This window comes from Marmota flaviventris, chromosome 1 (genome assembly GCF_047511675.1).
Source record: "Marmota flaviventris isolate mMarFla1 chromosome 1, mMarFla1.hap1, whole genome shotgun sequence".
Lineage (NCBI taxonomy): Eukaryota > Metazoa > Chordata > Mammalia > Rodentia > Sciuridae > Marmota > Marmota flaviventris.
The window spans coordinates 112,878,972-113,081,475 of NC_092498.1; the positions used below are offsets into that span (position 1 = coordinate 112,878,972).

General features: G+C 38.0%; 1 protein-coding gene across 7 annotated transcripts; it reads right to left on the minus strand.

Moving 5' to 3' along the window:
- Nucleotides 1-44,146: 44,146 nt before the first annotated feature.
- Mtmr3 (myotubularin related protein 3) lies at nucleotides 44,147-171,440 on the minus strand. Of its 7 annotated transcripts, XM_071614844.1 has the most exons (22): nucleotides 130,477-130,491; nucleotides 127,601-127,670; nucleotides 106,027-106,079; nucleotides 96,028-96,112; nucleotides 88,993-89,082; nucleotides 88,448-88,564; nucleotides 81,290-81,372; nucleotides 78,666-78,832; nucleotides 71,898-71,994; nucleotides 68,945-69,058; nucleotides 63,107-63,315; nucleotides 62,293-62,424; nucleotides 61,232-61,343; nucleotides 57,760-57,955; nucleotides 56,469-56,654; nucleotides 54,002-54,172; nucleotides 52,735-52,880; nucleotides 50,660-52,052; nucleotides 49,459-49,569; nucleotides 48,905-48,993; nucleotides 48,148-48,174; nucleotides 44,147-46,339 (listed from the first exon to the last, which is right to left on the minus strand). In XM_071614844.1, the coding sequence occupies exons 4-22, from the start codon at nucleotides 96,028-96,030 to the stop codon at nucleotides 46,168-46,170; spliced, it is 3,615 nt and encodes a 1,204-aa protein (XP_071470945.1). In that variant the 5' UTR covers nucleotides 96,031-96,112; nucleotides 106,027-106,079; nucleotides 127,601-127,670; nucleotides 130,477-130,491; the 3' UTR covers nucleotides 44,147-46,167. The 7 variants fall into 7 exon arrangements, with proteins under 7 accessions (XP_071470945.1, XP_071470943.1, XP_071470946.1 ...); XM_071614842.1 differs by lacking the exons at nucleotides 127,601-127,670; nucleotides 130,477-130,491 and adding an exon at nucleotides 171,235-171,440; XM_071614845.1 differs by lacking the exons at nucleotides 127,601-127,670; nucleotides 130,477-130,491 and adding an exon at nucleotides 170,888-170,907.
- Between the last annotated feature and the right edge of the window lie 31,064 nt (nucleotides 171,441-202,504).

Genomic DNA, 202,504 nt, shown 5'->3' on the forward strand with positions numbered 1-202,504 from the left:
ACAATAATCTTATGGCACATTTCTTTTATGTCATGAACGGCTTTTCTCTTGCCACTTTCATGATTCTTTGTCTTTGACTTATGACAGTTTGATTATAATAAGCTCTATATGGACCTATTTGGGTTCATCCTAGTTGAAGTCCTTTGAGCTTTCTTAAATTTGAATATCCATTTTTATCCTCAGATTTGGGAAGTCATAGGCCACCATGTATTCAAATAAGCTACCTAACCCCTTCTCTATTTTCCTCTGGGACTTCCTTAATGCACCTTTCTGAACATTTCATTTTATTCTATACTCCCCTTAGGTTTCCTTCATCCATTTTTCTTTTTGCTCCTCTGACTTAATAATTTCTAATGACTTGTCTTTGTGTTCCCTGATTCTTTCTTCTGCTACTGGATCCCTCTAGTGAATTTTTTACTTCAGTTATTATATTCTTCAGTTCTAGGGTTACTCTTTGGTCCATTTTTTTTTATTTTGCCTCTTCAAATTTTTATTTTTATACATTTTTTGTATTAAAAAGAAAAGCATAATTACCACAAATTACAAAGGACTAAAGCAGGAATAGAATAATGAATGAATCACTTCAGCCTGGAAAACAGATACTCTCAATAATATTAATGTTACAAGCTCATTCAAGTATTTTACTTTTTTTTTTTTTTTTTGTCCTTTTAAATGTGATATCCTAGCACATGGTAAAGATAATGTACTACGAGCGTTAAGGTGGAACCTTCTCCGCAAAGCCAGATGACAAGTTTTCCTCTCCAGTGAGAATCGGGCTGTAAGTTCTTATGTTCTCTGCCTCTGCCATCAACATGGCTGAAGGAGAGGGTGGGGCTGGGGAGAATCCAGGAACCCTTCCACACAAGAGGTACTTTGAGGTTCCCATTTGGGAGGGTGCCAGATGATCCAGACCACTCTACCCAGGCTTTTGGCAAAACACCCCTACCCCTCCTAAAGGTTAGTCTTCTTGCTTCCTCCACCCCACTTCCAGAGCCTCCTGAGCAGCTTACTTTCTTTTGTAAATCAATCATCAGAAAAGTGGGGGGGAGGGGAAGAGCTACAATGAAACAAAAACATTTAACTTTGACATGGGGGCTCAGTGCCTCTTGCTGTCTTTCTGAGCCCCAGGGGTCCAGGCTGAGGCAGGACTGGGTAGCCTTCTCTATTGGTAGTGCATCGTCTCAGGTTCTGGAGAGGGCACAAGAAAAACCTGTCCCTCACCAGGGTTTGGTCCATTTTTTAAAATATTTATTTTTTAGTTGTAGTTGGACACAATACCTTTATTTCACTTATTTATTTTTATGTGGTGCTGAGGATAGAACCCAAGGTCTCGCACATGCGAGGTGAGCACTCTACCACTGAGCCACAACCCCAGCCCCTGATCCATTTTTTTTAATAGTTTATATCTCTGTTGATATTCTCATTTTGTTCATACATTGTTACCCTGACTTCCTTAAGTTGTCTCTGTTCTCTTGTATGTAACTCACTGAGTTCTTTTAAGACAATTATTTTGAATTCTTTTACAGCTTATTAATAGACATCTTTCTTTACGTCAATTCCTGGAGACTTATTTTGGTCCTTTAATTGGTACATGTTTTTCTGTTTCTTCATATGCCTTCTTGTTTTTTGTCACAGTGTCAGCATTTGAAAAAACAACTATCTTTCCAGTCTTTACAGACCTTTGCCAAGTGGCACACCTAGATATTCTATTGACCTCTCAAGCCTTTTCTGGGAACATTATCTCTCTGAACTTATACATAGAATTTCTCAAATAGAGAGGTTCCCCCCCACACACCCAGGAGCTCATCATTTCTTTCTTCCTCTGGTGTCTGTCTGCAGTATTGCTGGTTCTCTGGTCTGCACCAAACCACCAGGCTCTCCTTGGTTCTTAGGAATTCCCAGGCATACAAAGTATACCCTTCAGCATTCAGGGTCAGACAAGACATAAATCAGTTCCTTTGAAGGCCCCAGAAAGCCAGAACATTGGGCATATGATCCACTATTCTCTTTCTTTCCCAAGGGAAAATCCAACAATTGGGATTTTTTTTCCTTACCACATTAAGCAATCTGATTTGTAGGGAAGGACTATTAATGAGTAGATTCTTACTGTTTTTGTACAGCTGGTCTTGACTTTGCCCTTGCCTTGGTACTGACTTTCTAATTGGTTTCTAGAGTTCTCATAAGAACATCTCTGAATTCTATACTGTGGTTAAGTCAGTATCTCTAGGGGAATGAAATCTGTGGCCTATTACTCTACCATCTTGCTGACATCACTCTATATTTTTAATATTTTTTAGTTATGGCATCTTTGATAATCTGATAAAAGCTGTGAAGCTTCTCCCTAGAAAAAAATACACATACATAAAATATGAGATATAAATTTTGAGAGTATAGATAATCTTATATACACATGAATATATACCTATTCATTAATGTACCCAGGATTTAAAATATCGATACAGTCTGTATAGTAAAGGGTTAAATCAGAAGTTGTGGATTACTCAAACCCTGCACATTCCAGAGAAAGGACTAGTCCTTGACCAGCTTTGAAAGACAACCCCCAAATCTTGGAAGATTCACCCTAATAAGTATTTTGTATGCATGAAGGCTTGGACCACATTGTATCAGTTAAACCATTTAGATTACACTAGTGAACACATGTTTTTGTGTGCCTGAGATCCTGAGCCATACTACATCAGTTTGATTTTTGTGTGGCTGAAGATTGATAGCTGAGGTCATTTATAAAGAGGATGCATGCCTGTGTGACTGATCTCCAGTAAATATCCCAGACACTGAGGTTCCAATTAGCTTCATTGGTTATTGACATTTTGCACATCATTTCTGAGAGAATTCGGCACTATTTGTAAGACTAGCAGAAGAAAACTTGTGCCTGTTTTCTCCTATTTTGCCCTATCTTTTCCCTTTGCTGAGTATAATATATATCCTTTCATTATTAAAAAAAAAAAAACTTACCTATGAGTATGACAGCTTTTTCCAAGTCCTATGAGTTCCTCTAGTGAATTGTTGACTCTTGGGAACTCTTGATACAAAGTCCAGATCATTCCTGTTGAGTTTGCCAATCTGCTATACCCACTGCTGTAATTAGGCTACACATCTCTTAGTACCCAGAGGACAAGTTCATTCCAACAAACACTTAATGAAAGTCTAGCATTTGCTCAGTGCTAAGAAAGTACAAAAATCAGAGGGAAGTGGGTTCCTACCTTGAGCTACAGAGTTGGCATAGACCACTCCAGTATTCTAAATCTAAGTAGTAGAAATCATGTATATAGGTAATATTTATTTCATGTGGCTTCAAATTGATCTCATCCGGCCCATCATTCTATAGTAATCTCCCCTTATCAGTGGGGAAACATTCCAAGACCTTCAGTGAAATGGAGAATAGTACTGAATCTTATAGTTTTAATACATTTTTTCATCTTAACTAAGGACTTTATGAGACACTGTGGTCATTAATTTTGCAGCTTGAAGTTCAACAGCAAAACTAGCATGAATTTCTTTTTCCTTCATCACAATTTTACAGATATTAGTGTCATTCTTATCATATATCTTATCAACGTCAGCATATGATATTTTTCTTAGGAGGTAAGGAACTTACACCTTTTCAATTAAATGAATTACTGAACAAATTCTCCTTGGTATATTAAAATTACCAGCATCACTTTGTCTTATGCTTTGAGACCACCATTAAGAAAAATAAGGGCTACTTGAATGCAAGCATTATGATACCATGACAGTCAGTCTGATAACTGAGATGGCTACTAAGTGATTTATGGGCAGATAGCATACACAACTTGGATAACTCTGGGCAAAAGGTTGATTGATGTTACAGGCCTGCTAGAGCAGATGGTGCAATATTTTGTCACACTGCTCAGAAGGATGTACAATTTACAAATTGTGAATTGTTTATTTCTGGAATTTTCCACTTAATACTTTCAAACCACAGTTGATCATGAAAAGTGAAGCTGTGGATAAAGGGGACTACTGTATATCTTATTCTTCTACATTCTATATGAGGTCATGCTTAAAGGAAATACCTTATGTTAAAGGTAATGCCTACCTTTGATTTTATTTATTCACTCATTCATTCAATATTGAGGATTGAACCCAGGAGTGCATGACCATTAACTAACATCCCCAAACTTCTTTATTTTATCTTGAGATGTGTCACTGCCCAGGCTGGTCTCAAACTTCTAATCCTCCTGCCTCATCCTCCCAAATTCGTGGAATTTTTGAAAATTGTTTTTAAGTGTCAGACCTTTTGAGATATAACTTATGTATAACAAAAGGTACCCATTGTAAGTATTCAGTTCTGTGAGTTTTGACAAAAGTATATAATTATATAACCACTGCCTGAAAAGTTCCATTGTGTTCCTTTACATCAAGTCCCCTCTCCTCACTCCCAGTCAGCCACTAATCTATTTTCTGCTACTACAGTTTTGTCTTTTTCAGAATGTCATGTAAGAATAATCAGATGGTATAAACTTTCATGTCTTTCATTTTTTTTTAACCTAACACAATGTCTTTGAGTTTCATCCATGCTGTTATGTGTATCAAGAGTTTGTTCAGGGCTGGGGATGTGGCTCAAGTGGTAACGTGCTCACCTGGTATGCGCGGGGCGCTGGGTTCCATCCTCAGCACCACATAAAAATAAAATAATGATGTTGTGTCCACAGAAAACTACAAAATAAATATTTTTAAGAATTCCTGGAAATCCATATTCAACAAAATGAAACTGAATCCCTTTCTCTCACCATGCACAAAAGTTAACTCAAAATGGATCAAGGAGCTTGATATCAAATCAGAGACACAGCGTCTGATAGAAGAAAAAGTTGGCTACGATCTACATACTGTGGGGTCGGGCTCCAAATTCCTCAATAGGACACCCATAGCACAAGAGTTAATAACTAGAATGAACAAATGGGACTTGCTCAAACTAAAAAGTTTTTTCTCAGCAAAAGAAACAATAAGAGAGGTAAATAGAGAGCCTACATCCTGGGAACAAATCTTGACTCCTCACACTTCAGATAGAGCCCTAATATCCAGAGTATACAAAGAATTCAAAAAATTAAACAATAAGAAAACAAATAACCCAATCAACAAATGGGCCAAGGACCTGAACAGACACTTCTCAGAGGAGGACATACAATCAATCAACAAGTACATGAAAAAATGCTCACCATCTCTAGCAGTCAGAGAAATGCAAATCAAAACCACCCTAAGATACCATCTCACTCCAGTAAGATTGGCAGCCATTATGAAGTCAAACAACAAGTGCTGGCGAGGATGTGGGGAAAAGGGTACACTTGTACATTGCTGGTGGGACTGCAAATTGGTGCGGCCAATTTTGAAAGCAGTATGGAGATTTCTTGGAAAGCTGGGAATGGAACCACCATTTGACCCAGCTATTCCCCTTCTCGGTCTATTTCCTAAAGACCTAAAAAGAGCATACTACAGGGACACTGCTACATCGATGTTCATAGCAGCACAATTCATAATAGCAAGACTGTGGAACCAACCTAGATGCCCTTCAATAGACGAATGGATAAAAAAAAATGTGGCATTTATACACAATGGAGTATTACTCTGCATTAAAAAATGACAAAATCATGGAATTTGCAGGGAAATGGATGGCATTAGAGCAGATTATGCTAAGTGAAGCTAGCCAATCCCTAAAAAACAAATGCCAAATGTCTTCTTTGATATAAGGAGACTAACTAAGAACAGAGTAGGGAGGAAGAGCATGAGAAGAAGATTAACATTAAACAGGGACGAGAGGTGGGAGGGAAAGGGAGAGAGAAGGGAAATTGCATGGAAACGGAAGGAGACCCTCGTGGTTATACAAAATTAGATACAAGAGGAAGTGAGGGGAAAGGGAAAAAAACCAAGGGGGAGAAATGAATTACAGTAGATGGGGTAGAGAGAGAAGATGGGAGGGGAGGGGAGGGGAGGGGGGATAGTAGAGGATAGGAAAGGCAGCAGAATACAACAGACACTAGTATGGCAATATGTAAATCAGTGGATGTGTAACCGATGTGATTCTGCAATCTGTATGCGGGGTAAAAATGGGGGTTCATAACCCACTTAAATCAAAGTGTGAAATATGATATGTCAAGAACTATGTAATGTTTTGAACAACCAACAATAAAAATTTTTAAAAAAAATTCTCTCTCTCTCTCTCTCTCTTAAAAAAAAGAGTTTTTTCTTTTAATTGATGAATTCTATTGTGTGGATATGTAACAATCTGTTGGGTTTGTTTCCAGTTTGGAACTATTATAAAGGAAGGGACTATGAGTATCACATTTAGGTGTCTGTGTGAGTAAGACTTTATTTCTCTTGGGTAAATAAATACCTAAAATTAGGATTGCTATGTCATATGGAAGAATATGTTTATAAGAGATTGTGTAATGTTTTCCCAGTGGCTTTACCATTTTGTATTCTCACTAGCAAAATGTGACATTTCATTTGTTACTCATGCTCACCCCCACTTAGCATTGTCACTTTTCCAATTTCATCCATTTACCAGGTAAATAGTGGTAATTTATTGTGATTTTAATTGATATTTGCCTAATGACTAATAATGTTGAGCATCTTTTCATATGCTTATCTGCCATTCTTATAGTTTCTTTCATGAGGTATATATTCAAATTGTTTATCCATTTTTAAATTGGGGCAGTTTATTTTAGTATAGAATTACAAGAGTTTTTTACATGTTCTGGATACAAGTTCTTTATCCTAACTGTGTTTTGCAACTATTGTTTCCCTCATGAACAGTTTCTAATTTTTTGGAAGTCTTATTTATTAATATATTATATATATATATATATTATATATATATATATATATATATATATTGTAGATGGACACAGCACAATGCCTTCATTTTTATGTGGTGCTGATGATCGATCCCAGGTCCTGCCGGTGCTAGGTGAGCACTCTACTGCTGAGCCACAATCACAGCCCTTATTAATATTTTTAATGGTTAGTGTTTTTCCCCCTCCTAAGAATTCTTTGCCTAACCCAAGATCAGAAAATCTGTTTCTCCTTCTAGACATTTTATATTTGAGCACTCATGCTGGTCAGTGATCTACTCTGCCTGGTATACAAGAAGGGTTGAGGGCTGGGGATGTGGCTCAAGTGGTAGCGTGCTGGCCTGACATGCATGTGGCCCGGGTTTGATCCTCAGCACCACATACAAAACAAAGATGTTGTGTCCGCCAAAAACTAAAAAATAAATATTAGAAAAGATATCTCTCTCTCTCTCTCTTAAAAAAAAAAAAAAAGAAGGGTTGAGGTTTATCTTCAGCACCTAGAGATCCTTTTTTCCCAGTACTACCTATTTAAATGACTCTCCTTTCTTCCATTGAATAATTTTGGCACTTCTGTGGAAAACTAATTGACTCTCCATATGTTAGTCCATTCCTGGCCTTTCTGCCCAGTTGCACTAATTTCTGTCTATCCTTATGCTTTTTCTGACCTTGATTACCATAGCTTATAATAAATCTTGAAAACATGTAATTTGGTTTCTCCAACTTTTTCTTTTTTCAGATTGTTTTGGGTCTCCTAGGTCCTTTGAATTTTCATACTAATTTTACAATCAACTTGTCAATCTCTACAAAGTTGTCTGCTGGGATTTTGATTGGGTTTGCACTGAATCTTTAGATCAATTTAGGAGAATTAACATCTTAACAATACTGAGTCTTTTAATCCATAAACATGGAGTATTTCCCTATGTATTTAGGTTTTCCTTAATTTCTCTCAAAAATGTTTTGCAGTTTTCATTGTGCAGATCTTATGCATATTTTGTTTAATCAGTCCCTAGGTGTTTCATGTTGGTTGCTGCTTTTTTGAATGTTATTTTGTTTTTGTTTTGCTTCAGTACTGGGGATTGAACCCAGGGGCACATTACTACTGAGCTACATCCCCATCCCTTTTTATTCTTTAAGACAGGGTCTCACTAAGTTGCTTATTAGCCTTCCTAAATTGCTGAGGCTTTCCTCATCCTTGTAATCTTGCTGCCTCAGTCTGGGGTCGCTGGGATTACAGATATGTTCCACTGCACCCACCCAGCTCTGAATGTTATTTTGTATTTCACCTTTCAGTAATTCATTGCTAGCAGAAAAATACAATGGATTTTTAAATACCTTTATTTTATGTGTTTATTTTTATGTGGTGCTGAGGATGGAACCCAGTGCCTCACACATGCTAGGCAAGTGCTCTACCGCTGAGCCCCGACTCTCATTCTACAATGGATTTTATACACTTTTTATATTTATATACTTTGTATACTTTTGTTTATTTTCAAATGAAGCTGATATTCCTGGGTTCAGAGTATCCTGAAATTCATAGAAAGTTCCATGTTTCCTTTCTGATTCTACAGTTTTTATGTTTCTTTGACTTTATATTATTTTGAATATATGTACTCATCCTATTTATTTTCATAAACACAAAAACATTCCTATAATTCTTAATATTTGATAAGTACAACCCTATATTATGAGTATTATTATTGTCCCAATTTAGAGATAAGGAAACAGAGACATTGGGAAAATTAATTGTCAAAGTCCCACAGCTAATACATCCTGGAACTGAGATCTGATCCTGGACTTCAGCAGCTCACAAACATTTTAGTCTCTGGACCCCTTCATATTCTTACAATGACTAAGCCAAATATATATATGGGTATACAACATAGCATAATCAAGAAATCTTGATTAAGAAAAACAAAACCTTAGAATTTTACTCCCAGACCTTAAAGTTTACTTTAAAGCTATAGATTGAAATAGGGTACTTCTGGAACAAGGATAGACAAATAAATCACTAGAATAGAAGAAAGAGTCCAAACTCGACCCTCAGATATAAATTCATACCACCCCCACTTCTCCACAGGGGATAAGTTCCAAGACCCTCAGAAGATGCCTGAAACCCTGAATAGTCCCTAACCCTACATATGCAGACAGTCCCCAACTTAATGATGGTTTGACTTACGATATATCAACTATACAATAGTGTGAAATTTATATGCATTCACTAGTAATCATCTTTCAATTTTTGATATTTTCCTGGACTAGCAGTATGCAGTATAATATTCTCTTAAGATGCTGGGCAGCAGCAGTGAACCACAGTTCCAGTCAGCCATATGATCTCAAGGGTAAAAAACTGATACCCACTCTATGTTGCTGGGTTGCTAAGCTGTTATTTAGTTAGGTTAGGAGTATTAAGTTTCTTTTTTTAAATATTTATTTTTTAGTTTTCTTTATTTTTTTTTTTAATGTGGTGCTGAGGATTGAACCCAGCGCCCAGCGCATACCAGGCAAGCGCATTACCACTTGAGCCACATCCCCAGCCCTTAAATGCATTTTCAACATAGGATATTTCTAGCTTTCAATGGACATCATTTCATTGTAAGTCAAGGACATATATGTACTATGTTTGTCCCTACGTACCCTGCAGCATTGCCATGCAGTAACAGAGTCAATCTGTCCTGCCATGTTTTATGTCCTGTACTTTCTTTGCACCATTACTCTGTGCTTTGAGGTCATTATTAAGTAAAATAAGAATTACTTGAAAATAAATACTGTATCAGTGGGACAGTTGATCTTCTGAGATGGGTATTAAGTGTCTAATAGGCAATAGAGTATATGGCATATATATACTGGACAAAAAAATGATTGGGCTCTAGGCAGAATGGAATGGGATTGTGCAAGATTTCATTGCACTACTCAGAATGGTATTAAAAGCTATGGATTTAAAAGTTATGAATTGTTTATTTCTGGAATTTTCCATGTAACAGTTTTGTACTGTTTGCAGGTAACTGAGGCCAGGCAAATCAAAATCACAGTTAGGAAGGGGATTACTGTATGTTTTCTTGATTTACATCTAAAATTACCTTTGCAATTGCAAAGGGGAAGACAGAATTTTATAAAATGCTGTTGGATTGAGACGAGCATGGGGAATAAGAAACACTTTTTCTTAATTCAAGCTATCCACAAAAATTTGTTTTCTAGAACTATATTCAAAAGCTAAAATAATCAAACTTTCAAATGAAAACATAGACTATTTTCCTAATATAGGATCGTGGTAGGTAAAGATTTCTTAATCATATACAAAATGCATTCAACCAAAAAAGAAGATTGATAAATCAGACCTAATTAAAATCAGGAATATCTCATTATCAAAATATATCATTAAGGGAGCTGGGGTTGTAGCTCAGTGGTAGAGCTCTTGCCTAGCATGTGTGAGGCAGTAGGTTCAATCCTCAGCACCACATAAAAATAAATAAACAGAATAAAAATTAAAAATATATATACATCAGGGGCTGAGGTCGTGGCCCCACAGTAGAGCGCTCGCCTAGCACGTGTGAGGCCTGGTTTCGATCCTCAGCAACACATAAAAATAAATAAATAAAATAAAGGTATTGTGTCCAACTACAACTAAAAAATTATATATATAATTAAGACTGTAAATAGGTCAGCTATCAACTAATACAGAATCTGTATATAGAATATACAAAGAAACCCTACAAATCAAAAAGCAAAAGACAATTCAATGTTAAAATGAGCCAAAGACTTGAGCAAGCATTTCACAAAAGACATTCTAATGACAAGTATACATTCTAAAAGGTGCTCAGAATACCTCTACAAAGAAATGCATATGAGGGGCTAGGGTTGTAGCTCAGGGATAGAGCGCTCATTTAGCACCACATAAAAATAAATAAATAAAGAAAATAAAGGTATTGTATCCATCTACAGCTAAAACAAAAATAAATAAATATTTTTTTAAAAATGCATATGAAAATCACAATGAGATACATGTCCATCAGAATGGTTAATAAAATTCTAAATGGTCATTATCAAGTGTTGCTGAGGATAGGGAGTAACTGGAACTCTCAAACATATTATTTGTTAGTTTCTTATAAAACCAAAACATATACCTACTCTAGGACCCAGGAATTCTACACCACATACATGCTTAAGAAATTTAGTTCACTGCCCATGAATAACTTCTACAAGAACATTCATGACGGCATTATTCCTAATAGCCAAAATTGGACAAAATCCAAATATCCATCAATAGAAAAACAAAACATCTTGTGATATAATCAAACAATGGACCATTATCAGAAATTAAAAAAAAAAAAAAAAGAATGGACCACTAGGACCCAGAACAACACAGAGGAGTCTCATAAACATTATGCTGAGAGAAAAAAAGCTAGACATAGGACTGGGAGTGTAGCTCACTGAAAGAGCAGATGCTTAGCATGCACAAGGCCCTGAATCAATCCCCAGAACAATATATATATATATATATATATATATATATATATATATATATATATATATATATATATATATATATATATATATATAATGTTCAAGAACTATCTATGGTGACAGAAATCAAAATAATGGTCAATTCTGGTGGGCTGAATGAGACACGAGATATTTTTCCAGGGTGATGGAAATGTTCTATATATTGATATGGGTGAGGTTACATGGGGTATACATATGTAAAAAAAATAATTAAGGTATGTCTTAAAAGTGTATGCACTACATATAAATTATCTTAATTTAAAAAGAAAATTTTAAAAACTGCTTCAACCCCCCAGAGAACCTTTGTGTCATATCTATCAAATTTTACCATATTAGAAATCAAAATGGAGAAATGTTAACATATTTATTAACTTATTAAAATAGAAATAATAAATTTTTTATATTAACATTAAAAATTTATGAAAAATAACTATTTTCTAAAACAAAAAAATATTAGTTAAGAGTGACATTGATATTCTCTTTAGTGAGAAAAATGGCATTGCATCTTTGCAAATTTCTTTAATCTCTGACTTTTAAAAAAGGCACCTGGATTCTCAACCTGCTTTTGCATTTAATTTGCTAAAACCTCACATGTCATGCAACCTTTGGAAACTCCAGTGTACAATTATATGAGAAAGCAAGTAAAAAGATGATAGCTTAGAATTATTAAGAGAATAGATGAGACCTCATGACCCTCTGAAAGTCTCAAAACTTTAGGGTTTCCCCCTCACTACAAGTTGGGAACCTCTGCTCTGATCCACCTCCCCCGGCTGCTTCTTTCACATGTGGCTAGAAGAGAAACAAAATACCAAAGTTTGGAAAGGGGTTCATGTTAGCTACTATGCATTGTACAGCTTCCCTAGTACTTTCTCATTTTCCACTGTTCTACCCCCGCCTCCCCTCCATTTTTTCTGGGTTCAACAACTCTGGAGAACAGGACATCTTTTTCTGTCATTTTCCCCTCTGTTAGAAGCCACATTTCAACAGGCCAATAGATGAAAGCAGCAGGACATTTGAGCACAGCAGGGGCCAAGTCCCTTTCCAGGTGACTTCTATCTCTATTCTCCTAGGCATGATATTCTTCATAATGTGCTGTTATTACTCTTTGTTTTAACAAATGTATTGTTGGTGTCCAAGCATCCAATTGTAGGGTATAATATGGCTGTATGTAGAAAGTTCTCTTATACCCTTTCCCAGTCATTGTCCCCACCACGCTCCCAGAGGTACTCTCTCATTACCTACTGCCTATTGAAAAAAAAATTTAATTTTGGAAATCTCTGAATTACTTAGGACCTCTGTTCTTGGTTAGACTCTGCAAAAGTCAGATACTTTCCAATCTTTCTTTAGATGATAACATTTTCCCCCATAAGTTTTTTAAAATTAGGAACAGGAGAACAGATCTTCAAACTGTGGGAGAGGCATTTAATAAAAGCTTTTTGTTTCCACAATACTGAATTTCATGGACTTAAAGAAAAATATATTTAATGGGTAAAACTTTCAAAAGAAAAGGAAAAGCAGGTCACCATCATTCCTTCTCACATATCAATAGTCAGCGAGGGCAAAGCCTTCAGTATCCTGTGCAATGCAAAAAGGAAGCTCTCAGGCTTCAGAGGTGCAGGATATGATTGAAGCCCCATAACAACAGGGCCTCATTCCCAGACAGTTCCATCTAACATCAGCACTCCAGGCAGCTCAGAACCTTTCAGATCCAGAGAAAATACATCCTGTAGTGCTTAATCACACACATCGCAGGGCTTATAGATAAAGTCCATTATCAAAAGAAGGCTTGAGTCTCAAGTATTAAGTGGCTCACTTGTTCCTTCCTGTGTCCCAATAAAATTGTTTTTTAGTGCAGAGGAGAATTCTGCCCATGTTTTTTATGTCCTTGTGTAGACCTATTCCTGTGGAGCACATGAGGATGAAAACTGTGATTCCAATATCACCTGGTTCAAATCTATATAGTTTTCTGTTTTATGAGGAACACCAAGTACAAAGGAGTTCAGACTAAGAGGTCAGGCAGGGTGGGGAGGGGACTTGTAGAAAAGAGAAAATATGAACTAAGCCTTAAAAAATTGGTAAGAATTTTAACAAATATCCCCACAGCCAGCTAGTTAATTGCAAAACCAAATAGAAATCAGTGGTTTTGTTCTGATACTGTTCTCCTTAAGCACCTCAATGACTGTTCTTGGCTTAACTCATCAAGCTAAAACTCAAGGTGCCAGTAGGGCTTTATTCCTTTACAGAGACTCTAGAGAAAAAATCCATTTTCTTACCTTTTCCAGCTTCTAAAGATACTGACATTCCTTAGCTTATGGTTCCTTCCTCCATTTTCAAACCTAGCAAGGGCAGGTTGAGTCCTTTGCACATCACATTACTCTGACACTGGACCTTCTGCCCTCCTCTTCCATATTTGATGATACTTGTGATGCTATTGAGACCAGGCAGATTAGCCAGGATAATCTCCCATCTCAAGGTCCTCACATTAATCATATCTGCAGTCTTCTGTTCAGTGTAAGATAGCATATTCAACAGACTCCAGGTATTAAACTGGAGGTGGATGACCCTAGAGGGCTATGGTACAGCCTGGCTGGTACCCCCAATGGTTGCAATGAGGCTTATTCTAGGATGACTATAAGAGGCTGGAAGCACACCTGTCATCCCAACAGTTTGGGAGGCTGAGGCAGGAGGATAGTGAGTTCAAAGCCAGCCTCAGCAAAAGGGAGGCCCTAAGCAACTCCGTGAGACCCTGTCTCTAAATAAAATACAAAATAGCGCTGGGGATATGACTCAGTGGCCCAGTGCCCCTAATGGCTGGTAAGGAGCCAATGCTGGAGCAACACTGAGGATCAGCAAGCAAAACAGGAAGGAGCAGCTCTAGCCTCCTGTCTTCCAGTCTCACTCTAGTGCCATCTGTTGGCAGGATTTATCAGGAAGCCAGCTGGCTAAGGAGAATTTTAGAGGATTGCAGTGTCGTCCCAACCTTCCAGAGCAGAGTGTAGAATGATAGGTTTGAGGCTGAAAGACAATAGCTTAGTGTATTGATCAGCTTTTCATTGCTGTGACCAAAATGCTTGTGGAGAGCCAGGTGCAGTGGTATAGGTCTGTAATCCCAGTGGGAGGCTGAAGCAAGAGGATCACAAGTTCACAGCCAGCGTCAGCAAGTCAGTGAGGCCCTAAGCTTTAGGAGACTCTGTCTCATAATATAAAATAAAAGGAACTAAGGGGGTAGCTCAGAGGTTAAGCACCCCGGATTCAATCCCTAGTATAAAAATTTTAAAAATAAAATAAAATAAAAAACACCTAACAAGAAAAATTTGTTTGGCTCATGGCTTCGGGAAATTCAGTCCATGGCTGACTGGCTCCCAGGAAGAAATAGCATGGCAGAGGTGTGGTAGAGGAAAGTTTCTCAGCTCATGGCAGTCAGGAAGCAGAGAGAGAAGGGGACAGAGAGAAAATAAACCCTTCTGAGCACATCCCATGTGACCTACTTCCTTAAACTAGGTTCCACTTTTTGGTAGTCCATTCAATTTATATTCTGGTAGTCCATTCATGAGGTCAGATCTCTCATGATCTAATCCTTCCCAAAAGCCCTAACTCTGAGCACATGAGATTTTGGGGGATGCTCCAGAGCCAAACCAAAACACTTAGCAACTGGCAAAAATACCACCAAAAAAATGACAGCCTAGGATTACATAAAAGATGCTTCTTGAGTTACAATGGGGTTACTTCACAATAAACCTAATGTAAATTGAAAATATCCTGTGTCAAAAATTCATTTAATAACACCTACCAAACATCATAACTTTGCAACACAGTACACTGTAGCATATCAGTTGTTCACCCTTGTGATCTTGTGGCTGACTGGGAGCTATATATCACAACTGAGAGTAGTTGAGAGTATCCTAGTACATAGCTAGCCCAAGAAAAGAGTAAAGTTCAAATTTTAAAGTACAGTTTCTACTGAATATATGTGGCTTTCACAGCATTATAAAGCTAATTTTTAAGTTGAACTATTGTAAGTTGGGGACCATCTATATATTTGATAACTTCAAAATATAATGGTTTTTAGAAAACAATAAGAAAAAGATAACCCAATAAAAATGGCAAAACCACGGTATGCATGTGACTCCAATATACTAAATACCTACACCAGCAGTGCAATCCTTTATTATTATGTACTTTACATTATTGTATATGCTATACTTTTATACAGCTGGCAGTACAGTGGGTTTGTTGACACCAGCATTACCACAGACACATGAGTAATAATGTGTTGTGCTGTGACATGATGATTTCAATCTCATTAGGCCATAGAAAATTGTCCATGCTATTGTAATCTCATAAGACCACCAATGTATATGCAATCTGTCAAGGCCAGAATGTCATTTTGCAGCACATGATTGCAAAATAAGACTGAGGCATCTTATAGTGCCAGAAAGTGAGGAAGTACTACAAAAAAAAAAAAAAAACAATATCAACAACAAAAACCCCCCAAAGGTGGGTCTTCAAAGGGGAAAAAGAGCTAACTGAAAAACTCCAATGATTAAAGTTGGACTAACTTGAGCCACAAATATGAAGCAAGGGAGAGAACTAATTTATTTATTTTTTTAAGAGAGAGAGAGAATTTTTTAATATTTATTTTTTAGTTTTCAGTGGACACAACATCTTTATTTTATTTTTATGTGGTGCTGAGGATCGAACCCAGCGCCCCGCGCATGCCAGGCAAGAATGCCACCGCTTGAGCCACATCCCCAGCCCCTAGAGAACTAATTTAAATTAGAGAACTTTATACTATACCAGAGAATATTAGAGACTGTAGTGATAGTTATATGGTAGAAATACTGTCATCTGTCAGTATAAATGACTAACGGCACCCAATCATGTAAACGAACCTGTTCTAACCCTAAGTTACAATCCAAAGTATTAAGTAAACATCCAGCCTGACATTAATAAATGATCACGTAAGTAAACAGAGGAGACTAAGCAAATCTATGCCAAAGAACTCCAAATAGTTTACATAGATAGTTTGCCTTCAATGATGTGGTGTATAATTCTTGCTCCATAATTGGTTGACTTCCCTCTAAACAATAAGGTGTAGGGAGGGGGGGATATGACTCTGTGGTTATGCTCCTGTTTATCCTGCTTATTTAACTCAGGCTCTGAGTGAAATCCCTGTTTATTTTTTTAAATGTTTTTTTAGTTATTGATAGATTTTTATTCATTTATTTGCTTATTTGTGGTGCTGAGACTCGAACCCAGTGCCTCACACATGCTAGGCAAGTGCTCTACCACTGAGCCACAACTCCAGTCCCCTAAATCCCCTGTTTAAAAAAAGAGTAGAAAAGTTTTCTCAATTAAAAGTTTAATTTTGAGATACTAGTTATGAACCTAAGGCCTCACACATACTAAGCAAGTGTTCTACCAATGAGCTCTACCCCAACCCTAAAAGTTTATTTTAAAAATGACTGCTTTACATGGATCCCCCAGAGACTATTTTCTTTTTTCTTAAAAAAAAAAATCTATTCACATTTTTAAAAGTTAAAGTATGATTATTGTTCAACCCAGAAATGTCATTAAAATAGAAGTGGGCTGAGGATATAACTTAGTGGTAGAGCACTTGCCTAACATGCTTGAGGTCCTAGGTTTGATCCCCAACACTATAAAAAATTAACAATAAAAAATAAATAGTTACATAGCATGCAAAAGAACATTAATTGTAGCTATTTTCAGAAGGCAAAAAAATAGGACACAGCTTACCTGTCCATACACTAGAAGGTGGTTGTATGGTATCCTGGTAGGGAGTATTCTGAGATGAAATCCACTTTTAATGATCTTCTCCTTGAATGTGGGTAGAACTTGTAAATATAGCAGATTTTATTCCCACAGTTGGGCTACATTAGATGGGCCAGAAGAGTTGCTCAAGGTGTTTATTTGTTTGTATTTTCAATTAAAAATAAAATGTACATTCCTCATAAATAAAAGAATGCCCCCACCCTCTCACCACAGTCAAAACAAGCACTTCCCGTTATTCCAGGTGGGCCTGGCCTAGTCAGAGGAGCCCTTTAAAAAGTCTGGGCTTTTTCTTAAAAGAGATTTGAAGTTTGAGGAGTATTTGTCATATGAACAATTCCTTGTTACTGGCTTTGAAGATGGAGGAGACCATGTAAAAAGGAATACAAGAAATCTCTAAAAGCTAAGAACAGCCCCTGATTGATAGCCCACAAAGAAACAGAGACCTCAGTTTTACAGCAAAGATCTCAATTTTTCCCAACAACTTGGAAGAGCCTGAAAGAATCCCCAAGCCTAAGATGGGAGGGCAGCTCTAGTGACAACTAGATTTCAGTCATGAGAGATGCAGAATGAAAATTCAGCCAACCTGACTGTGCACTAAGTTGTGTGTTTTAAGCTTCTAAGTTTGTGGTAATTTGCTCCACAGCAATGGATAACTAATGCAGGTATATCCAGGCCGTGGTGTACTGTGTAGCCATTAAAACCAGCGTGCATACCTGGTTCTATGTGTATCCCCCCTCCCCGCCCTCCCAGGAGGCCCATCAGGGCAGATGCTTCCTGAAGCACTCTCTTCCCTGTTTTGGTGTTGTTTTTCCATTTCCCATTCTTTTGACACCATATTCTCTCCAGGTTTTCCTTTTCTTTCTCTTATCTCCTTTGCCTGTTTGTTATTGTAAGGAAGTTCAGATTTTCCCTCTGAAGGTTCAAGATTTAAATCTGATGAAATAACTAGCAATAAACTGATGAAGAGGAGAAAATCCATAACAGATTTAATCATAGTTTTACAGGGGAATTTTCAGATTAATGACCTAAGACCCCAGGTGAAATATCCATTTTTATGCTTTGATTCAATAAAGCATGGACAGCCATATAAAACTGAGATTGGACAAAAAGGCTATGAGCTAACAGAAACTGACTCTGGGGAGGCCTCTCTGTCCAGGTTCTTCTTGGCCCCTCAGTTATAGCATTTCTTCCTCCAGGGTATGAGGCATGACACTTTTTTATGACCTACAAACAACACAGGTGAGAAACTTTCCCTATGGCCCATTCTTAGAAAGGCAGAGGAAGGTTAATATAATATTTTTAGATTTTATAGCTGGCTTTTCTCTCCTGTCTGGATGAAGAGAAATTCTAGTGGGATGGCTTGCTTATCTCATCTGAGTTCAGGTCTCCTTGGTTTTCATAGCTTTCTCCAAATGGTCTTATTACAAACAGAAATAGTTGCCCAGTCTAGTTGCCAAATGTTTCTTTTTTACATAAATTCCATTCCTCAAGGAAACCTTCCCAAAGCCCACATTGGACCAAACTCCTGCTGTGGCTCTCAGAGCTCCTCCCAATTCCTTTTCTTCACAGCCCTCAGTATGCCAGGAAAAGTTTGCTTCCTCCTTATTGAATTCAGGAGAGTGAGAGCTCCTGAGGATAAGGACTGGGCCTATTTTCCTCCTTTTGAATGAATCGTCCAGGATTCTGAATACCTAGAAATAAGCAAGTTGCAGGAGAAGAAACAGGAGCAAAACACAAGGGAGAAAGTGCTCTGGGTAAAGAATAATCCAGAGAGGGAACTGGGACGACCCACAGAGCAGGCCCAGCGGCCTGCTGAGGGGCAGAGCCGCCCCCCACCCCCCGCACCTGCCAGGTAGGCGGAACTGTGACCACCGACAGAAAAGGCCCAGTGGCCCGCGGCGGGACAGAGCTTCCAATCACTCCTGCAAGGTAGGCGGGCCTGCGACCCACCAGCAGAAGAGGAGCAGCGGCCTGCTGAGAGGCAGAGCCGCCCCCTCCCCCTGCACCGGCAAGATAGAGGGAACTGGGACCACCCACAGAGCAGGCCCAGCGGCCTGCTGAGGGGCAGAGCCGCCCCCCACCCCTGCGCCTGCCAGGGAGGCGGAACTGTGACTACTGACAGAAAAGGCCCAGTGGCCCACGGCGGGACAGAGCTTCCAATCACTCCTGCAAGGTAGGTGGGCCTGCAACCCACCGGAAGAAGAGGAGCACTGGCCTGCTGAGGGGCAGAGCCGCCCACCCACCCCCGCGCCTGCCAGGTAGGCGGAACTGTGACCACCAACAGAAAAGGCCCAGTGGCCCGCGGCGGGACAGAGCTTCCAATCACTCCTGCAAGGTAGGCGGGCCTGCGACCCACCGGCAGAAGAGGAGCAGCGGACTGCTGAGAGGCAGTGTCGCCCCCTCCCCCTGCGCCGGCAAGGTAGACAGAACTGTGACCACCCACAGAACAGGCCCAGCGGCCTGCTGAGGGGCAGAGCCACCCCCCACCGCCCCGCGCCTGCCAGGTAGGCGGAACTGTGACCACCGACTGAAAAGGCCCAGAGGCCCGCGGAGGGGCAGAGCTTCCAATCACTCCTGCAAGGTAGGCGGGCCTGCAACCCACCGGCAGAAGAGGAGCAGCGGCCTGCTGAGAGGCAGAGCCGCCCCCTCCCCCTGCGCCTTCAAGGTAGACGGAACTGTGACCACCATCAGAACAGGCCAGACCTGCAACCGACAGACAGAACAGGCCCAGTGGCCTGAGGAAGGGAAGAGCCGCCCCGCCCCCCGCGCCTGCAAGGTAGGCGGACCTGCGACCCACTGGCAGAACAGCCCCAGAGGCCTGCAGAGGGGCAGTGCCGCTGCCTGCGCCTGCAAAGTAGGCAGAATTGCGACCACCGACAGAACAAGCCTAGCGGCCCGCAGAGGGACAGAGCCGCCACCCGCGCCTGCAAGGTAGGCGGACCTGCTACCGACCGGCAGAGCAGGCCCAGTGGCCTGCCGGCGTGGTAGGCACATTGCCCCAATTGGAGGAGGGGCAGAGCCGCCGCCCGCGCCTGCGAGGGAGACTTTGCAACTATACAAGACCAATATAAATATATAGGGGGAAAATTCAATAGCACAACAGTTTCACCAAGTAGAAAGGAACGCGAACAGTATGAAGAGACAAGGAAAGAAAGGACCACAAGCAATGCAGGTCAACTCAACTTTAGAAGAGGTAATAGCTGCAGCAGATGGAATGTCAGATAAAGAATTCAGGATATACATGCTTCAGATGATCTGGAGTCTCAAGGAAGACATCAGACAGCAAAATCAGACAATGAAAGATCACTTCAACAATGAATTACATAAACAAATCCAAGAAGCAAAAGATCAAATATACAGGGAGATAGAGGTTATAAAAAACAAACAAACAGAAATCCTAGAAATGCAGGAAGCAATAAACCAACTTAAAAACTCAATTGAGAATACTACCAGCAGAGTAGAACACTTAGAAGATAGAACATCAGACAATGAAGATAAAGTATTTCAACTTGAAAAGAACATAGACAGCTCAGCAAGACTGTTAAGAAACCATGAGCAGAACATCCAAGAAATATGGGATAACATCAAGAGACCAAATTTAAGAGTCATTGGGATACAGGAAGGGACAGAGTTTCAAACCAAAGGAATGAGCAATCTATTCAATGAAATAATTCGAGAAAACTTCCCAGACTTGAAGAATGAGACAGAATCCCAAATCCTAGAAGCCTACAGGACGCCGAATGTGCAAAATCATAAGAGACCCACACCTAGACACATTATAATGAAGATGCCCAACATACAGAATAAGGAGAGAATTTTAAAAGCTACAAGAGAAAGGAAGCAGATCACATTTAGGGTAAGACAATCAGGATAACAGCTGATCTTTCAACACAGACTCTGAAAGCTAGAAGATCCTGGAATAACATATTTCAAACACTGAAAGAAAATGGGTTCCAACCAAGAATTGTGTATCCAGCGAAATTAAGCTTCAGGATGGAAGATGAAATTAAAACCTTCCACGATAAACAAAAGTTAAAAGAATTTGCAGCTAGAAAACCATCTCTTCTAAACATCCTTGGCAAAACATTACAGGAAGAGGAAATGGAAAATAACAATGAAAACCAACAGTGGGAGGTAGGACAGTAAAGAGGGGAAAAATAATCAAAGAGGAAAACAAACCATGTTTAGTAACATAAATAAACAAATATGGCTGGAAGAACAACCCATATCTCAATAATAACCCTAAATGTTAATGGCTTAAACTCACCAATCAAGAGACACAGGCTAGTAGAATGGATCACGAAACAAGACCCAACAATATGCTGCCTACAGGAGACGCATTTGATAGGAAAAGACATACATAGGCTGAAGGTGAAAGGTTGGGAAAAATCATATCACTCATATGGACTTCGGAAACAAGCAGGAGTGTCCATACTCATATCAAATAAAATAGATTTCAAGCCAAAGTTAATCAAAAGGGATAAAGAGGGACACTACATACTGCTTAAGGGAACCATACACCAACAAGACATAACAATCATAAATATATATGCCCCAAACAATGGTGCAGCTATGTTCATCAAACAAACTCTTCTCAAGTTCAAGAGTCTAATAGACCACCATACAATAATCATGGGAGACTTCAACACACCTCTCTCGCCACTGGACAGATCTTCCAAACAAAAGTTGAATAAGGAAACTATAGAACTCAATAACACAATTAATAACCTAGACTTAATTGACATATATAGAATATACCACCCAACATCAAGCAGTTACACTTTTTTCTCAGCATCACATGGATCCTTCTCAAAAATAGATCATATATTATGTCACAGGGAAACTCTTAGACAATACAAAGGAGTAGAGATAATACCATGCATCCTATCCGATCATAATGGAATGGAACTGAAAATCAACGATAAAAGAAGGAAGGAAAAAGAATACATCACTTGGAGAATGAACAATAGGTTACTGAATGATCAATGGGTTATAGAAGACATCAAGGAGGAAATTTAAAAATTCTTAGAGATTAATGAAAACACTGACACAACATATCAGAATCTATGGGACACATTGAAAGCAGTTCTAAGAGGAAAATTCATTGCTTGGAGTTCATTCCTTAAAAAAAGAAAAAACCAACAAATAAATGATCTCATACTTCATCTCAAAATCCTAGAAAAAGAAGAGCAAAACAACAGCAAAAGAAGTAGAAGGCAAGAAATAATTAAAATCAGAGCTGAAATTAATGAAATCGAAACAAAGAAACAATTGATAAAATTGACAAAACTAAAAGTTGGTTCTTTGAAAAAATAAACAAAATCGACAGACCCTTAGCCATGCTAGCGAAGAGAAGAAGAGAGAGAACTCAAATTACTAGCATACGGGATGAAAAAGGCAATATCACAACAGACACTTCAGATATACAGAAGATAATCAAAAATTATTTTGAATCCTTATACTCCAATAAATTAGAAGATAGTGAAGGCATAGATAAATTTCTTAAGTCATATGATCTGCCCAGATTGAGTCAGGAGGATATAGACAACCTAAACAGACCAATATCAATTGAGGAAATAGAAGAAACCATCAAAAGACTACCAACTAAGAAAAGCCCAGGACCAGATGGGTATACAGCAGAGTTTTACAAAACCTTTAAAGAGGAACTAATACCAATACTTTTCAAGCTACTTCAGGAAATAGAAAAAGAGGGAGAACTTCCAAATTCATTCTACGAGGCCAACATCACCCTGATACCTAAACCAGACAAAGACACTTCAAAGAAAGAAAACTACAGACCAATATCTCTAATGAACCTAGATGCAAAAATCCTCAATAAAATTCTGGCGAATCGGATACAAAAACATATCAAAAAAATTGTGCACCATGATCAAGTAGGATTCATCCCTGGGATGCAAGGCTGGTTCAATATACGGAAATCAATAAATGTTATTCACCACATCAATAGACTTAAAAATAAGAACCATATGATCATCTCGATAGATGCGGAAAAAGCATTCGACAAAGTACAGCATCCCTTTATGTTCAAAACTCTAGAAAAACTAGGGATAACAGGAACATACCTCAATATTGTAAAAGCAATCTATGCTAAGCCTCAGGCTAGCATCATTCTGAATGGAGAAAAACTGAAGGCATTCCCTCTAAAATCTGGAACAAGACAGGGATGCCCTCTCTCACCACTTCTGTTCAACATAGTTCTTGAAACACTGGCCAGAGCAATTAGACAGACGAAAGAAATTAAAGGCATAAAAATAGGAAAAGAAGAACTTAAATTATCACTATTTGCAGATGACATGATTCTATACCTAGCAGACCCAAAAGGGTCTACAAAGAAACTATTAGAGCTAATAAATGAATTCAGCAAAGTGGCAGGATATAAAATCAACACGCATAAATCAAAGGCATTCCTGTATATCAGCGACAAATCCTCTGAAATGGAAATGAGGACAACCACTCCATTCACAATATCTTCAAAAAAAATAAAATACTTGGGAATCAACCTAACAAAAGAGGTGAAAGACCTATACAATGAAAACTACAGAACCCTAAAGAGAGAAATAGAAGAAGATCTTAGAAGATGGAAAAATATACTCTGTTCATGGATAGGCAGAACTAACATCATCAAAATGGCGATATTACCAAAAGTTCTCTATAGGTTTAATGCAATGCCAATCAAAATCCCAATGGCATTTCTTGTAGAAATAGAGAAAGCAATCATGAAATTCATATGGAAAAATAAACGACCCAGAATAGCAAAAACAACGCTAAGCAGGAAGTGTGAATCAGGCGGTATAGCGATACCAGACTTCAAACTATACTACAGAGCAATAGTAACAAAAACAGCATGGTACTGGTACCAAAACAGGCGGGTGGACCAATGGTACAGAATAGAGGACACAGAAACCAATCCACAAAACTACAACTACCTTATATTTGATAAAGGGGCTAAAAGCATGCAATGGGGGAAGGATAGCCTCTTCAACAAATGGTGCTGGGAAAACTGGAAATCCATATGCAACAAAATGAAACTGAATCCCTTTCTCTCGCCATGCACAAAAGTTAATTCAAAATGGATCAAGGAGCTTGATATCAAATCAGAGACACGCCGTCTGATAGAAGAAAAAGTTGGCTACGATCTACATACTGTGGGGTCGGGCTCCAAATTCCTCAATAGGACACCCATAGCACAAAAGTTAATAACTAGAATCAACAAATGGGACTTACTCAAACTAAAAAGTTTTTTCTCAGCAAAAGAAACAATAAGAGAGGTAAATAGAGAGCCTACATCCTGGGAACAAATCTTGACTCCTCACACTTCAGATAGAGCCCTAATATCCAGAGTATACAAAGAACTCAAAAAATTAGACAATAAGAGAACAAACAACCCAATCAACAAATGGGCCAAGGACCTGAACAGACACTTCTCAGAGGAGGACATACAATCAATCAACAAGTACATGAAAAAATGCTCACCATCTCTAGCAGTCAGAGAAATGCAAATCAAAACCACCCTAAGATACCATCTCACTCCAGTTAGATTGGCAGCCATTATGAAGTCAAACAACAACAAGTGCTGGTGAGGATGCGGGGAAAAGGGTACACTTGTACACTGCTGGTGGGACTGCAAATTGGTGCAGCCAATTTGGAAAGCAGTATGGAGATTTCTTGGAAAGCTGGGAATGGAGCCACCATTTGACCCAGCTATTCCCCTTCTCGGTCTATTCCCTAAAGACCTAAAAAGAGCATGCTACAGGGACACTGCTACATCGATGTTCATAGCAGCACAATTCACAATAGCAAGACTGTGGAACCAACCTAGATGCCCTTCAATAGACGAATGGATAAAAAAAATGTGGCATTTATACACAATGGAGTATTACTCTGCATTAAAAAATGACAAAATCATAGAATTTACAGGGAAATGGATGGCACTAGAGCAGATTATGCTAAGTGAAGCTAGCCAATCCCTAAAAAACAAATGCCAAATGTCTTCTTTGATATAAGGAGAGTAACTAAGAACAGAGTAGGATCGAAGAGCAGGAGAAGAAGATTAACATTAAACAGGGATGAGAGGTGGGAGGGAAAGGGAGAGAGAAGGGAAATTGCATGGAAATGGAAGGTCCCTCAGAGTTATACAAAAGTACATACAAGAGGAAGTGAGGGGAAAGGGAAAAATAATACAAGGGGGACAAATGAATGTCAGTAGAGGGGGCAGAGAGAGAAGAGGGGAGGGGAGGGGAGGGGAGGGGGGATAGTAGAGAATAGGAAAGGCAGCAGAACACAACAGACACTAGTATGGCAATATGTAAATCAATCGATGTGTAACTGATGTAATTCTGCAATCTGTATATGGGGTAAAAATGGGAGCTCATAACCCACTTGAATCAAAGTGTGAAATATGATATATCAAGAACTATGTAATGTTTTGAACAGCCAACAATAAATAAATAAATAAAAAAGAATAATCCAGTAGCTGGGTGTGATGACGCACACCTGTCATCCCAGTGGCTCAGGAGACTAAGGCAGGAGGATCCTGAGTTCAAAGCCAGCTCAGCCACAGCAAGGCCCTGAGCAACTCAGTGAGACCTGTCTCTAAATAAAATACAAAATAGGGCTGGGGATGTGACTCAGTGGTCAAGGGCCCCTGAGTTCAATCCCCAGTAACACCACCCCCTACCCCCCACACTCCCATTCCACCTCCACCAAAAAGAATAACCTAGTATGCTGGGATGCAGGCCTTGGGGAGAGAGTGCTGGCAAGTAAGCTGATGTCAGAATAGGAAGCCAGTAAATGCCAGACTAAGGAATTCAGTCACACTTTGTGAATCAAGGGAAATCAGCCAAGCTTCAGAGCAGGATGCAGTTAAGTGATCAGCTGAAGAAAAAGAATTGGGAAGAACTGACACATTTTTAAAAACTTTGACAATCATTTCAGATTAATATTGGCTCTGTCCTTGGGAACAAGGAATTGAGGTGGATATATTTTGTGTGTGTTATGCTCACTGAGTCTTTGATATTCTTATTATAAAAAAGTAATACTGAGTGCTCATAATGCTTCATTCAGTAGCTCATTAGTTTATTGTGACAATAAGCAGGAAAACACTTCCGCATTTTTATTCACAAATAATTATTTTTTGTGTTTGTTTTTTTTTCTTTTTTCACATCCTTGGGATTGCACAGGCTAGACAAGTGCTCTGCCACCTAACCACACTCCCAGAATATGCTAACTTTTTAAATGTGCATTTGCTGAAATGAACAAGGATTTGCAGTGGTTCAGAGCCTGGGAGGCAGATAAGATCAACTTCTTGGGACACAAGTGTGAGTTGTAGCCTGAAGGATATGCAGGACAGCATTTTTACACTTACAGGGCTGGAAGGAACTAGAACCTCAGGTAAGGGGCCCCTAATCCTCCAACCTGGGGGCTGAGTGGCAGTTAGGACTTCGAGAGCCAGACTGTGATCCCTTGATCTCCTTCCTCTTCCTCCCCAAGGCCCCATATTGTATTTAAGCAGCCCACGCTCCCTACCTATAACTGAGGGCCACAGCAACTCAGAGGAGCCTCCACTTCAAGCCATAAAGAAACAATTAGGCACAGGTAATGGTCCATAATTTGTTATTTCTCTATTCTATTCCCAAGGGTTCCCTCCTAAGTTATTACCTAGGAAGAAACATAAAATTTCACATAAAACTGTGTATTTTGTAGAAACAAAGGAGCTCTCTTCCCCCCCCCCCCATATCTCTCTGTAATTTAAAGCAGTGGGTCTTCCTAGCTAGAAATAAGATTGCTTGTACAAGTGTTATATGAACATGTGTACAGGGCTGGCTGCATAATTAGTGCAAATGAACATGTGAGACCTCTTGTTAAATATCTTAGGAATTTCAACACCACAACAGATGAGCATTAACCAATGGTGGAGCCTTTCTGAATGTAAGCCCCAGTGTGACGACAGAGATTATATGCCTGCAAAGCCTCATCTGCACAGAAAGGATGGTCTGAGGACCAGAGGCTCTGCAGACAATGGAGAGTGTGGGAAAATGAGTAGAAAGTGTGGGGTGGCTTCTGAGGGAGAAGGTAGGGTAGACAATAACATATTCCTTCCTGGTGTTCTCCTGGTCCTGATGTGCCTGAGGTTGGGTACTAGAGGGCCCAGGAATCAGAAAAGAGACAGTGAAAAGAGGATATTGGAGGAAGAAAGGTTCAAATGTGCAAGAGAATGCTGGTATTGAAGAAGGGGTAGACACAAGGTAGAGGTTCTGGGCAGGGAATTATCTCCATGGTATTTTAATTTAATCAATCAAATATATAAAGATATAAATATAGATTTGTTATGTATCATATTTGTTATATATATATGTATATTACTTTTTTATTGAAATGGAATGTATCAAATTTAGGGGAATGAGATTTTTTTTTTCTCCAAACCTCCTCACTTTTCTCCACCTTGGTAAATGTCAATCACTGTCCACCTCATTGATCAAGGCAGAAACAGGGAGTCATCTTCAACTAACCCATCTCTAATATCCTATCACTTCTAGTATTTGTGTCTCTCTTGAGCTGGCATTAGCACTTTCCACTGATGTCACCGTCATTCCTAGCCATGACTGACAACAACCTCTTCAATTACTGCCATGTACATCATGCAGCCTCATGAGTCCTCCTTCTGGAACCTCAGTTTCCTCTTCTATAAAGTGAGAATAATACTACTTATCTTAAAGGGTTGTTGTCAAAACTCAAAATGAGAGTAGGGCTTTAGCATCATCCCTTGCTTTTGCATCCTCAGGCCATAGTTTAAACAATACTTTTTTAGGGATCCCTTCCTGCCTTGCTCAGTGGTGGCTCCCACAGGTCCCATACTGCTCTGCAGCATTCATCACATAAATCTGTCTTCTCACAACCATCCTGTCCAGAAGGACAAGTATTCTGGCCTTGTATGCCTAATGAGGTGCCTGACATGGAGATGAAGCTCCCATTGTAATGTGACTGGTATCCTCATCCATAGTCAAAGGTTCTTCCTGACTGTAAGTAGGTGAGCAGATGACCACATACATAAATGAAAACTAAAGATACCACTCCAGAGCATCCATTAACCTGGATGCTGGGGTGCTTGCTTCATCAGAGCTGACCCCTTCCATAGGAAACAGAACTTGGCCAGATAAGGCCATGCAAGGCAGGCCTGACAGAGCCAGGAAGCCAATTCCCAGGTTAACAGAACTAAACTCCCTGCAGAACACAGCAGGGATGGAGCAAAGGTGTGGCAGCACTGCAGGCAGGAGGACGCCCTAAGGGAAGGAATGAAAGTGGTACTCAATGGTTCATTGACCCAGGGCCACCTGAGTGGTTTGTCCTCTTAAACTAACTAGTGCTCAGTGAGGTGATTTGTAAATGGGTAAAGATGGTGAACTCATTGCCCTCCAGATTCTGATCATAGACTCTAAAAGAAGGTGGTGTGATGCCCTTACTGAAAAGAGTCAGGTGAACAGCATAAGGCAATAGCCCCACAGTGGAGTTTTGTTGCCCCTCTGGTGGCCTTGCTCAAAAAGATGCCACAAAAAGGCTGGGGATAGGGGTTGGGATTGTGGCTCAGTGGTAGAGCACTTGCCTAGCATGTGTGAGGCACTGGGTTTGATTCTCAATACCACATATAAATAAATGAATAAAATAAAGGTCCATCAACATCTAAAAAAATTTTTTAAAAAAAAGTGCTGGGGATATAGCTCAGTTGGGTTCTAATCCCCAGCACCAAAAAAAAGCCACAAAAAGCAACAGGGGTGTAGGTCTGTATGTTAGCAGGAAAGAAAAAAAAAAAAGGATTGCCAGAAAAGCTGAACAAACATAACACAGATGACATAAGACAAACCGCACGGGTGTGACATGGAAGAGGAAAGTGTACAAAGAAGCCCAAAGCAAAAGGCAAGATATCAGAGGCTAAGTTAGACTTCCAAAGCTGGAAGAGGAACAAGGTGAGGTTCAAATACCTGTCATGTAGATGGCTATCACCAGGCTAGATGTCACAGGAGAGTGGGGAATGGAAGCTCCAAACCTCAGTTATTATGTTCCAAAGAAAGAAAAAGTAAAAGCAGACACCGAAAGCCATGCAAGAGAACTTTATTATAAAAGTAAAGTAAGACTCAAACAAAGAGCACTCTTAAGAGAGTAGGTCGTCTCCCAGCAGAGAACAACAAATGAAAACAGTGCTGTCTCCGATTTTTAAAAATATTTTTTTAGTTGCAGATGGACATATATCTTTATTTTTTATTTATTTATTGTCAGGGGCTAGAAGGAAGTTCTCCTTCAAAGAATAGCCTGACACTTACAAGAAACAGCCCCCTGGGAGACATCCTGCCTGGGAGACATCCTGCAGCCATCTATCTCCCTGAGACATCCTGCGGCCATCTGTCTTCCTGAAACATCCTGAGGTTATCTCACCTTGTGAAGACATCCAGCAACTGCCGATAAGAGAGCTTCCCCATCCCCAGCATATAAATACCCCTGTGTGAACAATAAAAGTTTGCAGCTTGATCAGAACTCCTGTCTTGCTGTCATCTCTCGTGTCTCTTGTCCCTTCATTCCTCCCCACCTAGGTTCGCCGCCCACGTTGATGTGTCCTGCCGGCCGGGACAATTTATTTGTATGTGGTGCTGAGGATCGAACCCAGGGCCTCATGCATTCAAGGCAAACACTTTACCACTGAGCCACCACCCCGGCCTGCCAATTTATTTTTATCTTATTTATTTATTTCGATATAGTTGGACACAATACCTTTATTTTTATTTATTTATTTATTTTTTAATGTGGTGCTGAGGATCAAACCCAGTGTCTCGCATGTGCTAGGTGAGCACTCTACTGCTGAGCCACAGCCCCAGTCCCCTGTCTCCAAATTTATTGGAGTTTTATGGTTGAAACTGGGGTCCATCTTCAGCACTCTTTGACAGTCATATGTTCAATTCCTCCTTCACGTCAGGCAGTGGAATTTTTGACCCTACTTGGCCATCCTGAATAGAGTGGCCATCCTATTCAGGGGGGTCGTCATCTACAAGTCAATCTCATGTTAATGTGAGTATTGGGATCAATGACCAGACAGAATATACCGCAGTGGGGCTGCATTACTAAGAAACTTTCTCTTCTGAAATATATTGAGACACCTGTGGCCATAAATTCTAGCTTTACAATGACCCCAGTTGATCCTGCCAACAGTAATAGTTCCATTAATCTTTCTTTCTGGACCTATTTCTTAATTGCTTGCCTTGTTCCTATCTATTTTTCAAGATCTGCACACCTGTTGTTTTCTGTTATCTGATTACCTATTTGTCTTAAAAGTAACTTAAAGAAAAACCCATGACCTGGCCCTGTCATTGATTTGCATTTCACTGCTCACTACTCACTGCTCCCTAGCATCTCCCACCCACTGAGAGAACTGACTATGAGCCTCTCTGGTTTGGCAGGTACACGTCAGAGGAGGGCACCTTTGCCAGGGAACTGACAGGCTGCATGGCAAATGAACAGATCCCCTCTGCCTTCCACAGGGACCACACAGGAAAGCAGGTAGAGAGTGGAGGTCAGTCACAGAGCCAGCTTGGCAGGATGCCCCTCCTCACACTATGTAGACCAGCCAGACTTTATGAAACTTGATGAATTTCTTCACTGATCTTCAACAGTCCCATGGGCAGATTGAATAAACATCCTCACAGATGTTAAATTAAAGCATAGCACAGCAGTCAAACTTACCCCAAGATAAGCAAGTAAAGGGGCTGGAATGCAGGTCCCATCACCTGGGTCAGGGCTCCTATCTAATGAGTGACAAAGAGCCAGGGACATGTGGGTACTTCCTGGACAGGAACCAAGTTGTGGCTTTACCAGACTGAGGCTGTCAGAAGCTCTGAGGAGTTGGTGTCTGCTGCAAACTGGTCTTAAATGCAGTTGTCCCTAGCTAGACACAGAAGCTCTGCCTAAGAATCAAAGTGAAATTCAGTGAGTAGCTGATTCCTTCTTGCAAGATGGACTGCTTCATGCATAATTTAATCCTGTTCTGAGGTTTGGAAAGAAATGTGTCTGTGTCAGTCCAAAATAACAGCATTGGTACTTTCAAATTCAGTGCTCCTTTGGAATTGCTCTTGCTCTTGGGCTCTCTCCCATGATTGAGGCCTCTTGTCATGTACATGGCCTCTTACTGCCCCTCCCAACTCATCTTCCGAGCCCCAGTACACCACTCCCAGCTGACCCGACTCAGGGGAGACTGTAGCGCATTTTTTGGGAGCCCAACCTCTGGAGGCACAGATGCAAACGATGGCTCTGCTGACCTTGGGCAAGGAAGGGGCCTTCACAGCTCAACAGGCTGTTGCCTTAGTTTCAGATGAAGATATAATAGTATCTACCTTGCTAGGCTGATAGGAGATTAAAAGCACTAGTGTGTGTGTGTGTGTGTGTGTTTCCGGGTCTTGAACCCAGGATGCCTTGTGCATACGAGGCAAGCACTCTACCAACTGAGCTATATCTCTAGCCCTAAAAGTATTAAATAGTGCCTGGCCCATAATCAACCTTAACTAATATCACCATCTCAATCTACTCTCAGTTCAGAAACCTTAGCTAGCTGTAGAAGGAAGACCAGTGTTTGGCTTGACATGGGACACAAGGAAGGGGCCTTCACAGCTCAACAGGCTGTTGCCTTAGTTTCAGATGAAGATATAATAGTATCTACCTTGCTAGGCTGATAGGAGATTAAAAGCACTAGTGTGTGTGTGTGTGTGTGTGTGTGTGTGTGTGTGTGTGTTTTTCCGGGTCTTGAACCCAGGATGCCTTGTGCATACGAGGCAAGCACTCTACCAACTGAGCTATATCTCTAGCCCTAAAAGTATTGATTGATGGGAAATACTTAAATAGTGCCTGGCCCATAATCAACCTTAACTAATAATATCACCATCTCAATCTACTCTCAGTTCAGAAACCTTAGCTAGCTGTAGAAGGAAGACCAGTGTTTGGCTTGACATGGGACACTTTTTTGGCCTAAACTTTTTTTTTTTTTTTTCCAGTTTTCGGTGGACACAACAGCTTTATTTTATTTTTATGTGGTGCTGAGAATTGAACCCAGCGCCCCGCGCATGCCAGGTGAGCACGTTACCGCTTGAGCCACATCCCCAGCCCCTGGCCTAAACTTTTAACAAGTAGTTCCTGCCTTCCCTTTTTCAATAACCTGTGCAGTCTGGCTCAATTTCCCAACCCTGCCCTTCTGCACTGACATTGACCAAACATGGCCATCTGTTGAAGTCACTGCTGTTTGTCAGGTGGATGGAAGTGGCTGAGGAACAAAGCACCAAGCAACCCAGGCGTTTAAGAAACACCAATCAGGCACTGACATACCTCCTGTCAATGAGCGGGGCCTCCTGGCCAATCCTGGATCTTAGCCAGCTCCCCCAACCAACTCCAGTAGGACAAGGGACTCTAAAACCCCTTTTCCTGTCCGAAGCCCTCCCTTCCTGCCCTAAGCCCAATAAAAATTCCAGTCTGGTCAAGCCCCAACAGTGCTTCTCCTTAGACCCACTCTGTTGGTCTGAAGGTTCTGCCCAGGAGGGAAATCTCAATAAAGCCTCGTTCAGCAGCCTTTTTAAATCTGCCTCCTTTTGGTCGCTGCTGCCTAACTTTACACTGTTCCTCAAAGACAGGCTCCTTGGGCAGAATGGTCCATGGATTCCCTTCTTCCTCTGAGCTGTAGCTAACTAATCACTATCTAAGTTCCTGTAACCAATAGGTTGTGGAGGAAAGCTGAAGGCATTGGACATGGAAAGTATTCTCCAAGCAACTCTCCATATAAACATGCTCAACACTCTAAATCCACAGAACCCGCTCTGCCATCTTGTCTATCATGCACTGTGAGATGGTGGAAATGTCTGACACTGAAAATACAACAAAATGTGCCAAAGTACGTTTGGCTTATTTGTTTGTTTTGAGATAGGATCTATCTATGTTGCCCAGGCTGGACTTGAAGTCCTACATTTAAGTGAGCCTCTCATATCAGTCTCCTGAGTAGTAGGGACTACAGGTGCCCAGCTGCCAAGATACAATTTAAGTTTTGTAAAACATACAGCATTTCATAAAGTCAAGGGAAGTGATTCAGGAGAACTGCTCAAATGAGTGCAGCCATTGGCAGAAGGATCTGAAAGAGTTCATTAACAAATGAAGGGGATGTATATATGCTTTGTAGGGGAAAATATGGATATCAAAGTCAAAGGATTAAGAGGGAAATTGAAGGCCTCAACTAACTTTTGCAAAAATGATCCAGTGTTAGATACGTGAACATGAAATGATGTCCTATTGTCCAATAATATAATTTGGGGAGGAAAATAAACCTCAAATAGTCTTTTTGCTCTAAGAATTAGCTCAGTGCAATTACATTTTGTTGAAAGATATTTGTTTTAACAAAACATCGGGGATATGTTTGTCAAAGTATATAAATTTCAATTAGAAGGAGTGAGTTCTGGAGATATACTGTACAACATGCTCACTACACAAAAAATGATAATAAGGTAATGCATGTTTTGTTATAGCTTAATCTAGCCATTCCACAATGTATATATATTTCAAAACATCATGTGTGTGATAAATATATACAATTTTGACAATTAAAAATAATTTTCAAAATATGATTGTCAATTAATTTAGAAGAGATACTTTTAAAATAATAGTTTCATTTTTCAAGACAAAATCCTGATCACACCTTTATCATTCTTTTCTATATGAAACTCTGGTATTTTTTTAAAAATTTGTTTTAGTTGAACTTGGACACAATACCTTTGTTTTACTAATTTATTTTATGTGGTGCTGAGGATGGAACCCAGTGCCTCCCATGTATAAGGCGAGCGCTCTGCCACTGAGCCACAACCCCAGCCCCGAAACTCTGGTCTTTTAAGTAGTTTGACTCTCAAATGTTTTTTCAGGCCCCAGTTCTTTCTGGCTACAGTCTTTGAATGTTTATTTACCTGCCTGATCTTCCGTAATAGGTGGCACTTTCTTCAGGGCAAATAGTGCCAGAAACAGAAATGCCATGTAGTCTATGGAATAGCAGGGCTGGGATGCATCTGAGTCATCAGAAAAGTCTGTAAGAGCCTCAGCCCCCAATTCCTTGTTAAAGGAATGAGTTGTAGGGCACATCCAGGGCTACTGGATGCAAAGACCTCACAGCTGAGGGCTTGGCCAGGGTTGCCCACAAAGTGCGATTTCAGGGTACAGAAATGAAGTGGGACAGAGGGGCCTGAGCAGTGCTGGACTCCTGCTCTCAGCTGCAACTAGTCCCTTCAAGCACTGTCATGGGTCTGGGGTCCTGGAGTGGTTTGGAGGACAAGGCTCCATGGAGGGTTGGGCCTGGGTAGGGTGCTCTGGGAGCCCTGCTGCCAGCTTTTCTGCTCTAAGGCCATACAGAAGCCAAGTGTGGTGGCTTTGGCTGCTCTGGTTCCTTCCTTCCAGAACTTTCTATGACCCAGTTTCTAAACAGATTGAATGGTAGAGTTTTTCCCAGACTCAGGAAAGGCCAGTGGAGATGTTGGCATGAATTCAAGTACAACATGGAAACAGGAGACCAAGTCTCTACTCGGGAGTGGAAAAGAAGAGGGCAAATTGGCACTTGGGTTTACTCGGCCCTAGGTGCTAGCCATATCCTAGAAACAGAGGATAACAGCAGAGGCCAGTTTAGGTGAACCCTGGCTGAGCCAGCAGAGTCTCCAGGCCCCTGAGAACTAGTCCTATACTAACATCATTGAGCTGGGTGGGGGTCTGCAGCACCAGGTGTACACCAGAGGCATGGTCACATAGGCTGTCTGGGGAGGTCACCTGATACAGTCTCCCCAAGCACCTGCAGAAGGTGGGCTCCCCTGCATTCCTAAAGAGACTCATATGGAGCTGTGGTAGTAATGAGTTTCCATTTTGAAAACCTTGATTATTTTTTCTGTTGTGCTGGGATCAAACCTAGGACCTTATGCATGCTAAGCGCATGCTGTATCATTGAGCTACACCCCCAACTTGATTTCTGAATCTCCTAGGAAGCAAATGTGAAAGGAGAAAAGAGAGCTTAGTCTCAGGAGTACCCACACCCAGGAAGCAGAGAGAGGGTGTCAAAGGCAGCTGCAGATAGGGAACCAGAGGTGTAGCAACTATGCATTGTTGGTGGGGGGTGTTAAGAAGGAATGCTTTGAAGTTGGATCTGGGGTGCATATTTGGGCTGGGGACACTGGAGCACAGTGACATAGGCAGCAGGAGCAAAGAAAGTGAGGAGGAAGGGGAGGTGAAGTAGACACCATGGGGAGCTAATTCACTCTTTTGGGAGCTCCAGGGTGAAGGGGAAGACAGGTAACCAAATTCAGGTTCAGAAGTTCATCTGACAGAAAAACCAAAGTTCAAGAGATGAGTGTTAAGGAGAAAGAAAGGCTTTATTCAGTGATCAAAGAATGGAGAAATGGGAACCAACCCATGCTCACAAATCACTCCATAGAGGTTGAACAGTTACAGATAACAGGGTAGGAATAATGCATAATAAAGGGGAGGAATATTCATGTATTTTCTGAGAAAAGTAGAAATCTTCCAGAAAATTGGTGCCACCTTTTTTTGTTCCTTTCATGGCCTGGTATTTCTATGGTGGCTGGTAGGTGTCTTTAGAACCGAAATGGGAGGAAAGAGATTCAGTAAGTCTAATCAGCTCAACTCTGGATAGCTCTGAACAAAATATTTCTCAAATGTTCAAATGTTCTCACATGGCTTCATGCAGAAATCTGACCCAAAGATCATGGCCAGCAAAAGAGACAGACACAATATGAAGGCAGAGATGTTCAAGCCTTTTCATCTCATTCCAGCCATACATTGGAAATCTACAGGCCCAAGAGAGGAATCCGTATTTTCAGCAAAAGGAGCCTAAGTCCCTGAAAAGTAATCTAGGCAACCACTATTATCTTAATCCAAAAGCTAATGGGAGACTAATAATGTACTACGAGTTGTGTGACACCCCCCCCACACACACAAATTAGTAATTTTTACATCAACTAAAAGCGAGTGAAGCTGGAGAGGTTATTAGGTTTTTTCCTCAGTTAACACTTGGACATTTGCTGGAGGCGGAGACAGCAAGAGCTTGCTTTTTAGACTTTAGGGTTCCATAGCTTTGGGGACTGGGGAGGAGCCAAATCAGGCTGAAAGAGTCTAAAGTCATGAGAGACGTGGCATAAAGCCCTATACCACCTGGCTGATGTCATCTTTGTCAGCTTCTGGGCCCTAACCTCTAAAATGTAGGGTTTCTGATGAAAAAACCAGTACCATGGTTTGACTAGTCTGTAACACATGCTAAAAATTAGTAAGGCTTTGTTGCATTTTGCATTTTCAAAAAAACCAAAACCATTTGGGAGGCTGAGGCAGGAGATTTCCAATTTCAAAGCAAGCCTTATCAACTTAGCAAGACCCTGTCTTAAAAGAATAAAGTAAAAAAATGGGCTGGGGATATGGTTCAGTGCCCCGGGGTTCAATCCCTGGTACCAAAACAAACAAACAAACAAAAAAAAAAACACTGCCAAAACCATGACAACCCACTAAATAAAGATGTTTAAGTTAGTTGCCTCTAAGAAGTGGTAATTTTTGTACTGTGTTAATAACAATGTTTTAGATTCTTTGTTTTTGTTTGTCATCCTAGGGATGCCACCCAGGACCTCCTGCACGCTAGGCAAGCACTCTACCACTGAGCTACATCCCCAACCCCAGTGATTTTAAAGTAAAAAATACTATTGGAAAATTCAATAGTAGAACTTTCCTTGCAGTGAGAACACCCTCCAAATTGCCTCTGTAAATAGAGATGTTCACATTCTGGGCTGCTAAAAGTCCCTCAGCCCCCGGAGCCTCTTCCTGCCCCATACCTCAGCAGGCCTGGAGGGTACAGCTGAGCAGTTCCTGCAGCACTGGAGCCCTGGGAGCCTTGGGAGCCCAGGAACAGGGGTCTGACCTGGCTCAGACTCAGCCTCCCAAGCCACTGGGATTACAGGCATGCACCACTACTCTCCCATGTCAGCCAACTTAGAATGAGCAGCAAAAGATAGTGTGTTCTCTTTTCAGGAGAAAAACAAGTCTTACTTAGAGCTATTTGCCTGCAGGTCACGTGGGTCTAGCCTGCTCACTGCCCTGAGTGTTCCTCAGTTCTCAGGGTCTCTCAGGCAGGGGGGTCCTATTAGAACCTTTGGGTAAGTATTTGAGAAGGGAAAGAGAAAGTGAAGGTGGGGAAGAGGAGAAAGAGCAGCAGTGCTGGTGACAGTTGTTCTCTCCCTCTCCCCAAGCTCACCAGATGCTGGCACAGTACCCGGAAGGAAATCTCTGCTCTGAGGCTTTCTCACCATTCATTCCTCCCACATCCCACACCGCGAGTCAACCTGAGCAGGGCCCATACAGGCTATTTCCATGGTGGCTGTCCTCTTTTGTGGCTGCAAGGCATCCTTTAGGGGAGAGCCACTAGCTCAAACCAGTTAGTTCAGAAAGCTGCTTCTCAGCTCCTCTGTGGATGCAGTTCCAAGAGCAAGGGGTGGAGGGTTCAAGGCCCCGTTCCTCTCAACCCCAATAAAACTAAGATCCTATTCCACAGCTCAGTTGGCAGCTATTTAGAGGCAAGAACTTATAACAGCAGCCTCCATTTCAATTGATGCTTATCTCAGTAACTTCCTGGAAAGTAGACATCTTACTGTCACCCCCCAGACATAGCCAGGAGCCCCAAGACAGCAGCTAGCTACCTTATTAATCAGAAAGCAGAAGACAGAATCATGGTGCCCCTGAGGTCACATGTCACATCCCAAGAGCTGACAGGGACTCCCACAGTAGGAGCTAGTACAGTGTACACCAGCTGACACTAGCACCTTCTGGGGGACTTGAACCTCAGATTCCAGGGATTCATCCTCCAACTGGAGAAATGTAGTGGGAACCATTTACCATGAACTCACATCTTTTTTTTTTTTTTTTTGCTACAAGGGATTGAACTCAGGGGCACTCAACCACTGAGCCACATCCCCAGCACTATTTTGAATTTTATTTAGAGACAGGGTCTCACTGAGTTGCTAAGTACTTTGCCATTACTGAGGCTGGCTTTGAACTTGTGATCCTCCTGACTCAGCCTCCCCAGCCACTGGGATTACAGGCATGGGCCACCATGCCCAGCTATCCTGTCTGTTTTAACTTGGATGATAAAATCTTAATTATGCTCAGCTACTTTAGGGTCCTATGGCATGGGGGATGATGGCAGGGAGAGCACCTCAAAGCAAGGCCTTTACTTTCTCTTCTACCCTCAGGTGGAGAGATGCTTTGTTTAGAACACAGCTGGCCTGTGCCTCTACCTCAGGCATCCATACTGCATACAGGCAAAGCCCACCCTGCTCCCCCTGACATCTTACAGCTCACTCTTCAGTTGGGAACTTAAAACTCCTCAGTACTCAGCAAAGTGAGGCCACACCTGACACCAGCCTCAGCAGGATTGTTGTTGGGGCAGGACTCAGGAGTTCTCTGACAACCCCAAAGAGCAATTTGTCATCCCCTCTCCTTCCTATTGCATCTATATGCTTTTTATTCTTTTGGTGGTGCTGGGAATAGAAACCATGGTTTTGCACTTACCAGGCAAATGTCCTACCACTGAACCACATGTTCAGCCCATCTTTATATGATTTTAGACCTGTATGTATTAGAAAATTGTTTCAATTCTATAATAGAACACATACATTAACTTTAGTTTGTTTTTGGCTAGTGATACCTTTGCAATTAGTGAAAAACTGAGATCAGAATGCTTCAAAGTCAAAAAATTTTAACCTTTTGAGGTCAAAGCAACCAGGACCCACTTCACTGATTTAAGGTGACTTGAATTTAGATGACTCATGTGAATAGCATCACTTGTTTTATGCATTTGAAAGGGTAAGAACAAAAATACCAAATTCCACTAACGCTAGTTTTTTAATGTGGCTGGATCAGAAGCATTGCTGGGCTATGATGGGTCAGAATGTCTGACTGCCAAAAAAATGTGGCATGGAATTTTACTCAGCATTGAGAGAATAAAATCATGGCATTTGCAGGTAAATGGATGGCTGTGGAGAAGATAATGCTAAGTGAAGTTAGCCAATCCCCCAAAAAACAAATGCCAAATGTTTTCTGATATAAGGAAGCTGGCTCATAGTGGGGTAGGGAGGGGAAGCATGGGAGGATTAGATGAAATGTAGATAGGGAAGAGGGGTGGAAGGGAAAGGTAGGGCACAGGGGATTAGCAAGGACGGTGGAATGTGATGGACGTCATTATCCAAAGTACATGTATGAAGACTTGAATTCAGTGTCAACATATTTTATATGCAACCAAAGATATGAAAATTTGTGTATATATGTGTAATAAGAATTGTAATGCAAAAAAAGTACATGTATAAAGACAAATTAGTGTGAACATACTTTGTATACAAAGATATGAAAAATTGTGCTCTATATGTGTAATAAGAATCATAATGCATTCTGCTGTAGTGTATTTTAAAAAAATAAAATCAATTTTAAAAAAAAGAAAAAAAAAAGAATGTCTGACTGCCAAAGGCCACCTCATCTTGTGGGACGTTGGGAAGGGAGCATTTACAAAACACCAGCTTCAAAACCCTTTTGTGCCAGGTGCTCTGCTATAGATGAAGATGTAGTGGAATTTGGCCCACAGGCAGCTCAGCTGGTACTTTGGGGCTGGGATTCAAACCTGGGTCTAGTTCTTTCCACGAAACTGGTGCATTTCAAATTGACCCCTGTGGCAATCACTTCAGACATTCTTTGCATACATTTATTCCAAATGCAGCATTAAATATTAAAAACAATCTTTAGGGAGTTCATAACCCACTTGAATCAAAGTGTGAAATATGATATATCAAGAACTATGTAATGTTTTGAACAACCAACAATAAAAAATAAAAACAATCTTTAGTATGTACCCTTAAGGGTCTAAAACACACTTTAGCTGAGGCTGCGAACACCTCACAGCATGGTCTCCATTGTTGTGCATGTGGCCTATATAGGCAGAAGTCACTGATCAGGAGGGTGCTGGCCAGGGGCTGTGATAACCAAGCTGTAGCAACTCAATGCTAATGGCCCACCAGCTATAAGAATTTTGGGTGTTTCTTACCTGATATATGGCAAGTGATGAATATTTTATTAATTTGTTTCAAGCATCTACTGCAGTTCTATCAGAAACCAGAGAAAGCAGGCAAGCTGTGACTTACTATTTAAAATCACTTATCTATATGAAATCAGGATTTTTTTCCCTTCCATATTGTACAACCAAAACAATTCAGAAGTAAACTGGATGCTGAAACAGTTCCCAACTAATCCATTTGCATTAATCAAAAAAGTTTCCTCTCCACCCCAGTGATTAAAGATGTTATGACTTGAATTTTGACTATTCATACTAATGATATCATTTGTTTTTATACTGTTGAAAAAGTAAAAATAAAAACAAAAACAAAATTATATTATCATGCCCTTTTGATTTGGATTAGAACAGAAAGTAGGGTTCATAATTTAACAGCTTTTTTGGTAAAAGCTACTAAGCCCCTCTCCAAGATTTCTGTTCTGGCCAACACAAAGGGAACCAAGCTAAAATAGCTATTTACATAAGGTTGCCTTATGGAAACCCAAGAAATGAGGGGTGGGGGGGAGCCAGGAAGTTTTAATTCAAATTTTGCTATTAACTCACTGGGTAATCCATATGACTTTTTGCTCCTCTCTGAGCCTGTTTCTTCAATGAAAGGGAGGAGGCTGGATTAAATTAATAGTTTTTAGACTTTTAAGAGCCAAAGCCTTTCTTTTTAGCAGATCTTTCTAGGAAGTTTAGTAGACCTTTCAGGGGCCTAGGGCTCCCGACCTACCATGGTCCTGCAGAACAGTAAGAAAAACCACAGAAATGGGGCTGGAGATGTGGCTCAAGCAGTAACGCACTCGCCTGGCATGCATGGGGCGCTGGGTTCGATCCTCAGCACCACATAAAATAAAGATGTTGTGTCCACCAAAAACTGAAAAATAAATATTAAAAAATTCTCTCTCTTTAAAAAAAAGAAAAACCACAGAATCAAGTGATGTAAGGCCCCTCCTACCTTAAAGTCCAGGATTTCTGTACCCTGCTTTGAGATTATAAATGCTGACCCATGGCACCACCTCCTATCTGAACCCCTCTCCTGGACTAGGCTGAGCAGATTCATCCACTGCACACAAGACCTTGCCTCAGCACTGACTGGAGAACCATAAGGGCAACTGAAATCCAGGGGCTGAACAACTGTTTGTGTGTAACAATGGCATATTTATTCAACTTAAATGGTCAATGAGGCTACAGCAGAATCAATGCTGTTACAACAGGCAAGCACTACTGTCAGCAGCAACACACCAGTACATCTCTTCACCAGCATCTGTGCTTCATAGGTTACATTCTCATTCTTTTTCTTTTAAATCTTATAAACCAGTTGGGAAGCAGATAAAGGCCAATTTTAAGTACCAACGTAAAACAAACTTCACTGAAAATACAATTCAAATACAACTAGATCAATGTAGGAAAAGTTGACTAAGAACTTAGGTGTAATAGAAAAGAACTTAAGTGGTAAATAAAATACAATAGCAGCATTTAAAGACTAATTCCCAGTTCAAAAGATGCCCCTTCCCCTGCCCATACCGTACCTCATGCCTGGCCCTGTCCAAGAGGTCTGTTAGATCAGGCAAGGCAACTGGCATATGCATAAGAACATGCAGCAGACGAGCCCAGAGGAGCAAGGCTTCCGTGTGTTTATGTGCTGAGGATCATAGGACTCATGTTTAAGTGTCAGACTCTTAGAAGGGTCACCTCCCTCTCGACAGGAAGCCTCTCATGCATTCTCGTCCTGCCCTTGAGAGATCTTGTCAGTAACCTCAACTTAAAAACAACCTCCTTGGAAATGTGACTAGAAATTAAACAGCTGGGACTCTTGTCATGTTTTCCAATTCTCTCCACAGCCCAGAGACCATTTTAAACCCTATTAGCTCTACTCTCAGTTAATGCGATTTTGGAGGGTACAGCTGCAGCCCCAGAGACAGGCCACTTGAACAGGTACCAGTTAGATGAAACCCTGTAACAGCACCTTCAAATCAGCCCTCATTCTTCAAAGATAGAGGTCAGGGCTACAGTTAACTTCCATAGGCATGGGATCTCCTAACCTCAAGTACAGTCAAGTTTTTCAGTTATCTCAAGACCAATCACTTGCAATCTTATTCTAGGATATACCCTTGATTCCTATTTTAGTATCAAAAACTAGAAATTGTTCAACAATTTCTATTGCACTGTTTTTGTTCATTCTCCTTTAGATCTGCCACGGCACCTTTTTCCTAGAATACTCTTTGCTAACATGCAAAGTTAACAGTGAACAGATACACAAAATTGATAAGAGAAAAAACGTTCTATAAATCTCCACTGGGAAATCCCAATGGATTAAGGCAGCCATATCATGGGAGTGGAGGGGAGGAAAGAGACTTGGAGTTAAGGAGGTCAAAGTGGCATGTGTGTATTGAGAAAATACCAGGATACTCAAGTTCGGAGATGAAGAGGACAGTCTGGCAGCTCAAGATCTCTGTTAGCGCCAACTACTTTAGGCCTAATTCCTCTACATAATGGCCTGAAGACAGCTGGCCTCGCCCATGGAAAATGGCTTTTCTCATGCACAGCCACCTTCCATAGGGCAGTCATAATGTACAGGTATGTATTCTGGCTCCTCTCTTCTTATCCCCAGCAGTTCTCCATTTATGGGCCCCCAACAGGGCTTGCTAAATTATGCCAGTGTTTTAATTTGATGAGGATTGAGCCATTACACTTCAAGAACAGCAGTACTGTGTATAGGCACACCTATATAGCCATGACACCACTCAAGTTCTTCCACACCTTGATCTGAATGCAGACTGGGCTCCCTAGTTGACTGAACCAGACTCAAGGGGCTAAGGTAGAACCCTCTTTATCTGCAGAGGATAGTTTTATTCTCAGACAAGGCACCCACAGCTTTCAAACTGAAACCAGCTGAGTTGTTTTTAAATGCTTACGCACTTTAGGGAGAAGGGACATCCAGAAAGAGATCCTACAAAGCCTGCCCTGAAGAGTGAAGGCCCACTGGGGTTCTCTGAACAGGTCACTCTTCAGAACCCACCTGACTCACCACAGACCTTAGGCTGGGGACCTGAGAGCCAGGTGCCACTTAACACCAACCTTCCAAAGAGGTAATACATCTCACCTACAGACCCACAGATGGACAGGATGCTAAACAGCCATGTAGGGAAAGAAAATCCACTTCTTTTTAGAAAAAGTAATAGTCCAGAAATGACTAGATATCATGGCCTTGCTCAGCTAGAAACAGAAGTCAAAACTCTAAAGAATAGAGCTTCCTCTCTGTGGAGGAAGGGAGGATGATGCTCTATCTAAGCACATAATCCAGTCATATTCAATTCTATTTCTGCCTCCAAGTTCTCTTGCTGCCCATTTGTATTATCTCATCCAAGAAAGACTGGCTAAGACGTCTTCTACCCACTCCCCCCACCATGTCTCTGCCTGCTCCCTGCTGCATGCAGGCTCTAATACTCCTGGGTGGGGTGGAGTGGGGGTTCAGGGGCCAGTGAATTGGCTGCCCTGAAATCAGAGGAGCAGCCAAAAAAAAAAAAAAAAAAAACACAAGGAGCCTAGAGGTCAGAGGTAGTTTTAATTATTACTGATGTGCAATTCTTCCGATGCAGAAGAACAGTCAGTTGTTCAAATGCCCAATGGCTTTGCCCCTTTTTAACTTGGGAGAGCTTAGGGGCAAAATCATTAAGGAAGTGTTTTTCAGTGCTTGGGCATCATGATCAATCTCCTTGCCAAGGTCTAGAGTTGAAAAGAAATCTGTCATTTTCCTTTGCCAAATGTCAAGTTTCCCATCAGCACCAAGAGACCAAGAAACCAAGTGACCAAGAGGGGATAAACCACAGGGCAAAGAATTAAAACATGTTATAGCAAATGCCACCATGTGAAACACTCAACTTTATTCACTTTATTTATATATTTAACAATTCTAAAGTATTTACTTCTTGCTTTGACAAAAAATGAAAAATATAGGAGCACTGACTGACTCCTCTTTAGGAGAAAAGGGTTATATGTACAGCTACGGAGAGTTATGGTTCCTCCTTTACATACAAAGAAAAATATTTAAAAAGTGCTTCATTGATCAAAAAAGAGCTAAGAGCTGCAAGCATTTATTCACACTGTACATCAGACCCAAGAAACCCGTATCATAACCTCTTGGCACCTGTCACTAAGAACTGCACAATCTTCAATTACACTTACTTCTCCCTACCTTCACCATCAGAGCATGTGGAGTGTGGAGAAGAATTACACCCTGTTTCTCTAAGCTCAGACTCTGGGCTTTGCCTGGACTGACCGCGCCAGGAAATGTTTCTGGGCCACGTGTAACCATACTCAGGCACACGTAGGAGCCACCTTCCTAAGACACAGCTTGCCCTTGGCCAGGGACCTGCTTCCAAAGGGAAAGGGCTGGAACTTAAGCATTCCCTAACCTCACCTTTTCCTCTTACATGATGTACCCTACCACCAGTTAGCAGCGTTCAGCAAAACCAAGCATGGCCCTTCCCCAAGAGGGAGGGCAGGCACAAAACATGGATGCCAACATCACAAAGCACAAACCTAAATTCCTCCCTGTCCTTCCCCACACCCACCTCCATCACAAATACTCTTGATTTAAGGCTCTTTTTGGACCACATCAAAGCTCACTGAGGAAAGGTACCCCGAATCTCTTCCAGGTGATGTCACGTCTCTAAGGAACACTGCAGAGTAACCAAGTGGCCCTTTACTGCTGGCCAGCAGCCAGACATGTACCCATTCAGGCAGCCTGAAGCACGGGAGGGGGACTGCTGGGCCTTTCCTGCTGCTCCAAGAAAGGAAGGAGGAGGAAGGCTGATTGTGTGGGGACCTTCATAACTATAAAGGCTGATTCTACCCCTTAAGGGGAAGATCCATGATTTGTATGGTTTGGGAATGGGGAATTTTTGGAACCCTGAGTCTGGATTTCCCTGTCCTGGCTGAGGAAGAAAGACTGTTTGGGGGACCAGGCCCTGGAAGTGGCTCCAAGGTGTGCCTGGGGCTCAGGGCGGGCCTTGGCCATGGAAGCAGGACACCACATTCTGGCCATTCTGTACTCTCACTCACAAGGAAGCACTATCTGGCCTGCCCAGGAGGCAGCCCCCTGAAAAACGGAGGGAGCCCTAGACAATTTGGGTCAAGTTAAAAACAGAATCCCATGGGGAACAACATGCTGATCACCCATCCCTAGCTCCTTCTACCTTCCCCAAAATGGGGCCTGAGGGATCCATTTGCTGTGTGTGCCCCTCCCTCCAAATATAAACCTCATTTTCTGTTTGTAAAGTGGGATGGCCCAGCCCCTCTCAAAGAGAGAGAAGGCACCTGGGGAGGTTCTCTTGGGAAAGATGCTTCCAGCTTCCCTGGCAACAAACGTTTCCCAACCAACTTTGATGTGGTGGTGGTGGTATGAGGAATGATCACAAATGTTGGTGCTAACCTTCTTTCCTGCTCACTGTCTCAGGCCTCCACTCTTGGCTCTGACCAGCCTCCTTCCATAAGGAAGCACCAAGCCATCTCCCAGTGTGCCTGACAGTAAGCAGCTCGGCAATTACAGGAGACTTGGCAACCTCTGGTCTTCCATTAAAAAAAAAAAAAAAAAAAAAATTAAAACAACCAAGGGATTTTTTTCCTTTTTGAAGGCAGAGGGAGGATGGAAAAGGGAAGGGGGAAGGAAAGCGGGAGAAGGGAAAAAAAATTTAAAAAAAAAAAAAAAAAAAAAAAATCAATCTACAATCCAGTGGTACATCCCAATTTCTGTCACTCTGTACAGGTGATTCCATGCCCCCATTCCAAAGCGCATGGGCCTCTAGGTCTGCTCAGGCTGTGTGGGGCCCTGTCAGAGGGACAGCAGCTTGGCCTCTGCCCACCCCAGGTCACTGAGCTTCAGTTTGAAGTGGCAGCAATGGGCTTATCCAGTTCAAGGTCAATGCTGGAGCTTGTGGGATGTAGACTGCTATAGCAAGACTTGCACACTCGACTGGGTTCAAAGAGCTGCTGGCTAGGAACCGGGACCTTCTGGTTACAACAACTGGAGCAGAATACGTTCCCACAGTTCCTTGAGATAAGAAGAAACAAAACAATGTTAGCTTCCATTAGCAAGTATGCAGTAAAGAAACCAACTTCAACAGAATTTTGTTGTGTAATTTTTAGGATGTGCTGGAGACTCCTTTAAAATCAAACACTTTCATTTTTCTGGCCCAGGAACAAGATAGGCAGGAATGATATCCCTACCTAGTAGAATCATATGTCATTTTCACTTTAAGGCCAAGGATACTTGGCTGTCTTACCACAATGGCTCAAGGTTATCAGGTGTACAGGAAGATGCTGCCTGACAGACCTCTGTGAGAACAAATGGTTCCACAGCAGAAGCAGTTACTAGCTAAATGGTAAGTCCTGACCCAGAAACTTACCCAGTGGCCACACCTACCTAGGCAATGGCCTCTGTGTAGCTTGTGATCACTGAGTGATCAGAGTCAAATGGAGTTGTCTTTGGGTCCTCAGAGGAAAGAAACAAGCATCCAGCCCAGCTGGGGATAAGGAGACTTATCCAAGGGCCACTACCCAAGAGGTTTGGAGGCAACAACTTATAGGGCAGACTGCTCCCATTTAGGATGGCTCTGTAGGCAGCATGCAAAGCCAGGAGTCAAGCAGCCCATAATGCATGCTCAGAAAGTGAAAGAGAGGAGAGGTATAAAGACAAGAGCACAGATGAGCATACGTGCACACACATACCCTTATTAGACAGCTGTCAGTCAGTATGGCTCACTGCCCTGCCCCATGTATCTATCTCCAGGGAAACTCAAAGAGATCTGCCAGAAGGCTTGACTACAACACAGGCCCCAGGTCTCCACCCTCTTCCACTGAAAGCCCAGCTCTGATGCATCTGTGTGGTCCAGATCAATGCCCATCATAGCTAACAGGAAAGAGAACTGACAGAGGATCAGTTTCTGCCTACCTTATAACTCTACTTTTGTTGGACTTTAAAGTACAAACTAATCACAATGAGCTTAGCACAGCAAACTCCAAGGGTCATGACACAGCCCACCAACGGCTAGGGGAAAGCAGCTCAAGGGAAAGCCTCCTTCTCAGCCAGCATCTCTTTCTGCCCTTTTCAGTCAAACCCCTCAGTATGCAAACCTATTATTGGATTAAGGCCACTCAGGCACAGGAGAGAATATTTAAGACTACTTGGGGACAAAAGAACATTACAGAGAAAAAGGTGGACCATAGGGCCACAGAAAACTAAAATGAACACATGGAGAACCTGTGGTTACACAGAAAATTTTCTGAATGCCTATGCTTTTTTTTCTTTTTTAATATTCCTGCTGGAGTTCAGCTCAAAAATCTGATACAAATTTGATCAATTAAGCTTCTCTGACTTCTTTCAGGGGACTCCAAAAGACCTAAGTGGAGTCTGCCCTTAAAGTCTTCCATGCTAAAACATTCTCTGTGAAGATCACTTGTTCAGTTCTGTCTCTTTAAAAACAAAACAAAAAGGCACACTGATACTTGGAAGCTACAGCATCATTTCAATGAATGACTGACCCAAAAGAAATAGTTCTGAAAACCCAACTGGCTCCTCCATAAAATTAGACCCTGCAGAAGCACTGTTTCTTGTTACAGACGAGATGGCCCAGCTGACCTGTATGGTCAGGAGAAAAGCACATGGCTGCAGCTGGACTCAACCTCAATGGTCTCCATCATCAGCTGCTGAGGACCACCCCCCCAAGCCCACCTGCCTGCCTGTGCTCCCCAACCTCAGGCTTCACCCCACTGAGTGCAGAAAGGGGAGATGACAGCATTAGTGTGGAGAAGTTATTATAGATGTGCAGACATCACAGACAGTTTGTTGCAAATGCTCACCACGTTTGATCAACACGGTCAGTGTCCCTGCAAGGAGGGGAGAAAGAGCTCAGAGGAGAAGCCAACCAAAGATATTTGGGCTTGGGGTGCAAGGTGGGAAGACATGTGGTCCTAGAAGCATCATTAACAGATAAAGATTCTGTCCCACTTTCAAACCAGGTTCACTCATGTGGTGAGCAATGGTCCAATTCTGATAAACATTCTATCCCAAGAACACTGAACATCTGCCAGTCACTACCCCAGTGAGGCCAAAGCATCCCTAGTAATTCACTACCCAAACCAAGAAAGAGAAAATAAGTTGGGAGCCATATGAATTGAAGACCATCCTCGGCTCTCTACTACTCCCCTCAGCTACAGCTGTTCATCAGTGGCACAGGGACAAGAAGTTCAGGGACAAGGAGCAGGGAAGGAGTAGGAAAATGAAGTACCCTGCCCACAGACAGAAAACTATTTTTGCTCATAGTAGTAATGTTGAATTTTATGATGGGAATAAGAAACTGATTTGAGTGGTAGCTATTGCCTCACCAATCTGGGGCATGGGGTGGGGAGAGGCTATCATTTGAACATTTCAAAATATAATAGTGATCACTCTCAACTGGAAGAAAGATATCAAATGTAGTTCTTCAGCACCAAATTCATAGGTACAGAAGTCTGCCCAGACAGCATACTGCCGGCCAGATGCCTGCCATCCACCATATTGCAGACTCTGTGGGCCAAAGCTTAGTTTCCACACCCAGCCCACACCCCCCACGGGCACCTGCAATGGTGTTTCCTGCTGGCGAGCCAGAAGGCACTGTCACACGCATAGCAGTGGGCAGCCAGGTGGTCAGGGAGCCAACGGGTCATCTGCAAAACAGATGGGGCCAGGTTAGAGTGACAGGATGGGCCAGGCAGCTGGAGCCAACAGAGCCATGCTGGGGGCAGCAAGAGTCACAAGGACCATATTGGCTCTGGAAGCACCAACCCAGCAGGTCTGATGCCAAAAGTACAAGAAAGGCGTCCAAATCGTTTCCCTGGAGGGGACTCCAATCTCCCCTGAGATAAAGTGGCAGCATCACCCTAGGTTGCTGTGAGGGCTGGCAAGGGTCCAGTTCACAGAGGCAACGTAGACAGAGGGCCAACCTGCTGAGTCTCTCTGGCTCAGAAATGATGGGCCTGATGTGGGTTCACAGGAGCTGAAATACCAGAAGCTCAGGACTAACTGTGCTACGAGGTTCTTCCTTGGTAAGGGGCATGGGGCAGGGATGGGGCTGAAGAAAAACCACCAAATAGTTGCATGGATGGCACTGAGAGCAGGGGCTGAGCCTGTACCTCTGTGTCCTGTTTATCCACCTGCTCCCAGCTGGCTTCAGAGAAAATCTCTGTGCTGCAGCGAGACAAACAGTTCTGATCCAGATTGCTTTCCGAGTCAGGGATTGAAGTCTGTTGGCAAACAAACACAGCTGAACAGAATGAACCCGGTCTCCTCCAAAAAGAAGAAGAAAGGGCTTGGTGAAGAAGGGAGCACTGAGGACTAGGTGCAGGCCTAAGTACTAGGGCTACCGAATCTGAAATGCATCAACCATTGGGCCTTGGGTTAAACAGGTGCAGAGATGATGCTGGGCTCAGTTGAAAGGAGATACCCAGGTTGTGTGCACTGACACTGGAGTCAAAACATGGACCTTAGGGTTCCAGGAAGTATGTGGGAGAGAAGTGACCAGGATGGAGTGGGAACTGGACTCCCAGTGTAAGCTGCCCTGGTGGACCTGCTGATCCAACCACGCCACTTTGTTAAAATAGTGCTTTGGGCATGGCTTCCTTTCTCTGAAGGATTCTTTGCAACAATGAGAAACCATCATTAGCATGAAGTAAAGGCCAAAAAGTTACTTTGGATTGAAAGTCATTGGATGTGCCCGCCTTTAATGTACAATGACTGCTTCAGAGCCCAGTTCACAATTGCACTTGACAAGACCCACCAAAGAAGAGAGCCCCTCTCTGAAACCCCTGCTCTGTTACTCTCATTTCTGATTGGCAAGCTTCATCAGTTAGAAACCAATCCCTTCTCTCCATTTTTACTGCCAGCATCTACCAAAAAGTGGATACAAACATTTGTTTAAAAAAAAAAAATCTAACCTTCAAAGTTACAGCCCACATCTGGGAAGGCTATCAATTTACTAGTTTTTAATGTAGGACAAGCACTACAATTTCACAAAATACTTGGCATTACTCTTCAAATGTCATTCTGAAAACAGAGAATCCTCTCTCTGAAGAGATCTGAAGGTCCATGTAGTGCATGCTCTTTCCTTTCTCTAACTGCCCAAACAAGACATGAAAGTAAGCAAAGCAGAAAAGAGACAGTCTTCCATTTACATGGCTGAGGCTGATCTTCAGCCTCCGTGAACAGGGCTACTTTAAACCTTTTCAATTCATTTAGAAATCCTCACCAGTCACCATGCACTGGGTAAAAAAGTGTGCCCATCCTCGCTCTGCCATCTTCTCTCAGATGGCTACAGAGGAACCATGACCCACTCACCACTTCATCTCCAAAGTCCCCATTGAAGCGCAGTGATCCAGTCAGGTATTGGCTCTCCAGGCGACTCTTCAGCTCCTGGACTTGTTTCTTCAAGGTCTCCACTTCCTGCTGGTGGCCTGACTCGATCTGACGCAGGCGCTGTTGGATTGTGTCTGTGTACACAGGCATGCCATCGTCGTCCAGGTGGCTGCGGGAAGGCTGCTCAGGGCTGCTGACTGCGGATGGCCTTCCCGAGTGGCTATGCAGCCACTTGTGGTGCAAGTTTCTCGAGTGTAAATGGACAGAGCTGCAGCTTGTGGCAGACAGCTGGCGGCTCAGCGAGTCCTTGCTCCTCCCAGCCTCCCCATTGGCACAGTGCCCATTGGGTGTGGAGTACTTCTGGAGGGTGCCAAGTGCTGGAGGCTGCTCTGAGGCCTTGTTTTCAGTCTCTGGGGCATCGTTACACACAAACCCCTCTTTACATTCGGCTAAAGGCAAGGCACAAGGGGCCCGTGTTGGGCTAAGAGTGCTGCCAGGAGAAGTCCTGTGTACCACAGACCCCACTTGTGGCTTCTCAATGAGGCTCCTCTCAGCAGGCCTGGGCTCCAGTGCTGGGGGAAGCACGTCTTTGCCACTGAACCTACCAGTGATAACCAGGCAAGGCTTACGGTGGACTTGGGGTCCACTTTCTGACTTCACATTATCTTCCATCAACATATCCATGGAACTGTCCATGTTTGGTCCTCTGGTCTCAAAAGGGACTTGGGAAGGTGGCGGAGAACTAGACAGTGAGGTACCATAACCAACTTTTACATCTACTAGGATGGAAGGAGCTGCATCCTCCTGGTTCTCTGTAATATCCTCTATTAGAGGCTGCTCCAAAGGAACCTCCTGAGAATCCTCTCCCCTGTAGGGTTCCTGGAGTGAACTGGAGAGAACACTGGGCCCACCCTGCTCTTCAGGAATACCCTGTGAGAATAGAGACAGGCTGGAGTCTGGATGGCTCCTCAGAATAGCATCACCCAACTCTGCTTCTTGGTAAAGTATAATGGCTGAGCCCTCAGTTGCGATCCTGTTCTCCTCTTTGATCTGTGGCATCTCCACACTACCCCTGTGTGCAGGCTCTTCAGCCCCACTCTCTTCTTTGGTGGCCTCTTGCAAAATGTTCTCCATCTGCCCCTCAGCCACCCCAACTGCCACGGACAGCTCAGCACCCCCGGGCACCCGGCTGGGCTTTCCTAGGCTGTCAGCAGAAGGCTCCTCTCCAGGACCAGCAAGGTTGCTCAGTTCCAGAGAGCGCCGGTGCTCCTGCCACTTCTCATTCAAGCTGGGGTCGCTGCTTCGCCGGCTGGCCAGAGGTACTGTGCTGTCGCAGGCTATGGTCAGATTGTCAAATGATCTAGTCTTTGGTAGGCTAAAAGAAAGAAGTTTGGGAAAAGTGAGAATCTTGGAGGCTATTCAGAGGACATCAGGAGACAACAGGTTTTAACAAGCTGGAGCTATGACATCTCAAATAATGTTCTGGAGTGCAAAGCTCCCTCATAAGTCCTCCTATCTGCACTGCCTCTACCCTATGCCCCATCCATACAAATAAGTTAACAGCAAATGTTATTTTCAAAAGGCATTCTCCCTGATGCTGTTGTGTTTCCTCAACTGGTGGCAAGGTCAGACTGCTGATTCTTTGATATTACAGTATTTTAATTTATTACCCAATCACTCTGAATTTAATAAAGCTAATTCATAAGTAGCAAAGCCAACATTTCTATCATCTCACAGCATTTGCTTCCAAGCTCAGAAGACAAATCAAAACAGGGAGGCAGGAGCAGAGAATAGTGGATGAAATACAAACCAGGGTTCACAAAGGGCACAGAGGATGTACTCTATCACTGAGAAACTGCTTGGTGCATGTCGTAGAACAGGGCCCAACTCACTTCTGGAAACTAGGCTCTTTATAATCTTCCCAGAGAAAACTTGGAGACCTAAGAACATGTTGTGGAGCCAGACAATATCATGATCTTTAACCATCCCTGGCATGTTCCCATACAGGAATATACCCACACAGGACCTGAGGCCTGTGGCATCACCCCTAGGCTCACCGGCTCAGGGGAGGATCATCAGGGCTGGTGCCTGGGACTGGATATGGTGCACAGCTGTCATCCACAGGGGTAGAAGGAGATGGGCAGGGCAGATATACTGCACTCCACAGCATCAGGTTACGCACATGGCACACAGGGTACAGTACCTGAAGAGGGGGAGAGGACAGATTTAAATATGTCCCAATAAGCATTTTAGAAATATCTGGAAAAATCAAGAATTAATCTCCTAAAAAGGCCAATATAGGACTAGAGATTCTGTTTGGCAACATTTTTCACCTAAGCACCTCTTATGGGCATGAAAGTCTGAAAGGATCTTTTAAAGGTCCATTTTTTCATTAAGTATTTCTCAGGTCATCCTTATTGAATGACTAACTTTCATCAGCTTGATTTGCTGCATAAAAAAGTGAGTCATTCTGTTACAGTGATTATTTGTTTCCTGTATAAAAGCCTGGCTTCAGCAGAAACTGCCAAACCTGCTTTATAGGATCATTTAAATTAATCATGTGAAAAGGAGGGTATTTTCTTCTTGCACTGTTACTCCTCCAGGAGGCAGGGTGAAGGAGGGAGAGAAGCAGTTGGCTTAAATCTTTGATTTGATTATTTAAATGTAATGAGAAGCATATGGATAGCCCAGTTAAGCAATATAACTTCTGATTAACCTGCTTTGATTTCTTATGGGTTTAAGATGCATTCTGAACAAAGGAATTTTACCATCTATTGACACGCAAATGTATGTGCCCCTTTTCTCTGCTGAACAGAAGGTATTCCTTTGAGGAACAAAGTCTTAAAGGGTCTGCTAGCTCTCATATGAGCAGAGAAACACATAAACAGTATCAGACCCAGTTCTGTGCTGAGACAGAAGCTGCAGAGGATATCATCACCTGGTACATGAGGAGGTGCCAGGGGCCTAGGAACAGCTCCTTCTGAGATATGAGAAGCACCCAGAAAACAACTTAAGTGCTCTTCCACCAGTTAAACAAAACATGCTACGAATAAATTAAGCTCTGGAGGAAGTGCCAGAAAAGATTGGTGTCTAGGGTGGCAAAGTAGAAATGTATATTAAAACACCCTAAGCAAAGTGGTCAGAAGCAGGTCAGAGCATCATCAGAAAACAGTTCTTTCTGAGAATAGTGAGGGAAAATGGAAACAGCTCATCCATAGATAGAGATGCTTTCACAAAAACAAGCACTATTCAAACAGGCTCCCATATGTCCCCTACCCCAAACTCATTCTGCTGATGACAGAGGAAAGACTGAAGGATACATACGGCTTCTGACTGAGAGGAATACAGTAGGTTTTTGAAAGCCTTGTTGCCAGCCCGAAGAAGCGACCATACAGAACATGTTCGTTCCTGAGTATGCTTTTCCCCTCTCTCCTTGGCATTGTTGCACAGGAATGTTCCAAAGAGGCAGGAATAGGTATGCTGCACCAGTTTCACCTATGGGAGTCCAATAAGGCAAAATCATGCAGTAGGGCACACATGGGAGCCCAGCAGAGCCATCTACCCCGACATGTCTGAAAGCACTTCCCGACATGTCTGAAAGCACTTCAGTTTTAAGCTGTCAGGATAGGGAAGCCCGGTTGGTCACACAATAGCCTCCTCTTCATGCCACCAACTCCAGGGCCTGACTCTATCCACCAGCATTCCTAAGTTAAAGATAAACTGGTACACCCCCAATTCCTCTTAGATTCCCTGTTCAACAGTCTCTGAGCTTCTGAGTTAACAGCCATCCTCAAGAGCAACAGAGCACAGAAGCTGGGCGCAAGAGCAGGTCAGTGTAAAACTGTGTTGAAGCTGAAAGCACATTTGTAAAACTATTTGTTTATTCCACAAATCATTACTGAACATTTCACTTGCCCCAGGCATGACTACAGGTACCAGAGGTGATGGATATGCAGCAATTATCAACCAGTTTTCCTGCCCTGATTTAGCTTACTCTAGCTAGGGCAGAGGTGACAAATGCTATGAAGAATAATAGGACAGGGTGAGAGGGACACCAGGCAGGGGCTAGGCTGTGGGAAGGCCTCACTGGTTGAGACCTGATAGAAGGAAGAGAGGAAGTCATGTGGGTATCTGATGGAAAATGCTCTAGGCAGAGGCAACCACAAGCACAATAGCTGAGGGGAGTACACTTACAGTCTGAGAAATAGTTAAGAGGCCAGTGGAAGGGAGGGAGGGATAGGAGGAAACAAGCCTAGAGAGGTAACCTCTAGGATGGCCTTTTAAGCCATTTTAAGGACTTTGGCTTTTACTGTATGAAATATAGTTACTGGAGGTTTCTGAGCAGGGGATGACATGGTCTGTCTAATGTTTTAGAAGGACTAGCTTGACTCTATATGAAAAGAGTAGGAGATAACAGTGGCCTGGACCAGTGTGACATAGTAGAGGTGACAATAAATAATAGGTTTTAGACACGTTTTGAAAGCAGAACTGCAGACTCTAATAGACTGAATGTGAAATAAGAAGGAAGAGTTGAAGATGGCATAAATGTTTTTGCCCTAAATGACTGGAAGGATGAAGTTGCCATATGGTGAAATGGAAGACTCTTACAAGATTAAGTTTGTGGGGAGATGTAGAAATCAAGAATCAAGTTTTAAATGAATTAAGTTTGAAATGCCATTAAGACATCCAAATAGAGATACCGAGTGTTCATGATTGTGGCTGAAGTTAAGTGTAGAAGTCTAAGCTGAATGGATTCTTATCACATGGAGAGCAATTAAAGCCACTAGACTGGGTGAGATCCTTCAAGTAGTTACATGGAAAAGTAGCCTGGAGGATGAAACCTGGGGCATTCCAAGATTCAGAACTAGGGAGACCAAGAGGAATCAGCAAAGCAGACAGAAAGGACCAGTCAGAGAGGAAGAGGAGAATAAGAGTGGTAAGAGTAAGAGGTCAACTTGAAGAAAGTATTTCAAAAAAGAAACTGAACTGTGCCATTACAATTGATGGATCAAAGAGATAAAGACTAAGCACTGATCACTGGGTCAGCAACATGAAAGATCATTGGTAACCTTAACAAGAGTAGCTTTGGCAAAGTGTTATGGTGCATGCCTTCCTGGAGTGGGAAAAGAACAGAAGAAATTTGAGATAGCTAATGTAGGAGCTCTGCAGTAAAAGAGACCACAGATACAGGATAATAGCTAGAACAGAATGCAAGACCAAGAAAGGGTTTTGATAAGACAATATATATATACATTATACTTTGTCTGTATGTTGACAGCTGTGATCTGGGAAAGGGAAATATGCCATTGCAGAAGGAAAGAGGAGAAATGCTGGAGCTAGCCAGCAGGACAGATGGGAGGAGATGGGAACTGTGTATAGCAGAACAGACGGGCTAAAAAGGACAAGGATAGTGCATCTTTTATCAAAGGAGAAGGGAGCAGAGAACTTTGGAGACAGTAGGGGCTTTGGTAGATGGACTGGAGGGAATATGGGACACACTAATTGCTTCTATTTCTAACTACTATTTAGGGTTTCTATCATCTCTTTTAAAAGCTAAGTTTAAAACAACTCAAGGTTTACAAGAAAAAAATGGTACATCTGGATTCACTAAGTAAACAAATGCCTATTTATTACTGTTTTCAAATAAAAATAGGAGAAAATAATGACCCCTCTACTTAAATTATAAAAAGGCTACATACTTTCATGTGAAAATTGGACCACTAATATTTGCATAAGTAACACCTCCAATTTTGATGGTTCCCAAAATGTAGAATCAGAAGCCCAAACTCACAAGGAATGCTTCATTGAACTCAAAAGAGCAAGGAAATTGCCTCTGAAGCTGATGAACGCAGTCAAGCCATTGCAGAAACACTGGGCAACGCTCGTTCAGATCATCCGAGTTCTCCCCATGACCGCACCGATCAGCAAACTTATGGCCAAAATCTAGCCACTCCATCTCCACAAGGACCTGGAAACCCTGCAGGGAGGCACCCAGGAAAGACAATTTGTGCTGGGCTATCCACACTGTAGCAGTCCTGAACCTGGTATCACCATCAGCAACCCCCTTTAACAGCTTCCCAGTAGGTTCCTCTAGCCTAGGTCCATAGCCAGCTCCTTCTATTGGTACACAAGTCTAAGGAACTTTCTCAATTATCTGAACTCCATTCCACACTCACTGAAAGGGCCCTAACAATGCATCTTAGTTAACTAAGCCCCTTTCTTGAATTTGTTCATACTTTTAGCCTCCAGACTAACATCTTGAGGGATGTGTGTGTGTGTGTGTGTATAAAACGAGTACCAGGGATTGAGCCCCAGGGGCACTTAATCCACTAAACCATATCCCCAGCCCTTTTTTGTATTTTTATTTAGAGACAGATCTTGCTAAATTGCTAAGGCTGGCTTTGAACTCATGATCCTCCTGCCTCAGCCTCTCAAGCTGCTGGTATTATAGGTGTGCACCACTGTGTCTGGCACTTGAGGGACAATTTCCCAGAGAAAATTAATATTTAATGTTTTATAAAAGCCATATATTCCCCCTTAATTTTCCTTTTATTTTGAATTTTGCACATTTGGTGCTATATTTACAAAGTCATTTTTGTAAAATCCTTCCCCACCCTAGATTTTTACAAATGTTATATATGTTTAAGCGTACTTTGTGGTTTTTCTTACTTCTTTAACCCAAAAGGAGGTTATTTTAGGGTCAGACTCCTTCTTGACAGAACACTCTTTTGGTAATATCTAGACCTATTATCATAAGCAAACCAAAATCCTTTTTAAAGAAGCCTCATTTTCCTGGGTTAGCCAGAACTTTCCCATGTAGACAGGCTATAAAAGAAAAGATCTATATTTCTCAATACCTTGTAACCTACAATCTGTCGCACTTTAATAGGCATAAGAACTGCAGCAGGCACCTCTAACAATGTAGCTCAAGGTGCAGGAGGAATAATTAAAAAAAATTTGGCTTTCTTTAGACCTAATTGCTACCCCCCCCCCCAAAAAAAAAAAAAAAATGATCATAAGACTCTCGGAGACCTCCCACACTTGTTATACAGTACCAACTCCCACACTTTGGACACACTTACCTCTATGGTTCGGTAATAAGGGTCCAGCAAGAGCTTAGCCAGTGCCACAATCTGAGGGGTGCGGTCCCAGCCATCTGAACAGTGCACTAGTACAGGTCGCTGGTCACGATCCACAGCATGCACCACCAGAAGGGCCGACTTCAAAAGCACAGATAGGTGATGAAGCCACTTTGTGCTTTCAAGAGCTGAAAGCCAACTATAAAAATAGGAAGGGATGAGGCAATTTTTAATGATGTATTGATCATATCCAACGCCTGTCAAATAAAAAGCAATACCCCAAGATTTTTCTCTTCAAATGTGACACTGCCAAAACAAACAGAAACTCTGTTTATAAAACATGTCCAAAAACAAGACTCAGGCCTTACTCTGTAATAGAGGGCATCCTCAGAAATAGGGACTGTATTTAATAAGACCACCTTTGGTTCTAACACCTTTGGTTCTAACATGCTGATGAGTAATTTCCCAGAGAAAATTAAAAAATTAATGTTTTTCAGTCCATAGTAGATACACACAGTATAAGAAAAGTGGAACCTTCTGAGAGATATTTCTAAGATGTAAAACAGAAGACATTTAAGAATCAACAATTCTTCCCAATAAGTTCTCAAAAAAAAAAAAAAAAGTAAACTTAAAAATAGTCTATAATGAGATATAAGCTGAACACTGGACACCACACATGGGGGGTTGGAGTTATAGCTCAGTGGTAGAGTGTTTGCTTAACATGTGTGAGGCACTGGGTTCAATCCTCAGCACCACATATAAATAAATAAGCTAAATAAAGGTATTGTGCCCATCTATAACTAAAAACAAATTTTCAAAAAAATCTGAATGGGGCTGGGGTTGTAACTCAGTAGTGAAGCATTTGCCTTATACATATGAGGTACTCAGTTTGATCCTCAGCATCACATAAAAAAAAAAGGTATTGTGCCCATCTAAAATATATATATATTTTAAATCTGGATGAGCCTAATAGGATGATTTAGACTTATAAAACTAGTCTACCAATGGCCACATGGAATTGCTACGCTTTACCCAGACCAGATTGAGCAGGGATCTAGAAGAATCTTTTTTAAAGAAGCACTCAAGAATATCAGATAGCAAGAACTGCCTCTTGGGAGTAATCACCAACTGACACATTTGAGTTTTTGTTTTTTGTTTTGATTTGTTTTAATCTGTGTTTACATATGTTTCTTGTGCTTCTCCCTGCCCCTAATTCCCAAAAATGAGTTCAGATTTTTCTAAAATGCAAAATTTGTGGTTAAGGCAAGTCCAGGTCTTCAAACAATGAGCCAGACAGGAAGGAATAAATACAGATGAAATGGTGGTACATCTGTTTTAGGAGTAACTGCCAACACTAGGACTACAGGACAAAGCCATAAAGGTCTACTAAATCTCAGGGAATGAATGAATTTTTGGAAGAGTCTAAGGAGCGGGGGATCTTCCCAGCCAGACAAGCAGACTACAGAATTAAATGCATATGTACTGATTTCATATAGATTAGTACCGTCTACCACCTGGACTGTGACTCTTTGGAGAGCTGACACTGTTTCCATCACAGATGTACTGAGTGCCTAGTATTCAGAGAGGAGACCTACTGTTTAATGAGCTGTAAGTCTGCCATCAGTAAAAACACAATATCAAGACTTTCTATCTCCTAGTAGATACTAGGAAACATTTTTTCCTGATGTACCAATTGTTTATTCTCACTCTTCACATGGCCGTGAAGGAAACCAAACTATAGGCTTAAGAGACCAAAAATGAAATTATCTTTTTACCTCTGGAGAAATGGTAAACAAAAGAATCAGTGTAGGTCTCTTTTGAACATGACTGAACCGTTATAAAATACCAGTTGGTGCTACCCTAGTCTAAGAGAAAAGCTGCACTCTGAAGTATGCCAGCAGCAGAGGAGGTTCTGGAATACAGCACACTCCCCTGTGCTACTCTCAAACTGGAGCAGAAGCATCCCCTAATCCTCCACAACCCCAAACCACCATTGGGGATGAACTTAGAGCCATCCCATCACTACCAAAGCGGCTTTTTTCCCCCACAAGAGGCTTCAGTAGTGCATTATGATTTGCTGCTTCTTTAATAAAATTCCCTAGATATTAATTTGGAGGAAGTAAGAGCTAATAATCTGAGTTCAAAAACTAGCTTTTCTAGCCCAGTGGCTTGGAAGACTGAGGCAGGAGGATGGCAAGTTCAAAGCCAGCCTCAGCAAATTAGTGAGACTGTCTCAAAAAATAAAAAGGTCTAGGGATATGGCTCAGTGGTTAAGTGCCCTGGGGTTCAATTTCCAGTACCAAAAAAAAAAAAAGCTATTTTCGTAATTTTAATATGGACGATATGAGAGAACACATAATTGGCAATCTTTTTTTTTGTTTTATAGACAAAAAACTAAGACCTACAGAAGTAAAGTCACTTTGCCAAGGTCACAAACTCAGTTTGCGGCAGGTCTCCTGGGTTCTCAGCCAGGCACCTTCTATGCCTCATCTTAGAGGAAAGGGTGCTGCCAGATGGGTCCTGGAATTGTGTAGGAATTGCAAATAGCAAATCCCAAAGGAAAGTAGGAAGCTCGTTTCTTTGAACAGTCTACCCACAAAGGACACTTGCTTTAACCTAAGGGCTGAATGGAACTGTAATAAATTTAATCCTTTGCTACTAAAAGTCAATACAAGTGGTTTAGGCAGTACCTGATTTAATAAATCCAATAAAGAATGCAGCAAAACTCAATGTGATCATGAGATCTACTGAACAGGACCCAGGGAAATGACTATGGGCTTTAGCACAAACTCTAGAAAAAATGAATTCTATCTTCTCTGGCACCAACTCTAGCTTCCTGAAATAGTAGAACAGGGGTTTTTAAATATTTATTGTCCATATTTGTTTTACAGAGCCCTGCTCCTAATTTATGTTGTATTCAAAGAGTACCCTTGCAGAGGGTATTACTTCACCTTCCTTATTACAAATGCCAACCATTCATTTTTAATGAGCAATAAAAATCATGATAATGTTCTCAGTAAATAAAAGAGTAGTTTAGAAATCAGAAGCAAGAATAAAAGAAACTGACCGAATGACAAGTTTAACCCATTTTAGAACATGAAGAGTAAACTGACTTTTTGTGGTAAAACAACCCAGCTCATAGCAAATAACTGTCACTATAGGATTTCAGAAAACAAAGAATAAAAATGCTTTAGGACAAAAACAATGAGAAAGAGAAAGGGTGGGAGTCCCAGCACAAACAAGGCAATGCTTCTGTTCTAAAAAGGACTGAGATTTTTTTCCTGTGCTGCACATTTAAAAATGTTTCAAAGGGCTGGGTTTTTCTTCCATCTCTGCTCTATGCTGCCTTGCTCCTGATGCAGAAAGAATATGTAAAAACGCTAAAAATGTAACTTAAGTGTACCATGAATCAGGAGAAGATACCTCCAAATTTAATTAACAACAAAAAAAGAGCAATGTAAAACTAAAGTCTTACTTTCCCGGATCTGGTGTCTGTGTGCACAGCAACCTCAAAGACTGAAAACTCCTCCGGATAGAATGAATGTTTGCCATCCCCATAAACACAACTTCACAGTTCGGGTAATAATCTGGAAAGAATAACAATAAAGAGAACACAAATATGTTGAATTTAAAGCCTGCATGACCAAATTTAAAAGATGCAAACTGGCTATAAAACAAATCCATTGCAGCTGCTGACTAATGAAACTGCAATGTTGTGACGCTTGACTATTAATCCAGTGCTTTATTCAAAGAGGCAAACAGCACTTGCATTTTAGCTGTCTTTGTAAAAGAGGTGAAAAAGGAAGGTTAGAGCTTTAAAGAAGGTACTAACAAAATAAAAGCTATTATGTTTTAAAAGAAAGACCTATAAACTTCCATCTCATCTTTACTTCCTGGGCCTCATCTATTTGTGGCTCTGGAATTTCTCTGAAAAGAATCTGGCAGAACAATGCCTTCATGCATTTAAATTTTACCTTGGTACAACTGCTTCCAATTTCCAGCTCAGGTCACACCTAAATAAGCAGCTTGGTACCTCTTCCTGCACCATCAGCCACAACTGGTACCAAGGAGTCCCTCCTCAGAGAAAGCCACCATTCAAACAGCAAAGGTGTTACAAGTCGGGACAATTTTCACCCCAGGTTTTCTAAGGAAAAAATCCCCACATGGAGTTTGCCAGGAGGCCAGTAAGGAGCATACCCACTGTCAAAGGCAACAAAAAGCTTTTAGAAGACTGAGAAATAGAGCCACTAAAGCAGCATCCAAATGTAAACAGGTCTTATGGAAGATTTGCTTTCTTTATCACCTAAAGGTTGGCAGGAAAGGAAGATTATTTGGCTTCACTGCACCTCCTCCTCCATATCTGCTTGGAAAAGAACACACAATTTTAAGAATATAAAGAGAAGCTCTGGCTCTCTCAAGAAAGAAGGGGAGAAATATGGCTTGTCACTTATTTCAAATTGAGAACTAAGTCCAGGTTGGGCATGGGCTGGACTCATAAGGAGATAGTATTTGAGGACCATGCACCATCCACCTTACCTGGGCATTCGCAGCCTCCTCCTTTGGCTCGGTTTGCCACAGCTGCTGCATAGGAGCGAGCATCCAAGATCAAAAGCTTCTGCGGTTGGATGGCTAAACTCTCTGCTCCTGAAGCATTTGATAGAGAAGAATCTACGGACATCAGGAAGGGGGGGACGGGTAAAAACTAAATAAACCTGTGTCTCTGAGAACTGTGAAAACTAGAACCAGAGACACATGTTGTAGTACCAAAAAACTCAAATGAAACCTCCTAACCAGACCTAGATAGATGAACTACTCTTCTTAGTTTATTTTCTATTTTCCCTTCTTATTAAAAGTTGACAATTCATTTTCCAAAACCAACTCTTGAGGTAAACATGGAGATCCACATAGCCCAACCTCCTATATCTCATTTCTACACCTATAGTCCAAAACTTGGTACCTCCCTACAAGGAGTATAGACACACTACAAGTCCCCATCACACTCATACTCCATTCTTGTCATGACAGCCAGGCTTGAAACAGAGAGTCTTCTGGTTCTTGGCCAAGACTCAAGACTCCTCAAATAATCCCATCAAATTCTCTTCCAGAAAGTACTAAAGAAAAGGCCACTTCGGGCTGGCATTGCAGCACAGTGGCAGAGCACTTGCCTTGTACATATGAGGCACTGTGTTTGAGCCTCAGAACCACATAAAAATAAATAAAATACAGGTATTGTGTCCATCTACAACTAAAAAAAAAAATAAAGAAAGAAAAAGGAAAAAAAAAAGGCCACTTCAAGAAAAGTTTCTCATATACTATAAAACTGCTGCTGTGGGTACAGGTAGCACCTTACCAAACTCCACATCGGAAAGGTCTCCCCCATTGGGAAAGTCTCGGGAACTATTCCTAGTTGACAGCTTGCTGCCACCACTCGATCGGGAATCAGAAGCACAAGCTTTGGCTACTGACTGCACGAGGTGCTCATCATCTGCATTTCGCCAACCCCACCAGCTGACCTCTGGCTGTCCACAGCGGGCAATGACAGCTCCATTGCTCTGGTGCCTGTGCCGGGAACAAGAGAAAACAACTGTATCATCCTAAGGGTACATATTTAGGGAGGCCCATTCAAATGCTCTGCACTCACATAGAGAGTAAGGTACAGAAGTTTAAGCACATTAATGAACAACCTACTCTAGGTAAGTCCTGAACTGGCTTCAAGTTGTCTCAATATTAAAGAGGGCAAAAAATGTACACACCAACAATAACAACAAAACCAGTAAGTATCTTTCTCAAGTACCATACCATCACAGAGATCTCTGTAAAGTTACTTACAAAATGAATAGAGAAATATTCATTTAGAGAAAATAAATGAATACTCATAATTTCAATATTTGAATATTGTATTTCTAGGAAATAAGGTAAAAATGATCTACAAATACTACATTAATTTTCTAGTCAATAACTAACTCCCCCTTTCTGATATGGTACCTAAATACCCTAGAATAATATATGCTGAACTAGAGGGGAAAATGTGTTGTTTCACTGACTCCCGAGGGTCTACTGCAGCAACTGTGCTTGGGCTTCTTTTTTTTTTTAAACAAAGCGATTGAACCCAGGCGTGCTTAACCACTGAGCCACATCCCCAGCTGCCCCCTAACAGCGCGCTTTTTAAACATTTTATGCAGGGTCTTACTAAGCTGCTTAGGGCCTTATTAAAGTTGCTGAGCCTTCTTCCCCCCACTCTCCCTGACACACCCCAAACAGATCCTACCTTTGGAACTGAAAACACTTGCCTAGACAAAATCTGAGATTTCATGAGTCAAAAATTGCTCTTATTTAGGCAGATGGCTCAATAAGCCCACTATCCTTCCTCAGGCTCTTAGTAAAAGAACAGCAACCTCAATAAATCATACTCTGACAGATCTTTTTTCCCAAAGCAGAAATCATACTCACAATCTACTTTAAGATGCTATTAAAACCCAAAGTGTTTTCTAATTAGGCAATTATAGCAATGAAAAGGTTAGAAAAATTGTTTAGCACTAAAAAGGAATAAAGTTCTGATACATGCTACAACACTGATGAACCCTGAATATGTTATGCTAAATGAAATAAACTAGACACAAAAGGCCACATATTTTATGATTCCATTTATATTAAAGTATCCAGACTAGATAGATAAAACAGATTGCTGGTTACCCAGGGGTAAGGGCACTGAGGAGGGAACAAGGAATGACTGCTAATGGTACAGAATGTCTCTTCCAGGTGATGAAAATGTACTAAAATTGATTGTAGTGACAGTTGAACAACTCTGAATATAGTATACTAAAAGTCATTAAACTGCACAGTTTAAAAGTGTGAATTTTACATGGCATAGCTCAATTAAGCTATTTGTTATTGTTATAAAAGTAATCAGTTGGCAGTAAAAATAAATTATCAGAATAAAAAGCTGGTAAGCAAAAAATTTAAATGTCCCTATTCTATAACTCCAAGGAAAATACTTATGTTTTACTTTCCTTTAAAATTGTTTTTTAAAACATGTATAAGCATACACACAAACACATAAATACTACACAGATGGATTTAAATAAAACATACTACTGAATCTATATTTTTTCTAGGGAACAAAGTGAGAAAGACTATTGTTTTTAATCCTAAAGCTCACGAGCAATAAATTCAATTTGGCAGTAATCAAATTCCCTGAAACTACCACTTTACTTATAGTTTTTAAATCCTCCCTCACCAGGAGAGACAAATATTGCTAACACCCTGAACTGGCTCATGTGCTGAATGAAGACAAACTGGACATAAAATCTCATTGGCCAGGTGTGGTGGTTCACACCTTAACCCCAGCCACATAGAAAGCTGAGGCAGGAGAATCCCACGTTTGCAAGGAGGCCAGCTTCAGTAACTTAGGGAGGCCCTAATCAACTTAAGCAAGACCCTGTCTCAAAAAAAAAGGGCTGGGAATGAAACTCAGTGGTAAAGCAGTACCTCTGATTCAATCCCTTGTACCAAAAACAAATAAAATAAAAAAAAAGAAAAAGAAAAGATAAGAAAACCTCATTGATTTTTTAACAATGCCTTGCAAATAACAGGCACTGGGTAACCACTGAGGCAAATGACTGCAAATCTTCACAGAAGAGGTTGGTGGGACCTTTCCTGAGCATCCTCTTCCTCCACAATGTTTCCCAGCACTGCCCAAGAGGAACAGTAGATGGCACTTTTCAGTCTAGGTCTTGGATTTTAAGGGTCACTGGCTATATTTCAACTGGATTACTGCCTTCTAAAATGCTTTAGACTTCATGAAAGAGAACTCAAACATTACAGTTAAAACTCACTAACTAAACAGTATTTCTATCACTTCAATAAAGAGAACGAGGAAAATTACAGAAGTTGAGATAGCCAATGGATGAGCCTCACTAAAACACTGAAAGCTTCAATTTTACACAGAAACAACTGTTTTGAAGTATCCCCAATTTATAGGTTAGGCAAGCCCTCTACATGATTAGGAGTTACTAATAATCACCACATGCACAAAGTGGGGAGCTGTGAATCGCACTACAGACGGTGCTCTTTGCACCATCTTGCTATGTTAGAGCAATCTCTGTCTTTAGTTATAAATCCAATTAAGTGTTCTCTCATCACAGCAGGAGAAAGCCCTAATCAGGTATTGGTTCAGCATGGTGCTATCAGCTATCAAGTAACTGGCTACTGGCAACCTCAGGAATCATTACCGCAAAATACAAAATATAACACACATACACACACACACACACGTATAACACATTTACTGAATTTGGTGTCTGTCATATTCAGAAGCACTCTGCCACCTAGGCTGGTAGAACAGAGAGTGATAGAGTGTCCCAAACATACTTCATGTATCCCTTAAAAAAAAAAAAAAAAAAAAAAAAAGCTGCCAACTAATGTAGCAACCCAGTTTGGCACTCAGATAAAAGATATATGTTCTCTAGTTTGAGTCATTTACATCAAATAAGAATATTAGTTGAGAATGTTTTTCTAAGTTTTATATTCTATAAAGGCCTAAAAATAATGTATAAAGTGAAACATAGCCAACATGCAAAATTCCTTTTTACTTTTATTACATAAAAGTAATTGGAATTCTTATCTAATAAATATGATGTAGATATATAATAAATCACTAGATAGGTAGTGTGTTTCAATGAATATGTAATATTTTCTGAAGACATAAGGATTTCTAGTCATTAAACAAAAACTAATGAAATGTGTATCAGGAATTATAAGTTTGCCTTTCTAAAATCAAAAAAACAGCTAAACGATATTATTAATCCACTTGATTAACTGGTGTATTAAAAATAGATGATTGTGAAAACACCTAGAAACATGAATAATATTAAATGCTTCCATTTAATATTATTAAATGGAATTTAATAAATTCCATTATTAAATAAAAATAAAATTCCATTATTAAATTTTACCCACATATAAAATTGTGTATCAATGATTACAAGTAAAGACCATTCTTTATAATATAGAGTGGGCATAAATATTCCTATATTATAATAGCTGATGTGGTTATAAATAACTTTTAAAATTTCTTTCATATAAATTTTCTGGATTATGATTAGTATACTTTCTTAATATTAAAGAATTAGAAGGTTTATGATGCTTTAAAATTAACTTTCATCTAATTTTACTGTTTCAACACTAAATATAAAGGAGAAATTACAATTTTATTTTTAAGCAAGATTCCAAAACAGTAATTTTAGTCTAAATTTTGTATTTTATATAATATTCAACATAAGTTAAATTTAAATTAACCATAACAAGTTAACAGAAAAGAAATATCAAAATCTACTGCCAAATAAACAAGGTCAATTCATAAAAAAAAAAAAAAAAGGTATATGTTCTGGGGCTGGGGTGTTATGGCTCAGCAGTAGAGCACTCGCTTACCATGAGCAAGCTGCTAGGTTCCATTCTCAGCACCACATAAAAATAAATAAATAAAATAAAGGTATTGTGTCCAACTACAACTAAAATACATTTTTTTAAAAAAGATATATGTTCTGAGACAGAACAACCAGTTCCAGAAAACCTATCTGGCTTTACAAAAGCTATACCATGAACTTTCATTTGTAATCTTTTGAGAGACTTTCTCTGAAAAACTATAAGTAAGAGTTTTCACTTTTATGGTCTCTACAAAGGGAAAAAAGCCCTAGAGTTCATGCCCTCTAGAACAAATTTTAGAAAAGAAAAAAAGGCTTCTTATTTTTATTATACTCTAGTTTTCCTTCAACTAGTATTCTTAGGCTTCTCTGCCAAAAGGGAGATTCAATCACAGCCTTTAACTTAGAAAATGAGAGTACTTCCCCCTTATGTTCAAAGCCAGCAATCCTTGCAAATGCCTGATCTAAAGCAGTTGCTGGCCAGAGCAATGGCTGGCTTCTTTCCCCATTCTAATGGGACTGATCATTGATTAAGAGTCAGAAATCCCTTCAGTTTTTACTGCTCTCCAATTCTTGTGTCATCCTTACCACTTGAGTGATAGGTAAATTTGGTGACCTACTATTTTAGGACTGTCTAAAAATAAGAGTGATGAAAACTGAGATTGAAAACTTAATGGGTTCTACTGAGCCATAGCAAAAATCTTTCCATCTGTATTCAGGGTGAGCATCAGAATTTGCCTTCAATGAACTAAATGAAAATCTGGTTATCTCCATAAGATCTCCATAAGGAGAGAAATCCCTTCCTACAACCTTGATATTTCAGTGGAATGCCTCCTGGCATCAGAGAGTTTCTAACTAATGCATTGACTTGGACCAATTAGTCTGTAAAGTGGAAAAATGAAATGGAGAATGCTATAGGATGTAATAATTACTTCCTAGAAATTTTAACATGATGGTATAAAAACAGATAGTCACTGAATTAGCAGGGCTCAAGTATACAATCTACAATCTGCTCCAAACATTTCTTAAAGAAGAAGCCCAGTGTTTATAGGCCCTCATTCAGATGTCACAGTACATCTGCAAAGTAAGACCTATCTATCATTCCCCTTCTACTCATTAGGAAAAGACTGGGGTCAGCTAGGAGACTTACTCAAGGGCACAGCAAAGAATGTCAGAATAGGCTTGACCTCCAGTCTGTGTCTCCAAAACTTGTACTCCATCACCATTCTACCATCTCCTTCTAGAACTTGCATTCCTTGGTTCTCACAGCATGGATATTTGAAATCTTCAACCAAGTTCAGCCCCACCCTTTTTCTCTAAATGCTCTCTCTCAAAACAAAATTCTTCCTCATGCTAAAGTGTCAATCACAAAGATAATCACAGATGATTCAACACTATTCTCAAGAGTCAATTTCTAGGACTCACCTCTCTCATTCCAAAAGCCCTGCTAATATCTAAAGCTAAATGCAGTACCAGCACATGATCTTCTCACAGAATGAACTAGGAAGGATCTTGAAATAACAAGTCCATCTGCTTTTCTACTAAAATTTTCTCATCAGTGTCAACTGAATCACCAGCTAATGCACAGGATGCATTATCAGTGTGTTACTAGAAAAGCAGCTTTAGCAATAAGGAAGCACAGACTTGCCTGGAAAGTTCTCTGAACCGTTCCCTCCCTAGATTAGCAACAGCAGAGACAGCAGACCACAAGCAACGAACAAGCAGTAGCACCAACCAAAGCTGGGGCTAATCCAGCTTACACTTACCTGTAGACAACGGCAGGGATACGTTTCCAGGACCTGAAGCTTGCTACACTTTCTAGCTCTTTATCAGTGATCCAGGCAGGCACTATGAGCTCTTGTGGATAACTACCACATAACCTAATAAGAAAGATGAAAAGGGGGATGGGGAAGGGAGGGAAAAACACTAGGTGAGCCAGCACAGAGATTCTGATCATGCTATTACAAAACCACTTAAAAGGCAAGGAGGCATGAGTTGAGTTTTGGTCTCAATAGAATGAAGCACGATAAATGTTTGCTTATATATCTCTTGGATTGTTGCTTTTGATGTTACCTTTGAGAATCTGGCAATCTATCCAAGAAAGCAAGATGTAGGGGAGTTGAGGGGCACTCTCCTTATTTATCATAATTCTCTGTTGTAAGAAATACATAGGTAATTTCTATCTACACAAGACCCAATTATTGGGGCAGGGGGTTCACCTCTAACAGACCTTTAGTCATTCAGACTTTTGTTGAAGGAAATGTGAAAAAGGATAAAGGTTCACAATTTCAAGTTTCCAAAGACCTCTTATGAGTAATTCATTCTTTGATTTGAACCAAACAGATTGTCCTAATTACAGGTAACAGGAGCAGCCATGAGTATAAAGAAACAATACCACATGCCAGTGTAGGTGCACACTCACAGTCTCCTTGAGAGCCAAGTTAGTAATGTGAATGAGCTAATAATCATAATGTCTATAAAACACACTTCAAAACAAGTTATATTCAAGAAGAAAAAAAAAATTTTTTTTTTTTTTTTTTTAAGAGAAGACGTTAGCTGCATGCCCTTCAAGCTGGTGTCACAGGAAGCTGTGTTTCTGACAGCTTTGTATTTACAGGACAGTCTCTCTCTGTGGGTAACCCAATCTTCCTTTTTAATAGTGAAGCTTGCCACAGACTTTAATCCAAATCTTAACACACACAAACTCTACCACCTCCACCACCACCACCCTCTACTCTAGACTATTCTATGCATTAGAGGAAGAAATAGAAAAATGCACTGGATTGGGAATTGGAGACTTTGATCACTTTGCACCCTTCTCCTTATGATAACCGTTTTCTTAATTTCCAGAAGACAAAAGTATCACGAATTAAAAAGCCACTAAACTACGAAAACAGCTATGATCAAGAGCAGCTATACAAACTTTCTAATACCTACCCCATAAATTTAACCTGGGACACAATGATCATGATTAATATTCTAACCATGAGTTTCATTCCTTTCATTCCGTTTTAAACTCAAGAGATTTGGCTCTCATTCTTCCTTTTATACAACTTTACAATGACCCAAAGACTGGTTTTAGAGTGGAACTAGTAGACTCAAAGACAAGAAGTTAATTTTTTAAATCCATATTAGGGATTTTGTTTTTAAATAATTAAGTGTGTGTGTGTGTGTGTGTGTGTGTGTGTGTGTGTGTGTGTGAGAGAGAGAGAGAGAGAGAGAGAGACACCTGCACAATGTATAATGAACCTATTATTTTCCTAATGACCAATATACGAGCTTTAAAATGCTCACACGCATTCTTGCGCAGTACCCAGGATTGAACTCAGGGGCACTCAACCACTGAGCCCCATCCCAGCCCTTTTTTCTTTTATTGAGAGACAGGGTTGCTTAGCACCTAGCTTTTGGTGAGGCTGGCCTTGAACTCGGCAATCCTCCTGCCTCAGGCTCACAAGCCACTGGGATTATGGGCATATGCCTCTGTGCCTAGCTTAATTCAGGTTTCTGACTCACCAATTTTTCTGAACATTATGCTCATTGTCCTTTAGGTACTACATTATCCAGAAGTCAGCCCTTAAGCAAGTACTAGCTGCTCACTCTGAGTAAGCAATTCCATTTTAGAAAAGGGGGGTTATAATCAGCAAAGCCTATAGTAATCTCGGGTTCTAAGGCTCTCCCTTCTCCAGTCTTCACTCTCCTTCTCTGCTGTGACTTGTCACTGAGAATAAGTAAAGATATGACAGATCTGCAGACTGATTCTTCACAACACCCAGGCTTTTAACTCCATGGGTGAGGTCCATGTTAAGAGCTGTATACAGGGGTGGGGTTGTGGCTCAGTGGTAGAGTACATGTGTGAGGCCCTGGGTTCAATCCTCAGCACAACATAAAGATAAATAAATACAGGTATTGTGTCCATCTAGTACTAAAAAAGTATTTTTTTAAAAAAAGCTGTATACAGTAACAAGCTATAGTTTTTTCAATGAAAAATGAAATACTGTGATGGTCAGACACAAATAGACCAGGAAAATAGCTATCATAAAGTGAGGCAGCTCAAAGAACCAAAGGATGATTAGTGCTGCAAGGAAACTTAAGAAAAGGATATATTAATTTAAATTTTCTGGACAATTTTGTTTTACAGAAACTCAGATAACTGAAATCACAGTAGTTAACTGTCTTCTCCCCACCAAAGCACTTACATGTTTCAAGAAAACAAGTAATAGCTAAATATTTAATAATTATTACATGAATATTTAATGGGGAAATGATTATGACTATGAAGTTACTTTTATATCAACATATTAAAAGACCAGAATATTACTTGTGTCCATTTCATAAGATTCACAATGAAATTAGAGTCACAAAAACTAGTTTCTGAAGGTTTTGTCACTGCTTTTCATTGATCCTAATTCTCATGTGATGCCAAGTGATGATGAGAATAATGCTTACCTACAGGTACACACAATATGATCTAGACATGCATGTGCAAAAACAACAGAGGCCTGGAGAGATAGAAAGGAAGATTCCCAGATCACTTTCCACTCCAGTGGAAGCAACAGAATGAAAGGCTCAAGAAGTACTTTGATGATCATATGGTTAAACTTAATAAATAAAACCATTTCAAAGAAAATTCTGGGTTCAAATGTTCTTCCACATGAGAATTGGGGTTTCTGCAAAGGTGTTGGTTGTCAAACACAGTTTACAGGGACCCATATAACTCACTTATATTTCTCATTGATGTTAGAAATCCTCCAGGCGTTGTTCATATCAAAACCCATTCGCTCCACTTCATTCTTAAACCTTGACGTTACATGCTCCCCTAGGGACCACAGACAGCAGAAAGGAAAAAATGAATATCATTTTGCAAAACAGAATAAAAGCATGGTTACCTTGTTCCATTACAGTTAAAAATATGTTAAAAGACAGGAATTGTATAAATAAGCCCAAGTTAAAATTTTTATAAAGAAAAAGGAAAGAAATTTAACTTTGATCAAGAATTGACTTATGTAATCTCTAATATCAACTATGAGGGCAACAGTACATAGCTCATTTTACAGAGAACAAACAGACTGACAGATTATTATGGCTTATCTCTCTGGCCCCAAAACACATGTTCCTTCTTTTGACCATACTGGTCACTTTCATACTTCCACACTCAGACTGTCATAATAAATAAAATTAATTAACAAGATCACCAGGAGTAATAATGATCTACAATACTTCATTTGAAACCTACTGTGTCTCATTTCAGAACTTGAGAATTTCCTGAATTTTAAGATCAACAGGAGCTAATAAAGCATTGTTTTGTTTTTGTTTTTTTTTTCTTTTTGTATACCAGGGATTGAACTCGGGGGCACTCAACCATTAAGCCACATCCCCAGCCCTATTTTGTGTTTTATTTAGAGAAAGGGTCTCACTGAGTTGCTTAGGGCCTTGCTTTTGCTGAGGCTGGCTTTGAACTTGCAATCCTCCTGCCTCAGCCTCCAGAGCTGCTGGTTATAGGCATGCACCACCATGCCTTGCTGAATTTTTTTCCCCCTCAGTGAACTACATGGGTAATTCATACCACATGGGACTAATAAAGCTACAAGTAGTTTCCTGTCAGCTCAGATCAGGTCAGATCAAGTCACCGCAAGTCACCGAACAGTAAGAGAAGCCTTTTGGTTTTTAGAGACTTTGAGATTACAGAACTACAGTAGTAGTCATGGAATCCCAATTGCCATTACCCAAATGCACCAGGAAACACAATACTAAACTAAAGTGCTCGCTGGGCTCAGTGGCACACATCTGTTATTACAGAAACTTAGGAGGCTAAGACAGGAGGATCCCAAGTTCAAGACCAGCCTCAGCAACTTAGGAAGGCTGTAAGCAACTTAAGGAGACCCTGTCTCAAAATGAAAAACAACAACAACAAAAAAAGGCCGGGGGTATAGCTCAATGGTAAAATGCCTCTGGTTTCAATTCCTAGTACCCAAAAATAGGTAAAATCTGGCTACTTTGCCCTGACGAATTTGGCTTTTTTCCTCATATGATAGCAATAAAGGTAAAAATGAACCTAACATAAAAGTCAGTAAGTCTGAAATATCTTCTTCCCTAAAAACACATTTACTAGAGAAATAAAATTATTAAAACAAAAACAAAAACATTAGCAGACCCCTAACATACACAACCTGGTGTTACAGGTTGTAAAATAAATGCTGATGAGGGCTGAAAGAAATCACAATGACAAATAAAAGCACAAAACAGACTGCTTTGATGATCAAAGCATAAAGCTTTCCTCTCCCTGGGAGAGGAATTACAGAATAGGAAACAGCAATTACTTGAATGAAGGACAATTCTATAAAACTACTTCCCATTTAAACTGCTTTTCTTGAGCTTAGACTAGGTATTATGTGTTTCCTGAAGGAGAACTATAAAAAGATGATGTTCAGAGATGCAGAGAGAAATAATAGCTGAATCTGCTCCATTTGGAAAAGTTTTAGAAGCAATGTAGTAGGCTTCCAAATAGGAAAAAAAAAGCTATCCAAATGGGGTACCATCTGTCAACAAACTGCAAGGAATATTGACCATGAAGAACAAAACAGGAAGTCTTTCATTCAAAAATCAAAATCTAAAGGCTGTAAAACTGGCAACTTCCAAATTCAGTAATGAAAGAAAAGATATTCCTCCTTCTTCCTGGTAACAGGTCCAAAATATTGCAAAGGCAAAAATACCTTTATTAAGGATGTTTTACATTAATCTCTCCATCTTAGCCAACATAAAGATCTTGTGATTTAAAAACAATCACTGGCAATAACCTACTATAACTACTAGCAACAATTTGCCACATAGAACCAATAGTTAAAGAAGGGCTTAGAATCACCATCCAGAGCACAAAATTCTGATCTTCACACAGAAAAATAAATACTGATTAATGACCATAGAAAATTTGTTATTTTATGTTATCCTATAAATCAGTGATCTTCACAAACTTTGAAACTGACTATCATGACCCACAATATGAATTACATTGATGTTTACATCACAACACAGTTTAAAATATTTTTACATTTATATTTTTGAAAGATTTTCACAAACAATACCCTTACCATGTGTGTGATGCATTTTGACATTTCTCATTTTAATTCATTTCTTTACAATTTGATTTCATGACCTATTAGTGAATGCTTTTTTAAAAAAAATCTGGGCTGGGGTTGTGGCTAGTAGCAGACCGCTTGCCTCGCACATGTGAGGCACTGGGTTCAATCCTCAGCACCACATTAAAAAAAAAAAAAATTAACAGCAGATCTTATACACAAGAGTAATTCAGCTTTTGAAATTTGTGTTAAATGTTCACTATGTTTATTTAGCCAGAAAAGTGAATAAAACATATATTCCTCATAAGAATTTCTACCTCAGCATTCCCATGTCTTAATTTATTCAACATTGTATACGTTGTAATATCAGAACTTATTTTAAATATTGTGACCATAAGGTTTTTGTTTGGCTTTATATTTCCATTTCAACTCTTCCTGTCTGCTTCCTTCACTCCCAAATGGGGATCTGTCTCTTGTTAATGCTTAGTATTTCTTATACTACAATTATAGACAATCCAACAATTTTCATTTCACTGGAGATAAAACTTACTTTAAAAAATAAGTTCCCTCTATCATAATCACAGAATCAATCTACATTCAAAAAAAATTCTTCCCCCCCAAATCTAGCTCATTGGATGATTCTAGGTATTAAAACCCACAATACACACATGTCAAAGGTCTAGGATAAAAGAGATAGGCTCTTACCCAGCATGTGAGGAAGCAAACCCTACCAGACTCAGAGGGGTAAAAACTACGTCTCCAAATTTTCAAATATGGAGGGAAGAATCACCCTTTTATATGTACAGAGATCCCAGAGAGTCCTCTAGGTACACACTTCCTGGGCTGTATTCAAGCCTGGATAAGACTGAGATTTATATGCTGTTAATGGAAAAACAAGAGGCACTTAATGGGCATTTCTCACCTGATGCTAAACTAGTAGTTGAACTGCCCAATCATCTGTCAAGACTCTAGACTAATGCTCTAATACAGAGGCATCACCAAGAAGCCAGTTGCAGTGAGGAGCAGGAAGCTGAAAGACATGGGAGAGAAGCTAAAGCTTTGAATCCACTCCTTGTATAAAGTGTGAGATGGGGCTAAGGACAGAATCAAGGGTTTGGTGAAAACTTTTACAGGTTTCACCACTGAACTCCAATAGCAATGCTAAGATTTTTTCCAAAGCTGATTAAGACCTAGAGTTATGGCCACAGTATCGTTGGCTTAACTAAAATTTATATTAGTACCAAGATAATCGTGTGTTTGGGCCATTTTCCTCCTCTCTGATACATTCTAATCTTATCAAGCTAGGTGCAAAGAACTGATAAAAGGCTTTATTAACTGCTGAAAGACTATTACCTCTCAGGCTATGCTTGTGATCTCACATATTGAGGCAGATTATACAAAGGCATCACTTTAAAAAATCTCAAGTGTTGTCTCACCTTTCAGATGACTTATTAGAATGTGGCTGTCTGGTATGCTCATAAACAGTGAGTAATGAATGCTGTAGCCACAACCAACACTCAACAATAGTGGGTGGAGACAGGAGAACTAGGTGAACTGGCTTTTAAAAATACCACGAGTATTCTGTTTCTTATTGAAAGCAAATTTTTCTTCTGTAGTCCATAGTGAAAATACATAAAAGGACAAAAGCCATAATACAACACACTTAAGGTCACTAAAATACAATAAGATTCCATGTGAGCAGGGGCAGGTAGATTTCAACATGGACCCTGTGTCTTGGGAAGGAACAAAGTGTAACCTTTACTCAAGAGAATCTCCAACATTGGTTATGACAGCATTACCTTGTAAGTTGCATAACTTTCAAAGAGTCTTCACAAGCACTGCACATAGGAGGCACCCAAAACATTTACTGAACTGAACTCTGTAGCATTAAAAGATTTGCTCTTTAGGACATCCAGCTGAATCAGTATGGACAGGAAGAGTATGAATATCCCAGTTTGAAGAACAAAGGAGACCCAAGTGCAGAAAGGATGAATGACTTATCTGATATTATTTTCAAATAAACAGTATAGGTTTAAATTCAGGTTTTTGAACTCCAAAATCAGAACTTTACCACTTACATGTATAATAAGCCTGTGGGAAGACAGAGGACACTGTAGATATCTCTAAGTCCTGATGGCCAAGAAACCAGACATTATCAGGAAGAGAAGAACCTGGGGACCCCTCTTAGGTCAAAGCCACCCATAATTAAAAAGAGTGGGGTTCTGACTTAGCACATGTTAGGAATACCCTAAGAGTTGGTTTGAATACAAAAGAAACTGAAAGTATCAAGGGAATAAATAAATCTTCTTAAAAAGATGGGGACTTGGGGCTGGGTTATGGTTCAGTGTAGAGCGTTTGCCTAGCATGTGTGAAGCACTGGGTTCAATTCCCAGAACCACATCTAAATAAATAAACTCAATAAAGGTTCATTGATGACTAAAAATTTTTTTTTTTTTAAATGAGGACTTTTCAGTGAAAGGAAAGGACAGAAGAAAGTAAGCCTTATTGACAAAAGCTGACAACCCCAAATTGGGAAATGTCTCTTTAGAGTCAGGGATCCTAAACAAATCACAATTCTTATATAACATTATGAAGTATGATGCACTCTTAAATAAATTCATTATCCTAAGAGATGGTGGAAACTAAAAATTTAATAAATAAGAGGCAATGATTAAAAACTCAGAAAACATAACACATAAGATTTGTACACTTTGTTGCCTGTAAACTTTACCATTAAAATCCTCCAAACTTGAAAAGAGCCATAAACAAATCCAAAAATAAATTTAAAATATGACAGCATCTCAAGAAAAATGAAAAACAGGAAAAAGAGGGGGCACCTATCAAGAAAGGAAAGTGAGAAACTTTCAAGGTGGGGACTGTTTCTTGTGAATGACTGGGTTCCACCAGCCTAGACAGGCTCAGTAGACTTTGGATTCTGAGGCTGCCCCCAAGGTTCCATGAGGGTAGGTACCTCTGTTCTTCACACTAGGTAGCCATAGCACCCCACACCTTGGCTTTCAATAACTGAGAACTGGTTTTAAGTCCTACCTTGCTTACTGACTAGTAGTAGAACATGGCAACAGGTTTTACCTTTAAGCTCCCCATTTCTTGTGTTTCTTTCCTTTTTCTGAGTCTCCATTTCTTTGGCTCCTAAAACAAGGATACCAACCTATCCTGCCTGATTGATGAAATCATAAGAATCAAGCAAAAGTATATATCAAACATCATTTAAAGTAAGACAAGGCTTATGTTTGTCATAAGCATTTTGATTAAATAGAACAAGAATCTGAACCAAAAGCTTCCCTTCCATCATTGATGGGTCAGGAAACAAAGTAATATAAACATAGCCCCTTTAGCCTCAAATGTTTTAAATGACCAGGGCAGACACCGAAAATTGAAGATTCAGTATTAAAATTTCAGGTTTAAAGAAAAAAGTCCCAAAAGTAAGGGAGCTTACAACTTTCCACTGCTTTTAAATTCAAGACACACTGAAGAGTTGTTGTTGGACCAGCAAAGTTCCACTTATGGGAGCATAACATTTACAGAAAACTGCATGCAGAGAAATAACATGATCTTGGTCAAAGCTACTTCAGAGGGAGAAAGAAACTGAAAGAGACAAGGACTATATGAGGATTCAGGAAATCTGGGTTTTAGTACTGGCTCAGCGTCTCTGTATTTGTCAGTGAGGAAGACAAATTTGCCTTTCTGGATTTCTTGTTTCTTCATCTTTGGGCAGAAAGGGGTAACTACTGCTAATTTATGCCTTGAAAATTCTATGAGAGCAAAAAGCTATTTTGTATTCCCTATTCTCAAACCTGTGTACCTCTATTCATGCTACTTGCTGTCTAATGTTCCCCATTCTCTAATCAATAGCACCTATTCAAGCTTCAAAGCCTACTCAAAAGCCCTTTTTTTTTTTTTTTTTGGACTGGGGATTGAACCCAGAGGTCCTTAACCACTGAGCCACATCCTCAGTCCTTTTTTATATTTTGTTTAGAGGCAAGGTCTCCCTGAGTTCCTTAGGGCCTCACTAAGTTGCTGAGGCTGGCTTTGAACTCATGATCCTCCTGCTTCAGTCACCCGAAGTCACTAAGATTAAAGGTGTGTGCTACCTCACCCGGCTCAAAAGTCATTTTAATGTGAAGTCTTCCCAAACTTATACACAAAACTCGCAACTCCCTTCAAATGGGATTCCATAATACCCATGAACCTTATTATGGTTGCTTTTAGGTATAGAACACAATACCAAATCTTTTATTCTTCCTTCCCCTGACAACAATATGTTCTTAAAAGGATTAGAAGAAAATAGGCACCTACTATGATCCATAAAATATACATTGATTGGAATATAAGAGTACTAAGACACCCCATTTTGTATTAAGGTTACCTCCAGCCCCATTTTAGAAAGGGTTACCTGGTCTGCACAGGTCTCCATGTTGCTCTTTTTCACTGGCGTAGACCTCCATGCACCAAGCATGGTATGCAAATGAGAAGAGATCTTCTATTTTAGCAGGTGGTCGGATTGCATTGTTCAGTCGCTTAAGCCAATCTTGACACTGTTCAAAGGTTGAGAACTGACACCTTTGTAAAGTCAAACAAGTATGAATATAATCAGATGACAGCTGACTATGAAATCTAAGAAAAGGCATCATTTTAAGAGTGTCTATTTATAGTGAAGTACTAACTGAACAGAAAGCATCAAAGGCAATCATTTACATATTCACTACTGTTTATAATAAAAAACAGTTCCAAAAATTTTTAGCCAGCAGTGCAAAATATCAAAAAGACGAGAGCTTGGGGCTGGTATTGTGGCTCAGTGGTAGAGTGCTCGCCTCGAACGGGCGGGACCCAGGTTCGATCCTAGCACCACATAAAAATAAAGGCATTGTGTTGTGTCCATCTACACCTAAAAAATAAATAAATATTTTTTTTAAAAAAGACGAGAGCTGGACGTTGGAAAATCTGATAATCTAATGAAACCTCTCCTTATAATGATTAATTATAATAATTAAAATAAAATTGCAGTTATTGTCTTTCAGAACGAGATTTCATTCTACTTCTTCAATCAGTATTATGGTTGTCCCTTTCAAGAAATATATTTAGAAGAGTCCTTTTAGTTTTGTTATGACATTTTAGGCCAAGGTTAAAAAAAAAAAAAAAAAAACAAATACTACTTTTAGCCAGGAGTAATCAAAATTTGTCTGTTTAGCAATGAGGACAAATCAGCATGTCTGGATACAAATAAGACAGATTACATTGAAATTTTCAGCTGTGAACATGCAGAGAACAAAACAAATTCTATTTTATCAATTGCAATTTTCATTATGTACAATTAAGAGGTTAAAATAATAAATGCAAACTTTTTTTTAGCAATTAAGTATTTGAGGTTTAAGACTGAGTAATTAATAAGCAAACTTTGTAAAACTATGAGTGATAGTCACTATCATCATAAGTAAACCAAATCTCACTGGCTAACATGCAACTTAAATATTTACTTGAAAACTAATAAGGACAGCATTTATACCTCTTCCTTGTCCCAATCAATCTGACTCATCGACATGCTGACATACAATGCTTATTGGTATCTCAAAACAGGTCAAAGGGATAAAATAAACATGTTCAGAATTTAAAATTTCTAGAGCTACTAGATTTAAAAGGCACATTTCAGATATCATTCCGCAACCATTATAGTTAAAATTAGATGAGATAAAAATAATCAATGAGTGGTAAATTTATGGAGAAGTTTTGATGAGAAGCAAGACATTTTCTCAGAGTGTTTCCCTAGACTATATTAGTTGTAAGGAAGAAAATATAGAAATTACACACAAATCAGATGACGGCTTGACTGAAATAATCAAAATTCACCAATGAGGGACAAGTAGACTGTTCACCTCTGGATGTAACACAATAATGCCCTGAAAAGGACACAATACAAAATTCCAACTGAATACACAGTATTCCAGCTGGGAATGTATAACATCAATTTAATCTTGATGAAACATAGGACAAACACAAAATAAGAAACATTCTATTAAAAGAAAAGACCATATTCTTCAAAATGTAGATGTCACAAAAGACAAAGAAAGGCTGTTGTGGAAAATGTTCCAGATTAAAAGAAAGCTATTGAATTATGGCAACTAAATGTATTTATTATCTGAGCTACACTGGATTCCCACACTGAATGAGGTGGGTCAACTATCAAAATTGGAACATGGATTTGGGGCTGGGGTTGTGGCTCAGTAGCAGAGCGCTCGCCTAGTACAGGTGAGGGACTGGATTCGATCCTCAGCACCACATAAAAATAAATTAATAAAAATAAAGGCATTGTGTCCACTTACAACTAAAATTTTTTTAAAAAGGGAACATGGATAGTAGACTGGATAACAGTATTACCAATGTAAAACTGTGATGTTCAGAATGATACCATGGTTATGGAAGAAAACATCCCTATTCTTAAGAAAGCACTCTAAAGTATTTTGGGATTAAGAATCATGTTTACGCCACTTACTCTCAATTTGTTCAGGAAACTCTCCTCCCCTCCCACACCCCCCCCCACCAAAACACACACACATCATAATACTCAGAAGGGTTCTGGGAATGATAAAGCAAATTGGGGTAAAGTGTTAACTACAGGTGAATCTGTTGTTCATCTGTTGTACTATTCACCTTTTATGCTGTTTTTATTTTTGCACTTTAAAAAACTTGAAATTATTTCCAAATGAAAAATAAAGCATTTGTCAACATAAGCAAAATATTCAAAAAAATATTGTAGGAACTACTCAGAAAATATTCCTAACAGCGCTTACTTTCAAGAAGATATTTTGCCACGTTTACCAAACCATATATTCATTTTTTTAAGGTGTAGATGGACACAATATCTTTATTTTGTTTGTTTGTTTGTTTTTACGTTGTGCTGGGGAATGAACCCAGTGCCTCACCCATGATAGGCAAGCACTCTACCACTGAGCCACAACCCTGGCCCCTTCATTCTTTAAAAAACATTTTCCACAAAAAAAAAAACAAACTGCACAAACATACCTTATAACTTTGCAGTCTTTGCAAGTCAAATGAAGCTGAAATATATCTCGGCATTCAACGCTTTCTATAAGCTGTAATGGAACCTGTAATTTAAAAAGATGAAGTCCCTTAGTCAAAAAGGTTCTTCAATGTACCCAGCAAGACTGATTAGAAAGATCTCCAGGGGGAAGAAGCAAAAAAAAAAAACCCTGTAAATTTAGCAGAATTAATAGTACCCAAGTGATCAACTACAAAGTAAATTAGGGCTTTCCTTATTCTACATAAATAGCCTCAAGCCATGTCATGGCAAGGGAGGAACAAAGGGGAGGAACCACCTTGAACATCAAACTCACAAGCTCATCTCTCAAAGTACTACTTTTACAGTTTTTTGCTGCCTATGATTTGCAATGACACAGAAACTGAAGGGTACTGGAGTAATAGTCCAGTCTTACTTATAATAAAGAATCACAGAACACAGTGCAAGTGAGACTCTATTGGAATATTGACAAATGGAGTGGGCTTATGGCTTGGTGGCAGAAAGGAGGCTTGTGAAAAAGCTGGAAGTCTGAACTGCCTGTAGGTTGCAAAGAAGAAACAACAGGACAGTAGCTCCTGGTCCAGCTCTCAGCTCAGCAGGATAGACCCACAGGAATCAGAAGGAAGGGAGAAGGTCACACAGCGGTCAAGACAGTAGGTACAACTTGCTTCAAAAGACCAGTTGAAGAACCCTGTTTGACAAGTAGGGCTTGAGAGATCTGAGCAGGCTGTAATGGTTCTCCCCCTGAAGATCTGATCAACAGAGTGTACTTGAACACAGGATTGTACGAATAGTGAATAGGATCAGAGACAGGAGGGAAAGCATCTGAACGGGGTGCAAATCTGAAGGGTGACATGAGGATCCTTCTCCCTCTGTCCCTGAAATCATCCTGACTCAATAACTGGCTTCAAAAAGCAGTTTCCAAGCCTTCAAAACAGAGGCTGGTAAATTAATAAGTGGAAATTTTTATCCCTTGGAAAAGTAGTGGATCACTTGTCTTTTACACTATATCAAGCCCAGCCAAAATTTGGCTCTAGGAGTTGCAAGCAGCCTCCCAACAATTCTTGGTTAGCTTGAGAAGGATACAGCCTCCTCCAAAGCAGAGACAAGAGTTCTGCCTGCACAGGGTGGCCCTCATGTCAGCTGAATCAGTTTCAGAAACAGGCTTTCTGAAAACCCTTCCTCACCATGCAGCTGCCATAGTCAGCAGAGAACTCTGAGAACAAGGATGCAGAGATCAAAAGAAGCCCAATGCTGGAAATCTGAAACAAAGAAACAGAAACTGGGGCAGGGATTAAAAAAGAGAAGAAAACAAAATAATATTGCTCAGATGAATGGCTGTGAGTTTTTACCTCAGGGCTAAAGCCTCTTGCTTCTAAATCTATAATCTATAAAAATTCCCTTACAGTTGTAGTAAAACTGGGAATAAGGACAAAGACTAAGAAATCTTGCCTGTGTTCTGAGAAAAAAAAGAAACTTTTGGCTCTCGGTTTTTGTTTAAGTCCTTAACCCCAAGGTGTTGTGAGAAACTGCAGCCGATGTGGCTAAAATTCTTTCAAGACCTGTACATCTAAGAAGGAAAGAAAAAAAAAATGTCAGTAGAGATAAATTATAAAGAAGGAACATGGAGATTAAGAAGATAGAGATTAGAAGATGACACTAATTTGTTCTCAGGCCAGTCCTTTTGGTGCCCTGTAATAGACTCTCATCACTTTATTTATTTATTAAATATACTCCAACTATACATTTAGATACTGATGGCTTAAAAAGTGTACATCTGACACTCAAAACCAATTTGTTCCAAGCACAGGTGCAGTAACCACCTAGGATTCTCATTCTACCTTGCCCACTCAACGCCCACCCCCACCCCCACAAAAAGTGGCTAGCTGACAGGCAAATGAGAAGCCTGAATTCTAGGCTTGTTTTTCTAAAATTTTACCAATTAAAAATTTGCCTGCTTCCTGGCTTCCTTGAATGAACCTCCAGACCCCTTATATGCCACCAGCCTCTGCTTTCTAAATTTCAGATGGTCACAATTTACTAGGTCTCATGTACAAGACCTGGGGTGAAGTGATAGTTTTAAAAATCCACACGGAGAGGCTGCTCTCCCAGTAGTCACCTGCATCCCAGGTCCTCTTCAATTGCCTTTCCTTATAGCTAGAAAAGGTAAAAAACACTTATGCTATTAGCTGTTGGGAGAATGTTATCAGCCTGTGCTACATTATTACAAACAATAGAGAAGCTTTACATTTCTACTATTGGACCAGAGCCCAAGGGCCTGAGTCCAAACTCCCAGAATAAGAATTAAAACCCCCCAGAGCATGCAAAATATCTGCTACCTAAAGTGCATTCAATAAAATTTGTATGAATCTTAACACTGCAGTTTTAAAGAATAATAATAAAAACGTTGGTTCTATGTTTCAAATCAGATTAGAGCTAGACAAGACACCAAAACCAACAATGTGTTCTCAAGTCAGATATACAGAAAAGCGGATTTTAATACTCATGCAAACTATCACCTGCAGGGGAGTTTAATATGTAGCAAGAACAAGGACATTTAAAAGAGAAACACCTAATTCTGTATCAATAAATGCTTCCTTTTTTCACTTCTCCGTTTGTCCTCTCTGATTTGTCCTCTCTTCCTTCTAAAAAGGCAGAATTTGCCATCTTTTCCTCTTTGACATTCAACTATACTGTTTTTCTACTTTAAGACCTACCACATGGCTCTAGTTTTCTTAACATTTCTCACCTATGGAAAGGATCTCTTACCATTTCTATGACTAAACATATGCACTACTCAACCTCATAAACAAAGAATCAAATATTCAAGCCCAGTCTATTTCCTAGCCCAGGTTGGTTGAAATACACTATAAGCAAGCAGCAAAGTCTGGGTTAGAATCCACGCTGCCTTTTAACCCAGGTTCCTTCGACCACATATGGTGTGACTTTCTTTCTTCCCCTAAGACTGACTGCCCTTCTGTTTAATACGAGATTTCCTTCACTTTACTTCCAAAAACAAAAATTTGGTTTCTCCACCAGGGATCATCAGGAGAAAAACAGAATTTAAAATAAAGATTCCTCAGAGGCAATTCCATCTGCAAAGGAAATAGAAAATCACTTTCAAACCTTCTCCAGACCAATGATTCGATGTTTCAAACAACTCATTTTCTTTTTGCTTCTTTCTCTTCCATCTTCTACTTGTCAGGTAATTCTATCTTTTTATAGTGCATTTGGTCTAACAAATTCCACCAAACTCATGCTCAAACAATGCATAAAACACTTGGTACTGTTAATCAAATCCTCAAAAGGCCAAAAGTTACACTTTACAGGCACCAAAACCCAAGAGCATCAATCCACAAAAGCAAAAAAGAAGCAATTTAAAAATTTAATAGACATGCATAGGTATTAAAGACCCATAGTACTGTCATATTCATGAGGGATCTGACATCAACATACTCTAGTTTAACTCTTGAATTCATTCTGGGTGTGTGTGTGTGTGTGTGTGTGTGCATGTGTATTATTTTCAAGCACCAGGATTTAGAAGTGGAATAATTTCTACCTTTTTAAAAACAAGCACTCTTTTCATAATCTGAATGAGAAATATTAATTTGTACATATGAAGTAAAACTGACAGTAACACAGAAAAAATAATAATTCTAATGATAAAATATAAAATAAAATGGAATATCTAGGCACCTAATCTAATCAGAGGAGGAAAAATACATATACGCAAGCTATCTCCTTCCAGCCCTGATTTCAGATGCTTCAACTATTATATGAATGCTAAGCCAAAATATACTCAAGTATTAACAATAACCTCCTCCTGGTAGTATGGGGAATGAAGGTGATTGTTGAAGGAAAATGCAAAGTGCAAAGAAAAGGTGTTCTAAACTACTATACTTCCACACTTTTTTCCTAACAGGCACTGACAGATTGGCTTGAAAAATAGAAGTTTAATGTCCTCTTAAATACAAATGTTGATTTTACAAATTATTTCTGGCTAAAACTCAGATTACATTTCCATCATTTATGTATAAACTGTGGGCCTTAATCTTCACCCCACAATCTGTTCTCATCAAAGCATACCACTAGAACAGGGAAGCAAATCATGCAGAGAAGACACATTTTGCTGATTTGCAAAGTGTACATCTGACACTCAAAACCAATTTGTTCCAAGCACAGGTACAGTAACACCTAGGATTCTCATGCTACTTACTGGGATTTCAGAAGCAGCAGATTGAGAAGCAGTCTATTGAATTATACAACAAAAAATTGTTTTAAACTTTCATAAAATTTCTTTGTTTATATATTATCTAAGTTTCAAAGAAATATACCTGCATATATGTAAAAATATAGTTTTGGAAAAAAACTAAGAATGGAAGCAATTCATACATTAAATGTTACAAACGAACTCTATTACAGAGATTGTTTACCCTAGGAATTGGAACCTTGATATTTAGTGAATATGTGTGTAGATTAAGGTAATGATGTTCATAGTATCTAAATCTACTGACACATTTTACTCAATGTGCTGTGAAATTAAAAGAGAATACATGATATCAGGTAGCTTTTTAAAACTTGATGGCAAGTCATTTTCTAAAGTGCTAAATGATGTAAAGTGGGGCATGCTACAACACAGAAAGGCACGTTTAGATACTGATGGCTTAAAGATTATTACATCCAAATCAAACACATTTAACAGGGGTTTCTTGATCTCCTATATTTTACTAAAGTATTTATTTGCTGAGGAAAGGACAAAGGGAGGGAGGTGAGAAACAACACCATCAATAACCCTCTGATCTCCACCCACGTCTGATGCAGGAGAAGTCAGTGTTTCCTGGAATAACTTGAGGTTCCAAAAATCTAATGCTATGATGAGATTAACATATTAGTATGAGAAAGGTTGATCTATCTAAATAGGAAGTGTTTATAGACACTACAATGTCAAAATATTTTTGCACAACCATCTTTTTGTGCAAAGCCATTATTTTGGGCTTTTAAGTGGCATGTAGGCTCTAAGCCTTAGAATTATAATGCTAGAGAAAACATGTATATGAGGAACTGGGTCCAAAAGTAAGAGCAGTGGTAAGTTTCCTTAAGCATAATACTTCATCTGTAAAAGGGACCCACAATTCCAGTAAACAACCTACACATAGAGCTACTATTTGAGACAAAAACCACACATACACACAAAATATACAGGCCTATTCCCACAGAAATACATTGTTTTAAAATGAACTATAAATTCAAAAAGGGGAAAAAATTGTTCAATGTCTTTTTCAAATTCATAGTAACTTCAATTAACTTAATATCTATTAGATAGCAAAGCATCAGGAAACAAGCTGGATCCTGGAGATACAAAGATGAAAACCAAAAAATTACAATATGCCTAGTAAATATTGTAAAGATATGTTCAAGATAAAGAAGAGGCCACATGACTATAATTAACTGTCAGGAAAGGAACGAGGACTGAGCAAGGCTTTTTAGAGGAAGTTATCACCTGAAGTGGGTTTTCAGAGATGAAGAGACGTTTGCTGAGGAGGAAAGAAGGGAGAGATAAGAAGTAAAACTCAAGTAAAGAGAATTATGACGTATGACTGACCAGTCCAAGGAGGCTGGTTTTACTAGTACAAAAGGTGAGAAGAGGGAAGGAGAACATAGAAAAGCTAGCAGGGACTCAAAGATCACTGTCTTACATCATGCAAAGTAATTTGATTTTCATCTTAGAAATAGAAAAGAAACACTGAAGGGCTTTAAGATAGTGAATGGCAAGACTCTCCAACCAACCATTCCCAAAATAGATCTAAAACCAGTTAAAACCCCAAATGCTGATAATACAGTATGGCATGGGAAAATGCAATGACATGAAACTCTATCATTTTCACATGCAATTTACTTTTACTGAAATAACTTCATTGATTCCATCCATTTAAAACACTGAAAGAACACAAAATTAAATTGTGTAGTTCTATTAATTATTACTTCCATAGTAGATGATGGGAAATTTTTGATGGCTGAGATTTTAGAATTTCCACCTTTTCTTTTCCATCATACACTCAAATCCAAATGGACCCTCCTGATCATAATGCTATACGGTATGGAAGATAAGTATTGCCTCATTCCTTGATGAATTTGGCACATACTTTTAACTGATGGACAGAAAATTGATGTAACAGCTAAGATTGTAGCCCAAATCTAGAATCCAGAGGAATTCAGGTCAAAAGGGCTCCTGGACATAAATGCTTAACTACAAAAAGAGATTAGATTAAATTAGATAACACATACTAAGAAAATGGCAGCCACTGACTCATGGTAAATCAAAGAGGATTTGGGTAACTTTTGGACTGGTGAGTAAAATAAATAAAAGTGACAGATCTCAAATAACCACAAAATAAAAACCAAAACACAATCTGAATGGGATATAATACTGACCTCTTATTAGGTGTTATAATATATTTCTCTGCGCTAGCACTGACATGCAGAAAACCACAATACTAGCAAATGAAGAATGCATTTGTTTTGTGCAAGTACAACTTTTGTGCCTCTGTGGGTTTCATTTAAATCTACTAATGACAGCAGTACACTGAAAGATCCAGTTCACTGAAAAGACCCTCATAATTGAAAAAGGGTAAGTATACCCTTGAGAATTCCTTTTCTTCGGTAATATATGGTCCATTATGCAAATAAACATTGCACTTAACATCTATACTTATACCACTTAGGAGCCATTAGAGTAATTTCATCCTATAATGAGTCTTCAGTGAGCTCAAAGCACATACCATCTGACATTAAGGCCCAGGAAATTAACTCAACTGAAGTAGTTGGTAACTACTAACAATTGAGGAATAAAAGCTTATTCAGACTCTGTACTTTTATAAAGCTTAACATAAGGCATTACTTAGTGCAAATTATTCAGTTTTAACTAAACATTGAACACCTCAGCTGACAACTAAATACATCATTTTAAATAAGGCATAAGAATTGCTGACTAACTAAATGTCCTTCGAGTGCAAAACAGAGAAAAGCAGAGCACACAATGCTTGCACACACCCCAATCTTGTATGTCTCTGAGTACATTACAAAGTTTTTTCAACTTAAACTTTCTATGTCTACCTTAGAGATAGTAGTTAGTAATCACTTACATTAACAAGAGACTCCTTGAACTTGATGTGAAGTCTATAATTTGAAAGGGCAATGATGGCATCCTCAGCACGACCCACATACTCTGTGCTCTCTCCATGAAGTTCAAGGAAAGGAACCTTCAAAATGAAGAAACTCTTCAGAGTTCTGAAGCAATTAAGGCCAAGTCTTTAAACAAAGGTCGGGTGAATAGATAAATAGATAATAGATAAATAGATAAACTTGGATGACAGTGGTCCATTTAAAGAGGATGCACTGTCATCCAAGTTTAAAGTACAGTACATAAGTAAAGAGGACGAGATTATACCCACCTAATTCAAATATAATTATTCAAATCCTGGACTCCTAAAGGAATGATAGAGAACATCATCTCAAATAATGAATTCTAAGAACATAAGTCTTGCTAGAATGGTTTCCAGCTTGCATTTCTATAGGTATGGCTTAAAAAAATATATGTTTATAAGTCCATCCCTTTAATCCATTAGCTCTGCTACATCATTACTATGATGCTAAATACATATTACAATCCAAAGTGGCCTATGATTACCTGAAGATTCTCATCCTCCCGAATCAGCTGCTTCCTGGGAAAGATCTGATTGGCCTGAATGCACTCAAGACTGTGCCGAGTCTCTTCATCCTAAAAAAACCAAAAATTTTAAAATAAATAACTTCAAAAACTGCTAGTTATCTATACTTAGTTTTTCTGCCATGTCTTCTCACATAATCACAGTAAGAGCCCAATGACCAAGGCAAATAGGCAAAAAAATGCAAGAAAAAAAATATTAATTCCCCAAACTGTTCCATCAACATATTAACTGCTACTATGGTTTGGATAAGTGTCCTCCAAAGGTCCATATGTTAAAGGGCTGGCCACCAGTCTGTGGTGCTACTGGGAGGTGGTGGTACCTTTAAAAGGTGGGGCCTAGTGAGAGGAAGTTGTGACACAGTGGGATCTGCCATTGAAGGAGATATTGGGACTCCAGCCTTTGTGTCACCTTTGATTTTTATGTGAAATTTTCATCAATCGAATCTTGAAAGAATATTTAAGAAAAAGTAAGAATTAAATTTCACAAATATGAAACATGTATGAATACCAGCCCTAATTTACTCTGCCCTATATTCCCAAATAAATCTAATTCTGTTAAGGAAATTTCAAAAGAGAACAGAAACTTCTCATCTAAAATGCACTACAATTTAATTCACATTTTAAAAAGTAATGTTACAGGAAGACCCAAAAGAAATGTAATCTGTTAGAAAGCCTGACTCAAAATGATAGTGAAATCTGTTTACACAGATTTTTGAGGAGGGAGGGGAGCAGTGTTGGGAGTTGAACCCAGGACTTCATACATACGTACATTTTTTTTTTTAACACAACCATTTTTAAAACAGCAAAAACCACATCATGTTCAACTTATAACCACTATTTACTGAACATTTAGCACATGCTACTTATCACAATGTTATAAATCTCCTCGGGGTGGGCGGGGGGAGTATAAACAATACTTAGGATTAGAGTTGCTGTTAAATAAAACCATAAGATTACACTACTTTTATCAGTGTGGTTCTTCAAGTGAAGTCTGCAGATTCTATGAGGTCAAAACCACCTTCACAATAATATTAAGGCATTATCTGCCTTTTTCCTACTGTGTTGACACTTGTTTTAATACTGTAAAAAGAATAAGAAGGGTAAACTGAGCACCTTAGCACAATCAAGGCAGACATACCAATTTAACTAAAAATGACCTTGGAAAAGGCAGGAGAAAATTATATGAGATATTATGGTTGCTTCAAGGAAAAATATCTATGTGACTTTCAATTAACAATGAACTAGCCATTTTTTATGCACAATTTTTAATTGAAAGAATAACTGATGGACAAATTGTGGAAATTAAGACTTGGCCATATGGCAGATCTGTTTTCCAAATGACAATATATTTTTTATGCAAAAATTACAATACTGGAAAACCTGTCATCTGCCACCATGAATTTGATAGCTTTCCAATACTCAAAAATTTTGTGATAAAATCAGTGTGTGATATATCAAATATGTTTTAAAAATTCACTATATGTCAACAGTTGAAAGACCTGCATTGCATAATGAACCTATTATTTTCCTAATGACCAATGTATGATATTTTAAATCATGCATGGATAAAAGTGCAAGATAAGGGCTGGAGTTCAGGGGTAAAGTGCTTGCCTAGCACATACAATGCCCTGGTTTTGATCCCCAGAACCACACACCTGCCAAAAAATTACAAGACAGATCAAAAACGGTTAAAATAGAACAAAGAGGTTCACTTATAGTTTTAGATTCACCACTGCAACTAAATTAAGGAACTACCACTTGTCAAGTTTTGGTGTAGTATTAAAAGAAAATACATGTGATTATCTAAAACACTTTTAAAATATTCTTCGCTTTTCTACCTATTTACATATGGCTGAATTTTCCTCACATTTGAAATAAAACATATTTTAATAGATTGAATGTGAGAGTAGATATGAGAATGTGTCATCTATTAAACCAAGCATTAAAGAGATCAGAAATATTACACAATTTTTGGATAAGAAGTTATTTTTAATTAAAAATATTTATATTGCCATGTAATTTCGTACTTTTAAATGAATTTATAAGCATTTGAGAGATTTCTCAGCTTTAATTTCTATTACAGTAAACACAGCAAACATAACCCACATAAACAAGCCCTCTTGGGAGTCCTTAATAATTTATCAATGTAAAAAGAGATGCTGAGACCAAAGGGTTTCAGAACTGCTATTCCAGACTGCACTCTAATACTAAGTAACAATTAAAGCTGTATAATTTGAAAAGCCAAACTTGTCCCAAAACTATTCTCCTATTGTTAATCCATGACAGAAAAAGCCATTCAGAATTTAACAATGACCTCAACCATCATTCTAGCAATCTTTGCTACAAACTGACTAAACCATTTTATTTTGAGACATGAGCTTTTTAAGGGCCCTTTAAAAAGATTGATATTTAAAATTTTTAAATAGCTTCAAATTATAAAATATAATTTTACAAATGGTTTATAAAATGCTATGAAAAATTATGAAACTTCCATTTAGTATTAAAAAAATTAAATATACTTTTATTATTATTATAAAAAAATTATTTCCCTAGGATTACAAGCATCCCAGGATAACTGTTAAGAAACTGTTGCTGATAATCAAATAATTTTAAAAGCAAAATTATAAAAAAAAAAAACAACTTTTGTTTCTTATGTAGCCAAAATAAAAATGTTTTATGAGGGCTGGGGTTGTTGGTAACGTGCTTGCCTAGTATGTGTGAGGCACTGGGTTCCATTCTCAGCACCACATATAAAAAAATAAATGAATAAAGGTCCATCAATAACTAATAAATTTTTTAAAAAAAATACTTAATTAAGTGATGCACTTTAATAAGGCTAATATGACAGAGCTTAGTGGTCTCGGAAAGAGTAATTACCTAAAGTGTACTAAAGTCTGTAAATGGCTCCACTCCTATAAACACCAAAATAACTTGTTAGATGAAAAATGTTGAATTATGTCCCATCTGATTCAAATGTATGATATGTCAAGGTCATTATACTGTCATGTGTAACTAATTAAAACAAATAAAAAAATAATACAAAAAAAATGTTGTGTTGATCTGTACTATATTATGCCTTTCCACTCATTTCGTTTGAAGTCAATTAATGAGTGAAAGAACAGGGGGAAGTGATTTTTTAAAAAAAAGAACCCACTTTTCTACCATAAGTACTGGCTTTAAAAAAAATCCTACTTTCATTATTAAAAGGTATCTCTTAACTTAAAGAAGGCTAAATGTTTACATTTAAAGGGAATAAAAGGAAAAGAGAGAGAATCCTGAATCAAGAAAAATGTTCTCATGAACCAACAGGGAATAGGTAGGAAATGCTATAAAAGAGGGAGAGGGGACAGCTTTTAAAAATTCTTACCTGAAAGTACACTTTAAACATACCTTCTCAGCATCACATTAACTGGCTTTTTAACTCACATAAATGTATAAGGCCTAAACTTTTACTGTCTTTAAGATCATTTTACAGAGGCTCATTATTTCTTTATGTGATTCCTTGACGCAGTTTTCCACTGACCCTCAAAAGAGCTCAGAATTGAAATAATGTAGCAGGCTTTTTAAAAAGAGAAAGAAAAGGAAAAAGGAAAAAAAGGGAAAGAGAAGCCATTTACCTATTCATTCTTGCTAGCACACTCACTTTGGTGCTAATCCAGACTAATGTACCTAACCAAAGTAGCTACTGAACACTGAAAGAAAATTGTTTTCAACATATGAGAACTGACAATTAAGCCAGCAAGACAAGAACATGAAGTACTTATTTTCAGTTAAATCAAATAAATGCTCTTTTTAAAAAATACTGCCTCAGCTCATATTACCTATAAGGCTTCAGAAAAATGTCCCCCCGGGTTGGGGTTGTAGCTCAGTGGTAGAGTACTTGCCTGGCAAGTGTGAGACACTGAGTTCGATTCTCAGCACCACATATAAATAAATGAATAAAATAAAGCTCCATCAACCTCTAAAAAAATATTTTAAAAAAAAGAAAGAAAAATGTCCCCCCTTTATACAGAACTGCATTTAACCTCAAAGATTTAATTAACATTAGGACCAACTAACTGCATAATTTTATTATAGTCTCTGTGATTTTACAGGTATAAAAGGAAACCCAACTTGACACAGTTAATAGGGAGGGAAACTGGGAAGAGGCAGAACTGGAAAGTAGTGGTGTGATAAAAAGCTGGGAACAGATTTTGCTTAGGCTATATGCACTTATTCATTAGTATTAAAGAATGCATTCCACATTGTTGATTTCCTGGTATTACTCAGGAATGCCAGGTGATGTAGAATCTGGTATTTCTTTGGCTCCACCTAGCTCTGTAAAGTTAGCAGGGTCACTTGCAAAATCCCGAAAAAGGATCAGTCAACCAGTTTCAGGCCAGTTTCTGCTACTGGCTAAATTATGCAGGTAAGAAAGTTAAGTACATACTTCAGAGGAGAAGTCAACATTAAATATAAATATTTAAAACACATAAGAGAAGACTGCTGACCAATTAAGTCCTATGAACTAAATCTATATATATAGCGTTCATGTTCAAAAAATGTAAAAGTAATCACCGGTCTTCTTACTGTCAGTATTGTCCATACACTATTCTTGGGGCTAGTATTTATAGTCATTGAAAATATATTTCCCTTGCTATAATCCTTGAAATTTGGTCAAAACAATTCAAAGGGCTAGGAAGCACAGAGTAGGAATCAGATAAAACAAGTAGCCATAAACTGATAGTTACTGCAACTGAGGATATATGAGAGTTCACTACAAATTCTTTCCTCATATAGTCTATGCTTAAGATTTTCCATACTGAAAATAAAAATATCTTTTCATAATGCCTGGTCTCTCAAAGAGACTTAAATATCATTTTAGATCTTTTAAGATTACAAGAGGCAGGAGAGGATGTTACCTTCAGATTACTACAGAAATATACATCAAAAACAAAATTCAATGCTCCTTTCTTACACAAAACTAAGGATTAAGGACATATAATCTGAATGTTAAAATAATATGGTATATTAAATATATACCATATGAGTGGATCAAAGGCTCAATAACTTGCAACATATTATTTAGCTAGTAAAATGATCTTTAGGAATCCAGTAAATCAACATGGGAAAACGTTTAATGCATTGAATGAAATGAGCAAAAGACTTCATTATGTTATTGTAACTATATATGTAGATATATGAATGACAAGGACTACTTAGGAAAACATACAACCATAAGTTCTGGTGGTAGAATTACAAATGAGAATTTTAAAAAAATTTTGTTATAATGTTTTATGTGGGGGCAGGATGCACCACGGTCAAGCTGTTCCCCAACAATCACACATAGAGGTGTCTCCAGAGCGTTTCTGCAGCACAGGGGCAGGAAGTACACAAGGAAGATAGTTGGGCACCAAAGAGATCCCAGCAGCACCAAGAACAGGACCATGCTATTTGTTTCTAGCTATGTGGTATAAGATGAAGGACAAAGTCTCCATATAGAACAGATCTGCTTTCATAAGCCCATAATTTGATAAACATTAGCATTGGCATAGCATACCATATAAATACAAGGCAAACACTTTTTTCAATTCATTAAAAACTGAGACCCAGCACCACAAAAAAAAAAAAAAAACTGAGACAGTAGCAGGGTCCATATCATACAATGGTTTTGGGGTATTGTGAGCAAGAATAGCATCAAATGATTTACTTTCAAGGATTATTCTGGCTAGTGAATCTAGGTAGGGAATAGTTTAGACTATTGGGAATGAGAAAGAAACAATAGTAAAATAAAATGTAGTCTAGAGAATTAACAGTAAAAGTTCATCAATGTTTGGGTACAAGAAATTAGAAAGTTGTAATGCCCACAAACTAAGAAAAAAAGAGTTTACCTTTAAGAAGGGAACAATTACCTTTCTCCTCTTTTTCATATGACATTTCTGCACAACTACCTTTTTTGTTTTGTTTTACTATGTTTTTAATTTTAAAAGCATTTTCCATACACATCCCTAATGAAGCTTGAAATTAACATGGTCTTTTCAATTCCTTTTTTGTGCACCAGCATGAAACAGTTTGGATCTAGGAAACACCATAAGGTAGAAACAGGACAATATTACAGAGAATCATTTTTCTCTTAAGGTCTGAAGTGCTGTTTATATGTCCTCAAGATTAATAAAAATGTAGTTGGCTTGTTGCTCCATCTTCTCTGCCTTCCCTGGACCCTAAATGGTCCAGAAATCACTGAACTGTCCATGATATGTTCTTTTCAGTCAAAGATTCAATGCAGATCTGCTGCCCTACTACCGAACCAAAATACTGCTTTGAAGAGACATAGATAGGCTGGGGATGTAACCCAGTGGTTGAGCACTTGCCAAGCATGTGCTAAACCCCGGGTCCAATATCTAGTACTGAAGGGCAAGAAAGGAGGGTGGGGGGGAAAGAGAGCAAGACTCATAGGAAATATAGGGAATTGCTTTGTGAGGTAACGCATGTTAACTAGCTCAATGTAGCCATTCCACAATATATACACACTTCAAAGAACATTGCACACAATATACATAATTTTGTCAATTAAAAAAAGTAAAGACTATTCAGATGAAAAAATCATTGTCACTATATCCTACTTCCTAGAAATTTCTTTTTCTCTCTTTTCTTTTTTCTTCTTTTGGTACTGAGGATTGGGCCCAGAGCCTTGGGCTACTATTGAGCTATACTCCAGCCCAGTTTCCTAGAAAAGGAATGAAAAACCTGGAGTCCAGGAACCATATGTTATTCTTTGGTTCCATTCACTAGCTGATTTAAAATGAGACTTAGTGTCCAGGTCACAGAATTCAAGTTAAGAGAAATGAAACTGCTCCATACACTGGAGTACCCTATCATTACTAATAATAAAAGAGAGATTCTAGGGGAAAGAAAAATGATTTCTAACAAAAACAGAAATGGGTAAGTATGGATTAGTGTTCAGCTGAATTGTCAGAATTGAGTTCAACTCCAATTTTCTTATTTCCTTATACTTACCATGACAGGAGGCCCAGATTAGGAGGAGAGATCCCCGTCCCTTCTTCGGTGTCTGGCAAAGCTCTTCTTTCTCTTATGCTGAGATCTTTTATTTAAAAGAGAGAGAGAGAAAGAGAAAAAGAGCAAAATTGGCAATAGTTTTCCCCTAATTGGTATATCCTAATTAAAGGGACTGCACATATACAAACTAAAAAACTGAACAGAATCACTCAAGAAAAAGTTGAATGTCACCCTGTCAGTTCTCACTAGTCAATTCCAAACTTGATAATGCCTTTGTAAAAATCTTTCTGGACTTAAACTAGTTCTGAAAAAAAAAGTAGCAAATGCTAACATTCTTACACTGATAGTTGTTTAAAAACAAAAAAGGCTAAACCTTGGATGAAAGTAATAATTAAAATCAACCTGCAAATGAGAAAACAATATTCTTATAATTTTCAGAATGTTTGTATGGATCTTCTGTCTATGGGAAGCAAACATAATTAGCAAGCAAAATATGAACAACCTGTTTGTTATTCCAATATTCTATACTCACCTGTGCTAATACTTCCTATCTATCTATCTATTTATTTATTTTTGGAGGTACCGGGAATTGAGCCCAGACTGTTCTCTCACCAAGCTATACCATTACCCCTTTTTATTTTTTGAGATGGGGCCTTGCCAAGTTGCCCAAGCTGGCCTCAAATTTGTAATCCTGGCTTTTGGGGAGGCTGAAGTGTGAGGATCTCCCGTGTACTACAGTGCCCAGCTCCTCTTACCTGTTTTATTAAGAACAAAAAAGAGAAAGGGGAAGAATACCCTACTAGAAATGCAAAGATAGGCTATTAAAGTATTATCTTAAGTTGCTTTTTTCTTTGAATAGATTAGTCTCATGTAATTCTGATTTGCTAAAGTTCAAAAAACAGAGGCTATCCTGGTTAATATTCAATATAAACCATATAAGACAGTGTAAATGACAAAACAGAGGACAGTGTAAATGACAGAACAGGGGACATCAAAGAAGTAGCAGGGTCCATATCATACAACAGTTTTGGGGTATTGTGAGCAAGAAGAGCATCAAATGATTTACTTTCAAGGATTATTCTGGCTAGTGAATCTAGGTAGGGAATAGTTTAGACTATTGGGAATGAGAAAGAAACAAAGGAAGAAACAGTTGGAAGGTAACTGCAATGATCCAGCCAAGAGACAAGGTAATAGTAATGGAAATGGTGGGATGTTGCTAGATTCTGGATATACTTTGCAAGTATCATCTTCAGGATTTGAGCTCATGAATTAAATGTAAAAGAAAAGGAAGTCAATTTTTTTTTTTTTTTTTTGCCCCAGCAACTGAAAGCAAGGATTTACTGATGGGGAACATCCATGCAAAGACGGGAGTGAAGAAACAAAGGAGAATCATAAGTTCTATTTCAGACGTATTACATTTGAGATGCCCATCAAATATCCAGTTGAAAATGCCAAGTAAAGTGCTAGATAAACCAGACTAGAGATCTAAAAGATGGAAGTTGGAAATATTAATATAAATGTGGGAGACATTAGTGTGTGAACAGCATTTAAGCTGTATAAGTATAAAGAGAGGCCATGAAGATCAAGGACAGGAGCTTGATATAATCCACTGTTTAGAGAAAAGACCACAGGGTTCAGTAATAAGCCAAGTCACAGTCATCATTCTTGACATTCCTTCAAACCCACACCAAATCTTTGTGATTTGATAATGACCCAAATTGGCATAAAATTATTTCCTTTGTTCACTCCAATAAATATACTCAATACCTACTATATTCCAGGCATTGCTAGGCTTTAGAAAGACAACTGTGCATAAAAAGTCAAGAAGCGGTCTTCCTCAAGAGAAACAAACAGGATCTAATGTTAAGTAGTTAGCTGATAAATGCTACAAAGAAAACAGAGTTAAGGGTAAGAAATAACAGAATATGGTACTTGAAATAGGAAGTAAAGATGTTGTAAGAGGGAAACTGTTAGAATTAAAAAGGAGAGAGGTATTATGCACAGTGGCCTACACCTATAAACTCAGCAACTCAGGAGGTTGAGGTGGGAGGACTGCAAGTTTGAAATCAACCTCAGCAACTTAGTGAGCCATAAAAAAAACCAATGAGCCAGATGTGGTTGTGCACGCCTGTAATCCCAGCACTCGGGAGGTTAAGGCAAGAGGATCGCAAATTCAAAGCCAGCCTCAGCAAAAAAGCCAGGCACTAAGTAACTCAGTGAGACCCTGTCTCTAAATAAAATACAAAATAGGGCTGGGGATGTGGCTCTGTGGTCAAGTGCCCCTGAATTCAATCCCTGGTACCCCCACAAAAAAATAATTATGAAATTCTATCATTTGCATTAATATGGATCAAACACAGGACATTACTTTAAGTGAAATAATTCTGACACAAAAAAAGACAAATAATGCATATTCTCACTTACACGTAGACTCTAACAAGTTGATCTCCAAGAAACAGACAATAGAATAATGGCTAACAGAGCCTAAAAGGTGAGGGAGAGAGGAGAGAGGATGGTTAACAGGTATACAGAGGTAAAACTAGATAGGAGGAGGAATAACTTCTAATGCTCTATAGCACCATATGGTAATTGTGGTCAACAACAGTTGATTATATCAAAATAAAGGATTTAGAACACACAAAGTTCCCCCCCACAAAGAAATGATTAATGTCTGAGGTGATAAATGTCAATAATAAGTCTGATCTGATCATTACATATTGCATACATGTACTGAAATATCACACTGTGCAGACTATACTCCATAAATATGTTCAATTACTATGTGTCAATTTAAAAATACATATGTTGAGACTGTTATAGAGAAACATTTTAAAGAATTGAAGTTCTGGACATCACAAAACCAAATTTATTGTTTATACAATAAACACCAATGTGCACTCTGTGTCTGTGTGTGTGTGTGTGTCGGGGGGGGGGGGGGGGTAATATAGATTGAACCCAGGCTAAGCAAGCACTCTATCATTAGGCTACATCCCTAGCCCCACCTACCCACCCACCCCCCTTTTAATTTTTATTTTGAGACATGGTCTTGCTATGTTGCCTAAGCTAACCTAGAACTTGCAATCCTCCTGCCTCTACTTCCCAAGTGGCTGGGACTACAGGCTTGCACCACAACACCCAGCACATTTAGTGTCCTTTAAGGTTTATTTTCTTCCCCAGAAAAAAATGCACAGAAAACTCATACAGGCATCACAGAGTAAGATGACCAGCTGAATTGTACTCATCTAGTGACAATTCACTAAAATTAAAATTCCAATTACAAAGTAAATTGTTGTAAGATTTGTAATGCATTCTTCTGTCATATATAAATAAAATAAAAAAGTAAACTGCTGATCAGCAGTTACATCATATACACATATGCTAACTTTACAGTTAAGGCTAAATTTTTAGTAAGCATGGAAATAATCACAATGAAGATCTGCCACTTAGCATTAAAAGACTAAATCAATTTAAAAAGTCTTCATCCAGAAGTGATGCCTTTGATTTCTGTACCAAATAAAGACTTTGAAAACAGTGTACTACACTGCAGGCAGTCAAAAATTACCCAAGAACCTATGTCAGATAGTTTGATATGTATTGGTTCTTACACTAATGCAGTTTTTGTTCCAATGACAGACAGAGAGAGATAATAATTACAAAGTGTGTTAAATGTGATGAAGGAAACAATTAGGATGCTGAGACAGAGAATGAATAAGAGGATCCAAGAGACTACATCAGAAAAGCTTGCTTGGATGTGGGGGGGGTCAAACTTCTGGTATAGATAACAGCACAGTATTCCAGAAAGACTGACATATTTAAAGAACTAAAAGGAAGAAATCATTCTAGCTAAAATATATTGAATCAGAGTGAAAGTAGCCCAATTTAAAGTTGAAATGTATAAGGAAAAGATCATGTAAAGATTATATTCCAAGCACAACAGGATACCATTTACAGTTTTAAACAGAAGAGTGACATGAAGATCATGCTGACTATTGTGTGGTGAATGGATTAAAAGACAGAAAGAATAAAGAAGACAATCGGGAACAATTACTGGAAGAGGATGGTGTTTTGAGTTAGAAGAGTGGAAGTACAGACAGAAGAAAGACAAAGATCTGAAAGGTATTTTGGAGTATAAAAACATAACAAAGGTAAAAACATGGATGTAGGGGTTAAGGGAGAGTGGAGAATTTACAATTCAAGAAAGAAAATAAGTAGATAAAATAAAATCAGAAAATCAGAAGTGCTGCTTTAAGAATTTGAGAAAAATTTAAAATTGCCATAGGAATTCCAAATTCACAAGTAAAAGCCAAGATCATGGGTAAGTCTGCAACCAATCTGAATTAAGAAGTTTTTAAAGGTTCCTTTTAAAACTACAAAGAACAGTCATGAACAATCCTTAGGAAATATTCAAGGGTCATTGCAACACCTCACTTGCATAACTTGGGACGCATTGTGGTAGTTATACTTTCACCACAAAAGAAAGAAGTTGAATCATTACTGTTAGTCTGATAAACAATTAAGACATGTGAATTTGCTTAGGTCTAATAGTAATGGATGGTCCATGTAAGAAATTTTAAAAATAGCTATAAAAGGTAAACAAATACCCTCTTATGATGCTGGTGGGAATATAAAATGGTACAGCCTCTTTGGAAAATAGCCTCATATTTCCTCAAACAATAAAACAGATTTACCAATTGACCCAGCAATAGCATTCCTAGTATTTATCTGAGAAAACAAAAAAGTATGAACACATAAGAACTTATACATACATGTTCTCAGCAACATTACCGAAATAACCAAAAGGTGGAAACTATTTGTTCAACTATATGAACATTTGGATTAACAAAATGGTATCCAAACAATGGATTATTGTTCAGTCTTAGAAAGGAATGAAATATTGATAAACTTTGAACACATGATAAAAGAAGCCAAACACAAAAGACTACATGCCATAGCAGGATTATGTTTACATGAAATGTCTAGAACAAGGAAATTATACAGAGATAGAAAATTAATTACTATTTGCTTAGGGCTGGGAGAGATGGAGGGCAAGAGACAGTGACAGCTAAGGGATATGAAGTTTCTTTTCTGAAGTGATGAAAATGTTCTAAAATAGGCAAGTGATGGCTACAGAATTTTGTGAATACACTAGAGTCACTGAATCCTATACTCTACATGGTGAACTACACAGTATGTGAATCTTCCCCCCCAATCCCACAAACCATCTTGGGAATCAAACCCAGGGATTCTCTACCACTGAGCTACATTTCCAGCGCTTTTCCATTTTTACTTTTAAGACAAGGTCTCACTAAACTTCCCAGACAGATCCCAAACTGGCAATCTTCCTGTCTCATCCTCCAAAGTAGCTGGGACTATAGAACCACACTCGCCAGAATTATATTTTAATAACTGCTTCTTAAAAATCAAGAAGTTTGGGGCTGGGGTTATGGTTCAGTGGTAGAGCACTCATCTCACACGTGCGAGACCCTGGGTTCAATCCTCAGCACCACATAAGAATAAATAAGTGAAATAAAGATACTGTGTACAACTACAAGTAAAAAATGAATATTAAAAAAAAACAAAAAACCAAGGCTGGGGATGTGGCTCAAGTGGTGGCGCACTCGCCTAGCATGTGGGGCACTGGATTCAATTCTCAGCACCACAGAAAAATAAAGATATTGTGTCCACTTAAAACTAAAAAATAAATATTAAAAAAGAAGTTCCCTTCTCGTTGTTGCCCCTCAGTTCACCTACACCTATTTATAACTAGTTTTAACTACTTGATACTTTCATCCAGATAATTCTGTATGCATATAAAAAAATACAATCTATTCCAAAAAGGGGGATGGAGGGAATGCCATTCTGTTCTCTAATTTCTTCCATTAATATATAGCAAATCCTTCCTGCGTCAGTATGTGTTTTTCGATGGCAGCTCAGTATTCCATCATATCCTAATATGAAATAGTATAATCACATAAACTGGTGAGATATTTAGGTTGTTTCCATCTTTTATTTTCAAATATTTATTTTTTAGTTGTAGTTGGACACAATACCTTTATTTCACTTATTTATTTTTATGTGGTGCTGAGGATCGAACCCAGGGTCTCGAACATGCGAGGTGAGCGCTCTACCACTGAACCACAACCCCAGCCTCTCCCCATCTTTTCATTATCACCAAAAGAGGCACAACAACCATTCACAACTAAATTCCAATCAAGTCACTATTTCTGTAGCCTTGATTCTTAAAAAAATGAATTTACTAGATGAAAAGATCTAAACTTTGTATGGAGAAGGATGCACAAGAGTTATTATTGCCAAAGACTGCATATACTTACTCTTCATCCACACAGTCAACAACTTGGTAGAAGTTTTAAGTCCTCTGTAATTTTAAAAGTTAAGAATAAGCAAAAGCATCACCTGTATTCATCGTGAAGCATGTTCATATGTATACAGGAAAATGATAAAAAGATTGTTAACAATGGTTATCCCTTTAGGAAATAGTAAGAACAGAGACTTAGGTTTCATACTTTTATACATTTACATTTATCATTAGGAAAACAAAATTTTCCTCTAAAGTTTTTAAAAAAGAAACTCAAAATAACTATTTAATAAAAGGTTATCATTTAACTGATGACAGAGTGTGAAGATAATGACCTCAAGAAAAAGCAATTAAGTCTGTAAAGCAATGGCTCTGAGGGCAGGTAAGATACAAGTCCTGATTCTGCCATATACAGGTTGAGTATCCCTTATTCAAAATGTGTGGAACCACAAGTGTTTGAGATTTCAGAATTTTTCTGATTTTGGAGAATATCAAACTTCCAGATTAGGTCTGCTCAACCTGTTCTAACTCAATGACCTTGAAGGCAAGTCATGATACTTCTTTTACACATGAAGAAACTGAAGTGCAAACGATAGAAATAAAAGCTACATAAAGAGTTGTAAGGACCAAAGGATATGATATATATGATATGCTCAATATTAGTGCCATTTAATTATATGTACATTTAAAATTAATACTGTTTACATGCAATCCTATATATGAAATAGTTCTATCTAAAGATTGTACTTCATTAAATAAAATATTCCATTATAAAACAAATAACATGGACAGGACAATTCCCAAGTATCTTTATCCACACATATTTGTATATGTGTACACAGTTATTTTCTTTGAACCTTAAAGGGTTGCATATACTACCATGTTTATTTAATTCTTACTACTTTCAGTGTATATTTCTCAAAAGCAAAGAAAATCTTTTGTATAACCATAGCACTAGTTTTCAAATTCAGAAAATTTAACACTGACATAACACTTTAATCCACCACCTCTATTTTACTTTCTTTTTTTAATATTTTATTTTTGAATTGTAGTTGGACACAATACCTTTATTTTATTTTTACATGGTGCTGAGGATTGAACCCAGGGCCTTGCATGTGCTAGGCGAGTGCTCTGCCACTGAGCCACAATCCCAGCCCTCTATTCTACTTTCATCAATTTATCTAATTATATCTTTTATAGCAAATCTGCACATTCCTCCTGCCCCTGTAAAGGATCCATTCCAGAATCACATTGGATCCATTTGTCATATGTCTGGTCTCCTTTTATCTGAGGCACATATTAATTAATTAATTAATTAATTAATTAATTAATTTTGGAGGGAGTACCAGGGATTGAACTCAGGAACACATAACTGCTGAGCCACATTCCCAGCCCTATTTTGTATTATTTAGAGATAGGGTCTCTCTGAATTGTTTAGTGCCTCGCCATTTCCAAGGCTGGCTTTGAACTCAAAATCCTCCTGCCTCAGCCTCCCAAACTGCTGGGATTCTATAAATCCAAGCAACATTTCTGAAATCACCTATAGAATGGGCGGCCAAACCCAGCATTCATTGTTTTGTAAATGTCTTTGATGTTTTTCTGTAGATTGATTTTAAAGTTAAAAACAAATAAACATTTACATTATGATACTGTAAATATTAAACACTGAAAACCAACCAATATCTTAGAATTATACTTCTTTATCTAAAAAGAAACCCTTTCTCTATAAAGCAACCCCTTTAAACAAATGAAGGACAAGATTCCTATCCCAAGCATCAAGTTCAAATTTCTCTTTTCTTAATATATGTATGCGAATTTGACAGTGGTAACTCACAGGCTTCTCTGAGTTCCAGCAACAGTACCCATTCCAGGATTCAATTAACAGAAATCTTTATGAAACTGTTATTTCAAGCATTTTTTTAAATATATATTTATTTTTTAGTTATAGATGGACACAATATCTTTATTTTATTTGTATGTGGTGCTGGGGATCGAACCCAATGCCTAACGCATAGTAGGCAAGCGCTTTACCTCTGAGCCACAGCCCCAACCCCAATTTCAAGCATTTTTAAAGACGAAATTACTCAATTCCTCACTTAAAAATAAAAATTCACACTTGCAAACGGTAACAATTCAACCAAATAAGATACTGAGCAACTTGGACTACAAAGACATTGATTCTATACTGTATAATACTTGCAAAGAAAGAAACACAGTAAACTAAACCAAAGATTATGATACCCAATTTCTACTCAAACCAATCTATTCTCCTCCCTCCTTACCAAAATCAAAACTCTAATCAAGAGGGATTTAGAGTGAGAAGGCACTAGTATCCAGGACTTGGGTGAGTAGTATATAAACTGATAATGCAAACACAAAGTTAGTGCTTGCCTTTTGGCATTTGTAGTTCTGAGGAGCTGACAGATGTAACTAACAAAGCAGAGTATGAGAAGAGATAAAGAAATATAATTCCATGGTAATGCAAAAGACAGAAAGATTCTGACCTGGGCATTCAAGGAGGGCTTTGTAGAAGACTTGAGCTTTTAATTATTGAACCAGCAAGATTTTTTTTTTTTTTTTTTTTTTGGTACCAGGGATTGCACTCAGCAACACTCAACCACTGAGTCCCATCCTCAGTTCTATTTTTTTTAAGAGAGAGAGAGAGAGAGAATTTTTAATATTTATTTTTCAGTTTAAGGTGGACACAACATCTTTATTTTATTTTTATATGGTGCTGAGGATCGCGAACCCAGCGCCCTGCGCATGCCAGACAAGCGCGTTACCGCTTGAGCCACATCCCCAGCCCCTATTTTGTATTTCACTGAGTTGTTTAGGGCCTCACTGTTGCTGGCTTTGAACTTGTGATCCTCCTGCCTCAGCCTCCCGAGCTGCTGGGATTAAAGGCGTGCGACACGATGCCCAGCCAAACCAGCAAGATCTTGAACTATGAGACAAAGATTGAACAGAAATGGTACATATAGCAGAAAAAAACCAAAACTGAACACTGAACAGTATTAAAAAGACAGGAAGTAGGCAAGTGTGTTTATAACAAGAGTCATCCGAGGTACACAGGGAAGAGGTTATTAGCTATAGAACATTTGTTCAAATCCATCTCTAAAGAGCCCTACATGCCATGCTAAGGAGTTGGATCCATGTTCTAGGGCAATGATAAGCCAAGACAATGGTTTGGATTTAATAACTTAAAAGCAAAGCACAACTTTTCAATGAAAGGGAATTATAATTCCCTAAATTAAACAGATTTATAAGGCTATAATAAAGATACAGTAAGGGACAGATACCGCCGGCTTAATATCCACACTGGAGAAAGATCTAGAAAAATCTTTAGAACTTGTTTTTCTAATTAAACTTCACACTTGTACTACTACCTCTAGTATTAAGAGGCATTAATTATCATATAAATATATACTAATTTTAAGAAAATTCAAAGAATCAAGTTTTCAATTTTAAAACTCCAGATTGGTAAAGGCTGTTTATTTTAGAAGAAATACTTGCTGCAACTCATTAACTTTCAATTTAAAAACAAATTTCCAGGCACAGAACATTACCACAATTACATATGGAAAAAGTAACTCTCCCTGTATCCTAGTGAAGGAAAAATAAAATTACACACACACACACACACACACACACACACACACACACCATGGGGGGGTATAACTTACCAAATGAAGTTTGTACTGAGAACTTTTTCTATCAGAAGGTTTCACAAGGAAATCTGCAAAAGAAACACATTTTATAATGACAAATATTTTAAGAATCAAGATAGATTTCACTACCAGATTTTTCTGTACAAGTTAGAACATATGATGGATTTTTCTTGCTGCAATAAAGACTGTTCAGAAAACACTATTGCAGCAAATAACCACAAATTTTATAATATTTAAATCACAGAATTAAGACCCAGCCAGGCCTTCGCATGCCTTCTGCAACAGTAGAAATATACAAAAAAGAGCTTTCCAGGAACCTCCTATTTTAGGGCATTTCTTCAGTCAAGAAAGCATCATTTCTGACAGCTTGTCAGGGAAATCTCCGCAACTTAAAAGAACAGGTACGTTAAAACTAAGGTCACAGCTACTCTGGTTTGGACTTCCTAGTTAAAGTTTTTGGTACATATAATTGCCTTCTACCAACGAATCTTTTTTAAGAAAAAAGAAAGGGGCACAAAGAATTTGTTCTCTACTAGGCAACAATTCTGACCTTTACAGAAATAAAAGACCTAATTGACCTAATTCCTTTGTGATTATTTCTCTCAATATTTATAGACACAATTCTTTTGAGATGATGGTTCAAGTGACATGAAGTCATATATGTGAAGAAGAATGTAATGAATATTGAAACTCTAAAGAATCAGAAAAAGAACTATTTCATTAGAAAATGAGGGTGGAATTCAAGGAAGCTAGCCAGCTATGTACGATATTCTAGTAACCTCCCAAGAAGATATATGTCCATCAGATAATTAGGATTGTGACTGGGTGTGATGGTGCACACCTGTAATCCCAGAGGCTTGGGAGGCTGAGAGAGGAGGACTGAGGGTTCAAAGGCAGCCTTAGCAAAAGCTAGGTACTAAGCAACACAGTGAGATGCTGTCTCTAAGTAAAGTACAAAAAAGGGATGGGGATGTGACTAGTGGTCAAGTGCTCCTGAGTTCAATCCCCAGTACCTCCCCCCCTCCCCCGCAAAAAAAAAGATAATTGGGGTTGTGGGGTGGGATTAAATTCAACACAAAATCACTACATCTATTCTAAGAATTATCTGACATGTTTTAGAAATTACTTATTCTGTCAGAAATATGTTCATTAAGTGTTCATGTAAAATTTCCACATGAAATTCCAAGAAATGAACCAAATAAAAAGACAGATTCAACGAAAAGGCTGAGACAGGTAGGCTTCAATTACAGCAAAGAATCTTCTTCCCAATAACCAAAATCAAACATCTTCTTGACTGGAAATAAGCATATCACTGTGAAACACCACCAGCAAAATACATTGCCCATGTCTCTAAGGACTATTTGTCACATAAGGGCCATGAGTCTAAAAGAAGCTTGGTGGGAGACAAGCGTGAGGCCCTGGTTTGATCCCCAGTACCACATAAAAATAAACAAATAAAGTAAAGGCATTCTGTCCATCTACAAAAAGAAAAAAAAAAAGGTGACGAGCGCCTTCCTATGATAAAAGTCAGATGTACCTCAAAGTAGTTATGTTTGGGGGCCTTGAACATAATCTTAATTTTAGAGCTAGAGAATTTAATATGGTTATGTTGGGTGAGGTAGGGGTTAATTAACTCTTAAAGTTACTCTTAAGTTCCATCACAAAGGAATACAAAAATTAAATCCTTCTGGCCAGATGCAGTAGCCAGCAGCTCCAGAGGCCAAGGCAGGAGGATTGCAGAGTTCAAAGCCAGCCTCAGCAAAAGCAAGGCACTGAGAAACTCAATGAGACCCTGTCTCTAAATAAAATACAAAATAGGCTGTGGCAAAGTGGTCAAGTGACCCTGAGTTCAATTCCCAGTACCCAAAATAAAATAAATAAATCATTCTGAAGCTATCTGAATTAAGATGTAAGTTTTTTACCATTACATATTACACCATATGAATATGACTTTATCTATTGTAAGAGATAACCCTAAAGAATAAAAATCAACATAGTTGAATATTAAATACTATGACACGAGATATTATCACACAGTTTGATCAGAGAAAGAAACCTAACACAATATACTCAATGAACTCTCTTTCTGGAAGATAATGAGGTTGACTATGAAAGTCACAGAGGCCCTGAGAAGGCCAAGAAGGAATGGACAAATTTAGTATCTACTCAGTATAGTTTGTGATTACCTATGTGCCATCTACTAGCTTCAACAAGGGCAAAGAAGTACACCAATCTGGATGATTTATATAATCTTTTGAAGCCATTACATTTTTTAAAGAATTTAACCTTTTTTTTTTTATTTGCTTTTATGTGGTGCTGAGGATCTGACCTACTGCCTCACCCATGCTAGGCAAGCGTTCTACCACAGAGCCACAACTCCAGCCCCAACTTTTTAAAAAAATTTTTAAGTTATTGATAGAAATAAATGAATAAATAAAGATCTATGTGGTGCTGAGAATCAAACCCAGTGCCTCACACATGCCAGGCAAGTGTGCTACCACTGAGCCACAGCCACAGCCCCAACTTTTTAAAAAACATAAAAACTAATCAGTAAATATAAACAAGGGTCCCTCTCCTGAGAGAACTTACTCTCTCCCTTTACTGTGTCCCCTTCTCTCCTTTCCTATCCTTTCTAATAAACTCATGCCTATTATTCTGAAAAAATAAATAAAACAGGAAAAACTAAAACAAAGGCCAGGCATCCTAAAATGTTTGGGGGGATGGGAGAGGGGGACAGTGGAGAACTTTTTTTTTTTTTTAACTGAAATACATTTTGAAAAATGGAGTAATTTTCAAATAGCCCTGTCACTTTTCAAATGCAGGATATTAAGAGTTCAAAACTTTAAGAAGGCAAGCAACATTACATAATTTTAAAACAATCTTATTTACTGTGGATATGAAAACAAATGGATCTTCTTGCACATGCACTGAATAGTTAAAAAAAAAAAAAAAAGAGAGAGAACAGATTTGGAACACACCTTGAGTGTGGAGGCAATACTAAATAGTAAATCCGGGAATATTAAATGATTTTACAGCAAGGCACAGTGACATAGACCTTAGTCCCAGCTACTTTAGAGGTTAAGATGGGATCACTTGAGCCCAAAAGTTCAGAACCATCCTGGTCAACATAGCTAGATCTTATGTAAAAATAAATAAATAAATAAATTTTTTAAAAGATTAAAAAAAAAAAAGAGCTTTACAACTGCCACTGGAAGGGATAATTTTTTTCTTTTTTCCTTATTTATGTCTGTTAACTTTTTAGATATTCAAAACTAGGATACCTGTAGTAGGTTGGGTAGGATTATCCTTGGTGGAGAGATGATTTAATCATTGGCATTAAGTCAAACACAAGCATTTATCATCTGGGTAAAGCAACTGTGGCTTAAACTTATTCCCTCAAACTCAAGTTTCCTAAAAACCTTTACTGCTTAAGACAAGTATAACTAAAAATACAAACAAGGAGAAAATCAAAAACATTACTGCATCCACCTACTATGCTTAAGTGGTGAAGATTCATGCATTCAACAAATATTTTTGGATGGGAGGTACTACTCCAGACACTGGTGATGCAGCAATGAACAAAAATTAAGTTCTAATCCTTCCACAGCTGCCATTTTACTATCAACTATGATCTCACAGGCCTGATTGTTCACAGTTTGACTTTTTCCCCTATTTATACTTTGAAAACAATAAAACAAATTGGCAGTATTTAGTTCAATATGTAACTTTATGATCAGTGTACTACATTTTTCTGCCAGCTGTGGGACACAGATAAGCAGTTAAAACATTATCATTTCCTAAACAAAAAACTACCTCCCTCTCTGGGGCAGGGGCGGAGGTTGGGGGGGCTTATCAAGTTGTCAGAATCAGCTAGACTTCATGTTATAATCACCTTTCTGTACCAAAAGAAACTATAGTGGTACCAAGACTCTTAAACCACTAATATTTATGATAATGTCACTATAATAAGCATAAGCTCGTGGAGCACAATGGCACATACCTATTCTATAATCTCACTTAGTTGAGAGGCTGAAGCAGGATGACTGCAAATTCAAAGTCAATCTTAGCAACTTTACAAGACCCCATCTCAAAATAAAATTATAAGGGTTGCAGGGGCTGGAGTTGTGGTTCAGTGGTAGAGCATTTGCCTAGCATGTGTGAGGCACTGGATTCGATCCTCAGCACCACATAAAAATAAAAATATTGTGTCCATCTACAACTAAAAAAAAAAATTTTTGAATTAAAAGGGTTGGGGATGTAGCTCAGTGATAGTTGCTGGACTAGCATGCACAAGGCCCTGGATTTAAAAAAGGTAAAAGCTTTGTTTCAACAGATAATAACCAGAAGATCAATTCTGTCTGGTTCTGTACTACATTAGTGGTGGCCTTTGGCCCACTTCTCATTTACATAAATGGACTTTTTTTATATATATATAAAATGTGGGAGAGGTTCTGAACACATTCCTCAAAGAAGGCTCTGCAAGAAACAGAATTCCAAAGTCAGCTGGTAATCAATGTTTAAGGTCATTTTTCTTCATTTAGCCACTGAAATGCTAGCAAAAGTTTTTCCAAATGTGAACCCCAAAACATGAGAAATTAAACACAAAGTGATCATTGTGCTCTGATATTTTTAGACATTAAGATACTTCACAACACCTTATTGTTTTTCACATCAAGAAATAGGAAGGGGGAAGCCCCGCGTTATCAGAAAAGATTAACTATGATGAATTCAATAATAACTGGGTACCCTTTAAAACAATTTCACAACCACTTCTCTTTAAACTTAATCCTCATGGCAGGGGCAGGTGAGGGGACATATCAAGCATATATGATGACTTGATCACCAAAACAGATTAAAAAAAAATTGTATGTGATTGGTTTTAAAGTGGGGAGGGTTAAGAATTTTAATTTCATTCTTTGTACTAAGGATTGAACCCAGGGGCGCTTAATGTGGGGATGAATCACATTCCCAGTCATCCCTCCCCACCTTTGTATTTTATTTAGAGACAGGATCTTGATGAGTTGCTTAGGGCCTTGCTAAATTGCCGAGGCTGGCTTTGAACCTACGATCCTCCTACCTCAGCCTCCTGAACTGTGGGTATTACAGGTATGTGCCACTGCACCACGCAAGAATTTTTTTAAATTTAAGAAAGAATGTTAAGATAGTATATTCTGACTTGCTCTTTATAATCACTTCCATGCATAACAGGTTCACTTCATACTTGAACTCAAATATATTAAACTATTAATAGGATTATAAGTAAGTTTATATAAATAAACCATGATGTTATTTTCTAACTGCATGTCCAGAAGAAAGAACATGGGGTAGGCCTCATTTTACTTAATTAAAAGTCTAATTTTATAAGGCAGTATTTTAAGTTCACCATCTAAAATAAAGAAATGTTCCCTATCTCCTAAAAGAAGAAGTTAAAACCTTTAGATCAAAAGGAAATATTTAAGTCTTGGTTAATTAAGAAAAAAGATAGGAAATTCAGCAATCACTATAAGTTGAATTAAAAGGCAAGCAGATATGTACAACCATAATGCACCAATTTTAAAATGTGGAGGAAAAAAAACAAGCAAGATCAGAGTGCCAGAGGTAATTCAATACTTGTAATTGCTATGGAAAGATCAGAAAGACTAGCCACAAGCACTGGAAAAAGGTTTCCGACTTTTGTTCCTTTTACTAATTCCAAAGTCTACTGTGGGAAGGCAAATTCCTGTACACTCATTAATGTCCTGTTACCTGTTCTCAGTTAATCACTGATGAAGAGGAAAGAAATAATTGTGGTTCACAAGCCCTCCCTCTTTCCTCCCTACCTTGATCCAAATCAGAATCCTCACCAGCAATGCAGAGATCAAATCTTTTTTATTCAAATTCTAGAAATTCACAGAAACTTAATATTTCTCATTATAATCTTACAATGACTTCTGCCCTCTCTTAACATATATTTAACACTAAACCACTAAATCTGTACTTTTAACACTAGGAGGCAGGATGGACAAAGTTTGAATTTTCTTGGATTAAAAAACCAAAATGACCACTTCCGATGAAAATAAGTCATTTTATAGACTCTCAAAAAAAAAAAAAAAAAAGTTTCTTGCTAAGGTGTAAATTAAGAGCTCCTTTTTCTTTTGTACTCAACAGACAAAAATTAACCAATGAGATAGGTAATAAACACCAAAAATTTGAATTTTTTTTTTTTTAAAGAAAGTCAACTAAAACCCTAGGCAAAATTTATGATTAAAAACATATCAGGGCTGAGGATATACTCAGTTGGCAGAGTGCTTGCCTCACATGCACAAGGTCCTGGGTTCCATCTCCAGTAACACACACACACACACACACACACACACACACACACAAAATCAATGTCGTATTGAAACCTAACAAATTTACACTGCTAATACCAATATGCTTTGGTTCTGAATTCTGCCATAAAGTAACAAAATAATCTCCAAACCCCACTCAACGTTCCCCTTTCATCTCAGTTAACAGGTTTCTTTTCCAGAAAGATAACCTAATCTGAAAGTCAGCTTGCCTTAGGAACTCAAAAGTATGCCTGTGTATAAATAAGCATGTATTTCCTATTTTGCCTAGATATCAGCAGTTGTCTATTTTGTTGAGATATTAAACATCAGTTTAGGAAAAATTTGGAAGGAAACTACACTTGAAAAATAGCTATCAGTACCCCACACCTAACCAATCTATACATTGTTTATGGGTATATAAATATCTTAGTAGGCATGCTAATGTTCCTCTCTTTTTTTGGTAAACAAACAGACTCTTAAAAGTTGTGGCTCCTTCTAGTGGGTTTTATGCAGAGAAATAGGCATCAAAATGAACAAGGACCTGAAAGCTGAATGAAAATGCAGAGTCATCCTTTAAACACATGATTTAACATCAAAAAGAAAAAACATTTCAATTTTTAAACACTGTTATCACAATTAAAAACTACAGGGTCTGGGGCTGTGGCTCAGTGGTAGAGCACTTGCCCAGCATGTGTGAGGCACTGGGTTGGATTCTTAGCACCGAATATATAAATGAATAAAATAAAGGTCCACTGACAACTAAAAGGTATTGAATTTAAAAAAAAAAAAAAAAAAAAAAAACAACTATACACCTCCAGCCATCCAGGAACTAATTCAGAGAGGAAAAACAAAATTCAAAACATAAAGGCTGTGTGAAATGAAAAGTGCCTACCTACTCTTTTACTAAATAAAATTTATACTCTGGAAATTATGTAGGGGGCTACTCTTATTTCTGAAAATAAGCCAATAAAAACTCAACCTTAAGTAGCCACATACCACAGTGCAGGATCTGTTTACATAGTGAACTCAAATACTCTGGGTGCTGGGGATCAAACCCTGGACCCCGAGAATGCTAGGCCAGTGTTCTATCACAGAGCTACATCCCCAGTCCTCAAGTGGGCTTTCTCAACAGTTCTCCTTAGATAATTAAATAGGCAAGAGACAGAAACTGTCAACCTAAATACCATCTTCAACTCAATACATTCCTAGAAAAAGACCCACCCTTTTAAACTAGCAATATTTATCTCATGTAAACAGAAGGATACAAGTAACTGCCATCTATACACAGGAAAAAGTTAAAAAGAAGAATTCATCAACATAAGAAAAGGAAGGCAAAATACTAAATTAAGCAAGGGCTAATAAAAAAGTTGGTAAGTGGGCTGGTGGGGTGGCTCAGTGGCAGAGCGCCTGCCTCGCACATGGATTCAATCCTCAGCACCACATAAAAATAAACAAAAAAATAAATAAATAAAGATTCATCTATACTTTAAAAATAAATAAATAAACAAGTTGGTAAATACAAGGGATTTCTCTCTTGTGCTTTTAAATAACCACACTTAATTCAAGGAAATTCCAAAAAGCCTAGGTTCAAGCTGAAGACAAAAACCAAACTTTGACTTTAAAAACATTCTTAAACCATCATTTTGTTTAATCCATTAACCTGAAAGAAGGGAGCTTAAAAAAAAAAAAAAGTCTACTAGTTAAATCATTTACGTTCATACTAAACATTTAACTACTGGTGAAAGAGCTTCAATAAGATCAATAACTTCTCAAATATTCAGCTTCAAGAGAAAATTTTTTCTACTCACATAGAGTAATCTGAGTATACTGTTCATACAGAAAAAAACATAAATACTATTTAATTGTTTACAGAATTGGAATTTGTATTTCCAATAGTCATATGAACATAACTACTGGTAATATCACATGTTCCTAAGTCAACCTGAGCCTCTTCTTATGTTTCCTGAATTTTCCAACATGAAAAGTTTGTCAAAGGAGATTATATCTGAAAGCACAGAAAAGAATAAAACTCAGTTCTCTATTAAACATCATGCCTATGATTGAACATATTATATACTACTTCTGTTTTTAGTCAAGACACACACACACACACACATACTCAAATACAAAGAAATAAAAGAATCTTAAGAATTTACGCTTCTTTTCTGATGATTTACATCCAACAGTTTCCTGACTTACATTTAAGCTAAATCCTACATTCTATAGTTATTTTTTTCAATAGAAATACTCTATTACTATTTGCTTCCATGTTGTGGTAAACATGCCACTGGTGATATCTGAGATAATTTAAATGGAACATCAGCAAACCCTTTAAAAGAAAAAAAAATATATATTTAGGCAAATGAACACTGAAAAAAATTCTACATTTTATTGAATCTGAGATGTCACTGAATTCAAAACACCATTAAATTCTTACTCCACTAAGGAAGAAAAAATTCGCCATTTAAACTCTAACCATTTTTAAGATGTATTCCCTTTGGGTATACAGATACTGCAAAAAAAAAAAAAACAAAACAAAACATGTAACTTATATAGTAGTGAGAGGTTTAGATGACACTGTTCTATATGCTAACACAAATTCTTCGGATATAGAAACTGCTATAACTGTATTTCCTCAGGATGCTTTCTGTGTTCCTTCTTTTATCTACATGAGACCTATTTTTCCAGCCCATTAACTATCAAAAAATCACTCATAAGCAGGCCTGACTGGGTCACATGTGTGTCAAGTCTTCCCTCACAATTTTCTCTTGAGATTTTTAGCTACCAAAGAGCTCCCCACAGAACAATTCTCCTCTAGGCTGTCAACCTAGCACCTCCAACTACATATTTCCTAAACAGAATACATATCCTGCCTCTCTTCCCTACAAAAATTACCTTTCCCACATAGTGGAACGAGATGGACATCATTACCCTAGGTACACATATGATTGCACAAATGGTGCGTCTCTACACTGTGTACAACCAGAGAATTGAAATGTTGCGCTCCATTTGTATAGGATGGATTGAAATGCATTCTGCTCTCATGTACAAATAAGTAGAATAAAAATAATAATTTTAAAAATTAACCTTTCCCACTGGGATTCAGTCATTCTAGCTCTTCCAGGCTAGAAACCATTTGACTCTACTTCCAATAAAATCTGATACCAATTTCCACTGCTTTCTTTGAAATGTTCAATTTATAATTTCCATCTCACCAATTTCTATGTCACCACTCATTACCACTTGGTCTAAACAAATTGATTCTCAAACATTGTTGAATTAAATTTAATGACAGCTTAACTACCATTACAACTGAACTTACAACGAAACTGGTTCTGATTAATTCTTCTTTTAATATCACCTAACATATCTTGTCAGTAGAAATTTCTCTAAAGAGTCCCTTCTTTAAAACATGACCTATGGCATATCCAGATTGACCATGAGGCTGCTTTAGAATTTTTCACCCATGAGCTTTTCTCAATGCAATTACTTTTGCCTGATTTATACATCCTACTTTATTCTCATGAATAAGTCCTTATAATACTTCAATTTTTGACTTGAAAACTACCATCCCTACAAAAGCTTCCCTGCAGAGTTCACTATGGAAATTCAATAGAATTCATTTTGTTTATAAGACTTACTACATATTATCATAATTATTTACATTTCTATCTGTCCCACTTAGATAGAAAATGACCTGTCTAGAATGCAATCTAACTCAATATTTGAATCCAAGGGCATAGTGCTATTTCTTAAACATGAGGTATAGTAGATAAAAAAGAGCACAGATTCTGGCATCAAGATGGTTTGGGATGTGAATTATGGTTCCAAAATTTACTTATGTCACTTTGGGAAATTCATTGAGTTTTCTCACCTGTGAAATAGAGATAATATTATAACACAGAGTTATTACATTAATGTCTTCAAATCAATGATTAATGAATACTAATTCTATTGAAGAAGAAGAATAACTCTTTTCATATAAAAATAAAGATTTAGGCAAATAATAGAAATTAAAATTAACAAGGGCCTCTATTAACCTACCCATTCAACAGATGTCTCAGACACTCCCACTGTCCATTTAAAGTCTCTAGGTTCTAGATTGTACCATAAATTCTTTCTTCACATAGAATAAGCTGTCAGGAAAGATTAGTTAAGTTTCCATTATTCATTATAAACTTTAAAAGTCCAAAATAATGAGATAATATATAATTTGTTGAAGCAAGAATTTTAGTCATAGGTATCCAAGGCCAAATAAGATATCACTTAACCAAGTAAGCCAAGCAACATTAACCACTATTCTCTACACATTCTCAATTAACTCTCAGGGTATTGTAGTATTCTTATAATATTTGCCACAATCCACAACAAGATCTCCCCCAATAAAGGACCTTCCCTTTCAGCAACAAGGTCTTTCTCAAATAAGGATCTTACTCTTCTCTAGGACATTCTATGTTCATTCCAAATTCCTTGCCATTGTTTATGCTATTTCCTATATACCCAGACTGCCTTTTCTCTACCAACCAGATTTTCATACCTCTTCTAGTATCCCAAGCCACTAAACTTTTACTGTAATTTTGCAGATACATATGATTTAGCATTCTTACCTTTATTCTCCCTCATTCTTTTTCCCTCCCCACCTCCAACCCAAACTACTACAAGCTCCCTCAAGAGGTATGCAAGATGATTAATTAATGAAATAATATTTAGCCTTCTTTAAGAGTTCTAGGATAGATATTCAAAATTCCTCTCATACACAATTAAAAATACCTATAAACCAGGCATGGTGGCTCATACTTGTAATCCCGGCAACTTAGGAGGTTGAAAGGAGGATCAAAATTCAAGACCAACTTAGTGAGGCCCTAAGCAACTTAGGGAGACCCTGTCTCAAAGTAATAAAAAAAAAAAAAAAAAATTAAAAGGGTTGGGAAGGCTCAATGGTAGAGTACACCTGGGTTCAATTTCTTGTTTTAAAAAAAAAAAAAAAACTAGAGATATAGGTGCTGGGAGAAGTAGGACACAATTATAATTCTAGGGGGCAATTTAGCAAGACCTTGACTCAAAATAAAAAATTTTAAAAGATTTTTTTAAAGACTGGGGAGGTAGTCCATTGCTAGTAAAACATCCCTGGGTTCAATTCCCCAGTACTATTTTAAAAAATAAAAATAAGGGGCTGGGATTGTGGCTCAGTGGTAGAGCACTTGCCTAGCATGTGCAAGGCCCCTGGGTTTGATCCTTAGCATCACATAAAAATAAATAAATAAATAAAATAAAGATATTGTGTCCAACTACCACTAAAAAATAAAATATTTTTAAAAATAAAAATAAGAAGCAGCTACAGGTGAAAATTCTCATCATAATCCATAGAACTGGAGAGCTTTCTTTCTTTAAATATATTTTTAGTTGTAGATGAACAATACCTTTATGACTTTTATTTACTTTTAAGTGGTGCTGAGGATAGAACCCACTGCCTCATGTGTGAAGCAAGCGCTTCACTACTGAGCCACAACCTCAGTCTCAGAAATGGAGTGCTTTCTACTTTTCATGTTCTAGCATTAAGCCAATAGATAATATACGATCATAATTAAAAATAAACTATCATTTCTCTAATATGCCTAAAGATTTTAAGAAATGGAAACCAGGCTGAAATGTTAGTCCTCATCTTTTTTTCAGTACTGGTTTAAAAAAAAAAAAAAAACTGTCCTAACTAGTATTAATAAAATACCATTTTTATAAGGATGGCCTTTGTAAAGATAAAAACACTTTTTTAAAACAAAGATATAGAATATGAAAGTTACTAAAGTAACAGCAAGATGGTGGTCTTATTCCTCTCTAAACTCTATGAAGCCACCATATAAAATTAGAAGGCCTTACAATCTTGCTCTGATTAGACCATTCCTTTTTATGTTCCACTCTTTGGGCAACAAATTTGCTTCAGCTCAAAAAATGACTTCCACTGGGCATGCTGGTGCACACTTGTAATCCCAGTGGTTCAGGAGACTGAGGGAGGAGGATCAGCCTCAGCAATGTAGTGAGGACCTGAGCAACTTCGCAAGACTGTCCCAAAATAAAAAATAAAAAGGGCTAAGGATGTGACTCAGTGGTTAAGTCCCCCTGGGTTCAATCCCTGATACCCCACCACCACCAAAAAATAATAATAATAAGATTTCCTGTCCCTATCCTTTCTCAATCTTCCTTGAATTGACAAAGGACTATAGTTTCTTTCAACTTAAGACAACTTTTCAATCTTATGTATTTATTTAATGCTTTCTGGTAACTGGCAGAGAACCTGAAAGGTACTATATCCACATGAATAACTGACTCCACAGCATCAGAAAGCATAGTAATCCATGATATGCTAGCCCCCACAAAAAATAATTTATATCTACTAAGTTTTTTTAAATATAAAAAATACACTTTTATAAGAACAGAGACAAAAACACTCCCAATCAAGCAACACACAAGCTTAATTTCACATTAACAATCCGAGTGTAACCAGCTATAAAACTCGTATTATTGGCAGTTACCTTTTATTAAGCACTTCCCAATGTCAAGCACTCTTGAAAGGCTTCTCTCTCTCTCTCTCTCTCTCTCTCTCTCTCTCTCTCTCACACACACACACACACACACACACACACACCCATACATATATTATAATATGTATTATATTCCCATATTTAACCCCACAATAATCCTATAGGGTAGTGTTCCTTATTTACTATTTTCAGCTGAAAAAAAATATACAGAAGGAAGTAAGTTTCCTGCCCACATCAGCTAAGTAGAAAAACAAGAACTCAAACACAGGCATTCTGGTTCCATAATTTATATTGTAAACTCATTCTATTCCATACCACTCTCATTAAGTAAGTTCACTATTTTGGCTAACCTTGACATTAAGTAATACTGAATACTGCTCACAGAGAAAAGCAAATAGGAAGCCCTTAAATATTGACTATAAATTTCTTATACACACACACACACACACGCATATATATATATATATATATATATATATATATATATATATATATATATATATATAATGTATATACACTATATATGTTATATATATGTATATGGTAGTTGGATACAATACCTTTATTTTATTTATCCATTTTTATGTGTTGCTGAGGATCAAACCTAGCACTTTGCACATGCTAGGTGAGCGCTCTACCACTAAGCTTCAACCCCAGACCCTACATGTCCTACTTTTATTTATACAGATTCATTCTCCCACAAAACAAGATTTTCATCAATAATTTACTATCATCCAAAGTATACTATTTACTATCTATCTTCCTAAAATCCTATACTCTTTACAATCCCTTCTCATTTGTCAGATAATTCTGAACTAATTCCAAGGGCTGACTAATTATCTGTGAACGTAATGAATATAGTCCCTATTTTATCATCTATATCACTGATAAGAGGATTAAATAATAGAGAGTCAAAATGTAATCCTTTTATAAAACTAACCCATATCTTTCTCCCACCCATCTGAAAAAAAAAAAAAAACAGTAACAATGAAAGTCACATACTGTTATGTTTGGACTATTTAGCAATAAGGTATATTTTCATCCTTATGGATGAGCATGCTGCTATCAATAATTAAAACCTTTCCTAAAGTAAAAACATATCCATTGCTTGTCTCTGTTGCACAGATATGTTCCCATTATAAGATATGAGGTCAAACAAATTGTATTTCAAAGTTATATGGTTTATTATTTCACCTTTAAGGTCCTAAAAAATTTATCATTTAACCAGATATCTTTTTCCAAAAACTTTATTAAGAAATAACTGACAAACTGCACATATTTAGAGTGTACATATTTCCATGTTTAAACTGTGGTAAAACATGTCTAATATTTACAATTTTAAACTATACACTTTAAAATGGTTAAAAGTTTTAAGTACATTCACACCACTGTGTAACCACTGCCCCTATCCTATTTCCAGAACTTTTTCATCATCCCAAAGTGCAACTCTACATCCATTAAATTATAACTTCACATTATTTCTTCCTCAGTTCCTGGTAACCACCATTCTACTTTGTTTCTATGAATTAGTCTATTCTAAGCTTGTCAAATAAGTGAACTAATGGTATTTGTTCCTTTACATCTTTAGCTTTCAGCATTATTTTCAAGGTTCCTCTATATGTAGCATGTATCCGCATTACATTCTTTTTTCAGACTGAGTATTATTCCATCCCAACAAAATATACCACATTTTGTTGGTTAATTCACCTGCTGATGGACATTTAGGTTCTACCTTTTGGTTACTTTGAATAATCCTATGAACAATGGTGTCCAAAAATCTGTTTGAGTTACTGATTTCCCTTCTTATGTTACCCATACCAAGAAGTGGAATTGCTGAATAATTATTTTACCTATATTTTAACTATGTTGTTTTCTATTGTTGAACTGTAGTTCTTTATGTAGAATAGATATTAATTTCTTGTTAGATACATTAAAAAACATAATTTGCAAATATTTCCTCTTTTGATTTGCCTTTTCACTCTATTAAGTACCTGGTGATGCACACAAGTTTCTAATTTTGATGAAGTTCAATTATTTTTTTCTTTTGTTGACTGTTTCTGGTGTTATATCCAAGAAATCATTGCCAAGTGCAATGTCATGGCAATTTTCCCCTATTTTATCCTAAGAATTTTATAGTTTTAGCTCTTGTATTTAGGTATTTGATTCTAATTACCCAGCTACCTTTAAAAGCCCACATACCATGCTTTCAAACAGGTGAGACTTACTAGAATTTGTTATAGAAAGAGACAGGAAGCTATGTATACAAAGATGTTAAATTTTGTTCTATTTATGATTTTTAAATGGAAAAAGGTAAATCTCTATATTAAGACAATGGAATATTATACCCTTCCAAACAAAGGAGTGGGAAATGACCCAGGTTAACCAAATCATAACCTATTCCCTTGACCATATCACCCAGAAGGGAACCAATCAGAATCCTTCTCTTCTAGAACTATGGTTCCCCAGTTGTGCACTAAGGCACACTGGGATACTACAGTAATTTCACAGGGACATTACAGGACTGCATTAATTTTTTAGGGAAAGAGCAATAATTGACATCTACTGGATGATACAAACTACATCTGAGGTAATTCACAGTTTCAAAATTAGCTCACAAAACATTCTTTTCAATAATATCATTTCCTTGAAAAGCTGGGTTTTTAGTAGCTGATCTGATAAAAAGCAAGTACCCCGTAAAATCAATGTGGAACAAGAAACTGAAGTACTATTGTCCAATATGATTCCAAGGATATAGAATTTGTACAATATCCAACAGGCACACCAATGAAAAATTTTTGTTTCAAATTATGTGTATTAATTTTTCAAATAGCTGTTATTAGAATATGAATATTTAAGTTGTTTAGGCCTCACTACTTAATAAAAGGAACTACTAGTTATTTCTTTGGTTTAGTGATGCCACTGAAACAATTAGACACTAGGAGGAAGAAGAGAATTTGAACTGTACATCACAAACCAGGAGAAGCCTGAAAGAATGGCACCAATGCCCTGAGAGATGCAAACCTATCATATTTGAGACACTACACCTCCACTTCTAGTCCTCAAGAATCCCAAGCTGCCTGTTTCAGTTCTTCTTTCAATTATGTAAGATGTTTCAGTATGGTGCCAATAAATCCATCATTTCCCCTTTGGTTTATTTGTTGAAGCTCTTGAGTTTGTCATCAATAACAAAGTCCTGAAAAACAAACCATATCTGAATCAAATGTATCGGGTTTTATAAAAACAACCAGAGACGGGATTAGAAAATTACTGTAATTCCAATACAAATCTTTGTTTACTATTTTCTGTATCAACTAAACACAGGATACTTTTCCTATCTGAATGCATCACAAATTTTAGTTTTTAAAGCTATAGAATTTTTGACAAAAATACTCATTTGAATAGATTTTTATAACCACGGTAATGTAAGTTATAAATTATTTTCTCCTTACACTAACATTAGAAATCAGGATTGGGGGGTAGGCCAGTGGTAAGAGTGCTCACCTAGCATGTTCAAGGGTTCAATACCTGGGTTTGATACCCAGCACAGAAACACAGAAAAATAAATGAAAAGAAGAAAATTAGGCAATATTCTAAATGATCCAGAATTCTAATCTACTCAAAAATTATAGCTTCAAAGAACAAAAACAAATGAAACATTCTATGATACAAATATTAAAAGAAGTCATATATTTTCTTAACATTTAAACAACTCATTTCCAGAAATAAATTTATGTGAATACTGTTTTGACTTTATGGAGAAATCTGCTATCATTATAATTCACACACAGTGACTTCAGCAATGAGCATACTTTATATATAGTCCATTCATTTTAACTGATGATCACTCATTGTAAATTATGACTGAAATAAAACTGTATTTAACAAGTACAAGTAAACATGTCTAAAAATGAGAAAACTAAATCAGAAATCTACCAATTAAAAATACAATTACAACTAATCTAAGAGTTTGTACAGATTTACTAACAATACAGTTTTATTAGGATGAAAAGTAACTTCTTAGCTAGCTAATATGTCACAAATCTACTCTTCTGGTATTCCACCTGGTCACACTAGCTTAAAAAAAAAAATCCTAACAATTAACTTACTCTTTATGTCCATCTTGAAGAACACAATCTACCATTTTGCTTCCCTACAGTATCCATATTCATTTTTATCCTGTGTGTTCATATTCCTTGTTCAAAAAAAGTTGAAATTTCTCTAACTGATCTGAGACACTTTGTATGTATTCAGGTATTTGGCACTCCTCTGTAACATCAAGCGTAAATGTTTTACCCCCATAACTTATATTTGACTGTATTTATATTCCCCCTAGACAAATGCTTATGTTTATGGAGCACTGTTTATAATTAATTGCCTACTTATATTATTTAAATAGTTAAAATTTAAACATTTAAAAAAAACCTTCCCTAAGAGTAACTGTAATCTTATATGAGACTGACTAAAATTTCTAGGGTGAAATATACAGGTCAGTGTTTTAAAGTTAAATAGACATCTCTGAAGACTATCATTAATACGTATTTAAACCTCCCCAAGAAGGAAACTGGGTTATTCAACCTATTGGGTTGTAAAAGTTCCTACAGGTCTAAAGATGAAGAAAGAAAGAGAAACAAACATTAGACATTTACTTGAGAGAAAAAAATAGATGGAGAACAGAATTCAGTAATCTGGATTATGTTTGAGGTAAAGCAACTGGGGTTTGTAAACAGTCCATTAGTGTCTTTATCTGTCAGGCAAGAAGAAAAGGGGGGAAATTAGAGTAGGAAGTGAAGAAAGAAGGGAAAATCCAGCTCCCAGGGGAAAAAAAAAATAGAATAAACTGATCTTTTTATCATGTTATCTATGCACAAATTTAGGTTAATCATTTCTCCCTCCCCAATGCAAACTATGAGTTTCCTAGTTATCCAATAAACCTCTGCTTTTAATCTTCTCCATGCATTTAAATCAGTTCATACTGAACTACTTTTATAAACGTTGTAACCCTAATGCTTTGACAACCTATTTTCTAAATTATTCCTATGCTATCCAATAAGCAGATATAAGGGCCCCTCCTAGTTTCTTTAAAATTCTACTTTCAGAGTCTGGGGTTGTGGCTCAGCAGTAGAGTGCTCACCTAGCATGTGCGAGGCCCTGGGTTTGATCCTCAGAACCACATCAAAATAAATAAACAAAAATAAAGTATTGTGTCCAACTACAACTAAAAAGTAAATATTTTTTAAAAATTCTAATTTCATTTTGAGATTTCATGTAACCTGAACAGAAAAATAATTTGTCAAACATTATTATAAAATATTTTGGGTTACCACTGGAGTGAAATGGCAATTTTCAGTAGATTCATTCCATTTTCATTCCAGCACTGCTGCATGTTTCTCCTGCTTCCATTCTTTACCTAGTGCTTCTCAACCGAGTAATAGAAGGATCAAGCCGCTTTTCAATTCACTATAAAACTAATATTATATAAGTTGAAATATCTTTGATCTCAGGATGAAGTCAAAAAATACACTTGGTCAATATTTCACAGACTACCTAAACAATACACTTCGACCTCTAACATATCCATTCACAACCCTGACACCAGTGTATCTTATAACTGGAGGTAACTCTCTTAAACTCTACCCAAGTAGTTAAAAGCTCAATTTTTCACTGAAATTCATACACACAAATCTCATTACAGAATTCCAAGCAGAAAGCCAAAATATTGGTTATAACACTTCCAACAAAACCAAAGTACAGGCTAAGTATCCCATACCCGAAATGCTTAGGAGCAAACATGTTTCAGATCCTGGAGTTTTTCCGAAATTAGAATATTTACATAGGCTTTACTATTTGAACATCCCTAATCTGAAAATTAAAAATCTGAAATACTCTCCTATCTGAAATGCCAGCAAAGTGTCAAACTTCAGAGCATTTTGGTTTCAGATTTGAGATTCTCAGTCTAAATCAAATCGGCACTCCTGTGGAGGACAAGATGCTGAATTTTAAAAATCAAATATATTTTAGAATACATATTTTAATATATATTAAAAATATATATTTTCTTAAAAACAAAGATCTGCTGGGCATAGAGGCACATGCCTGTAATCCCAGCAGCTCAGGAGGCTGAGGCAGCAAGTTCACAAGTTCAAAACCAGCCTCAGTAACTTAGTGAGGCCCTAAGCAACTTAGCAAGACCCTGCGTCTCAAAATAAAAAATAAAAAAGGGCTGGAGACCTGGCTCAGCGGCTAAGCACCCCTGAGTTTAATGCCCAGTACACCAAAAAAAGAAGAAAAAAAAAATTCTATGAGACAGTAAGCTCTTACAAAAAATCAAATTCTTGATATATGGAAGGAGAAAACCCTACTCAGGCAAGTTCATCACAAGGTAATACTAAAATCTTCCCAGATTTTCAAAAATTTAAAATATTGAAGATAGCAAGTGTTTATGATGATGTGAACCAAGAAGAATTCTTTTTTTAAATATTTTAAATATTTATTTTTTAGTTGTACACAATACCTTTATTTTGTTTATTTATTTTTATGTGGTGCTGAAGATTGAACCCAGGGCCTCATGCATGCAGGGTGGGCACTCTACCCCTGAGCCACAACCCCAGTCCAAGAAGAATTCTTATATACTGCCATTGGAAATGTGAATTAACAAAACACTTTGGGAACCAACAAAACATGAAAGTTAAAGATAGATAAATACTGCAGTCTCGGACTGGGGTTGTAGCTCAGTGGTAGAGCACGAGCCTAGCACATGCAAGTCCCTGGGTTCAATCCTCAGCACCGCATAAAAATAAATAAATAAAAGTACTGTGCCTAACTACAAGTAAAAAAATTAATATTTTTTTTAAAAAAAAGAGAAATACTGCAGTCTGGCAACTCTGTTCCTCAATAATACACTGAGAATTTACACGAATATTTATAGCAGCAAACCTAGAAACATCCCAAATGTCCAACAACAATAACATTAACAATGTGTACTATACGTTGTATCTCAATGGTAGAGCACTTGCCTAGCATGTGTGAGGCACTGGGTTCAATTCTCAGCACTGCAAATAAATAAATAAGAAATATTGACAGCTAATATTTAAAAAAAAAACTAGAGCAATGCAACAACCCATAGACACATGAAAAAGAAAAATATATACAGTATGTTTTTGTTCAAAAACAAGAAAAACTCCTCTTTGTTAGGGATGTACACAAGGGTAACAATACAAATAAAAGCTAATGATTAAAAAAAACACTAAGGACAATAGTAACTACTAAAAGAGTAAGAGAGATGATTTACAAAGAACAGAGATGGGTTAGTCTTCTTCTGATTGCTTGGCAGTGACATAAGTATTCACTTCAGAATCGTGCACTACACTGTACATCTGCATTTCATGCATTTTATGTTACACTTCACTATAAAAAGTGTTCTAAAAAAGACAACTTGGGAAAAGAAATAAATGCATGGGAATGATAACGAGTTTGTGATGGCATAAGTTTTGGAGCAAGGGAAAGATATTTAAAGGCTTCAACCAATTCTAGAAGAAGAACAGGGTTTAATTGGTTGGAAGAGGAAAAAAAGCAAATTGACTTTCAAGGCAACAAAGCAAAGCAGTTCCCAAAACTTTAATATGCCACAGAAGTAAGAAATGGTGCCTCATTTCCAAAAGTCATATTGCCAGAAGCCACAGATTTCCTAAGGATAATAGGATTCTTTTGTAAGAACATAAATACTATCCTCCTCCAACTCAGTTCAGTATCTCCCAATGCATTCAGTATCTCCTTATGGGTTATAAAGAAAAGACAGCAAACTCAAGATTTTTTGTCCCACAGTGATCAGAAACATGACTTCAAGTGAGGATAGATGGTGTAGAATAACGGTGTAGAATAAAACATCACAAAATTAACATACAAGTCAGAAAAAAATTTTTTTTTTTACCTGAAACAACAAGTTCTCATGGTAAACAGGATACATATATGAAGATAAATACATTAATGCCTGCCTTCTCTGACAAGCTCATCTTGCTGAACACACTTCTCTCCAAGACGTCAGGCAAAATTCCTTAGAAGAGCTGAAACCATTACTAACTTTTACATTTATAGGTACTAAAAACAGTGGCAAAGGTAAACAAGAAAAACACACTTATGGGCTGGGGCTGTAGCTCAGTGATAGAACATCCGTCTCACATGTGTGAGGCACTGCGTTTGATCCTCAGCACCACATTAAAAAAATGAGTAAATAAAGATATTGTGTCCATCTACAACTAAAAATATAAATATATTCTTAAAAAGAAAAGAAAAACACACTTATCTTTGGGCTCACAAATGAATAAAATCGTATTCTCCTTAGATATAACTAGAAGTACATGTATGATTACCAATCAGAGACTGATTTCAGAGAGGCCTTAGACCTACTGAAGCATCGATCCAGCAAAGAATGATGCCAAATTAAGAAGTATCAACTAAAAAACAAGCTTTTGAGAATGTATACCATCATTCAATGACTTTAAATCCTTTATATACTTATGAAATACATTTTGATGTCTACTTGAGATCAAGAATTATATGTAGTAATATGATTCACCTACTTTATATTCTACGGACTAGCTTTTTATTTAAAAAAAATTAAACGTTATTTGAAAGAAAAAAGTAAACAAGCACAAAAAGGAGAGAACAAAGAGCTCCTGAGCCTCAGAACTATGATCAAAGACAGTGGATGTCTTGGTACTCAGCAGGCATTCAACTGATACTCACAGCCATTTAATGTGCCAGGAGCTGGGGATATTGCTCAGTAGTATAGTGATTGCCTAGTCTGCAGAAGGCCCTAGGTTCAAACACACAAAAAAAAAAAGGTTAAAAAAAAAAAAAAAAGGGCTGGGGATGTGGCTCAAGAGGTAACGCGCTCACCTGGCATGCGCGGGGCGCTAGGTTCAATCCTCAGCACCACATAAAAATAAAATAAAGATGTTGTGTCCACTGAAAACTAAAAAATAAATATTAAAAAATTCTCTCTCTCTTATCTATCTTTTTAAAAAAAAAAGTCAACATCCTCCAAAGAAATATGATTCAGCACTGCTAAGGATCTTAAAATTGCAAATCCAATTGAGATACAAGATAAAGCTAAAACATTAGTAGAAATGATTACCAAGATGATATAGAAAAAAGAAATAACAAAAGCTTAATCTAATATCAAAACTTAAACAACAACAACAACAAAAAAAAAAAAACCTCAACTCAGAATGGATCAAGGACCATTTAGACCTGAGACTATACAAGTCCTAGGAAAAAAACATAGCACCAACACTCTAAAGCTCAGGAAATAATGCCATGAGTTAATAAGTGTGACAGCATCAAATTAACAAGCTTCTGTACAGCAAAGGAAACAATAAGGAATGTGAAGAGAACCTACAGAATAGGAGAGAAACCTTTGCTAGCTACAATGACAAAGGATTAATATCTAAAATGTAGAGAGAGCTCAAAAAACTTTACATCAAAAAAAATAAATAACCTTCTTAATAGGCAAATGAATTAAACATACTTTTCTAAAGAAATACAAATGGCCAACAAATATGTTGAAAAAATGTTCAACATCATTAGCAATTAGAGAAATGAAAATCTAAAACTACATTGAAATTTCATCTCATACCAGTCAGGATGGCAGTCATCAAGAATAAAATAATAAATACTAGAGAGACTGGAGAAAAAAAGAACACTTTTACACCATTGGTAGGACTGTAGATTAGTAAAACCACTATGGAAATCAATGTGGAGACTCCTCAAAAGACTAGGCATGGAACCAACATATGCCCAGCTAAACCACTTTTCAGTATTTATCATGAAGAATTAAAGTCATCTTACTACAGTGATACATGCATACCCGTGTTTACAGCAGCACAATTCATAATACCCAAACTATGGAATCAGACTAGGTATGCATAAACAGAAGAATGAATAAAGAAAATGTGGTATATGTACACAATGGAGCTTTATTTGGCCATAAAGAAAAATGAAAATGTCACTTGCAGGGAAATGGATGGGACTAGAGACTATAATGTTAAGTGAAGTTAAACTCAGAAGGTCAAGTCTTATGTTTTCTCTTATATGCAGAAGCTACAGAGGGAAAAGGGAAACAAAGATGGAATAAATCTCATAAAAATCAAAAGAGAGATGGGTAGACAAAAGGGACCGATGGGTAAGAGGTGGGGAGGGAAGGAGAGCAGAAGTGCTGGGAAATGATATTGGCCAAATTATATTGTTATATTGTGTGCCTGCACAAATATGTAACAATAAATCCCCTCATCTACAACAACAAGGCGCCAATAAAAAATGTAGTGAAGCCGGGCAAGGTGGCACACACCTGTACTCCCAGCAGCTCAAGAGGCTGAGGAAGGAGGATCTTGAGTTCAAAGCCAGCCTCAGCAACTTAGCGAGGCCCTGAGCAACTCGGTGAGACCCTGTCTCTAATAAAATATTTAAAAAGGGGTGCTGGGGATGTGGCTCAAGGTTAAGCACCTCTGAGTTCCATCCCTAGTACCGAAAGAGTGGGGGGGGGGGATATGGATTAAGGTCTTTTTTATTAATATTTATTTTTTAGTTGTAGTTGGACACAACACCTTTATTTATTTATTTTTATGTGATGCTGAGGATCGAACCCAGGGCCTCGCACGTGCAAGGCAAGCGCTCTACCGCTGAGCCACAACCCAGCTCAAGGTCTTTTTTTTATATTTTTTAATATATATTTTTTTAGTTGTAGGTGGACGCAATACCTTTATTTTTATGCAGTGCTAAGGATCAAACCCAGTGCCTCACATGTGCCAAAAAAGCACTCTACTCCCAACCCACAGCCCCAGCCCCCCTTTTTTTTGAACCCTGTTATAGACAAATACTAGAAAAGATGTGCTCTCGGTTCTTTTTCTGATACTCAGTATCCTGAAAATTAGCTCAGCTTTGGGAGAGCCCACAGGTTAGAAGCGTGAGTAGTATCAATTCTCAACAGAGAAACCCATGTAGTTACCAACAACATGGGTAAATAAAGCCTGGTGTCAATTAATTATTTTTGCGTAAATTATTGTCCTCTGTAAATCTTGGTCATTTAAAAAAAATTGACAAGATTTGTTTATATACAGCAGGGAAAACAATCCAAGACAGACATCACTTTCTAGCTACTCTTCTTAGAGCCTGTTTATTTCAACAGCTAAGACAATCTAATCTAGTGGGAGAAAGTCAGGAAATCAGGTTTTTCATTAAACTTTGAGGCTCACCATCCTAAGCTGGCATCTAGTACAGGAAAAAACGCCAAGGCAGGAAGGAAGTCTATTTGCCCTGCATTACTGGGCTGTAAGTTTATGTTGTTATGGGCACCAGCACAATAGAGCAAAAGTAAGAGCAAGGAAGTAGAAGCTGACTGGAGAAGATAATTTAGTCCATGTGACCAGCATATTAATAAGACTGAAACTACCTAAAAGTTCCTAAGCATACCCAAATAATTTGACTTTTCCCAAAAATTAACTACTGGATTAGGATTGGTACTGTAAAAATAATACACAGGTTAAGGGGTCTTTCGTTTTTATCTAATCTAATCTTGGTCCACATTACAAGTATAGGCTTACAAAATAGAAAGAGATACCAACCTATCTAAAGGATTTCAGAATGGATAGCTGATTTGGTGGATTTCAGAATGGATAGCTGATTTGGTCTATATCTTCTGAACTTTTCTTCTGAAGAAAAAGGGGAGAAAAAAGTATTCTAGAAAATAGTAAACTTCATCAGAAATGCAAATTATTTTACAAAAGTCAGGACTTAAGGCGTGATCCCCCAATTTACTTTATTCTACTCCCCACAATTTATGAAATTATATTACTCCTATTCTTTACATCTTTAGTCTTGTGGAAGAATATGATTTCCTCTTTTACTCTGCATTATCACTTCACTTTCTGTTGTTTTAAAGCATTCCTGAGGAATTCTAGTGTTCAGAAACTGAAGACATACACTAGTATTTTAAATAATCTTGTCTTATAAGATACTTGCACAGCTTTAGAGTCAGCCTACCTGCCTCAAAACTCAATTCAGGCACTTATTAGTTTTGCAAAGTTGCTAAGTCACTTTTTCTTTTTCATGATTCCAATGGCAACAGTATCTCATAATGTTGCAAGGAATAAGTGAGCCGATATCCACATATTTTAGCTATTGCTACTAATGCCCTGTTGTGGATCAGTAACTAGCTAAACTATACACTTTCTAGGTATCCTTTTTGAGCTCTCAAAACAAATATAATCATCCCCCTTAACAGCCTAATTGTAGAATCAATAATTAAAAAGCCTTTTAAAAAGTGTTTATTGCAGAAGAATCAACTTCTAACTTCACATGAGAACTACAGCTAAAATATACATAGAAATGCATATAAAAACTATGTAAATACTATAATACATATGCTTAATAAAACCTATTCTAAATAAACAAAGATTACTTTGTTAATCAAAATCAAACTCCAAATAAATATCATTATGCTTTAACTTTAGTTTAAATCTAGTATTTACTAAATTATGTACCAATCACTGGGCTATGTACTTTACACACAGTATCTCATTTAATCCTCATAGGGTTGTTGAGGTAGGTGCTACTTATCCCCATATCACAGTAGAGGCTTCAGCTTTCCAAAGAATCAAGTAACGTGACCAAGGTCATAAAGTTAGTATGTTTCTAGATTCTTATATATCAAAAAAAAAACAACTCCCCAAGATGTGAAAATATTACCTGCATGCCCTACTTTCCCTCTAAACCAATGATAGGATCTTTTCAAATTCTCCAAATATTATAATCTATAACAAAATTTTAAAACTTAGACACGAAGGAAAAGAGATTATTGTTATCAGTTTTACATTAAAATGTAAATGTGACAAGGGAAAATACCAGAATTTATACATATAAGAGGAAAAACGGGTTCTGAAATATTCAGACAAGGTACCACCTTCAAGTACTTTAATACAAATACTAAACATACTAAAAATTCTGATGGCATATCTGAGGTACTATGTGAAATATTTTGCCAACTCTGAGGAATATCTAACATTTAAATTAAACTATTAAAAAACATAAAGAGGGACTGAGGTTGGGGCTCAGTAGCAGAGCACTTGCCTAGCTCGTGTGAGGCACTGGGTTTGATCTTTAGCATGACATACTAAAATAAGCAAATAAAATAAAGGTATGTTGTCCACCTACAACTACCAAAAAAAAAATTAAAACAAAAACAATAAAGAAGTAGCTATGATTATATAAGAGAATGTCTTTATTCTTAATAAATATATGTTCAAATAATTACAGAAAAAGGACACAGTGCCTCCAACTTATTCAGGAGACAAAAATGGAGAGAAATGCATAGGAAACAAAATGCAAGCAACTGGTGAAAAGCACTGGGAGGTCCTTGTATTATTTCTGTAACTTATACTAAATTTTAAATTGGACTCTAGCAAAAACTTTTTTTTAACCTGAAACAAATATGACAGAAGGTAAATATTTGTTAAATTAAGTTATAGATAGGTACATGAACATTCATTACATCACATTATCTTTTTCATTATTTTCCTTATGATAAAGAAAATCCAAATGATAAAAAACTTTATACTCTAGTTCCAGTAAAATATACTCTGACCATGAGGAATGTTACTTAGGATGATGCTATTCATCATATGAATTATAATTTGCCTTCCTCTGATTGTAATTTTACTAATAGGTTAGGTAAGCCCCTATTTACAACCGAAAAAAAGAAATATCCTGAAAAAGACTTTACTATAAACTGAAAACCGAAAACCAAAGGTTTTATCATGATAGAAGACAACAGTATGTTCTGACTAAGAAAGAGTGAGAGGAAATCTAAGAATCATTCTGTATCCTAATATGGATATAATTACATGCCTCTAAACATATGTAAAATGATACACAAAAGGTTTTACTTTAAGAATACTAAACTTTGTGGATATTACATCACATTATTGTGCATAAGTACTTAAAAACATAGAACTTCTTGGTTCAAATCCCAAAATCTACAATTCAATAAACTGAAATAGATTATATGAGCACTCAGATTTATAACCAGTCCTTGTAATTCTCGTCAACCTATCTCTGAGTTTTTGGGGGTTTGTTTCATTTTGGTTTTAGAATCATCATTTCAGACTTTTGAGTAGGAGGCATACAGTAAGATCAAGGTACTTGCAAGGAAGAATGAAGAATTGGCTGTCAAGAGTTCTGACCTAATAACATGAAATCTTGATAAATCTGTAAAATTAACTGTCTTACAAAAGATCTAGAAGTGTCCACCAACAGTTGAATGGATAGAGAAAATGCAATGTGTATATATACAATAGAATTGTATTTTAACCTTAAAAAAAAAAAATACTCAGCCAGGCACAGTGGCTCATACCTATAATCCATGTGACTCAGGAGGATTGCAAATTTGAGGCCAGCCTTAGCAATTTAGCAAGGTTCTAAGCAACTCAGTGAGACACTATCTCAAAATAAAAAATAAAAAGGGCTGTGGATGTAGCTCAGTGATAAAGCACCCGTGGGTTTAATCCGTGGTACAATTTTTTAGAAAAGAAAGAGAGTGAGAGAAGGAGGAGACGAGAAGAGTAGAGGAGAAAAGGCTAGGATTACAGGGGTGGGCCACCATCCCCAGCTGCCACATGATCTTAATCCTGAAATTTTAAAAAGTTATCACAGAAGGAACAAGTAGAATGGTGTTTACTAAAAGTTTAGGTGATTAGGAAAGAGAGGCAGATGGAAGATGTTGGTCAAAGGCTATAAAATTCTAGTTAGTTAAAAAAAAAAAAATCTAGTTAGATAGGAGTTTTGGGGTTTTTTTTTTGTTTGTTTGTTTGTTTGTTTGGTTTGGTTTGGTTTTTTAATGTCCTGAATGGGCAAATATATAGAAACTGAAAGTAGGTAAGTAGTTGCTTGGGGCCAGGAAAGGGAAGAGTACCTGGAAGGAAACACAGTCACTACTAATGGTTACAGAGTTTCATTTTTGGACAATAAAAATCCTAAAGTTGTGGTGATATCTTTCCAATGCAGCAAACAAACTAGAAACCACTGGCTTTTACATTTTGAATTGGTGATATATTAATATATTATTTGTGAATTACATCTCAATAAATATATTTTCAAGGGAGGGTGCTAGGAATCAAGTTGGACATACTCCTCCTCTCCTTCACTGCCTCAGTCACATTCTGGGAAAAAAATAAAAATAAAGGTCCCTTAGTGCCCTTGGGGAAGACTATAGGAATAGAGCATTATGTTTTAAAAACATAGCTTTGGCCAAAACTTACTACAACATCACTTTGAATGTTGTCCTTTGTTCAAATATACAATATATACAGGGAAAATATAAGCCTAAAAATGTATTTAATGGTTAAATAACCATGAAACTAACTTTTTCAAGGCAAGTATGGAAATGGATAGAGGTAGATTATTTCTGCTATCTTCCTTCCCCTGTCCTATATCTCATTTCAGAGATTCACTGTTAATCTTGTTATGTCAGTATTTCTACTGCAGAATTTAACACAAAAATTTCATCTAATAGTGAAGTAAGATTACCAAGCCACCATTCAGAAACAACTCTTAACTAAGAAAATTCAAGATTTAAACCAATAATTCTTAAAGTTAATAATTTTTAGTTTATGTTCTTAATAACAAACAATATAATCACAAACCCAGAAGTTGTTATAAAAGATCTGGAAATAAATATTTCTATTAAATTCTGTAAGAAGGGGAAAAAAAAACTAACCCATGGCAACAAGGAGATCACATCAGTAATTCACTGGAGCAGGAGGGAGAAATGATAGCCAATGGGCACCTGGAACCTGTTAGCAGTGATGGGAATATTCTGTATCTTGACTGGGCAATGATTTTACAAGTGTATACATCTCTCAAAAAAAGTTAGGTGAATGTTGTTATATACAAATTTACATTAATAAAGTTCACTTGAAAAAGTAAAAATATGCAGATACAAATCAAGCTTCAAAATATTATCAGGAAATTAAATATTAAGAAACAAATTCGGGCCTGGGGTTGTGGCTCAGTAGTACAGCGCTTGCCTAGCACGCATGATGCAGTGGGTTCAATCCTCAGCACCACATAAAAATAAAAAGAAATAAAATAAAGGTATTGTGTCCATCTACAACTAATTTTATGTGTGTGTGTGTGTGTGTGTGTATATATATATATATAATATTTTTTTAAAGAAAGAAACAAATTCAATGAATTTAAATTAAAAGGCAATCTGTATGGAACCCAGTGTTTCTCCCAGAGTCATTTGGCCCTCAACTATTTGCCCAACTATAGTAGAAGCATTTCAGTCAAAATATAAACCTTTCCTTTAAGCATTAGAATACTTTTAAAATGATGTCTGGGAAAATACCAAATGCACACTTTTCTAACCCATCCACAAGAAAATAATCTGAAGTATATCCATTAAAAATTTTCATCTGTTCCATGACAAAGGAAAAATACTCGAAAAAGTCAAAAGAATACTGGGGAATGATACTGGCCATATATAATGTGCATGTATAAATATGTAACAACAAATGCCCTCATTATAATTATAATGCACCAATGACAGGATTTCATCCTTTCTTATAACCAAATAAAATTCTATTATGTACTTATATATCATATTTTCTTTATCTAGTCATCAGTTGATGGACACTTAGGCAGATTCCATTTCTTAGCTATTATGAATAATGCTGCAAGGAATGTGAGATTGCTATACACTTTCATTCCTTTTGGATAGGTTAACCCATAGTGGGACTGCTGGATCTTGTAGTAGTTCAATTAATTTTCTGAGGAATCCCTATACTGTTTTCCATAATGGCTGTGGTTCCAGGCTCAGAAAGACAAATACTGCATCATTTCATTTATATATGGAATCTAGAAAAAGTGATCTCAAAGTTGAGAGTAGAAAAAGAATAGCAGTTACTAGAGGCAGGGGAGAGAAAAGGAGAGATGAAGAAAGGCTGGTCAGTAGGCACTACAATACAGTAAGACAACAGAAATAAATCCTGGTGTTGTACTGCTCAGTAGGGTGGCTACAGAAAACAATATTATACTGTGCACTTCAAAAATTCTAGAAGACTTAAAAAAATGCTAGGAGAAAGGATTTGAAACATTTTTGCCACAAAGAAATGTCAAATATTTAAGCACATAGATAAACTTACCCTAACTGAACAAAACACAGCATATATATATAAACATCACATGGTAACTCATAAATATATGTGCAATTTTACTTGACAACTTAAAAAAATAGTTTCTAAAACCACTAAATATAGTTGGGCATGGTGGCACACACTTATTGTCCCAGGTACTCATGAGGGCAAGGCATCAGGATAGCAGGAGTTCAAGGTCAAGGCCAGCCTGAGCAACACAGCAAAACCCCCAACTAAAAAATGGGACTACGCCTGGGAATGTAGCTCAATGGTAGAGCAAGCACTTGCCCAGCATACAATTTCCAGTACCAACCAAAAAAAAAAATTTTTTTTTAAATATTCTTAGCCAAGCATAGTAGTAGTACAGATCTGTAATCCCAGATACTCAGGAGATTAAGGCAAAAGGATCCTGAGTTCAAGGCCAGCCTGGCAACAAGTAGAGACCACCATATTAAAAAAAAAAAAAAAAGAAGAAGAAGAAGAAAAAGAAAAGATACACATTTATTAAGCATTCAAAAAAAATAAAAACAAAGTTGAATAACACACTTTCCAGTTTCAAAACTTATTACAAAAGACAGCAATCAAGACAATGTGGTGCTAATATAAGAATAGACGTGGATCAAGGGAATAGAAGTCCAGAAATAAACCCTTACATATATGGTCAAATGACTTTTTACAGGAATGCTAAGATAGCTCAATAAGAATCGTCCCGTTTTGTTTTTTTTTCAACAAGTGATGAATAACATAAAATTAAAAACCATTATATAAGGGGCTGGGGATGTGGCTCAAGGGGTAGCCCGCTCGCCTGGCATGTGCGGGGCGCTGGGTTTGATCCTCAGCACCACATAAAAGTAAAATAAAGATTTTGTGTCCACCGAAAACTAAAAAATATTTAAAAAATTTTTTTAAATTACAGAAGAGCAATATATGAACAAAAACTTTTTAACTTTTATAAGAAAACACAAGTAAATTTTTTATTTTTTTAATTTATATATGACAGCGGAATGCATTACAATTCTTATTACACATATAGAGCACAATTTTTCATATCTCTGGTTGTACACAAAGTATATTCACACCAATTCTTGCCTTCATACATGTACTTTGGATAATAATGATCATCACATTCCATCATCATTTATAACCCCATGCCCCCTCCCTTACCCTCCAACCCCTCTGCCCTATCTAGAGTTTGTCTATTCCTCCCATGCTCCCTCTCCCTACCCCACTATAAATCAGCCTCATTATATCAGAGAAAACATTTGGCATTTGGTTTTTTGGAACTAACTAACTTCACTTAGCATTATCTTCTCTAACTCCATCTATTTACCTGCAAATGCCATGATTTTATTCTCTTTTATTGCTGAATAATATTCCATTGTGTATTTTATATACGCCACATTTTTTTATCCATTCATCTATTGAAGGGCATCTAGGTTGGCTCCACAGTTTAGTATTGTGAACTGTGCCGCTATAAACACTGATGTGGCTATGTCCCTGTAGTATGCTGTAGAAAACAGGAGTAAATATTTATGACCTTGGATTCAGCAATGGTTTCTAAGATATAAAACCAAAAGGGCAAGAATACAGAAAAAATAGATAAATGGATTTCATTAAAATTGTTTTTGTGCTCCAAAGGTCATAATCAAGACAAAGGAAAAGTCCACCCAAGGGTAAAGTCCACCCAAGGGTAAAGTTTTTGGGTTTTTGTTTTGGGGGATTTTTTTGTTTGTTTTGTTTTGGGGTACTGGGGACTGAACCCAGGAGTGTTTAACCACTGAGCTACATCCCCAGCACCACACCACCACTCCTTTTTTTTGAAACAGGGCCTTGATAAGTTGCTGAGACTTTGAATTTGTGATCCTTCTGCCTCAACCTCCAGGCTTGGACCACAGTGTCTGGCAAGCATTTTTGTCTATAATAAATAACTCCTAAGACTCAACAATAATGTTTCAAAGTTTCCAATTAAAATATAAGCTAATGATCTATACAGACATTTTTCCAAAGAAGATATACAAATGGCCATAATCATTAAGGAATTATAACTCAAAACCACAAATGGGATATTTCAAAACCACTAGGATGGCTAGAGTCAAAAAAGACAAACAGGGCTGGAGATACAGTTCACTGATAGAGGGGTCAACCCCAGTATTACCAAAAAAAAAGTTTTGATTTAAAAAATGTAGTCAAGGATACAGAGAAATTAGAACCCTAATATATTGCTGATAAGACTCTGAAATGGTATAACTCCATTGTAGAAAAAAGTCTGGTAGCTCTTCAAAAAAATTAAATGTATAATTACCATATGACCCAGTAATTTCAACCCTAGATATATACCCAAAATAACCAACAATGTGTGTTCACACAAAAACGTGTACATAAGGGTTCATAAAAACAATACTCATAATAGTAAAAGAGTAGAAATAGCCAATAAATGAATAAACAATGTGGTATATTGATAAAATGGAATATTATTAATCAGACCTTAAAAGCAATGAAGTACTGACAAAACACTTCCACATGGATGAATCTTACAACATTATTCTAAGTGAAAGGACAGACAGAAAAGGTCGCATACTGTATAATTTCATTTACATGAACTATCCTAAACAGATAAATCCATAGAAACAAAAGCTCAATTTGTGGCTACCAATGATAGAGAGGTAGTAAACTGGAGTAACTAGCATGGAACATTTGGGGAGTTCTAAAATCAGTAATGATAACTGCACAGCTCTGAACATACTAAAAAAATTATATTTTCTTAAATAAAAACAAAAAAGTAGTATTTTTACATTCTTAACTCTTTTTTCCTTTTCTTAAAAAACAGAATTTACCCCTTTGAAGTGTGTTTGCAATTATCAAGGCTCACAACACCTTGAACCTCCATATTTAAACAAAACAGGAGACACAAAGTTACATCAGCTTCCAAAAACATCAACAAACTAAAGAGGAACTGGGGATGTAGCTGTAGTACAGCATGCACAAGACTCTGGGCTTGATTCCTAGCATGACTAAAAAAAAAGGAAAAGGGACAAATGTTAAGCCTATTCCTAAGAAAACCAAATCAATGATAAACATCGTATGATAACCAAATAAAATCTAGCAATTCTATTCATGATACAAAACTATAAAAGGGGGAGCTGGGGATACACACACACACACACACACACACACACGAAATTAAGAAAACAATTCCATGTACAATAGAATCAAAAAGAATAAACATTTAGGTATAAACTTACTGAAGAAGCAAAAAACTAATTCATTTATAACTATGAAATGCTGCCCAAAATTGAATATACAAATAAATGGAAAGATAACCATATGAAGATGTCAATACTACCCAAAGTGAAATACAATCCCTATCAAAATTTCAATCATGGGCTGGGTTGTAATAGAGTGCTCAGTGATAGAGTGCTTGCCTAGCAAGTGTGAGGCACTGGGTTCAACTGTCAGCATCACATATAATAAAAATGAAGGTTCATCCACAAATAAAAAAAAGTATATATTTTTAAAATTTTTTCAATCATTTCATTTTTTTGCAGAAATAGATAATTTCATCCTAAAATTTATATAGAATTTTCAAGGACCCTATATAGCCAAAACAACCATGAAGATCAAGAACAATGTTAGAGAATTCATGTTTCTTGATTTCAAAATATACTAAAGCTACAGTCAGTCAGTCAAGTAGTATTGAGGTAAACAGAGTCCTTGCTCATGTTAGGCAGCTGTTCTAGGTTCCCTCCCCAGCACCACAAAAAAGTAAAATAAAACCAAACCAAAAAACAGTGTGAAAGGTAGTGTAGACATATAAACAAATGGAATAAAGTATAAAGTCCAGAAATAAACACTTATACAGTAGTCCCCCTTGCCCAGTTCACTTTCTGTGGTTTCAGTTACCTGAGGTCAACCACAGTATGAAAATATTAAATATTAATATTAAAATTCCAGAAACAATTCACAAGTTTTAAATTGCATACTATTCTGAATATTATAATGAAATGTCATTCTGAAAAAAAGAAATATCATTCTGTCCCAGGACATGAATCATCCCTTTGTCCAGCACATGCACTATTTATCCTTCAGTTAATTAAGAGCTATGTCAACCATCAAATCAACTATTGCAGTATCACAGTACTTGTGTTCAAGTAACTCTTATTCATAGATGAACACTCACAAAGACTGTCATTCACCTCACTTCATCTCATCACAGGTACTGCATCATCTCACACCATGACAGGAAAGATTAGTACAGTATAGGAAGAAAACCACACTTCAGTATATTGTTATTAACTGTTCTATTTTATTATTATCAGTAATCCCTTACTGTAGCTGTTTTATAAATTATCATACAATTTTGCACAAAATAGGTAAAAACAATGTAAATACAGGGTTTTGTACTATCCACAGTTCCAGGCATCCACAGGTCTTGGAACATCCTATCCATGGATAAAAGTGACTACTAGGGCTGGGGATGTGGCTCAAGCGGTAGCGCACTCGCCTGGCATGCATGCGGCCCGGGTTCGGTCCTCAGCACCACATACAAACGAAGATATTGTGTCCGCCGATAACTAAAAAATAAATATTAAAAAATTCTCTCTCAAAAAAAAAAAGTGACTACTATATGATCAAACTATTTTTAACAAAGATACCAAGACTATTTGGTATTAAACAATCTTTTCAATAGTCCAGGAAAATTGCATGTGCCTAAACACAAGAATAAAGTTGAACACTTCCCTTACACCAAATACATAAAATAAATCAAAATGATCAAAGACATAAGCATAAGAGCTAAAAATTTTAAAACTCTTATAAAGAAACAGAGGAGGGGCTAAAGTTGTGGCTCAGTGGTAAAGCGCTTGTCTTGCATGCATGAGGCCCTGGGTTGGATTCTCAGCACCACATAAATAAATAAAAGGTATTTGTGGTCATCTAAAAATTTAAAAAAAGAAAGAAATGGGGAAAGCTTCATGACACTGCATTCAGTAATGATTTCTTGAGTATGACAACCAAAGACAAAATACTGTAATAAAAGTAAAATACTGTAACAAGAGTTATATGAATGTGGTTTCTTCTCTTCTTGTTCTTATCCTTCCTGTCATGATATGAGCTGATACAATGTCTGTGTCACGAGATGAAGAGAGGTAAATGATAGGTTTTTGTGATGTAATGTTAGGCTATAGGTAAAGGTTACTGGAACATAAGCACTGTGATACTGCAACAGTTGATTTGCTGGTTGACATGACTATTAAGTGACTAAAGGACAAAGAAAAATAAACTATTACTATCTCACAATGAAAACCTTTAGTGTCTCAAAGAGCACTATCACAGAATACAAAGGCAACTCCACAGGAGAAAATATGTATCTGATAAAGGATTAATATCCAGAATATAGTTTAAAATAACTCATCAACAACAAATACAACTCAAAAGTGGACAAAGTACTTTGTTATGGACTTTGTGCCCCCTCAAATTTCAAATGTTGAAGCCCTAATCCCTAATGTGACAATATATTTAGAGGTAAAATCTTTAGTTACAATAAAGATCATCCAGTTGAGTCCTGATTCAACAGGATTATTAAGTTTATCAAAGATGCCAGAAAGCTTGCTCTCCAAGAAGAAAGCCTGACCAAAAACTGAATATTGTCAGAACATTAATCTAGAACTTTTCAGCCTCCAGAACTAAGAGAGAATAAAGTTGTTGTTTAAGCCACCCAGCCTGCAGTATTTTGTTTTGGTAGCCTGGAAAACTAGCATAGATTTAAACAGGCATTTTTCAAAGATATACAAAATGCCAATATGTGCCAGAAAAGATGTTCAACACCACCAGTCATCAGAGTCACGCAAATCAAAACCACAATGGGATACTACTTCCCATCCATTAGGATTGCTACTTTTTAAAAAAAATTAAGGATTTTTAAAAATGTTGGCTAGGATATTAAAAAAAACTGCACACTGCTGGTAGAAATGTAAACTACAGTCACTATGGAAATGACAAGGATATTTCTCAAAAAATTAAACACAGAATAACCATATGATTCAGCAATTCCACTTCTGGGTATATACCCAAAAGAAATAAAATCAGGAACTTGAATAGATATTTGTAACTGGATGTTCATAACACCATTATTCCCAATGGCTAAATGGTTTCAAGTATCCATCAATGGATGAATAAAGAAACAAAATGTGGTACATATATATAATAGGTACTATTCAGTCTTTAAAAGAAAGGTAATTCTGATCCATGTCACAATATAGATAAATCTTGAAAACTTTAGGCTAAGTGAAATAAGCCAGTCACAAAACAACAGATACTCTAGGTTTCCACTTATACTGAGATACTTACAGTAGTGAAGTAGTGAAAATGTGAATGGTGGTTGCCAGAGATGAGTGGCAGGGGAGAAAAGGCAATTAGAGTTTAATGAGTCCAGAGTTTTAGTTGAAAAGGATGAAAAAGTTCTGAAAATGGATGGTGGCGAGAGTTGTACAACAATTGAATGTACTTACAGAACTATACACTTGAAAAAACATAAGTGAATTAAGAATTTTGGGAAATAAATGAGCAATCCATTAAAAAAATAATAAAATGCTAAGCATTCTCAAAAGAAACTCCCCAAGTGACAAACTGAATATTCATTAAGATATTATAACATTTTTAAAAAAGATATTATAAATTATTACAGGCTACCCAAGCACCTCAAAAAAATAAATAAAAGAGACACCAGAAATTACTAAATTTCTGGGGCTGGGATTGTGGCTCAGCAGTAGAGCACTCACCCAGCATGCACAAGTCGCTGGGTTCAATCCTCAGCACCACATAAAAATAAATAAAGGTATGGTGTGCAACTAAAATATTAAAAAAAAAAAAAAAAAGAATTCCTAAATTTCTAAGGTTTGTGTGTGCAAGCATGCATGTGTGCTAAGGATTAAATCTAGGGCCTTACGCATCCTTATGCATCCTAAGCATGCCCTCTACCTCTAGGCTATATCCCAAACCAACCCTCTAAGCTTTAAAAAAAAAAAAAACTTTAAAATAAACAAAACTGATGGACTGATGATGCAGCTCAGTGGAAGAGTGCTTGCTCAGCATAAACCAAGACCCAGACTCAATCCTCAGCACTGCAAGAAAAAAAGGCAGCAAAACCTTAAAAAATTAAGCAGCCATTCAGATATGTTCAAAGAAGACTTTTTTTGTGTGGGGAGGGTACTGAGGATTGAACTTAGGGGCACTCAATCACTGAGCCACATCCCCAGCCCTTCTGGCCTCAAAGAAGACTATTAAAAGGCAAAGGAAAATTAGAAGGAAAAGCAAAATCCTAAAGCTTACCGTTGTATTTTGTTAGTATCAATCTTTAGGCCAAATGTGAGTTAAACCTATGCTTTACATGATGTTTGAGCAATTTCTACTCTACAGACAATTATTTATATATAGTTTTAAAAAAAAAGCTGAGTCATTGGTGCATGCCTATAGTACTGTCAAATTTGGGAAGCTAAGACAGGAAGATCACAAGATGTCAGAGGCCATCTCAAAATAAATAATAAAAAGGGTTTGGGATGTAGCTCAGTAGTAGAGCATCCCTGGTCTCAACCTTCAGTACTGCAAAAGAAAAAAAAATTTTTTTTAAAGCTTTGTAGTGTGTGGTGGCCTGTAACCCCAGGAGCGTGGGAGGCAGAAGGATGGCAAGTTCAAAGTCAGCTTCAGCAACTTAACAAGACCCTAAGCAACTTAGTAAGACCCCATCTCAAAATAAAAAATTAAAGGCTGGGGATGTGACTCCGTGGTAGAGATTCTCTTCTTCCCCATTCAAAAAGTTTAAATATTTTTTACAAGTTTCTATATCAACCATATCATTTTTGTTATGTACATGCCCCAACAAATATAATACAACATTCAAATATTCTAAATACCAGTAATCTTTCAGGTACCAAAACTGAATACACAAATTTAGCAAGATACTGTTTATTAAAATTCCATATCCAGCTGGGTGCAGAGGCACATTTATAATCCAAGCAGCTTGGGAGGCTGAGGCTGGAGGATCACAAGTTCAAAGCCAGCCTTAGCAACTTAGTGAGGCTCTAAGCAACTCAGCAAGACCCCTTCTCTAAATAAAACATTAAAAAGGGCTGGAGATGTTAAGCTCCCCTGGGTTCAATCCCCAGAACCGCCCCAAAAAAACAAAATCCACATCCATCTAGACTTCAACTTAAGCACCTTGTGTTCCTAGAGTCTTTAATCTCAGCCATGAATTTTCTGTTAGGCTTATTTTTTTATATAGTGTGCAAAATGTTCTCTCTAGCCATACATGGTTTAACTAGCAGAAATGATTCACTTTAATTAGCACAATATGCAATGACCTAATAATTTTTTTAGCTAATAATAAAAAAACTAATGTGTTCATAACTTATCTGATTAATTTTTATTTTTATTTTTTGGGGGGTGTGCTGGGAATTGAACCCAAGGGTGCTTTACCACTGAACTACATCCCCAGTCCTTTTTTTTATTTTTTATATATTTTTAGTTGTAGATGAACACAATAACTTTATTTTACTTTTATGTGCTTCACATGCAAGGCAAGCGCTCCCCCACTGACCCTACAACCCCAGCTACAACCTCAGCTCCCTTTTTATTTTTTTAAATGATTTTTTGTAGTTGTAGATGGACAGAATGCCTTTATTTTGTTATGTGGTGCTAAAGATCAAACCCAGTGCTTCTCATGTGCTAAGCAACCACTCTGCCACTGAACCACAACCCTGGCCCAACCCCTTTTTATTTGTTGAGACAGGGTCTCACTGAGCTTCAGAGGCTGGCCTTGAACTTGTGATCCTCCTTCTGAGTCACTGGGATTATAGGCATGTGATACCACATCCAGATGATTAAATTCTTAACTTCCTTACTCTTAAAACTAAAAAATAAAAAAGTGTGGGGTATGGAGGCACATGCCAGTAATCCCAGCAACTTGGGAGGCTGAGGCAGGAGAATAGAAAGTTCAAGACATGCGTCAGGATCTCAGCAAGGCCCTACTCAAAAATTAAAAATTAAAAGGGCTAGAGATGTGGTTAAGCCCTGGGTTCAGTCCCAGGTACCAAATAATAATAATAATAATAAAAGAGTAAAATGTACATATATGGTCATCATCTAACATCCTAGTACAGTTAGATATTTCAAATACACTATAAACATAATTTTACTTGAGTTTGAGTTTAATCTAGAAAAATATTTTCTAAAGATTGAACTAAAGACTGGAAACGTGAATATAAATTAACAGTCCAAATGTCTTAATGAGCAAATATAATTATTTTAAGAAGATAACTGTATTAATCTCTTGACAAAATATTCCTTTCTCCTTTCTTGTATATAAAATTGGACAGTTTAAACCACTTCATTAGATACATCAGTGAGAAACCCATGGCAAGACAAAACATCATTTACTTTTAAGTATGTACAGTTATGGTACTAAGAATAAAAGTGCTCCATGTCAAGTGGTGGGGCCTTGAAACCTCTCCCCCAGAAAAAAAGACAGGAAACATAAAATGAGATAATTAACTTAATGAGTCAATGACTATTAGCAAAACTATGTAGTCACATATTTGTCCCAAAAACATTAAGAGCAATAATTTTAGGTTTTTACCTTATACTATGTCCCTGGAAGAAAAGAAATAAGACACCATAACTAACTACATTAAAACAGACAAATCTTTGTATTCTTATAAGCAAATAGTATTTTTGTACTTAAAAAATGCTATGCCTTATAGATTCTAATTAAAATTCCCTTTACTCTTAACATTTAACATGATATATTCCCTTTAAATTGAGTTGACTAAGATTTTGGTAAAATCCCCATGCCAAAAGAAGGTAGAAAATTATCGACTATCCAGAAAAATCTACCTACTTGATGCAAAAAAAAAAGCACCTATACTAGAATATTATTTTCCAACTCCTATTCCTTTTCCTTTATAGGCTACATTATAGTGAGAAACTACACCTTGTTCAACAATACATCCAGAGTCTACCGCATAACAGTTCCTAGTCAATAAGTGACACAGATAAATATTTATTGTACTAACAAGCCTAAGCTAAGTCTTGCAAAGGAAAAAGGTAATGGTATCAAAGAGAAGATGTTTCAAGGCAAGAGAAATACTTCAAAGAATTCCTACCTGCTAATTAAATAAGATTTTAAATTTCAAAATTAATTTGAATTCATGGAAGCTATGGAAATCAGATGATCAATGTAGAGATGCCTGGTTAACACCATGGACTTATTTTTCAGTACAAGAAAAATGTTATCCAGGCATGCATTAGGAGATTGGTATAAGAAGAACTATCCAGGGGCTGGTGATGTGGCTCAAGCGGTAGTGTGCTCACCTGGCATGCGCGCAGCGCTGGGTTCGATCCTCAGCACCACGTACAAATAAAGATGTTGTGTCCGCCAAAAACTAAAAAATAAATATTAAAAAAAATTCTCTCTCTCTCTCTCTTTAAAAAAAAAAGAAGAAGAAGAAGAAGAACTATCTATCTCTGAAGTACCAAGAGACAAGTACCGATAATGCTCTCCAGCTTCAGGTTTTTCTGATGCCAGAATAACACCAGCAGTTACTAATCTTTTCTAAATTAAACACTTTAATTCCTTGCACTAACAGTATAAGACATTTGATAATTTCAGAGGGAAAACCATTTTACAGTTTCAAAATACATAAGCAACTTCCCTTTACTAAGTGATCCTTCGACAACTATTCATAACCCATTTAATAGCAAATACTATTTATTCATAAGATCTTCCAGCTACCCAAAGATCTTACTTACCCTCACATATTGTGAATATGTATATTTGCCTATAAATGACTTTTTACCAAGACATTTAAAAAAAAGTATTAAGTAAAAGCACAATACTTTTATAACAATATTAAGTTGCCTAGAAATAATGATGACGATAAAATGAGGGGAAGTTATTTGTCCTCATTTGTCAATATTTAAATGCCAAATGTGGCACAAAGATTTGTTACAATGAAATAAAATAACTGGTAAAACAAGCATGATTTATTAGGCAGATGAAAACCACATGTTATGATTATGAATTCTCAGAGGTATGTATTGCAACGCATGTGAATCCCAGTGTAATTTTTAAAATCTTACCTGAAGGGTCTTTTCTTAGATGATGAGTAGAGACTGGGTTAATTCTGCTAAGAAAACAAAACTGAAGCCTATAAACCTAAACAATGCTCCAACTAGGAGATACCTCTAGCAACACTTTTTCTTTAAGTAATTTAATGCCTCCTTTATATAAAAATTAGCCATTTTCAATCATTTTTTCTCCTCCAATATTAAAGCAGATTTTTAAGAGCCTAGTGCTCTTAAATTATTTCCATATTTTAGTGAATATCAGGTGGTTAGAGCCAATATAAAATCTTATTAAATGTGCTAGAATATTATTAAACAAGAACACAATAAGATATAATCTCATTACTCAATTTTGGATTAAAGTTCAAACTACTCTAGGTATAGGGGCCAGTGAGACAGTTCTGGTTATTGACTGTAGGCATTAAAATGCAACTGGTAAAATAGTACATTCAGAGTACTATTTACAATACTATTAGGAAGGCTAACATTTCTTATTTTACATAAAATCTAGTAGTGAGCAATTAGAACATGAATATCGGCTATACCAGGACAAGTGCTGTTAGAAGGCTACCTACAAAAATACAACCTGTAAGATTAAAGTAGTCTGACCATGATGGAGTAACTTGAGACTAGACCTCCCCATACTATAAGCAACTAAAAAATTGGCAAAATATATGGAATAACCATTCTTAAATACTGAATAATAGAAAAGAACTGTGATTCCCGAGAGAAAACAAATTACCTTAGCCTTAAGAATGTTCAAGCTTTGTGCTCTGAGGCACTTTCCAGACTCCAGCCAGAAAGGGGAAATCTGGGAATCCAAGCAGAGCAGAAACCCAGTCAGAAACTCTAATGAGTTTTGGAAGGCTGTAATTTGTGGGACACCCTTTTATCTTTAATACTTAAACTAGCTGCACATGTGATGGGTGAGATTCCATGGATAAAGAAACAATCATTAGGTAACAAGCAACTACTTGAGAACTTTAAACTTAATTATCAAAGTCAACACAGACATTTTGGTTCTGACCAAAGATATTTTATTTAGCTCAGGGCATTCAGCTAAGACCTTAAAAACTGGGCTAAACTAGCCCTATGGCAAAGGTCTCTCTCCAGGCCTACTCTAACAAAGTTTTAATAAAAATAAGCCTTGAAGAATTCAGATAAATGCATCTTTTCCTCTTTAAGAGGCAACTGTTTAAAACAAATAATAATAACAATGAATCATGGTTGTTAATGGTTTAGATATTAGATGATCCCCAAAAGCTCACCTGTGAGACACTGCAAGAAGGTTTAGAGGTGAAATGATTGGGTAATGAGATCCTTAATCTAGTCAGTGCATTAATCTCCTGATAGGGATTAACTGGGTGGTAACTGTAGGTAGGGTGTGGCTGGAGGAGGTAGGTCTCTGAGGGTGTGCCTCTGGGATTTATATATTTTGTCTGTGGTGAGGGGAGCTCTCTCTGTTTCCTGGTACCATGTCCCCAGCTGCTTTCCTTTGCCACACACTTCCTCCGTGATGTTCTGCCTCACCTCAGGCCGTAAGGAATAGAGTCAGCCACCTTTGGACTGAGACCTCTGTAACCGTAAGTCCCAAAATAAACTTTCCTTCTTAAAATTGTTTCTGTCAGGCCTTTTGGTCACAGAAGTGAAAAAGCTGACTAAAATATACCGGTTTGTAATATATCTAAAAATAAAATGCAAAACAATAGGAAAATGGACAAGAGGTGGGAAAACAGAGATACACTACCATAGAGTTCTTATTTAATACATGAAGTAGTATAGTTGTACTTAAAGTAGGTTGTGCCTTTGTAAATGCTATAGTAGTCATGGAAAAAATAAAAGAGGGCTGGGGATATAGTTTAATGCTAAACATGGACTCTACCACGGGGTTAATTAAAAATTACAATTAAATATAGCTAATACAGTAGAGGTGATAAAATGAAATATTCCAAAATACTTAATCAAGTCCATGAGAGAAAAACAAAATATATGAGATAAATAGAAAGCAAATAGCAAGCCAGGTACAGTAGCACACATCTACAGTCCCAACAACTAGGGAGACTGAGGCAAGAGGTTCACAAGTTTGAGGCCAGCCTAGACAACTTAGTGAGATCCTTTCCAAAAGGGCTTGGGAGATATGGAGATGGGGCTCAGTTCAATGTTTAAGCTTTACTGGGTTTCAATCACCAGTACAAAAAAAAAAAAAATACCTCCATCATTACTTCACTCATTATACAAACTTTAATTCAAAGTGTTTCACAGACCTAAATGTAAAACCGAAAGTTATAAAAAGTTAAAAAAAAAAAAAATAGCCAGGTGTGGTGGTGCATTCCTGTAATCCCAGCAGCTAGGGAGGCTGAGGCAGGAGGATCACAAGTTCAAAGCCAACCTCAGCAAAGGCGAGGTACAAAGCTACTCAGATCCTGTCTCTAAATAAAATACCTAATAGGGCTGGGGATGTTGCTCAGTGATTGAGTACTCCTTAGTTCAATCCCCAGTTTAAAAAAAAAAAAAATTCTGGAAGAAAAATAAAGAAAACATTAGTGACCTTAGAAACAAATCCTTAAATAAGATACAAAGAGCATTATCTATTGTGGGGGGGGAGGAGGGGGGTGTAAAAAACAGCCACTTGGACTACATAGAAATTAAATTGTTTTGTTCTCTGAAGACAATATTAAGAAAAAAGAAAACCACAAACTATGAGAACACATTTGCAAAACATGTGATTTCCAAGACTGGTAATCAAGAACTTACATGGAGCCAGGCACCATGATGTACACCTGTAATCACAGGAGCTCAGGAGGCTGAAGCAGGAGGCTCAAGTTCAAAGCCAGCCTCAGCAACTTAGGCCCTAAGCAACTTTAGAGGCCCTGTCCCTAAAATATAAAAAAGGGATAGGAATATGGCTCATTAAGTGCCCCTGGGTTCAATCCCAGGTAACAACAATAAGAAAAAAAAAAAACCTGCAATTTAAAAATAAACCAAAAAAACCTATTCTTTTTTAATATATCAATAAGCACATGAAAAGATGATCATCATTAGTCTTTGGAAATTACAAATTAAAACCATGATGTTATATCACTATAGGCCCACCAGTAACTAAAATTAATAAAGGCTAATAATACCAAGTGTTGACAGGATGCAGAGTATAAGAAATTCCTCAGAAGTTACTAGAGAATGCAAAATAGGTGGTTTATTTTGAAGTTAAAGTTACAGAGGTACACTTATCATGCAACCCTGCAATTTCTAGTCCTAGATATTCAACTAAGAAAATGAAAACCCATGTCCCTCCCAAGAACTGTATGCAAATGTTCATAGGAACTTTATCCAAAACTAGAAACTGCCCAAATATCCATCAACTAGTAAACAGATATAGAAATGTGAAACATCCATGTAATAAACTCCTACTTAGCAATTAAATAAAACAAAGCACTACTACTTTCAATAACATGGAGGAATCTCAAAGTATTAAAAGAGGACACACACAAAATAGAACATCCTATATGATTCCAATATGACATCCACGAAAAGTAAAATTTGTACAAATCATACCTCTCTAAAGTTGAAATTTTGTTTAAGATTTAGCAACAAAGAAGTCCAAACATACATGCATGCTCAGGTAAGACAAGATTTTCTCTGTATCTTACTTATAGGACCTATAAGAAGTTAATGACTTGTCAAAATTATACCTTTAGTAACCAGAGTCATATTTTGGGATACAGACCACTTTACTATAAACATAATCTTGGAATGTATGCTTTAGAAATGACCACAAAGGTGTGTATAACTAAAACCTTTTCAACAGAGCACCAGGAACCATATTTAACCCATAGCAACGCATTAAAGTTTCAATTTCCATAGGGACAAACAGTAAAAACTGGATAGTGTAGCATAGACATATCAAATACCTGGCTTACACATTCTGTTGTCAAGGGTCAAGTTTGTTTTGGGACTGAAATAGTTAAAATTAAAAATTCATATTCACCACAACTCCTACTCATTAACCACATTCATCAAAGACTTCCAAAACAGTCCTGAAAGTTTTGAGCAGTATAGTCCCCTTATCTGTGATTTTTGCTTTCCAAGATTTCATTACTCAGTCAACCACAGTCTGACATTTGGGTGCAATGAGGAATTAAGATATTTTAAAAGAGAAAACATTCACATAGTTTTACTACAGAATATTAATGGTCTTTTTTATCATTAGACTTGGTTGTTAATCTCCAATTGTGCCTAACTTATAAACTTTATGATAGATAGGAAAAGCATAGTTATATATAGAAGGATTTGGTACTACATGTGGTTTCAGCAATCTACTGGGGATCTTGGAAGATGTATACACTGTGAATAAGGGGGAATTACTGTATTCATTTTCAGTTCCCACCTCATGTGTTACCCTCAAGCAAATAGAGTCAAGTAATAGAAGAAGCAGATTTTCTAAGTCAATATGTCGTCAGCTTATTAAAAAGCAATACAAGAAAGCTGATCATAATACCTAACTACATCAACATGAACCAGCCTCAGCAACTTAGGCCCTAAGCAACTTTAGAGACCCTGTCCCTAAAATATAACAAAAAAAAAAGGGATAGAAATATGGCTCATTAAGTGCCCCTGGGTTCAATCCCAGGTAACAACAACAACAACAACAAAATGTCAATCTAAAGAAAACAAAAATTTTTCTTCACTTCTGTCACCAACTCCTCTCGCAGAAGCCTAGCATTTAACCCAGAAGGAGACAATATGACATCCAAGAAAAGTAAAATTTGTACAAATCATACCTCTCTAAAATTGACAATCAATTACTAATGGTTTCCCAATGTCTACCAAACTTAGCTCTCTTCTGTCATGCTTTTCACCCAGGTTTTCTTACCTCCTTTCTGCCCCTCCTATAGCTACCATAGCTACTTTATTTAAAAATAATAAGCCACACATGGCAGTGCACACCTGTAATCCCAGCAACTTGGCAGGCTAAAGCAAGAGAATCACAAATTCAAGGCCAGTCTCAGCAAAAGATCCCATCTCAAAATTAAATAAGGACTAAGGGATGTAGATCAGAAGTAAGGCACCCTGGGTTCAATCCCCAGGCATAAAAAAGATATTTATACCTAATCAATGAAATTATGAATATCCTGACTTTATCTCTTCCCTTCTCTTTAAAGGAACTTCCTACTCTGTGTAAGTATATAGAGAAAGGAATACTGGTACATTATATATTCCTTATAAATAATTTTTCTTCTAAGCAAGGGTCATTAATAAATGAGATGCTTTATTATTTCCATTTCACTGATTCTGACTATTAATTCATATATAAGCTGAGTTTACCTTAGTATGTTACCCTGAGATTAAAATCCAGATTATCTTTAAATACTTTGGAAGCCCAGTATAAGAATTCAGATTAATATAGGATGTACTAGAAGTTTCAAATTAAAGTGAAAGAAACCCAAGTCAAACTCAAACAAAATCAGAACTTATTGTCTTACAGGATTTGGGGGTGGTGCATAGAAACAAAGAACTAAAGGCCTCAGGGCCTCAAAGGCTCAGTGCCATCTCCTCATTTTCTCATCTAATGCTCCTCTTTCCCTTTTTGTCCTCATTCAGAACAGGGTGAAGGTGTGAGCAGTCTGAGCTTCAGGAAAAGGAAAGGCTTGCTCCTGTTATCTGTATCAATACCAGTGAGAGGGGAAAAAAAAAATGCCTACTGGCCCTTAGTGACAAATGCCAATCTCTTCTATCACGTTACAAGGAAAAGCAGTACAAAACTGGCCACATCTGACATACATTTTCAAGTTATAAGGCAACAGAAATTAGGAATGGGAATCTTTGCTAAATAATCTAAAAGTAAAAATTTCCCACTATATAAATGTTAACTTTTTTTTATATCATAACTAGAGATAACAATAAAACAGAACAATTATGTGAATAAAAATTATGTAATAAAAAATCTAAAAAAAAAAAAAAAAGATTCAGTGAATACTATATTCCTTTTACTGGTATAATTAAGTGTTAAGAAGGGACCCCTAAATGTTCAAAAAATCTGGTTTAAGAATGTAATCTAGGGGCTAGGATTGTGGCTCAGTGGCAGAGCACTTGCCTAGCATGTGTGAGGTACTGGGTTTGATCCTCGGCACCATATATAAATAAATAAAAAGTAAAGGTACATCAACAACTAAAAAATATTTAAAAAAAAAAGAATGTAACCTAGAAAAACAGATGAGGTAGTGCACACCTGTAATCCCAGCAGCTGAGGCAGGAGGACTGCAAGTTCAAAGTCAGCCTCAGAACTTCAGTGTCTCCCTAAGTTACTTAGGTCCTCTATCTTCAAATAAAAAAGGGCTAGGGAAGTGGCTCAGTGGTTGCCCCTGGGTTCAATTCCTGGTACCAAAATAACAACAAAAAAATATAATCTAGAAATTAGTAATAATCTACTAATTATAAAAAATAATCTAACTCCTGATAATAAACCACTTACCTATAATTACAGAAAAGTCTAACACAGTGGGAGAAAAGGGAAAATGTGCATTAAAAAGTCAATTTAGTAAGCTTATATATGGTATTTTAGCCAAGAGAAAGGGAAGACCCATTTTTAAAATTTTAGGGCTAGGGGTATAACTCAATGATAAGGCCTTGACCAGCATGTGCAAAGCCCTGGATTTAATCCCTAGTATTGAAGAAAAAAAAACGATTATTCCTTAATTACAAAGTTCTGTTACGTTCTGAGTAAACCCTGTTTACCCAAAATTAAAAAATAAATGAAGAGCTGCAAATACTATAAGGGAGGAGTCAAGGTCTTTGCTTATAATAATTTTAAGCCAATACATACCAAACATTCTATTAAGTGCTTCACCATTTATTGGTCATTTAATCTTACAACACTACTATATGATAAGTAATATTATTATCCTCATTCTACAGAGAGGAAAACTAAGGCACAGAGATAACTTGCCCAAGTCATAAAGCTAGCTAATAAATAATTTACAGATGCAAGTTAAATCATATAAGAAATTAAGTAGAAATAGCATAGATGGGGCCAATTCAAAAGCAAAAGAGCAAGACTGGGTGTAAATGTGATAAATGGCTTGCCCAGCATGTGCAAAGCTGTGGGTACATACCCAGAACCTAAAAAAAAAAAAAATTTAAAGATGGGGGCAGGCTGGGGTTGTGGCTCAGCAGTACAGCGCTCGCCTAGTGCATGCGAGGCCCTGGGTTCGATCCTCAGCACCACATAAAAATAAATAAAGGTATTGTGTCAACTACAACTAAAAAAATAAAGATGGGGGCAATGACACTATCTCAAAAAGGCTGAAAAAAATTTAAGAGAAATTATAGGGGATTTGTAGTCTCAAATGCTACAAAGTAGAATGTTTCTTTAATTTAAAAAAAGCATTTTTAACTACCATCACCGACAAACTCCCACCCAAACCCAAGGCCTGGTGTATATTAGGCAAGTACTCTACCACTGAACTACATCCCAGTTCCTTCTAATTTTATTCTGAGACAATACATCACTCAGTTTCCCAGTCTGGCCTCATATTTGCAATCTTCCTGTCTCAGCCTCCCAAGTGTCTGGGATTATAGGCATGTGGACCACCATACCTAGCTCACTTTAAACTTTTTTTTTGTTGTTGTTCTAGGGATTGAACCCAGGAGCACTTTACCATAGCTACATCCCAGCCCTTTTTATATTTTATTTTGAGACAGGGTCTTGCTAAAGTTGCTTAGCACCTCACTAAACTGCTGAGACTGGTCTTAATCCTCCTGCCTCCTGAGCTACTGGGGTTACAGATGTGCACTACCATGCCAGCTCACTTTTAACTTTTGAGAAGCACATTCTGGAGAAAATATTGAAGACTTTTTATTCCTAAATATTATGCTTAAGAGAAAACAGCAAATAGCTAAAAGCAATTTCCACAGTATTCTATATTAAAATACTATCATGTTTAACACCTTTTATTGAAAAATAGTTCTGTAATAAAATGAGTCAGTCTGTCACTGTGGCATATTCACTTAGCCTTACCTTGAAAAACATTTTGAGGTAATTTAGGTGATTTCTTATCTTTGAGGACAACTTTGGACATGAAAAAGGCATACTTCTGCTATTTTCACTTACAGCCAATAGTTTAGTGATCTTTGGAAGCAATTATAAAACATTAGTTGACCACCTAGAAAAACTGGTATGAAACTGGATTTAAAAATGGAGCTGCAATCACTAATCCACAAAAACCATCAGAGTTAGCATGCATTTCACAGTATTGAAGCAAGTTCACTTTCATACTATCTTTTTACTTCTAAAACATGCAATGCTAACAGGCAAAGGAACTGTTCCTCAAAACTGAACTGATATTGGTCTTGCTTTGGTTTCTTCTGGTCTAATTAGGAAACAGTAGCTGTAGTGTCTGACACAAACATGATACTTGTGCTTACTACTGAGCTAAGTATATTCCCTTAGCTCTAGAAAACTGATACACATTGAGCTTCTTTAGTTAACCCTTTAGCTATTCCCATCCAGACCCAGAAAAGGAAAAAGGCATATCAGGCACTGAAGTCTCACAGGGTCACCACCATTCCGACTTCTCAATTTGTTCCCCATCCCCCAAATTTTACAAGATCGTCAGGGAAAAAGTTTTACTTGTATCCCACAATGGACATCCTTCCTATGTACCATTACTCCCAGGAGGTACAAGCAAGATCTCATCTTGATTTCTTGGCTGCCTTTCACTGATGTAATCATAGCAAGAAGCTTTGAAACGCGATCCTGGCATAGGTCATTCCCTTCAAAGTGTCTATCATTACTTCTTGGTGAGTCAGCTTCTGGACTACTGCCCATGTGCTTTTTTGCTAGGTTTATCATGAAACCATACTTCAGTAAGGAGCTGGAATATGGCCAAAACACTGCATTTCAAAAGACTCAAAGTATCTATTATAGAAAAGATAGGTACATACCCAAGCAAGCCACTCACGTTTTAGTAAGAGATGAGATTCTGAATAATACAAAAGTTATATGTCATCATGTTAAAAGATTCTCTTATATGCAAGTATCAAAAAATGTTCTATAAAAACTCCTGATTGGGCTAGGGATGTGGCTCAAGTGGTAGCGTGCTGGCCTGGCATGCGCGCAGCGCTGGGTTTGACCCTCAGCACCACATACAAATAAAGATTTTGTGTCTGCCGAAAACTAAAAATATTTAAAAATTCTCTCTCAAAAAAAAAAAAACTCCTGATAATTTTCTTTGAGATTTTATACAAGTGGGTACATGTAAATTTTTGTATATCATTGAAGAAAGAAATGTAACCTTAATGTTTCTATATCAAGTAATAACACTGGAGGAAAAAATATATACTTTGTTGTACCTTTTTAAAGGGATCTGTTTTAAAATTTTTTAATTCTTAGTTTTGAAAAGATAAAAAATTGCTGGGAATAGTGGGAGGGATGGATGTACTTCCATTGAGCAAGACTGGGAAGCTCCTTACTCTGAATAAAATAATAGATAGTTGATGCTTTCAGGTGTACAAAGTGAGATTAAGTAACTACTCATTTGTTTACTATTATTCATATCTTTCAGAAGACCCCAAAGTTTTTCCTATAAACTTTAAAAACTGCCAGGTGCAATGGTAAATGCCTGTAATCCCAGCAGCTCAGGAGGCTGAGGCAGGATTGCAAGTTCAAAGCCAGCCTCAGCAACTTAGGGAGGCCCTAAGCAACTAAGCAAGGCCCTATCTCAAAAGAAAAAATAAAAAGGGCTAGAGATAACACAGGGCCGGGTGCAGTGGCACACACCTGTAATCCCAGTGTTCCAGCAACTCGGGAGACTGAGGCAGGAGGATTGTGAGTTCAAAGTCAGCCTCAGCAACTTAGCAAGACCCTGTCACTAAATAAAATACAAAAACAGAGCTGTGGATGTGGCTCACTGGTTAAGTGCCCCTAGGTTCAATCCCTAGTACCAAAAAAAAAAAAACTAACATGGGAGCAAATACTCTGGATAAGTCTGAACTTTCAAATACTCAGAGCTTGTTTCAGGCTTATCAGTAAATGCCTGTGTAATTATTTGCGGAGTGGGGGGGAACCTAATATATATGAATTAAGATACTTGCTATAATTTAAAATATGCTTATGCAGGGTTTTGGTGCATAAACTTAAATATGCACTGAAAGGCCATAAAAAGCTGCTTCAATATCCACATGGAGTAAGCTATACAGATACAATAATAAAGATACAAATTCAAGGACACTTAGGATACATAAAATATGTAATTTTTTTTAGTTGTAGATGGAAAAAATACCTTTATTTTATTTATTTTTATGTGATGCTGAGGATTGAACCCAGTACCTCACATGTACTAGGCAAGCGCTCTACCACTAAGCTACAACTCCAGCCCTAAGATACGTAATTCTATTTAGCAGTATTATATTAAAGGTAAGACATTCCCTAACAAGTAAATTCAAACAACTTGCCTTTAACTTACAATGTTTGAAAGAACATTACCTTACACTAAGGAAATATTTTATCCAAATATATAATAAGCACCAAATAGGATAACCTTGTAGCTTTTATTTCAGATTCCCTAGCCTTTAAGATTTAAACACACTGAGCTGAGGATTTAGGTCAGCGGTAGAGCATACGCTTAGTATACTCAAGACCCTGGGTTCAATTCCCAGCACCAAAAAATAAAATAAAATAAAATTATAAATGGTAAATGACCTCAGGAAGAGGGCTGGGGCTGTAACTCAGTGACAGAGCACTGGCCTAGCACATGTAAGGCACTGGAAAAATAGACAGAATGCGTTTATTTTATTTATCTACAACTACAAAAAATTTTTCTTAAACTCAGGAAGTTATTCATACACCTATGAAATTTTAAGGAAATGGATCTGCCTTTTATTTATACTAGAAATGTGCTTTCTGTATAAGCATCTTAATTTTATTCCAATATAACAAATAGCTCTAAGACCATAATATAGGGAACAACGTTTTTATTATTTTTAGATGGACACAATACCTTTATTTATTTATTTATTTTTAAAGGGGGGGAGGGAGAGGGAGAGGGAGAGAGGGAGAGAGGAAGGGAGGGAGGGAGGGAGGGGGAGAGGGAGGGAGGGGGGAGGGGGGAGAGAGAGAGAGAGAATGAATTTTTTTAATATTTATTTTTTAGTTTTCGGCAGACAGAACATCTTTGTTTGTATGTGGTGCTGAGGATTGAACCTGGGCCGCAAGCATGCCAGGCGAGCGCGCTACCACTTGAGCCACATCCCCAGCCCCCTTTATTTATTTTTAATGTGCTGAGGATCAAACCCAGTGGCTCACGTGTAGTAGGAAAGCACTTTACCACTGACCCACAACCTCAGCCTAGGGGCAAACATTTTTAACTGAGATATGACACACATACAAAAAAATGTACATCATAATTACACAACTCAATGATTCTCATAAACTAATCACAACCATTAAATCAACAACACTGATCAAGTCATTACCAGGACCTCTGTGATCTCCACTATTCTCACTACCAAAGACAATCATTATTCTGACTTCCATTCCCATCTAATCATTTTGTCTGTCTTTAAAACTTTATTGAAATGGAGCCACATCTTGCAAATATAATGCATTTAAGTAAGTAAAAAAGTAGTCCTATCAACACTATCAAACATTCAAATTCTAGGCTGTGGTTATAGCTCAGGTAGGCATGTGCAAGGCAATGGGTTCGATTCTCAGCACCTCATATAAATAATTAAAGATCCATCAACAACTAAAAAAAAAAACTAGGAAAAAAATTCAAATTCAAATCATGAATTATTCTCAAAGAAAACTATTTTTCAAGCAATAAAATATGTAAAATATTAACTTAAAAGGCAAATACAATATTGCTGGCAATTCCTCTTTCCAATTAGATTTCTAAGAAATTCCCAAAGCTACTTTTAGTTTGAGAAAACAAAGATACCCAAATGGTCTCAAGAAATATATTAGTCTTTCATAACTAAAATGTAAATAACTTTTTTAAAGACTAGGGAAAAAAAGGATAGAGAAGTCACAAAAATATTTCATATTACAATTCCATTAAAGAATTGTCATCAATTAACTACAGCCAACACTGAACAAGATGAAAAAAAAACATACAATTCTGAGTGTTTGAAAAACTAGCCAACATACACAAAGCCCTGGGTTCCATCTCCAGTTCCAAAAAAGGAAAAAACTACACTATATAATTCCAATAGCATTTTAACAGCACTGCAATGAAATTTTTAAATAACTAAATGCTTCCATTTTATCTTGCCAACTGCTATCTACATCACTGTTTCATTTTATGATTCCATAATCAGCACTGTCCAACATGGTAGCCACTAGCCACATGTAACTATTTAAACTTACATTAAGGGGCTAGGGTTGTGGCTCAGTAGTAGAATGCTTGCCTAGCATACATGAGGCACTAGGTTCAATCCCCAGCACCACATTAAAAAAACTACATAAACAAAATATAGGTATTATATGTTTTTTAAAAAAGGAAAAAATAATAAATATATTAAAATTAAATGAAAATTTAAAATTGAGTCCCTTGGTTGCACTAGCCAAATTCCAAGCGTTCAATATGTACTAGACACCATGGATAGCAAACATTTCATCACAAGAAGTTCTACTGAACAGCACTAGTTTCTACAAGTGCTATGTTACCTCCTACTTACTTAGCCCTTAGTGACAAATGACCAGTATGGATCACCAAATCCAAAATCTTCTCATCTCCTTGGCTTCCATCATGTCTCATTAATCGAATATTAAACCTTCTATTTTCTCCCATCACTCCCCGCAAATGTGGTCCTCAACTTGCTCTTTTAGGTTCAAGAGCTCATCCAGACTAGGATTACCATTCTTCCTACCTCAAACCTTTATTCTATTCATTTATTTATATGTGGTTCTGAGAATCGAACCCAGTGCCTCACACATGTGAGGCAAGCGCTCTACCACTGAGCCACAACCCCAGCCCAAAAATTCCAACACTTTTACAAGCTTATCTTCGACTCCTTTATCTTATCTTCTATTCAACAAAACTAAAATTTTCCCAAACATAACTTTGTATGCCTTATCTATATAAACCAAGACTCCTCCTAGTCTCTACCATATAATCTTAATACATTAATTGTCTTATATTATGAAGCTTTCTATCTCAGCAGCTCTTAGATACCCCCCTTTCTGAACAGACCTACATGAACCGGGAATAGTACAAATAAGTAGTTAACTTTAATATAAAAGCATCAATAGTTGTCAAATGCAAAAAAAAAAAAAAATTGTTGGGCTGGGGTTGTAGCTCAGTAGTAGAGTGCCTGCCTAGCATGTGTGAGGCCCTGGGTTGGATTCTTAGAACCACAAAAGTAAGTAAATAAATAAAGGTATTGTGTCCATCTACAACTAAAAAAAAAAAAAAAAATCTTAAAAGTCAAATGTAATTCTATTCCCCAAGAAATTACTCTGTAAATTTTTCTAAATTTAAAAAATATTTCCAATTTACCCTGAAGCCAGGATTGTAGAATTTGGAGAAAAGAGGAAAATATACTTTACAGACTTTTTTTTTTTTTTTGGGGGGGGGGGTGAGGGGGTATCAGGATTGAACCCAGGGGACACTTAATCACTGAGCTACATTCCTAGCCCTTTTTATTTTTTGAGACAGGGTCTCGCTAAATTGCTGACACTGGTCTCAAATATATAATCACTGGAATTACAGGAGTGCGCCACCATACCCAGCACACTTTATCAACTTCTATTACGGATTTATTTTTAACAAGCCTGTTATTTTTTTTACCATAAAGTTCCTAGGTAGCTGGAGGTATAGTTCAGTGGTAGAGCACTTGCCTAGCATGCATGGAATTCTAGGTTCAATACCCAGCACTGAAAATATATATTTCTCTCCCGTCCCGTCCCCTCCCTCCCCCCTCCCCCCCTCTCTCTCTCTCTCTCTCTCTCTCTCTCTCTCTCTCTCTCTCTCTCTCTCGTGTGTGTGTGTGTGTGTGTGTGTGTGTGTATTTATATATATATATACACACACCCCAACCTAACTCCTAAAAATGTATGCTGGTGCTACCTTTATTATCAACTAGTCTTCAATTATAATCTTATTCTTTAAAAAATAAATAAAAATAAAGTAAGGGCAGGCATAGTGGTATTCCCAGCTGAACTAAAGGAGAATGATTGAAAATTCAAGGCCAGCTAAGGAACCTTATCTCAAAATTAAATTTTTTTAAAGGACTAGGGATGTAGCTCAGTGATGGACTACTTGCCTAGCATGCATAAGGTCCTGGGCTCCTGCCCTAATACCATACAAAAAGAAAGAAAAAGGATAAAGTAAGGGTAGAAAATTACAACTATTTTAACATGGAAATCTAACCCTTTTGAATATGTCATCCATTCACACCAGTATTTATGGCACTATAAATGTACAGTAACAGCAAAAGCTGACAAGCTCTAATCATTTAAACTCTAAAGAGCTCCCAAAAATATTACCAGATGAGTATATACAACTCCCAGATGCACCTTAAGATCAAAACTTCAATGAGACCATACTGTCTTAATAAAATTGTCTGTCCAAATATCTTGCAATTCGTATTACATATACAAAATTCATATCACATCTGAGCTGAGTTGTGGTAACATCACTTGATATTTTAAATACACACAATCTACATAATTTGCTCAAGTTAGTTATAACTCAGCAAGAGAACTGACTTAGACTGTTTAGGCTGAATCCTGTGTTGACCTAGTTCATAGAAACACATTTTTTAATGTATCATTCAATCAGCCTATTAGGAAGAAAAAAAAAAAAACACATTGAAAGTCCTCTTGGGTTTAACTGTGATCAAAACCCAGACCGTCTTCAGTCAGAGTGGAGTTTACAATGAGAAAGTTCAAATCAGCTTGCCTGCCCCATTCCTTCCATACCACTCCTACAGCTAGCTGCCTCTCTGCTTAGAAACTGGAGCCAGTTTTACCCCTTTCTCACTGGTGACTGACTTAAATCTTCATAAGATACCCAATGAAAATTGAAACCTTCAAAATTCACTTTTTCCAAACTATGCATATATATATATATATATATATAAGTCATACATGCTTATTATGGAAAACTGGGAAACTGTAAAAGAATATGAAGCAGAAAAGTCCCCAGAAATAATCACTATTAGTATTTCCTCTCATGTCTTTCCAGGGTTACTCCTGTGTATAAAAAGTACGGTAATTCACTTTCGAACAGGATTTTAAGTAATCACAGAACAAGAGAAAACAGTATACTAGTTCTTTGAAAGAATAATTTTCTTCAGTGTTTACTGAATAAGTCAAAATCATGTGTACAGGTAACTGAAGAGAATAAGACAGATAAGGGGAATCATACTTGCTCCTTTACATTCATTCACCCCATGGCAAACTACGGAGTCCATATTTAGAGAACCAGTATACAGGGCTGGGGATGTATCTCAGTGGTAGAGCGAGCTCTTGCCTGGCATGTGCAAGGCCCTGGGTTAAAAATCCCCAGAACTACAAAAAAGAACCAACTAACTGAGTATGGTTTCCTTATTGAGTAGTAGTCCACAATATAAATAATATTCATATATTCACATACACACTCTTGCCAATAAGAGGTAAAAATTACATCAATACTAACTCTTTTGTCCATTGAAAATATCTTAAGAGAAGGTAAAAGGACATCTACAAGTTCAAGTCAGGCGCCAGTGATGCGTACCAGTAGCCCCAGCAACATGGGAGGGCTGAGGCAGGAGGATGGCATTTTCAAAGTCAGCCTCAACAACTCAGACCCTATCTCAAAATAAAAAGGGCTGGGTATTGGCTCAGTGATTAAACACTCCTGGGTTCAATCCCTGGTATGAAAAATAAAGGATATCTGAAATACTGGTCTAAAATTAATATTTTCTGTTCACATCACATGAATACTCTAACCACAGAAAATTTAATTGTTAATATTACACTATAAACTTATTTACAGGAGTAAGTAAACATGTAAGAGTTTAAACAGTACATAAATTCTGTAGCTTACTCTGTACCAGGCAGTGTATTAGCCCATTAAGTCCCACATTTTCAATTCTGCAAACATACTTATTTCAGTTACCATAAGTGGGATACTTGTTTTGTTGCTCAATCTAAGTTTTTTGTAGGTGTTGCACATCTAGAAGGATGGGATAAAATGGGTTAAGTTCTAGGGAGTGAGGGAGAGAAGAGCCTTACTTCTGAAGCTTTGAATCTACCTCTTTAAAAATTTTATCATACCCTCTACATGTGGCCCTAAGCAAGTTATAACATTCCTTGCAAAGGCTGGTCTCAAATATGTGTGGAGATCTAAGAAGATACATATGAAAGTGCCTTATAAATCATGCTACTATAGGAAAAAAGGGATACTGGCCTTTTGTCCAAAGTACTGTGTGTAGTAAATCGTACTGTATGTAGTAAATCATCTTCAATATAAATTATCTCATTCCTTTTGTGTATTGGGGGGGGTGGTACTGGGGCTTGAACCCAGGGCCTAATGTATGCTAGGCAAGTGCTACCTACCCCTGAGTTATATCCCAGGCCTTTTAATTTTTTATTTTGAGACAGAGTCTCACTAAGTTGCCAGGCTGGCCTTGAACTTGCAAATATTCTGCCCTAGTCTTTCAAGTAGCTCTAATTACAGGCATGTCCCACCACACCCAGCTCTCTCATTTCTTTTAATTGGCAACAAAAAAAAAAATTAAAAAAAAAAACTAAAGTTGCTTAATAATCTCTCTCCATAATCTCTAATACATTAACAGCACCTTTCTTTGATAATGACCCATCCAAAATAACTGAAAATAAGTTTCCAGAAACGTATTTTTTCTACTTTTAAAAGAGGGGGGAGGTTGTAGCTCTGAGGTGGAAAGCCTTCCTTTCACATGTGAGGCACTGGATTGGATCCTCAGCACTACATAAAAATAAAAGAAAAATAGTGTGTCCTTCTATAACTAAAAAGTCAGTTTCTGATTTAATAACTTATGGGGTAGGGCACAAAAGCAACTAATTCAAACTTTAAAAAAAAGTTACCTTTTAATCTAAGACTCATCATGGAAAGTTTCAACCCAAGAAAGCATTCTTGAAATGTTATAGGCTCAGCTCTTCCAAACAGAGTTGGAGTGACAGGTTAATTGTGGTACTTTGCAAGCAAAGGAAAGCAAGTAGTAATTATTCATCCTTCACTCAGTCTTTAAGACCTCAGCTCTTAAAAAAACAGGGACATAAAACTAAACTTCTTTCTATAAAGCAGAGATTTTTAAGAATATACTCCACATAAAATCAATTCTTTTTTAAAAAATATTTTTAGATATTTATGGACCTTTATTGTATTCATTTATTTATATGCAGTGCTGAGAATCAAACCCAGTGCCTCATACCATGATAGGCAAGCGCTCTACCACTGAAGCAAAACTCCAGCCCTCAATTCTTCATATCTAAAAGAAATAGAGTAATTATTTACATTGTTTCCTAGACTAATATTGGTCCTTTTCAAATTCAGCTATCTCAACAAAGACAAAAAGTATCAAGTAAGTGCCTTAAATTTATATTTGTTCTTATCACAAATATAAATCTCAAGAGCATGGGACACTTTAAAGACTATCATAATCCAACTAAACAGGATGATCAGTAAAACTAGTAAATACCAAAAAAATTCAGTGATCCATAAAAACCCATTATTAATTCTTTAATTATCCAAATGTAAATTTTACGTATCCAAAGCAGAGTATAATATACCTCAAGGAGTACCAAGATGCTCCACTAGGGTAAAGGAAGAATTTTAATTCTCATCCTAGTTAATTTTTTGGCTTATTATCTATAAAATACACAATAATCGGGTACTATATGTATATTCTTATAAAAATACGTAGGACTGAGGATTAATAATTTTTTTATTACTGATGGAAAGAGCAATCAAAAAGTTTGGAGATCACTGATCTTAAGTACTCCTTTGTTACTTAAACTTTGTGGAGGAGGCAGATAAAAGAATTAACTGTAGAGTAAGTCCTGATGCTGAAAAAAACAACAGGAAAACTAATCCAAACTATTTTAAACTCCCAACAAGAAACTAAAGATGGTAAATCACTAGAAAGAATATATGGAATTGGGTACTAATGTGCTATTTGTGGGATTTTAAAATAGATATCATATCTATAGGGTATTCTGAGTGTACACAAATTTAAAACATACATACCAGAGACTGGGGTGCAGTTCATTAACAATGTCTGCTTATTAACATATGCAAGGCTCTAGGATTATTCACCAGTTTAAAAAAAAAAGAAAGAAAAAAAAAAAGAAATCCATATACCCTCTGAACTAAGTCCACTTTTAAATATTTATCCTTAAAAAGAAAAAAAAAATCCACAATTGGTCTAGGGTCCTAGCTCAGTGGTAGAGCACATGTGAGGCACTGGGTTTAATACTCGGCACCACATAAAAATAAATCAATAAAGGTATTGTGTATCCATCTACAACTAAAAAGGTTTAAAAAATACCACAATCATATAAAAATGTCCAAACACATTCATCACAACACTGTTTTAAGAAAAAAAAAAAAAAAGCTGTATAAACTATAATGCATCCATAACAAAAATATAATGCTTCCATATTACAAAGCACTACCCATTGAGGGTATATCACATTAATATCACAAAGAAAATTGTGTTGTTTTGTTTTTGTTTTGCACTGAGGATTGAACCGACCGGTGCTTTACCACTGAGCTGAATCCCCAGTCCCTTTTATTTTTTATTCTGAGACAGGGTCTCACTAAGTAGCTTAGGGCCTCATTAATTTGATGAGGCTGACCTTGAACTTTTGACCCTCCTGCCTCAGCCTCTGGAGTCAATGAATTACAGGTACGCACCACCACACCTGGTAAAACAGTTCTTTAAAAAAAAAAAACTTCAATAGATAATGAATAAGAAAAAATTAAAACACCAAATATTAATCGTGGAATTAGCCATCTCTACTTTTTTCTGTGTTATCTCAACTGTTGTTTTTTGGTTTCTTGTGGGTATTTTTTTACAGTGAATACATATGATAGGTTTCATAATCAGAAATAATTTCATTTTTAAATTTAAAATAAAATCAAGTTAAACCCCTGTATCACTTCCAAAATTAAAAACAGTCTTCTTTCCAATGTGGTTTGTGGAATCAGTATAAATACTTAACAATTACATATTTGGTATACCTTACAGAAAAATAATAGGCAAGGAACAAAAAAAGAACAATCTTATTTTCAAGCTAATCATCATGTCTTAATACCAATTCTTTCCAATTAAGTCAGGATTTCTCAATACTTAATTTAAAAGTTAAGATATATACACTTATAATCTCTTCATATTTTGTCAGATTATCAATCTATGAACAATGCAGAGAACTAAATGAACTTTCACTTCTCTTCTGCAACTAAATTACAATGCTTTAGTTAATAAATTAGATTTGAACCTTAGAGAAATAAAATCAGAAAATCTTACAATAGAATCATTCTGAACACTGTGTAAAGACTTAAACAGGTACATAATAAATCTAAACCTAGACATATCCAAGATGCTGCTCTGCAAGAGCACCAAGACGATACCTCTGAAGTTAACAATACTCCATCTTAAGGGGAAAAGTGTTTAGGAATATTAGCATAATTTTTTTAAAATACTGTTTAGTTGTCAATGGACCTTTATTTATACATGGTACTGAGAATCGAACCCAGTGCCTCCCACATGCTAGGCAAGCCCTCTACCATAAGCCACAGCCCCATACTAGCATAATTTTATGTGCTAACTTTGTTTATAAAGTTGTTCTAAATCAACTTAGAACTATGAGATATTTCATCATTAACAGAATAGATTTAATATAACTCAACCTTACAATTTTCTTCTGACTTCATTTGTTTTGTCTTACTATTTTACAGTCATTCCATCTGCACTGCCAAGGTACCATGCTTTCAAAGTTTTACCACACAAAAATAAGAAAAAAAATTTTTTGGAGGTATTAGGAATTAAACCCAGGGTTCCACACATGTAGGCAAGTACCCTACCACTGACCTATATCCAAGCTCCCCCACTTTTTTTTTTGAGACAGGATCTCACTAAATAACCACAATGATGTCATTACTCTATGACACTGCCACCTGTCATTTAGACAACACAGTTCTAAAACTACATAAAAAGTGTTGAACTCCTTACCCCAAACACCTTCTATCACAGCTCCAACATAAGAAAATGGGTGAAATGTAGCAAATGTACGAGATATCCCAGATACCCCTAAAGTCTCTGCAACACTGACTATTTCTATTAGCAGTTGCAAGTGCTGAAAGTGTCTACAGAGCACAGAAGCCGAAACTGTTTCTGTTGCCCTATCAATGGCATTAGGAAATTCTGCACTTAACAACATATACCACATTTACTACTGCTTCACAACTCAACTCTTCCAAGAAAATAAAATAGGATTCTAATACCATCCTCCTACATATTTAGATTGCTTTTCATACACACCATTCCATTCGATCTTCACTGACAACCTGCAAAACAAGCAGAGAGGTTGCTCTTTCTCCTTTTACTAATGAGGGAACTGGAACTCAAAGGGGTTATGTGGCATTCCAGAAACAGAAGGCCTAGTAAGGAGCCCAATCTAGACTTGAACCCAAGGCATATTGATGAACCCACTATCATGCTAAAACAGTTTTCATCTGAATACCTGCTATAAATACGAACTTAAAAGGTATATCAAGTTTCTGGACACAGTACAAAAGTGAAGACGAAAGTATGATACCAGTATTAGTATCACAAAATTAAGATTAAAAATAGCAATGACATGCTAATAACTTTGGTAGCCTCTAAATTTACCAAGAGTCCCAGTTCAATTCAATACAAATGTGATACCATACTTTGTCTTAAACTGATGTTTTACCAATTATAAATTTATATATAAATTCACCATAGAAAATACAGAACTGGGTGGTCTGTAAGAAACAACTCACCACATAAATTGCACAAACTTCTGCCAAACCATTCTTATGACTTCACACCAAATTATGAAGTTCCCTATTTGAAACCGATCTGATTTCAACACTAAATGAATTACAACAGCATAAGCATGTTGTCTCTAATACTTACAACATGCACTCAATTTCCAGAACACTTTTGGACAATGTATAAAATCTGCAGGTTAAAAGCAAAACTCAAGACAAATACAGTTTGTTTCTTTAAAATGAAAGATTACCTACATGAGATGAATACCAAACTAGAAATTATTAAAGATGTGCAGAATCAGGCTAGTCAATGAGTCTAGGCCCTTAATTGCATAGATGAGGAAACTGAAGCCCAAAGAAGTTAAGTGACATTCCCAACAGCAATTAATGACACAAACTGAATTAGAATTTAAATCTGACTGCCAATCCAGAGTTTCCTATGAGTTCACACTACTGCTGCATTTAATAAAATTGCTTTTTTTTTAAAGTCATTGACACCTAAAAAACATAGAACACCCAAAGACTCAAAAACAGAAGACAAAAAGAAACTGAGGCAGAAGGATCACAAGTTCAAGGCCAGCTTGGGCAACTTAGCTAGACCCTATCTCAAAATAAAAAGGGCTGGAGACATAGCTCAGTGGTAGACTACCCCAGGGTTCAATCCCCAGTACCAAAAACAAAAGCCAGAAGACAGGATGGAAACATAATCCTTTGAAGGAACACCAAAAGTTACAAACAACAAGGACTAAAAACAGGTTCTTTAATCCAATGCAAGATATCAAGTAGCTTTTAATAACTAATGCTATCAACCACCATAGCTATTTTTTCCCATACCTACACTACATATTTACTCAAAAAATATGTGAGGACATAAAATATGCCAAGAACTGCTAAGTACTAGGGACACCAAGGAACAAAACAGATACCATCTCTGACTCTGGAAGTGAACAACTAAGTGCATCTCTCTAAAAATATTTCTGACAGGAAATTTACCAAACTCTTCCACTACACAACTGTAAGAACACTTCCACCTCTCTCAAACTTATAACAACCTCACCACACCCCCTTTGAATACTTCCTTTAGTAACTTGGGATTCCACTTTACCACAGAAGATATTAACCAGGACTTAAACAGATTTTAACTGACTTTACCACCCTTTACAGCCTGGGGCAAATTTCAAAAACTTCCTGAAGCACAGTAAACCTTCCTAATTCACAGTCCTGGTCTCCAATAACTGCTAACACACCCATTCTGCCCTTCACTTTACCAGAAACCTGAGTCAGATGGTTTAGAAGCAAACATGATGTTAGGATGGCAGAAAGCAATTTCAATACATGCTTCTATGAGCCAGAAGCAAACTTAGCTTCTTTGCTCTGGATTCTCTATCTCTGGATATGCCTCCAGTTAAGAAGCATCTAATTTAATTAAATGTATTCCTAATGACTTGTGAACCAATACTTCTTGGCAACAAACCTACTTTCCCTACATAAATCTACTGTATTTTTAAGAGATGTTCAATTTGCAATTTCCAGTTTCTCATGCATTCTCTTCTTCCCAACCTCTCAAATTCTTAAAGATATCTATACACAATTAAAAGGACTCTCTCAGAAGTCAGTTAATTAATAGGAATTCTTTAGAAAACCCAACCTAAGGCAGTTCACATACCTGGATGACCTGAATCATTCAGTGAGCTTTGTAATGATAGGTTCCCAAGCCCCATGCTCAGATTTTAATTCACCAGGTACTGCATAAGTCCCTGCAATCAGCATGTAAGACAGTCCACAATACTTCTAGGTAGCCACTGAACTAAAGAACCTGGCCGACAACTTTTCCCATGGTTTGCCATTAAGTACAAGTGAGGCTACACCACCCTGGTTGCTGGTCATTCAAATTGCTCTGGGTCACTTGAAAGAAGCCTTCGAAGGCAACCAATTTATTCGGTCATTCTGTAAATTTCCTACCTATCCAAGTCATAGACCCTAGAAGGGAAGACTACCAACACAGCTTACTTAGTCTCCAAGCAAAAAGAACATGTCTTTTGCCCTATGGAAACGGCCCTGAATCTAAAAGGGAAAGGTGCCCCTCACTTCTCCATGGACAAATCACAAACATTTTACATTAAAAAAATAAAAATAAAAAATCTCCTGGAATTCAACCACAGCCTCTAAAGGAATCACTGTTCACGCTAGGAGAAACTAAACTGAACCTCAACTAGAATATGTGCACTTAATTTTTAACATGAAAATAAGTATGTCAGAAAACAAAGTGGACGTCAAACAGTAAGAATTTAGCCCTGCGTCTGGAGACGACACCAGAACATCAATATCTAACAGTAGCCCATGGGCAAAACTCACAAGATTATCAAACTTCAGAGAACCCATTAAAGTGACCATAAAATCTACCCCATAATTTTAAGATAAGGTTTCCAGCCCAAAGTACAACCAAGAATATCATCTTATGGGTCCTGAGATGTAAACATCCAGCACAATTTCTCCCCAAGAAATAACACTGTAATCTTCTGTGGAGCTGTCTGACCAGTGTTTCTGGAGCTCCTCAACCGCCCCCGAACTATCCTTCCCACCCAAGTACTACCAGGTCAGGAGGATGCCCTGCTGCAGTCAGGGGGCCACTCCTCCTTCCCACAAGGCCCGGGCCCGCACTGCTCGCCTGGGGCTCCTAAGGTCCCCGACCTCCGGCCTCTCCACACAGTCTCCACAAAGCCAGGGCGGGAGGAGGGACGCACACCCACCTCCCGGGGTTCGGCCGGCATTTCACCGGGCCCCAATGGCAGCGTCCCACTCCAGGAGCCCCACGAGCTCGTCCTCTCCTGGACCGGGAAGGCCGCCACGGCCCAGGACCCCGCCTCCCTCGAGCCTAGGGTCTGGGGCGAGCCGGGTAGCTGGGCTCCCACTCCCCGCGCCTCCCCCTGGCGGCGGCAGCCACCCAGACCGCCTCTCCCCGGGCCCTGCAAACCATCCTCAGAACCCCGCAGGCCGACGCCTCCTCAGAGGGTGACAGCCACAGCGCCACGGCCGAGGCCGGCCCCTCCTCCAGCTCCTTCTCACCACCCGAGGAGACCGGGGGTGGGCTTCTTACCAGGGAGCAAGACATGGCGAGGCTCGGCACGGCACGGCCTCCTCCGCCACCCCCACGAGGCTCCCAGCCAGGGCTGGCGGGGGGGCAGCGCCTGGGCCGCAGGAGCGTCTAGTCCGGCTGCACCGCTGCCGCCGCCGCCTGCCACCGCCTTCTCACAACCACAACAACATGGCGGCAGCGGCCACACAGAGCGCGCTCCCGATGCTGAGCCGGGACGCGAGCAGGAGCGCGTGCGCAGGCTCCAGCGCTCGGTTGAGGAGTAAAGGGGCGGGCCACCACGTGTCGGATGGGGCGTGGCCTAGGCCTCTGACCCGCCCCTTGAAGTGAGCGGGGGCTGTAGACGCGCGTAATGCCAGCTACTCGGGAGACTCCTAGAGAAGCCCAGCCGAGAAAGAGTTAGACCGATGGGACAAGGGCAAAGGTAGAACGATGACAAATCAGAAGAAAATCAAATGTGGACCTACAGGTTTTTGGGAGGCATCTTTTCCTGACTCTATAGTCCTAGGCAGTCCTTCTGCTCACTCTACAGAATAGTGGTATCTTTTACCTGCAGGCATAGTCAGGATAAAACTAATTTACTATAATGCTTGTAAATATGGTGTGGTTAGAATACAATCAAACTACCTCAACCTCAGCTCCGGGTCAAAAGCACAGTAGAAAAGACGTGAGTTTTCAACAAAAGCAAATGTCAAAAAAAAAAAAAAAACTGGAAACTACCCTGCAAAAGAATTACACATTCCAAAACTATATTACCTCATGTCCTAACAGATTCAACTCCTCTCAAATACATTTTAACACTATGCCTTTGATTTTTTTTTTTTGGGGGGGGGGGGGAGGTGAGGGGGTGGGGATAACTGGAGAATAAGTCAAATGTATTTGTTGCATTATTTCCACAGTACTTTCTGAAATTATTTTTCAATGCTTATCGTCTTTTACCCTACTAGAATGTAAGAGCACTTGAAGATAAAGAACTTGTCTTGTTTATCACTATATCTCCAGCATCTAGAATTGTGCAAGACAAGTAGTAGGCAGTTGGATTTCACAACTAAAGGATAACATTTATTTATACAATTCATCTAATTGAATCTTCACAACTACTATAGGTAGATGCTGTTGTCTCTATTTTATGGATGAAAAAAGTGAAAACTAGAATAGGTTGTGTTTATTAAAACAAAATTCAAACCCAAACCCAATTAACGACAAAAACTGCCCTCATTCACTCAATTGTACCATCCACTACATGACATGGTCACCTAAAATAAAATTTCAAGTAAAAGCCAGGCATGGTAGTGCACACCTGTAATCCCAGTGGCTTGCAAGTCTGAGGCAGAAGGATCAGGAGTTCAAAACCAGCCTCAGCAACTTAGCAAGGGTCTGAGCAATTAAAAAAAAAAAAAGTGGGGGGGGGGGGGTGCTGGGGATGTGGCACAGTAGCTAAGTGCCCTGGGTTCAATCCCTAGTACAAATACAAAAGTAAGAAATTAACATTACCATTCAAAATTAGGAAAAATGGCTTACTTTCAGAGAAACTGGTGACTTCCTCCTTTCTGATAACTAGTATTAATGCCCCCAATTGTGTCTCTCTTTTCATCTTGGCTTCCAGACAGCCTAGAGCTAAATTTGCGGTCCAATAGTGTCCTCTTGTTGGTCCTTAAAGTCATCTCCTGCTTGAAGTGTGTGTGTGTGTGTGTGTGTGTTGTATGTATGTTTTCCCCAGGATCACACCCTGAGCTTTTATTTATATGTTGCTGTTCTGCTTTTTCCTTTCTGTATAAGAATATAGCATTTCTTTTTCTTTTTTTTATCTTTTTTTAATGTTTTCAGATGTTGATGAACTTTTATTTTATTCATTTATTTATACGTGGTGCTAAGAATGAAATCCAGTGCCTTACACATGCTAGGCAAGCACTCTACCACAGAGCCATAACCCCAGCCCATCTTTCTTTTTCTTAATGGAAAAAGAAATAGTACATAGAATAGATGAATTACTTAAAAAACAACAACAACAAAGTCTTTTCCCACATATTTCTCCCATTTCTAAGTTTCCCTCAGTCACTAAGTCCCCTGTAGGCGGAAATTCCCTGCCTAGCCCTTTGCTCACAGGCTTTAGGATAGACTTCCACAGGTAAGGAGCCACTGATTAGAATGAAGGTAGCACCTGACATCAGGGCAGCCCATCCTTAAGCTAGCTAGCTCCCAAAGAGGTGACTCAGGACAAAGTGTTCAGCCAATAGGCAGTGAAAATCCACTCAGCCAATCTCAGAGCTCCCAGAAATCCACTTGAAGCAAAAGTGTTGGCATGTCACTTTCACCTCTGTTTAAAAAGACAGACTATAGCTGTGCTTACCTTTTAATCTGGGCTAAGGAAATCTCAACTGAATCTTCAACCAGTTTTTAGAACATTTGGAGCAATCTCTCTGTACCCATGAAATCACAGTATTTGGCCTGCTCTTTATTTCCCACAAAACCTAGCATGGATTGAACCTTTCAATGTGCCCTGCACGAATGCAAGCACTTTTCATGTAAAGGTCTGGACTTAAACCTAAGCAATTTGACTGCAACTACATGCTTGTATTCATACAAGGCTTCATCCCCTCTGTGGTCCACCTGCTCACCTTTAAAACAGACATTAGTAAGTTTTCTCTAAGAAAGAGAAAACTGCTTGCATGGCCTTGAAAGCTCGTTTCAGGGGAGTTATGGGTAAAACTCAGTGGTAGTATGCATACTCAGCACACACCAGGCCCTGGGTTCAATCTTCAACATTAGAAGAATGGGAGGGAACCTCATTTCCCTTTTCATACACCTCAGTTTCCTCATCACCCTATGCAGTTGTTAGAACTATCTTGCTTACCTCAAAGAAGTATATATGGGTTCTTTGAGGTAATGAATTTAAAACATTTTGTACCCTATGAAAAAGCTAAACCAGCAGAGAGGATCTATTTTACTCTGGTTGAAGACAAAGCACTGTATACCATGAGTTAAGAAAAGAGGGGATGCTGGGTCCGGTGACACATGCCTGTAATCCCAGTTCAGGAGGCAGAGACAGGAGAACCTCAAGTTCAGCAATTTAGCAAGGCTCTAAGCAACTCAGTGAGACCCTGTCTCCAAATAAAATACAAAAAGGGCTGGGGATGTGGCTCAGTGGTCGAGTTCAATTCCTGATATCAAAAAAGAAAAGGTGGAGGGGGAACCCACCCACGTTCAGTGAGGGCATCTTCTCATTGCCTCATTCTCATGTGAAGGGCTCCGTTCACCCATCTGACTTTCCTCTCCTCCTATTAATATCCTTTCGGCCTCACCTCCCCCCTACTCCACTCTCACCCCGGGCCACTATATTCAAAGCTGAAAAACGTTCTTCCAGCTACTCCAGGAATCTTTGAAGTAGTCTAAGATAGATGGAAAGATGATTGATGGAGAACAGAGTCATGCAATGCCACTGGAAGGCAGAGGTCCCTCAGCCCCCCAAAATGCAGATGTCCCAACCTTAGCTCCTTCTGCTTAATGCTAAAAGTGAGCACTTTGTATGGCTTATCCCCAGACTCCTTCAATGCTGCAACATAACCTGCACCTCCAACTCAGCTAGTAAACAGGGGTAACTATGGCTTTCAGATATTAAAGAACAACTTGTTTGGGGAAGACAGAAACGAGAATTAAATAATATCTCTGTGATTCAAAATAACATTACTGTCTACTGCTAGGGTGGGTCAGTGCAGCTCCAATTCAGTGTTACAGGAGTGATTCTGTAGACCACATGTCCTTAGGGATCCCTGAAACCCTTTCAGGGGTCTACATGGATCAAAACTGTCTTCATAATAATACTAATAAATTATTTGCTTTTTTTACCATGTTGACATTTGCAAAAGCAGTGGTGGTAAAATTTCTGGAAGGTTATCACAAATCAAAGTGATGGTACAATATGTACTAGTAGCCATTGTATTCTTCACCAGCATGCATACAGTAAACAGAATGTCAGTTTCACTTAAGAATGTACTTTATAAAGTAGTTTAAAAATACATATTAATTCTAGATCTTTGAATACATGTATTTTTCCTATTGTGTGGAATGAAATGAAAATTACATTCAAAGCATTTTGGTCAATTTCTTTATTGAGTTGAAATTCACATAACAGAAAATTAACCATTTTAAGGCAAATAAATCATTGGCATTTAATACAGTCACAGTATTATGCAACCAACACCTCTATCCCATTCCAAAACATTTTCAACACTTCACAATAAAAAACTATGCTCCATTAAGCAGTTATATTCTATGCATAAAGCACTTTTGCTGTGTGCAGAAGTAGATAGTTGTCTCAAGAAGAAACACTTGTGCAACTGTTTGAGCTAGAGTTCCTTCAGGGAACTCTATTTTTACTTGAAAGAATGGTCAATATGAAAACTATAATTATTCAAGCCAGGTGCAGTGGCACATACCTATAATCCCAGCAAGTCAGGTGGCTGAAGCAGGAGGACTGCAAGTTCAAGGCTAGCCTTTTATTGTGAGCAAAAGTGTCTCACAATAAAAAAGGCTTGGGATATGACTCAGTGAGAGAGTCAATGCCCAGTAGAGGGAAAACAACAGTTATTCAGGTTGGGTATTTGACAGATAATTTCTCAAAAATGAGAAAAGGAAGTAAGTTTGTCACTTCAAAATTCAAGTTTAATTTTAATTTTGGAAAAACTGAATGTCCTACCATGACTCTCACTGATTTATAAAGTCTAGATGAGTAGTGATATTAGCAAAAATAAATTTTTGATATCAAATAATGATATGTGCCAACATTCAGAAGGGCTAAATAACCCAGTGAACAAATATTTTCCACATGACCAAGTCATGATGTTATCAAACCCTGCATGAATAAAAGATCCATTCCAAATGTAAGATAGGCCAATAAATTTTTAGTGCAACTGAGTACTAAAAATTGATTGATAGGATTTATCCAACTGAAATTAAAAAAATCTGTCAAATATTGGTATAATGTCACGAGAGAATATTCACGATTACCTGATTTGTATGAGACTTGATTTTTTTCTTTTTTCTTTCTTTTTGGTACTGGGATTTAACCCAGGAACAATTTACCACTGAGCTACATCCCCAGCCTTTTTATCTTCTATTTTGAGACAGGGTCTCACTAAATTCCTTCAGGCCTCCCTAAATTGCTGAGAATGGCCTTGAATTTGCAATCCTCCTGCCTCAGCCTCCTGAATTGCTGGGATTTCAGGGATGCACCACCACATGTAACTGAATTTTCTTCACCCACTTTAACCAAAGTAAATTGCTACAAACTAAATGCAGAAGCAGATATGATAATGCAGTTTTTTAATGAGTCTTATAAACATATAGAGCTGGTTGAGTGCTTGCCTAGCTTGTGAAAAGTCCTGGGTTCAAGACATAGCAATGCCAAAAAAAAAAAAAAAAGAGGAAGGAAAAAAACCCATGAGAACAAATGGGTAAAACAAAGCCATTCTTCTCAATTTTTTTTTCTGAAAACATAGTTATTTTATGTGAAAATATGTTATTTATATTAAGCCATGGATCTATAATGTTACTTTTATTTAATTCTGTTTGTTTTGTTTTGTTACCAGGGATTGAACCCAAGGGTGCTTAACCATTAAGCCACAACCCCAGCCTTTTTTATTTTGTATTTTGAGACAGAATCTTGCTAAGTTAACTAGGGACTCACTCAGTTGTGGAAGTTGGCTTTAAACTTGTGATTCTTCTGCCTCTGCTTCCTGAGCCACTGTATTACATCTCTGGTATGCACCACTGAGCCTGGCTTATTTTTTATTTTGAGACAGAGTCTCTCTAAATTGCTTAGGTCTTCCCTAAATTGCTGAGAGGGCTTTAAACTTGTGATCCTCCTGCCTCAGGTCCCTGAGTCGCTGGGATTATAAGCATTCTCCACCATGCCTGGCTATTTTAAAAATTTTTTTTATAATGTAGAACCCAGGGCCTTGAGCATGCTAGGTAAGCGCTCTATCTCTGAGCTATGCCCCCAGCCCAATAATGTTTTTAAAAATTTTTTTTTAATTTTTTTAGTTGTAGATGGACACAATATCTTTTATTTATTTATTTTTATGTGGTGCTAAGGATCAAACCCAGTGCCTCACACATGCTAGGCTAGCACTCTACCACTGAGCTATAACCCCAGCCCTTAATAATGTTATTTTAAACAAAATATTAGCCTACTGAACACAGCAGCACATGAAAAGGATCATTCATCATGACTAAGTGACATGAGTCACTGGGATGCAAGTATGATTCAACATATGCAAATCAATAAATGTCATACACCACATTAACAGAATGAACAACAAAAATCATATAAACATCTCAATAGATACAGAAAAGGCATTTCAAAAAAATTCAGCACGGAGGCTGCTGTAGCTCAGTGGCTGAACACCTGCCTAGCATGTGTGAGGTACTGGGTTAGATCCTTAGCACCCCATAAAAATAAATAAATAAAATAAAGGTTAAAAAAGAAGAAACATACAACATATGTCCTTAAAAAAAATTCAGCATCTTTTCATAACAAAAAAAAAAAAATCTCAACAAACTAGGTATTTGTTTTCTTTTGTTTTGGGTGGCAGGGATTAAACCCAGGGGTGTTTAGCCACTGAACCACATCTCCAGCCCTTTTTTTAGAGTTTGAGACAGGGTCTCACTAAGTTGCTTAGGGCCTTGCTTAGTTGCTGCTATTGGCCTCAAACCAGCAATCCTTCTGCCTCAGCCTCATTAGTTGCTGGGATTACAGGTGTGTGCCATTGAACTCAGCAGTAAAAAAGAATTTTTAATGCTGAAATTTGTATGGAACCACAAAAGACCCGAAAGAGTTAAAGCAATCTCTAGCAAAGAGAACAAAGCATCACACTACATATTTTCAAAATTTACTACAAAGCTATAGTAGTCAAAATAGATCTGTGCCTGGACAGCATAAAAAACACTCAGACTGATAGAGCAGAATAGAAATCCCACAGACAAATTCATATATTTACAGACCATTGATGGCAAGAAAACAATGGGAAAAGGAAAGTCTTTTCAGTAAATTGTGCTAGGAAAACTGGATATCCATTTGAAGAAGAATTAAATTAGACCCTCAACTCATATCATATCAAAAAAAAAAAATCTCAAAATGGATTAAAGAATTAAATGTAAGTCCTAAAACTAAAACATCTTACAAAAACATAGGGCAAAACCTCCATGACATTGGTCTGGCAATGATTTTTAGATATGACCCCCCCATAAAACACAGGCAACACAAGCAAAAACAAAAAGACAAAGCTGCACAATCCTGGCACCTACCTGTAATTTCAGTGACAGGAACCTGAGGAAGGAGGATTGCTAGCTCAGGGTCAACCTCAGCAACTTATCAAGACCCTGTCTCAAAATAAAATATAAAAAGGGATGAGGATGTAGCCACCCCAGGGAACCAAAAATAAATAAATAAAGATAAAAATAGAACTACCAACAATCCCACTATTGGGTATATATCCAAAGGAAATAAAATCCATATACAACAGATATCTACAATCTTAGATTTATGTGACATTATTCACAATAGCCAAGACATGGAATCAAACGAAGTGCCCAACAGTGGATGAATGAATAAAGAAAATCTTGTATATATACACAATGGAATATTATTCAGCCTTAAAAAAGAAGGAAATCCTGTTACTTGTGATGACATGAATGAAGTCAGAGGACATTATGCTAAGTGAAATAAGCCAGGCACAGAAAAAAATACAGCAAGAACTCATTTACATGTGGAATCTAAAAAAAGTAAAACTCATAGAAACAGAGTAAAATGGTGGTTATCAGGGGCTGGGGGTGAGAGGATAGAGAAACTATTGGCCAGGGATTTAAAATATCAATTATACAGGAGAAATAAATTCAAGCAGTCTAGTGTACGTTACCATGACTATAGTTATACAGCATACTATATTGTGTATAGTACATTGTATGCTATATTGTAACAATATATTGTGTAAGAAAGTAAGTTTTAAGTGTGCTTACCACAAAGATAAGCATGTGAGCTAACTGCATATGTTAAACAACAGTTTGATGTAGCAATTCCATAATCTATATCAAACTATCATGTGGTGCACCATAGTTTTTATTTATCAATTAAAAACAAAAAATATAAAACTATATGAAAACGCATTCAAAGACAATATTATAATATTCTAGGGCTGGGGTGTGGTTCAGTGGTACAGCATTTGCCTAGCAAGCTCCAGGGCCTTGGGATGGATCCCCAACATAGTAAAAAATAACAATAATAATAATATTGAAAGGGAAGACAGGCATTGTGGCACATACCCGTGATCCCAGTTATTCAGAAGGACTGCAAGGTTATGCTTAGTGAAATAAGCCAGGCACAGAAAGAAATACAGGTACTGGGTTCAATCCTCAGCACCCCATAAAACTTATTGAGACCCTGTCTCAAAATAAAAAAATAAACAGGACTGGGAATGTAGCTCAATGGAATAGTACTAGCTTCGTATGCATGAGGTCCTCAGTTCCATCCCAGTACCACATAATAATATTGTAAGGGGAAGGTGTTACAGAAATGTACCAACCAGTTAATTAAAAATAGTATGCTAAACACTTTTACTTTGTAAATTTAATAAACTATTTAATATTGCCTTTTAATTCCTACCAAGATAATATCCATTAATATAACTAATAACAAAAGCTGTTTAGGGTCTTCAATAATTTTAAAGAAACCAACAAGTTTGAGAACCACTACTGTAGAATAGTTATTCAAGTTTTATAACAGTCAAGTCATTTTTAATCAACATAGGGATTTTTAAAATTTAAATAGCTATATTTAACGTATATTTAGAAAAATGTAACTGTGGAGAGCTGCTCTGAATGACCACACCTTCCAGTCCTGAAGCACGAGGCTCTGACCAATCACTACATTTTGTGGTGACTTGGGGGTTGTCCCAGCTTGGATAGCAAGGCCGGTCTTCAGGTGTAGGTGTCACCCACAGAGGTTGAGCTACACTCACCTATTATATATTATAAGGGGAGACAGGCAAGGTGGCATATAATCTCAGTTATTGTAATCCAACCCCTTGCCTCATTTGAATGGCTTCTTCCCAGTAAAAGGTTTCAGCACGTGCTTCCCTCTCTCTTTCCACAGACCCCTAAGGTCAGAAAAGCTGTCATAGGACCCAAAGAAAATGGAATTTCTCTGTCTCTGTGTGATTATTTCGTGCCAACTCAGTTCACCTGGAGTGACCTTGAGTGTTTAGTCGTGGAATGTGACATATAACATCAAACTTAATATCACAGATATCTTTGCTGAGGATGAGGCTGAAGTTATTTACATAAAATAATGAATTGATTTAAAGGAAAATATGAAGTAAATGATAGTATAAAACAGATTATGTCCAAAATTCATGAAGCTGGTACCAAATGACTGGACTTTAGGAAACACTCAAACAGTGATCGAGCTTTTGAATTAGACCTGCCACCATTTCTAACTGTGTGGGGGGCTTTCATCTGAAAAATATTTGATTGGCTCCAGGTAAAGTGACACATGCCTGTAATTCCAGCGACTTGAGAGGCCAAGGCAGAAGGACTGCAAGTTCAAAGCCAATCTCAGCAAAGGCAAGGCACTAAACAACTTATGAGACCCTGACTCTAAATAAGATCCAAAATAAGGCTGAGGATGTGACTCAGTGGTCAAGTGCCCCTAAGTCCAATCCCTAGTACCCCCCAAAAATAAAACAGATGATCAAGGGAATGAAATGTGTTAACGAATGTACAGTGACACTACTAGATGTGATTCCCATGGTCCTCCCAGGGAAAGGCAACTGACAGTCCAGTAACAGGGAAAATCTGCTCAAGTAGGAGGTAGGAGACCTGGGTCACTAACTGACACAACTGAGCTTCTGACTTACTGCCTGATCTGACCTCACCCTTAGGGCTTCAGTTTTTCCATCCAGAAAAGAAAAGTAAGATGTCATCCTCTCTCCAGAGCCTCCCAGTTCTACCAACCATCCTCTGATTAAAGGATAAACCTTACCTTGTTTGATGATTGCATCACAGAGTGACAGAATTGCAGCTGGAAAGGACTCAGGAGTTCCAAATATTTCTCCTTGGCATCCCATCTTATTTCATAAATGAGGAAACTGAGGCCCACAGAGACTAAACAACTTGTTTATCAATATTGTTGAGTTGGGGAAGGTGGCAGGTTCTGCACCCAGGGTCTAGTGAGGAAATGAGAGTGCTTCCTCTTTGAGAAATAACTTCTTTGGTGTTTGGTGGTTTAACCACTACAGGCTTTAAATACTCGGCAATTCCACTGGGAATGCAATTCTCAGTTTAGCCTGTGAAAATCAATGCTCTAGGGGTAGGAACACTGGGTTAGCAGGCTTGATGGACTGCTTCAAGTTACTAACTAAATCCACCTTTAAAAAGATACGGTGCCCCCTCTAAATTCCCCAAGGAAAGGCAGAGGAAATGAAATTGGCTAAAAGAGATCAGAAGGGAGGGGTCTGAGGGTAGCACTTTCTTCTTTCTCTTCCTTTCCATTTGTCCTCCCTGACTTCTCCCTGTCCTTTCCCTCCCTCCCTCCCCAATGTAGGACAACACACCCCTCTCAGCACCCCACTTGCTCTGCCCAAAGCCTCCCTGCAGCCTGGGCCAACTCACCAGCTACAAATAGAATCAGAACCCACCGAAAATAGCTCCTCTTCCCTTCTGCCCAGAACTTCCAAGTGCTTGCTAGAACACCCTGCCCTCACTGAGCAGGCCTCAAGCAGTGAACTCAGGTAGAGAGGTACACTAAGCCCAGGGATAGGGATCATCTCAAGAACAACCACCCCAATAATAGCTGACTCTTGAGTGTTGTCTCAGTGCCAGCACCATTGCAAAGACTTTCCGGATGAGGAAGGTCCAATGGTACAGATGAAGCTCAGAGAAGTAAGGAACTTGCTCAAGGCCACACAGCAAGTGAGAGGTGGAGATGAATTCCAAATCCTCCCTGCAAGAGGATTATAGTTCACAGTAAACCACTACAATGCACTTCATGTCTCCATGCAAGGACAATTAGTCCCAGATCCATGAGGCTGGAGTAAAACCTCCAGGCCTTCCTAACAGCCAGGGAAACTGAGGCCCAGAGAAAGGAGTCTTGCCCAAAGGCAAGCACTTAGTAAATGAGTAAATCAAGCACCCAGGTTTCTTGGCTCAGAGGCCAATTGTTTTTGCAGAGGTTGAGGCAAACAGAGATTCCCTTGTTCCTTTTATGTGGAAGCCCTATGGGTCTTTTTTCTTTTCTTTTCTTTTCTTTTTTTTTTTTTAACTTTTCAACCTCCTTCCATTTCCCAACAGAGCAGAGAGATCCTGTCCCCCCCCACACACACTCCCCACTGTCCCTTCCCTGGCTCCCAGACACCAGTCTGGCAGCCAGGCATCCTGAGATTACCTCTTCTTCCCCCTCTGCTCAGGGTGTTTAATGTTCTAGGGGAAGAAAGCAAACAGCAGGGCATAAATCACGGGTGACACAGGCTGACTTTCTCCTTTGCTGAATATGAAGCAGACGGGACCCAGCAAGGAAAGAGAATTAGCAAGGATTTGCTGGCTCATTTAAATCCAAGGTCCAAGGGCACTTGCATTTCTCCTACCCTTGAGAGCTAGACAAATTTTCTTTTACTCCAAGATCCCATTTGTTATAAAATAATTCTTTGAAATAGTCTTGGCCTTTTGCAGTGAAGACAAAAAAAAGAACAGAATAAGGCCAAGGAAGCTATGCTGGGGGTGGGGGTGGGGGTAGGGATTAAGTTATTTAAGAAATCGTTGAGAGATATGAGAAGAGTCTACCACCTAATATAAGAGCATCTTGATTCCATTTTCAGCCCTATGAACTCTGCAATGCTGCCTCAGTTTCCCCCAGTGTGTCTGGGAACCAAAAGTCAAAAGAGATACATACACTCCCTCAATTATTTATTTTTTTCTTTTTGCAGTGATGGGGATTGAAGCCAGGGTCTCATGCATGGTAGGCAAACACTCTACTACTGAGCTTTACTTTCCACCTTCAGTCAATCTCTGCTTGTTGCAAATATCCATTGAGCACTCCCTTGATTGAGCACCAGGATAAGCTCTGCTCATGCAACAGTGAACAAGACAAAACTAGTCCCTTCCCTCCTGAGACAGAGCCTTGTTGTCAAGACAAAGTCAACAGAAGCCCAGGTAAGGGTTCAGATGGAGAAGATAGAGGATTTATGGCAGCAGTGATATAAAGAAACCTACTCCAGACTTATGGTGGTTCGGGTAACATTCATGTAGAGACTGGTAGGATTTGGGGGGCAAAAGTCAAGGGAAAAGGTGACTCAAGTGGAGGGCATAGTACATGCAATGACCCAGAAAGAAGCACAAGAAAGCTGGCCTATTCCCTGAACCAACCGAGATGGGTGTTTTTACGCATCTTACTGTGAGGCATTCTCAGAGGAGAATCTTATTGAAATTCTATGAGTTAATGCTACGTTAATCATAGCATGCGAGATATCATAAGGTTACATTCTTTTCATATCACAAATTCCTTCATCAGCACCTCTAGGAACGAACCCTGTCCCAACAAGTCTCTGAATGTTGATGGAACCTTTTATTGCACTTCTTCCATCAGTCTCCCTGGGTACCAAATTCCTCACTTTTTAAAAATATTTTTGTAGTTGTAGATGGACAGAGTGCCTTTATTTTATTTGTTTATTTTTATATGGCACTGAGGATTGAACCGAGTTCCTCACGCATGCTAGGCAAGCGCTCTGCCACTAAGCTACAGCCCCAACCCAATTCCTCACTTTTTAAAGTCAAATTTTCTACAGCCCCAACCCAATTCCTCACTTTTTAAAGTCAAATTTTCTAAGAAGTGACACACTGTCTTCCTATATCAGGGCATATGTAGCATAAAAGGGTATGATGTGGAGGCCTTGTTCTTTCTGGGAAATTACAGAATTATGTCCAACTATAGATAAAAAATAAAAGTCATTGTGTATCCTTAGTCCAATACTCTGCAGGAAATGTGACTCTAAAGACAGGAACCAGGTGATCAGTAATATATCTAGAAACTAATCTCTATTTTCCACCAGTGAGGCTAAGAAAGGCTAATGATTTGCTCTGTTTCCTTTCAAAGAAGTGACTGGGCCAGCTTTCAAACCCAAGTGATTGGCCTGTGACTTCAGAGTTTCCCAAATGTTTCTAAGGCATAATATTGCATAGCTATCCTCAAAATAAACAGAATGGAAAAAGAGTTTACCAGTTGAATAAATTTGAGACATGTTGAGTTTAACAAAGTCGCCAGGTTTTTTTTTAATTGCTGCAAAACTTCTCAGAGCTTTGAGGTACTGATATACATTGCAAGATGTTTAAGAGGCCTTATAAAATTTGTAGAATTTCTAGAACTCATTTGAGCCAAGGACACATTGCTCTTGGGCAACTTCTGGGATATGGAACCTACTCTAGGAAACACTGCACTAATTATTCCATGATCCTATAAGCATTTATATCCTTATTTATAAAGGGAGTCCACTCTACATATTTAGATAGATGAGTGAATATATAGATTGACCACTGCCTTGTTGTGACCTCAGGTATATAACATCCTCTCCTTTTGGAGCCTCAGTTTTTTCCTCTACAGGGGAAAGCAAACTTTTTCTGTAAAGGATGAGATAATATGTGTTTTAGTCTTTGCAGACCACATAAGTCTTTCTTCCTTACTTCCTTCCTTCTTTTCCTCTTTAAAATGTAAAAGCCATTCTTGGCTCTCAGGCTAAGAAAACAGGCTAGAGAGAAAGAAGAACAAGAGGATTTGGGTCTGAGCCATAGATTGCTGAGTCATGCTCAACGCACTCATCTATCCATGTATGAGGTGTGAGGAAATTTGTCAGGTATCCTGCATTTTGTTATGTTTTTGATCCACCTTTAAGCCATCTTAGAAGGTAGACACCAAGTTGTACCCCCTCTCTATGAAAAAGATGACATCCAGAGAATGAAAATAATTCTCCTGATTTTCAGAGTAACTAGAATGACCAGAGGAGTTTGGAATGAGGACCAGTCCTGAGGATAAATCCACCAGACCCTGATGCTTTTTAGAAAAGATGTCAAACCTATAGTGTATACTCCAACATCTCTGTTATTTCTATGAGGCAAAGATTTAAAAGCAGTAGGTTGGGGACTTATGGTGTATTTCAGTGGTAGACCACTTGCTTAGCATGCACAAGATGTACAAGGCCCTGGTTTGGATCCCTAGCACCAAAAAAAAAAAAAAAAAAAAATAGTGGTACCCTTGATTGGGACTCAACAAGGTTGATTGTCAGCTGGATATAGTGGTGCACGCCTGTAATCTCAGCAACTTGGGAAGCTAAGGCAGAAGGATCTCAAGATTGAGGTCAGCCTCAGCAATTTATCAAGGCCCTAAGCAATTCTGTGGCAACTGGCTCAAAATTAAAAGGGCTGGGAATGTAGCTCAGTGGTAAAGCACCCCCAGGTTCAATCCCCATTACCAAAAAAAAAAAAAAAAAGTAAAAGTAAAAATTAAAAAAAAAAAATTAGCAACTTATTCTGAAGCTGCTTTTGTGGGCACATTTGAACATCACACCGATTTTTATTTTATTTTTTCAATACCTGGGACTGAATTCAGGGCCTCATAAATACTAAGCAAAACCTATACCACTGAGCTACATCTCCAGCCCCCTTTTTATTTTTCATTTTGAAACAGGGTCTCACTAATTTGCCCAGGTTGGTCTCAAACTTCCAATTTTCCTACCTCACGTTCCAACAAGCTGGGATTTCAGGAACGTGCCACTATACCCTGCAAGCATCCACTTTTTACTTAAGTAGATCTTTGATTTGGACGCTTGGGAGGGGGCTGAGAATATGGGATAAAATCTCCAAACCATTCCTTGGATCTGTTGCTACTATAGACTAAGCTTAGTGACAACCACTTTGCAGGCCCTCATCCCAGTGGTCCTCAAACTAATTCCATGAGGTAAGTAATGTGACTTCCACTGAACCATGAAGAAGGGATGCTCCAAGAGGCCTGTTAACTTGTGTACCTCCAGTGTCACTCAGGTTATAAATGGTGGAATCACAGTCCAATGGCAGATCTTTCTGACTCCCAAGTCAGAACCTGTTTCAATATATGCTACCAACTTGAACTACTTCCTGAGCCTATGTTTGAATGACCAGGGCACTCACAGCCAATTTCTTCCACTTTCATCCTTAATTACATAGAGCATTAGGTTGTTTGATAAATGTTTAACATGTTAGTCTCTACTCAGTCTTTGTATGGATCGATTTGTGTTTTGTTTATCCGAGTTCAATATTTGAGGCAAAATTCCTTTGGGTTCTTGGCTGCTCAGAAATAGACTCACATAAATATGGCCAATTGGTTTTTGACAGGTGCAAAAGCAATTCAATAAAGGGGAAAAAATAGCTCTTTTAAAAAATAGCTTTTTAAAAAAGTGATGTCAGAGAGCCCAGTGCAGAGGTGCATGCCTGTAATCCCAGCAACTCAAGAAAGAGAGAGAGGAAAAATGAAAGAGCAGAAAACAGAAAGAACAATAAAAATTATTCTAGAAAAGGGAAAACATAGCCGGGCTAGGTGGCACATGCCTGTAATCCCAGCAGCTCGGGAGGCTGAGAGAGGAGGATTGTGGGTTCAAAGTCAGCCTCAGCAACAGCAAGGTATTAAGCAACTCAATGAGACTCTGTCTCTAAATAAATACAAAATAGGGCTAGGGATGTAGCTCAGTGATCGAATGCCCCTCCCCAGGTACCCACTCCCCCCAACACAGAAAAAAAAGAAAAAGAAAAGGGTAAACACAAGAAGCATAGTAAATAGAAAACATAAAATAAAGTGGCAGGAACAAATCCAAATTATAAATAATTAAATGTGGCCAGGCAGTATGACATACCCCTATATCCCAGAGATTCAGGAGCCTCTGAGGAAGGAGGATTACAATTTTGAGGCCAGTCTCAGCAGCTGAGTGAGCCCTAAGCAACTTGGTGAAACTGTCTTTCAAAATAAAAAATAAAAAGGGCTGGGGATGTGGTTCAGTAGTTAAGTGCCCTGGGTTCAATCTGCAATACCAAAAAAATTAAAATGTATCAGAGCAATTGGACATCATAGCAGGGGAGAAAATTATCTAGAACATATAAAAAAATTAGCTCAACATCAATCTAGAAGTAAAATGTAAAGCATAAAACTATAGAACTTTTGGGGGGAAAATAAGAGAAAACCATAGAGATCTAAGAGTAGGCAAAAAAAGTTTTAGATTTGACATTAAAATTACAACTCAAAAAAAGAAAAATTAATATATTGGACCACATCAAATTTAAAACCATATACTCTGTAGAAGACTCTGCAAAGAAGATGAAATAGCAAGCTACAGACCTGGAGAAGATATTTGTAAACTACATATCCAATAAAGAACTCTTAAAAACTCAACAGTAAAAATCAAACAATCCAATTAGAACATGGGCAAAAAAACATGAATAAAATATTTCACAGAAGAAAATGTACACATGAAAAGATGTCCAGCCTCATTAGTCATTAGGGAAATACAAATTGAAACTACAATGAGATACAACTACAAACCTATCAGAATGATCAGCAAGAGGGAGGAGAGGAAGGAAAGAAGTACTGGAGTCAGAAGTGGAGCAAATTATGTTATATGCATTTGTGAATTTGTCGAAAGGAAGCCCATTATTATGTATAACTATGATGTGATAATAAAAAAATCATTTTAAAATTTAAAATTAAGTCATCAGAATGGTTAAAATAAAAATAACAATAACACTAAATGCTGGTGAGGTTACAGAGAAACTGGATAATTCATATGTTGGTGGGAATGAAAAATGGCAAGATCAGTCTGGGGGTGCTGGGGTTGTGGCTTAGTAGTAGAGCGCTTGCCTAGCATGTGTGAGACACTGGGGTTCAATCCTCAGCCCCACATAAAAATAAATAAAGATATTGTGTCCATCTACAACCTAAAAACATATTTTTAAAAAAAATATCACTCTGGGGGCTGGGGATGTGGTTCAAGCGGTAGTGCGCTCGCCTGGCATGTGTGTGGCCCGGGCTCATCCTCAGCACCACATACAAACAAAGATGTTGTGTCTGCCGAAAAACTAAAAAATAAATATTAAAAAAAATCACTCTGGGGAAAAGTATTGCCATTTCTTACAAAACTAAATATTTATGTCGAGCAATCTTAGTCTTGGGCATTTATCCCAGAGAAATGAAATACAATGTTCACACAAAATCTTGTACATATTGCTAATAGCAGTTTTACTCATAATAGCCCCAAATTGAAATCAACCTTGATATTCTTCAACTGGTAAATATAAATGAGTACATTGATTCCACAGAATGCCACTGAGCATTAAGAGAGAAGCAACTAATAATGCCTGCAACAATAGTTGCAGATCTTTGTTGGATCTTATGGAAATTATGCTGTGTAAAAAAGGCACACACCTATAATCCCAGAGGCTTGGGAGGCTGAAGCAGGAGGATCTCAAGTTCAAAGCCAACCTCAGCAATTTAGTGGGGCCCTAAGTAACTCAGCAAGACACTGTCTCTAAATAAAATATCAAAAAGGGCTGGAGATGTGGCTCAGTGGTTAAGCACTCCTGAGTTCAATCCTCAGTATCAAAAAAAAAAAAAAAAAAAAAGCACTCTCAAAAGGCAACACACACTGTATGATTCTATTTATATAACATTATATTACATAATATTTTTTGTGTGTGAGGGGGAACATGGTTCTGGGAATTAAACACAGAGTCTTGTGCATGCTAGGTAAGCACTATGCCACTGAGCTACCTTCCCAGCTCCTACACAACATTCTTGAAAAAACAAAGTTGTGCAGTTGTAGAATAGATTAGTGGTTACTAGGAATTAGGCTGTGAGAAAAGGAGAAGGGTTACACACAAGGCATCCTTGTGAGGGAAGGAACTGTTTTGTATCTTGACTCTGGTGGTGGTCAAACAATTCTACACATGTGCTAAAATTACATAGAAATACACACACATACACACACACACACACACACACGCACACAAAGATATACATATAAATGAATGCATGTAAAACTGATGAAACCTGAAGCCAGATGTGGTAGTACACAGTTGTAATCCTAGTGGCTCAGGAGGCTGAGACAGGGAGATCACAACTTCAAAGCCAACCTCAGCAACTTATCAAGGTCCTAAGCAATTTAGCAAGACCCTGTCTCTAAATAAAAAATAAAAAAGGACTGGGGATATGGCTCAGTGGAAAGGACTGGGGATATGGCTCAGTGGAAAAGTGCCCCTGGGTTCAATCCCGCGTACAAAACAAAACAACAACAACAAAAACCTGGTGAAACCCAAATAAGGTGGATGAAATATATCCAATGTCAATTTCCTGATATTGTACTATAGTTATATAGATAGTGCCACTGGGGGAAAAAATGGGCAAAGGGCATAAATTGCTCTGTGGGATTTCTTACAACTGCATGGAAATGTATAGAGATCTCGAAAAAAAAAATTGTTGTTGTTGTTTTTGCTTGATTTTTAAATTCCTTTGAGTTCTTGACCCAAAATGGTTCATTCCATGGCTGAAGGTGTGTTTGCCATTCATTTGTCTATAAAAATCTCACTTTGGGACTGGGGTTGTGGCTCAGTGGTAGAGCACTCATACAGCATGCGAGGCCCTGGGTTTGATTGTCAGCACCACATAAAAATAAATAAAATAAAGGTATTGTATTCAACTACAACTAAAAAATATATATATATAAAAAAAAAACTCACCCGATAACTTTAAGCAAAGTCTGTGTCTGTCAAGCATTGGACTAACTGCTGTCCATACATCACCTCTCTTAATAGAACCTAGGAAGAAAGGAAGCACTGTAATTATGTTTCCATTTAACAGATGAGGAAACTGAAGTTCAATAAAGTCAAGTCAAATGCTCCAATCCACATAGTGATTAAGGGTCAGGAACAAAACCAAAGCCTCTGAGGCCAAGTCCCCCGCCCATAATCTTTGCATTACATTCTCTTCTCTGACTAGATGCTGTGTGACATTGGATTTTGGCCTAGATGAGCACTGAAGCTGAGACAAAAGGCCAAGGCTCTCATTTTGTATAATTCTTCTAGATTCCCCTAGACCATCCCAATTCCCAAGATTAAGTTCAAGTCCTAACATCATCACTTGCCAGCTACATTCGTGGCCTTAAAAAAGGCACATCTTGAACTAGGTACACGTAGTAGCACACACCTGTAATCCCAGCTACTCAGGAGGCTGAAGCAGGGAGATTGCAAGTTCCAGGTCAGCATGGTCAACTCAGGGAGACCCTGTCTCAAAATAGAAAATAAAAAGGACTAAGGATGTAGCTCAGTGGTAAAGTATCCTTAGGTTCAAACACCACTTCTAAAAAAGAAAAAAAAAAAAGTCACTTCTTTCTAAGCTTCAGTTTCCTCACCCTTAAATCAGAGCTCGAAATTCCAGCATTGTCAGTGGATCAAATGAAGTAATGCATTTCAAAGGGCTTTGGACACACCAAAGGGGGCAGTTATTATTAATAACAGGGCACCATGAAGTAAATTCTAAATATAGGCCACTCACTCCTATTTATCTTCTGGTTTGATGGCAAATGCTTTGAGGGCTTGGGCTGAGTTTTAACCTTTTATTTTATCCTAACTTCCTTTATAAAGTGATCCAAAAACTGACAGTTTTCTAAAAGTTCTTGTTAGTTGTGATGTTGGTAGAAATGTGACCAGAATGCAAAAAAAGGCAAGGTATTGAGAGTAAAAATGAAGAATCTTATAGTTTAGCAGCATTTTTCTTATAAACTAAAGAGAGCTAAGAAAAGGTCTCAGCCAAATATTGGCCCCTGAATTTCCTGCTTTATAACCCTAGGTAATTCCTTGTTTTCAATTTTGGAAGTGTGGGTTCTATCTTTTCAGGGGCATGGAAGAATGTGAAATTTGCTAAGTACTTTGAGGTACAACATGTTCTTGCTATTTATACCAACCAGGACCTGTGGCTGTTTTTTGGGCAACATTTTTCCACATAAAATCAACTTTTTTTCCCCTTTCCCAGTTATGACAACCTTGCAAACTCTCAAACAAATTCCTCAGTTTTATTACTAATGCCAATAACATGGACTTTAAAAACTGCCTTTCATCTCCACATCTTAAGCAACTTTGCAAACAGTAATTAAAGATAAACACCCTGGTGAGGGAGGAGGCACCTATTATTCAGCCCATTTTCCAAACAGGTAAACCCAGACTTACAAATTAGAGGCCTGACCATTAGGTCACCAGGAATTAGAACAGGGAGGAGAGTGGAATTAAGAATTCTGGATTTCCTAGCCCTTGGATTCACCAAGTTGTGGGAAGAAACTATGAGAAGCAAAATGCAAATGCCCCCTCATAGTAGGTATTCACTGGAGTGTTTAGAGGGATCAGAAAAGAGGAAAGAAGTAAAACTCAATGATATAAGAAAAGAAAGGGAGGGATATGGACATCTGGGGAGGACACAAGAAAACCATGAACGTATGGATGGATGAAGGGCCTGAAACCACTTAGAAAATACTATAAATATTTGATTCATAAATTTGGTTGAAGATGGAAGGAATATAATTGAAAGGGCAATACGTTTAAACTACATGATTTTAAATGTAAAGTAAGAAAGATACATGTTTTCCCCCCTTAACTTTGTAGTTCAAAATAACTATATCTGGGTGCAGAGGCACATACCTATAATCCCAATGGCTCCAGAGGCTGAGGCAGGAGGATGGTAAGTTCAAGGCCAGCCTGGGCAATTTTGGGAGACCCTGCCTCAAAATGAAAAATGAAAAGGGCTGGGGATGTAGCTAGTGATAGACTGCCCCTGGGTTCAATCTCCAGTTCTGCAAAATAAATAAATAAATAAACCATAAAAAATTATTGAATCATAAGAAGTTTGCAAAAATAGTGCAGAGAGATTCTGTGTGCCCAACACCCAACTTCCCCAGTGGTTAAAATCTCACATAACTTCACATGTTATCAAAAACAGGAAATTAATTGTTACAATACAATTAACAAGACTACAAGACCTTACTCAAATTATAAAAGTTTGGAAAGCGTAATATGTTTAAAATTTTATTTTTATGCATAAATTGCAGAAATTTTAATTATACAACCTGTATAGCGTGGATGTTGAGTGTCCTCCATAAGCTTATATATTTAAGATTTGGTCCACAGGGCCCTAGAGGCAGTGATCTAGCCACATGTGTTGGCACACACCTATAATCCCAGCATTCTGGAGGCTGAGGCAGTAGGATCACAAGTTCCAGTGGAGCCTGGGCAATTTAGGGAGTAAAAAATAAAAAGGTTTGGGATGTACCTCAATGGTAGAGCACTCCTAGGTTTAATCCCTAGTGGGGCCTAGTGGGAGATCCTTAAGTCACAGGGGATATGCCCTCAAAAGGGATTATGGGACTCCAACACTTTCCTTTTTCCTCTTCTCTGATTCCTGAGGATGAGGTGAGAAATTTTGCTCTGCTATGGTCTGGTCATAACATGCTTGTTCATCAAAGGTCCAAAGTAATGAGGTCAATTGATCATGGACTGAAACCCCCAGACCTATGATCCAAATAAACCTCTTATATTTATAAGTTAATTGCTGTAGGTGTTTCATTATAGTAATATAAACCTGAGTAAGATAACATAAATCAATTTTATGTATGTAAACACCCATGTAACCAACACCCATACCAAGTTATAGAATGTTAATATATTATTATTCTCATGCTTGAAATGATCTATCTTTGTTTTTTTAAGTGTGTATTTGAGTTGGTTTGGGTGTTGCTTTTCTTATTTTGTTTTGTAGTGCTGGGAATGGACGCAGGGCCCTGTGCGTGCCAGGCAAGTCCCTGCCACTGTACTATATCCCCAGCTCTATGATTTTTTTTTTTTTTTTTTGCAGTACTGGGGATTGAATCCAGGGCCTCATGCATGCTAGGCAAATGCTCTGTCACTGAGCTTTTTTTAGCGCTAGGCATCAAACCTTGATAACATGAGAAGTTATGTGAGATTTTACCACTGGGGCTTCATGTATGCTAGGCATACTATATATTCCTTTTTATACCTAGCTTCTTTCACTTAACATTGTGTTCATGAGACCCATTCATGATTTGACATGTAGTAGAAATTCATTTTTTTTCAGTGTTGTTTTGTATTTTATTAATATTTATCTGTCATACTGGGGAAGAATATAAGGGTTGTACCAATTTTGGGCACTGTAAATAAGGAAGCTGTGAATTCTTATATATATTGCTTATTGGACCTAAATACTCATTTCTGATGAGATCATATGAAGGATAGGAATTGTTGGTCTTTGAAAAAACTCAGCTTTGGGAAAAACTCCCAAAAGGTTTTCCAAAGTGGCTGTATACCACTAGCAGCATGAGAGTGCCATGGGTGTATAAAATTTTATGTCATTAAACTCTAGCAAATGATTGAACGCAAGTTTAACTGTGTTCTATTTGTGTTTCCGAATCTTCATTTAAAAGTGTTTTCCTGTTCAGAATGAAAAGTGGAGGCAGTATCTAATAAATCTCAAAGGCTCTGGAGCATAAAGGTAAGATCACAGGTCAGAAGGTAAGAAACTAGCGTTGTCATTTCATTGGAAGACTTAGTGCCTTGGTTTACTTATCTCTAAAAATAACATAGATGGACAGGACTATTTCTAAAGTTCCTTTTAGCTCCAAAGGTCATTATTCCAACATGAAGTATGTGGATGTTGTAATGTTAAGTGAAAGGGTAGAAAGAGCATGCACTACTAGTTGGGAAAACATTTTCTACAGGCAAGGGCTCAAGGAAAAGGAAAAAAAACCAACAATGCTTATATTATTAGAGTGCAGCATATTTCTTTTCTTCCTGTTTTAAATCTGTGCTTATGTGAGTTTTAAGATATTTGTATATGCAAATACAGATTTTTTTTTTTTTTTTTTTTTTTTGGTACTGAGGGTTGAACCCAGGGGTGCTCAACCACTGAGCCACATTTGCAGGCCTTTTAAAATTTTATTTAGAGACAGGGTCTCACTGAGTTTCTAAATGCCTCGTTAAGTTGCTGAGGCCAGTTTTGAACTCACAATCCTCCTGCCTCAGCCTCCCGAGCCAGTGGTATTACAGGCATGTGCCACTCTGCCCAGCATCAAATAGAGATTTTTTCAATTAAAAGTTTTTTTACAATACTGGAGAGTGAACCCAGAGCCTTATATATGTTAGGCAAGCACTCTACCACTGAGCTAGATTCCCAACCCTGCAAATATATATTTGACATGTTAATATGCCATACCAACATATAAATTAATTTTCACTTTTATATATCATATAAAACTGGATATTTAATTTCATCCAAATATAATTTCTACTTGAATTCTTAGATACTTTGAAGTCTCCTAATATTTATTCAACAAATACTTACAGAGTACTTTTCCTATGCTAAGCACAAGGCTTGGCCCTGAGGGCCCAATGGGTGAATTAAAAATGGTACTTGAATGTCTAGGAATTTATCACTTGCTACAGGAAACAAATACATAAACAGATGGATACAAGGTAATATGGTAAGGTTTATTTTAGGCAACTTATGTACTTACAGGAGGAAACTTACTCAGTTGGGAAAGGTAAGGAAGATTTTCTAGAGGAGGTGGCACTTAGACTTGAAAGTACTATTGTTGTTTTCTGTTAGGGAACTAGAGGATTGCCAGAAGATAAGAAGCAGAGGCTGGGGTTGTGGCTCAAGGTAGAATGCTTGCCTTAATTGTATGAGGCACTGAGTTCGATTCTTAGCACCACATATAAATAAACAAATAAATAAAGGTCCATCAACAACGAAAAAAAAAAGAAAAAAAGAAGGCAAGAAGAATTTGGACTTTGGGCCTCTTTGGCCATCAGCAAGGAGCAAGCAAGATTTGAGTTCAGGGGCTGGGGTTGTAGATCAGTGGTAAAGTACTTGCCGGGCACATGTGAGACACTGGGTTTGATCCTCAGCACCACATAAAAATAAACAAATAAAATAAAGGTATTGTGTCTATCTACAACTAAAAAATATTGAAAAAAAAAGGATTTGAGTTCAGGACAGGTAACCAAGGGCCCTACCAGGAGGAGAGCCCACTAGGTACTGGGCAGGAGCTAAAGAGTTAAGAAAAGGAGGCATTCATGCAAAGAGTACCAGTAATTGTCAGTGGGCATCTGGAGAAGAAATGATGCCCAGGAAAGCAGGAAGCAGAGATGTATGGTAATATGTCTGTAGCCAGTCAGAGAGAGACAAAATCACTAGAGACAGGGTGACAATCCATGATCCAGCCTCCGATCTATGTGAAAGCTGCTTTTTGCCTTATCATTGGAAAGCCACCCTAAGCAAACTTGGTGCTCAAGTAGCATCAGGAACATGTTGGTGTTCAAGAGCTTGGCTGGAGGTGGGGCAGCCTTCCCTTGCTTGGTTTGTAATATCCTGATAAAGTCTTTATGCCTGCAGTCAGTCCCTGACAGCTTCTCTGGGCAGCAGTTCATCTTGGACACTTCTACTATCGGCCTGCCCACCCCCGGACACAGCAGCTGGCAGGCTGCTGCCTCCTGCCAGGAAAGGCCTAGGCCTCACTAGGATTCCAGAATCTTTTATTTCATCTTCTGACTATAGCATCTTCTGAGTGTAGTCCCTGATCAGAAGGCAAGAGACCAATGTAAAGCCACAAAATTTATTATTATACATATATATGCATGTGAGTGTGTATGTATTTCCAGTACTGGGGATTAAACCTAGGACCTTATGCATAATAGGCAAGTGCTCTAACATCAAGTTACACCCACGACACCCTCCCAAAACTTACTTTATTTATTTTTCATGTAGCATTTAAAAAATATAAAGACAAATCTAAATCTCAGACTAGCTAAGTCTTTGACTTATTTTAGATTCCCCTAAAAGTAGAGTCTGAGACAAAGCATTCCATGTGAATAGTTTATTTAGAAAGTAACTCCAGGTAGCAGAAGTAAAGGACAGGCAAGGAGCAAGGACCAGGATTAGTTGGTGCTTTGAGTGGCCCTGATATGGGTAACTAGTAGCACAAACCCTGGAAATGGTCTAAGATGACTATGGAAATATATCTTGGAAACATGCACTCTAAGTAATAAAAGATTGCTGGGTACAGTGGAGCACACCAGTAATCCCAGTTACTTGGGAGGCTGAGGCAGGAGGATTATAAGTTTGAGACTAGCCCTTAGCGAGACCCTCAGCAACTTAGTAGACCCTGTCTCAAATAAAAAAACAAAAAGAGGGGACTGTGTTTGTGGCTCAGGGGTAGAGCACTTGCATGTGTGAGGCACTGGGTTCAATTCTCAGCACCACATATAGATAGATAGATAGATAGATAGATAGATAGATAAAATAAAGGTCTGTCAACAACTAAAAAAAAAAAAATACTGGGATGTAGCTCAGTGGTAATGCACTCCTGAGTTAAAAATCCTCGGTACCAACAAAAAGAAGGACAAAGCATTTATCCATCGGCTCCTATCCCCATCGGTCAAGAATTGCCTCATGAGGCATTGATTAAAGTCCCCTACTTCTTAATTGCACGTGGGTCAGTGTTAAACCTGGCAGGTACCTCACACCCCTGTGCCATAATATAAGAGAGGCAAGTTGCTGTCAAGTTGAACCTGAGAGCACCTTCAGCAGGATAAAGTAAAAGGTGAACCCAAAAGGATCAAAGTAGTACAGAAAAGGTGTCTGACCTGCTCTATAGATGTACTAACATGCTCCACTATGGCCCTTTCTTGACCCTATGCATTGGACACCTTTTATTCTTGCCTGCCCAGCATCCCCTTCTCTGGTAGCATCATCTGTGTTTGGGGATTAGGAAAACACCCACCCCTACTTTCAGTCCCTGTGGTTGAGTGAGGTTGGCCTCCCCATCTCCCCATGACCTCAACTCTAAGGGTTGATCAAGTTTCAGGTTTAGCCAATCAACACAGTCTGTTCCTCCCCATAAGCTACAATGATTGGTTCAGGAACTATCACTGTATCCTGTCGGTTCTTAGGTCTTCATTTGTTTATCTTACACAATCACATACTTATAATCCCATCCCAAGTTCCAGGACTGAGACCTTATAGGCTTAAACCAACAACATACCCATTCCACAGAGGGTTTTGTTATAATTATCATTGTTTTGTTTTCCTTTTGCAGTAGTGGGGATTAGACCCATAGGCATTCTACCACTAAGCTACATTCTCCAGCCCTTTATTTTATTTTAGTCTAGCTAAATTGAACAGGCTAGCCTCAAACTTGCAATCCTCATGCCTCAGCCTCCAGAGTAGCTGGGATTACAGACATGCTCCACCAATCCCAGCTATTCACTGAATGGAGACACTAATTTTAGAGTTGGCAAGTGACCAAAGTGCCCCAGCCAGTGTGACTCTTGGGACTCTCCCTTAGAATGCTGGAATAGGTCGGGCATGGTGGTACGCCTGTAATCCCAGCTTCTTGGGAGGCTGAGAAAGGAGGATCATGGAGTTCAAAGCAAGCCTCAGCAATGGCAAGGCACTGAGAACTCAGTGAGACCCTGTATCTAAATAAAATACAAAATAGCACTGGGGATGTGGCTCAGTGGTTGAGTGCCCCTGAGTTTAATGCCCAGTACTCCCCCCACCAAAAAAAAGAATGCTGGAACAAATGTGTTCCTTCTCACTGAAGGAAAGGAAGCCCATAGTGCCAACTGCTATTGCAAGGCATACTAGGATCCCAAGGTAAACCAGTTGAATCCCTCATTATCTATGGTACAGAAATATTTGGACCTGGACAACATGGATGAGTCATTGGATCAGCCAAACCTGAAGCTCAACCTACTACTTCTGGACCTCCAGTTACATAAACCAATCATTCCCTTCCACTATTTAAAGCAATTTAAGGTAGACATTCTGTTATCTGTAGCTAAATGCAATCTTAACCAAGGTCTGAACTTAAACATGAGAGAGAAGATTAGTTCATATAATTTTTTTAAAAAAAGCCACAGGGTAGATAGAGACACTCTGAATCAGCTAAACTTATCTGTGATCTCACTTGATTGCCATCTCACCCTGGTAACAATTACTCTGATCCCCTCTTAACAGATGAGAAAGAAAAAAAAAAAAAGACTCAAAGTAAAGGCACCTACCCAAAGGTTCTCTAAGTAGGAGCAGTCTTGCCCAGGGGACTAGAAGACACTTGATAATGTGTAGAGGTATTTCTGATTGTCATAACTGGGACGGAGAGTGGGGGACCTGTAGTGGGTAGAAGCTACTGGTATGTAGAAATGATATTCAGCATTCTACAGTGCACAGAACAGTCACCTACGACAAAGAATGATACACACCAGAATGTGACTAGGGCTGAGGTTGAGACACAGCTTGACTAAGCCAGAGTCACTTGAAGACAAGGCTCATATTTAAATTCAAATGACTCCACTGAATCCTGCTTGAGCCCACTCTGGATGTACAAAGCAGCCCTGTGCCAGAGCCAGCTACAACTGCCAGAGCCAGACAGGAATTCTACAGCTATGGCTCAGGGAAGTGAGAAGCCTGCAAGCCAGAGGATAATGGAGTCTAGCCACTTCAGGGGCACACTAATCCTGTGCCAACTTCATTCTCAGTCAAGTGCATTCCAGGGTGAGCCCCTGATGGATTCTTGCATAATTTCTTGGCCCTGGTGGCTTGTGCCTCAGGGGACCTGGGGAGGTCTGTGGCTCCATGCCCAGGGTCTCAACTCAATTTCTACCTGTTTGCCTGGCATTTGCTGTATGAAATTGGAAATTAATAATTCATCTCACAGGATGAATAATTCAATAAAGAGGACAAAGGGCCACCAGCAATAGTTGGCATCATAAAACCAGTTCATTTTTTTTTTCTTCTAAAGAGGGAAGGAAAAAGAAACTCGACAACTACACTGGTCTCTGGATAAAAATGACTCCAATATCATGTATGTAAAAAATAGATAGATAGATAGATAGATGACTACAACACTGGACAATTCAAACAAGCCCTTTTGCGGGGCATGGGAGTTGATGGAAACATCAGGGTTACTAGAGGGAATTCAGGACCGCACCCGCCACATCAATCAACTTCGATCTTTTACAGTCCAAACTCCAGCTTAATTGACACCTATTCCAGGAAGCTCTCCCTGATATCCCCAAGCAAATGAAGCTGAAAACTCATTTGTCTCTGATCCTATGTGTTACTTTGCCCTCACACTAAGCTATGTTCCTGTCACCAGAGATTCTTAGACTAAAAGGGAAGAACTTCAGCAGAGTGCCAATGTAAAGGGTAATGGCATTTGGGGGATGCTTCTTTGAGGATTGGGTAAAGGCCTTACAGCCTCTCTACTGAAATGTGTTCCCCAATATATCTACTCACAGTTCAGGGAATCTATTCACAATAGATCATGGGATCATCTTCTTGAACCTGAGTTTAGAATTCCTGCCTCATAGGAAATCTCCTGTTAAGGAGGGGGACTATGGGACATGAATAAAAGTTTGTGTCCCCCTCCAAAATTCTGGTGCTGCCAATGTGATAGTATTAAGAGGCAGGGCCTTCAAGATGATTGAGTCATGAGGTTTCTACCTCCATGAATAGGATTAGGTGCCCTTATTAAAGGGCTTGATGGAGCTTAACCATCTTGCCTTCTACCCTCTGCCATGTGAGGAAACAGCATTCAGCCTCTCCAGAAGATGCAGAATCCAGGCATCATCTTAGAAGTAGAGAGCATCCTTACCAGATAACCAAACCTGCTGATACCTTGATCTTGGACTTTTGAGAGTCTAGAAGAGTGAGAAATAGATTTCTGTTTTTTATGTATTACCTGGTCTTAGGAATTTTTTTAAAAAAAATTTTAGACATTGATGGACCTTTATTTTATTCATTTATTTATATGTGATGCTGAGGATTGAACCCAGTGCCTCACACATGTAGACAAGCGCTCTACCACTGAGCCACAACCCCAGCCCTCAGGAATTCTTTAACAGCAACAAAAACAGATCAAGACAGCATGGAAAACAGGTCAGTCTCTCAGCTTCACACCTCCTTACACAGTCTCAGGGCCAAGGTATTTTATTTTGTTTTTTTATTCTTGTGTTATTGTTATACATAATAGCGGGGTTATGCATACATGCATAAAATATAAATGGCTCCATTTCAATTCCCTGTATTTCCAAAGCATTTTAAGGAAGTAAATAATCAGGAAGAAACTATTACAAGCCTGCTGTGTGACCCTGGGAAGTCATTGCTCTATAATGTCTTTAATTGGAATTGGAAGAATTGGTCCTGGCCCTTTGATTCAATCATTCACTCATCCAACAAAGATTGATTGATTGTTTGATTTGGGGATGCAAAAACCCCAGGGCCTTGAACATGCTAGGCAAGTGCTCTACCACTGAGCCACATCCATATTAATTGTAAAGTATTGGTGCCAGGTACCAAGCTAATCACTGGGGATAGGGCTGATAAATAAAATAGATGAGGTCCTTCACTTGTCAGAACACAGCCTGATGAGGGAGGCATTCATTAAATAATCATGTAGTCAATGAAAAAAATGATAAGCTGTGACCAGTGCTACACAAGGGGAGTGGAGGGAGCTAGCTAAGACTGTGTATGTCCAAAGAATGATTATGGCCTGGGGAAAGATGAGATGAAGAGGAGGCTTGATCTTGCAAGGAGGGCAGAGGAAGCTGCAGTGACTAGTGCCTTGAAGTGTGAGGAAGGCATTGGACTTAAGGAATTCAAGAGTTGGAGCAGTTGCATACTGAAGTGCTCTGCAGATAGCGTGAGCCCACAGAGTAGGCCACAGGAATAAGAGAAAGTAGGTTTCTCTCTTTTCACAATGGTCAAGGCATATCTTCCAGTAACATCTTTTCATATTCTCCCAAGGGAATCTTTCTAAAGAGCTGGCAACATTCCACTGGATTTAAATCCCATGGTTTAATGGCAAAAAAACAAAAAATAAACAAACAAAAAAATCACCAGAATTGCTGGAGGTGTCTTGGAAATCCTTTCTCTCAGACTCCATGTGAAAATCACAAGATATTACCAAATAAAAGATATTTAATTTTTTTTTTTTGTACTGAGACTGAACCCCAGGGTTCTTAAACACCGAGCCACATTTCCAGCCCTTTTAAAAATTTTATTTAGAGCAGGGTCTCGCTGAGTTGCTAAGTGCCTCAGTAAGTTGCTGAGGTTGGCTTTGAACTTACAATCCTGTCTCAGCCTCCTGAGCCGCTGGGATTACAGGAGTGTGCTACCACACCCAGCAAGATCTTTAATCTTTTTTTTTTTTCCTTAAGATTTTTTTTAAAGATGGATGCAATATTATTCTTTCTTTCTTTATTTTTTATGTGAGGCTGAGGATCGAACCCAGTACCCCACAAGTGCAAGGCAAGCGCTCTACCACTGAGCTATAACCCCAGCCCCAAGATCTTCAATCTTTATGTGAAGCAATGATCTCCCTGTCCCAGCCCCCTCTGCTATTTAAACCATGTCCCAACCCTTGAGGAACTGTTCCACCTCTTGGTTCTGTGGCTCTTTTGTCCCACACTAATGATTATGGAGAGACCAGGACACACCAATTGCCACTTTGATGGGTGGTCTGAGTCTCCAGGCTGCATGGGGCAGACAGGACTACCCTCTCATCTCCCTGGGTGTGGCTTAAGGACAGATCCAGCAGAGAGACTTCAGTTTCAGTGCCCATTCTACCCTCCAGCTGCTGGGTGACTCTGGGCAAGTCCTATCTCTGCTCTGGGCTTCATTTCTATCATCCATAAAATAAAGAGTGCATTACATGTTCAATAAGATTCTTCTTCAACTTGGGGATCCTTTGCCTTCTAATTTCTCAAATGTGTTAACTTGGGGACTATTTTTTTTTTTCATCTTTCTGTTGTTCACAGACCAGCAACGGGAGGCAAGAAGACAATGACTATTTGAAAATTATAATGAGCTGCCTTCAAATTAAACCTCCCTCCTAAGAAGCAAGGAGGACTGGTTTTAAATTGTTTATCATTATCATCATTTAACACAGTTTTCTCACTAAAACCCAGAGGGGTGAGGGAGAATGACAAGCAGATGTTTTTTTTTATTAGAGGCCCTGGGGGATGATTTGAGACTTTCACTGCAATGATCATTCTCTAGATTCTTCTGGAGTCAGCAGAAGCTTTGATGAATCGACAGAGGGCAGGGGGATTGGGCAGACTCAGAGCAGAGGCCTATTGAAAGAAAGCCTGGCTT

Coding starts and splice junctions, on each gene's coding strand:
- Mtmr3 (XM_071614842.1), bottom strand. Junction 71,995..78,665: donor TGGAGACCTGTGCAGACCAG/GTAACCCTTTCT, acceptor TGTGGTCCCTAG/GGGAGCATGTAACGTCAAGG. Junction 57,956..61,231: donor CAGACACCAGATCCGGGAAA/GTAAGACTTTAG, acceptor CTATTTTTATAG/TTGGCTTTCAGCTCTTGAAA.